We start from the raw sequence: 288358 nt of genomic DNA on the forward strand, positions 1-288358 counted from the left end.
TCATTCAAATATATCTAGTACAATATTTAGTGTCAGGCATCATGATAGGAGTTGGGTTTAGAGGGTTAAACAGGCCAGACCCTTGTTCTCATCTAGTCTAATGTGTAGTAAGAGTCTGGTAGATGAGCAGATATTATAATAAAAGAAAATTAAAATATAAAAAAAACACAATAAGTAAGGATAAATAAGTAGCAAAGGAAAAGCAAAGGAGTAAAAAAACATTTCTTGTTTTAGGTTGGTTAGACATCTTAGTCAATACTTACTGTGTTTTGTAGTGGCCAAGGGAATACTTCCCTTTCATTCTCCAAAGGTTTGTTGAAAATTAACTGACAAAGGACATATAAATAGGAAAAAGGCATAGGCATTTATTAATGTGGATGAGGGAGAACCACAAAGACTAACACAACCCTTCAATGGGATACAGAAGCTTATATATCATCTTGAGTTTACAGAAATAATAGGGGCTCAAAGCATGGTCCAAACCAAGTTACAGTCGGGAAATGAGGTGACATTGGCACAACAGGTTATGAGAGAGAGAGAAGAGGAGGTCTGACTCCAAATTCCCCCTTACCCCCACAAAACACACAGCTTTGCAGGGCTATTTCTGTTTGCAGCCATCTGCAACATATGTCAAAGACGGCCATCTCAAAATATGTCAAAGAAATACATTTGGGAGTAAAATATTTCGACTTCCTTCCATTTCTTTACATAGGTGCCTCTTTCTCTCATATTTATATATTATTTCTAGTTTTTTCCCTCGTTCCTATGTTTTCCTTCTTCTTTAACACCCTTACTACCATTCTATCCCCCTTTTTAATGTAAAAAATTCCTAACTGGTGTTAAACAAAGTTTATCTTAAAACTGCTTCCTTATATATTTTACGTTCAGCCTAAAGGATTCTCCATGCATAGTGACTGTAACCTAATTGGATGCGTAAACAGACTGTAACCTACTCTTATTCCAGTCATAGAGTTTCGGCCAATCACAGGTGGCCATCTATTCAAACCATGATCAAATACAAGAAATGCCAAGCGGTAACCAATGCAGATGTTTCTGTTCCTCATTTGATGTTCTGTATGTCACCTTCCTTTTCCTGTCCATAAAGAGTATCCCACCATGTGGCATCCTCAGAGTCACTCTGCACGTATTCTGGTTTGCAGGACTGCAGATTCGTGAATCATTCTTAATTAACTTCTGTTCACTTTGTCTAAAAGTTGTTTTGTTGTTGTTGCTGTTTTTAAACAGGTTTTTAAATGTTTTGTGTCTTTGGGCACCTCAGTTGTAAATACGTTGGAAATCCTTGGCCTATCATCCATTTCTAACGTTCTGAGAGTCTCAATTTATTTTTTTCTTATTTTAATTCTCTTTATTCTTTTCCTGTCTTTAATTCCTCTAGTTAAAATATTCTGTTAAATGTATTATCTCCTGAGCCCCTTGTGATTCAGTCTTTCTTAATAATGTGATTTTATTAGTTTCTTTCTTTCATGAGTGTAATTAGCTTAGTTTTTGAATTTCGGATTCAATCGTTTTCATGTTTCTAAATGTTTGTGTTGGAGAATATTTAATTTAGTTTGAAGTGTTGAGTTACTTTTTTATTCTACTGAGTCTGTTTTGCAGGGAGGTTTTTTGGAATTTGTAGGGGAACATTTTTATATTTTGATAACCATTTTCAGCTTTTTGTAGAGCTGCTTTGTATAGATGCAGATTTCTTTTCTTTATTAATTTTCTTGATGACAATGAGGGTTTTCATGGCTTCCAATAAATCCTATTACAAGAATATCCTTTTCTCCTAGGATGGTGACAAACAATTTCGATAATAACTGAATTTGTTTATTTTATTTTATTTTATTTTTGACAGTTAAAAATGGTGCTGATGTGCCTTACATTTGGGGTTTTACTGTTTTTCAGAATCCAGACATTTCCTCCTTTTGTCTTTCTTTTTCTTAATTTCACCTCCAGGAGTGTTTCCTTCTTTCTATTTACCTCTTTCTTCCCCAGAACTGACACTGTCTTGAGACTGAAACTTCTGATCTCAATGCTTTCAAGTACTTTCTGTGTAGCCAGTGGGAGACTCCTTTGTTTGTTTTTACTTTTCACCTTTCTTCCTACATCTGGTGTTGAACCTGCTTTTCAATGAAAAGTTTTTCAACTCTTTTTATGGTGATTTTATCTGTCATCTTCCTTCTCCAAGCCCTTCACTATCCTCTCTCATTTTCCACAATTCCTTTAGACTCCTGTTGATAAGGTTTGGCTCTGTGTCCCCACCCAAATCTCATCTTGTAGTTCCCATATTTCCCCTGTGCTGTGGGAGGAACCCGATGGGAGATAATTGAATCATGGGGGCAGTTTTCCTCATACTATTCTCATGGTAGTGAATCAGTCTCATGAGATCTGATGGTTTTATAAGGGGTTTCCACTTTTGCTTCTCTCTCATTCTCTCTGGCTGCTGCCATGTTAAGAAGTGGCTTTTGCCTTCCACAATAATTGTGAGGCTTTCCCAGCCACGTGGAACTGTAAGTCCATTAAACCTGTTTTTCTTCCCAGTCTTGGGAAGTGTGAAAATGAACTAATACAGTAAATTGGTACCAGTAGAGTGGGATGCTACTGAAAATATACCTGAAAATGTGGAAGCAACTTTGGAACTGAGTAATAGGCAGAGCTTTGAACAGTTTGGAGGGCTCAGAAGAAGACGGGAAAATGTAGGAAAGTTTGGAACTTCCTAGAGACTTGCTGAATGACTTTGCCCAAAATGGTGATGATGATATGGAGAATGAAATCCAGGCTGAGGTGGTCTCAGATGGAGATGAGGAACTTGCTGGGAACTGGAGCAAAGGTGACTCTTGTTATCTTTTAGCAAAGAGACTGGTGGCATTTTGCCCCTGCCCTAGAGATTTGTGGAACTTTGAACTTGAGAGAGATGATTTAGGGTATCTGGTGGAAGAAATTTCTAAGGAGCAAAGCATTCAAGAGGTGACTTGGGTGCTGTTAAAGGCATTCAATTTTATGATGGAAGCAGAGCATAAAAGTTCAGAAAACTTGCAGCCTGACAATGTGACAGAAAAGAAAATCCCATGTACCGAGGAGAAATTCTAGCTGGCTGCAGAAATTTGCATAAGTAAAGAGGAGCTGAATGTTAATCCCCAAGACAGTGGGGAAAATGTCTCTGGGGCACATCAGAGGTCTTCATGGCAGCTCCTCACATCACAGTCCTGGAGGCCTAGGAGGAAAAACTGGTTTTGTGAGTGCAGCCCAGGGTTCCTGTTCTATGTGAAGCCTAGGGACTTGGTGCCCTGCATCTTAGCTGCTCCAGCCTAGGTTAAAAGGGGCCAAAGTAGAGCTTGGACTGTGGCTTTAGAGGGTGGAAGCCCCAAGCCTTGGAAACTTCCATGTGGTGTTAAGCATGAAAGTACCCTGAATTCAAGAATTAGGATTGGGAACCTCTGCCTAGACTTCAGTGTATGGAAATGCCTGGATGATCAGGCAGAAGTTTGCTACAGAGGCAGGGCCCTCATGGAGAACCTCTGCTAAGGAAGTGGGGAAGGGAAATGTGGGGTCAAGCTCCCACACAGAATCCCTACTGGGGTACCACTTAGTGGAGCTGTGAGAAGAGGGCCACCATCCTCCAGACCCCAGAATGATGGATCCACTGACAGCTTCACTGTGCTCCAGGAAAAGCTGCAGACACTCAACACTAACCCACAGAAGCAGCAGGGAGGGAGGCTGTACCCTGCAAAGTCACAGATGCAGAGCTGCCCAAGACCATGGGAACCCACCTCTTGCATCAGCGTGACCTGGATAAGAGACATGGAGTCAAAGGAGATTATTCTGGAAATTTAAGATTTGACTGCCTTGCTCGATTTTGGACTTGCCTGGTCCTGTAGCCCCTTTGATTTGTCCAATTTCTCCCATTTGGAATGGCTGTATTTACCCACTGCCTGTACCTGCATGGCATCTAGGAAGTAACTAACTTGCTTTTTATTTTACATGCTCATAGGCAGAAGGAATTTGCCTTGTCTCAGATGAGACGTTGGACTATGGACTTTTGAATTAATGCTGAAATGAGTTAAGACTTTGGGGGGCTGTTGGGAAGGCATGATTGGTCTTCAAATATGAGGACATGAGATTTGGGATGGACCAGGGGCAGAATGATATGGTTTGGCTGTGTCTCCACCCAAATCTCATCTTGTAGCTCCCATACATCCCAAGTATTGTGGGAGGCACCTGGTGGGAGATAATTGAATAATGGGGGTAATTTTCCCCATATTGTTCTTGTGGTAGTGAATAAGTCTCATAAGGGGTTTCTGCTTTTGCTTCTCTCTCATTATCTCTTGCTACCACCATGTAAGAAGTGCCTTTTGCCTTGTGGCATGATTGTGAGGCCTCCTCAGCCACATGAAACTGTAAGTCCATTGAAACTATTTTTCTTCCTAGTCTTGGGTATGTCTTTATTAGCAGCGTAAAAATGGACTAATACGTCCCTCTAATCCTAAATACATGAGTTTGTGAGGGTGGCAATGAGGGTGAAAAACATCTGTTGGAATTTGCTTATTTTTTTTCTCTTCTTAGTGCAATTTTGAATTGTGTAGTAGTCTCTTTCCTAGTAGTGCTGAAACGGTAGTTTTTTATTATTTTAAGTTTTGTTGGGCTCATTTTTTGGCTTGTGTAAACTTTTGGAGGATGTGTAAAGTTTAGGGTGTTTAAGTTTAGGGTGACACTATTTTCATAAGGCAACTTGGAATATGTACAATTCAAGTTGTTTTACCCTATAATTAAATTTTAAAAATATATATCTTCCACTTGTTTAGTTTGCGTTAAAATTTGTATGTTACAACTTTTTCTCTACTGCTTCAATTATTATATATGGCATATAGTTATGACTTTACTTATGCCTGTCTTTTTTTGAACTTATTTATTTGCTATCTTTTATTAAAATAAAAATATATACTACAAAGTGCTCATATAAGTGTCCAGCACTCTGGATTTTCCCAAAATGAACACCCCACAGTACCAGAAAATGAAGACTATTACTACTACCCCAACAGCCCCTTTGTGCTCATTTCAAGTCTCAAACTCTTCCTAGAGAAAACTAGTCTCCTGACGTCTAATAGCTTGTATTACTTTTGCCTGTTTTTCTCTAATTTTATGCACTACTTTTTCTAGTTACCTCGTGTTACACTGTATTGCATTACATGCGGTTACATGTATTACATGCGGTTTGTCATCCTGTATAGTATTCTATACATTCTAATTCATTTTTCCATCCAACTCTTGATGAGCAATAACAGCTCATATTTACTTCATTATTGATGCCTAGACTTACTCCTTCCACTGCTTTTATATCTTCTATGTATTATTCTCCTTTGTCATATATTTATACAATATTTTTAATTGATTTGGTTTTCTTTGTTTATTTTTTCTTTGGTTTTTGAAAGTTACCCTTAACTCTTAAATGCACATCGTTCAAAACATATATTAGCATATTTGTCATAAATCAAACCAATAGAGAATTCCTATTTTTCCTTAGAACTGCCCCTACCATATTCTTCTCTGCCATAGTTTAATCATATCATTACTCATCAAGTTGCTGAGACTAAAATGACTTGAAAATCATATTCAATGTTTCTTTATATTCACCTGTCATATGCAAACCTGTATTTCTAGTACCTAAAATGGAGTTTGCCAAATATTAGCCACCTAATATACGTTTGCTGTGTAAATAAATATTTTTAACAAAATATTTAATTTTTTTTTGTTAGAATCTAGAAATAGGTAATACTATAAACACACAAACTAGGACACAGAAGGTATCGTTTGCTCTTCTCCCTCCATCGAACATCATCTGCTGATTTGGGAACACCTAAGATTTTAGATTCATGTAACTAAACTCGCTCCTTTTCCCTTTCTTTCCTCCTCCATCCCTCCATCTCTGCTTCTTTCCTTCTTCCTCCCTCCTTCCTTTTCTTCTTTTTTTTCCTTTCTTCCCTTTTTTCCTTTCCCTTCTTGCATTTTTTCCTTTCATTTTTTTCTTCATTCTTACAGGCGCATTTGTTCAATACTGTTTCTTACATTCTACAAATTTCTTTGCATTTTCTGTCTAGCATATACTCTCATCTTTCTGAGTATATTAATTCTATTTCAAGCTTTCCTTAACTTGACCTGATTAACTGCATTTCTTCAATATTATTTCTCCTGTTTTTTGTTTTGTCTTATTTTTAAGCTTAGGTCTGTTTCATAATATTGGTTTTCTGTAATTATTTGGAGATGATAATGCGTTTCTTTACAAGAAATTTCTGTTCAACTATTTGCTTGTGTCATTTCTATTTAGTGTGCCTGTCTCGAATGACTGAGCTTCTAGACCCTGAGTATCATTAGTTCATGTTCTGGATGGGAAAGGAGCAATATCAACATCACCCTCAGGCCACTGCCACATTTTACATCACACATATTGCTCTCTTTTTTTAATGCAATTTTTCAACCAATCACCTGAATGCTGGTTCCTACCTGCTTCTAGTGTCTATTCCTTTTATTTTTAGTCACAGTGAAATCATTCTAAATTGTGGGTGGTAATTCCTCTCCTGTAACCTTCTTCATCTGTTAATCTATCATGGAAGGTTTTCCCTACATTTTTCAAACCAGTGTCACTTTTTATTTGCAAAGTTTTAATGAATTTATTTTTTCTCCTTTTGTTTTCATTTTTCTTCTCTTACTCATTATTCATTTTTATTATATTGCCTATCATTCTAGTTATGTGGGAAATTAAGATAAATTAATTCATGTGCTTAGTTTACCAATCTTATCTAACCTTTTTTAACATCCTTTTTTTTTGTTGTTAAGAACAAAAACAAAAGCTTTTCTAGTGACTAAATTTCACATGCAAAAATCTTTGTTTGCAAAATAAATTACATTAAAAATTCTGTAACAAAATATTCCTAGGACCTTCATGGTTCATTCTCTAATAACTTGACATAATGGCTTGATGCCCCTTTGTACACAGAATTTTTCATACCTAAACAATTTATATTCCCTCCATTCATTTTTTAATATAGCATTCTACCTCTGGCAATTGTCAGTGTCACTCAAATCTTTCTTCCTTCTTTTCTTTAGTCTTATTTCTCTGCCTCTCATTATCCAGTTTAAAACAAAACAAAACAAAAAACCCACAGCTCCCATCCATTGATTTCCTGAACAATACTCACACAAGGCCATTTTGTGTAAAACATGATTACTGAAGATGCAAGGGTAATAGATAGAGGATATTACGCTATATTAAGCACAGCTAAAAGCCTAACATTAACTATTACAAATCTGTATTTACAAATTATTTATCTCTTTGCAAAAGCTTTGCTTACTTTCTGGCTACACCTGTATACCTTTCCCACTCCAAACCTCCACCCTCCCACTTTACCTGACAACCTACTGTTGAGGACCCTTTCTTAAACTAACTACTAACTTTTATCATTTAAAAAATTCCTACTACAAGTCATTTGTGGACATATGAAGTCAGCTTTTATTACTGAAGCTAATATTTGAAGTGAGTCATCATTTCTGGTCTTTCATGGTGCTGGCAAAACTACATTTTCCATCTTGTTCTTTAACATGTTTTAATTATAACAGGGTACCTAGTATAATATTACTTTTTAAAATGTAGTTTTCCCTTAGTTTCAGGCTCTGACCCTGCTTCTCTGGAGGAGTGCTGTTGACCTGATACAAGGCATAGAAGTCAGCTACCCTAATTGAGAAGGTAGTTGTGAATCAATACTTTTGGAATAAGAGAAAAATCAAAGGAAGAAACTGAGTCATCCTTCTAAAAGTAAACACCTAACCTTAAAGAGGGGAACAAAAACAAAGTCTGAAAAACTAGCAAGAGGTAGTCAGTCACAAAGGGGTAAAAATATTCCAGCAGAACTGAAGTCAATCTCCTTTGAAAAGTTTGAAAATGAAAGTTCAAAGATGCATAGAAGCTTGAGGCAAGTCTATTTTCAGAGGTTTCTAACTTTCATGCAAAAGTCAAAGGGAGGAAAAATTTTATCTACATGAATACATTTATGTATAGATGTCCATAAACAACTGTGTGTGAAGTATATTGATTCAAGAAGCCAGAAAGCGGTAAAAATAACAGAAACTCGAATTCTGCGTATTCCTCTATCCATTTCTGCTTAGAGATTCTCATCAGGTATCTGTGTATTAATAAACAATGCCCACAATTTCCATATTTCTCTAGAAATGGAAACTGATTACTAATGATATGGATACTTATATGATCTGATAATTTTTAAAAGAATATAAACATTAGTGTAGAACTGCGGTATTCAAAAAGTCAGAGAATATAGTTCACGCCTTTGGAGTGTAAATTCTTAGCTTGGGTCTCCCATTTAGACATGTATATGAATGCCAGAGAAATTATATATTATGTCAAAATGTAGAGAGGCAGGATAAAGCTAGAATATGAGTTCTTACTCCATTTACCCCAGGAAGGAAGTGAAAATATGGAATTAGATGACATCGCCTCCTCAAGAAACAATAAAAATGGCTTGTTTAAGGGAGGTGACATTTTTTGTGTATGCCCTTCTGATCCATGATCATTTTCTGAGGAATCAAAGGAGAACAGACTGATACCTAGTTATTTCTTCTAAAAGGAAAGTATCAGCAGCCTTCAAATACTTTTGAAGCACAGCTCTATGACAGAAATCTTGCCACTAAATCATATAAAATAATATCTAAACATGAATTACAGGAGGTGAGACATTTTCCCATGGTGTTACCATTTCAACATAAGATTCAGCACATCTCCCTGGAAAGATGAATTGGGGAAGGGCCTAGTATTATGTGTGGCTAGTAGCCTATGGAATACAGGGTTGAGGGGTAGGGAATCATTAGATTCTCCATTTCCCATACAATTGGTGAGCCAGTTTCCACCACTAGCCATTGGGAATTCTCGCTCATACACAGCATGGTGGTGAGTCTCTTTCTACTCGTCAGCTTGGTCCTTCAGATATAGCACTTTGTTGTTTTCACACTTGGATGTCTCTGTCCAGTCCTTCCTTTCATACACATATGGTCCCAATCAATCTTATGCCTCTTTTGTTGTTTTTGTTATTATTGTCATTTGGACATTAGTGGGGTATTGGGATTTTTATAAATCATTGGCTAAATTTCAATAGTTAAAATTTATTCAAATATGTATGTAAATACATCTTAATATCTTACTTTTACATGCTTTTCAAAGCATTTTCCAAATTTAGAAACATCCTTAAGAATATCTAGTAGTTTGAAGAAATATAAAATTGCTGAACATTAGCAATTCTTCAGTTTTACTTTTCTCCTCTAAGAGTAGTTGATTCCAGGTAGCCTGATTAAAAAAAAAAAAAAAAAAAAAAAAATCAGCTTCATCAATGCATGTGTGGTGCTTGTATAATTCCTGATTCAGCTTTATTCTCTTTGTTTTTAGAACAAATCACATCAAAGGAAATATCTGGCTCCAGTCAGGCACCATTTCAGTTATAAAAGACAAGGAATTAAGGTTTTACATGTCAGAATGAGCTCCTTGCCTTTTGGAATATTCTTTATGGCTCTCTCTTATAGCTGCAGCCATGCCACTTTTTTTCTTTTGTCTCCTGAACACTATTGCTCAGAATCCATTGCCTGTTGTGAGTCTTGCATGCATTTTGGGCCAATAAAGGTTGTGGGGAAGAGTTAACTTTTGTCTACTTTTACCGAAAATGGCATCGGGTTTCTCTTCTCCTTTACCTCTGGATCATTTACAGTCATCAAACTGGAAGTTAGATTGATATAACTACTTGTTAAAATGCCCCCTTTCTATAAGCCTGAAGTAAAAAGATCTTCACTCTGGGAATGGAGAGTTTCATTTATGCTACTTTATCATAAGGCTGTATTTGGTGCTTTTCCTGAATATTTATTACAGAGACGCATAATTTCTCTCTGTTTTGTATGTGCCCTAATGCCCATCCAGGATTCCTTCCAAGCAGGTAGTTAACCTTTTTAAAGATAGGAAACTTGGGACTTTAGAAACAAAGCACTCTACTTTCAACCAACCTCTGTAGGCAGAGGAATAGGGGGTTTCAACTGGGCTAAAATCTCCTATGATATTCATTCTTTATATATATAAAAAAAATTAATGGGTTGCCTACTCTGTGTCATGTTATATTTCAGGTGACAAAGATACAGCAGGAAATATTAAAGTAAAAATCAATATTAACAATTTCTGCCTTCAGGGATTTTACATGCTAGTGAGGAGACAGAGACAATAAACAAGATAAATACATAGTATGTTAATGATTATATATTACATATTATAATACATTTATATAAATATTTTATATTGTATTACATATCTATTATAATACAATTTTTAAGTATTAAGAAAGAAAATAAATTAGGGTAATGGGACAGATAGAGTTAGGGGAGAGTATTAAAGTTATAGAGAAAGGAGTTAAGAAAGGCCTTACAGAGAAGGAGATCTTTGAGTAAATACTTGGGAGAAGTGAGGAAAGGAACTATGTGGCTTTCTTCAAGTATTTCCTCAAAAGTCTCCTTTTGAAGCCTCCCAAATACTTTATCTATAACCATAATTTCAACAGACTCCCCCAGTTGTCTTTGTCTCTATGCCTTACTTCATTTTTTCCCTCAATATTTAAATGTTTTTATTTGAAGAGAAATCAGTTCAGAGATTCAAATATGGGAGTGGTTGGGCATGTTCAGCTAACAGTAAGGAGGCTGAGTGGCTGCAGCAAAACACTCAGGTGAAAGCTGTAGGAATAAAATAAAAGGAATAGGCTGGGCATGGTGGCTCACACCTGCAATCCCAGCACTTTGGGAAGCCGAAGCAGGTGGATGACTTGAGGTCAGGAGTTTGAGAGCAGCCTGGCCAACATGGTAAAACCTCATGTCTACTAAAAATACAAAAATTAGCTGGTCATTGTAGTGCATGCCTGTAATCCCAGCTATGTGGGAGACTGAGGCAGGACAATCTCTTGAGCCCGGGAGCTGGAGGTTGTATTGCTGAGATGGTACCACTGCACTTTAGCCTGGGCAACAAAGAGAGACTGTCTCTAAATAAATAAATAAATAATAAATAAATAAATCAGAGGAGTAGGGGATGGTATAATTGTGAAGACCTGGTGGGCCATTATGAGAACATTGGCTTTCACTCTGAGTCAGATGCAAAGCCATTGAAGGGTTTTTGAGAAGAGAGACATAGGGTACAATAATTCAGACAAGAGATGATGATGACAACACTACAGGGGTGACAACTGGTTGTAACCTGGAAATATTTGACAGCTAGAGCAGTAGGTTTTACTGATAAGATATGCAGTAAATAATGACTCCCAGGTATTAAGTCTCCAATAGATCTGAAATTGCAAAATCATCCCTTCCTGTATTCCATTACTCCTGAATTCAGAGTTCCTTTAAGGCCAAAATGGGAATATCTGCTATGACCTCTGCAACAGATTTCTCATAAATGTTTATGGTTTTCATCTAACTTTTTCAGCCTCTCAGCAAACTGTATATATTCAATTTGCTTTCTTCATGAAATTCCTTAAAAATGTCTGCTCCAGCCAGGTGCTTTGTTTAACACCTGTAATTCCAGTGCTTAGGGTGGCCAACCCAGGAGGATTGCTTGAGGCCAGGAATTCAAGACCAGCCTGGGCAATATAGTGAAACCCTATCTCTACAAAAAAAAAAAAAAAAAAAAAAATCAGCCAGGCATAGTGGCACATATCTGTAGTTTCAGCTACTCAGGAGGCTGAGGCAGGAGGATCACTTAAGCCCAGGAGTCTGAGGCTGCAGTGAACTTTGAACATACCATTGCACTCCAGCCTGGGCAACAGAGAGAGACCGTTTCTACAAAAAAAAAAAAAAGTCACTCCATTCATAATACTCTTTCCTGTTTTCGGTATAATTATTGCTATGGTTTTAACTATCTTTGCTACTTTAATATTCACGATGAAATTTAATTCTGGATGCAAGGGTATTGGGAGGTGTGGCCTTTGGGAAGTGATGGAGTCATGAGGGCTCTGCTCTCTTGAGTGGGATTAGGTGCCCTTATAAAAGGGCTTGGCCAGGCACAGTGGCTCATGCCTGCAATCCCAGTACTTTGGGAGGCCAAGGAAGAAGGATGTCTGGAAGCCAGGAGGTCAATATGAGCCTGGGCAACATAGTGAGACCCTGTCTCTAAAAAACATGAAAAAAAAAAATAGCTGGGCATGGTGGTGCATACCTGTAGTCTCAGCTCCTTGGGAGGCTGAGGCTGCCTTGATCCTCAAGGCAGGAGGATCACTTGAGTCCAGGAGTTCTAGGCTGCAGTAAGCTATGAACTCACCACTATATTCCAGCCTGAGTAACAGAGAGAGACTCTATCTATACAAACATTTAAAATAAAAGAAAAATAAATAAAAGGGCTTAATTGAGGCAGTTTGCCCCCTTTTTCCCCTTCCACTGTTCTGCCATGTGAGGACATAGCTTTGGTCCTCACTGAGGGATGCAATTCTCACCAGACAACTGGACCTGCAGGTACCTTGATCTTGGAGTTCTCAGCCCCCAGAACTGTGAGAAATAATTTCTGTTCTTGATACACTATCCAGTCTCAGATATTTTGTTTAAATATCACAAAATAAACTGAGACAGTTATGATTTCTTCTTCCTTTTTAAACTTAATTTTCTGTAATTTTAATAAGATTTAAAGGGAGATGGGAATAAATCAGGTACAATTTGACAAAGAATATGCATCCTTATGATTAGAAATGAGAGCTCTGGCACCAGATTTTCTGATTTTGAATGTAAATTCTTACCCACACTGCAGTTCAGTGACATTGTGGTCAGGTCAGTCTCCATGTGCCTCAGCTTCCTCATGTATTAAATGTGAATGCTATCTACCTTATATATGAATATTAAAAAATTAGTCCTGTAAAGCACTCAGAAAAGTTCCTGGGACTCAAAATCACTTAACAAGTGCCACACAATTCTTATTGTTATGTAAGTGTATCTCTTTGCTTCTGATTCTTTATAGTTTTGGTGGAAGTCTAAGAGTTCATTTGAAATACATGCAGCCATATATTCTGTGAAGCTGAACTTGAAAATATGTTTACTTTCCTCAAATAAATAAAATAAATTATTCAAAACCTAGACACAAACACCACACAAAAAAAATGAAAAATAGAACATTTCTATCTCTGAACAGCAAAAAACCTTGAAGATTAAGCTCTGACAACATTTCCGATATAATTAGAGTTCAGAAGAACACACCATATCTCTGTGCAGGTCTTCTTCATAAAGCAAAGTTTGACTAGAAAGTTATCATTTTAAAGCTTCACTTTTCCTCAGGTAATATCATTTAATAGCATTTTGCTTTCAGCTATCCAGTGAGGAAAGCATTGTTTATCTAGATGAAATATTCTTTATCCTCTTTGGTAGAGGAGTGTCCTTGGTGATAGGTGAAGACTTTTGGTTTCCCTAAGGAAGTATTAATATGCATGTATAAAATCAGGTAACTTCTTATTTATTGTGCATTTTCCACTTTTTGTTTTTCTGATCTGCATGTTGTTTTCATTTTGTGTTTTAATTATCTCTCTCTCTCTTCCTCACCTCCTCCATCTGTAAATATTAGGGGTTTTCTTGCTTTGTTTACATTTTTATGTATGTCAGGGTTTCTTGAGAGATGCACTATTGATATTTTGGGTCAGATAATTCTTGCTCGTGCTTGGTTGTGTGTTGTCTTGTGCATTTTACGGTGTGTGACATCATCCTTGGCCTCTACCCAGATTCCAGTATCACCCCTACCCTTCAAATTATCACAATCAAAAATGTCTCCAGACATCAACACATATTCCTCAGGGGACAAAATTATCCCCAGTTGAGAACCATTGATTCACATAATTTCTATTTATCTTCTTATATATTTTATGATTTATGTGACTTTTGTCTCACATCACATCATGATGGCTTTGTTTTTGTTTTCTTTTTTCTGAACTTTAGTTCTCAGTTCACACAAGGCTTTGTGGTATACTGGGAAGAACATGGCACTAGCCTTCAGAAGATCTAGATTTGGATTTCTGCACCTGACTCCAGAAATCCAATCTTAGACAATACACTCATTCAGTTGATTCCTGAGTTTCTTCAACCATAAAATGACTGAACTAGATGATGTTTAAGGCCTAAATAAAATTTAAAATGTTAAGATGACATTTAAATGGACACAACTATTTCTAAGAATTTAATATTGCAATATATATATATATTTATCTTCTCCCTTTAATTTCACTGCAGCTCTAGTTTTCTGCATTTCTTTTTATTCTATTTCAACAATTTTACTTGGGATTTTATTACATTTTTAAACTATAAACATGGCTTCAACTATTACTTTTTTGGTAAATCTCTCTATTGTCATCTAATTTTTGTAATTTGTTATCAAAATGCAAAGTTTTCCAAACAAATTTACAAACTAGAAAAGTGAATATCACTCAGAGAGTGTAAGTTATTTTCTGTAGGTTAGGAAGAAATTAGTTTATCAAATTGAAATAAATTTAAAAATACAAATATAGATTATTCTTTTGTTACAACACTTTGCCTGTTAAAAAAGACGAGAAAATAGTCACTGTTTTGAAAACTTTGTACACTTCAAAAAAAAAAGGAATTCTCAAAATCTCTGTTAGTTTTTAAATAGTTGAAAAACTGACAGCAAAATATTTAAAATTATCTTGAGAATTATTTGAAATATAATTGTATGTCAAATATGCTTAACATGAACCTCAGCCAACATACATATTTTGAACTAAATTATTAACTAACAATAGCAGTACATGTGTACAATTTATAAATAAAAGCATAATTATATTGGTAGATGGGGTGTTCCATTAATTTTTCTCTTTTGCTGATAAAGGTGCCTAATAAGCATTTTAAAGACCAATTAAGTATTTGTTACACAGATGGTGGTAAATATTAGCATAGAATAAAAGGCAATATTGAGCCATTGATTTTTTTTTTTTTTTTGGTGCAGGAACATGACATGCTTTATTTTTGTTGTTGTTTTCATTTTATTTTTTATTTTTACATTTTATTTTTTTTTTCTTTCCATAGGTTATTGGGGAACAGGTAGTGTTTTGTTACATGAATAAGTTCTTTAGTGGTGATCTATGAAATTTTTGTGCACCCATCCTCCAAGCAGTATACACTACACCCTATTTGTAGTCTTTTATCCCTCACACCCTTCCCACGCTTTCCCCGGACCCCTAAAGCCCATTGTGCCACTCTTATGCCTTTGCATCCTCATAGCTTAGCTCCCCTGTAAGAGTGAGAACATAAGATGTTTGGTTTTCCATTTCTGAGTTACTTGACTTAGAATTATATATATATATATATGGGGATTTTTGATCCCCCAATTTTGATAATTTGATAAATTTTGATTTAAATTACATTTTGATAATAAATTACATAGATGAGAATAGAGAGATTTACCAATATACCATATATATATATGTGTGTGTGTGTGTGTGTGTATAGAGAGAGAGAGGAATACTACACAACCATAAAAATGAATAAATTAATGGCATTCATAGCAACCTGGATGAAATTGGAATGAATCATTCAGATAGATAGATAGATAGATAGATAGATAGATAGATAGATAGATAGACTACAATTTCTTTATCCACTTGTTGAATGATGAGCATCATTTGGGTTGGTTCCACATTTTTGCAATTGTGAATTTTATTGCTATAAACACGCATGTGCAAGTATCTTTTTCATATAATGACTTATTTTCCTCTGGGTAGACACCCAGTAGTGGTATTGCTGGATCAAATGGCGTAATTCTACTTTTAATTCTTTAAGGAACCTCCACACTGTTTACCATAGTGGTTGTACTAGTTTACATTCCCACCAGCAGTGTAGAAGTGTTCCCTGTTCACTGCATCCACACCAACATCTATTTTTTAAAAATTTGTTGATTATGGCCATTTTTGTGGGAGTAAGCTGGTACCATATTGTGGTTTTGATTTTCTTTTCCCTGATTAGTGATGTTGACCATTTTTTAAATATGTTTGTTGGCCATTTGTATTTCTTCTTTTGAGAATTGTTTATTCAAGTCCTTAGCCCACCTTTTGATGGGCTAGAGGATTATTTTTTTCTTTCCTTTGTGTTAACTTTAGAGAACCTGACAACAAGGTGCCTTGGTGATGATCTCTTTACGATGAATCCGCAGGTGTTCTCTGAGCTTCTTATATTTGTATGTCTAGGTTCTAGCAAGGCCGGGGAAGTTTTCATTGATTATTCCCCCAAATATATTTCCCAAAGTTTTAGGTTTCTTTCCTTCCTCAGGAACGCCGATTATTCTTAGGTTTGGTCGTTAACATACTCCCAGACTTCTTGGAGGCTTTGTTCGTATTTTCTTATTCTTTTTTCTTTGTCTTTGTTGGATTGGGTTAGTTCAAGAACCTTGTCTTCAAGCTCCGACATTCTTTCTTCTGTTTGTTCGGTTTATTGCTGTGACTTTCCAGAGCATTTTGCATTTCTGTAAGTGTGTCCATTGTTTCCTGATGTTTTGTCTTTTATTTATTCTATTTCATTGAAGATTTTTCTTTTCACTTCTTGTATCTTTTTTTTTTTTTTTTTCCTTACAATGGGTATCACCTTTCTCTGGTCCTTCCCTGATTAGCTTAATAACTAACCTTCTGAATTCTTTTTCAAGTAAATCAGGGATTTCTTCTTGGTTTGAATTCACTGCTGGTGAGCTAGTGTGATTTTTTTTTTTGGGGGGGGGGGGCGTGTGTTAAAGAATCTTGTTTTTCCGTATTACCAGAGCTGGTTTTCTGGTTCCTTATCATTTGGGTAGGCTCTGCCAGAGGGAAGGTCTAGGGCTCAAGGCTGTTGTTGAGATTATTTTGTCCCACAGGGAGTTTCGTTAATGTGGTACCCTCCCCATTTTCCTAAGCATGTGGCCTCCTGAGAGCTGAGCTGTGGTGATTGTTATTTCTCTTCAGGATCTAGCCACCCAGCAAGTCTACCAGGCTCTAGGCCGGTACTGGGGGTTGTCTGCACAGAGTCCTGTGATGTGAACTGAGGGTCTCTCAGCCATGGATAACAGCGCAGTATTTGGGGAGTCTCCCAGGTCCTGCAGGAGGAATCTGCTTCCTTCAGAGGGTTTGTGGGTTCTCATGGATTTTCTACTGTATACCTGTAGTTGCTCTGGAGCAAAAGTTTACCATGCGAGCCTCCACACACTGCTCTGTCTGTCCGAGTGGGAGCTGCAATCGACATGCTTTAGAAAAAGAATTTGGCAGTTTTATTCAGAATGATTTGTTGGAGAAAAGACTGAGCAGTAAGAACAATGGTTGCATCTTTTTTTTTCTATTCGGTTTATCCTACCCAATACCTTTGTTTTGTCTTATAGTGTTTTCTATAATTGCCATGATTATATTCTACAAGTCCTTGAACTTTTCCTCTTTGTATTCTCTTCAAAACGGAAGATGTAAAGGCCAAATGATCACAATGATTTAGGTATTCTAAGGTAATCAACTTGATGTCATGATATCCCAGGACTCAGGCAATTTTTATTTCAAGCTTTTTTTTTCACATTGGACCTTTATTTCCTTATCTAAAACAATGAGCATAACAAAAATAATAATTGCCTAATCGTAGAGATGTTTTATTTATCCGGTGCTATCACACATGAAAAAAGGAGAATAATATTGATTAGAAATGGATATGGTTTAGCTATGCTCCCACACAAACTTCATCTTGAATTCCCACGTTGTGGGAGGGACCCCATGGGAGGCAATGGAATCATGGCGGCAAGTCTTTCTCGTGGTGGTCTCATGATAGTGAATAAGTCTCATGAGATCTGATGGTTTAAAAATGGGAGTCTCCCTGCACAAGCTCTCTTCTCTTGTCTGCCGCTATGTGAGACATGCCTTTCACTTTCCGCCGTGATTGTGAGGCCTTCCCAGCCACGTGAAACTGTAAATCTAGTAAATCTATTTTTTTTTTTTTTTTTGTAAATTGCCCAGTCTCAGGTATGTCTTTATCAGCAGCATGAAAATGGACTAATACAGAAACAATAGAGAGAATAAAAATGATCATTGCTTACCCATAGAAATTTCTTATTGATCAGTGCTATCATATATAAAGAAACTAGAATAGTTATCTATCAGAATGCATACTCACTTTACGCTATTTTCTTTTCTGAACATAGGCCTTCAGAAACCATTCATCTCTCAGTATTTGGGAGCTTACTATGTCTTTGAGAGGTTTTTGTATGTATGTAAACATCATTATAAAAGCAGAGTAAAATATAATTTATTTTCCAAAAAGCTTCCCTGTGTGGCAAGGAAGAATATCACACCTGATTTCAGTACCAGTCAAATACTGAAACTTTGATCAAAACTTCAGGGAAATATTCAAAATGGTAATGTGTTTTGAGGGAAATAGTAGGTATTCATGGGGAAAGCAGGATTAGACTACCTTTCAAATATCAAATTCCTTTAGGGCACGAAACGCCTGAAGAGTTTGTAATTGTGGCTCCAAACCTCAGGTTACAAAATCACTCAGTTACTAAGTCATACGAAATTTAAAAGAAAAAAAATCAACATATGGTCCATAAATAATAAAATCACTTTACAGTTTGGATAAGGAAATGTATAATTCTTTAAATAAGTTGCTACTTCATTTACATGAGTTTAAAATTAAGCAGAATCTCTTAAGTGAGACAATATATCTATAATAAAAAGGGATGATTTTATTTAGCAAGGTATTCTGCTCCCAGATTATCTCCCCATGAAAGCTATGTACAACAATTTTGTCTGTCCAATTTTGTCTTCTTTCAGGAGAGGAAGAAGGAGAAGGAAGATTATACTATTTTCATAATTTAGTTTCTTTGCTTTCTTACGTCAGCCAAAATCACTCTCTAGATACAGACTTGTATACATATCTCACTGTTGCTTTTCTTTTTCTTAAGTACCATTATTCTGTCCCCTTTGTCTCTGGTTTAGAGAGAAGCTAGGTAACTTCAGCCTGCAATGTGACATAAGGAGTTTGGGAGAGTGTCACATTTTGTTATTTGACAAAAGGTGTGCTAGAATTTCTCCACAAGTGGTTATCTTTTTGTTTGTTTCTGCTTCTCTTCTACCAATTTAACAATACTTGTTGATGATAAGAATCTCACCAAGTAAAGTTCAAATAGAAATCTCATAGTATAAAGAGATTTCAACACAGAAGTCAAAGAAAAAAAAAAGCCATTAATTTTCAAAATAGTAAATGAAAAATGCAGTAAGAAGTTTGTACACCTGTATATAAAGTGAAGAAGGCTGTTAAGCCACTATTTTTTCCCGAAATTACTACATTACAATATTTGTCTTGGAGGGTTGTTTTTTGACATTATTTTATAAAGTGAAATAAAGCAATGCAGGTTATATAAATAAGAAAATAAATTACTCTTATTATGAACGCTGAAGCCTTTTTGATTGAGGTAAAAACACCTGATCAGTTTTGTATTGCAATTTCAGTTGATAGGCTTTCAGAGACAACACTGAAATTATTTTCTTGAAATATAATTTAGAATTTGGTATAAAATAATTGGGCTATTCTAAATAGCATATTATGCTAACATGCTTGACTAGTTTTAAGTCTAATTTTGAAAAGAAATCAGATTCATATTATGAAAGGTAAAAAGGATAGAAGAAATGTTTAAATATTAGGTGTTTTTCAACTGTTTTCAGACAGTTTAGTTCTATTGCTCTATATTTTCCATAGTGATGCTATTCTGGAATAATTAAATTTGTTTTTCACAATAAAATATTTTAATCAACAGACTTAAATTTGAAAATAGAAACATATTTGATGTTTCTCAAATGTAGATTTCAAATATGTTTTAAATTCAATCTAATTATATTTGGTAACAGTTTAAAGATTGAGTACTATATTTATTAATATACTAACTTATTCACAAATATGTATTGAGCAACTAGTATCTGCCAAACATTGTTCTTGGCAGTGCTGCTATAGCAGTAAACAAACAGACATACCACACGTTGGTGTGGATTACAGGATAACAGACAAATAAGTACTTAAGTTGGGTTATGATAAGGTCAAGCAAGATAAATGGAGAGTAAAATGGGTGATAGAGAGTGATGGGGTGATGCTGTTTTCAACCAATCTAGATGATCAGATTAAACCAGATAACTATGTAATAAGATAATATGCGAAGAGAAACTTGATGCACATGAGTAGTGAGCCATATGGATATTGAGAGGACAGTGTTGTATGTCGGAAGGAAAAGCCAAGTATAAAGGCCCTGCATAATGTGTTGAAGAACACACAAGAGGCCAGTGTGTGTAGCACAATGAATGAGGAAAAATTTCATAGATGAGATAGAAAAGATGGCTGGGGGCCAGAGAAATGGGACTATGTAAGAGTTTTGTCTTTTGTTCTGAGAAACATGAGAATCCTTTGGAAGGTCTGGGTAGATCTGACTCCATAGTACAGCAATCACTCTAACTGCTGGCTAGAGAATACCTGCTAGCTGGAGCCTAGGAAGGATGAAGCTATTGAAGACCAGAATCGAAGCTATTGCAACAATCCAGCTGGAAAACAATGTTTGCATATTCTAGGATGAGAGTAGTCAAAGTGCAAAAAACGTGGCTGGAAATCTGACAGAACTTATCAGGGAAAGACTAGAGAATTTGCTGATAGATAGGAGGAAGTTCTGAGGGAAAACAAGGAATTTAACTACGACACTATAGTTTATGCTATGGGAAATAGGAACAACAAAATTTCCAGTCACTGAGTTTGGTAAGCTTGGAAGAGAAGCAGGAGAGGGTAAAGTGGGAATTGGTGGTTAAATTTTGGCTGTTTTAGGTTGGAGATGCAGACATACAAATGGAGAGATGAATACACATTTGAAAAACTCAAGGAAGCTACCTCCGGTTGATATTTATAGGCATGAATTTCAGTCTTTGAACCTCAAATCATCAGCAGAATATCCTACCTACTATGATGCTGCCTTTATTTAAAATTTTAATATTTCATTTGTCATTTTTCATTAATTTTGATTTTTAAAATAGTATCAAAGTAGTCTTCATCTTGTTCAATGAGTTTTTTGAAGCCCTTCTCCTTAAATTTTGTTCTTAAGGAGGAGTACCTAAACGCATCCCTTCTTATTTACTCTCCTTGTTACAGACTTCTACATACCCTAGAGTTATTCTCTCGCAGTCTTTGAAGAGTTTAGCACCTAATCTTCTTTCTACATTAATCCTGTCAGAATTCTTAGAGATTTCTTTATCCTCATGAATGATTTATTCAATATCCTGGCATTGCAATGCCTTGCATCAAGTATCTCAATGTTTCTTTACTCCAATGATCTTTTCCTCCCTCCTGCTTCAGCTGTGTTTCTATTATCATAATGTAGAATAATACATATGATATTTCCCTATTTTATACCATAGACTAGGTCATTTTTAATCACTATATTCTTTCTATAACTTTTAAGTCTTACTGTATACAATCTCCTATGTTTTTAAAGCATTCTCTCTATTATCGTAATGGCTATAATTTTTTGATTCAGTCAGGACTTAAAATGCATTTGTTCTATCATCTTTTCACCATTCCACATGGCTCTCATATACCTATTTCCTTCTCTATCCAGCACAAAGCTATCAAACTTGCTGCTACCTCTGCCCAAAGAGATCTTATGTCTTTTTCATTTTCTGAAGTCTTTTTTCTAAAATGAATCTTATTGTGTGTAAAGTATACAACATGATGCTATATGATATATATATAGATAGATATAGATATACATATACACATATAGTAAAATGGTTACTAAAGTGGAATAAATCAACATAGCCATTATTTCACATAGTTGAACATTTTTCACTCCTGCGGCAGGAGCAACTATAATCTACTCATTTAGCAAAAGTCCTAAATATAATACACTATTATTAATTACAGTCCTCAGATTGAACATTAGATCTTTCAGCTTGTTCATACTACATATTTGCTACTTTGTATACTTTCACCTACATTTTCCCATTTACTCTCCTTCACTTCAACCCTGATAATCACTATTTATTCTCTATGTCTATATATTTGAACATTTTTTTTCTAGATTTCCCATATAAATGAGATCTTTGCTGACATATCACCCTCTCCAAGAAACCTTCCCTTGCCATCTTCCTCATAGCATTTATAGCATTGCCTATATCACTCCCAACTTTAATTTTTCATAGCACTTATCTTCATCTGACATTCTATGTGTTTTAGGTGTTTATTAATCTACTCTCTCTCCTATATACACATAAATTCAAGAAGGACAGGACTCTGTTCATTTGTAGTGTCAGGGCTCAGAAAAGCAACACCCTGAAGTATGTACCTTGGCATCCTGAGTAGTTTGAACTGAAGGTCAGGGGACAAAACCTCAGAAACAAGGTTTCCCTGATCTTCTCTTGCCCTCCTCTCTCTCACCCTTCTTTATCTCCTGAAGCAAGTCATAGAAACTAGAACTCTTCTTCCCCAAAGCAAGTCATAAAATCTGGAAAGTTCACTCTCTCCCTTCTCCCTTGAAAACCCACATTCCGGACTGGTTCTGTGCCATGCCTGGAAAGGAGGAATGCTACACAGAGAGGCCAAAAAATGTCTGAACAGGCCTTTCTAGGTGTCCCACTTCAGTCTGTTATCATTAGATCATATCCTTTTTGTTCAGTCACATTTCTGCGTGACTATGTGTTCTTCATTGAGCCTAAGTATACAAATAAACAGTTTTCACTAGGTCTTTGAATCTTTGTTTTTTAAGATTCCCATGTCACGTAAAACTGTAATTGAATAAATTTGTTATGCTTTTCTCTTGTTTGGCTGTCTTTTGTTAGAGAAATGTTGGCTGTGACCCTTATGATGGTGAGAAAAGTTATGACATCATTCCATCCCTACAGTTTCTGGTGCCCAGCGTGGAGCAGCTGAACACTTGACTCACTCCAGAGCCTGCAGATGAGATCCTGGGACAACCGACAAAAAGCCACCAAAAGGTTAAGACATTTTTACAAAGGTCAGCTCTCCCAGATCCCTGCCTCTAATGTTCAGTTGAGAATCAAATGTAAACATTTCTCTTTATCCTTTGCCTTCCAAATTCAGGTCAGCAGAATAAAATTGTCTGTTTGGATTGTGAAAAAAAGAAAAGCCAAGAAATTTGTTATGTTTTTCTCTTGTTAATCTGTCTTTTTAAATAGGCGTGTCAGTTGTAACTCTTTTGATGGTGAAGAAAGGCAATATACCTTTATGCCCCTACAGTAGCAAAAGTCTGACACAGAATATGTGCTTAATAAACATTTGTTGGAAATAATGAATAAGCAAGTGGTTGGATTTGCTCCTCCAAGAAGGAGAAGAAAGGAGTAAAGAATATAGGAGAGGAAATTGGAGGAGAGGAGCAGGGTGTTAAGAAAGGAGAGGTACAGAGTCTAGGCAATGAATCTCTTCATTTGCTGTGGGTCATGTAGATATGGACCATCAAAGGAGATGAAGAAGAAATAGTTAATAGAGTAAGAGTAGAAGCAATTCTAGCAGAATCCTAAGAAGCAAAGGCAAAAGCATGTTTAAAAGAGGAAGACTGGGTCACATGCTGTTGATGCGTCCTCCTACATAATAAGCATGCAAAGGTTTGGAAGGGAAGAGGTATACAGAGTCATTATGGGTAAGTTTTTGAAGAGTCTTTCTGTGAAGAGGAACAGAGGAAATGAGTCAAAGCCAGAGGTGAATGAAAGGTTCAGGGAGGATTTTCAACTGTATTTAACTTTTACGGTAAACTTACACATTGCTTTCATTGCTTAAACATGTGACTAAAAATCTTAACACCTTGAAAACCTTTCTTAAAAACTCAAAATAATTTCCAATAAATTATCACTCTTATCCTCACAGCAGGGGAGCATGGAAAATTAACACTTTAAAAGGAGAACGTTATGATATAACCATTTTGACCCACTTGTCTAGCTTCTTATAATTTTTCAGTGATGATTTTGGAACTGAAACACTGTATAAATGAATTTTTCATTGCCTTACATAAAATACTCAGTTGATTCTTTTTATCCTATAAAATTAAGTTCAGATGTTTTAGTATGGTATACATAAAATTTTTTCAATATATGATCCCAAACCAAAGCTTTGATTCAGTTGCTAGATTCTCCCTTATATCTATATTAAGCTTTTAAAAAATTAAACACCTATATAAATGTCACATTTTCTACTGTCTTTGAATTCCCAGACATAGAATATTTGAGGACAACAAATAACTGCTTGGTATATTAACATATAAATTAAACTATGAATGAGTTTACTTATTGTTCTTCACCAGGTTCTTTGCCAGAATGGCTCTCACCGATTCTTTAGGACTTAAATTAAATATACTTTCTTTGTTAATTTCATACCTCAGAGCATTGCAGCAAAAGCTCTGTGTTACCACAAAATGTTTTACCTGCTAGAGTGACAGGAGGGCAAATTGAGAGGAAGCACTGCATGGGCTCAGTGGATATTTAAATTGTGTTTAAAAGTTTTAATGAATTCCCATGGTGGGCTTTGGAATCATTCAGACTTTGCAAATCCCAGCTCAGTTACTAAAAACAGTGATCTTGAGCTAATGTGAAATCTGCCCTCATCTGTAAAAAGGGCATTATGGTTCATGATTCATAATGGATTTTTCCAAGGACAAATGACATATGCTAAATCCATATACAGTACTATGAACACCGAAAGAGACATGATACATTCTGTTCATCTTTATATTTCAGTATCTACTGGAACACAGAACTCAGAATAAGTATTTTTGAAGACTTTTGTTGAATTACATTGGTGTTTGTAATTGCAGAATATACATGTATACAGTAACTCAGTCTCTTCAAGCACACTACAAAGAAGAAAAATTTGCAACAAAATATTATGGAAAACAGGTCAAATGCAAGGATAGCAAAATAATTGCAACTTGCTAGCTCTGATAGTAAGGGTACTCTGTGTTTCCATGTTAAGAAGTCACTGAGGCCATTTTGAACTTCTTTGTAGAATGCCATGTTAAGGAATTGGTATCTTCCAGAATAGTAGAGTAGGAGGTGGCAATGAATGCTACCTTTGCCTTTCAAGGATGCAACTTTCAATTGTTTTTTTTTTTTTTTTTTCTTTGAAGAGTAGTGGCTTAATGTCATCGAAAACCTACGCATGAAAAATCAGACCTTAAGCTTCCAAAATGTGTGAATACTATAGTAAAAAAGAGTAAGAATAAAACTGTAAAGACAATATGAATTTAAAAAGTATATTAAATACCACTGTGAGAGAGGCAGAGGAAGATGGCAAAATACAACGACTCACTGATCATCCACTCCCACAAAGTCACCAATTTAACAACTATCAACACACCATAAAAGTACCTTCATAAGAACCAAAAATCAGGTGCACACTCACAGCACCTGGTTTTAACTTAATATGGCTGAATAAGGCACTGAAGAGGTTAAAAAAAAAAACAGTCTTGAGTCACTGATGCCACTCCTCCCCTATCCCCTAGTAGAGGCAGCCCAGTACAGAGAGCACTTCCGGGCACTGGAGAGAGAGAGAGGTAGCAATTGTGAGGCGTTGAAATCAGTGTTGCCCCTGTTATTACAGAAGGCAAAACCAGACCAACCTGCTGATGCCTGCCCACAGAGGATGCATTTATTTATTATTTTTTAAAATTATTTTTTTTAATTTCCATCAGTTATTGGGAAACAGGTGGTGTTTGGTGTTTGGTTATATGAGTAAGTTCTTTAGTGGTGATTTGTGAATTTTTTGTGCACCCATCACTTGAGCAGTATACACTGCACCCAATTTGTACTATTTTATCCCTCACACTCTTCCCACCCTTTCCCCCTTGTCCTCAAAGTCCATTTTGTCATTCTTATACCTTTGCATCCTCATAGCTTAGCTCCCACTTATGAGTGAGAGCATACGATGTTTGGATTTCATTCCTGAGTTACTTCACTTAGAATTATAGTCTCCAATCTTATCCAGGTTGCTGCGAATGCCATTAATTCATTATTGTTTTATGGTTGAGTAGTATTCTATCATGTATATACCACAGTTTCTTTATCCACTCATTGATTGATGGGCATTTGTGTTGATTCCACATTTTTGCAACTGTGAATTGTGCTGCTGTAAACATGCTTGTGCAAGTATCTTTTTCTTAAAATGACTTCTTTTCCTCAGTAGTGGGATTGCCAGTAGTGGGATTGCCAGATCAAATGGGGTAGTTCTACTTTTAATTCTTTAAGGAATCTCCACATTTTTTTCCATAGTGGCTGTACTAGTTTACATTCCCACTAGCAGTGTAGAAGTGTTCTCTGTTCACCACATCCACACCAACATCTAAATTTTTTAAAATTTTTTGATTATGGCCATTTTTGCAGTAGTAAGGTGGTACCAAATTGTGGTTTTGATTTCCACCCTGATCATTAGTGATGTTGAGCATTTTTTTATATGTTTGTTGGCCATTTGTGTATCTCCTTTTGAGAATTGTCTATTCATGTCCTTAGCCCACTTTTTGATGAGATTTTTTTTTTCTTGCTACTTTGTTTATAGATTCTGGATATTAGTCCTTTGTCAGATGTATGGATTGTGAAGATTTCCTCCCACTTTGTGGGTTGTCTGTTTACTCTGCTGTCTGTTCCTATTGCCATGCAAAACCTCTTTAGTTTAATTAAGTCTCAACTATTTATCTTGTTTTTGTTGCATTTGCTTTTGGGTTCTTAGTCATGAAATCTTTGCCTAAGCCAATGTCTAGAAGGGTTTTTCCAATGTCATCTTCTAGAATTTGTATAGTTTCAGGTCTTAGATTTAAGTCCTTCATCCACCTTTAGGTGATTTTTTTAATAAGGTGAGAGATGAGGCAAAGTTTCATTCTCCTACATGTACCTTGCCAATTACCCCAGCGTCATTTGTTGAATAGGGATTGTTTACCTAGAAAATCCTAAAGACTCCTCTAGAAAGCTCCTAGAACTGAGAAAATAATTCAGCAAAGTTTCCAGATACAAAATTGACGTACACAAATCAGTAGCCCTTCGGTACGCCAACAGCAACCGAGCTGAGAATGTAGTAGAAGAAATAATAAAGATCAGAGCAAAAATAAATGAAATTGAAATTAAGAAAACAATAGAAAATATCAATGAAACCAAAAATTTGCTTTTTGAAAAGTTAAAATTAAGAAAGCTATAGACAGACTAACAAAAAAAGAGAGAGAGAATCCAAATAAATAAAATCAGAGATGAAAAAGGACACATAGCAACTGATACTGCAGAAATTCAAAGGATCATTAGTGACTACTGTGAGCAACTATATGCCAATAAATTGGAAAATCTAGAGCAAATGGACAAATTCTTAGATACATACAACTTACCGAGATTGAACCAGAAGAAATCCAAAACCTGAATAGAACAATAACAAAATTGAAGCCATAATAAAATGTCTCCCAGGAAAGAAAAGTCTGAAACCTGATGGTTTCACTATCATCCCAGTTAAAATGGCTTCTGTCCAAAAGACAGGCAATAACAAATGCTGGCAAGGATGTGGAGAAAAGGGAATTCTCATGTACTGTTGGTGGGAATGTAAGTTAGTGCAACCATTATAAAGGACAGTTTGGAGGTTCCTCAAAAAACCTAAAAATAGGCTATAATACGACCCAGCAATTCCACTGCCGGTTGTATATTCAAAAGACAGGAAATCTGTATTTTGAAGGGAATCTGCACTCCCATGTATGTTACAGCTCTGTTCACAATACCCAATATTTGGAAGCAACCTAAGTGTCCATCAACAGACGAATGGATAAAGGAAATGCGATACTTAAACACGATGGAGTACTATTCAGCCATAAATGAGATTCAGTCATTTGCCAAAACATGAATGGAACACAGGTCATTATATTAAGTGAAATCAGCCAGGCACAGAAAGACAAACATCATATGTTCTCACTTATTCCTGGGATCTATTCAAAAATCAAAACAATTGAACCCATGGAGATAGACAGCAGAAGTTGGGAAGGGTAGTGAGAGATGGGGGGCGGGGCAGCAGGGGGAAGAGTGGGGGATGGTTAATGGGAACAAAAATAATAGAGTGAATAGGATCTAATATTTGATAGCACAACAAGGTGACTATAGTCAATAATAATTTAATTGTGCATTGTAAAATAACTAAAAGTGTGTAATTGGATTGTTTGAAACACAAAGGATATATGCTTGAGGGGATGGATACCACATTTTTTGTAATGTGATTCTTACTGCATGCCTGTATCAAAATATCTCAAGTACCCCATAAATATATATACCTACTATGTACCCATAAAACATTAAAAATGAAAATATTATTAAAAATTAACTGTATTTAAAAAGACAAAGGAACAAGAAAAAGTTCTACTGTAAAAAAATGGAAAAAATTGCTTGTGACTCTTAGTATTTAATACCATGCAGTATGCAAAAGCAATATTTCACATTTAATTATTCTCAGGTCTGGAGAGATGTGAAATAATTTAGTCTAATTGCCATAAAAGGTAACTATTGCATTTGAGTAGTAAGACTGAAGATTCAGACAATAACACTAGCAATTTAACAAATCTCAAAGAAAACACATAGTCAATTCAACACCGCATCAGTCACAAAAGTCACAAGAGTTTTCCATGATGCTAGGGGGGTTATTTATTTTTTCAATCATTCAATATTTTTAATACAGCAAAAGATAACAATGTCTCCAATGGACAGCTCTTTATTATCAAGCATACATCCAGGTTAAATTCTCCTCCTAAACCCTTCTGGATAAAATAAAACAGTGAGAATATTAATACATAATAAATGACAATTTTTGAGGACAGATTTTCATATACTTGGGATGTTAATACTGGTATGTATTCATAAAATTTAAAAAATACATTCAACTCAATGCTCTGGTGCAGTGAGACAGATTCTACTTTCAGAGTGACACTATTTGCATAATGTCGAAATCCTATATCTGAAAAAATGAGAGGACTTAGTGAGTTAAACAAATTGATTTGTAAGATCCCTAATGGTTCTAATCTCTTTTTTTTGTTTTTTCTTGTCTCAGGGTCTGAAACAGCTCTGTTGCCTAGGTTGGAGTGCAGTGAGCATGGCTCACTTCAGCTTGAACCTCCAGAGTTCAAAAAGTTCTCCTCCCTCAGCCTCCTAATTAGCTGGGACCAGAGGCGTGCACCACCACACTCAGCCAGTTTTTAAATTTTGTTTTGTAGAGATAGGATCTTGCCATGTTGTCCAGGCTGGTCGTAAACTCCTGGGCTGAAGCAATCCTCCCCACTTGGCGTCCCAAATTTCTAGGATTACAAACATTAGCCACTGCACCCAGCTTCGAATGGTTCTAAAATTGTGTTATTTTAAGAAATTAGCTCCGTCCATTTGATATAACCCCTAAAAAGTATTCTATTGGAACTAAATAAGTGATGTACTTCTGAACATTAGTAAGTATGTATTTTCTGAATATCTTTCTTATTTATTTTTCTAAAATTTATCTAAACTTCAGTGAATAGTTCATTAATTCTGGACAGCAAAGTTGTTCAGAAACTTCCATCAAAATAAAAATGGAGACTTTCTTTTTTGATCTTATCTGAAAATAGTATCTCTCTACTTCTATAGGTTAGTCACCCCTATTGACACAGTAATTACCATCTTTGACTGCTGATTCAGAGACACAAGGAACCCAAAGTGGCCAGGTGGTAGTCTTAACTTCCAGTTCGGTGGGTTTATTGTTGTGTTTCCTGGTGGAAGCATCCTCCCTCTGGAACTAAAACCTCTAGGCCAGCAGACCAGAAAGTCACAGGAACAAGCAGTAAAAATTTGATAGTGGGTTGGTGAAGTAACCAACTAACTAGAGGTAATAAACAGTGAGTGGTCTTACTCCTATTTCCACCCTTCGATTTCTGGATTCGTGAATTCTGGCTATTATTGAAATAACACAATATATAGGACATCGACTCAGAGTATAGATTGCCTTCTGGAGAACCTTGGCTCGGTCCTGAAAGTGACTGCCAACTAGCTGGCACTGTAACCGAGTCTTCAAAAGGCTGTTCCACCATTCTATCACTGCTTTGGTTGTGAACTGAGATTTTTTTATTAGAAGCAATGTTTTGTGAAATACCGTAATAGTAGATAAGGCATTCTATAAGTTCATGAATGGTAGTTTTGACAGAAGCATTATGTGCAGAGAAGGCAAATCTGTATCTAGAGTAAATGTATGTTTCAGCAAGGACAAAACACTGCCCCTTCCATGATGGAGGCAGTCTAGTGTAGTCAACCTGCCACCCAATAGCTGGCTGATTATCCTGGGTAATGATGCCACATCAGAGGCTCAATGCTGGTTTCTGCTGTTGGCAAACTGGACACTGAGCAGTGGCCATAGCCAGATCAGCCTTTTTAAGTAGAAGTCCATGTTGCCGAGCCCATGTATAACTTCCATCGCTGCCAACATGTTCACTTCTGTTTATGAAACCATGAGGTGGTGACGGGGTGACTGGAGAAATAAATTGACCTGGTATCCACAGAATAGGTCATCCTATTCAATAATTATTAAAATCTTCCTCTCCTGAGGTTACCCTTTGGTGAGCCTTCATATAGAACAAATATCTGCATGCATTTTTGTCCATTCAGAGAGGTCTACCCACATCTCTCATTTTCAAATTTCTTTGGCACCATTTTTCCAATTATGTTTCTTCCAAGTTCCTGACCATCCAGCCAAATCATTAGGTACAGCCCATGAGTAGTATATTATTACATATCTAGCTATTTCTCTTTCCAAACAAATGGCATGACCAGGTGCAGTGCTCAAAGTTCTGCCCACTGTGAGGGTTTTCCTTTACTACTTCCCTTCAGGGATATCCAAGAGAGAGGCTGCAGAGCTGTAGCTGTCCAATTTGGCGCATTGCCTGCATATTGTGCTCAATCATCTATAACTAGACTTGAGTCTTCTCTTTGTCAAGTGATCATAGGGAATTTCCCATGAGGCTGCAGGTACAGACTGGGAGAGAGAGGGCAGTGTAGAAGGAGAGGAAACCATGAACATTTGGGCCACTTCTTGATGCAACTTTCTTGTGACTTCAGGATCTGCTGGGCCCAATCACATATATACCAGTTTCACTTGATAGAGTGCTGCTGTGCACAGCCATATTTATAAAGCGGTTTGTCAGGTAAACTCTGGTTCATGATGAGTAGCTCAGGTTATATTGTAACGTGGTGGCCCATAGGCAAGTGTTCAGTTTCTAACAGGGCCCAGTAGCAGTCCACAGCTGTTTCTCAAAAGGAAAGTAGTGATCTGTGAATAATGACAGGGCCTTGTTTCAAAATCCTGAAGGCTTGTGCTACAGTTCACCTATAGAAGCCTGCCAAAGTCTCTAAACACCATTCTTACCTGTCACTGACACTTTAAGCACCACTAGATCTACTGGATCATATGACCCAAATGGCAGAGCAAGTTGTAGAACAGGTTCAACTTATTTCAGAGCCTTTTATCTTCTGGGCCTATTTAAAACTAGCAGCTTTTTGGATCACTTGATAAATGAGCCAGAGTAACACACCCAACTGAGGAATATGTTGCCTCAAAAATATAAAGAGGCCCATGAGGCATTGTGTTTCCTTCTTGGTTGTAGGAAGGACCAAATTCAACAACTTATTCTGTACCTTAGAAGGATTATTTGTACATGACCCACTCCACTGTACTCCTGGAAATTTCACTAAGGTATAATGCTTCTGAATTTTTGTTGAATTTATTTTCCAGCCTCTAACATGATGGAAAACATCAATAAAGTCTACAGTAGTTGCTACTTCTAGCTCACTAGATTCAGTCAGCATAATGTCACCAAGGTAACAGACTAATATGATATCTTGTGAAAAGAAAAGGTTTCTGTGAACTAAATAAGCATTTTCTAAATCAATAGCTATATACTAGGTACCAGTGGATGCATTAATTTGCTTGAGCAATGAATTCATATCTAGTACAGCAGCAGCAGGAATTGGAGTCACCACCTGGTTAAGCTGACATAATCCACTGTCGTTCTCCAAGATCCATCTATCTTCTGCACAGGCCAAACAGGTTAGTTGAATGAGGATGTGGTGGGAGTCACCAACTCTGCATCTTTTAAGCCCTTCATCATGGCACTAATCATTACAATTCCTATTGGAATGTGGTATTGCTTTTTGTTAATGATGTTTGAAAATACTGTATAATCATTTAGCTCCTTGGTTCTTGAAAGTGGTTGATTAGGAATATCAAATGCAAATATTTTTATTATCTCTATAAACATTACACACCACAGACCATCAGTGGTCTTTACTACTGGAAATGGAATCATTAGCATCTTTAAATATAATTATATTGGAGAATCAATTCCAGAAACCCAAGAACCAATTCAGGAAACTCATTCTTAAAACTCTGCTCTCCTAGAAGCCCACTATCAATACTAAGTCTGTATTAGTAAAAATTCTCTAGAGAAACAAAACCAATCAGATACATAGACAAATACAAAGAAAGATATTTATTATGAGGATTTGGCTCATGTGATTAAGGAGGCTGCAAAATCTCACAATCTGCCATCTGCTATCTGGAAGCCCAAGGAAGCCAGGGATATAATTCTCATCCAAACCTGAAAGCCAGAGAACCACGGGAGCTAATTGTGAAAGTCCTGATCTATGCTTGAAGGTCTGAGAACCAGGAGTGTCAATGTCCAAGGGCCGATGAAGATGGATGTCCCAGCTCAAGCAGAGAGCAAACTCCCCCTTCTTTTGTCTGCTCATGTCCTCAACAGATAGGATAATGGCCACCTACATTAGTGAGTGTAATCTTCCTTACTCAATCTATTGATTTGCCCAGAATTCAGTTATATATGCACACAGAAGTAATGTTTTAACAGCTATTTGGGCATTCTCTAGCCCAATGAAGTTGCCCGATAATGTTTGGCATCATAGCTACCAAAAATGTACTTATGGAAAAAGATAAGGTCTTAGAAACTTTAGTTTAATTATAGAGAAATTGATTTAAATATTTTAGAAAAAATAAGATACCTAAATCTAGCATATGATTTGCCAAAAACATGTTTGACTAAAGAGTTTGATATCTGCAATGAGTCCAATCCAAAATGTTCATAGTTTATCTAACAAAATTATCTTCATCTAAATTAAATATGTAAAAGTAAAAATAATGTTCTTGATGAGTCCAAGAAATGACTTTAAAATGTATTTTTAATATTTTATTTAGTCATATTATATTATTTTTTATGATATATACCCATTAAATGACAACAGACATTTAAAATATTTCCTCTATGTCGACTTTGTAATAAAAGTACTAGTGAGTTCTTATACTAATCTTTTTAAATAGACTTTTCACCATAGTAGTCCATAAGAGAAAACATGTTTCTTCAAGTCAATCACAAATTTACCTGCAACCTACAGATAAAACTTTAAAACATTTTGTAATTTCAATAGTTTTATAATTTACACCTAAAATCTTCTCACTTGAAAAAAACAAATCTTTACTGGTTTTCAGGAGCATCTTCTCATATACTTTGTAATCAAATATGATAGTATGTGCAATAGTGTCATCAGAATTATAAGTTAATATTTATAGTATAACATTTTCATTGATTTCATTGATTCATTCACATATTTTCCAATTGTTCATATGACAAAGATCCTAAAAGCAATGGCAGCAGAAGCAAAAATGGACAAAAGGGACCTTATTAAACTAAAGAGCAAAAGAAACTATCAACAGAGTAAAAAGACAACTTACTGAATGGGAGAAAATGTTTTCAAACTATGCATCTGACAAATATTTAATATTCAGAATCTATAAGGAATGTAAACAAACTGATAAGCAAAATACAGACAACCCCATAAAAACATGGGCAAAGGACATGAACAGACACTTTCAAAAGAAGACATACACACAGCCAACAAACATATGAAAATATGCTCAACATCACTGATTATTAGAGAAATGCATATCAACACCATAATGAGATACTATCTCAAACTAGTCAGAGAGGCTATCATTAAAAAGCCAAAAAATAACAGATACTGGCAAAGTTACTGAGAAAAGGGGGTGGTTATACAATGCTGGTGGGAACATAAATTAGTTTGGCCATTGTGGAAAGCAATGTGACAATTTCTCAAGGAATTTAAAACAGAATTACCATTCAACCCAGCAATCCCATTATTGGGTATAAACCCAAAGGAATATAAATCATTTTACCATAAAGACACATGCACATGTATGTTCATCACAGCACTATTCACAATAGCAAAGACATAGAATCAACCTAAATGCTAATCAATGGTGGACTAGATAAAGAAAATGTAATACATATACAACATGGAATACTATGCAGTCATAAAAAAGATTGAGATCATGTCTTTTGCAGTAGTAATATGGTTGGAGCTAGAGACCATTATCCTAAGTGAATTAACACAGGAGCAGAAAACCATATATGTATGTTCTTACTCAAAAATGAAAGATAAATATTGAGTACAAATGGACAAAACGAAGACAGCAATAGACAATATGCCTCAGGGTATACTTGAGAGTGGAGGTTGGGAGGAGGATGCAGATCAAAAAACTACCTGTTGGGCACTATGCTTATTACCTGGGTGATGAAATAATCTGTACACTAAACCCCTGTGACATACAATTATCTGTATAACAAATATGCACATGTACCCCTAAATCTAAAATAAAAGTTAAAAAGAAAGAAAAGAAGTAGAATTCTCTCATACATATCCTAAATTTATGCTTAAGATGTTTGCAAATAATTTAATGTAATTTTATCTATTTTAATTTTTTTTTTTTTTTAAATTTATTTATTATTATTATACTTTAAGTTGTAGGGTACATGTGCATAACGTGCAGTTTTGTTACATATGTATACTTGTGCCATGTTGCTGTGCTGCACCCATCAACTCGTCATTTACATCAGGTATAACTCCCAATGCAATCCCTCCCCCCTCCCCCCTCCCCATGATAGGCCCCGGTGTGTGATGTTCCCCTTCCTATTTTAATTTTTAATGTTAGTGTTTTATATTTAAACATCTAGTCCACACATAAAATTGCATGCATGTATAATATTTTTAATAATGTAAATGCATAAGGTGTATAATTTATTTTAAGAAAGAAGTTGTATTATCATTATCATGTGTGCATCAGAGAATGGATTGAGAATAATGCCATTTTCTATATAGATGTTCAATACGTAAAATACAGAAAAAAATAAAAGTTTTAAAATATAATCAAAAAACAAATCTGTTCTCTACTTTCTGTAAGAATAGCAGTTTGTTAATATGTTCAGTTTCTTCTACAATTATTGGTCCTGTTTTCTATATTTTACACCAGATATTGAGTTACATATTTTTAAAGGAAATAATTCAATTTAATTAAGATTTCAAATTATGTTTCTGTAAATACATAGGATTTTCTAATTCATCTTCATATTTATTGTTTTATATACTTTATTTTATTCTTTGTACTGTTGTGTATATTAGTTTTGTACTGGTGTGCATGAAAATGCCACAAAATTAGCAGCATAAAACTACACCCATTTATTAACTTTTATTTATTAGAAGTCTAGTATAGCATAATTGATTCTCTGCTAAGATTATCACAAAGTTGATATTATGACATTAGTTGGGCTGAGGTCTTTGAAGACTAGGGGAAAATCCACTTTCAAGCTCATTTTGTTGATGGAAATATTTAGTTCCTAAATTCAGCTGCATGACTGAATTTCTTTTTTTCTATATGGCTGCTAGCCAGGAGCAACTCTCATGTCCTACAAGCTGCCTACCACCTTGTCACATAGCCTTCTCCATCTTCAAACCATTGAATCCTTCTCATGCTTTGAATCTCAGACTTCCTCTTCTGTGACCAATCAGCAGAAGCTGTTTTTAAAGGGCTCATGTGATTAGGTCAGATCCACCTGAATAAACTCCCTATGTCAAAGTCAACGGTGCCAAATGACATACACTAATTACAGAAATTAAATCTATCCTATACACTGTGCCCTGTCTTATGCAGGGCATGTACAACAGCGATGAGATTTCTTGGGAGCCATTTTAGAACTTTCTCTATCATAGTATCAAAATTGCTTCTCAGACACATTTTTATACGGTGCAGATAAATGGAGTCCCAATTCATTCATATAACTAATGTGAATACTTGAGATTTGTTCAATCATTAAGCCACACCTACTCCTACATCTGAGCAAATTTTTATAAGTAATTGAAATAAAAGCATTTCTCACCACATATATTTAAAGAGTAATCTTCACTTTTTATTCCCACTGACAGAAGGTTAGCTCAAGATTCTACCAGCTCTGAGCAGACTGCACTTGCCTCTCCCTGTTTATACCACCAGCTTCTTCGTATTTCAAACCTTTTTTCAGACTGCCATTGAGGCTAGTTTCTAATATCCAAATTGAATCATTTCATCTTCATTATTAAAAATATATTCTATTTCCCTTCTTTCCCTATAATAAATTTCAAACTCCTTGATTCATTGATATAAATGTGTAAAGGCAGCAGCCAGTGCAAAATGACTGTCTAGATTATAACAGGCGTTTGATACATATTTGTTTGCTGAGTTACTGAAAATGTTAATTTATGAAATTATCTCATTTTATTTCCTCAGCTGAAACTTCCCTTATTTTACCTCTGTCTATGTTAAAAAGACGTCTCACCTTTCACAGAATGCACAGCCTTTTAACACATTTTTTTAAGTCTTGAAACATACTCTTAGATATTCCTGTAAAGCCTTTTCTCACTTTCTCTGTCTCATTTCTTAAGATCCGTCCCAAATGTTGCCTCCAGTGTGGACTCTTTTATGCTACCCCCAAATATTTCAGAATTCTTCTGTTTCTCTCATGTTAATGACCTTATGAAGTTATAAATTGTATAATCATGTTAGAAAAGAAGTCCTGTAATGTGACAGTGTGCTTGGTACTTTATAAGGCTTTAATGCATTTTTGAAAAGATTCTGGGCTGAGGCCAGGCGCAGTGGTTCACGCCTGCAATCCAAGCACTTTGGGGGGCCCAGGCAGGCGGATTGCCTGAGGTCAGGAGTTGGAGACCAGCCTGGCTAACATGGTGAAACCTTGTCTCTACTAAAAACACAAAAATTATCTGGGCGTGGTGACGAGTGCCTGTAATCCCAGCTACTCTAGAGGCTGAGACAGGAGAATCCCTGGAACCCGGGAGGCGGAGCTTGCGGTGAGCCGAGATCACGCCACTAGACTCCAGCCTGGGCGACAGAGCAAGACTCCGTCTCAAAAACCAAAAAACAAACAAACAAACAAACAAACAAAAAACAAAAAAAAAAAGAAAGAAAAGATGGTGGACTGAAAATATTGCTTTTCCTGTAGCAAATTAAGAAAAATAACAGGTTACAAATACATTTAATCTTGACTCATAAATGAAGAGTTAAGTTTTGGGACTCACTGAATGCTGAAAAGGAGGTGATATCTACTTAAGGGAAGAAATTGCAGCCTAGGATATGCATGGAATAATACTACTGCAGACGGGTAAGATCAGCACTAAGAAAGATCCACGTCTCTATGCAGTGGAGACCAGAGTGGGAGAGGACTAGATAGAATAAGTGAATTCTGCAGCAGCTGATGTGTTATAACTTCACCCTGGGCCCCTAGTAGTAATAATGGAATCAACTTTCGAGCAAGAATTGGGAAGTTGAGATATACTAGCAACTGGTGACATCTGGGAAGATAAAGGGGCACAAATGTCAGAAAACAAGTTACCACTGAGACGCTATGTCAAACACCAACAAAGAGAATTCACTTCCTACGAGAGAGACAAATTTATCAATATGAACTATTATTCATAATCCTTGATTTTATGTGAATGAAATAATACTATGGAGTCTAACCATCTTTCAATTTTTTTCTTTCCATATCAAAAATACTAAAATTATAGAAAGTATTATTTTAAATGAACACAAAATGATAAACACAACGACTTATAAAAGACAAAAAAAGTTAGAGATATATTGATATATCAGACACATTCTAGTGGATTAAAAAGTGGCTTCTCAGAAGATCCATATTCTAATACCTGAGCCCTGTGGATGTTACTTTATGTGGTAAATAATGGTCTTCACAAATGTGATTAAGGATGTTGAGATGCGGAGATTATTTTGGACTCTAAATGCAATCTCACATGTCTTTATATAGAGGACATTAGGAGAGTTAACACACACAGAGGAGAAGGTGATATGAAGATGCAGTCCAGAAAGACTTGAATATGCTCTTCTTGGTAATTTGAGTGATGTGGCCAGAGTCAAGGAATGCTGGAACTGCCAGCATTTGGAAGAAGAAAGGTTGGATTCTCCCCTAGAGCCTCTGGAGAGAATGTGGCCCTGTTGGAATCTTGGTTTTGGCCCAGTAATACTGATTTTGGATGTCTGGCTTCTAGAATGGTGAATGAATACATTTCTATTGTTTAAGACATTGAATCTGTGATCATTCATTACAGCAGCCACAGGAAATCAATACACATGGAATGAAGAAAGCAACAGATAAATGAGGTAAACAAGGAGAAAAATCGTTTTATACATTTTGACATAGATATAAGAAATTGGTAGTGATTCTAGAGAAATTCTGGTTTTATAACAATCTCAGATTCTCACAGCCAAGACTTTCCAATTATTATTGTCTTACCATGTTTTCTGTTGCTTATAACGCAATACCTGAAACTGGGTAATTTATAAAGAAAACAAATTTATTTCCTACAGTTATAGAGGCTGAGAAGTCTAAAGCTGAGAGACTGCATCTGGTGAGGGTCTTCTTGCTAGTGGAGACCTTCTGCAAATTCTCAAGGCAGCATAGGGCATCACGTGATGAGGGGGCTAAAGCCACTAATGCTACTCACTCCCTCAATAACTCGTTAATAAATAAATCCATGAATGGATTAATCCAATTGTCCCAATCACCTCTTAACTGCCCTACCTCTCAATATTGCTACATTGAGGACTACATTTCAACATGAGTTTGGGAGGGGACAAATATTTAAACCATAGAAATAATTATTTTTGATTCAGTAAATTCTTAAGTAGTCAGAATAATTAATTCAGAGAGAGGAAGGAATGGACCGGCTAAAGTAGAGAGTTTTGAAGGGTAAAAACAGGTAATTTAAAATCACAATGGAAAACAAAACCATATGAAGTAAATTATGAAATTGCAATGTAAAATTGCTTCTAGTATTTAGGGACATACAAGCATTCTAATGGCATCATAGAAATATATTAGTAAAATCTTTTCATATTCAAGAAGTACTTGAAGAAATATGGCTAAAAGATTACAATCCCCACATAGTAGCTCAGGAACCCATTTAAAAACAAATAATGTGGCCGGGCGTGGTGGCTCACACCTGTAATCCCAGCACTTTGAGAAGCCAAGGCGGGCGGATCACGAGGTCAGGAGATCGAGATCCTCCTGGCTAACACGGTGAAACCCCGTCTCTACCAAAAATACAAAAAGAAATTAGCCCTCTTTGGTGGCGGGCGCCTGTAGTCCCAATTACTTGGGAGGCTGAGGCAGGAGACTGGCGTGAACGCGGGAGGCGGAGCTTGCAGTGAGCCGAGATCGCGCCACTGTACTCCAGTCTGGGCGACAGAGAGAGATTCCATCTCAAAAAACAAACAAACAAAAAACATAAAAAACGAATCTTGCAATTTGCCTGCTTAAAATCTTCAAACGGCACTTCACATAAACCAAACCTTCTTCCCATGACTGACACAGCTCTATATAGTCCAGATCTTTAATCTCATCTCCATTACTCACTTGTCCCCTTTGCGCCCAACTCTGTCAACTTCCACTTATTCTTGTGCACACTTAAGTCTTTTTCCTCCTAATGCCTTTGTATATCTTGTTCCCCGCCTGGCAAGCATTCCTCCAGATAAACTCCTAATGTTTACTCTAGCATTTGAGTTAGGGAAGTGAGGTGTTTCCTAATCATCCTATCAGGATCTCACATATATCCTCTTTTATTTTCTTCGTATCACCGTCTCAAATTATTTTATTTTTTATTTTTTAACTAATTCGTTTGTTTCAACAAAAACTTCAAGCAATAATTTAGGCTTATTCAAAACTCCATGACACTTAAAATTGTGCTTCACATGTGGCAGGCACTCAAATATTAATTGAATGAATAAATATCTCTAGAGATGATTGTAAACAATCCCCTTGGTCTTCTTGATCTTGCATTGGAGTCAGTCATTTTCTCTCAATACAAAACTCTGAACTTTTTCTTTAAATATACTATAAGATACTATCATTGTTGGTTTTCTGACACCAAAGTTCCGGGCAATCTAGATCAAATTACTGTCAGTTGAGGATTTAAAGGCATGCATTCTTAATATCAATTTATTCATATAAACTTCTCTTTACTGAGAGTGCATCCTGTGGCTCTGCAAAGCAAGTTATTTTAAAAATTAACTTCAAAATTGAAAGATTTGAGGGAAAAACTTTTGAACCTCGATTCTTAGATATTTGCTGCAAAGCTTAAGACTTTCATCTCCAAGTCCTTTCCTGCAGAATAAACTTTCTGTATTTAAATATCATCTTTCAACCTAGTAACATATTCATTTGTTTATTCAGAGGACCAACTATATGCTAAGCCCCATTCACAGATCTTTGGCTATAGACACAAATAAAACAAAAACCCTGCCCTTAGAGAGATTACATTCTAGTGAATGAAGACAACCAATCATCAAATAAACAAGTAAGTATGTATTACATAAAATGGATATGAGTGTAATAGAATAAAAAAAATCTAAGTGACAAACAATAAAATAAATTCAGGGGTCATGATAATGCTATTTAATATCAGGTGTTCAGAGAAATACTTCTCTTCATGGTGGGCAGACTCCTGGAGGAAGTAAGTATATAAATCATTCACATATGTGAAGAAATAACATTCTAGGTGGAGAGAACAGCCAGTGTAAAATCTCTGAGTGCAGCACCCAGGGTCTGGCATGTGCAAGAAGTAGCAAGAAGGTCAGTGTGAGTAGAGCAATGTAAGTGAAAAAGAGAGTGGTAGCAGATGAAATCAGAAAGGTAAAAAGTAGAACAGGCAGGCCATGAAGAGGTTCATAGCCTATTTTAAAGGCATAAGCTTTAAGTCTGAGTAAATAGCTAGCTCAGTCACACGGAGGATTTGAATAGAGGAGTAACATGATCTGACATATTTCAAATGAGTCATCCCTGGCTGTCATGTTGAGAATATAATTATTGTTTCAGTTCAGAAAAATTATAAAGATTAAAGATTTCCTAACTATTCAGCCAAAAACTAGTTTCTAATATATAGATAAATATTTGATTGACAAAAAGAATTGTCTGTTGATGAAAATTCTTACAATATGATACCTAATTTTCTCTTGATAAAAATATATACAATTTGGTACACAATTATTAAGCTGAAACACTTGAAGCGTCCAATATTCAACAATTTTTTATTTGCAGAAAGAAGCAATTTCATATGTTCCAATTAGTAGTTATTAAATTATCTAAAGGAAAGATAATTTTATGCATATAGATTTTGCTGATCTTAATAATTTTTTTTTTTCTCACAAATGCCCTGCCCTTTACATCTTTGCCTGCATGTCTCTGTTGATAGTTGACTCTGTTAACTTTTTTTCTCTATGGCTGGGCATAGTTGCTCACGCCTGTAATCCCAGCACTTTGGGAGGCCAAGGCGGGTGGATCACGAGGTCCAGAGTTCAAGACCAGCCTGGCCAAGATGATGAAACCCCGTCTCTACTAAAAATAAAAAAATTAGTTGGGTGTGGTGGTGGGCACCTGTAATCCCAACTACTCAGGAGAATTGCTTGAACCCAGGTGGCAGAGGTTGCAGTGAGCCAAGATCACGCCACTGCATTCCAGTCTGGGTGATAGCATGAGACTCCGTCTCAAAAAAAAAAAAAGAAATTATTTCTACTTTGCCTCCTCTTTGGATTTGTAACACTGAAGTTTCTAAATGTTGGTGAGAAATATAAGCATTTAAGTATAGAATGCAATTTATAATAGAGTTTAGAACTTCATACAAAAATAGTATTTTCCTCACCAATTAGAGGAAATGACCAAAACATCTATTTTTAGGGTCTGATTAGTTTGCCCTAACTTTTAGATTTCTGACCTCATTAACATATCCAAAATGCAATAAATGCACCTTTCTCTCATGTTAGTCAGAAATAAATGAATAATGTTTTAATTAAATTTTAATTATGGAATAAAAATTGCTGAAATAACTTACGGAATATTAAAATTGTGATCATGTAATTGAACCCTTTTGAAAGAAAATAGCATATGGGGAACTTTTTAATAAAAACTCAAAGTTGTATTTATATGTTTTTTTCTCTTTAAACAATTTTTATTTTACCAAGATTAAAATCTATTGTAGAATAAATTATGACCAACAGTGACACATTAGCACAAACTCAGTAGCATGAACAGAATCAGAGAACAGAGTTGCAGCCTAGCTTTGAGTTAATGAAAAAAAAAATTCTTCTAGAATTATATATTCTCTCAAGAGAGCTTGGTTAAAGTACAGTTCATGTTCTTAAATGATCAACCATATTTGAAATAATTTCTAAAGAAGAATTTTACTTTCATTGAGTTGAGTTTGCATAGCATGAAGCAAGATTGCTATACACAAAGGACAAAGGGATTCTGTGACATTAACCATGGGTTAGCAATATGTAATCTGAAATATAATATTCTCTGTCATACATGTCAACAAAATGACTATTAGTGGCCAAATGTCACAGGGATTTTTTTATTGCCTCTAATCTAAGCTTTATTTTGTTGTTGTTGTTGTTTAATAAAATTAATTAAGTTCCCTGACAAGTAGTTTCATGAGACATGCACACAAACTAATTAAGCTTGTTTTCTTAGGGATTTATGACTTATGGTTGATTGACTTTGTAACTGAATTACATACTAATCTTCTAGGGTTGTAACTCCTGACATTTTTGGCTTTACAATATTCCTTTTATCACATAATATCTTTAGGAATGTATTCACAGAAATTATTGTTACTGCTAAAGCACAGATTTTAAAATAGCCTTAGTGTTGCAACAGTGCTCAACATTATAACAGTAGAAATGCTTCCTGTGTGAGAGAAGTCCTGTTAGGGCAATACTACCATACATATGGGCCACAACCATCATTAGTCACCCAGAGCTATTTGAAGGCAGGTACTATGGCTACATACAATTAATAAATGCATTGCAGTACATGTGTATATTGCAATATAAAACTTTCTGGACCTGATATAATGGTATAAAAGTAGCTTGATAATCAAGAGAGGCAAGCTACCTAATGTTTCCAATTATTTAAAAGAAGGGCTGGTGTGATGGCTCACACCTGTAATCCCAGCACTTTGGGAGGCTGAGGCAGGAAGATTGCTTGAGGCTAGGAGTCCAAGACCAACTTGGGCAACATAGGAAGATCCCATCTCTAAAAATAATAATAATAATAATAATAATAATAATAATAATAATAAAATTAAAATTAGCTGGGCATGATGGTGCACGCCTACAGTCCCTCTATTTGGGAAGCTAAGGCAGGAGAATCGCTTGAGCCCAGGAGGTTGAGGCTACAGTGAGCTATGATCATGCCACTGCATGCTAGCCTGGGTGGGGCTCCAGAGGCTGAGGCAAGAAAATCGCTTGAACCCAGGAGGTGGAGGTTGCACTGAGCTGAGATCGTGCCGTTGCACTCCAGTCTGGGCAACAAGAGCAAGACTCTGTCTCAAAGAAAAAAAGAAAGAAAGAAAAGTTGTACACAATATCATCTTAAACTTCTACATGCAGAAGCTATAGAAAGCTATTATCCTATACCAACAATTTTGTAATAAAACTGCCATGATTTTAAAAGCATTTGATCAAGTTTTTCCTTTCTATTTACATTGTAAAAGTGAACCAAACTTCAGATCATCTGAAAGATTACATTTTAAATTACATTCTGCATACGATTTCCCTCCAGTAGTCTTCCGTTTATTAAAATCTAATTTTGTGCTCGCCTGTGGAATATCAACATTTTCTCATTTGGACCACCAATTATAAACTCCATAGAGATTAGACAGGTTATAGCTATGTAGTTCTCACAGGTATATTATTTACTTGGTTTAGTTCATTAATAAAGCTCTTCATTCAAAGCTAGCTCCATGTTTTCTGGACCTGCTCCTTATTTTTAGCACTACAGGGTCCTTATGCTCTTGTTTCCACGTTTTACCATCATTCCTATTCCCAGTTCTCATCTAAGATATTACCATCAGTTCATCCTCAGTGAAGAAAAAATAAGATCTGTTCCATCTAGCTCAACATATTAGGTCCAAGAAAAAGTTCTCTGCTCCCAGTTACAAAAACCCTGACCTGGTAATCAATCTTCTGTATTAAGCTTAAAGATCTATAGCTCAGTTTATGCTTTTTAGTCCTAGACTTTGTGGGACAAATTAAATATGTGTCTCTCCAATATTTTTAAGGTACTTTCAGCTAAGCAAGAGACAACTCTAAAAATAAATTGTAAAATAAAAATTTGATTTCACTTTTGTATATTGCAAGCTAAAATTTTGATACACATTTTTGTACCACTAATAAACAGAAAAGGAAAGCTAGGGAGGAAGGATCACTCTAGGCCAGGAGTTCAAGACCAGCCTGGGCTATATAGCAAGGCTCTGTCTTCAATTATTATTATTATTACATTTTCAATTCACTAAGTCCAGTGACTGCTACCTGTAGTCCTAGCTCCTTGGGGGGCTAAGACAGAAGGATTGCTTGAGTGCAGAATTTCAAGACTGCGGTGAGCTATTAATGTGCCACTGCATTCAGCCTGTGTGACAAAGCAAGATCCTGTCTCTAGAAACAAAAATAAAAGAAACAGAAAACAGGAGTATGTAAGCTTACTTCTAGTGAAGGGTTAAAAGATTAAATGCTCCTGCTGTTTCAGCTTCTAGATCAATAAAGAAGAAAGTGTTCAACAGGAAGCCTAGCTGAGCCACCACCACGTCGTGTAGTGTGGAGTAATACATGCAATGAGAGGTCACATGATCGTGCCCTCCCCCTGCTATACATACATGGCCAGTCAGAACTGCCAGCTGTGCCACTAACCATTTGCTTTCAATAAAAATTGTGGTAAGATATATATAACATAAACTTTACCATTTTAACTGTTTTCAAATTTGCCTCAATAGGCTTTTATTTCCATGATACAGGTTGTGGGGACTGACAGTTTTCGATTCATAAGAAGCATCTCTCTGAACTGAATTAAATCCCTGCTTCCCTTTCTATCTAATGCTAAGAAGCTGTATGCAGAATCACAAAGCAATGAATATTCACTGCACACTCACATAAGTCATAACACTAACCAACATAAAAATCTGCTAATGATTAGAGGAAGATACAAGCCAACAGTAGGCCTGTGTGCCTACAGATGCAGCATCAAAGCACTGGGCTCTCAAAAGGATCTAAGCCACCAGATCTAGCTTCAAAAAAGAATTATTCTTTCTGCCCTAAGACGTCTTTGGTTTCAGAGTAACAGAAGATCTAATGATGTGTGTAGTACGACTTAAAGAAAAGAAAATGCTCTGATTTGAGCTTCTTGGTGTCTATACTTCATTATTTACTCAGGTTGAAACATGACTAACTTTTGTTCTTCAACCAGCTGTATCTCATAAGGTCATAATTCCAGTTTTATTTATAATGAGTAACCTAATTATGCCAAATATATCCTGCTTAAAATATTGTTAGATTTCAAGTTCCCTGAGTATCTCTATGCTAAGAATTGACATTACAGTGTTTACAAGGAGGTCTAGTCAAAGTCAAGAGTACCTCTTACATCCCTGAGGAGTGGAGAGCAAGTTACAGAGCTGCTGCCAACACTTCCCTTCCCGTAGTATCACATGGAAGTCACATCTCCAATCTCTGGCATCAGAGTCTCTGCATTCAAATCAAGCTCTACCACTTATTTGCTGTGCAACTTTGGACAAGTTGCATAATTTCTGAAATCCTTAGTGTTTTATATGTGAAGGGAGTTTAATATTTAGTTTATAAAGTTATTCATTATTTAAATAAACCAATCTTGCAACACCAGTTATCCTCTAAATTTCACCAGGTACCTACACATACAGTAATCTTCTAGATGCAACAGTGTCTTAATCTGTTTTCTATTTCTATAGCAAAATAGCTGATACTGGGTAATTAATAAAGGGAATAGGTTTATTTAGCACACTATGCAGGAGACTTGCAGGTCCACAACTGGGTAGCCACAACTGGTTGGCTCCTGGTGGGGGCCTCATGCTGTACTGTAATACAGCTAAGAAGCAGAAGAAGAAGCAACTGAGTTCAAAGAGAGTAAACACCAGAGGCAGCCTCGCTTTATAATGAGCAATCTTCCAGTAACTAATCTGGTCCCGTGAGAGTGAGAATTCACTCCCAGGAGAAAGGCATTAACTTCTCCTAATGACCTTACCTAGAAAAGGCACCACCTCCCAACGTTGCCGTGTAGGTGATCACACCTCAACATGAGTTTGGGTGGGGACTGACCATATTTAAACCACAGGACTCTCCCTCTGGCTTCCCAAAACTAATTTCCTTCTCACAATAAGAAACACAATCATTCCATCCCTATAATCTCAAATGTCTTAACTCATTCTGGCATCAACTAAAAAAATCCAAAGTCCAGTTTTGAGCCTGTGAAATCAAAACAAGTTATTTATTTCCAAAGGGAGCCAGTCATAATCCCAAACAGTTCCACAATCATAATTCTAAATATTGAAATCTTAAAAGATGAAAATCCCTAAAATCTAACATCTTAAAATCAAAATCCTGAAGATCAAAATCCTGAAAATATGATTATGGAAAAAATAATTTTTAACATTATTGGAAAGATATTTATTTGCCTTTTAAAAAGAGAACTTATTTGAGAAATATAAAAACATGACAACAATTTATAGGCAACTTTATGCAATAAAACAGGCAATAACATCAAACATTTATGCAAGCATAAACACTCAGGTATACTAACAGTCACACGGGTATAACAGTTACAAGCAGATAACCTGTGTTCATAAAGAAATAGGTCAAAAAGCTAAATGTATAAATACATATTATGATGATTGGTAATTTTGTGCACTCAGTTTTATAACCACAGCATCTGAAATACTGTGACAAACAACATAAGTCTTTTAACAAGATCAATCAAAAGTTGGAATGGGTCACCACTGCATCACTACCACACTAGTTGCCCGAAGTACCAAGATCTTAAGAAATGTTATCTTTCACAAATGCAAATGTAGAAAAAGGACATCTCTTCTTTTATTGAAAGTGTTTAAGCATTTCTACATATATGCACAATGCTTACACACAAATTCAATTTGCAATAATGCACTTTCATGGAGTCACATTTGCAGAAAAATGCACAAAATTTGCATTAGAACTCCCTACAAGTCTTTACAGAATTATATCTCCAGTATTGAAAATAAAGCAAAGATGAAATACATAGCATAATTGTTTAAAAAAAAAAAAGAAAAAGAAAATGCTGAGAATTTAAAACTTAAAAAAAAAACCTAACATTAAAATGTGGTATATATATACCATGAAATACATTGCAGCCATTAAAAAGAATGAGATCCTGTCTATTGCAGGAACATGGATGGAGCTAAAAGCCATTATCCTTAGCAAACTAACGCAGGAACAGAAAACCAAACATTCCATGTTCTCACCTGTGAGTGAGAGCTAAGTTTTGAAAACATATGGACACAAAGAGGGGAACAATAGACACTGGGGCCTACCTGAGGGTGAATAGTGGGAGGAAGGGGAGGAGCAGAAAAACTACTTATACTAGGCTTAGTACCTGGGTAACAAAATTATCTGTACAGCAAACCCCCATGACACAAGTTTACCTATATAACAAACCTGCACGTGTACCCTTGAACCTAAAAGTTTTTTAAAAAGAAAAACTAAAAAAAGAAAAAAAATTGCCATATGAAAAAATGTGTTACAGTTATAGATTATGGGGGCTTCCATGGAGATAGTCCATAAAAGCTGGCCAACTTTCATGATCATTAACCATATTTTGAAGACTTGAATCAAAATAAATATATCTTTATTTTTTCTTTTAGGATATGGCCCTCCTTAGAGAATAGTTTCATATTCATTTTCTATGTGGTGCTGCTCTTTCTAAAACTCCTCTATGGGTCAATATACACTGACATGAAAAATCCCTATTAAATTTTCCAGTCTTCTGTGCCATGCTTCTGTGTCGTTTTCGGTACACTAAAATTCATTCCACATGCGCTCATATACAGATCACAAATTTGACAAAAACAATTCTGATAATGAAACAGCAACACCATTGCATGAGTGTCTTCTTGTCCTACCATGCATGTAATTATTTTGGAACCGGTCAGTAACTTCACTGGCTTCTTTAGGCAAATGTAGTTTTAATTCATTAAAAACTCTTGGAATGTCATCAGCTAGAAGGAATGCCAATGCAGTGAAATGATGCATTTAAAACAAAATTTTCATCATTGTTGTATTGCCTAGCCAATTTACACATCTGAATTTTCCACCAAATGCATTGGGCTTAATGGAAAAAACAAACTGTATTGATAATACCTTGAAATTCACTTTTAGAAGCCTTGATCTCAATTACCAATCTGTTATTATGCTTTGAGGAGGCAATTAAAATCCATTTTCTTTTGCATAAAGACAGTAACAAGAGAATAGTTCTGCCTAACATGATGCAACTATCCTGTGATTGTAATTTTAGAGATTTCATTTATTAGGAATTTTAGATTTTAGAGATTTTAGAATTTAGCCATTTTGATCTTCCGTGATTTCTACATTTGGAATTATGGTGTTCTGGATTGTGTCTTTGGGGATTGTGATCCAAATCCATTTTCAAGATACAATGCTGTGACAGGCATAGGGTTAACATTCCCTTTCCAAAAGAAAGAGACAGGCAAAAAGAAAAGAATAACCAGCCCAAAGCAGCTGCAAAACCTAACAGGACAGGCATTACATCTTAAGATTCTAGAAAAATATTTCACTGCATATGTTGCCTCCAGGATACATTGGGATAGGAGTTGGGACCCCGGTGCCTTGGGAAGTCCCACCCCCGTGGTATTGCTGAGCTTAGCTCACATGGCTGCTTTCAAAGGTTGAGGTTGCACACGAGAACTTGCAACTTTCCCAGGCAGGTATTGCATACTGTCAGTGTCTCTACAGGTATAGGGCTCACAGGAAAAAAGATCCATTAGGAATTCTAGTGGAGGCTATCTGTGGCAGTTCCACTCCTGTGGCAGGTTTCTGCCTGGGCTCCCAGGAAGTTTGATACATCCTTTGAAATCTAGGTGAAGGCCATCATGCCTCCACTGCTCTTGCATTCTTCATGCCTGCAGAATTAGCATCATATAGGCATAGATGTTACTAAGGCTTATTGCTTATACCCTCTGGAGAAGTGGCATGAGCTGCATCTGGGCCCATTCAAACTATGGCATGGTAGTGCCAAAGTTAACAACCATACCTTTTGTAGCACTGGGTTGAGCCCCAACTGGGCCATTTGGGCCACAGCTGGAGTTGCTGAGGAACATGCACTGAGATGCAGGAAGCAAAGTCCCAAGGTGGCTCTGGGCAGTGAGCCTGTGGAGGGCACCTTGGGCTTGTCACATGTGACTAGTCTGCCCTCCTAGGCTTCTGGGCCTGTGATAGAAGGGGCAGTTTTGGAGATCTCTGAAATGCATTAGGAGTTTTTCTCCCATTGTCCTGCTGATTAGCACCTGGCTACCTTCTGTTTATGCTCATATGTTTAGTAACTAGTTGCTTGGCCATACCCTCTGTTTGTTCTCAACACATTTTTCATTCTTTACATGGCCAGGCTGTGAATTTTCCAAAGTTTTATGCTCTGCTATCCTTTTAATTATAAATTCTGTCTTTAAATCATCTCTTTGCTCCCATAATTCACTGTAAGCAGCCAAAAATAACCACACATCATCCTGAGCAATTTCCTGCTTAGCTGTTTCTTCCACTAGAAATTCTAGTTTATCACCCTTAAATTCCACCTTTCATAAAGCCCCAGGGCATGAACACAACATGCCCATTTTTTTCTTGCTACTTTATAACATGGATGGCCATTATTTTAGTTTCTAATAGAGTATTCCTTATTTTCACCTAAGACCTCATCAGAATGATGTTTACTATCAGAATTTTTTATCAACATTCTGGTCACGACCACTTAAGTTACCTCTGAGAAGTTTCAGACTTTTCCTAGTTTTCTTGTCTTCTGACCCCTCACCAGAACCACTGTAAATGTTTCCTTCACTGCAATATAGGCTTTTTAACCTGGTCTTCCAGACTCTACCAGACACTACCCATTACCTAATTTCAAAGCTACTTCTACATTGATACAACACCAACTCCACCTCGATACCAATTTTCTGTCTTAGTGCATTTTCTGTTGCTATAGCAAAATATCCAATACTAGTAGTGTGAAAAGAAAACATGTTTACGTAGCTCACAATTCTGGAGGTTGGGAAGTCCAAGATCAGGTTGCCACAGATGGCTGGCTTGTGGTAAGGCCTCATACTGTGTTATAACGAGATGGAAAAGTGTAAAGGGAAATTGGTGTGTGCCAATAGAGAAAGTTTGAAAGGTAGCCTTGCTTTATAAAAGCCTGTTCTCCCAATAACTAATCCAATTCCCCAAGAGAGCTCACTTCTACTAGAAAGATATCAATCCCTCCTAACAACTTAATCACTTCTTAAAAGCACTGCCTCCCAACACTGTCACATTAAGGACCAAGCCTCAGCATGAGTTTTGGTAGAGGCAAACCATATTCAAACCATAGCAAACAGATTAGAATTTTCTTGCCTATATTATTGAATAAATGAGAGAATGAATGAAAGAATCAATATAGCTTAAGGACCATACTTCATTCCTTTTTCTGGGTTGCTCGGCAAGAATATCAATCTTGAAGTTGAAAATATACTTCATGTTCATACTACATAAATATATATCAAAAATTTACATGATGGTATATAATTTCCCAACTTAGTTTTTTAATCAGTTGTATTTTTGAAATTTATCTTTCTTGATACATTATTTATATGTATCATATATGTCAATATGTGTATAGATATGTATTTCATCAAATAAAGAAAATATATTTTGTGCATTCCATTGTGGATTAATATGACATTATATCTAAATCTTTCCATTATAAGGAATACTATTATGAACATTCTTATGTATCCTTGTGCACATGTGCAAATACTTCAAGGTGTATACCAAAAGAGTGGAATTATAGGCTACTAAGAGATATTTGTTCTCAGTTTTACTGTGTATTGCCAAAGAAGCTTAAATTGTTATAAAACTCACTTCCATAAGCAATGTGTATAAGTTGCCTCATATTGCCAAATAATTGTCACTGCTTAGTATCATAAGACTTTTTTTTTTAACAATCTGATAGGAGAAAAAAATTTTTTACTTTCTATTATTTTGCCTCTTCTTACTAGTAAAATCAAGTGCCTCTGTCATTCTTGCTGACCATCTTTTTCTACATATTATGAGTTCATATCATTTGCCAGACTTTTTATTGGATCTTATAATTATTCCTTATCAATATGTATGTGCATTACAAAATTCTGAATACCATCCTTTTTTATTATTATACATTCTCTAAATTTTTTTTAGAACTCTCTATTTTTAACTTTGTTTAATTTGCCTTTATTTTATAGACTTTTTAAATTCAGGGTAATGAAACTAATAAGCTGTAAATTATAATTTATGTTTTTGATGCCATCTTAGAGAAAATTGTCATTACTCTTAGGTCATAAAGATATGATTCTATAAAGCTACAGGTGTAATGGATTTTCACTACTATTTTAATTTTTAGCAATCTGAAAAGTATAAGTAATATTTTTGTTGCTTTAATTTGCATTTATCCAACTAATGCTTGAGTTGGTATCTATTTATAAAATTGTTGGCCTTTTGGATTTGCTACAAAATGTTAATTCATATTTGTTCCTTTACTATAGATTGTATTTTTTGTTAATTTTTAAGGGCACTTTGTACATTATATACATTAGCCTTTTGTCTATTAACCATATTGCTAATATTTTATCCGTAGTTTCATTTATTTTTAAGGACTTTGTGTATTGTGTCTTTTAGCAGGTCAAATGTTAAAATTTTAATGTGGTCAATATGTCTACTTTTCTTCTTATGCCATCTGAATTTCCAATCTTGGGCACAAAGGTTTCTACTACTCCTATATTTTATATATTATTACCTGTATTTCTTATTGTATTCAATTATTTTATATTTAATATTTAATTATTTGATCCATCTACATACTAACATTTTATGTGGTGAACGAGTCCACTTTTATTTTTTCCAGACAGAAGTCAGTTGTGTTAGCATAACTTATTAAGCAATTCATCTTTTTTTTACTGAGTTAAACTATTACCTTTGTCAAATATTTACTTTTACACTAAATCATAAGGACAAAGTGTTAACAGAACCCTTATGCTAAACCAGTGGTTCTCAAACAGGGGTAATTTACTCGACCTTCCTTCGCCTCCCCCATCAGGACATTTGAAAATATCTGTAGACAATTATGGCTGTCACAAACTAGGGGGTACTATTAGCATCCAGTGGATGGAGGCTATGGATTATGCTAAACATCCTACAATGCATAGGACATCCCCCAACTTCAAACAAAGAATTATGTAGCCTTATAGGTAAATAGTTCTAAGATTGAGAAACACCGTCCTAGACCCAGGGCTGTCTGAGTGTATCATACTGAGTTTTCTTTCTTGCAACATTTCTCTCTCACATGTGCCAAGTTAAGATAAATGATAAATATTCAGACTGTACCTGGTCATTATAATTGTTAATGGTGAAATACCTCATTAATAAGCTATAGCAGCAATTGGAGGGAATCAAGCTAGAAAATATTCCCAGAGAAGCTACGTGACAAGTATGAATAAGAGCTCAATCAGTAAACATAAAATTAGCTTCCCTGAATTGAAATGGTCCATGAAAGAAGCTTCAATTTCATTTCCTGCAATGAAGTGTACCCTTCTGAATGAAAGGATCTACAAGTTGAGCTTGACAATCTGTGATACCTCCTGCTACATCTGCTGATTCACTGAGATATCTATTGCCTGCTATATCCTAGATATGGCTAAGTAAATGGGGAACATAGTGTGCCTCTTCATTAATTCCAAATAAAAGAGCAATTAATTGAGTCTGCAGTCATGTCAAATGCATAATTACTTCTAATTCTGGATTGTCTTTTCTGTTTGACCCACTTTCAAACTGACCTATTTTCTTATTCTGACACTAAAAACCTATTAACCTCATTGCCTTGATTTTAGAATGTTCTGATTCTATCCTAAGAATCCTGCCCATTATTCTCATTTTCATTGTTTTTCTAGATATTTTCTTGAATTTAGTGTATTTCAATATGAATTTTATTCTACCTAATTGCAAAAGAAGAAAAACCAAAAAAAAAAAAAAAGAAAGTGCTAGAATTCTAGTTGGAATTTATATAATTTGGTGGGGGGCATGTTTGTTTTTTGGTTGCTGAATGACATTTTTGACATTCAATCTTCCCATCTAAGAATGGAATTTATTTCCATTTGTTCAGGTCTATCTATCTTCAATTAAGATTTTAGAGTATTTGTCATATAATTCTTAGGTCTTCCTTATTGCATTTATTCCAAAGTATTCTGAAGAATATTGAATGCTGTTCTAAAGTTAAAGTATCCAAGTGTTTACGCAGTTAAACCTAAATAATATGCATGCATGTGTGTGTGCGTGTGTGTGTGTGTATGTATATGTTTTAATGTACTACTGGGTTTAATTTGTTAATATTTTATTTAGAAATATTCATTTTTATTAGTGATTTTGACCCATGATGTTTCTTTCTCCTTCAATATTTGTCTTCTTAGTTTCTGCAAATTCTGTTGGAGAACTTATTAGTAATTTTATATCAAATAGTTGATGAAAAGATACTTTCAGCACTCTGTTGGCTAAACATCTGAATTTTCATGACACAGGAATATTAATACATGTATACTGAACATGTTTTCAGAACACTATATTGTTAAGATTATAGACTTATGGCTGTAAATAAGTCCTTCATCCTCATGTAAAGTTTCATTGGCCTGCATACTAAGTAAACCTGGCACCTTAGCCTCACTAGTATCATGTTGGAATTAATCGAACTATCCACTAATAAGCTCACCTCAATTACATGAATTACATCATCAGCAGAGACAAAGCAAGTTATCCCCCCAAAAAATTTGCAATGCTATGTAAGTAACTCCAAAAATGTTGAATTTTAATAAATTAGAGAATTGTAGTCTCCATTTCAGTTTACTCGGAATTATAATTTTGATTATCGCTTTCTTTAAGAGGTACATTTGTAAAACACTTATAGTTCTTTTTACGTAGAGTATAAATCATTATGCTCCTCTTTAAACCTTTTAATATCTTAAGCACCAAACACAGGAAGTAGATAAAACCAGAGTGAGCACAAGTGTAGCCAAGGTATTTTATATGCTAAAAAAAATTAGCCTGATATCTCCCCCACCTAAATTGTAGACTATAATATAAAAGTGCTGGACCAACTAAGAAAGCTAAATAGCATATCTTAAAACTATCATTTAATTATTAGTTTCACATAGCTCTATGTAGATAAGACTAAAGAGCCTTTTGATTAAAAATGTCACAATTACCCAGCAATTGAAATGAAGAATTAAAAAGAGACCTTAAAGCAACTGTGATTCATATGAACCTCTGATGTAAACTCTTCCAATTTCAGTGGGATTCTAAGCCCGAAAATCACCTAGGGAGCTGGTAAAAGATTCAGTCTTTGGTAGGTCCTAGACATTATACTTTAAAAGTCATCTTAAATAACTGCAATGTAGATGATAACAGAGCACATTTTGAAAAACACAACACATTAAATGGTACAGACACATTGGTTCACAATATTGATAGCCACACATTAATATAACCTCTTTGCTATAGAAATTACATTATGGTTTCCTAATATTTTCATCATGACATTCAAAGGATGTGGGAAAATCATAATGATGGACATGGTGGTTTCAGTAAACATTACGTTTATTTTCAATGTTTTCTGTATGAATTATACAGTGACTTCCTTTATTAAAAAATTGGCAGTATAACCATGATGTTCTCTTGAAACACTATACTTAATTAAGCATAATGTCTTAATCTTCAAATGCTTTGAACAAACGGAAGATAATGTTGTATATACAAAAAATGGTTAACTGTTTTAACTGTGTTTGTGTGCAGTTGTGTAGTAACTATCCTTGCTCTATTGAAAAGTCCTCAAATTACATCTATTGATACTGTTAAGCAGCATACTTGTATATGTGTGTTTACAATGTGTGGAGATAAAAACATGGGAATCCCCATCAGTCTAAGAAAGAGAGAATTATACTATACCACCCTGAAACTTTTTATCCTTTTTTGAAGACATGGGATCTATGCCAGCTAGGTAGGTAACTGTATATCTCAATGGGCACCATAGCCATGGAAGATAGGAAGCTATTTATTATTATATTTTGCATTGTCATTGCTTCATATCAGTCGCTCCACACAGAGGATGGATTGTTTGGAGGATTATACATTTTCTTGAGCAATCCTTGTTCAAAGATATTTTATAACAATGGTCTACCATTCATATAGGTTAATTATCTATAGAGTTAGAAATTATGTAGCACAAGAGAGGATCCTTTGTTCTTTGAGTGCTATGCTAGCTGACGGCTTGCTGGGCATAAGAAAAGAGAAGGCTTTCTTCAGCAATCTGCTCTCCAGTTTTAGATTTACTGCAAGACTCTGTCATCCACCAAAGAAAAAGGAAAGAGAAAAAAGTTTTCCAGACACCCCATCTGCTGGCCAGATAAAGATGAAAAAACAACGTTCCATTTAAAATCATGTGTGGCTGATGATCTATAAATCATCCTCATTTATGTTTCCATTAAAATATAAATAAAGACCCCAAAAGAAAAATGAAACATAACGAATATAAGACTGACAGACACCCAGACAATTGTCAGATCTAAGGGTAAGTTCCATTACTTCAACATCCTTGAAACTGAAATTACAATATTAGTTATGTCATATTTCTTGTCACATAAAAGAGAAATATGGAGCTCCTCATAGAGGTCTTTCTCTTTTTCAATATTTTTCCCCTGGCCAGAGTTCTAGGGTCTGTGCCAAAGAAAAAAATTGGGCAGTTGTCCTTCTGTTGCATGGATATTGCTTTTCAGATGTTCAAAATATGCAGCCCATTCAAGAGTACAGTTTATTCTATATTTTTTCTAATAGGACTTTGATTCCTGGAAAACAACATACTAGCAAGCAGATGGAACTGGTGAGAGCACGTTGCAACACTGATAGTGACAAGTAAATGCATTTATTTCAATAGGCCACTCCATTCCAACTCTGACCTACCCTTAGCCCCCAGCAAAAGATGTTCCAATAAAAACAGAGAGTATTAAAAAAAAAGAAAACAAACAAACAAAAAAAAAACGGAGAGAAGGAACATGAGGCCATGAGAAGCAAGTGACGTAATATCCCCCAAAGCAGAAAATATGAAGCAAATATTGTTAAAATCAATTAAACAATAATAAAAACACCAGTACATGAAAGTTGCACCATTGCAACAAAGTTAAAAGACCAACAGCAAACTTGGGATAAACATACACTATGCTAGTGACAGGAAAATGCTAGTGTCCTCATCACGTAGAGAATCATTACAATAGGACAAAAAAAGAAAAAGGATGAAATCTCCAGAAGCAACACAGAATCTGCATTTCAAGTTCAAAAATCTGAAATAAATGTGGCTAAAAGAACACAATAATGGCCGGGCGCGGTGGCTCACGCCTGTAATCCCAGCACTTTGGGAGGCCGAGACGGGTGGATCACGAGGTCAGGAGATCGAGACCATCCTGGCGAACACCGTGAAACCCCGTCTCTACTAAAAAATACAAAAAACTAGCCGGGCGAGGTGGCGGGCGCCTGTAGTCCCAGCTACTCGGGAGGCTGAGGCAGGAGAATGGCGTAAACCCGGGAGGCGGAGCTTGCAGTGAGCTGAGATCCGGCCACTGCACTCCAGCCCGGGCTACAGAGCGAGACTCCGCCTCAAAAAAAAAAAAAAAAAAAAAAAAAAAAAGAACACAATAATGCAATTTTATCAGTTTTAACAAATTAAATATCTTCAAGCAAAATAAGATAGATACCATAAACTAATAAATTAGTAAAAACAAGATAAGGGTATAAATTTATATAACCTACGTGGGTAACAATTTAGAAAAGAAGAATTCTATAAATATTCATAGTCATTGACTCAGTAATTCTACTTCTTCAAATCTATACCAGTAAATTAAACAAATTTATTTATTGAAACACATTAATATTTAAGGATAAGAGAGTCATTCAGTAGATTATAATTAATATTATAAATTAGGCTACAGCCATTTTTAAATAAAATAAAATGCATAGATTTTATAATACATACAGACATATATATCTCATATAATATATACTAATACAGTCATTAAGTAGGCAAAAAAAATATTGAGAAAAACAAAATGAGAACAAAATACACTATAATGCTAACAGTGGTCATCTCTGGATCTCCACAACCTACCACAGAGGTTCTAGCCTGTGGTTGTATGATAGAGACTATACATCTGCTTCCCAAGTAATTTTGATTCAGGCAGTGCACACTTTAGAGAACCCTGGCTGAAATAATAAAATCTGTATTTAAAAAAAAAAAAAAAAAAAAAAAAACTTGTGAAATAGACAATGCTCTTCATGACGTGGTCCTCGCCACTTGTAGTTTCATCTCATTCCCCTTGCCACATACTCTCAAGACATTGATAATGTCATTCCTTCAATCAATGTTTCCTTCAGTGTAGACAAAAGTGAATAAAACATCAGACTCTCTGGGCATGTGGCCTAAAACTGCACGTGTTTTTAATATGCCTAGTGGCTCTGATGCACCAAGATGGTCAAGGAGAAACCCAGCTTGACTAAATTTTAGATGGGTTTCTTCAAAGTAAGCCGCTGTCTGACCTCCCTTTTCTTAGAGCATTTACATCAGAAAGTTTGTCATTGTAAATACTTTTTCTGCCTATTTGAAATATAAGTAAACCTCCCAGCCACTGGCCAGTTTTACAACCCAGGAAATATCTTTCTCATAAACCCAGGAACCATCTTTTTCAAATGTAAATATAAAAGGAGATAGTGCCCCTATCTCTCAGTCTCTGTGGTGGGAGGATAGGAGCCCAACTTTGGATAAGGCATTTTATTCTAGATTGTAAAGCTATCTTCTGTGACGAGGGTAGAAGAAAGGTTAATTTTCCTTTGGGTAAGCCCAATAAGCAAGCACAGATGGCCTGAGCACAGAGAAAAATATCTGCAACCTCAGGAATAATTGCATGTGCTAGACACATCCCATTGATGAACCTGCCCATAACATCCTCCAGTACTTTCCACAAGTTTACTCCACTGCTTAAAAACTCTTCTGCCTTTTAGGATATGAACAGACACTTCTCAAAAGAGGACATTTGTGTGACCAACAAACATACGAAAAAAAACTCATCATCACTGGTCATTAAAGAAATGCAAATCAACATCACAATGAAATACCATCTCACGTCAGTTAGAATGGCAATCATTAAAAAGTCAGGAAACAACAGATGCTGGAGAGGATGTGGAGAAATAGGAATGCCTTTACATTGTTGGTGGGAGTGTAAATTAGTTCAACCATTGTGGAAGATAGTGTGGCGATTCTTCAAGGATCCAGAACCAGAAATACCATTTGACCCAGCAATCCCATTACTGGGTATACACCCAAAGGATTACAAATCATGCTATTATAAAGACACATGCACACATATGTTTATTGCAGCACTATTCACAATAGCAAAGACTTGGAACCAACCCAAATGTCCATCAGTGATAGACTGGATAAAGAAAATGTGGCACATATAAACCATGGAATACCATGCAGCCGTAAAAAGGGATGAGTTCATGTCCTTTGCAGGGACATGGATGAAGATGGAAACCATCATTCTCAGTAAACTAACATGAAAACAGAAAACCAAACAAAGCATGTTCTCACTCATAAGTGGGAGTTGAACAATGAGAACACATGGACACAGGGAGGGGAACATCACACACTGGGGCCTGTCGGGGGATAGGGGACTAGGGGAGGGATAGCATTCGGATAAATACCTAATGTAGATGATGGGTTAATGGGTGTAGCAAACCACCATGGCACGTATATACCTATGTAACAAACCTGCATGTTCTGCACATGCAGAACTTAAACAATAATATCCCAGAACTATCCCAGAACTTAAACAATAATAATAATAATGATAATGATGATAATAATAATAATAATAATAATAATAATAAAACCTCTGCCTTTTGTTTCAATGGAGTTAAGTTCACTTTTGCTCACCTATTAGCCTGAATGAAGTCTTCCTTGACGGGTTAATTTTGGCTGGTGCAATTTTTGCTTTGACAATGTGAACACTGGAAGCTTCCATGACTACCACACACTGTTCCCTCTGTCCAGGGTTGGGATGTGGGGAGTGGGGAATTCTTCTCCAGCCACACGGTTCAGTTTGACAACCTGGCTAGTACCTAAAGACTTAACTTAATTCTCAGTTCTGTAGAAAGTTTTCTCTAACCTTCCCTGCCTCTCTCCACCCTTCCCCCCTCAAATCTGTGCCAAATGATGGTGTCTTCAATTTATCGTATTCTAATATAAAGAGCATAGGTTTTGGAGTGCCAAATACACATATCCATCCACTGCACGTTGACTTTGTGAACTGAACAGAGCCTTGATTCTCTCAGGCTTCACATAGAAATGATAAGACCTTATTCTCAGAGGATAATTGCATTAAAATATATTTTTAAGTACCTAGAATGTGAACTCATGTTTTGTTTTATGTTGGGTTGATTGAATTTTTGTTTATCGAATGTGTGTGTGGTTTATGTGGAAGTGCTGCCTGTCCTGAAGAGTTTTCTCTCTTCTAAATACAGAATCCTCCATTTCCTTGGAGTTTGCTCCAGAATGTAAATCAACATCAAGAAATACCTGCTTTAAAATAAAAATTCAGCTGAACTAACAAGTGTGCTAAGTGACATAGGTGATATTTCTCTTGGAACAAGCTCTATACCAGCTTGTAGAGTAGTAACAATGGATGGGTGAATTTCAGCTGGTTCATGGACACTCTTTGAATAGCTCTGACCTTCCTGGTCCAGCCATTGGTGGGTGTATGACTCAAGTTGATCCAAAGTACTTCACAAATACTTCCATACAGTATTTCACAGACACTACCACATAATAATATGGAAGATGGTTTAGAGATGTCTCCTTTCTTCTTTTGAGATATCTCAAAGTAAAAATAATGAGTCTGAAGCTGCAAAGGGGATATTAAAGTGAAGACAAGTCTTTAACAATAATAAAACACCAGACACAATAGATTCTTTAAATAATGTAAAGAAAAATGTACCAAATAAAAAGATTTGATATTAATATTATTAAAATTCATATCAGATACTCTCATTTTCCACATCTTTCATATTAAATAATAGACAACCTAAATCATATTTTAGCAATAGATTTCTTCTTTAAAAAACACTCCTACGAGACAGCATTTAGAAATTGAATTAAAGAAATAAACACATAGAAGTGGAGTTACCCTGATTCACGTGACAGTGATGGTTCCCAAGCCTTAATTACTTTGTGCCCTTTCTGGTCACCCTCACTCACCCATACACTCCTACAATGGATGCCATCCTGGAATAATTTTAACATTACTGGACAGGCTAATTTAAAAGTCTGTTCAACCTCTAAAAATCTATAATTTGTTGCATTTACTCTTAAGGGCTGTTAACCTCACTAATTTGTCAGAAAACTCTCACAAAAGCAAATAACTACAGTAGACAAACAGATTTATTAGGGACATATTTTCCAAATTCATTTTTACTTTTATTTAATAATGAATAGGAAATATAATCTCTGGAAAATATGTGTGTTTCCAGAGGAATAAAATCTATATAAAAATATGGAATGAAATACATCCAGGTATAAGGATGGAATAAAAAACACATATCCTCAGATTCCACCTGCTTAGTACCAATGAAATGGCAATAAATTCATTCCATTCAATCCGGGCATGAAATTTAGCCTTAGTAGACTGCATTTAGTCAGTTCACTATTCTTCCTTTGCCCATTCCCCTCATAAAAACAGATTTCAATACTTCAAATGACTTTCAGACCACTAATCCTACTGCCAGCGGTTGCAATACAACTTGAGTTTTTTGCTATGAAAGGCACTATTGTCTGCGCAAATATTTATACTTTGGCACATCTTTTTAACAGGTGCTATCTAGAAAAAGAGGCTAAGTATCAAGAGGCATTACAGGTGCTAGAGAAAAGTTTCCTGAAATGAAACTAACTCATTTTATTGGGACAGACTTGCTTCATGGCACCTGTGACTTTTTAGGTATACTTTGGCCAATCCATACTGAAATCTTTAGTTGCTGTAGCAGTTGGTTTTGAGAGCTCCCAAATTTAGTTCCCATACAAATATGTAATTGCTTGAATGGAGAATAGAAGCTATCCCCAAGTTATTCATGTATAACAGCATTGGTTCTACCATTGCTAATTTGAAAACTACCTAAAAAAAATAAAAATTACATTAAAAATATGCAGGTTATTTGTCCCAAATATGATAGTTAAAAGAATTCATATCAGAGTTCTGGCAATAATAAATTGGGTTAATTAAATATTTTTGTGCAATGAGAACAAAATTGAAAGCCCCTAGAATGTGTTGGGGCAGAAAACTACAGCTTAGATGTATTTTACTGCCTCTTATGCAAATGTTCACTTTGTAGATATGTTTTGAGTTTTCATAGTTCTAGGTTGCTTTTCATTTAATAATTCATTCTAGTATGAGTTAAAGGAAGTCTCACAAAAGACACTGGTTTTTGTTAGAGGCCTGAGTTATTTCAAAATGGACTCTAAATGAAACCACTGTATTCATATATAAGGAGCAGTCACATTTGGCCATAGAAGGCTACGTTACATAGGAACAAAATATACATCTCAAACTAATATTTGTAACATATGTTTTCAGGCATAGTTGAATATATCTATAGAGATCTATATGTAGATCTCTCTATCATCTATGTATCTCTCTATCTATCTATCTATCTATCTATCTATCTATTTATCTATCTGGAGAGTCAAGTAGTTTTTTCTTAAAATTCATCAAGTTCTAATAAAGGTAAACATTTCATCAGGAAAAAAGCCACCAAATCATTCCCTTGCTTCAAAATTATCAATAAGTGTTTATTTCTTGTATTATAAAATCAAAGTGCTGCTAACACGACACAATTTTTTATGATCATTCTTTACCTATCTCTCATTCTCTTTTCTAACACTCCTTCCTTTTTATCTTATACACCAGTATTTCCTCCTTAATGAGTTTAATATTGCTTTCTATGCCTAAAACCTCCTAAATACCTGTCCTTCACCTTAATGATTCCAGCTCATTCTTTATATATCATCTGTATGTACTTTTTTTTTCAGGGAAGTCAACCTGAACGTACCTTCACCCCACTCTGTCCTCATCTCACTACAGCCTGTGTCTGTGCATTCTGCCCAACATCCCTATCCACTCTTGTGTTTCCCTTCCTGCTGTGTGTTGTTAAGTCCATCTCACTCACACACTCACACACACATCTCACTCACTCACTCCTCATGTGGTGACTGTAATGAATCCTTTACTCTTTGTTTTCTCATAAGAATCCCTGAGCTCCTCAGATACAGAACTGATGTCTTGTTCATCTTTGAATTCCTAGTACCTCTCTTTGTGACTGCATAAGGAGTAACTCATTAATTCTTGCTAAATAAATATATAAATAGACACTTACTCACTGCGCCTCCTCCATAGCAACGTTTTCTCTATAGGGAACAACACATCTTTCTGTTGTCCATGTTCTGCTAGATAAACTGATCTTGAAAAGGAAAAGTTTGGAAGCTTCTTCTGGTTCTATAAGGTTATCAGTGAATGCATGGATGGCTTCTACAGTTAGGTTTAAAAATAAATGAATTACTCTGCATAAAATACATTTGTTGTGCCTGTACCTATGCCTGTGTATAAAAGCGTCTCATAATTTCTGCGTTGGTTTAAACAAATGTTTAAATATAGAAATGTCTGCTTTTAATTGTATATTTCTGGCATTGCTGTGAAGTAGACCTTTTCATTAATCTGAAATCTTAGACTAAGACCATTACAAAATACAAATGTCTCCTGAAAGCTTTTGTTTTATGTTGCTTCTGGATACACAAGAAAAGAGGGCTGAGGTTCAAGTTACAGCAGAGAAAAGAGACAGGAACAGCCTCAGGTGATGAGACACAAGAGATTTTCAGCAGCATCAGAAACTTAGAAGCCAAACGTGCCATGAAATTATAAGCTCCTAGGAACTGACTCTAATCTGGGGAAGGTCACTGGATAGGGATGGGGTTTAGGATGCTGTAATTTGTTTGCATGTGTGTGTATGCCTGTACCAATGCAACAGAATAGTGACTTCAGCAGACTTCTAACATACATGTGACTTAACCTGATGCAACCATATTTGAACACTAAATTAGCATCAGGAACTATATATGGTTTAGCATATATTCTCAAAGATTTCAAAATATTAGTAGTATTAGTACCAAAATTTACATTACCATAACATAATAAATACCTTAAAAGTATGTTAATACTATAAAGAGTAAATTTCAGCTTTAAGAAACAATGGAAAGAAATATGGGAATAATAAATAATGATTTAATTTTATTTTTAAGAGAAAAAATTATTCTCCTACATAAAATTTAAGAGTAATAAAGAATATTAACTTGTAATTGTACTGTACCATTATTTTCACAATAATTTGTACCATCATATTGCTTTATTTCAATATAATTTCACAACCATTAACATACGTTAATGGAGTTTTAATATATGTTATACTATATTTATAGATAATTTAATATCAACAGCTATACCTTTTGGTGGAAGACTTTTTTTAAAACATATTTTACTTTATTAAGTTAAACTATGAAATAAACGTGATCTATTTTTTCATACCATTGTTTAACCGATTTGTGAACCTCTGTACAAAAAGAATGAATATTTTGCAATCAATTTGATAAAGGATTGAATCCAAAGGAAAGACAACCACAGTATTTTTCATATAGGAAAAGACTCAAAGTCCCTCTTCATATGAAATGATAGGACAGATCCCCATTGTAGTATGGACTATGTTGTACATTGCTTTTGTTGTAACTATATTTGTTTAGTGTATTTGATTTTACCAGGTCCTGATGTGTCAAGATAAATCTTGTTATATATAAAGGTGGTCTTGGGAGAATGTGTAAGTTCTAGGGTTTTTATGTCATTTAGTATCACTACTAAGCTTAAGAATTTTCATATTACATTTTATGGGACCTGAATTTCCCTCAAATATCTTGAATGCTCTCATTGTAATTAGATCACATTTTGCCAAGTAAATTGAGTCATTTACAACCACAAGCAAGTAAGAAAACTGAATATATATATACATTGAACTATATATAGTTACGTGTGTGTGTGTGTGTATATATATATATATATAGCTATTTAAGGCACAAAGTGTTCACCTCCAAATCATTTATGCACCAGTCTTTTTTGTAGTAGCCTATCCCATTTCTTTACTTTAATCAATGGCACTGCAGTGAAGTTAATAGTCTATTGACATCCTAATCACTGTGAGGTCATGCAGCTATTGTTAATATACAAATTATGTCATTAGCTTTAAAAATCTTTGTATCATTCTCAGAAAGAAAAATATTTCAATTTTTATCCAGAGAAAGGAGACTTACAAGAATATCTGTCCCTGACATAGTAAAAATTTCCAGTAAAATACACATATACTACACTATTGCAATTAAACATTCCATTAATAGGGAATTTAATTATTTTCCTTCCCAACCCTCTTATCTTCTGTTCCACTTGCTCAGACTATGTGACAAATTACCTTAAATCTAGTAACATAAAACAGGCTTCATAGACAGATTATCTGGGTTGACTGTACACTATCTGATTAATTTAGTCAAGATTCTTGCAGCCAAAGTGGGTAAAAAATGTTACCTAGCTGAAAATTACATTCACCTAACAGCGTGTGCTACTCCACCACTGTGGGCTGGATACTGTGCTAAGAGCTGCAGGAGTCTCTCGATAGGAATCGACATGGATGCTGGTTTGGGAGCTGTATGGTAATGGAGCGATGAGATGATCCACGGTGCTACCTATTACAAGAAGAATCTAGAGGTGGGCCGGGGAGAGCTACTGCAGTTAACTGAAGATAAGAGACAGCATAAACCTGGCAGGACTTGATAAGGAGAGCTTGAATAACCCTGATTTATTAAATGCTTCTCACATGGAAGGGTTTTAAAGTTTCAAAGACAAAAATCATTGCCAGTTTCTTCTTACAGTTACAAACATGTAGGTACTTGCCAGTTTTCCAGTACCATAACAGCAAATGTCTTCCTTTGCTATTATGTGCATATGCTAGTATTTTCATCATTTGTGTGTTTTTATCGTGTAATTTTCTTTAAAGTTTTACTTGCTAGAAATTTTATTTTTTAAATTACAGAGTTAAATGTTCAAAGATTTCTGGAAAATAATGGTTTTGTAAACCTTTGTGGATGTTTGGACGTTTTCATCATGTTGAAATGCTCTGGAATCCGAGGAAATATGCTAGGTTGTGCTGTCCCTGTTTTTGTTCTTTTTACCTCATTCTGGTAAGTAAACTGCTGTCATTTCTGCCAAACACCTGTAAGCAGTTCACCAAGCTGCATATTTTAATTCTAATATTTGTATAAAGGTAAAATCTTATAGCCAATGGAACTTTCTTTTCTTTCTAATCAAGTTAAGTCATAATATATTTTTATTGTAAAAATAGGTAAAACTGTGCATCACTAAGATTTTCTCTATTTGCATATAACCTGATAGAATTTTGAAACAGTAGCTCAGATAATTAAGTATAAGGAAATCTTGTCAAATGTAAAAGAAAGGTTTTGTAAATTGTTTTGTTTTAGGTTTCAACTGCAATTATACAAAATGAGTCTCTAGTTTGCATCTAATATAAATACAACGCCCTAGATTGTAATACTTTTCTTTAATTCAACTAAAACTTAATATCATGTTTTAGTCAGAAATTGTTTTGTTTTGTTTTGAAAAAAAAAACTTCTTAGTTGAGAAAACACTAGTAAAGGGGAGAATTATTCTACAGATTTAAGTATAGTACTAATGAGATAGGACTCTCATGGAAATGCAGGGGGTCAGGAGTCATAGATAACTGAGTTGGATGTAAATTTTAGTTTCAAGGTGTCTTAGTCAGCTTGGGGTTCCATAACAGAAATACCATAGACTGAGTGACTTAAACAAAATAAATTTATTTCTTATAGTTCTGGAGGTTGAGAAGTTCAAAATTAAGGTGCCACCTGATTTAGTTCCTAGTGAGGGCTGTATTTCTGGCAAAATAAAAATTACATTAAAAATATGCAGGTTATTTGTCCCAGATAAAATAGTTGCAATACAACTTGAATTTTTGGCTATGAAAGGCACTATTGTCTGCTCAAATATTTATACTTTGGCACATCTTTTTAACTATCTTCTCACTATGACCTTGCATGGTGGACAGAGAAAAGATTCCATCTTATCGTCTTATGAGAACATCAACAGCATCATAGGGATCCCACTCTCAAGACCTCATCTAAATCTAAGGACCCACCTTTATCTCCAAATACTCCCATATTTGGGTTTGGATTTCAACACTGGGGGGATACAAATATTCAGTCATCTGAATCAAATACAGTCATCTGATGCAAATATTCAGTCAGACATCTCTAGGTACAATAGGAACAGGAGTTTAGAATACTGATTACAGTACTTGGCCATTACCATGACTCAAGAACATTTCACATCTGTTTCCTTTTGCCTCAGTACCATATGCTTATTACAGATATTAATCAGTGACTTAGATTTCCTCTAGTTTTTCAGAAACTCTACTCAAAAATGTATCAGGTGATCCTCCGTTAATACTACTTACAGCAGATATTAAGCCAATTTTATTCTCTCATCACTACTGTACCTTGACTCTGAAAGTGTTTACATCTCTACTAGAAAAATATTATTCACGTCTTAGAAAAAAATTTATTCATATAGTTTGGATATTTGTCCCCACCAAAATCTCATCTTAAAATGTAATGCTCGGTGTTGGAGGTGAGGCCTAGTGGGAGGTGATTGAATCATGGGAGTGGATTTCTCATAAATGGCTTGGCACCATTCCCTTGGTCCTGTCCTCAAGACAGTGAGTGAGTTCTCACGGGAACTGGTCATTTAAAAGTGTATGGTGCCTCCACTCAGCCCCTCCTTCTGCTTTTGCCATGTGATGTGTGTGCTCCCTGAGGCTTCTCTGAGAAGATGCCAGTGACATGCTTTTGGTATAGCCTGCAGAACCATGAGCCAATTAAAGCTCTTTTCTTTATAAATTACCCAGTCTCAGGTATTTTTTTTATGGCAGTGCAAGAACAACCTAACACAAGTGTAAATGTGAAACTTAAAAATAACATACAGATGGCCACAGTTGAAGATGGAAATATGACATGGAAGAAAACATGTTCACCTCTAATTTCATGGATAAAGGTAAAATTGAAACTGTCTAATTTTATTATAAATCTATAACTCATGGACCTACATGCTAAAGGTCAAATGTTATACGTTAGAAAGTGCTTGAAAAAATATTTAATCAAAATAAAAAGTAGAAGAGAAGAGGTGGACTAAGACTTATTCAACAATAAGACGTTGAAATCCACACCCAAATAGAAGCCTCCAGCGATTGTCACCCCTATAAAAACACCAAAATGAACAACTATCCACACAGGAAACCAGCTTCATAAGAACCAAAAATCAGATGAGTGTTCACAGTACCTGATTTTAACATCATAACAAGAAAAGAGGCACTGAAGAGGATAGGAAAGACAATCTTGAATTGTTAACACCATCCCTCCCTTATCCTCCAGCAGCATCCATATTGTACAAGAGGGAATCATTGCACTTGTGGGAGGGAGAGCACAGTGATTGTAGGACTTTGCACTGAAACTCAGTGCTGCCTGCCACAGCAGAAAGCAACGCTTGGCAGAATTCAGCTGGCACCCATGAAGGGAGCATTTAGACTAGCTCTAGCCAGAGGGGAATCATCCATCCCAGCAGTCAGAACTTGAGTTCTGGCTAGCTCTACCACTGCAGGCTAAAGTGCCCTTGGGTTCTAAATACACTTGAATGGCCATCTAGGACATAAGGATTAAAAGTCCTGGGCATGTCTGGGTACTGTTCTGGGCTTAAAGCCAATGGACATGGAATGCATGTGACCTGGTGAGACACGAGGGAGTAATTGTGTCACCCCTCCCCCAACCCCAGGCAGTGCAGCTGCAAGCTCCAGGAGAGATTCCTTCCTTCTTCTTAAAGAGAGAAGAGGAGATAGTAATGAGGACTTTGTCTTTCAGCTTGGATACCAGTTTAGCCACAGTAGAATAAGGCACCAGGCAGAGAACAGAGGCCCTCATTCCACACCCTAGCTCCCAGACAACATTTCTAGACATAAAGTGGACCAGAAGGGAGCACACTGCCTTGAAGGGAAGGACTCAGCTATGGAAGGATCCATCACCAGGTGACTAAAGAGCCCTTGGTCTTTGAATAAACATCAGTGGTAGCCAGGTAGTACTCACTATGAGCCTGGAGTAATACTCAGGGCCATGCTGGCTTTAGGTATGACTCATTGAGTGCATTCTCAGCACTGAGAAAGAGATTCCTTATGCTTGAGGAAAGAAGAGGGAAAAGTGAAGAGGACTCTGTCTTTTAACTTAGGTACCAGTTCAGCTACAGTGGGGCAGAGTACCAAATGGGCTCCTGGGGGTCCCTGATTCTAGGCTTTGGATCCCAGATGGCATTTATATACCTACCCTGGGCCACAGTGGAGCCCACTGCCCAGAAGGGAGAGACCCAGGCCTCACACCACGTACCAAAAGCTGACTAAAGAGTCCTTGAGCATTGAGTGAACATCAGTGTTAGGGAGGCAGTACTTGCAGGGGGCCTGGGCAATGATGGTCATGGGGAGAAACTCCTTCTGCTGAGAAAAGAAGGAAGGGTAGAAAGGACTCTGCATTATAGTCTTGGTGCTGTTTAGCCAGAATAGAATCAAGTACCAAGTAGATTCCAAAGGTTCCTGCCTCCAAACTCTGGCTTCTGCACAGTATTTCTGGTCCCACCCTGGGATGAAGGGGCACTCACCACCCTAGAGGGAAGAACATAAGCCTGGTTGGGTTGAAGAGCTGCTGATTGAAGAGCCTTTGGTTCATAAGTCTACATAGGTGGTAGCCAGGCAGTGGTTGCCATGGACCAAGGGCAAGACCCAGTGTTATGCTGGCTTTAGGTCTAACCCAGCAAAGTCCCAGCAGTAGTGGCCACAGGGATAATTGTGTCATCCCACTGCTACTTCCACAGCTCCAAGTAGCTCAGCGTAGAGATAAAGACTCTGTCTGGAAGAAAGTAAGGCAAGAGAACAAGAGTCTCTGCCTGGTCATCCAGGGAATTATCCTGGATCTTATCTAAGACCACCGAAGTAGTACCTCTACAAGTCTGCAAAAGTCACAGTGTTACTGGATTTGGGGTGCCTCTTAATGAAGATATGGCTACAGTGACCAAAGACTTAGATTACATTACTCAGTTATCTTTAAATACTTGGGAAAGTTTTCTCTTCAAAAAGCCTTTCTATCCAAGAAGGATGGGTATAAACAAACCCAGACTTCAAAGACTACAACAAATACCTAACTCTTTAATGTCCATACATTGATGAACATCCACAAACATCAAGACCATTTAGGAAAATGTGACCTCACCAAACTAAATAAGGTACCACTAACTCATCCTGGACATATGTGATCTTTTAGACAGATAATTTAAAAAGCTGTTTTAAGGAAGCTAAAAAAATTCAAGATAACACAAAGAAGGAATTCAGAATTTTATCTGATGAATTTAAGATTAAAATTAAAATGATACTTAAAAATGAAGCAGAAATTCTAGAACTGAAAAATTCAACTGGCATACTTAAGAATGCAGTAGAGTCTCTGTAGCAGAACTGATCAAGCAGAAGAAAAATTAGTGAACTTAAGCTATTTGAAAATGCACAGTTGGGGGAGAAAAAGAATAAAAAAGGAAGAAGCATACCTACAAGATCTAGAAAATAGCCTCAAAAGGGTAAATCTAAGAGTTATTGGCCTTAAAGAGGAGGTAGAGAGAAATATCAGGATAGAAAGTGTATTCAAAGGAATAATCACAGAGAACATTCCAAATCTAGAGAAAAATATTAATATTCAAATAAAAGAAGGTTACAGAACACCTAAGGAAGATTAAACTCAAATAAGACGACCTCAAGACATTTAATAATCAAACTTCCAAAGGTCAAGGATAAGGAAAGGATCTTAAAAACATCAAGAGAGAAGAAACGAATAATATACAGAATAGCTCTAATATGTCTGGCAGCAGACTTCTCAGTAGAAACCTTATAAGACAGGACAGAGTGGTATGACATATTTAATATGCTGAAGGAAAAATATATTTATTCTAGAATAGTATATCCAGTGAAAATATACTTCAAAGAAGAAGGAGAAATAAAGACTTCCCCAGGCAAACGAAAGCTGAGGGATTTTGTCAACACCAGAATTGTCCTACAAGAAATGCTAAAGGGAGTTCTTCAGTCTGAAAGAAAAGGTCATTAACAAGCAATAAAAAATCATCTGAAGGTACAAAACTTACTGGTAATTGTAAGTACACAGAGAAATACGAATATTATAACACTGTAATTGTGGTATGTAAATTACTAATATCTTGAGTAGAAAGACAAAAATATGAACCTACAAAAATGTCAAAAACTATTCAAGACATGCATAGTATAATAATATATAAGTAGAAATAATAAAAAGTTAAAAAGCAGTGGGGAGGGGGATGAAGTTAAAGTGTAGAGTTTCTATTTTTTTGCTTGTTTGTTAATTTGTTTGTTCTTGCAATCAGTGTTAACTTATCAGTTGAAAACAATGGATTAAATGATGTTATTTGCAAGGCTCATGGTAAACTCAAGTAAAAAACCTACAACAGATACACAAAAAATAAAAAGAATAAATTAAAACATACGAGCAGAGAAAATTACCTTTACTAAATGGGAGACAGGAAAGAAGAAGGACAAAAAAAGCAAGCAAGGAAGGAAGGAAGGAAGGAAGAAAGGAAGGAAGAAGGGAAGAAGGGAAGAAAGGAAGAAAGGAAGAAAGGAAGGAACCACAAAACAACCAGAAAAACAGATAATGAAATGGTAGGAGTAAGTTCTTACTTATTAATAACATTGAATGCAACTGGACTAAATTCTCTAATCAAAAGACATGGAGTAGTTGAATGAGAAAAAGAAGACACAATGATTTCTTGCCTACAAGAAACATACTTCACCTATAAAGACACACACTGACGGAAAATAAGTTATGAAAAACAGTATATCATGAGAAAGAGTGGGAGTAGCTATACTTAGATAAAATAGATTCAAGACAACAACTATGAAAAGAGACAAAGAAAGTCATTATATAATGATAAAGGGGTCAATTCAGCAAGAGTATACAATAACTAAGTATATACAAACTCAACACATGAGCACCCAGATATATAAAGCAAATATTACTAGCTAAAGAGACAGATAGGCCTCAAAACCATAACAAATAGCTGGAGACTTCAACACTCCCCTTTCAGCATTGGACAGATCATTCAGACAGGAAATTAACAAAGAAACTTTGGACTTAATCAGCACTATAGGCCAAATGGATCTAACAAATATTTACAGAACATTTCATCCAATGGCTGTAGAATACATATTATTCTCCTGAGCACATGAATTATTCTCAAGGGTAGACCATATGTTAGTCAACAAAACAAGTCTTAAAACATTTAAACATATTTAATCATGCAAAGTGTCTTCTCTGGCCACATGCAATAAAACTAGAAATCAATAACAAGAGGAAATTTGGAAGCTGTACGAACATATGGAAATTAAACAATATGCTCCTGAATGACCAATGTGTCAATGGAGATTAAGAAGAAAGTTTAACAATTTCTTGAAACAAATGAAAAGGAAAACTAAACATACCAAAACCTATGGGATACAGCAAAAGCAGTACTAAGAAAATTGTATAGCAATAAATGCCTACATCGACAAGGAGAAAAATTTCAAATAAACAACCTAATGATGCATCTTAAAGAACTAGAAAAAAGCAAGAGCAAAGCAAACCCAAAATTGGAAGAATAAAACAAATAATAGAATCAAAGCATAAATAAATAAAATTTAAATTAAAAATACACATGATCGACAAAACTAAATTTGTGTTTTGAAAAGATAAACAAAATTGACAAACCTTCAGCTATACTAACAAAGGGAAAAAAAAGAAAACCCACATAAATATAATCAGAAATAAAAGAGGATACATTACAACTCATACCACAGAAATTCAAAGGATTAGTAGAGACTATTATGAGCAACTATATGCCGAAAAATTGGAAAACCTAGAAGAAATGGATACATTTCTAGACATATGCAACATACCAAGATCAAACTATGAAGAAATCCACACCTGAATAGATCAATAACAAATAATGAGACCACAGCTGTAATAAAAAGTCTCCCACCATTGAAAATCCTAGGACCCAATGGCTACACTGTTGAATTCTACCAAACATTTAAAGAAGGACTAATACCAATCCTACTCAAACTATTCCAAAAATAGAGGAGTAAGAAATACTTACAAACTCATTCTACAAGGCCAGCAGTACCCTGATACCAAAAGCAGACAAAGACATACCAAAAAAAGAAAACTACAGGCCAATATCTCCAATGAATATTGATGCAAAAATTCTCGATAAAATCCTAACAAACCCAGCTCAACAATATATTTAAAAAATCATGCATCATGATCATATAGTATTTATCCCAGAGATGTAAGGATAGTTAAATATGCACAAATCAATGTGATACATCATAACAACAGAATGAAAGATAAATGCTATATAATAATTCCAATTGATGTTGAAAAAGCATCTGATAAAATTCAATATCCCTTCATGACAAAAATGTTCAAAAAACTGAGTATAGAAGGAACTTACCTGAACATAATGAAAGCTATATATGACAAACACACAGCTGCTATGCTGAATGGGGAAAATCTGAAAGCCTTTCCTCTAAGATCTGAATAAAGTAAGGATGTCCACTTTCATCACTGTTATTCAACATAGTATTGGAAGTCCCAGCTAGAGCAATCATATAAGAGAAATAAGTAAAAGCATCCAAACTGGAAAGGAAGAATTCAAATTATCCTTGTTTGCAGATGATATAATCTTACATTTGGAAAAACATAAATACTTCACCAAAAAACTATTAGAACTAAAAAACAAATTCAGTAAAGTTTCAGGCTACAAAATCAACCCACAAAAATCACTAGCATTTCTATATGCCAACAGCAAACAATCTGAAAAAGAAATCAAGAATGTAGTCCCATTTATAATAACTATAAATAAATTTAAATACCTAGGAAATAACCAATGAAATGAAAGACCTCTATGATGAAAACTATAAAATATTTATGAAAGAAATTGAAGAAAGCATGCAAAAATGGAAAGATATTTCATGTTATTTCAGCGCTATTCACAATAGCCAAGATTTGGAAGCAACCTAAGTAGCCATCAACAGATGAATGGAGAAATAAAATGGGTACATAAACACAATGGAGTACTATTCAGCCGTAAAGAGAATGAGATCCTGTCATTGGCAACAACATGGATGGAAATGGAGGACATTATGTTAGGTGAAATATGCCAAGCACAGAAACACAAACTTTGCATATTCTTACTCATTTGTCCAGAGCTAAAAATTAAAACAACTGAATTCATGGAGATAGAGAGCAGATGATGGTTACCAGAGGCTGGAAAGGGTACTAAGTGGGGTACTGATGGGGTGGGGGTAAGGGAAAGGGGAATGGTTAATGTGTACAAAATATTGTTAGATAGAATGAATAAGATTTAGTATTTGATAGTACAACAGGGTCTGTACAGTCAACAATAACTTATTGTACATTTTTAAATAATTAAAAGTATATAATTGAAATGTTTGCAACACAAAGAAATGTTAAATACTTGAGGTGCTGGATATCCCATTTATTCAGATATGATCACACATTGTATGCCTGTATCAAAATATCTCATGTACTCCATAAATATATATACACCTACTATGTAATCATAAACATTTTTAAAAAGAGAACATTTTGAATATTGACCTGAAACTTCTTGCTCTTTATTCAAACAAATAAGTATTGGTCTTCAAAGAAGTCAACTCAGAAGTTCATTTTTCTTTCCCAATGATTCAACTTTTGCTCAAATAAATTTTGGGGAAAAAAATTAACTGACTTCTGAATTAGATCAGTTTTTACCACAAAATCCACCTGGTTTATTTATAGATTCATCTGGTTATTTACGATTCAGAGCTACTAGCTCTAAATTCCACAAACTCTTTTATGTTATCACAGAATTTGTATAACAAAGTAATAACTGAGGGGGAGTTCAGACTTACCTGGAAAATTGCTCATTTGCCTGTAAAAATTTAGATTTTAAAGCAATTATCAGTACATTTATGAGTAAAGTAGCCCCTTAATCCTGCAATGATGCTAACTACCCATAGGAAGGAAAAAAGTCCCTATAAAATGATTGAACCTGAACATTTGATTGAGCACTGTAACTGTTTTCAAATGTATATTATCACAAGTTTTAAATATACTTTTTGACCCTACTTAATTCAAGGTCCATTTCATCTTCCCTGAAGAGTATCACAAGATGTCTCCTCCTTTCTTCAAGCACCATAATGTCTTGTCTACTGGTTACAGGGTAATGCTTGGGAGAGTCCTCAGGTTACAGTCTCATACAAAAATGTAAAACCCTGAAATCTTGAGTTAAAGAAATAGGGTGTACAATACAGGAGCACCCAGATTCATAAAGCAAGTCCTTAGAAACTTACAAAGAGACTTAGACTCCCATACAATAATAATGGGAGACTTCAACACTCCACTGTCAACATTAGACAGATCAACGAGACAGAAAGTTAACAAGGATATCCAGGAATTGAACTCATCTCTGCAGCAAGCAGACCTAATAGACATCTATAGAACTCTCCACCCCAAATCAACAGAATATACATTCTTCTCAGCACCACATCGCACTTACTCCAAAATTGACCACGTAATTGGAAGTAAAGCACTCCTCAGCAAATGTACAAGAACAGAAATTATAACAAACTGTCTCTCAGACCACAGTGCAATCAAACTAGAACTCAGGACTAAGAAACTCAATCAAAACCGCTCAACTACATGGAAACTGAACAACCTGCTCCTGAATGACTACTGGGTACATAACGAAATGAAGGCAGAAATAAAGATGTTCTTTGAAACCAATGAGAACAAAGATACAACATACCAGAATCTCTGGGACACATTTAAAGCAGTGTGTAGAGGGAAATTTATACCACTAAATGCCCACAAGAGAAAGCAGAAAAGATCTAAAATTGACACTCTAACATCGCAATTAAAAGAACTAGAGAAACAAGAGCAAACACATTCGAAAGCTAGCAGAAGGCAAGAAATAACTAAGATCAGAGCAGAACTGAAGGAGATAGAAACACAAAAAACCCTCCAAAAAAATCAATGAATCCAGGAGTTGGTTTTTTGAAAAGATCAACAAAATTGACAGACCGCTAGCAAGACTAATAAAGAAGAAAAGAGGGAAGAATCAAATTGACGCAATAAAAAATGATAAAGGGGATATCACCACCGACCCCACAGAAATACAAACTACCATCAGAGAATACTATAAACACCTCTATGCAAATAAACTGGAAAATCTAGAAGAAATGGATAATTTCCTGGACACTTACACTCTTCCAAGACTAAACCAGGAAGAAGTTGAATCCTTGAATAGACCAATAGCAGGCTCTGAAATTGAGGCAATAATTAATAGCCTACCAACCAAAAAAAGTCCAGGACCAGATGGATTCACAGCTGAATTCTACCAGAGGTACAAGGAGGAGCTGGTACCATTCCTTCTGAAACTATTCCAATCAATAGAAAAAGAGGGAATCCTCCCTAACTCATTTTCTGAGGCCAACATCATCGTGATACCAAAGCCTGGCAGAGACACAACAAAAAAAGAGAATTTTAGACCAATATCCCTGATGAACATCGATGCAAAAATCCTCAATAAAATACTGGCAAACCGGATTCAGCAACGCATCAAAAAGCTTATCCACCATGATCAAGTGGGCTTCATCCCTGGGATGCAAGGCTGGTTCAACATTCGCAAATCAATAAACATAATCCAGCATATAAACAGAACCAAAGACAAGAACCACATGATTATCTCAATAGATGCAGAAAAGGCTTTTGACAAAATTCAACAGCCCTTCATGCTAAAAACGCTCAATAAATTCGGTATTGATGGAACGTACCTCAAAATAATAAGAGCTATTTATGACAAACCCACAGCCAATATCATACTGAATGGGCAAAAACTGGAAAAATTCCCTTTGAAAACTGGCACAAGACAGGGATGCCCTCTCTCACCACTCCTATTCAACATAGTGTTGGAAGTTCTGGTCAGGGCAATCAGGCAAGAGAAAGAAATCAAGGGTATTCAGTTAGTAAAAGAAGAAGTCAAATTGTCCTTCTTTGCAGATGATGTGATTGTATATTTAGAAAATCCCATTGTCTCAGCCCAAAATCTCCTTAAGCTGATAAGCAACTTCAGCAAAGTCTCAGGATACAAAATTAATGTGCAAAAATCACAAGCATTCGTATACACCAGTAACAGACGAACAGAGAGCCAAATCATGAATGCACTTCCATTCACAATTGCTTCAAAGAGAGTCAAATACCTAGGAATCCAACTTACAAGGGATGTAAAGGCCCTCTTCAAGGAAAACTACAAACCACTGCTCAGTGAAATAAAAGAGGACACAAACAAATTGAAGAACATACCATGCTCATGGATAGGAAGAATCAATATTGTGAAAATGGCCATACTGCCCAAGGTAATTTATAGATTCAATGCCATCCCCATCAAGCTACCAATGAGTTTCTTCACAGAATTGGAAAAAAACTGCTTTAAAGTTCATATGGAACCAAAAAAGAGCCCACATCTCCAAGACAATCCTAAGTCAAAAGAACAAAGCTGGAGGGATCACGCTACCTGACTTCAAACTATACTACAAGGCTACAGTAACCAAAACAGCATGGTACTGGTACCAAAACAGAGATATAGACCAATGGAACAGAACAGAGTCCTCAGAAATAATACCACACATCTACAGCCATCTGATCTTTGACAAACCTGAGAGAAACAAGAAATGGGGAAAGGATTCCCTATTGAATAAATGATGCTGGGAAAATTGGCTAGCCATAAGTAGAAAGCTGAAACTGGATCCTTTCCTTACTCCTTATACGAAAATTAATTCAAGATGGATTAGAGACTTAAATGTTAGACCTAATACCATAAAAATCCTAGAGGAAAACCTAGGTAGTACCATTCAGGACATAGGTATGGGCAAAGACTTCATGTCTAAAACACCAAAAGCAACGGCAGCAAAAGCCAAAATTGACAAATGGGATCTCATTAAACTAAAGAGCTTCTGCACAGCAAAAGAAACTACCATCAGAGTGAACAGGCAACCTACAGAATGGGAGAAAATTTTTGCAATCTACTCATCTGACAAAGGGCTAATATCCAGAACCTACAAAGAACTCAAACAAATTTACCAGAAAAAAACAAACAACCCCATCAAAAAGTGGGCAAAGGATATGAACAGACATTTCTCAAAAGAAGACATTCATACAGCCAACAGACACATGAAAAAATGCTCATCATCACTGGCCATCAGAGAAATGCAAATCAAAACCTCAATGAGATACCGTCTCACACCAGTTAGAATGGCGATCATTAAAATGTCAGGAAACAACAGGTGCTGGAGAGGATGTGGAGAAATAGGAACACTTTTACACTGTTGGTGGGACTGTAAACTAGTTCAACCATTATGGAAAACAGTATGGCGATTCCTCAAGGATCTAGAACTAGATGTACCATATGACCCAGCCATCCCATTACTGGGTATATACCCAAAGGATTATAAATCATGCTGCTATAAAGACACATGCACACGTATGTTTATTGCGGCACTATTCACAATAGCAAAGACTTGGAATCAACCCAAATGTCCATCAGTGACAGACTGGATTAAGAAAATGTGGCACATACACACCATGGAATACTATGCAGCCATCAAAAAGGATGAGTTTGTGTCCTTTGTAGGGACATGGATGCAGCTGGAAACCATCATTCTTAGCAAACTATCACAAGAACAGAAAACCAAACACCGCATGTTCTCACTCATAGGTGGGAACTGAACAATGAGATCACTTGGACTTGGGAAGGGGAACATCACACACTGGGGCCTATCATGGGGAGGGGGGAGGGGGAAGGGGGGAGGGATTGCATTGGGAGTTATACCTGATGTAAATGACGAGTTGATGGGTGCTGACGAGTTGATGGGTACAGCACAGCAACATGGCACAAGTATACATATGTAACAAACCTGCACGTTATGCACATGTACCCTAGAACTTAAAGTATAATAATAATAATAATAATAATAATAATAATAATAAAAAGAAATAGGGTGTAGTGATGGCTATTGAATACTTATATCTTTCCTGAAAAGCTACTTTTCATCATGATATAATGTTTTTGTTTTTCAATTCTTCATCTGTGGCCTTTATTCCCCCCATAAAACCTAAATTCTAATAGTCAAATTATCAACAGGTAATATATTCTAAAGTATATGTGAGATCCCACTGTCTACAGCATCTCAAGAGTCATTATCAATTCTCAATCATCAGCTTTATGTGCAGCAACCAAGCAAGCCCACAAATGTTGTCTTTTCCCTCTACCAGACGTTTTTTTAATCAGATTACAAATCAGGGTGAGTTTAGTCAAGGGACTCATTTTCCTCCGGCAGTGATTGCATTAGCTGTCACAACTGGAGTTTAAAGTCATGTACTTGGGGTCACATTTTCCTTGATCCAGTGCCGTTCGTGCCGTTGGCAGTATCAGCAACTGTGATTATTATAACTACCCCCAGGTGACAGACTTAGCATTTCATTTTGGGGGGGGAAGTAGTGAAAAGGGATGGGAAGTTTAGTATCTATATAATGTTTTATGATATTTCCAAGTACCATACAGCTAAAAGAACAAACAGCATCTAATCCTGCCTGCCCACAATGAGATCAGAGGGCACCATACATGGGTTAGCACTCAGAAAATACTACACTAACAGTTCCTTTTCTCCCAAAGTAATTTAAAGTCACATTTAAAAAAAAAATGCTACAGTTATATCAAATCTTTTTCCAACCTCCATCCTGCAGAATGTTATGTTCATGTCCTTTTTATGTTCCTTATTTCTTACTTCTTTTCAGATCAAAGAGAAATCAATGTTTAAAAACAGTATTTTCAAGGTTGGCAATTGTTTTGTAATCCAAAACAGGAAAAAAATCGTTTAAAAATCTGATACATCATCTCAGAAGAGAAATACTACTTGCACTGAAAACTTAGGCTAGTTGTTTGTTTTCTTAGTTATTGGAAAACCTGATGTAAGTTCACATGCATGCATTCTCCGAGATGCTGGCACTAAGAGCATAAACACATCAGTCACTACGTTTTGTGTGCTGAGTTTTATCAGTGCTCTCCTGGGGGACAAGGCTCAATTTTGAAGGCTGGCTTTACATTTTCCTATTATTTTATCTAGATCCTTCTCTCCCTTATACAAAATCTAACAGGGTCTTTTTCTAGATAGTATTTTTGAAAGAAGTTGACCTCTGAAAAGCTTTAAGCAATTAAAAGATCTTGTTAGATCTGTCAGGAAGAGGAGTTTTTGTGAAGCAGGTAAAGAAACAACACCTCTGCAGAGGTGTGCTGCCGTCCTTAAATCCTAAGCACACACTGAAACCTCTAGTTTATAATCCTAAACCAATGTAATGTGGAGGCTCTTGATCTGCAATGACAGAAATGATTTTAGAAAATGTTCACTTTCGGTTGTATGAAATCCATCTTCCTACTTCACAAGCATTTCTCATGCTATGCCCCTTTCCCATTTACTTGTGTGCGCACACGTTCACAATTCGGCCCTCTGCAAATAACCTGTTAAATGTCCCCAAGCTCTGTCTGCCACACTATAGATGGCTTAGTGAAAATAGTGCTTGACATCTGAGTCAGAGGTAAATTTAAGGGCAAGAGTCAAGGGCTAAAAGGGTTGAGCCCTGCTTTTATCTTTTGATACTTCTCCTTGGTTTGATGCTGAGTACCCTTGAGGTTAAAGGTAAGCTGGTCTGCAGCAGCCTTGCCACCACTATGCTAACACTTAGGGATGCAATAGAAACCCTGCAGAGGGGATTGTGGGGGATTCCTCCTGCCACTAAACTACGGAATCCAAGAGTCTACCACTTTTTCTCAAGGTCTTTTAATTTAGCAGTAGATTTGGCTCTATTCAGTCAGGGTTATAATTGCTATAAACACGCCAGTGGCTTTTTAGATCAAAGTTTTCTTCTTTTAATGACTTGTTTTACCTTGTGACTATAAGCAACGGTGATGTCTAGTATAGACTAAAGACTTAAAGTCTATTAGATAATTGTTGTTCCATCTCATAAACAGAAATAAATTGAAAATATTTGGAAGCTAAAATATTTTAAAGTGCTACATAAATGCTGGCTTGCTCTTTTCCTAAAACATGTGTGTATAACCAGTTTACATAATAACCTGAATCACTGGGGCAGAGAGTGAGAAGTCTATACAACAATTAAACCTGTAATGTTTCCCAGTCATAGCCTTCAACTATACTGTGCTAATGCCATTACTGAACTCAAAAACCTGTAATAAATTAAATGTCAATATTCTTACAGTGGACTTAAGTTGGGAATGGATATCCTATTTAATAAATGGTGCTGGGAAAACTGGCAATAGACTGTAGAAGAATGAAACTGGGCCCTTATCTCTCACTATTTACAAAAATCAACTCAAGACAGATCAAAGACTTAAATATAAGGCCTAAAAGCATACAAATTATAGAAAGCAATGTTAGAAAAAAACTCTTCCAGGTATTTGCCTAGGCAAAGAACTCATGACTAAGACCCCAAAAGCAAATGCAACAAAAACAAAAATAAATAAATGGGACCTAATTAAACTAAAAAGGTTGTGCCCAGTAAAAGAAATAATCTTCAGAGTAAACAGACAACCCACAGAATTGGAGAAAAATATTGGCAAACTATGCATCTGACAAAGGACTAGTATCCAGAATCAGTAAGAAACTCTAACGCCTCACCAAAAAGAAAACCCCAAATAATCCCATCAAAAAGTGGGCAAGGGACATGAACAGACATTTCTCAAAAGAAGATAAACAAATGGCCAACAAACACAGGAAAAAATGCTCAACATAACTAATCATCAAGGAAAGGAAAATTAAAACCCAATGAGATCAAAGCTTACTCCTGCAAGAATGGCTATAACTAAAGTCAAAAAATAATAGATTTTTATATATCCCATGGAATATTACCCAGCCCCTAAAAGAAAGGAAATCATGTCTTTTGCAGCAACTTGGATGGAACTGGAGGCCATTATTCTAAGTGAAGTCGCACAGAAGTGGAAAACCAAAAACCACACGTTCTCACTCATAAGTGGTAGCTAAGCTTTGAGTATGCAAAGGCATACATAACGATATAATGAACTTTAGAGAGTCAGTATGGGGAAGGTGGGAGGGGGGCCAAGGATACCAAAACTACACATTAGGTACAATGTACACGACTCGGGTGACAAGTGTACTAAAATCTCATAATTCATCACTATATAATTCATTCATGTAACCAAAACCACTTGTACCCCAAAAAGCTATTGAAATTAAAAAAAATTATTACAATGACCTAAATTGATTACATTATCATTACTACATTATCTCAATCCTCCCCTGGCTATTTCTTTGTTCTCAGCTCACACTACTGTCTCCCCAACCTGCTTGTTCTTGCTTAAAGATGACAGTCATGCTTCCTTCCCAGGCCTTTATATAGGCTGTTCCCTATTCCTGGAACATTTTTCCTAGGTTTCTTCAAGTCTTTATTTAATACTCATTGCTTAATTGAAGCCCACACTGATCACCTTGTTTTTTGTTTTTTGTTTTTTTCATTTTTTTTTGTTTGTTTGTTTTTAATTGAGACAGAGTTTCACTCTTGTTGCCCAGGCTGAAGTGCAATGGCATGATCTCGGCTCACTGCAACCTCCGTCTCCAAGGTTCAAGCAATTCTCCTGCCTCAGCCTCTCGATTAGCTGGGATTGTAGGCATCCACTACCATGCCCGGCTAATTTTGTATTTTTAGTAGAGACGGGGTTTCTCTACATTGGACACTGACCACTATTTTTAAGTATAAAAATGTCTCCCTCATCAAATGCCTGGTTTCCTTTACCTTGCACCTAGCACAATTTTTCTGAGGAGGTGATTATCACTTTCTACCTTCTAACAGAGAATACAACTTATTTATTTCTATATTTATTATTTATTACCTGTCTTTTCCACCACAGTGTGAGATCCATGTCTATAGGGACTTTTTTGTTGTTCTATAATCCTTCAAAAACACTCAGAACAATCTCATTGTATAAAGTGTGCCCAATACATTTTTGGAATAAATATATGAATAACTTCTCCTGTCCTTTAAGACAATATTTGGCAGACACCATAGTTTTCTAGTCACTTTTAGGTAAAACAAATAAGTCATTTAATACAATCTAAAATTTTAATCTTATGCTCTTCTTTATGTCTGACCTTTACTAGGCTTGAACCTGAGGGACTTTGAGTGAGGAATAGAAGTCTATTATTTCATTCCTCCAGTGATGGCTAATTTTATGTGTCAACTTGGCTAGGCCATAGTTACCAAGCAAACACTAATTTATGCATTACTGTGAAGGTATTGTTTAGATGTGATTAAAGTCTATAATCAGCTTACCTTAAGTAAGGAATATTTTCCTAGATAATCTAGAAGGGTCTGATTCAATCAGCTGAAAGGTCTTAAAAGAAAACTGTGGCATCTATTACGAAGAAGAAATCTGACTTGTGGGTTGCAGCTTCGTCTTGTAACTAAGAGTTCTAGTCTACCCTTTCCAATAAGGCAATTTCAGGATTGTCTAACTAGCTATAACAATCACGAGTCATTTTTTTTCCAATAAATCTCTTAACATATATGTCCTACCAGTTCTGTTTATCTGGTGCAAACTTGACCAGTAGACATTCTATATTCTATAGAGCTGAGCCCCTTAAATGTATTGCGGTAACTAGTGCAGTGACAGAGGAAAGGGAAAACATTTTTATTATTCTTTTTCTAATTTTAAACTTAGTTTTATTTTGCTCATACTTACTGGTTATTGGTATCTTTTGTGTAGCAGAATAGATAAATGCCGCATGGAGCACTCATGTGCTTTTAGATGTGCAGTCATATATCTCCCTTCTATGTATTTCCCATGCAGGAAGATGTGGTCTGAGTTGACAATTTTAGATCACTTTAACTATGCTCAATGTACATCTGCTCAGAGTTCCTCAATTATGGGTTTCCTCACCTGGAGGTCTTCCCTCTTGGGTCAGATCCTATAAAATGCTTTATGCCCATGTATTTTCATGCTAACCACCAACATGTTTATGCAACCTTGACTCATCACATGGTAGGAGGGCCAACTGCTCCAACCTTTACCTTTCCTTCACCATGCTGTCCTTCTGCTGTCCTCTTTGTCTATTCAAACATGTACATGGAAAGCCAAAAGTTACCACCAATATCCAACTTGAGAACATGTTAGTATTCTATATAACTCACAGCCTTTATTAATCTTCATGAGGAATTTTCTTGTCAACTTGCTGACATCATAGTGTGGAGACAGGGAATAGAAGCACACAGAAGGGAGAGAGAAACCACAGCAACTCCTCTCTAGACCAATGTGTTACACTGTATTAAACATATAGAACTCTGAATACATAGACTGGAGATGCAAAGTCATGGTAGTGAGAGACTATGAATATCAGGGTCACTTCCGCAGCCTCTTAGAAAATACTGAAGAGGCCGGGTGTGGTGGCTCATGCCTGTAATCTCAGCATTTTGGGAGGCTGAGGTAGATGGATCACAAGGTCAAGAGATCGAAACCATCCTGGCCAAAACGGTGAAACCCCTATCTCTACTAAAAATATAAAAAATGCTGGGTATAGTGGCATGCGCCTGTAGTCCCAGCTACTTGGGAGGCTGAGACAGGAGAATTGCTTGAACCCAGGAGGCGGAGGTTGCAGCGAGTGGAGGTTGCAGTTAGCAGAGGTAGCGCCACTGCACTCCAGCCTGGGTGACAGAGTGAGACTCTGTCTCAAAAAAAAAAAAGAAAAAAAAATCATGAAGAGATGACAGCTTTTGTGCATTGGGGTTCTCTTTAGGATTTAGGCTCTCTTATGCCATTTGTTTTCAGGTATGAGCCAAATTTCCAGGAAGCAGAAAGTATCTCATTGAAGCATTTTGTTATAAGATTCATCTATAATTTTCAAAAATATAAGTTCTGATACATGTTACTACATGGATGAATCCTGAAAACATTATGCTATGTGAAATAAGCCAAATGCAAAAGAACAAATACTGTATAACTCCATTTATATAAGGCACACAGAATAGTTAGATTCATAGGGACAGAAAGTAGAATGGTGGTTTCCAGGGGCTGGGGAGGTGGCATAGGGAATTATTGTTTAAAGGATACAGAATTTCCGTTGGGATGAGACTGTTCACTTCATTTCTAGGGATGGATATTGGTATAACAATTTAAGTGTACTAAGTGCAACTAAACTGTACACCCCAAAATGGCTAAAATAGTACATTTTATTTTATATATATCCATACCTCCACAAGGAGACAGAAAGAGAGAGAGAGAGACATTAAAAGGGCTTAACTCCTTTGAAGTTTAAAACCTTATTTGGTGCATTAGGAGCCATACTACAGCCTGAGCAAACTTCATAAAAATTGGCCTTTTTTGTGCATGTAACAAAAATAAATCATCTTATGTTGCATTAAGTGGGGATATTTGAAGTGTTAAGACATATGTGTTCCACATATAAATATATTGCATTTCTTGGGAAGAATAAGAAGGATAAGGAGGAAAATGAGAAGGGAAGAAAATTTACTGATTACAAACATAATTTGGAGATAATGTATTACTCTTCTGTGGCTGCTGTAATAAATTACCACAAACTGTGGCTTGAAACAACAGAAACTTATTCTTTCCTAGTCCTGGAGGCATAAGTCTGAAATCAAGGTGTTGGCTGGGCCACCTTTCTACAGAGGCTCTAGGGAACAGTCTCTTCCTTGCTTCTTCCATCTTCTGGTGACTTCCAGCAGTGCTTGGCTTGTGGCTGCATCAATCCAGTTGCTGCTTCTGTCTTCACATCTCCTTTTTCTCTGTGTGTGACTATCTCCCCTTTGTGTGTCTCGCTATAAGGAAACTTGTCTTGAAAATAAAACCTACCAGGATTATCTCCTCATCTCAGTTTCTTAATTTACGTCTACAAAGACCCCTTTTCCAAATAAGGTAACATTCACAGGTTTTGGGGATTAGAATGTGAACACATTTTTTTGGTGGGCCTCCACCATACAATGCACTACAGATGATTATGTATGAATCATAATATTTTTAAATTTCGTATACTTTATTTGTAATAATGTGGAAAAAATATAGTCACTGAAATTGCATTGAACTGGAATCTTTACTTCTTCCCATGGCCTTCTATAATTTCTCATCAATACAACAGAGAATGATTCCTTGAAAACATGAGTTAAATTCTATCACTTCTTTGCTCAAAACTCTTCAGGGATGCTCATATGGTCCTACCTCCAGCTTCACACAGGATCAAAAGCCATGTGTCTGGGTATACCTACTAGGCTCTACAAAATCTGCCATTTCCCAGCACTTGATCTTTTCTGACTTCATTTTACTATTCACTTGCTGTTGTCTGAGCTTGTCACACAAGCTCCCACCTTTGCATTCAGTGCTCCTTCTGCCTTAAATGCTTTTCCCTAAGATATCTGTAAGGCTTACAAATTCCCTTCCTAAGACTTTGCTCAAACATTACCTTCTCAGTGAGGCTTATGGCTGCCTGTTGTTCTTATTTACTTTATTTTTCTCCAAAATGTCCCTCATTTTTTGTATAGTATATAGTTTGCTTAATAATTTTCTTTATTATACATTTCATCCCACTAAATTGAAAAATTCATGAAGGCAGAGATTTTTTACGATTTCATTTACTACTGTCTCCCAGGAGACAAAACAATATCTGAGACTATCTCCCCTTTGTGTTTCACACTATAAGGAAACTTGTCTTGAATTTAAAACAATTTGTGTGCCTCCCTTTTGTGAGGTTCTCAATAATACATCCATATGCTGAAGAAACATATGTGGAAGAAAATAATATAAATAGACAAATGTTTTTATTCTTTTTATACTTTTAATTATGTGTGTTATAAGCCCAAGTTCTAGTTAACATGAAAGTATGATTAAGAGTATTCTATATGTGGCAATATAAGTTGATAAAATAAATATATAAGTTGATAAAATAAAGAAATATAGAAATATAAGTTGATAAAATAAAGCTTGCAATATTTGGAAGAAGAAGGGAATTGTATGGAGAAAATTCAGGTAGAAGGCATAAAGAGCGGAATTAAATTGTTGAAAATGATTTTGGTTTAATGTTTTGACATTAAGTTATAGAGATAACTCATTTTCTATCTAGGTTTTAGTTACTTTAATACCAAGTCAGAGTTGGCAGATGCACCAGATAATAATTATAACCAGTGCTTTCCATATCCTCCCCAGCAGTGTACTAGAGCATGTTGTTCAAATCACAGATGAGATTAAAAGGTCTTGTCTATGTGGAAATGGGCATTAGTCTATAGTTACTCCCTTTACTTGGGATTATGCTTAGATAATAGCACAAATATCTTTAGGATTAGACAATTCATATCACCAACATGCAAATAAATTAATAGGAACATCTATTTTTTTTGTGGCCAAATAGTAATGGCATAAAGAATTGGCTTTCTATGTACTTTGTGAGTTCCATATCAGTGTCATTTATCTTTAGTATCTGATTCAGTTAGGCAATAGCAATGCACAGTTGGGAAGGATGCCATATTATGCCTATCTTTGCAATTCAGCTAAAACTGTAATGAAGACTCTTTTTAAAAGCTCCCTTCTATGTGGTGATTTGTGTGTGTGTGTGATTTTCCATGTATATGTAAAGAGCTCTGATATCTGTACCCTATTGTTTCTTTGCGGCCCCTACAAGAGCTGACGTCTTGCAGGGTTTAGAGGTTAGCAGAGTGATGTGTGTTGGCTGTGTCCCCACCAAAATCTCACCTTGAATCGTAGCTCCCATAATTCCCACATGTCTGGGAGGGACCCAGTGGAAGGTAATTGAACCACAGGGGTGAGTTTTTGCCATGCTGTTCTTGTGATGTGAATAAGTCTCGCAAGATCTGATGGTTTTATGAAGGGCAGTTCCCCTGCATATGCCACTATGTAAAACATGACTTTGCTCTTCCTTCATCTTCCACCATGATTGTGAGGCCTCCCCAGCCATGTGGAACTGTGAGTCCATTAAACCTCTTTTTCTTTATAAACTACCCAGTCTCAGGGATTCCTTCATAGCAGTAAGAAAATGAACTATCACACAGGGGATGAAGGTGAAAGATTTGAGATCAGCCTAGACTTGAAATACTATTTTCTGTAAGAGGAAGAACAAAACCATCATAAAAACAAACATGCACTAAGCTCTGTCTTCAAGTACTGAAAATTGGTTCGAGATCAATGAAATAACTTTGGAATACTTCTGTTGGCTACAAAAAAAAAAAATGCTGAGAGAAGAGACACTTATTCAATCTTCCTCTGCTACATTTTCAAAAGAAAAACCAAGTCATTCCCCAAAGCAAAAAAAAAAAAAAAAAAAAAAAAAAAAAAAAACCAAACCATTCATTGAGTTTGTCCCCCAATTCTTCTATATTAAAATACAAATGAATTTAATTTCAAAATTAAATTACCAGTGCTCCATATGGATACTGTATTGTCTTAAAATCAAATCTTAATGTAGCAAGAGTGGAAACTATTATACCAGATGTTTCTTTATGTTAAGACAATACTAGCATAGCACTCTTGGGCCTTCTCCTTCATCCTTTTCTCCCCTCTCAAAATAGAACAATTTATCTGACCCATATGTTTAAGATTATGACCTGGAAAGGCATGGCTCAACCCTCCCTCTTCCTGTGTGCCCAATCAGTCCATAGAAAACACACTCTCTTTTGTTTATCTCTGCTGTAAGTTTTATATGGGGCAGAGATGAGACCATAGAAAAGTTTGCACTGTGTAAGTCTGAATATGTCTTTAATTTAGCATTAGACAGTTCTTTAATGCTACATGCCTATATTCCCTTATAGAAGCATCTTCAGTAATAAAATGAGACATTTTATCACCCCAACTGGGATTGACAGATACTTCACACAGGTGAGCTCCAACTGGCATCAGGTCAGTGCCCCTCTGGGACAAAGTTTCCAGAGAAAGGAGCAGGTAGCAATCTTTGCTGTTCTGGAGCCTCTACTGGTGATATCCAAGAAAATAGGGTCTGGAGTGGACCTCCAGAAAACTGCAGCAGACCTGCAGAAAAAGGCCCTAACTGTTAGAAGAAAAACTAACAAACAGAAAGCAACAACAACAAATCAACAAAAAAGACTCCCACACAAAAACCTTATCCAAACATCATCAGCCTCAAAGATCAAAGGTAGATAAATCCATGAAGACAAGGAAAAACCAGCACAAAATGCTGAAAATTCCAAAAGCCAGAATGCCTCTTCTCCTCCAAATAATCGCAACTCCTCTCCAGCAAGGCCACAAAACTGAACAGAGAAAGAGATTGACACATTGACAGAAGCTGGCTTCAGAAGGTGGGTAATAACAAACTCCACTGAGCTAAAGCAGCATGTTCCAACCAAACGCAAGGAAGCTAAGAACCTTGATAAAAGGTTGCAAGAAATGCTAACTAGAATAACCATTTTAGAGAGGAACATAAATGACCTAATGGAGCTGAAAAACACAGCATGAGAACTTTATGAAGCAAACACAACTATCAATAGCTGAATCAATCAAGTTGAAGAAAGAATATCAGAGATTGAAGATCACCTTGATGAAATAAGGTATGAAGACAAGATTAGAGAAAAAAGAATAAAAAGGAATAAACAAAACCTACAAGAAATATGGGACTATGTGAAAAGACCAAACCTACGATTGACTGGTGTACATGAAAGTTACAGGGAGAATGGAACCAAGTTGGAAAACACTCTTCAGGATATTATCCAGAAGAACTTCCCCAACCTAGCAAGAAAGGACAACATGCAAATTCAGGAAATTTCATGCAAATTCAGAAAATACAGAGAACATCACTAAGATACTCCTCAAGAAGATCAACCCAAAGACACATAATCATCAGATTCTCCAATGTTGAAATGAAGGAAAAAATGTTAAGGGCATCCAGAGAGAAAGGTCAGGTTACCTACAAAGGGAAGCCTATTAGACTAACAACAGATCTCTCTGCAGAAACAAGCCTGAGGAGAGTGGGGGCCAATATTCAACATTCTTAAAGAAAAGAATTTTCAACCCAGAATATCACATCTAGCCAAACTCAGTTTCACAAGTGAAGGAGAAATAAAATCTTTACAGACAAGCAAATGCTGAGGGATTTTGTCACCACCAGGCCTAGCTTACAGGAGCTTCTGAAGGCAGCACTAAATATTGAAAGGAAAAACCAGCACTAGCCACTGCAAAATGCAGCAAAATGTAAAGACTAATGACATTATGAAGAAATGGCATCAACTAATGTGCAAAATAACCAGCTAGCATCAGGATGACAAGATCAAATTCACACATAACAAGATTAACCTTAAATGTAAATGGACTAAATGCCACAATTAGAAGACACAGACTGGTAAATTGGATAAAGAGTCAAGATCCATTGGTGTGCTGTACTCAGGAGACCCATCTGACATGCAAAGACACACATAGGCTCAAAATAAAGAGATGGAGGAAGATTTACCAAGCAAACAGAAAGGAAAAAAAAAAAAAAAAAAAAAAAAGGAAGGGGCTGTAATCCTAGTCTCTGATAAAACAAACTTTAAATCAAGAAAGATAAAAAAAGACAAAGAAGGGCATTACATAATGGTAAAGGGATCAATGAAACAAGAAGAGCTAACTATCCTAAATATATATGCACCCATTATAGGAGCACCCAGATTCATAAAACAAGTTCTTAGAGACCTACAAAGAGACTTACACTCCCATACAATAATAGAGGAAGACTTTAACATCCCACTGACAATAACAGAGAGATCAACAAGATAGAAAATTAACAAGGATATTCAGGAATTGAACTCAGCACTGGATCAAGTGGACCTAATAGACATCTATAGAACTTTCCATCCCAAATCAATAGAGTATATATTCTTCTCAGTGTCACACAGCATTTATTCTAAAATTGATCACGTATTTGTACTCCTCAGCAAATGCAAAAGAATGGAAATCATAACAAACAGTCTCTCAGACCACAGTGCACTCAAATTAGAACTCAGGATTAAGAAACTAACTCAAACCTGCACAACTACATGGAAATGGAACAACCTGCTTCTGAATGATTCCTGGGTAAATAATGAAATTAAGGCAGAAATGAATTTCTTTGAAACCAATAAAAACAAAAATAAACGAATCTCTGGAACACAGCTAAAGCAGTGTTAAGAGGGACATTTATAGTGTTAAATGCCCATCAGAAAGATGGAAAGATCTGAAATCAACACCCTAACAACACAATTAAAAGAACTAGACAAGCAAGAGCAAACACATTCAAAAGCTAGCAGAATATGAGAAAAAACTAAGATCCGACCAGAACTGAAGGAGATAGAGACATGAAAAACCCTTCAAAAAATCAATAAATCCAGGCATTGGGTTTTGGAAAAAAATAACAAAATAGATAGACCACTGGCTAGACTAATAAAGAATAAAGGAGAGAAGAATCAAACAGACACAATAAAAAGTGATAAAGGGATATCACCCTGATCCCACAGAAATACAAACTACCAGCAGAGAATACTTTAAACACCTCTACGCCAATAAACTAGAAAATATAGAAGAAATGGATGAATTTCTGGACACATACACCCTCCCAAGACTAAACCAGGAAGAAGTCAAATCCTTAGTAGACCAATAACAAGTTCTGAAATTGAGGCAGTAACTAATAACCTACCAAACAAACAAACAAAAAAAGCCCAGGACCAGATGGATTCATAGCTGAATTCTACCAGTGGTACAAAGAGGAGCTGGTACCATTTCTTCTGAAAGTACTCCAAACAATAGAAAAAGAGGGACTCCTCCCTTACTCATTTTATGAGGACTGCATCATCCTGACACCAAAGCCTGGCAGAGACACAACAAAAAAAGGAAACTTCAGGCCAATAACCCTGATTAACATTGACGTGAAAATCCTCAATAAAATACTGGCAAACTGAATCCAGCAGCACACCAAACCCCTTATCCACCACAATCAAGTCAGCTTCATCCCTGGGATGCAAAGCTGGTTCAACATACACAAATCAATAAACATAATCCATCACATAAACAGAACCAAAGACAAAACCACATGATTATCTCAATAGATTCAGAAAACGCTTTTGATAAAATTCAACATCCCTTCACATTAAAAGCTGTAAATAAGCTAGGTATTGATGGAACATACCTCAAAATAATAAGAGCTATTTATGACAAACCCATAGCCAATATCATACTGAATGGGGAAAACTGGAAGCATTCCCTTTGGAAACCGGCACAAGACAAGGATGCACTCTCTCTCCACTCCTATTCAACATAGTATTGAAAGTTTTGGCCAGGGCAATCAGGCAAGAAAAAGTAATAAAGCGTATTCAAATAGGAAGAGAGGAAGTCAAATTTTCTGTTTGCAGATGACATAATGGTATATTTAGAAAAGCCCATTGTCTCAGCCGAAAATCTCCTTAAGCTGATAAGCAACTGCAGCAAAATCTCGAGATACAAAATCAATTCACAAGAATTGTAAGCATTCCTATACAGCAACAATAGATAAGCAGTGAGACAAATCATGAGAGAACTCCTATTCACAATTTCTACAAATAGAATAAAATACCTAGGAATACAACTTACAAAGGACATGAAGGACCTCTTCAAAGAGAAATACAAACTACTGCTCAAGGAAATAAGAGAGGACACAAACAAATGGAAAAACCTTCCATGTTCATGGATAGGAAGAATCAATATCATGAAAACGGCCATACTGCCCAAAGTAATTTATACGTTCAATGCTATTCCCATTAAGCTACCATTGACTTTCTTTGCAGAATTAGAAAAAACTACTTTACATTTCATATGGAACCAAAAAAGAGCCCATATAGCCACGACAATCCTAAGCAAAAAGAACAAAGCTGGAGGCATCATGCCACCTTACTTCAAACTAAACTACAAGGCTACAGTAACTAAAGCAGCATTGGACTGATACCAAAACAGATATATAGACCAATGGAATGGAACAGAGGCCTCAGAAATAACACCACTCATCTACAACCTGACAATCTTTGACAATCCTGTCAACTGGTTCTTTGACAATCCTGACAAAAACAAGCAATGGGGAAAGGATTCCAATTTTAATAAATGGTGCTGGGAAAACATATGTAGAAAACAGAAACTAGACCCCTTCCTTATACCTTATTCAAAAACTAACTCAAGATGGATTAAAGACTTAAATGTAAAATCTAAAGCCATAAAAACCCTAGAAGAAAATGCCATTAGAAGGCAATGGTCTGTTGGTATTTCAAAACCTAGAAGGCAATATCATTCAGGACATAGGCATGGGCAAAGAATTCATGACTAAAACACCAACGGCAATTGTAACAAAAGTAAAAATTGACAAATGGGATCCAATTAAACTAAAGAGCTTCTGCACAGAAAAAGAAACTATCATCAGAGTGAACAGGCAACCTATAGAATGAGAGAACATTTTTGCAATCTACCCATCGGACAAAGGTCTAATATCCAGAACCTACAAGGAACTCAAATTTATAAGAGAAAAACAAACAACCCCATCAAAAAGTGGGCAAAGGATATGAACAGATGCTTCTCAAAACAAGACATTTATGCAGCCAACAAACATGAGGAAAAAGCTCATCCTAATTCCTCATTACAGAAATGCAAATCAAAACCACGATGAGATACCATCTCATACCAGTTAGAATGCTGATTTTTAAAAAGTCAGCAAACAACAGATGCTGGTGAGGCTGTATAGAAATAGGGACGCTATTACACTGTTGGTGGAAGTGTAAATTAGTTCAACCATTGTGGAAGACAGTATGGCAATTCCTGAAAGATCTAGAGCCAGAAATACCATTTGAACCAGCAATTCCATTACTGGGTATATACCGAAAGGAATTTAAATCATTCTACTATAAAGACAAATACATTCGTATGTTTACTGCAGCACCATTCACAATAGCAAATACTTGGAACCAACCCAAATGCCCATCAATGATAGACTGGATAAAGAAAATATGGCACATATACACCATGGAATACTATGCATCCATAAAAAAGAATGAGTTCATGTCATTTGCAGGGACATGGATGAACCTGGAAACCATGATTCTCAGCAAACTAGCACAGGATCAGAAAACCAAACCACTGCATGGTCTCACTCAAAAGTGGGAGTTGAATAATGAGAACACATGGACACAGGGAGGGGAACGTCACACACCAGGGCCTGTCAGGGAGTGGGGGGCAAGGGGAGGGAGAGCATTAGGACAAATACCTAATGCATGTGGGGCTTAGAACCTAGATGATGGGTTGATAGATGCAGCAAGCAACCATGGCACGTGTATACCTATGTAACTAACCTGCATATTCTGCACATGTATCCCAGAACTTAAAGTAAAATAAAAAAGTTTAAAATGTAATAAATTATTTTTTAAAGATTCTTTAATATAAATTTTAATCAATAAAGTCTTGGTTACTGAGTTCATATTTAATAAGAATGAACAACTTCCACCAAAGCTGTTCAATTAGGTAGTGGTTGTTCTAAATCATTGGACAACCTCCTGACTTCCCAAGTCATCTGCCCAAAGGGCAACTGATTTTTGTCCCCTGTTGTAATCTTCTGAACTTAAAACTAAGCTTTCTGAGGTCAATCTTGTCAGTGATAGTGTTGTTTTATTAATATTAGCAAATAAGTTACAAACACATACTATTGTCTAAGTCTAATAAACAAAACGTCAATGGAATATCCTTAACTCTGAGGCAATTAGAAACAAAGACACCCCTCACCTTCCCCTCAAGAGAGGAAAATATTTATTGGATTTGCCTTAATTCTAGGAACATGAATGAATTCGCATGAGAGAATCCTATATTTGTAGGCATTATGCCATGATCTCTGAGATGAACAATTTTTATATTAAGACTATGAAAGTCAATACATGTCACAAAGTTTGGCACAAAGCAGATGCTGAACAATATTGAATAAATAAATGTCTGGATGGGTAGATGGCTAGATGAATGCCTGGTTGGTTGGCTGCTTGGCTGGATAGATACTGAAGAAATAAACCTTTTAAAACTCAGAATATTGAAACAAAATGGTAAATAATGATAGAGAAACACTGTATCTAATATTTCTCTGGACCAGTGGTCTAGAACCATTTATGACTATATATATTATTGATAAGTATTGGAGCATGCTCCCTAATCCATATTTACACACATATATATATATAATTCTTAGTGCAATACTCTTCTAATACATACAATTACACATTTTCATAAAGATCTTTTTAAAGTATGATATAAAATCTAAATAAGATAAGAGTTAATTACAACATTTAATTCCCACACTGCATGTGCCATGTTGCAGAATGGCTGGGGTATTTGCATTTCATATTGGAAGCCACAGATATAGACAATGAATTTGGAAGTTAGGCCCTTTGCCTACTCAAAATAAGATCTGGCAAAAATAGGATAAACACAGAAGAAACAACTGTTGTCCTAGGACATTAAACAGTTCACAGTAGGGTTCTAACTAATTAAGCAGGAATTCTTAACATTTCTGTGTATCATAAATACTTTTGGCAGTCTGTGAAAGAGCTTATGGACCTATATCTTCTCAGGATGATTTTTTACATATATTGAATTAAAAAATAAAATTATAAAAGTAATTATATTGAAATAGTTATAAAATATTAAAATTGCTATCTAGTAAAATAATATATGTACTTCTTGATTAATGCATTAAAAATTAATAGCTTGTGGTGGGTTGAATAACCACCATAATTTTAAAGTAGCAACATTGCAGGACTAACTGTGATAATTGTAATAAGATATGAAAACACCTGGTTGATACTGCTAATCCTACTGTAAGTTTTGTCAAAATTTATGACTGAAGAAAAGCTAAATTTTAATTAAAGTTTGGTGAAGATAAAGATTTATATTTTTCTATCCAGTTCAGAGATCCTCTAAATTCTGTTTTGGAGATATTCAGCACCCAGTTTGAAAACCTCTGAAGTAAAACAACGTAGTGAGGGGTCTATTGCTTTGAGAGAAAGAAGTTGCCTTAACTCAAACCTTAATCAGTGTATTTATTGTATAGTGTATATTGATAATATTTGGTATGTCTGTAACATCAAAAAATGTTATAGTTAAATATTTTAAGTACACTCAATTGCTAAAATAGCAAATGCAATTAAGAATATTAATAATTAATATGCATATGTTATTATCTTAATATTTCTTCTACATATGGCAAAAAACTAATTTTATGGTATAATTCTTATATTCATTACAAAATAAGAAAAACTCAACTGACTTGGCCATATTTCTAGGAAATTAGAAAGCAATTTTCTTTTTAAAAAGTTCAATTATTTTTTCTAATATCTTTCTTATTTGAATATAATTTCTCTCTACCCAATTTAGAGTTTATTACTATCATATTATCAATCAACTTATCCTTTGTTGCTTTTCTCCTCTAACAATCTAAAGAAGAGCAGAACTTGATCTCCAGGGATAAGCAAAGGGCCAGAGGATAAAGTTGGAAATGGTTGTGAAATATTTTCTCAAATATAATTATATTATTCATAACTTTGATAATTTCCTTATTAAAATTGAAAATTATTAAAATTATCTATAAGTCTCTTGGTATCAGAAAAAATAGCCAGGCACAGTGGCTCACAACTGTAAACCCAGCACTTTGGGAGGCTGAGGGGGGCAGATCACCAGGGATCAGGAGTTCAACACCAGCCTGGCCAACATGGTGAAATCCTGTCTCTACTAAAAATACAAAATTAGCCAGTCAGGGTGGCACTCACCTGTAATCCCAGCTACTTGGGAGGCCGAGGCAAGACAATCACTTGAACCCGGGAGGCAGAGGTTGCAGTGAGCCAAGATTGTGCCATTGCACTCCAGCCTGGGTGACAAGAGTGAGACTCTGTCAATAAAGGGAAGGGGAGGGGAGGGAAGAGGAGGGGAGGGGAAGGGAGGGGGAAAATAGTACTAATCTATTGACCTCAAACAAGTTACTTAGGCTTCCTGACATGCAGTTTTCTCCTTTGCACAATGGCAATATAAAAACAATTGTATTGTGAGGATGAGGACCAATATCATTAGTGAAAGCTTTCTAGATTGTAAACTACTTTACTACTCTTGTTCCTTTTTTCTTTTTTTGAGACAGTGTCTCACTCTGTTGCCCAGGTTGGAGTACAATGGCTGATTACAGCTCATTGCAGCTTCATCTTGCAGGCTCAAAGGATCCTTTGACTTCAGCCTCCCAAGTTGCTGGGACGACAATTGCACACCACCACACTTACTAATTTTTGTTTTTTTAAGTTTTTGTAGAAGTAGGGTGTCACTACGTTGTCCAGGCTGGTTTCAAACTCTTGGGCACAAGTAACCCTCCCATCTCACTCTCTAGAAGTGCTGAGATTATAGGTGTGAAACACATACCTGGCCTTGTTCTTGTTCTTTTTTGCCATTATGAGCTATTATAATTAATTTACTCATTCAATGAATTTGTGTTCAATGCTCTCTGTGTAACAAGCACTCTAGATTCTGAATGTATCTAGAGTGTATCTAGAATGTATCTAGAGAAGTTAACTTCAAGATTTCACTATGTTGAGATTTGGAAGAAAGATTTCACATTAACTAGATTAGAAGATTTTTAGGTGTATCCATATGGCATTCAGACAAATAACAGCATAGCATAGGAGAATGAATTAAAGTTTAAGTAAAACCTGCTAGATTTATATTCACAAAAATATTTTTCTTGGAATCTAAAAATTACTATTAATTTGGTATACACCAGAGGAAAATACAAACTATGACTTAAGCTCAGTTGAAACCAATTTATTTTTAGAACATTTCCTGTGAAACGGATACCTCCAAATGTTGCGTTCTTAGGCACCCTCAGATGAAACATAAAATACTAACAGCAAGAAAATAAAGTAATAACCAAAATATTATGAACTCAAAAACTTGGCCAGGCATGGTGGCTCATGCCTGTAATTCCATCACTTTGAGAGGCCAAGGTGGGTGGATCACAAGGTCAAAAGATAGAGACCATCCTGGCCAACATGGTGAAACCCTATCTACTAAATATACAAAAATTAGCCAGGCTTGGTGGCGCATGCCTGTAGTCCCAGCAACTCAGGAGACTGAGGCAGGAGAATAGTTTGAACCTGGGAGGTGGAGGTTACAGTGAGCCAAGATCGCACCACTGCATTCCAGTCTAGTGACAGAGCAAGATTCCATCTCAAAAAAAAAAAAAAAAAAAAAAAAACTCTTAAGCAAGGAATATGTGAAGATACAATATTAAAGAGAAGTCCAAATGCCTACACAATTTAGGAATGACAAAAAATAAACATAACTTGTGTTAAAGACTTTAAAAATCATATTGAATTATAAAAGGTAATGTTACAAATATTAATATTCCCAAGACCTAGATTAGCAATGATTATTATTTTGCTACATTTCTTACATATTTATGTTTAAGTTGGAACTCAAATATAATTCTGACATGCTACCTCCAACACTCCCGGCAAAGCCTCTTTTATTTTATTTCACGTTGTCACTTTGTAATTACCCGATGGAGTCTTCCCGCCTACTGCACAGATAAAACCAATTCACTGAGATTATGGCATTGCAGTAAAGAAAAAGTCAAATTAATGCTAAGCTAGACACATGGTTAGACAGAATTATTACTTAGTCTCCCAGAAGGCTTGGAGGTGAGAGTTTTGCAAGGTTAATTTGATGGACAGGGAATAGGGAAAGGGTACTGCTGATTGGTTGGAGATGCAATCATAGGTGGGTGAAAAATGGTCCTTTTGTGCTGAGTCCATGACCTCTGGCTTGGAGTGGGGCAGAGGATAGGTTGAGTCATTAGTCACAAGTCTGTGTGGAGTCAGGCATTTGTTAGAAGGCAAACCTATGAAAAGCATCTCAAAAGACCAATCCTAGGTTCTACAATAGTGGTGTTATCTATAGGAGCAATTGGGGAAGTCACAAGTCTTATGACCTCTGACCACATGACTCCTGAGTAATAAGGGAGTATAGAAACTACGTTTTAGCAGAATTCAGTTCTCTTCCATAATCTTAATCTTGTGGCCTTCCATTTGTCTTGCAAAGTGGTTTCAGCCCCTGAACAAGGAGGAGATAAGTTTTAGGAAGAAACTATTCTCATCTTTGCTTCAAAGTTGAACTGTACACTAAATTCTGCCCATGATTACCCTACACCCAGGAATGAGTAAAGACAGATAGCCTGTGAGGCTAGAAGCAAGGTGGAGTCAGCCATGCTAGATTCTCTCACTGTCATAATCTTCGCAAGGACAGTTTCAATTTCCTACCTCCATCCCCATCAACAAACTCCTACAGGCATTATTGTAATATATTCTTAATTTTATGTCAGAAACATATTTGATATGCATTTTGCTGTAAATATAATTTCTTACTTTTAATGCAAAAGTACATCATAAGAACTATCCTGTTTGCTGCTTAAAATCAAGATTATTATTTACTATTCTTACACTGTATTCAAACCTATGCATACCCCTCAACTACTTTATTTGTTGTATTAGTCAATGTCCTGGTCTGTTTAGATTACTACAACCAAATACCATAGACTGGGAGGTTTCATTTCTTTCTCACAATTCTGGAGGCTGGAAAGACCAAGATCAATATGGCAGCTGATTTAGTTCCAGGCAATGACTCTTCCTACCTTGCAGATGGCCTTCCTCTTGCTGTGTCCTTGCTTGGCTGAGAGAAAGATAAAAAAAATTCCATGTCTCTGCCTGTAAAAACACTAATCTCCTTACGAGGACCCCACCCCTTCATGACCTTCTCTAAACTTAATTACCTCCCTAAAACCCCACCTATGAATACCATCACATTAGGAGTTAGGGCTTTAAAAAAATGTATTTTGTGTGAACACCAGCATTCAGTCCATAACTGTCAGGTTGTTCTGCAATAATGGCATGGAATCAATAACACTGAATTCTCAATGTTTTACACATCTTTATTTATTGCCCATGGATATGCAACGCAATTGTGTCTCTGCTGAGCTCAGCTAAAGTAAGTGGTGCAGGGAAATAGACTCTGCCCCCAGGGAAACCACCTTGAGGTTGGGGAGAGAAGAAAGAATTGTGAACAGATAGTATTATCATGTCTTCTTTCACAGTTTCCTTTATTCCAGGGGTCTGAGGTGAGGACCAGTACTGGTCAGTGGCATGTTAAGAACCAGGCCACACAGCAGGAGGTGAGCAGTGGGTAAGCCAGCATTACCACCTGAGTTCTGCCTCCTGTCAGATCAACTGCGGCATTAGATTCTCACAGGAGTGGAAACCTTACGGTGAACTCTACATGCAAGGGATCTAGGTTGTGTGCCCTTTGGAAAATCTAACTAATGCCTGATGATCTGATGTGGAACAGTTTTATCCCAAAACCATCCCCCCACCACCCCATCCGTGGAAAAATTGTTTTCTACAAAACAGGTCCCTGGTGCCACAAAAAGGTTGGGAACTGCTGCTTTAGTTCTTTGTACATACCTTTAATAGCTGTTTTTGAGTCTTTGCAAATCCAACACCTGTGTACCCTTAACTCTCTTTTGCTTCATTTTATTCCTGTGTAAGGTTCTCACTTTCATGTTTCTTTGACTGTCTCATAAGTTTTTGTTGAAAATCGGACATTTTTGATAATGCACTGTAGCAACTCTGGCTACTGATCCATCTCCTCCTGGGCCATGTTGCTATTTTTATCTATTTGCTTGCTTATCTGTTTAGTAACTATCCTAACTTATTAACATTCCCTTGCACTGGGCAGCCTTTACTGTCACTCTTCAGAAAGTACAACATGTACACAGTTACCTTGAACCCCCAGCCCCGGGGACAACAGTGGTTTTCTTTGATTCTTTTTCCCTGAATTCCTTATTAAGCTTCTAGAAAGTCTGACTTTATTGAAATTGTATCTAGCTTTTAGCTGCCACTAATTGTTAACTCTTTGCTCTATTGTTTTCAACAATGCCCTGGTGTATAAATTGTTCTAGAGTCTTATCCAATTAAAGTCAGGCATCTTTAGAGCTTTCTCCAATTCCATAGGGCTCTTCATTGCTAGTTTTCCCCCTGGTTCTTCCTGTGAAATTTCTAATTTGTCTACCATTTTACTTGCTGCTATCATAAAACTAGTAGCCTCTTCTTAGTTGCTGTTTTTATAGTCAAATTAATATTAATTTACTATTTGCTCATTAATTTTCTTACCTGGTAGAATTCTGTAGAAGATAAGAGGTATTTGGGGTTAAAAGATTAACAAAAAATTTATGATAGAAACCCTCTGCCAAATTTTGGCTTTCTTTTCCCTCTCACCTCCTATGCCCTGTAAACTGAAAAAAAAATCCTGTATCATTTGAATTTAGCAACAGATCAACTTTGTTCATGCCATGGACTAATGACACTTCATAGGCATAGATTGTTAATATAATAAGTCATTTCCTTTAACCTCTAACCTCTGCTTTACAAATAAGACAGCAAGGCCAAGATTTTAAAAAATGAGTTAATGGCAAAGTGATATATTGAATGTAGATCTCCTAAATCTAGTCTCATTTGTAATTGGCTGGCCAGGATGCACAAGAAGAAATGACATTTTTCTATTTATGAAACTCATTAATGTTGACCACTGTTTAACATGTGTTTTAAACAATGGAACTAGCACAGGGACTATTTAATTGGTATTATCCTTTTTACTAGAAGAGAATTTATAAAGCTCTTTTATAGAACAGGAGCAAGCTCTGCATAAGAAACACTTTGACAAAGGAATAATATAATAATTCATATTCAAAATACTGAAATTCTGCATTCAAACAAACTTACCTTTAAGTTTGCAGTGTGTGTGTGTGTGTGTGTGTGTGTGTGTGTGTGTGTGTGTGTGTGTAGAGAGAGAGAGAGAGAGAGAGAGAGAGAGAGAGAGAGAGAAAGCCAGGAACTACCTTTTCTTCTCCCATAAGATATCTGCAGATAGATATAAGATATATTCTTTTTGTAGTGACATTCTTACACCTCAAAAAGTCTTGACAAAATTTTCCCAGATTTCAAGAAACTTCTTTCTATATAATTTGTAAACTTTTACATTTATAAAATGTGGCTGATTTCTACCTTTGTTTAAAACTCAGTAACAGAGATACCGTATTGTGATCAAAACATGTATAATCCATGCAGTAAGTATTCATTTCACTTATTCTAATACCAAGGAAGAATCTGCTATGGGTATGTAAAAAAAAAAAATACATTGAGTTCTTACTGTGTGAACTTGGACAAGCTATTTAACTTTTCTGGACCCAGATATTATCATACTTGTCTTGCAATGAGAAAACTAAAGGAAATAATTAAGTCTTCAAATGAAATAATGTAAATGAAGACATTCTGTAAATTTCAAGTAAAAATGCAAAATGTAGGCTTATTAGATGGTGACTATCAAGGACAATTGTATTTGTTGACCTCATCTAGTGCAATCAGTGCAGTCAGCATGAACTTACTTTACATTTGTTAGAGGGACCAAAATTTATGCAACCAAATAGAATAGTCACAGTTCTGTTTTTTTTTTTTTTTTTTTTTCTACTTCGTCTTTTTCCAATTTCTCATTGGCTAGCAGGGCATTTCAAGACAGAAGACAATGGAAAAAGAAACAATTATATCTGTCACAAAGAATCAATGCTACAGAAGCTGGGTTTAAAATAGGACCAAGAGGGTAACCCCTGATGCATCCTTTTCTAAGTTCCAGTAATAGACACATAAAAGGCAAAAACTTTGAAAATTCCCAATGCAGAAAAGTATGACTGACAGCCAATTTCCAGAACGTGGGAAGGATTTCTTCTAGCTAAAAGCATAAGAGAACTGGATTGAAAAGTAACGAATAACCTACTGGGCTAGGCAATACTTGCCTGATCCGGAAGTGGGTAAGGAGACATTAATTATCTTCTCACTTGTCTGTCACTATCATTAAAAACAAAACAAACTAAAGACCAAGTCTTGCAGAATTTGGGAAAACTATCACTTTTGGTTATGAGTGCTACCTTTAGAAATCCAAAAGACTGACCCTCAACTTCCCTTTTAACGCAACACTTTCTTTATCCAAAGGTACAGAGCTATTCTCAAAAGTTCCACAGAGCTGGAGCACATGTGACTAAAGGTAAACCATTTCCTTGTGGGAGACAAACTTTTACCAGTTCCCACAAAATCATCCGGGAAACCAGATTCTCCAGCAGAATTATCTGTGGGAACCCTGGAAATACAGATTCTCCATTTGCAGAGATTTTGAATTCAGTCTATTTGAAGAGGGGCCTGAGGACTTATATTTCATCATATGCTGCAAGTGATTAGAGTAACAGCACTGTGTGTGGAAGTCACTGATTTAAGGTTCAGGACAGATATATCCAGGATACTTTTCCTTCATTTCTCTGAACTATGAAATTATAGTATTGCTTTCTATATGGTTTCCATCTATCACGAATCACTTATTTCTTGATGATGAAAATTAAGTCCAATATAGCAATTCCCCTGGACACTTTGTCCGTTATTTCCCCAGTGAAATTTTTAGCAGGATAAATGGAAATTTTATCAAAACTGTGTTATGCAAGATGGAATTTCTCATATTTTTACATAGCTGAAAGTTCACTACCATACATTATTTAATATTTTAACCTTATGGTGTCTCTGTCTATAGTTACATTTACATCCTCTATTTAGTTTTAGTCCAAATTTCACCTTCAGATTTGTTATACTCTGTGGACATATATTGCCACCTCCCTTTAGTCACTAAAATATACTCAAAAATAAAATAGATCTTTTCATTGAATTTTCCATATAGGTGTCATGCTTCAGCAAATATCAGTGATACATATGAGATTCTCTTTACATGCAGTGATAAAATTTCCTATTGATTTTGTTTGTTATCATACTCTACCTCTGATTAGATCTATCTGTGGTTTCTCCAAGATACACTCTGATATGCTTGCTTGGAGAGAATTTCAAACATGTATATGCCTTTAAATAAGAACAGAAGTAAGTGAAATCTGGAATTTAATATGTATTTAATAAGAGAGAAAGTGTAACTATCATAAGCAAACCTATCATAGAGAGATTTTACTTTTTGGCTTTTATCAAGGAAATGATATTTGCTATAAAATCAAATTAACCTTATGATAGAACTGTACAAGCTGTTTAACTTTTCAGATTACATCAGAACCTTAATTCTATCATTGTAGACATGTGAAGAAATTGACATAATACCAACCAACTTATCAAGCATAATTTAATAAAAATAATTTTCACCAATATCAGGAAACTACTATCATGGTACCAGAAAGACCAAATAGATTGGCTGAATGTCATTCAGTAATATGCTGACTGTAATATGAGAGGACTTCAAAATCTAGACAGAACAGGTTTGCTAAGGTTTATGTTTAATATTTTATTAATTAAAAATATTATATCTTATGAAAATCAAGTACAATTTTTAACATATTGTAAGATATAACTTTATAGTAAAACAATCTCACATAAATGTATTTTTCTTTTTAAAATGTTTATCAATACATAATGATTGTACATATTTCTGGAGTACATATGGTATTTTGCCATATGCATACATTGTATAGTGATCAAATCAGGGTGATTGTGATATAAATCACTTTAAACATTTATCATTTTCTTGTATTGGGATCATTCCAAATCTTTCTTCTAGCTATTTTGAAATGTACAATAAATTATTCTTAACTATAGTCACCCTACTGTGCTATTAAACACTAGAACTTACTCCTTCTATGTAACTGTGTTTTTGTCAATTCAGGTAAAATATTTCAAAGAAATATTACTTGAGTTAAAATGATTTCTGGTTATAAACAGTTATGACTCTAAAGAAATATGATTGATGAATTTTAATAAATATACTAATACATGATCATTTATATGAGTGTTTTTCCTTTGGAAGTATTTCTTTAAGGAAGCCTACTTATTTATTCTTACAGAGATGTTATTACTCAAAATATTTAGGTAACTTCTTGAAAATTGCTCTCTGTGCCTATAGCACATGTATTTAAATATCAATAATGGTGAAAATATGTCTCTTGAGAGCCAATTTAATTTTTAAAGCATCTCAGAATTATCTGGAGGCAAGCATTAGGAATCGATTTGATGATCAAGCCAAATGTTGGCATGGGTCAGAGATAAATCTAAAGTAATGAAAACTAATTTAGTTGCACAGTTTATAACCTACTTTTATGGTAAGTCTCCTTTGCCCCCCAAAAAATTACAAAATAATTTTGGGAATGGGCAGCATTTTTAAAGTAAGTATATGGAACATAAAATACCTCATGAGATTTCTCAGAATGGTGAGTATAATCAATCTTATTACCAAAGAGGCAATTACATGACTTCTAACACGATGCCTGACACATAGCAGAAAAGAAAATGCTAGTGGAATAAGAAGCACAATCATTAATCAAATAATACTTATCACAGGAAAAAATAATTTAAACAAGCCACAGTGCTTTTTAAAGGCACTTTTAAAAAGTACAAAAATTCTTGACATACAAACAACTTTTTTATTGAGTTACCCAGAAGAAGGTATAAACCATAATATACATACTTCATTTATATGACCAATACATACAGTATTTTTTACCAATACACATTCATATTTTTACTTTTATTCATAATACTTAAATTTTACTAGTACATACATTTTCTACTTAAAATAGAATTTCAAATAAGAAAAATAGAAATAGTTTAGCAGTGTTTATGGGCTGTGTGAATACCTGCCCTTTAGTAGACATGCAACACTGGTTTTAACTTATTAGATTCTCTAGCTAAATAAAGAAACTTATTATTTAAAAGTTATTTAATCTCAGCTTTAATATTTAAATATTTTTAAAATGCTATGGCTCCTGCCCACTTGTGCAGTTTAGCCTGTCTCTTGCCATCCAGCCTAAGACATGGGCATTTTGAACTGCTTACCTTTCTCTGCCCTTTGAACATGAGTTTCCCTCCTGACAATTCCTACTCATCTTTCAAGTTCAACTTACTTCCTCTGTGAAATTATAACAAAATCACACAGACACTTTTAGTATCCTCTTCTCTAAAATTATATAACGTCACATTCATACCTGTATTATATTGATTGAATATTAATATTCATTATTGAATGTTATAATTGAATATATACTATATAGTCAATTAATATTATACTTGATATAGTATATATTAAATAATTGATGATATAATCTATATATTTAATCCACAGTGAAATCTTTCTAATATATACCTTGGGCCATAATTCAGCTTAATATTATTATAAACACAATTCTTAAAATCATTCTCAATTTGTAAAATAGTATACTGTCCAGTAACTGATTCTTAATGGAGAGTTTCATTATTCATTGTTTCATTTAAAAAAATTCACTGAATCCATAAATATGTACTCATTTAGGCTTTTTCTTTTTTAAAAATCTCTTATATCTCAAATGATTTACTTTCTTTGTCCATTGTATATGCTATCATACTCTACAATGAAACACACATAAGTAAAAAACATTAATCTGTAACTATGTTTAATTCCAGAGACTTTCCCCAAAGCAGTTTTGGTAGGGAGATAAAATTGATTTTCCAGACTTTTAGCTGCGTATAAATAATCATTTTTTTCATGTAATCCCCAGGTTAGTGTTTAATTTCTATATTTTCATTAAGAGTATAGGGCTGTCTTAGTTTATTAAAAAACTTAAAACCCTCTCTGCTTTGGTGGAACAGGTCTGTATTAGTTCATTCTTGGGCTGCTCATAAACACATACCCGAGACTGGGTAATTGATAAAGGAAAGAAGTTTAATTGACTCACAGTACAGCATGGCTGGGATGGCCTCAGGAAACTTACAATCAGGGCAGAAGGGGAAGCAAACATGTCCCTCTTTACATGGTGGCAGCAAGGAGAGGTGTCAAGCAAAAGGAGGAAAAGCCCCTTATAATGCCATCAGATCTGCTGAGAACTCACTCATTATCAGGATGCGAACAGCAGGAGGGTAATCATCCCCATGGTTCAATGACCTCTCACTGGGTCCCTCCCACAACACCTGACACGTGGGGATTATGAGAACTATAATTCAAGATGAGATTTAGGTGGGACACAGCCAAATCATATCAAGGACTTTTCGGTTTCTAGTTAGTTTTGCTTAAAAGAACTATTTGTCAATAATTTTCTATTGCTGACAGCAATGTTTACAAAATCATTCCTTTCAAACATGACCTTTTTTGGACCTACATTATTTACCAAATTTATTTATGTATTTATTTTACTTTATTTTATTCTTTTAAATAAACTACAAGTAAAAGAGAACAAAAGTTTTAAAGAGCTAAATATTAGTTTTCTTCCTATTACTATTTGGCATCAATCGTAATAGAAAAAGTGTATATGTTTTATTTTTAAAAAGCATATTAATTTTATCAAACAGCTACTTGAGGAAAATGATTCTTCATGTGAAAAAGTTATTTTAAGGAGAATCTTCTTTGAGTGCACAATGTAGTTTTTTTTCAGTCAATGTCATTTGGTTTCTATAAAAATACTTAGTTAACTGAATTACCCAGAAATGAATACTACCTTCTACTTTTCAATTGCTCAGTCTTCATGGATCAGAACTGAGTTATACCAGAAAAAGGAAAGCAAGAAAAGAAAAAAGGAAGAAGGGAAAAAGGAAAGAAAGAAAGAAACAGGGAAGGATAAAACAAAAGAAAGGGGTGCGGGGAAGGAGAGAGAGAAAATATTTGCAGTTAAAATAAGCTGGGAATTTGGCCTTCTGTACTACCAGGAAAAGAAATGATGATTTCAGTTGAAAATAAAGTGCTGTGGTTGATTACTGACCAGAAAAGCAGAAAGTCTATGACTGTTTAGTCATGTCAGCAAAATGTCATCTTTGACATGCAGAAGAGAAATTAGAGGAGAAAATAAAAGGTCATGCAACAATAGTAAAACAGAGAGGATAAAAAGAAAGTTCCAGAGTTGAGAGGAAATAGCAAACAACAAATAATTTATCAAATGAAAATAAAGAGAGCTACCAAGAATTGGTCAAGAATACAATTTTTCTGTATTATGACAATTTTAGTAACTCTTATCATTTTTTGGAACAGAACTGCTGCTACTCTGCCTGTGGTGGAGAACAGAAAAAGAAGACTAATCAAGGGAGTAGATTAATTCTAGCATTTTGTGAAGCCTTTCAGGTGGGTTTGGGGAGCAAAAATTATTGGATACATATTGTATGTTAGACATTGCATAAAATGCTTCTTATAATTAGCTCTTCAAAAATCCCCCCAGCCTCCGAATTACTGAAAAAAAGAGAAGAGGATAAAATTTAAATATAAATATTATACGTAAATATAAGCATTGTATGGGTATGTGTATGTGTGTATTTATACATGCAGAGGGGGAGAGAGAGAGTTGAAGTGTACAGACTCAGAAGTCAGACTGTTTGCGTTCATACATAGCTCCACTAATACCATGTTCCAAGGGAAGAATCATTAAAATAGCTTTCCAGAGTGCAAAATTACCAGCATTTTTTTCTTAAAAATGTACGTTAATTTGTATTTTTATTCCATAGTATATCTATGACTACTTTAAAATGAATATAATATTTAAATTTCCTCAACATTGAGTAAAAGCAATGATTAAAAAATGTAGACGCACTCCCTACATTCTCAAGTATAGGAAATCTGAGTTTTCCGTTACGGTAGAGTATACACGATCTCAATTTTTTTTTAAAGAAACTATAAATAGAAGTATAATCCCTTCTCTACAATACAGAGACTGTTCTTTTCCAATGCAAGGAATCTCTAACTTAGAAATACTCTTGTTCTTTATTACGTTCCAGTAAAACTGTAATCAATATCTTTGTATATATTTATCCACTTTTCTTTTGTAAATCCAAAGGAAAAATTTCTAAAAGTAGAGTTGATTATTAGATCAAAGGGTTAAATTCATACTTGAGGAGATTTGTTTACCTTCCAGAAAGTTTGTACTTCCCCAACAAGTGTGTAAAGATATCTTTCCTCACACTCTTTTCAGTAATGAGTTTTGTTAAAGGTTCTAATTTTTACCAGCATAAGTTAAAAATAATATTGGTTTGGTTTGGATTTTGACCACTTCATTGAAGTATGACTGATATACAAAAAACTAAATACATACATATACATATACATACATATATATATATATATAGAGAGAGAGAGAGAGATGAGTTTGGAATCTCACTTAATCCTTAATCTTGCTAGCAGTGCTTAAAGTTTCCCAATATTATCCCTGTTTTACAGACGAGAAAACTGGAATTAATAATGAAATTTGAAATTTTAATTGACTTCAAATTTGTAATTTTCACTATATCAGGCTCCCTTTTAAATAAGAAACTCTGTCTTCAGTGTATATTTTCATAGAAAGCAGTCAATGAAAATTAAGATGGTTATAAACACCAGTATGTTGAACATAAACTTTGGGACTAAAGGGAAAAAAAGGAGGAAACTAACACTTTAGTAATTGCTACATAAATTATAGAGCTTAATCCTTAAAGCTACCTAATCAATAGTATAATTCTTCATGTTTTATAAATAGCAATAGGTTCCCTTTTAAACACCAACTACATATATATATATATGTTTTAAGTCATTATATATTAAATAACTTAATCTTCAAAATGATTACTTTGAAACTGAAATAGCTTCCACAGTAAAAGATTTTCAAATTCCATCCTAAGAATATTTCTGATGTTATATCCATTTTCATTTTAGTAGATTTTATGCTAAATATGTAATGATTCATTTATATTTTGTTTTTGAAGATTAAATACAAAATAAATGTTTAAATATAAGCTTTGTGTGTGTATGTGTATGTATGTATTTATATATGCAGAGGGAGAGAGAGCGAGAGAGTTGAAGTGTACAGACTCAGAAGTCAGACTGTTTGTGTTCATACATAGCTCCACTAATACCGTGAAATTTTGGGCAAATTCACTTATTAATTCAGTCATTAATTTAACGCTTATTGACCATTGTTATATGTCAGGAACTGTTCTAGATGATCTCTGCCCTCATGAAGCTCACCTTACAGCTGATGGGAGGCCAACAATAAACACTAAACATAAATAAGTAAATTATGTAGCATAATAAATAATGTTAAATACAACAGAATGAAACAACAAAGTGGGTTAAGAGAGATGAGGAATGGGATATAGTAGAGAAGACAGATATATGTAGGCTAGTCAGGATAAACTTCATGGCAAGGGTGATTTGAGAAAATAATGAGGGAATGAGTGTTAACCAAGAGAGTAGTAGAGAAAGAATGCTTCAGGCTCAGGCACTAGAGGGCAAAAGGCCTAAAATGTGAGACTGTGCAGTGCTTGAGAAGTGGGAAGGAGTTATCTGGGCGGCCAGAGGAAAGTTAGCAGGGGGAAAATAACTGGAAATGATCAGGGTGGCAAGGATGGAGCTGGGGTAAATAGTAAGGGTAAAAACAGCAAGACCTGTTGGCAAGATAACTGCAGTATCCCTGAAGAAAAGTAACAGCAGTCCATACGGGGGCAGAAGCAGTGGAGGTGTTGAAAACTGGTCAGATTCTGGATTCATGAGCAACGTCTTCTTAATGTAAGTTACTCACTCCTGAAAGTTAGACTTTCTGCACAAAATATAATCTCATTATTTTAAATATTAAAACCATAATGTATTACCAAAACACAATAACTAAAACACAATAGAAAGCTGTGTGCAAGTAATAAATGATTATGTCAGGGTACAAAATGCTTTCTGACAGCCAAACAATTAATACAAATGTTGACAAGGGTTTGTTTTGTCAGTGATTTCACCTGTTAGCACCAGAAAAAAATCTGAAGGTACATTTTCTTTGTTGAGATTCTTTTAAATGCCTCCGCATGATTCTGACGTTTTATAAATTGTATGTGGAATGTATTCAAGATTTTCCCACACATTGTTTTGTTAATGTTAGTTAACAATGTTGTGTTAAAATATTTGTTAACATACATTGCTAAAGGGTTAAAAAATATTTTATTGAATTGAGTTTTGTGGATGTGGATGTGGATATAATTTTTCCTACGTAATATTCATGTGAAAAACATTGTTTTGAGAGACATGTACATTCCTCAAGGTTTGGCTTAAAGTCAAAAGGTGCTTTTTCTCCAGGAAAGTGTTAACCAAGGAGATGTTCTGCAGATTATACCTGTATTTTGAGAATCCTGCCAACAGGATTTCCTCATAAATCGGGGTTGGAATGTGAGAGAAATACAACAGTCAGGAATGACTCTAAGATATTTGGCTTAAGAAAACAGGACCAGTAGAATTGCCATCATATGAGATGGGGAAGTTTGTGGATGAAGCATATTTGACTGGGGGTGCACTTCAAGATTTCTATTTGGGATTCATTATGTCAGAAATACCTATTAATATCTAATAGAGATGCAAAGTACATGAATATTTTAGTATGGAATATAGAAAAAAATTTTGAGTTCGGGATATTAATTTGATACTCTGGTATATAGATAGCATTTAAAATGTTTGGTGATCAGAAAAGCAAGAATGAAATATAGAAAAGAAAAGAACTAAACCCTGAGCATACTAACATTCAACTTCCTGGACAAGAGAAGGAACCATCAAAGGAGGCTCTGGTAGGCAAAACAATGTCTCTGAGCCTTCGTCTATTTTCCGCTGCTATAGCAGAATATCACACTCCGGGTATCTGATAAAGAAAAGAAGTGTATTTCTTATAGTTCTAGGGGCTGGGAAGTCCAGTATCAAGGGGACACATCTGGTGAGGGTGAACTTGCTGCATCATAAGGTGGCATGACTTGAGGCATGATGAGACAGAAGGAGAATACAAGCCAAATGTCTCTTCCTCTTTTTATAAAGCCTCTAATCCCATCATGGGGGCCTCACCCTTATGACCTCATCTAACTCTAATTACCTTCCAAAGGCCCCATCTTCAAATACCATCAACATATGAATTTGAAGATTCAGTTTCCAACACATGAACTTTGGGGACACATTCAAACCATAGCACTCCTCCCAAATGTCTACATCCTAACCTCAAGAACCTGTGGCTGTGTCATGGCACAATATAAAGCAGAATTAATGTTACAGATGGATTCATGGTTGCCAACAACTGACTTTAAAATCAGGAGGCTATACTGGGGTTTTTAATAAAACAAACCAGAGTCTGTGGCTATTTAGGGGACCAAAAGCTGCAAGAAAGATGCTTAAAATGACACTTGTTAGTGATGAAGCAGGAGAGCTAATTTAATCTGAACGTGTAGGGAAAAACAACTTCCAGCAAAAGGAAACACTTTCCAGGAAGCAAGTTTATTTTGCCTTTCCCTATTCACTGTTTGTGTCTGAACATTCAGAGGAAGTTTGCGCTTCAAGTAGAAAGTAGGCCAAGGCAGCAACAGCTACTAGGTGTGGCCGTTTCCATGAATGCAGAAAAGAAAAGGCACTGGAGTCGGAGCTAATGAAAGAGGGTGAAGGTGGCTCCATGGAGGAAAAGGATGATGGCAATTGACACTGACATGAACCTGAAGGGGGATTTCTGGTCACCTTCCAAAGTTAAGCATAAAAAAAATGTTTTTTTCTAGAGTTGGTCCTTGAAAAGAGTTAACTTCCTCTCACTAATGACAGGCCCAGCATGGGTTGGGAGAATATTTTAATACTGCCTTGTAATCCTGGAAAAACTGTGACTGTTACAGTCTGAATATAGAAGCAAGTATATCCCAAAGATTCATACACCATATACAAGCAAAGGACAATGATAGTAGCTGATATGAAAAAGGTTTTACAGTCTGAGTTGTCTGAGAGTTCTCAGTTTCAATATTCAGTCTATATCCTTACTATTTTGTGTGTTGTTACTTTTTATAAATTTAACCCCCAAATACAACTTTTTATAAGAGTGCATGTATTAGTCCATTTTCACACTGCTGATAAAGACACACCCAAAGATGAGCAATTTACAAAAGAAAGAGGTTTAATTGGACTTGCAGTTCCACGTGGCTGGGAAAGCCTCACAATCATGGCAGAAGGCAAGGAGGAGCAAGTCACATCTTACATGCATGGTGGCAGGTAAAAAAAATGAGAGAGAGCTTGTGCAGGGAAACTTCTCTTTTTAAAACCATCAGATCTTGTGAGACTTATTCACTATTACAAAAACAGCACAAGAAAGATTTGCCCCCGTTATTCAATTACCTCCCATTAGGTCCCTCCCAAAACATGTGGGAATTCAAGATGAGATCTGGGTGGGGACACAGCCAAACCATATCAGTGCATATACCTCATTTCAAATAAAAAATGTTGAAAGCAGAAATATGCTGTCTGATATTGTGCCACAAAGTAATTAGACAGAAATATTACTGTAAAATAATATGGAGATGAATGTTAAATAATATCCATATTAAGGAGCTTTTATTAGGATTAGCAGTGATGCAGACAAAGCATGTAACAGTCATTTACATGTTTATAGCACTTAATGGATACAGTTTTAACATTATTAGATGGAAAGTGTCATTTCAAGTACAACAGAATTGATAATGGCCAAAGTTTGTCTTGTAAGTATAATAAAACCATAAAGTCCAATTTCCCACAAAAATAAACACAAACAACAAAAAAATTTCTTCCTTGGGAAATATCATATCTGGAAATAAATTGAACAAGAAATTCTATGCCAAAACATCAAAGCAGTACTTGTCCTTATGTTAGGTACCTCTAACCTTCTAGGCACATCTCTAATGGGTCTTCCACATAGCCTCATGCATTTATCGATGCCTTTTCCATTGAGATCCTACTTATAAAAACTGACATGATGCAAGTCTGTTTAGGCTCCATCAGAGTAAATCTAGTATTCACAGTACCAATACCCTTACTTGAGTTATAAATTTATCCTAATTTACCAAGTGCAAAACTATTGAAATATACATTCTCTGTCATGCGTGTAAATATTCTTCCAACATTTGTATAAAAGCATTTGACAGTTTAAAATTTTTATGTCCCTTTTTTATTTTAGACATCATATTCAGTGTCATGCAGTTCAGATGTAAATTGTGAATAAAGTGTTAAAATTCACTCTGTGCATTTACAAAGTCATATTGCCCCTTCCCCTCTTGTTTAGGCTATCATGTTTCCAATCACAGCAGTTACTGTGATTGCTCATGCAAAAGCCTGCACCTGTGACCACTTACAAAAATCATACATTGGTATGTACTAAGAATCAGAATATTCATGAGCTATGCATGATTTTTTTTCAAACTAATACAAAACTGAGAGGCTGTAGAAAAAGCCCACTATTTGCCTGTAATAGCCTGTCAAATAAACACACAATTTGGCCTTTCCTTATCTCCTACAGGTATCATTTTCAGGATGTGATGCTTTTGTCAAAGATAAGATAGCAAGTCTATATTCACACTGTCATCTCTCATCAGTATTCTGCAGGATTTTTTTGCCCCTAGAAGAATCACTGTCACTTTTCACATTTTAACACCCAGCCATTAACGTTTTCGTATATGCAATCACATCAGGAACTTCTTCATCTGCATGTGTCAAAAGGAAAATGTAAAAGATGTATATTTCATGACATAATAACATTCTACAAATTTCATAATGGAATTCTGCAACCTTTGGAGAAATTTTTCATCAGACTGACCCAATAGCTGGGTCTTTCCCGTATGTGAATGTGCTGCTTCATGGTTTATTTCCAGCTTAATTTTTTGTCAAATTATCTCTCTTTCTATCACATCTCTTTATCAGAAGATACCTTATAAGGTGCCTTTATTGCTTCACCTATGCATTTAGTTAAAACTTTAATTTTTAGGTTGAATATTAAGAGATAAAAGAGAATTCAAAATTATTCAAAGTATATCCTATTTAACCTAATATAAAATTTCAGTTTGAATAAACAAGTTATCTTTACATGAAGAACATGGCCTCAGAAAATCTGATCTGATCTGATCTAGATCTTATCAGACCTAGAATCTGATCATCAGGACTGCTATGGACTGTTGCATAGGGTGCATACTTAATAACCACTAAAGGACAAGATAAACCTGGCATGTAAACCAGATGCCTGGCCTCTAGAGCCAAGCATCACAGGATTTTTGTGAGTGTCGAAATTATGCACATCAAGTTCCCAACCCAAAGGTTGTCATATAAGAAATGTGTATTTTTATTGGTTTCCTATTATTGCTGAAAAAAAATACCATAAAATCAGTGTTTTGAGACTAGGTAAATTTATTCTTTTACAGTTCTAGAGGTTGGAAGTTCAAATCCATTTCACTGGATGAAGTCAAGGTGTCAGTGGGGTAGTTCCTTCTGTAAAGGAACTTGTCTTGTTTTCTTTGCCTTTTCTGGCCTTTAGAGCTACAGGCCTCACCGTCCGTTGGTTCATGGTGCCCTCCTCCACCTTCAAAGCTAGCAGCAAGCTTCTTCAAATCTCTCTCTGCCTCTATGATTACATCATTTTCTATCTCTCTGAGCTCCTGACTCCCTCTTATAAGATCCCTGTTGATCTCCTCAGACCCACCTAAATAATCCAGGATAATCTTCCCACTTCAAGATTCTTAATCACATCTGCAAAGTCCTTTTTGCCATATGAAGTAATATATTCACACATTACAGGGATTAGAACATGGACATCTTAGGGGGCCACTTTTAAGCCTATATCAGTGGTCAATAAATAACATTTATTATTTTCAGCAATAGTAAATAAATTGAATGGTTGGGTGGTGGTGGTAGTAGTAGGAGGGGGAGGAGGAGGAGACAAGTTATAGCTTAAAACCCTGTATAATATTTTTTAAAAAATGTTTCCTCTCTGTACAAATCTTTCAGATCAGCCTGCAATGGGAAACAGATTTCTCAGCCTCATTTCAATCCTTTGATTTTAGTATGTCTTAGACAGCTAGCATATTAATCCATCATGATTTAATAGAGAGATAATGTAAATAAGAGTGATAAATGCATCCTCTTTATATCACTGGAACTCAGTAAATCCTTGAAGTAATGATGCATGAAATGAGTGCATTTTTATGGGAAAGAGGAAGAAATGAAAATGGAAGGATACATATTATAATATGTTATCTTCAGAGATACGATACCTAAGAACAAGTAGGAAGAGGAGGAGAAAAAGGAAGGAGGGAAAAGAGGCTATTTGCTGGCTTACGATGTCTAGGCTCTCTTTTTAACACATTGATTCTGTTAAAAATCACAGCTTTATAAAGTAGGTACTATTATTCCAATTTTACAAGTAAAGGAACTGAAACAATGAGCATATTATTTTGGACCTGGTATATAGTCCAGGTGCCTAATGAGCAGTAAGCCCCAACAGAAACCTGTGGCTTGTCAAAGGGCAGCATTTTCTCTAAACTCTAAACTCCTACGGCACACAAAGGGGTGTTGTCACTGCCTGTGGGGAGTAGGAGAGAGAAGATGCAATCAGTTTTTCAGTATGGGGACCTCACTTACCTTTCTAAGTTTGATTTCACCAAGTTCCTTTTATCTGAGATGGGATGGGAGAGCAGAGAGGAAGGTACATAAAAACTGAAATACTCTAGTGAAAATTTGGGTATTTATTTGATTAAAATAACTTCTTTTTTTAGGTCTGAAAGTCAATAAATGTGCTTTATAGGAAATTTGTAAAATGTGGAAATGTACAAAATAAAAATAATAATAATCAGATGATACCTTCCCCTTTTTTAAATACAGAATTAAGATGCTTGATATCCTGATTATTTTCTGAAGATATAAGTTATCCTTGGTGAAATTTAAATAGAAGTGAGTCTGAAGGCAGGCATTCAGTAGTCTTTATAATGTGAAATTTGTGAAGATCACAGTACTCTGAGAATTTGATGAAAACTTGAAGAATGCACTCTAATGCAATATAATAATTTCAGGGGTTTTCATTAACAACCTTTTTCATATTCATCTGAGGCTAAAAAGCTTTACTCTAGACAATTAAAATCACCTCCACCAGACTCTGCAGTGGAAACCTGGAACACTGCCATCACTTGGCATTATTATTTTCACAACAGAACACCAAATGGTCTTATTTTAATAGAAAAAGACTTTCAATCTTCCCAATTATACTAGTTAGAAGAATATAGCTTTTTGTTAAATGCAGATCTTATATGCTTATCTCTATGAGAAACTTATGAAAATGAAGTAGAGTGCTAAGAAAGAAGTAACTGAATTTGAGGATTACATTTGATTAGTAGTTTGTTTAAAAAGTGGTGTTTTCTTATTTTAATGTATTCTCATTTATGGAAAATACGGAAAGTATAAAAAGTGCAAAGAATGAAAAATTAAACATACTCCAACAAATTAATAGTAAACTTTATTATAAATTATTTTGCCTTCTCTTATTTGTAAATAATTGAAATTATATTATACATAATTTTTATTACGTATTTTAAGTTAAATATATACCATCAGCATTTGTTTATGTCACTAAATATTCTCTGAAGTCATTTTTAATAATATTGTTTCATATAAAAGTACTATGATTTATTTAAACAATGTCAATTCAGTTGTACCCTATATTACACATATATGTACTGTGTTTCTTTTTATAGATAAAGATTCATGTAGGTCTCCAGGAATGGAATTACACTAACATTCTATTAGAGAATCCACCTATTGTGTCCTCTTATAAAATATGTTTAGTTTTTTTATTTTGTTTTTACCTGTGTGTCTAGATACTTTAAAAGTTAAAGTATCTTCCCTTGAACCAAGACACACAGTTCCCCTCCCCTGAATTATTTAGTAAAAACAAATTCTACTGGTCTTTCTAGGAATTTCAATTTTGTATATACTTATTGGCATAGTATTTTCCTTTCCACCTGCCTTTTCTTTCTTCCTCCTTTGACTCCTTCTTTCTTTGTTCCAACTAAATAAAAAGAGATAATACTTAATCATTCATGCCTTACCATTTGCAATTAATATATCAAGTTCTTTTCAACTCTGAATAAATAAATCAACTTCTTTTATTTTCATGACTGCTGATTGCTAAATGTATAAGCTACCATGATTTATAGAATTAATTACAATTTTAGGCCTTAAAGTTGTTTAAAATCTTGCATTGATACATAATTATAAATTAACATCTTTGCACATGTGTCTTTGTACAAATATATAAATGTATCTGCAGGTTAAATTACAATTGTTCTAGCAAAAGGCATGATTTTGGTTCATGTTATACAGTATGCCTCCAAAAAATGTGCATCAATTTATATTTCTACTAACAATACGTGAGAGTTAATACTTCTCCAGGTCAATACTAAATTAATTTGTTGAAATTGTCTTTGAAAAAGAACCTTGATTGGTCTTTTGTATTGCTATAAGTCACTCATTTTTTTTCTGATTTTCTTATTCATTTTATTTTCATATTTTTTATTGACTAGTTTATCTTTCCCTTAAGGATTTATCAGAGCTCAATGTATAACAAAAAAAATTTAAACTACAACAAAATATCCCTTTATAATGTGTGTCACAAAGTATTTTAAGCTTTACTTGTTTTGGTGTTTTTTATGTCAGTTTTTGTTTTTATTGTTGATGCTGTTCTTTTATTTAACTTTTATGTTATTAGTTTTATCATTATTCTTGTCTATGGCTTATATCTGTTGATTCTTTCTTGAAAATAAAGAGGTAAAGATTTATAATGAAGCACTGAACATATACTTCTGAGTTATGAAATAAAACAAAAGCCATCTCCTGGAACATTGCATAGCAGGAAAGTCAATGTATCATTTTGAAGGTAGGCACATGTTTAATAAAAATCTAACAGCAAAAACTACTTTTTTCTACCTCAGCTTCCTGACCGTAATGTCTCTGCGTGGTTCAATAGATTCTTGGACTAACTGGCATCAGCTCCTTCTCAAACTCCTAACTTAAGTTTCTTTATTTTTGAAGCCTGTGGATCTTCCTTTTGTGCTTCAAGTTTGGCTCTATTTTTAAGAGTTTTGTTGTAAGTTTCAGTGTTTCATCTATGACCATGTGTGATGGAGATATATGAGATAACAGAAACTTAGTTAACATATATATCAAAATATTCTGATTTTCAAAAATAGGCATATGAGAAGTAGAATAATTGGTTTGTTAATTTATAAAAACTCCAAGTATTTATATGTAAATTTCAAAGTTGAAAGCAAAGTATTTTTAGTTAGGATTTGGTAAAGACAATAAAACTATACGAAGAATAATTAAACGGACATAATGGAATTATAACTCCTTTAGTTAACTGTTACAATAGTTACAATATATGACTACATAAAAGCTCAATAAAGACAGTTATCTAGGATAAATGATATTCCAAGCTTATGCCTAGGCTACATGACTCAATTTACCCACGATGTGTTAGTATTTGAAGATGATCAATGAACTGAAAACTATAATGAAACTTAATGCTCCTCCCCTACCCCCAGATACACTTCTATCCTCAGCTGAAAAGAAACATTTGAAATCACCCCATAAATATGATTGTCCTGAGCTCACGGTTCATGGAAAACTCCCATTATAACTCTCATTGAAGAGTAAATCAAAATAAAAAAGAAAACATTTAAAAGAAAACACATAATAGACTACCAAAATTGGGGAATCAGTAATGCAACAATGGAACCACATACACCAGAAAAATATGACAAATATTATAAAAATAAATATGCTTAAAATGTCCAAAGTAATTTCAAAAATAAAACAAGAGGACAATATTTTTAAAGCAAACAAAGTTCTAAAATAACACAATAGTAAATCTTCAAATAAGAACTGAAGCCAATAAAACAGATACACAACGTGTCAGTAATACACTAAACTTAGACAATGAGATAAAGATACATGATTAATTAAAAGCTGAACAATCCTTTACCCTCCATCTTCCCCTCTCCAATTATTATTCTTATTATTTTTTAAGACAGGGTCTCTGTTACCCAGGCTGGAGTTCAGTGGTGTGACCATGGCTCACTGCAGCTTGTAACATCTGAGCCAAAGCCATCCCCCTGTGTCAGCCTGATGAACAGCTAGGACCACAGGTGCGTGCCACTATGCATTCCTAATTTTTTCGTTTTAATTTTTTTAGAGACACGATCTTGCTGTGTTGCCCAGGCTGGTCTCAAACACTCGGCCCCAAGCAAGCCTCCCACCTCAGCCTCCCAAAGTGCTTAAATTATAGGTGTGAGCCACCACACCCAGCCTCTTGCAATGATGTTTGAGCCTACATATGCAGTCACGATGTGGGGATTGCTGGTCAAGGGAGCTGCTACACCAGAAACATTTACTTTGTATTTTGCATGAGTGAAAAATGTCTTTTGTGTATGTAAGGAAACTAATATTTTACAAATAGCATCTGACATGAATTACCATTATTAGTGTATGAGAAATCATAATCAGATGATGAAGAACAGGACCAGACCACCAGTTGAATGAGAATGGGGCAGAGGAAAGAGTCAGAGGTGATTCTGGGTTTTCTGGTAATATGACTGTGAAGGATGTCCTAGCTACTGTGATACCCAGAAATCATTGCCTTTCACCAGGTTAGAGAATATAAGAAAATTAGATTTTAAGGTAGTGGTGCCAGACATGTTTATTTGTAAATATAATGTGATTATAGTTCTTACGGGAAAGCCAAGAGACAGTTAACAATACTGATCTGATGACAGGACAAAGCTATGCTTCAGGACTTTTAATCTGACAGCAGCACTATCTCAAAGATATCATTGACTAGAGATGGGCAACTAAATTGGAGGTGGAGGGCAATAAAACAGTTTAAGCAAGACATATGAAGGCATAAGTGTGTGGCACTTAAAGTGAAGAAAATATGACTGGGCATTTTAGAATGCAGACTTCTAGGCTTTTCAATTTATAGATTGTGAGTGGCAAGAAATTGAGAAAAAAATAAACTTTCATAGACTGTGGGGCTATAAGTCAAAGATAATATTGGGGCATTGAGCTTAAGTGACAAAGAAGCTGGTGCCACCATTCACAAAAAGGGAAATGAAGATACAGGAACAATTATTAGTAGACAGGTATGATGAAGTCATCAGCAAAAATTTGAGGTGGAGATGCCTATCAGTATGTGTGGAACAGGATTTCAAAACAAGGTCGATTTCACTATTAAGATATGTAAGTGTCCAAATAGATGCAGTAATTGTGCAATAGCAGAAGGTATTTAATGTGTCCAAAAGAGAGTATAGACAGAGTAAAGGATGTGGGACAGTAGAAAAAAGACCAGATTATGAGGAACATATCTGATAGAAAAGATAATAAACATGATATGACAGTCACTGTGAGAAAAATACAGTAACTAACATTGTGTGACAGTCACTTTTCTGAACACTAGGCATACATTAATTCATTTAATTCTCCACTCAAATATATGAGGTAGGTGTTATCATTAGCTTCATTGCACAGAATAAGACACAGAGAACTTTAAGCAACTTCCTTAGGGTAACACCACTAGTAAAACTTGATCCAGGATTTGAACTCAGGCTTTTTCAAGCCTTCTGATCTCTTCAAGAATCTGATCTCTTAAATCATTGAGCAATGGTTGCTCTTTTAAAGTAAGGGAAAGGAGAGGGAAATACAACGCCAAAGAAATTGCAGTGAGCCTTTCCAAAAGTAGTGGATTGCAAAATAATCTACAAGGCAGATAACTCAAGAGGCATGCAGAGTAAAACAACAACAACTATAATGTTGGAGAGTTATGAGAAAACTTTATTTCTTTGATCAAGGAAGATGCTAAAATGAAGAGGGGATGAAGAATGAACATTTTACGAGTAAGCATTCAAGAGGTAACGTCTTTTGCATGTAGAAACTCAAAACATTGGGGCAGTCACATAAAAACTGTCCCCTGGCAGAACCTCTGACCAACCTGTGCACTGGGAGGAGTGCGCACTGGGGTGGAACCTTGGGAAGTTTGTGCCATTTGCAGGGGGCAGGAGCCTGGCCCCTCTGGTTTTGGGTGATACCTGGGATTCAATCTGTGAGGCAAGAAGCCTACTAGCAGGACTCTCGCTCCACTGAGAATTTTTTCCTTTTCATCCAATAAACCCTGCCCTTCTCACCCTTCAAAGTGTCTTCGAACCTAATGTTTCATGGTTGTGTGACAAGGACCCCATTTTTAGCTGAACTAAGGAGAAAGTCCTACAACAATATTATGCACTGGAAAATGGCAGGAAACGATGGTGGCTTTTGTGGCAGAATAGCTCACAGAAGAAAATTTGGGGATCAATTAATATATGTGTTTAATAAATGAACAGATAAAACAATTTCTTAGGAATTTACTTAGCTCATTTGATTCTCACAACAAACTCATGAGATCAGGGCTATTATTAATTCTACTCTAAATGTGAGGGAAATGAACCTTAAGAGAAGTTACTAGTCATCAGTTTCTCAGCTACTAAGAGATGGAGCAGGGATTCAACACCAGCTACCAACTCCAATCTTGAGCTTTCCCTTACTAAAACCTTAGTTAGTATAATAAGCTGAAACCTGTATCAAATTATTAAGAAATAACCCAGTGTATTCATTAACAAATGTAGGAACTTGGCAATAGTCATGTCCAACCCCAAAGACTAATAATTTTTAAGTATGAATCCAGGGAAAAAACAAATGCTGGTTCTTGGACACTGAGTTTTTATAGAAGAAAAATACATTTAAATATTTTACAGTTTAATATGGTTGTTTTAAAAACATTTTATGTAAATAATGGATTCAGGAAGATACAATAACATTGGCTACAGTAGCTAAAACGTTTTACCAGGAACTTGACATCGCTGGATTTTGCTTAAGGACTTTTTTAATGGTCTTTCTTGACTACAGAACAATTTAATACATTATAAAATTCTGAAGCTGCTCGAAATCTTTACACTGTTTTATTCTTTTATTTATTCACTGACTTGAAGCTATTGTATTCTTTGGTTTAGATTTTTTAACATCTGCATAATATTTGGAGTCACATATATTTGTAAGCAAGACATGAATTGTTCTTAATATTCAGAAAAAATAACAATTTGTTAGGGTTTCTTTAATACCAGAATAAGAAGTTTAAATATAGGTTGCTGCTGTCACATCTTGATTTATTTCTCATTGGAAATTAAAACATACATAGTTCTATCTATCATTATAGCCTAAAGGCTTTTTTTGTAGGTTAGCTTATGTTGTAAACTTTACACTCTATTTGCATTCAATCTTCCTCATCAAAGGCTGTTTAAATATTCAGCAAAGCTTTAAGGCAATTTTCATTTGTATTAACTCTTTGGTTATTTATGCATCGAAATACAATGAAATTGATAAATTATAAATGAAACGATTGACTTCATTATGGGGGAAAAACTCCTCTATATTTAACAATATAACTCAAGATTTCAGTGGGATTTAAGAAGGTAAGTGTTTACTATATCAGCAGTTTGTATTTGGAGAGAATTTTTAGTTTTTATCAGCGAAAAATACAAACATTTATATACTCATTTTATTTATCCAGTTAGGCATTGATGATGGCAAGGTCCTCTGGCACAAAAAGACACGAGAAATGTTAAATACTGAAGTGATAGTGTGTATTTCTATTTTGTATTAATTTCAACTTAATTCATGACAATCCTTAGGCACATTCTCTCAGGTCGTTCTTACATGTTTTTTGTTTTTAATATGTGTCGTTTTTTATTTTGTTTATGGGAAATAAGAGCAATTCATTTCTATGTAGTTATTTTAACAAAAATAACCAGGAAGTTCTTCAGAACTGAACATCACCTTGTGGCCAGAACAACCTGAGATCTGGTTTGGGTTTTGTCACATGGTAGGCACAAGACTTCCCTGAGCATCAATTTCCTCATGCAGAAAATAAGGAAAGTGTCTGCATGGCTTACCGTCAAAAAACCATCCTATGAGGACCACAGTGAAAAGTATAAAGTGCCTAAAAATGGGACTTTCTTTGCATTTCTGTTGACCCTGAGTCCTCACTTCTTGGAGCATTTATTAAGTGAAAGTTTTCTCCAAATTTTTTAGTAGCTATCTTGTTCTGGTGCAGAATGATTCACGTGCATAAGAAACTAAGAGTTTTGCTAAGCCAAAATTGGAGGGGGGGTGAGGATAAGGACATTGACTATTATTTGATAAGTTTGTCCATAAGGACAATGAATGATAACATATATGAGAAAAACCATGTTCTCAGAATATATGGTGCTGTCACCTGAAAAAATACAAAAGTGCTACTTTCTTTTTAAAAGTACATGTCTAAGACAGCTCTTTCACAAAATAACAGAGATCAGTAATACAATTTACATTTTCACTTTTATTCTTCTTACATATCTCTAAAAGAATGAAAACTAATTTCAGTATTTTCAACAAGTGTGTTTATGTTCACACACACACATACAAATGTACTGAGCAACAGTCAATTAAAGAAGTCAAGTTCAAAGTTCCTAAGGTCAGAGCAGGGACAAGCCGCAGTGATAGGAGCAGAGGTGAGAGACTGGTCTCAAACATTCAGCCTTTCTCACAAAGGAACTAACACAAGCAAAAACTGCAGTGATTGAAGCAAATAGAGATCACAACTCAAATACTTGAAAAGAAGAATTTTTAGGCTTTTTATTTCACCATTGAGTTACATAAAACCCTTATCTTTTTTTTTTTTCTAATTTTTTTGGAGTTATTATTTGAATCTTTAAAAACAAGAAAGCAGACACTTCCTTCTTGCAGGTTAATTGGAGACTGCAAGACACACAGAAAGATGAGGCTAGAGTGAGATCAGTTTCAGAAATCCACAAACCATTACACCACGCCTTCCACTTTAAAGCCCTCCTAGGTACACATGGCTCATGAAGGAGCCTTAAACCCTCTCCTAGATCACTTCCGAAATATCCAACATTCAATTTCCAAACAGCATATCATATAACCTTTCTCTCTGCTCAGCTATTCATTCTTTGTTGTAGTGTTTACTACAGGATATCTACCTTTCTGCACACATATTCTTTTTCCAATTACAGTCAAGTTATAGCTATGATAACGAAAATCTTAAAAGCAGTGGAATAAAAAGAAACATTAACTTGCTAAAAGGAGTTTGAGGAAAAATAAATAATTGAGTTTTTATGACTGTAATTATAGAAAGGACAAAAAGAAGCAGTAAAATGCAAAATATTAGAAATGTGTTCAGTAAGACACAATTTTTATTGATATATGACTAAATATACTTGAAGGTGACATTATGCCAAATCGTTTAGCCAGTACATTGTGTGGGTCAATTCCAAAATTATAATGTAAATTATAAAACACAAATTATATTTTGCATAATTACAAAATGATATTTGAAAACATAATTTACAAACACCACCACACATTTTCACAAAGGAACCTCCCTTCCTCCATGCTATGATTTCATGCTGCAAAGCATTTCAAAACAGGTCCTGTTAAATAGCTGATCTTTCCCTTCAGCAAGGATTAGATGATCAGAAAGACCTTAATTATCTCATCCCCTGAATCTCTCCACCCTGCTTTTAGATATATTTCCCATTTCAACTCACATTGGGGAAGACATCACCTATAGAGAAGGATATGCAAACGTTTGGGTAGCTTGACAGCTTGTCAGAAATATAGCTTGCATTGCAAGACAGAATGAGAGCAACAAAGTTTGTCTGGCGTTCACCATCCCAGGAGCTAAAGGAAGATGTAACTTTTTCTATTGTGGTTGTTATTTCCCAGGAGACAGAAAGCCTCTTCTGACTCACTGCATCTAAAATGCTTCCCAGAGACCGTGCAACAGTGTATCATTACAAAATGAAAAATTGGTTTTTAAAGGAAATTTTTGATTGGTTCCAGTTTTGCTCTACTGAGTAAACTAGACCTCACCTTAGCTACAGGAACTTTCTTTGGTGCATCCTGCCTTTAACTGATAGAAATCCAGAGTCTGAGGTTTTGCAAATTGTTTTCTTATTCTTTCCCCACCCTTTCTCCACAGCCCTGATACCTTAAATACTTTTACTGCAAACATAATTAATCAATTGCGGTACAAAGAAAAAAGGATCATTTATAAGAAAATATTAAAACATTTTATTTGCTGGAAAACCATTGAAAAATGCCTTCTTATAGTAAAATCAGTCATTTATATAATGGTGATAAATTGGAAGGTGGAGAAAGACCATAACTTATTTACGTTTGAACTGATGAACTTGAAATTGAAATAAAACTCAGATTCTACAGAACACCACTATCTATACAAGTCATGCAAATTAGACCAACAGTGCACAGCAGGAAAGAAATTATGTTTGTCTAAGGACAAATATAGAATAAAAGTAAAAATTACTAATATAAATGGAAAATGAGCTTAATATTGTATCACGTTTTACTTACGCCTAGCACTAGCAGATGCACTATTACTAATACTTTGGTCACAATGTGAGGAGCTGATTAAAGCCTTGCCATTTATTCTTTCCAGAAGATTGATTTTAGTCTCTGACTTATCTGAATAGGACACTAACTTTCTAAGCAGAAAAACTGGATCACCGATTAATTGCTGTGAACGTTCCATGACAATAGAAATAATTGTATTTTTAAAATTTATTTTCTGCTCAACTGTTATCCTTTTTTCTCCAAAATGAAATGTATATCCAACTTTTTGGGAGAAGTGTTTTATGCCATACTACCCTGTGGTCTGTGGTGGTGGTGGTGTTTTCACACAATACTCTAAAATAGAAAACATGCCCTAATGTTTCTAATTCCTGTGAATATGAAATGACAATTCCAGGTCCAATCTGTGGATATAAAGGTTTTAAATGTGTATTGACAACTCTTCTGTTTCATTGAATATTTATTCTTGAAAATCTCTTTTAAGAGGAGATCCTAAACTGTACAGATGACCACCCACATGGTAGTCTCTGAACGTCTCCGAAAAGGACAAATGCATTTTACTAAATGAAAGTCAATTACCTCATCTGTAAAGGTGAAAAGGAGATAGTTAATATGAGAGTCTTACTGAATATGACTTAGTTAATAGTTGGGAAGCTCTCGAACATACATTAAAAAGAAGAAAAAGATTTCTTCAGAATATCTGTGGTGTTTTGCTAGTCACCTTAATTGATTTTTTCACTTCAAAAAGCAAATGTGCAAAGAAGACAAAAGCAAAGAGCTATGCCTCCGACATTATGCATCATTAGCTGAGCACTGCTCCATGTTAATGTGCCTATAATTGATTTTGCAGCACTAGAAAAGTACAAAGAGCAACGATTGTGGGTTTCAAGAAGCACTAACTTCTTGAAAAATAAATATACCCTATGAGCACGCTGGTTTAGAGAAAACATCCCCTTGGCACTTCATCTTCAGCTGTAAGTGCAAGTAAACCTCTAGTTGAAGTCAATGGGCTCTTTACTTCCCTGGTCATCAGCCCTAAATTCATAGTGACAAATTCAAAGCATACAGTATCCTTAAACACTTTGTAACCTTCGGAAAATTAAAGGGCAACATCTTAATTGACAACTTGATCTTTTTGCTCAGTGTTGGAGCTATTCTATATAAGCCCTGTCACTACATAATCTATATCTCACACATTCTTTCTCCTAGGTTTATATTAATTTATTTTCAATTACATGTCTTGTTATAATCTGTTTTACAGAAAAGAAAAACACTACCCACACAACACAAATAAAACAAAAATTCTTGCTTTTTGAAGTTTACCATGAAATACAAGCTATAAGAAATATTAGTATAATCACGGCATCTACCAGTTGAAGTTTTTATGACTGCTCCTCAAACAAATTTGTATTCAGATTACTAATTTATAAAAGTCCTGTTGTGTCCCAAATTGGTTTCTTCTGGTGGGTTCTTGGTCTTGCTGACTTCAAGAATGAAGACATGGACCCTTGGGGTGAGTGTTACAGTTCTTAAAGATGGTGTGTCCGGAGTTTGTTCCTTCAGATGTTCAGATGTGTCTGGAGTTTCTTCCTTCCAGTGGGTTGGTGGTCTAGCTTGATTTCAGGAGTGAAGCCGCAGACCTTTGTAGTGAGTGTTACAGCTCTTAAAGGTGGCACATCTGGAGTTGTTTGTTCTTCCTGGTGGGTTCCTGCTCTTGCTGACTTCAGAAGTGAAGTCGCAGACCTTTGCAGTGAGTATTACAGCTCATAAAGGTAGTGCAGACCCAAACAGTGAGCAGCAGCAAGACCTATTATGAAGAGGGAAAGAACACAGCTTCTACAGCAAGGAAGGAGACCCCAGCGGCTTACCACTGTTGGCTCAGGTGGCCCGGTTTATTCCCTTATTTGACCCCGCCCACATCCTGCTGATTGGTCCATTTCACAGAGTGCTGATTGGTCCATTTTACAGAGTGCTGATTGGTCCATTTTTACCGAGTGCTGATTGGTGCATTTATAATCCTTTAGCTAGACAGAAAAGTTCTCCAGATCCCCACCCCATTAGCTAGACTCAGAGCACTGATTGGTGCATTTTTACAGAGTGCTGATTGGTGTGTTTACAAACCTTTAGCTTGACACAGAGTACTGATTGGTGCATTTATGGTCCTTTAGCTAGACAGAAAATTTCTCCAAGTCCCAACCTGACCCTGAAGCCTAGCTTGCTTCACCTCTCACTGTTGTTTTTTCTTAGAGGATTGGCAATAGCATAAAATAGAGACCGCTGCTTTCAAAGGAAGTTCAGTATCAGTTTAAAATATAATTCAGCAACAGTGTTAGTATTCCAGATCTGTAGTGTAAAGGAGTGTGATTTTGTATTCCATTCCTGTATTTCTCACATGAATTTTTCCCAATCTTTCTTTTTGACAGACAAGTTGCTTTTATTTTCTGTGTTTGCCTAGTCAGACTAACATTTTTGTAAACTGATGATTTCAGCTCCTTTATTATTCCACATTGCACTGCTGCTGAATGCTGCACATTATGATTTTTTTCACTCCAGCTGTGTTGAACCACAAGTAGATATGAAGTAATTGACCTTGTTGTTCATTGGCTTGCATGATGCTTTACTGCCTACTGTTTTGTGCCACTCATTTCAATTCACACATCTTCTAAAGCCATGACCTTTGCAGTAGATATTACTCTGTAAGCTTGTTTTAGGAAAGCAAAACATTAAATACAATATGGTCAGTATTATGAAAATAGCAAAGAAAGCAGAGCTTTATTGTTTAAGAGTAAGGGAATGCAGACCCCCTGCTTTCTAAAAAGAACACAGAACAATAACTTTAGACAATTTGAAAAATATTGTTGCATATAATTTTTAATATTTTAAAAAATATTAACTTACCTGTGTGCTTATTGATTTGTTGTATACACAGTTAGTACTTTCTGTTCTGTTGACTATTTTATTGGATGGTCAGATGGCAGTGATAGGGTGGATTTCAAACGTTCAAAAAAAGACATATATGCAGCAAATACGCATATGAAAACGTGCTCAACATCACTGATCATTAGAGGAATGTGAATCAAAACCACAATGAGATACCATCCCACACCAGTCAGAATGGTTATGACTAAAAAGTCATAAAATAACAGGTGCTGACAAGACTGTGGAGAAAAGGGAATGCTTATACACTGCTAGTGGAAATGTATATTCGTTCAGCCACCATGGAAAGCACTTTGAAGATATCTCAAAGAATGTAACACAAAGCTACCATTCAACCCAGCAGTCACATTATTGGCTATATACCCAAAGGAATATAAATTGCTCTACCATAAAGACACATGCATGCGTATGTTTATCGCAGCACTATTCATAACAGCTAAGACGTGGAAACAACTTAAATGCCCATCAGTGGTAGACTGGATGAAGAAAAGGTTGTACATAGACACTGCAGAATACTACACAGCCATAAAAAGGAACAAGATCATGTTCTTTGCAGCAACATGGATGGAGCTGTTACCCATCATCCTAAGTGAACTTAATGCAGAAAAAGAAAACCAAATACCACATGTTCTTTCTTATAAGTGAGAGCCAAACATTGAGTACACAAGGACAAAAATAAGGGAATAATAGGCACCAAAGGAGGGAGGAGAGTGAGGATCAAAAAAACTGTCTATCCATTTTGTGATACTGTGCTTATTACTTAGGTGACAAAATAATATGCACACCAAACCCCTATGGCACACAGTTTATCTATAGAATGAACCTACACATGTACCTCTAAAACTAAAAGCTTTTATAAAAAATTAGAAGATTTATTAGTAAATGAAATCTACCCCTGAATTTCATTATAGACTACAATCTTGAAATTGGCTATTTTACATCAAACTGATACAGCCTCTACATGGCTATGAAAACTATCTGAAATTGTAGCAACTATAGGAGTAGTAAAGGGCTTATTCATGGATTTACACATTTTGATCAAATTCTAATGATACAGTTATTATTTGTAGGATGTCACTGAAAAAATTATAATCTATAAAATAGATATAAATTGCATTCACTATATTTTATACTTATTGACAAGCACCTTTTTAGTTGACGATGTCTTTTTAGGGCATAGTTTTGTATCTATTGCATTTAATGTGTATGTGGTAATGGTGGTTCATATAAAAGCTACTTCATACCGTACCAGCAAAAATTCAGTATCATGAACTATTATTAAAATACTTATTGTATCAGTCAACGTTCAGTCAGGAAAAGAGACAGTTAAAACTATTATGGGGAAAAGCTAAATTACAGCTGAGGTAGCTGAGTTCTGGGAGACAGGAGTTGGAGAAACAAAGGAAGTAGCTCACTTAAGAGACTGAGTACTAACTTGGTTGGGCACAGCAGAGTTTACAGGAAAATTCCTATAGCCATACTCTTCTGGCTACTGAAGTTGACCTACAAATGAAGATCTCATGGTCCCTGAAAGCTGTCATCTCTCTAGAAAACGTAGTATAGTGCTTGAGGCCACTGTTGCCTGCACTAGCATTAGAGAAGATGCTCTGGAAGCTGAAGACTGCCAGGCATCTGTAACTTTTTTTTTTTTTCTTTTTTTTTTTTTTTTTGGTTAAGCACAGCCTTCTGGGAGCAATGACTTCTGCTACACCTCCATCTTCCAATCTCATGCAAGTTCCTCTCTTGGCCAGCTCTAACCTGGAACCCCAAAGTAAAGGGAATTTTGGGAAAAATTTTCTCAGCCTTAGAAAAAGGTTGTAATGACAAGTTGACAAAACACAATCTTGCATAGTCCACCCTCTTGTTAACTTGATATTCATGTACACATCGTTTAACCATATTTGAGTCTAAGGGAACACAATGAAAAAGTTAGATTTCCACTAAAAGAGTGCAACTCTCACTCATAAAATCAAAAATCTTCTCTAAAGATACAAAATGTCAGTATTTCTTTTATCCATCTTTGAGTGTTGTTAGTTCTTTTCTAAGCAGAACCTGTACTTCTCAGAGAATTTTCTCCTTCTTTCCTTCTGATAGACAACTTGAGTGGTAGTTCTTCTCTAACTGGGCACATACTCCCCTTCAATATCCTACAACTTATATATTGAGATTTAGGGTTACTGTAATCAGTTCATATTTTATTAGATAAGATGATGGTACAAGAATAAATGAAATGCTTAAGGGCCTGTATTACTCCGTTTTCATGCTGCTAATAAGGACAAACCCGAGACTGGGTAATTTATACAGGAAAGAGGTTCCATATGGCTGGGAGGCCTCGCAATCATGGCAGAAGGCAGGAGGAACAAGTCATGTCTCACCCATGGATGGCAGCAGGCAAAGAGAGAGGCTGTGCAGGGATACTTCCCCTTATAAAACTATCAGATCTTGTGAGACTTACTCACTACCACAAGAATAGCACAGTAAAGACCTGCTCCCCTAATTCAATTACCTCCCACTGAGGCCCTCCTACAACACGTGGGAATTGTGGGAGCTACAATTCAAGATGAGATTTGGGTAGGGACACAGCCAAACCATATCATGGCTTCTATATATTTTCACAAGTTCAAGTCTGGGAACTCATTAAGAGGCCTCAACTCTAGTTTGTGTTAATTCAAGATAAAATTATTTTACAAAACATAGAATGCTTCTGCTTCTATAAATCAAATAAAATGCCATAGTAAACTACCCAACAATTTCAGTAGTGGAAGCACCATAAACAATTAGTCAAAACCAAAGACATTATCAAACTATTCTGATTAAATAGTTCAGTCATCATGCCTACCTTTTCAATGCAGGTTAACTGTTGTCAGTTGGTCCCTGCCACTCTGGGTTCCCATGATTCCGATTGAATCCATGGAGGACATTTTAGTGGCAGCTTCTCCCACTGTCACTGCTAACCTAATAGACAAGAGTCACCACAGAACTCTTCAAGGATGCCAGTGCTCCCCTCACCAATGCATTTGTCAAAGTCTCTGTACCCTCCCAGGGGCAGGGAAGGACACTGAAGAGCAGAGCAAGCCAAACAGCAATGACATGCTACCATCCAATCTCCCTAAACTTTAGTATGTCTTCCTCTACCTTACATCAAGGAAATTCTGACACTTCAACTTCATTGATCATAGTTCACCTTTGTGTCCAGATTCTAGTCAACCAATCCAGGAAACTGTTGGCGCCACTTCAGTTTCATCAAGTTAATTAATTGAATTAGAATTGCCAGTTAAGTATGCCCATATCAGCCCTCTCCAACATCACATCTTTTCACCCCTATCCAACCCCTCTGAGATGCATTCTCATACATATTCCTCCTCAACTGTAAGAGTCTTGCAATTATTTTGATGTGTAAGACACCTCCTACTAATGACACATTGAACGTAGCTTCTTGAAGCCTAGCAGAATTTGAGTTTGCCTATAGTTCTAGAAGCCACAGAGGTACTGTGAGTATGTCTTGAACAAGTACAGCATTCTTCTTCTGTATTGGTTTTCCAAGGCTGCTGTAAAAAAACTACCACAAATGCAGTGAGTTAAAACAACAAAAATGCATCTTCTCATGATTCTGGCGGCCAGAACTCTGAAGTCAGTTTCCCTTGTTAAAATTCAAATATCTTGCACCTTCTAGAGCCTCTAAGAGACTATCTGTCCCTTGCTATTTTCAGCTTCTGTTGACTGCTGAAATTCTTTGCTAGCTGCACTACTGCAATTTCTGCTTCTGTCTTCACATAAACTTCTCCTTTGTATGGTCTTTATTTCCACTGTATTTTCAATGGCAGCAGCTATATAGTCATCCAGAGTCTAGCCTTCTGCAGGCACTTGACTCTTGAGAATTAAAAGTCATTAATTCAGTAACTATTTTGACACTAAATGCCATGGACATTCAATGTCCCACCTAGCTCTGGCAAAGGGGGTTATTAATGTCTTTAAATCTAATCAGATCAGAGAACCATTCTAGGATTATAGCCTTAAGGTTCTGAGTCCTTACAACCAATACATACAATAGTTATCACTTAGGGCAACCAGAGCCCCTAAAAATATTGTGCAAATAAGTAGTTTGCTACAGGAATTATAACATGCACAAATATAGGAGGAACTAAGGAAGTTCCTGAATGTTGGAGGATCAGACAGAGTCATTAACCATGATACGTGAAGCAGGGGTCTTTCAGAGCAGGTCCAAGCTTGCAGGAAAGTCTCATGAACTATACAGTTATATCTGCATAGTAGCAAAAAGGATAATAGAGGGATAAGTAGTCATGCCGAAGTCCTTGGAAGTTGTTTTCTCTCTACAAAGTGCAATCAAGCCCTTGGTGATTAGCATAAGACCTCTATTTGTTTCCAGGGCCTTTCTGTGGGAAGAAAAACTAAAAGCTGAAGTCTGCTGACACCATATGAGACAACCATAACATTGTAAGACTAATGGCTTCTGATTTAATTTCACCTTTCAAATAGTGCACAAGTTGTTTTCTTGGCTAACTGTAACCTACATCACACAGGAAAGAGGATTCTGAGAAATATAATCCTAGACATAGGCAAAAGAGGTGATCTGTTCACAAAACAGATTTGAACACACTAATCATATTAATAAGTAGGGTTTAAATTGTGGGAAAAAACCTAACAACAAAACCTTTCACTTTGAAGGCAGGAATTGATAATAAATAGGCAATTAGGTAGTTGTTAATAAGATCAGTTCTGTTGCTTTCTATCCATTTACTTCAATACACAGTAGAATGTGTAGAAAACGCCGGGCGCGGTGGCTCACGCCTGTAATCCCAGCACTTTGGGAGGCCGAGACGGGCGGATCACGAGGTCAGGAGATCGAGACCATCCTGGCTAACACGGTGAAACCCCGTCTCTACTAAAAAATACAAAAAAACTAGCCGGGCGAGGTGGCGGGCGCCTATAGTCCCAGCTACTTGGGAGGCTGAGGCAGGAGAATGACGTGAACCCGGGAGGCGGAGCTTGCAGTGAGCTGAGATCCGGCCACCGCACTCCAGCCTGGGTGACAGAGCCAGACTCCGTCTCAAAAAAAAAAAAAAAAAAAAAAAGAATGTGTAGAAAACAAAATAATCATTCAACTCTCTTTCCAAATTTGAAGATAAAACTCACAAAGAGGTAGCAGAAGAACAATGGCTATAGCAAAATGAAATGAGAGTGGGATGATCTGAATGGAATTAAAACCTATTTTAACTGGAATTATCAGCCTCTTAAGTCTCATTCAACTTCCCATGACAATAATGTTTTCTGAGTTACCTCAGATATGAGATGCCCTGGTGGATATACATTGTATTTGGGTCATAACTATCTGTTCTTCTATCTTTTGAACTGAGCCACAGAATAGAAGTGTTAAAAATTCTCATTATTTTCTTAATTATTTTCTTAAGTTGTTTCACAGTGATTCCTCAAAGGTGTTAACTCTGAGCAAAAGATACGTCGATCCTCATCTTTCTCATGAAACCATGCAAAAAGGAGCAAAATACATCTACCTTATCCAGTTCTATTTGCAATTTCAACACTATTCCTAAATATTCAACTGTACCTACTCACAAGCTTGGGGAAAGAACTGTCTAGAAATTTACCTTGTAGTGGCCTCTTGTACTATTTTGCCTTCTAATTATTCTTGGCTCATGCCAGAACTTATCCTGTTAGCAAGGAGGAAGATGTAATGTGAATAGGTGAAAAATTTCAAATGGTAAGAACCGACTGTGTTGGGATAAAGTAGCACCAGAGATAGCACTAATTTAATGCTTCCCAGTCTAGTATTAGCTAAATATTATTATCTTGATGATTTAAATTTGGAAGTAAGAGGCAAGTCTCTTTCCTGGTCTTCACTTTCTAAAATCAAGATGAATATCAACACTGTTTGTGCAGAAGACACATTTCCAGTAGTTCTGTTTTCACCCTACCATCTTTCTTCTTTGATAGTGTGTGCCTTCACTCCTGCCCCATGATTTTCTCGTCCATAGAAGGAGCCTAGCAAATGAAAATCTCAGGGATTGGAAAATAGTCCAGAAGTCAATAGTTTTTGATGAAACTAATTTTTTCAATTTCTTAATGCTAAGAAACTTATTGTAGCTATACTGAATTTGTGATCTTAAACCCCTTCCATGATCCTGAAAATGTGCTGCTGTTAGCAGTCAAATCAAAGGATAGAAGGCAGAGTTTTATAAGCAACAAAAAATTTGAGATACTTTGAACATCAATCCTTTCTTCTTTCTCTCTTGTAGACCATGATGAAAGTGACATATTTGAAATCTTGAGGCATTAGTCCCTATGCCCTCTGTAATTTTTCTGTCTTTTTTTCACCACATGTGAGGCCTTGATCTCTGGCCATCTGCTTATTCTCATGCTGTGGTGCACACCTTTCATTTGTACTTGGGTCATCTTCTTTTCAGACATGCATCCTCTCCATCTTACCTCTGAACTAAAACAGTTTTTGAAAAGCCATGAATCTACCAGGAGCTACAGGAAGGAAAAGCGAATGGAAGTTCACTTAAAATAAACCATAGTATTTTTCAGATAAAATTTCACAGAAGCTGTTTTGACTTTTTATAAACTATCTTCTGGAATAGTATATATAAACTGTAAAGAGTTCTCTTTTCTCTTTCCTCATTTCTAAGTAGATGGCTGATACAGTCAAATGCAAATTGTTGCGATCAAGCAGAATATAGACAGGGATATACAGTAAATATCTAGGATAATGATGTTAATTAGCCTAAAATGATGGTTAATAGCAATGCAAATGTTTTAGAGTTTCTTTTAAAGCAGCTCTTTCATATATGACCTAAGTAGGGAAGTGCTTTTCCAATTTAGCAAATACAACAGGTGTATTTTATAATATTATTACCCTCATTCTAAAGGTTAGAAAATAGCCTGCTTATAGACCCCTACACATAGCAAGTAACATAACATTCTTACAACCAGTTTACCTCTCTATGGGAATTCAAGAATGCATGTTTAACTAAATTTAATTTAACAAATTTAATTTAAACTTAGGCATGTTTTCCAAACTATCAGTTTTTTTTCATAAAGAATGGAGATACATAGGCTCTCCATTGAGCAGTTGTACATTCATTGATTTATGCAAAAATATTGAGAAGCTAGTGCTAATCATTTGCTTTCTAGATAATGGGGATACAATGGTTACTAAGACAATAAACAAAGGAGAAAAGATGACAAATATTGTAAGTGAATAGGTGGACAAGATAATGCAGGAGAAGATGGTAGTTCCTTCACATGTGACTGATCAGTGAAGACTCTTAGAAGTATTTAAGCTAAGTCCTAAAGGATACGGAAAAGCCAGCTATATAAGAAGGGGAAAGTATTTTAGGTAGAAGACACTGTAAATAAGAAGGCAATGATGCAGACAAAAGCTTGGCATGGCTCTAGTGACGTTTCAGAAGACCAGGAGAGCTTTAGCACAGTGGGTAAGAGGTAGAGTAGCTCAGTGAATTGGAAAAGGTGGTTAGGGATCCTGCAAGCCTCTATGGGCCATGAAAGTGATTGTAATAACAATTTGAAAACGCAAATTGAAGATATGTAAGTTTGAATATGAATTAGAAGTGAGAAAGTGGCAGCAACATCTGTGTGTAGACAATTCTTTCAGAAATGTTTGCTATAAAAAGGCCCTAAAGGACAAAAAACTCAAGCAGATATGTGTTTATAATCAGGGTTCTGTTAAATTCTATAGTTGAACAACATAATATAAAATATATTCAGTGAATTTATAAAGAGAGGAATACCCCTAAAGAAAAGTAATTTTTATTTTCAAAATTTCAAGAATGTATATGGGATTCATGAAGATGAAAAAGAAATACTGTAATTTATTGCCTTGATATTAAAATAAAAATAAACAATAGAATAAATGTCTGCTACATATATTTTCTTAGACTTTCACATAAAATTAATTGCCCATGGAGATAAAGACTAAACAAGGAATAACTTTGGTCTTAGGTCTGACATAAAACCTGTGGTCTTGAGCAAGTTCCTGTGGGATTCAATTCTATAATCTTTACAATCAAAGAGTGGGAATAAGTGAAGCTAATTTATTTGTAGACCCTAAAATTGATTATTTTATCAGATCATCAATAGATATTTGTTTCCATCTGTTCCTATGATTGCAAGTAACACAGACCCATAAAATTAACTAAAGCTGTTTGTTTCCCCTGAAGACTTTTGGGCAAATGGAAAAATAGACTAGTGCTTAGATAGGACAGCTCAACATCATAAAAGTGCTAATTTTTTCTAAGACAATTTATAAACTTAAAAATCATGATACACATAGAAGCAAGTTGCGTTTCTTTTTGTTTCTTTATGTCTAGATTAATTTTAGAGTTCATATAAAAAATATGATTTCCATATTATCACTTTAATAGGAGTTGGAAGTAAATTGAATAAAATGTATGTGTTTATTCTGTGAAATTAAGCTAGATCCCTCCTTAAAAGACCAAACTCTTAAGAGAGGAATGTGTTTGAGTCAAGTCATTTCTCTGCAGCATGCTGTGGAACATACTTTATTAATTGATGCTTCTTATATAAGAGGACCACTACTGGCCAAATAATCTATGATCAAGAGAAAACATTCATGTAGGAAAAACATGGATACTCCTCCTTTGCAGTACCATGGAAGGGAGGGTGAAGGATGGAGCTGGCATTGTGGTGGCAATATAAGTATAAAATGGCCATGAAATGAACAGGAAGGCAAAATAACAGAAAAAAATAAACGGTAAGTGATCACTTACAACTTAAGGACTTTTCATCATTTTGTCAAGTATAGTTTTACTTCTTTTATTTCCCCCCAAAATGGCAGCCCAGTTTAACAGTAAGTTTGGTCTGAAGTTCCTGAAAATTTTTTTTCACTTAGATTGGCCTTTAGAACAATGTCTAAACTATCATACCTTCTTATCTTTAAGTGACATAGAGCTTCAATCACTTCATTCTCATTTTTGTGTTTTAACTTATGTCTGTGCATTTTAGCTCACGTCATGAGAATGCTCATAGTTTTGAAATTTGCTCCCCCCCCACCCTAAACTTTGCCATGCTCATTAATAATATTTAAAGATCCAAAGGGCTAATATCCAGAACCTACAAAGAACTCAAACAAATTTACAAGAAAAAAACAAACAACCCCATCAAAAAGTGGGCAAAGGATATGAACAGACATTTCTCAAAAGAAGACATTCATACAGCCAACAGACACATGAAAAAATGCTCATCATCACTGGCCATCAGAGAAATGCAAATCAAAACCACAATGAGATACCATCTCACACCAGTTAGAATGGCAATCATTAAAAAGTCAGGAAACAACAGGTGCTGGAGAGGATGTGGAGAAATAGGAACACTTTTACACTGTTGGTGGGATTGTAAAGTAGTTCAACCATTATGGAAAACAGTATGGCGATTCCTCATGGATCTAGAACTAGATGTACCATATGACCCAGCCATCCCATTACTGGGTATATACCCAAAGGATTATAAATTATGCTGCTATAAAGACACAGGCACACGTATGTTTATTGCAGCACTATTCACAATAGCAAAGACTTGGAATCAACCCAAATGTCCATCAGTGACAGATTGGATTAAGAAAATGTGGCACATATACACCATGGAATACTATGCAGCCATCAAAAAGGATGAGTTTGTGTCCTTTGTAGGGACATGGATGCAGCTGGAAACCATCATTCTTAGCAAACTATCACAAGAACAGAAAACCAAACACCGCATGTTCTCACTCATAGGTGGGAACTGAACAATGAGATCACTTGGACTCAGGAAGGGGAACATCACACACCGGGGCCTATCATGGGGAGGGGGGAGAGGGGAGGGATTGCATTGGGAGTTATACCTGATGTAAATGATGAGTTGATGGGTGCAGCACACCAACATGGCACAAGTATACATATGTAACAAACCTGCATGTTATGCACATGTACCCTACAACTTAAAGTATAATAATAATAAATAAATTTAAAAAATAATAATAATAATAATATTTAGAGATCCTTGGTTACATTTAGGAACCAAGGTCAAATCATTCTGTACTCTTATGTCACATTCAGCTAATGGCAAAAAGTATAGATGTTTCTGTTGAATACTTTTGCTTTCATTTCTTCTTCATTTCCCTAGTCATATCCTGTTCTAGTACGGACCCATACTCTTCGCTCAGATTAATGGTATGGGGAGGTGCTACTCAAACAAATATGACTACCTCCTGCATTATATTGTCATGTTCAGGAAAAATATTCTGAAAGCTTGCTCCCCTATACAAGTGTGCAGTGGCTTACTGGAGAAGATAGGCAATTCAGAGATTTCAAATTTAAAATTTCAAATTAAATTGCTACTCTTTTGTATCAAAGAAATAAAAATATAACAAAAGGCAATATCAAAGTAATTTAATTCAATATATTTCTCACTTAAATGATGAAGGGCTGCTCACAGAGTCAGTTTATTTAGCAAAAGTTCTTTTTTTAAGACACAGTACTTTCAATCAACAACTGCATGGCTGTTGCGTGAGTGCCATTACTTCTTAAAGGCATAGGTACACTCAATCAACAACTGCATGACTGTTTTTATTTCCCACAATAGACTGAAGGCAATAGAAGCATGTTCATAAACCAACACAACAGGGAGATTTGTTTCCAGGAAGTAAATAATTTAAAACAGATTTTATTAAAACGAGCAAGAAGATAGAATAGAATGCACAATCCACATGAATATTTTAGAATAAGACATACGATTATAAAGAAATTTCACATTTATGGTTACTCTCTTGGGGATTTACTCACAAATACCCAAGGATATTCATTTTCTCCTCTTTGTTCTTTCTTACTGGTTGGGGAAGTTTGTAAATATTGGTCTAACAAGAATATTTTCTTTAAAATTAAATATGAGGGAATTCAGATTCATGCAGACTGAAGTTCAACTTTTTTACGTTTTAATAGAATGCTCAGATAATTTAAGAACGTAGTAGCCCATAGAGGCAGAAGCATAATTTTTCACAGTCATGTTATTGGGTAGTTTTACCTGAAATTTTAGGAATACTTCCATAAACATTAATATTTGTGAAAAATCAAACCTGACATTGGAGAAGGAATTTCCAATTCATATTTAACCTTAGATCGATTGCATATCAATATTTTAAATTCTTAGGTAAAAATGAGAATATTTCAAGAAAGTTGATAGATATTATTTAAATTATATATATAAGAAAATAGCTGAAGCTTTAGAGTCAATTACAAGGTTTATACCCTCATATTGTACCAGTGTGAAACTGGACAAGTTATTTTTCTAACTTTCTAATTTTTCATGGGTAAAACATAGATACTAACACCTTTGTTAATAGTAGAAATACCTCTAAGTGGTCATCTATACTCTGTAGGTTACATGAGTAATGCAGAGATTGAGATCTTTTAAAAGGGCATGTAAGTAGTTTTTTGTTTTGTTTCATTTAGGTTTGGTTTTGCCTTCTTTCATCAGCTAAGAGGAAGATATGCAAAGTTCAATAGATCACTTAGCTTAAGTGCCTTTGCATGTTATCTGGTGATCCTTCCTTAGTGCTCTGTGAGGAAATGTCACATCTTTAACCTGAATTATAAGAAAAGCAAAAACAAACCAACACACAAAAAACATCTATGTATTCTTATTTTATTACCCTCTGATATGGCCTATACTCAGTTGATCTAATTTAGTATCTCCAGGTTTGGATTCTGTAAAATTTCTCTCTCCATCTAGAGTCTTGCCATCCTGCATTCTGTTATTTCATCACCGATCTGAGGTCCTACCTAGAATGATACCATTTTCTTAGGGACTGAAAAGGTCTGAGGAAGAAAGAACAAACGCCCGGATAGCAAAACGAATGCATGTTCAATGCTGGGCTTAACAGATAAGCTGTGGTTATGGTGTACATGCACTGTACATGCACACTATACTTAAGAGATAAACTGTGCTGAGTTGTAATATTCAGGGTTTGAAAGATAAGTTATGCAACAGTTTGAACTACAAGTAGGAAATCTGTGTATAGGCTAACAACTTTGCTTAAATGCATTACCAAAATAGGAACAACTGAAATGGACATTCAGTTTGTATTCTGGCCATTCAAGTGAAACAACCCTACTGTCATTTCATAGACTAAAGATATGGAACTATGTTGACATTGTAAAGGTTTTCTTAAGTTCAGAGGTACATGTGCAGGATGTACTGGTTACAGAGGTAAACGTGTGTCATGGGGGTTTGTCTCAGGATTATTTCATCACCCAGCTATTAAGCCTAGTACCCATTAGTTATTTTTCCTGATCCTCTCCCACCTCCCACCTTTTATCCTCCAATAGGCTCCAGTGTGTGTTGTTACCATCTATGTGTCCATATGTTCTCACCATTTAGCTCCCACTTATAAGTGAGAACATGCAGTATTTGGTTTTCTATTCTTGCATTAGTTTGCCAAAGATAATGGCCTTCAGCTTCATCCATGTCCCTGCAAAAGCCATGATCTCATTCTTTTTATGGCTGCATAAAATTCCATGGTGTATATGTACCACATTTTCTTTATCCAGTGTATCATTGATGGGCATTTAGGCTGATTCCATGTCTTTGCTATTGTGAATGGTGACGCAATGAACATTCATGTGCATGTGGTTTTATAATAGAATGATTTATATTCCTTTGGGTATATACACAGTAATGGGATTTCTGGGTTTAATGGTATTTCTGTCTTTAGGTCTCTGAGGAGTCTCCACACTACCTTCTACAATGGTTGAACTAATTTACACTCCCACCAATGGTGTATAAGTGTTTTACTTCCTCCACAACCTTGCCAGCATCTGTTATTTTTTTGACTTTTTAATAATAACCATTCTGACTGGTATGAGATGGTATCTCACTGTGGTTTTGATTTGCATTTGTCTAATGATCAGTGATGTTGAGCTTTTTTTTTCATATGATTATTGACCTCATGTATGTCTTCTTTTGAGAGGTGTCTGTTCATGTTCTTTGCCTGCTTTTTAATGGGTTCTTTTTTCTTGTAAATTTGTTTAAGTTTCTTATAGGTACTGGATATTAGACCTTTGTCAGATGCATAGTTTGCAAAATTGTTCTCCCATTCTGTAGGTTGCCTGTTTACTCTATTGGTAGTTTCTTTTGCTGTCCAGAAGCTCTTTAGCTTGAGTTTGTGTTTTCTTCTGTATATTTTTAATGCTACCTGGAGAGCTGGGTCATTTGTTGAAGGGATATTTGATACGTCACTGTCTAAAATACATATCCTATGATAGCACTTAACTGCTCGCAATCTTTCAGTCTCCACACAAACCCTTCACAACAAAGTCAAGCTTCATGGGAAGACCCATCATGACAACAAGGGCCCCTGCGAATATCTCTAGCCTTATTCCAACTATTTCTCTCACACATACATATACATGCACACACACCAAACTTACATGTATATATACTAGTCACATTCAATATGTACATAATCCTTGCAATAGTATAACTTTTTATACCTATACATTTCATACCTTCACATAGGCTCTTTTTTTTTTTTTTTTTTTTTTAATTTAAACTCAGCACAAATATTTTTCTTGCCTCTACAATCTGGGTGGAGTACATCTGCTCAGTGTTACAATACCAGCTTATTCATGTATATACCCATTGTGTCTAGGTCATTCTACTGTAATTGGAGGTATACATCTTGATGATAGGATCATGAATTATTAGTTTATGATGTTCGCTACATAGAATATAAAATACGTAAATATATAGGATAAATGAATGATTTAATTAATTTATTTCTTGACACTATATATAGCAATTGATATTTCTTTTCTGATTTATAGATACGTTTATTTTTGAAACATTTAGAAAATGCATTAAATACAAGCACAAGTTAAAATAATCTCATATCCTACTATTCAGGAAATAAATGTTAGCATTTTACTTTATTCCCTGAATTCATTCACATATCCACATGTTTATGATTTAAAATAAAAACAGAATATTCTAGAACTGCAATTTTGAATCATTTCTCTTTAAAATGAGGCAATAAGCATTTTAATAAATTGGCTAAATCCATTTAAATTCTAAGAAAGTAGTGGGTTATTTTTAAAGAAAAAGACCACTTTTTTTGTTTGGAAGAAATGTTAATGAACCCTTTAGTTATTCTAAGGAGAGACAAGAGTAGATTGGAGAGGCTAAGACAAATTGGAGTTAATTTGCCCAGTGAAACAATGTAAAAGAAACTCTCCTTTTCACATTATCATAAGATTGCTGATATTTAGTTGGACACATGGCTGCCTAGAATAAAAACATTTCTCAGTCTCTCGTGTAGTGTGACCGCACAGTAATACATAAGACAAAGCTTCCTAGAACTATCCATAAATGACAGCTGCTGCATGTTCCTAGTACTTTCTCTTCATTCATTCCTTCATTCTGCTGATGTGATGGTTGGAACTCTACTTATATATAAACAATTTTATAATGACCTAACCTGAACATGAATCTGATACACATATCTGATTGTTTTATAAGGGAGCATTTTTAGAAAAAGAACGTGTGCTTAATGTATTCAATACACATTGTCAAATTGCACTCTGAAATAGTAGTGGCAAAATATAGTCACATAATGGATGAATGTCTGGATTCCAATTATTCTGAATATCACTGAACACTCTTAACATTTGAATCTTTGCTGATTTTTCAACAAAAGCATTTCACCAACATTTTAATATGTATTTTGTATTACTAGTTAGGTTAAATTTTACTCAGGCTTATATTGGCCTTACATAAGTTTTTGCTCTTAGTGTTTTCTTTATATCAACTTTTCTGTTTTACTTCATCTTATTCTCCTAGTAATTGAAATAGTTGTGTATTTTAAATTTTAATTATCTCTGCCCTTAAAAGTGAAAATACTTTTATCCCAGTTTGAAATCCGTCTTTAATTCTCATTATGGTGTGTTTCAAGGTACTAAATTTTAAATTATTGATAAAAATATGCTTCTAGGTTATTATTAGTAAAGGGGAAAACATGGATAGTTTATTGTTTTATTTTTTTAAAACCCTTTATATCAGTATATGTTTACACATAGAGACAGAATAGAAAATAATGTCTAACTTAGACCTTAACTTTAAGTGGAATCTTCAAATCCACATTGAAAACAACTTACCTGCATCCACACAGCTTAACTGGGTCAAGAACTCAGCAGTTGTTATTAACAAGATCTTATCATCTTACCATTCAAAGAAATTCTAAGTCAGGAGGACAAGTTGTGGTAAACTTTATTATTTATTTCAGAAACTTTTCAAAAATTCATTTTTCTGAACAATATACTTCTCTACTATAACTCTCTCAAGAAAATAGAATCTCTTTATGGTAAATAGTCCTCTGCTGCAGGTATAAATCACTTAAGTGGACAAACCACTTGCTTATCAAAATAATTTACTCATCAAATGCTCACTTCATTGTGTCCATCAATCCTCAGTATCTCTATCATGGACTCCAGCCAATCCTAACCAAATCTATATCAATCAACTTAGGCCTAGTACCAGATCCCAAAACCCTATGATTATGTGGCTTTGACCTTTACACACTTCAGAAGCACTATCAAAAAGATATACTGAGGTGGCAAGGTAAAGTCTCCCTTACTGCCAGTAGGTGATAAGCTTGGCTTTCATTCAGTGACAGATTATTAGCAGGTTATTTGGTGATATTTTTGGAGAGTTGACAGTAGAGGATACAGACTCCCCACAAGGCTGAGTCTTATACTAGTTAGGGAAACAGAATCAACTCAGAAACAAAACGAATAAATATATCATTTCTCCCATTACATAGGAATAATGTATTCTATATTATATATAAATCTCTTTTTACATATTATTTATAAATCTACATATATTATATATGAACATATTATTTGTATTTATATATTTGTATTTATGAAGGAAGAGAGTGAGAAAGATTTATTAGAAGGAATTGGTTCATGCTATTATAAACGTTAAGAACTTCAGGCCCAGGAGAGTCAATGGTGTACTTCTGTCTGAGTCCAAAGGCCAGAAAAGATCAATGTTCAGCTCAAATCCAGGCAGAGAGACATAATTTTTTTGTTTTAATTTTACTTTAAGTTCTGGGATACGTGTGCTGAACGTGCAGGTTTGCTACATAGGTATACATGTGCCAGGGTGGTTTGCTGCACCTATCAACCCGTCATCTAGGTTTTAACTCCCGCAAGCATTAGGTATAATTTTTTTTTAAACTAGCCTTATTTTTTTCATTAAGGCCTTAAATGGATTAAATGAGGCACATCCACATGGGGGAGGGCAATCTGCTTTACTCAGTCCATAGATTCAAATATTAATTCTATCCAGAAACACCCTCACAGACATATCCAGAAATAATGGTTAACCAGATATACAAGTATCCAGTGGCTCAGTCAAGTTGATACATAAAATTAGCCATCCAAGTCTACCCTATGTCAACTCAGCACTCATACGTATTTCCTTAAGCCATACTCAATCTCTAAACAAAGACAATAATGTCATAATTCTGCCTAACATGATACAACTATTCTGTGTACAACCCAAATTCACAAACCCTTTCCCCAGATAGAGAGGCAAAGTAGTTATGTTTGCTCAACTCCTTAATATTCCGTATGAGGTGAAATAAATGAACCCTGACTGCAAAGTACTGTCCCTTCAGTGATATAACTGAGACTTCAAAAGGCAATTCCACCATCCTAGCAAATCGACTGCTTTAGAATAGTGGGAAATAAGATAAGACTAGTGAATTTTATGAACATGGGCCCATTTCCACATGATTTTTTCTTTGAAGTGAGTTTATTTTTGTTAAATCAGAACCAATACTGTGTGGAATATCATGAAGGTGAATACAGGATTCTGTAATTACATGGGTTGCAGTTTTGGCAGAAGCATGTGTCTGTTCCAGTAAGAACAAAATGCTGCTCTTTCCTGACTGGAAGCAGTCCAATGTGATCAACCTGTCATCAGGTAGCTGGCAGACCACCCTGGGAAATGGTGCCACATCAGGAACTCAGTGTTGATCTCTGCTTCTGACCAGCTATGGTAATAGCCATGTCAGCCTTGATGAGTGGAAGTCCATGTTGCTGAAACCATGCATAACTTGCATCACTCCCACCTTGGCCACTCTGTTCATGAGCCCACTGGGCAATGACGGGGGGTGGTATGGAAAAATAGGATGACTGATATCTACAGAATAGGTCATCCTATCCACCTGGATATTAAAATTCTCCTCTATTGATGTTAATTTCGTGAGCATTCACATAGGACACAAACATATTCATGTTCTTTTGCCTGTTGAGACATATCTATCCACATACCTCTTCCCAAAATTTTATTTCTACCAATTTTCCAATCATATTATTTCCAAGTTCCTGACCATCTAGCCAAACCATTGGCCACAGTCCATGAATTGTAATCCAATCGCATGTCTGGCTATTTCTCCTTCCAAGCAAAGTGGACAACCAGGTTCAGTGCTTGAAGCTCTGCCAACTGGGGGAATTTCTCTTCATCACTCTCCTTCATGGATATCCCACCAAGGGGCTATAGAGATGTAGCTGTCCAATTTGGGGTGGTGCCTGCATATCCTGCATAACTATCTGAAAACAAGGCCCAAGTCTTCTCTTTCTCTGTCAACTCATCATAGGAAATGCCTCATTTGGTCATGGATGTAGGCTGAGAGAAATAAGGCAGGGTAGCAGAAGCAGGAACCATAGGTATCTGGGCCACTTCTTCAGGTAACTTACTCGTACATTCAGGGTTGCTCTGGTCCTATCATGTCTACACCACTTCCATTTGATGACAGGGTGTTGCAATGCATGCTCAACTTTATGGCTTGATTGGTCAGATCATATCCGGTTCATGATGGGCAGCTCAGATTTCATGGTAACTTGGTGGTCAATGGTTAACCGCTTAGTCCCTCCTAAGACCCAGTAGTGAGCTAACAGGTGTTTCTTAAAAGGAGACTCATGTGGGTAGGATGGTAGGACCTTAATCTAAAAACCTGAGATCTTATGTTGTTATTCACCTATAAGGGCCTTTCAAAGGCTCCAATCAGTATTTCTGTCTACTACAAACGCTTCAAGTGTCATTGGATTGGCTGCATCAGATGGCCCAAACAGCAGAGCAGCTTGCACAGCAGTCTGGGCCTGTTGCAAAACTGTCCCTTGTTCTAAGCCCCACTAAAACCTAGCATATTTGGGGATCACTCATTAAATGGGCTGGAGTAATGCACCAAAATAAAGAATATCTTTCCTCTAAAGCCCAAAGAGGTCCCCTAGGCATTGGGCTTGTTTCTTGGTTGTAGGAGGGACCAGATATAACAACTTATCTTTTACCTTAGAAAGGATAGCTTGACATGCTCCCCACCACTGAACTCTTAGAAATTTTATTGTGGGTAGAAGGCTCTTGGAATTTTGCTAAATATATTTCTCACCTTCTGACAGGCAAATATCTTCTTAATAAGCCTAGGGTAGTTGCTAATTCTAGCTCACTAGGTCCAATCAGAATAATGGCATCAATATAATACATCAGTATGATAGCTTATGGAAGATCAAGGTGATCAAGGTCTCTGTAAACTAATTTATGACATAGGGCTGGAACAAACTGTTTGCTGGAAAGCAAACTCCTCTGGTGGTCTTTACTCACAAGCACCAAGAAACAAAGCACTTGCCAGGTTAATAACTGGATACCAAGTAAAAGGAGATATGTTAATGTGGTTAAGCAATGAAGTTACATCTGATAAAGCAGCTGCAATTGGAATTACCACCTTGTTAAACTTAAGATAATCCACTGTCATCCTCCCAGACCCTTTTGTCTCTTCTACACAGGTCAAATAGGTGAATTGAATGGGGTTGTGGTGGGAATCACCACCTCTGCATCTTTTAATTATAGTACTAATCTCTGTAATCCCTCCAGAAATGTGATATTGTTTTTGGTTTACTATTTTCTTATGTGGAGACAGCTCTAGCAGCTTCCACTTAGACTTTCATCCATATTAGTCCTTGATCCAAAGGTCAAGGAACCAATATTGGGATTTTACTAGATGCTGAGTATATCTATTTCAACTGTGCATCCAGAACCGTAGAAATAACTATAGGATGGGTTCAGGGTACCACTGGGCCCACTGTGAAAAGACAGATCTGAGCTAAAGCTCCATTGATCACTTACCTCTATAAGCCCCTATTCTGACTGGTAAACTATAGTAATGTGTTAGGTTCTCCCATAATTGGTGTGTATGTTCAGTAGTTCTCCAAAGGTCCAGTTATTTTTATTTCCTACATGCACAGTTGCCTTGGTGAAAGGCTATAGGTCCCTTTGGAGTAGTTTCAGAGAAAGATTAAGAATATAAACATTTACCCTTCCACAGTGTACTGAGCCCTTCCTTAAGGTGACACATCCTTTTCTTTTTAAGGACTTCTGATACTGTAAACTTGTTCAAATCTGGGAATTGATTGAAGGGTGATGAGTCTGTTTTCATGAATCAAGTTACACCTTTGTTCACCTGAGCTAGAGTTTTTTTGCTTATATAGATCAAGTAAGAAGGCTTTCAAGTAGTAGGCTTTCTATCTATTTTACTTCTAGGAACACCATGATCATCTAACCAACACCATAAATCTATGCAAGTCAGACTATTCTAATTGCTGCATTGACTCTGCTGGCCATCATGACAACCACCCCACCTTGCCTTTGGCAGTTGTCTGTTGCCACTTGGCTTCTGCAACAACATAATCCAATTATCCCCATTGAATTTAGGTTTTCCAATTCAGTGCCTGTAGCTCCACTGTAAAGTCCACCTATGGATAAAAATGATCATGGAGCTCTTCGAGGATGCCAGCCCTTCTCTCACATATTTATTCCTCATAAGAATGGTGAAAGGTATGTCTTCTGGACCTCCCACTGTAGGTAAAGTTAAACTACAAATTATCTCTAACCTTCCAATCTCCCTAAGCTTTTGAATCCATGAATATAAATAAAGGCAGGTCACGTATTTGTAATTCACTCACTTTGGGTTCATGTTTCAGCCAAAACCAAACAGTGAGAACCCTTCCAAACTCCCTGAAAAATTAGATGCAGAATCTACTCTTAGCCCGTAGTAGTAAATTCAGCCTGATCCAACATTATGATCCTTCTACCATTAGTCCATGTTTTACATATTCATCTCTATACATGTTCCCCCAATTTCTGTCTGTATAAATTGGAAAATTAAAATATCTCTTTTAGAGTACAGCACACCACATTATGGGTGCCACTTTGTACCTTACCTTCTGTGTCCTGCTTGGACTTGTGTGTAGTTATAGGTCTAGAAGCAAAAGGAGGTGTTGGAGGTAGACCCGGAGGAGAAAGTACATTGTCTTGCATGGCCATATCTTAAAAGAGACAATTACGCTTTCCTCAGGATGGAAGTGGAGAGGCAACTACCACTGGCGGTGGGGAGATCATGTCTACTGGAGATAGGGAGGCCTCTTCCACTGGCAAAGAAGACTCATCAGAATGTTTGGGCTCAGTGAACCCAGTTTCATCAAGGCCTCTCCACAAGCCCCATTTCAAATTATAGGATCCCATTCTCTTCCAAATAACACTCTCATTTAAAAAGTGGATGCCCCATGAAACTAAAAGTTCAATTTGCATTGTGATCAGCAGCAACAGGATAGGATTTGGGGTTTAATTTTCAGTAATCTCAGTTCTGGGGCTAGAAGAGATAGGGATATCCTTCAATGTACATATGGAAGCTTTCAGGGCAATTATGCAGCCCTTGAGCTGGGAAATCAAATCCCTAAGCTCATTCTTTTCTTTCACTACTTTGTCCAGTCATAATAGGAGCAAATATTCCACCTACTTATATTAGTTTTATTTAATTATATTTCCAAAAATATGTGAAAGTATTACATACACACTCATCTCCCTGCTTCTTGTAAGCAATTGATTAAGAGGTTTCCAATGGAGACATTTGACATATCTCTAATAAAAAGATATTGGAATATTTATGCTTTCTTTACAACTGGAAAGAGAGTCATTAGCATCTTTAAATCTAATCAGAGTAGAGAGTCAATTCCAGAAACCCAGAAACCCAAGAATCAATTCAGAAAACTGATTCCTAAGTTTTTGTCTGTTTAGAACCATTCTTGGTACCAAAATCTATATTACCATCAGGGTTGTCCCAAGAAATAGATCTGAAAGGATAAACAGACAGATATAAAGATGTATTATAAAGGATTTATTTAAGGAATTGTGTTGTAATATAGTCAGCCCTTTGTATATACAGGTTCCACATCCATGAGTTCAATTGCAGATAGAAAATATTTTAAAAACGATAAAAAAGAATACAAAGTACAGCATAACAACTATTTACATAGCATTTACCTTCTATTAGACATTTTAAGTAATCTAGAGATTTTTAAAAATATACAGGGGGATATGCATAGGTTATTTGCAAATACTAATCAATTTTGTATAAGAAACTTGAGCATCTATGGATTTTGGTATCCACAAGGTACCCTTGAACAAATCTCTCATGAATATGCAGGACTACTCTACATGTATATGCACATGTGCGCTCGCACACCCACACACACACACACACAGAGACACACACACACACACAGAGAGATTTATTGTAGGGGATTGGCTTATGCAATTACAGAGGCTTACAAGCCCAAACCCAGAATAGCCGAGTATATAATTCCAGTCTGTCCAATGGCAAAAGAACACCAATGTCCCAGTTTAAAGACAGGCAAAAACAAATAATTCTTTCTTACTCAGACTTTTATTATATCTAGGCCTTTATAGCATTGAATGTAGCCTACCCACATTGGGAAGAACAATCTACTCAGTCTACATATTCAAATGTTTCTCTCAGTCAGGTGTGGTGGCTCACACCTGTAATCCTAGCACTTTGGGAGGCTGAGGTGGGCAGATCATTTGAGGTGAGGAGTTCGAGACCAGCCTGGCCAACATGGTGAAACCCCCATCTCTACTAAAAATATAAAAATTAGCTGGGCTTGGTGACATGGGCTTGTAGCCCCAGCTACTCGGGAGGCTGGGGCAGGAGAATTGCTTTAGCCCTGGAGGTGAAGGTTGCAGTGAACTGAGATCACAGCACATCACTGCACTCCAGCCTAGGTGCAGAGCAAAACATGGCTCAAAAGAAAAAAAAAGTCTTTTTGATAAACACCCTAATAGACACACTCAGAAATAATATTTAACCAAATATATAGGCACTCTGTAGCTCAGTCATGTTGACACACAAAATTAACATCATAAGACTTTATGTATGGCTCTTCCCCATCTAATGCTCCCTCCCCATGCCTTACTTTAATATATATTTTGATGTCAAAAGAGGATATTTTCATTTCTAGTCATTAGAAAATTCATATATCCCTTAAAGATGGTGTCTCCTTTTTCTTTCACTTCTTCTTTCATCTCTTTTACATCTCTGACGCTAACAAAAACTTCAGTTATTTAGCTTGAGATCCATTCCTGGATGTGTGCGCTTTGGGTAGAATGGTGAAGGCATCATAAAGAGAGTGGAATTACACAAATTTAGAATTATCACAAAAATGAACTTTTAAAAACACTATACTTCCAGTTAGTTATTATGCTTCCTCTCTAATGGTTCACATTACCTAATTCCCCTTTTTAAATGCTGAGATAAATTTGAAGAGTCAGAAAGCTACGTCCCATCATTTGTAGTATTGTCCAAACTTCATAGATTCTGTGTCTCTGAGCCATTGGGTAGACAATGAGAGAGACCCAAAACACTTCTTTCCATTTCTGCAACCTAGAATTTTTCTTTCTGCCATTCCTTAAGTGCATGTCAATCACTAACTTTCTTTGCATTTCAGTATTTCAGCAAAGAATTTCATCTGTATTTTGGCAACAGGTAGATTGCCAACTTGATTTGTCAAAAGCATTTTATAAATTTTGAAATGCATGTTTCATGTGTTTATTTAGATCTTCCTAAAGAGCGTTTCAGTTTTATTGATGTGAAATTGTAATGTTTTGTGAGTTTCAAATATGTTCAATTAATTGACTACTGTCAGCACTTTCATCAATCCTTATTTTATCTTGTCTCAACATTCAGGTATGAAAGTAAAATTTTATGTTCTATAATTTTTAGATCATTTAAAAATTTATCAATCCAGAATTATACACATTTTTGGAATATATGTGATATTTTATATATGAATACAATGTGTAATGATCAAATATGGGTACTTGGGATGAGATATCCATCATTTCAAACATTTATCATTTCTTTGAGTTAGGAACACTCCACCTCATTCCTTTTAGCTGTTTTGAAATATACAATAAATTATTAACTATGTTGCCTTATTGTGATATTAAACACTAGATCTTACTTTTTCTTAGTGTATTTTTGAACCCATTAACAAACTGCTCTTTATCCCTCCTCCCCACTATCCTTCCTAGCCTGTTAGTCACCATTCTTTTCACTACCTTCATGAGGTCAATAATTTTAGCTTTCACATATGAGTGACAACATATGATATTGGTCTTTTTCTGCCTATTTTACTTTACATAACATCCTCAAGTTTCATTCATGTTGCTGCTGAGAGAATTTTAACAGCTGAGTAATATTCCATTGTGTATATATCCACATTCCCTTTATCCATTTACTGGCTGAAGGGCACTTAGAATGATTCCAAATCTTAGCTATTGTGAATAATGTAGATATCTTTTTGGTGCACTGACTTCCTTTGTTTTGGATATATACTTAGCAGTGGGATTGCTGGATCATATGGTAGTTCTATTTTAAGTTTTTTGAGGAACCTCAATAATGTTTTCCATGGTGAAAATATCACTCAGACTTCAGAGGAAAGACTTTCAATGTTTTCTGCATTCAGTATTATGGCTATGGGTTTGTCATATATGGCCTTTATTGTTTTGAGGATATGTTTCCTCTGTTCTCAGTTTGATGAGATCTTTTATCATGAAGGAATGTTAAAATTGTATCAAATGCTTTTACAGCATCTATGAAATGATCATATGGCTTTTGTTCCTGATTCTATTAATGGGATAGATCATGTCTTTTCTGTAGAAAAGGGAAGGATGCTCACTTTTACTTTTATTCAACATAGTACTACAAAGTCTTAGCAAGAGCAATTAGACAACAGAAAGAAATAAATGGCATACAAATTGGAATGGAAGATGTCAAATTGTTAACTGTTTGCAGAAAACATGATTATTGGGAGGCCAAGGGGGGCAGATTACTTGAGCTCAGGAGTTCAGGACCAGCCTGAGTAACATGACAAAATATTTCTACAAAAAAATGTAATGATGAATCAGTCATGGTGTATATGTCTGTAGTCTCAGCTACTCAGGGGGCTGAAGTGGGATGATGGCTTGTACCCCCATAAGGTAGACATTTCATTGAGCCAAGATCATGCCACTGCACTCCAGCCTGGTGACAGAGTGAGACCTTGTCTCAAAAAAAAAAAAAAAAAAAAAAAGTTATGCCTGAGTAAGAAAGTATCCTCTTATTCTTCCTTTTTCTTTTATAAATATAATGTATTGGATGTAATTATAAACCTCTGTCAACATTCAACTCAAAACAAAGTTATTGAAAACCTCCCATCTATAAGATGCCCTGCAAGAAACATGTTAGAACCGAAACAACTCAAGTCAAGGAGCTATGTTGTCATATATGAAAAAGAGCTGTTAGCTAAGAAAGCACTGGTAGCTAAAATGCTAAAATGCTGTAGGAGATGATCAAGTGTTCTGGAAATATCAGATTTTTGGTAAAAATTGAGAAATTGGATTTGGACCTCACTTTATAGCAGGGCTCCCCAATTCTGAGGCCATGGACCAGTACCTGTTCGTGACCTTTTAGGAACTGGGTGCACAGCAGGAGGTGAGCAGCACCTAGTGAGCATTAGCACCTGAGCTCCATCTTCTGTCAGATCAGCTGCAGCACTGGATTTCATAGGCGTGCAAACCCTATTGTGAACTACACATGCAAGGGATCTAGGTTGTGTGAATCTTACGAGAATCTAATGTTAGATAATCTGAGGTGGAACCGTTTCATCCATCTCCCTGAGCCCCCGGACCAAGTGTGTGAAAAACTTGTCTTCCATGAAACAGGTCCTTGGTGCCAAAAAGGTTGGAGACCGCTGATTTAGATACTGAAAACCTAGACCAGTGGAGTTGAAGGGTACAAATTAGTTGATGGGCTGTGGAAAGAGAACATTAAGATCCACAGTGCCTTTTGATAATTGACACAGATATTCTCATCTTTCAAAAACATTTGCTGGTTTTATCATTTCTGTTGTTCTTAACATGACATACATTTTGTAAACTGATGTGTGATGGTCAGATTACCTTTAAATGGCCCACCAAACTCCCAGGAATATTGCACAGGCAGAAGGAGAGGATAAAGGACATGTGGTTGAGCACAGCTGTAATGCAGAACATGAACAAAGCAATTATTGACAATAAATCAGAAAAATTATTAGGCTGTTTTATGGAGAATTTCACATGAATCTTAAGGGTTGTACCACATTAGATTATTGTTCACAAGATTATTGTTGGGATAATAATGCATTGCAATTGCCTTTATTACAAGATGATTTTGTTAAAAAGGTTGGAAAGGCCAGGCACAGTGGCTCAGGCCTGTAATCCTAGCACTTTGAGAGGCCGAGGAGGGTAGATCATGAGGCCAAGAGATTGAGACCATCCTGGCCAACATGGTGAAACCCAGTCTCTAAAAAAATACAAAAAAATTAGCCGGGCGTGCCTAAGGCAGGAGAATCACCTGACCCGGGAGGCGGACGTTGACCCCCGAGGCAGGGAGCCGAGATTGCACCACTGCACTCCAGCCTGGAGACAGAGACTCCAATTAAAAAAAAAGAAAAGAAAAAAAAAATGTCCAAGTTAATTTTTTTTGTTTTGAGACGGAGTCTCACTCCACTCTGCCGCCGAGACCGGAGTGCAGGGGCGCAATCTCGGCTTACTGCAACCTCCGCCTCCCAGGTTGAAGCAATTCTCCTGCCTCAGACTGCTGTGTAGCTGAGACTACAGGCATGCACCACCACGCCCTGCTAATTTTTGCATTTTTTTTTTTTTTTCCAGTAGAGACAGAGTTTCACCATATTGGCCAGGCTGATTTCAACCTCCTGACCTCGTGATCTGCCCGCCATGGCCTCCCAAAGTGCTGAGATTATAGGCTTGAGCCACAGCACCCAGTCCATATGCCCAACTTCTAAGGACCAACCTGGGATAAGTGAGATTCATTGGCAGAAAATTATTTTTTGTGTGTTTAATTGACAAATTATGATTGTATATATTTATGGGTATGTAATATTTGATATATGCATATACTATAGGACGATTAAATCAAGCTAATTAACATATCACCTCACATGCTTTTGTGTTACATTTAAAATCTGCTCTTAATGATTTTGAAATACACATGACATTGTTTTTAACTATAGTCACTATGCTGTGCAATGGCCCTCAAAGAGTTATTTCTTATAACAGAAATTTTATACCTTTTGATCAACATCTCCCCATCTGTCCCCCACCACCATCCACCCATCTCAGCTTCTGGTAACCACTATTCTACTATCTACTTCTATTAGTTTGACTTTTTTAGATTCCTCATGTAAGATTCTGCAGTATTTATTATTTAGTATAATGTCTTTTGGGCTCACCCATGTTGTCACAAATGAATTTCCTTTTTTAAGGCCAAATAGTATTCCATTGTGTATGTATACCATATTTTCTTCATCTAATCATCTGTTGGAGACTTTGATTTCCTATTGTAGCTATTGTGAACAGTGCTGCAGTGAACACAGGAGTACAGATATCTCTTTGACATAGTGATTTTAATTCCTTTGGATATATACTCAGATGTAAGATGCTGGAACACATGTTAAATTTTTATTTTTTGAGGAATCTCCATAATGTTTTTCATAATGGCTGTACTGATTTACATTCCCATCAACTGTATACAGAATTCCCTTTTCTCCACATCTCCACTAATTTGTTATCGTTCATCTTTTGGATGATAGCCATTCTAACAGGTATGAGGTGATATCTCATTGTGGTTTTAATTTGCATCTTCCTGAGGTTAAGCATTTTTTCATATACCTATTGGCTATTTGTGTTTGCTTCTGAGAAACCTCGGGTCTTTTACACATTTTTGAATATTTACCCATTATCAGGCATGTGATTTGTAGGTATTTCCTTCCATCAGTTACTGTTTTCTTTGCTGTGTAGAAAATTTTTAGTTTGATGCAATACTATCTATTTTCACTTTTTTTGTTTATGTTTTTCAGGTCATATCCCAAAAACTATTGCCCACACCAATATTGTGAAGTTTTTCTCCTATGTTTTCTTTTAGTAGTTTTATAGTTTCAGGTCTTACGAAGTCTTTATTTCTGGTTGATTTTTATAGATGGTGTGAGATAAGTGTTTAATTTTACTCTTCTATATGTGGATATCCCATTTTCCCAACCCCATTAGAGATGCTTTTCCCATTGTATGTTCTTAGTGCCTTTGTCAAAAATCAATTGATAGTAATGTGTAGGTTTATTTTGGGATCTATATCTTGTTCCATTTGTTTGTGTTTCTGTTTTTATGCAAATACCATGCTATTTTGATTACTATCACTTTGTAATATATGTTGAAATCAGGTAGTGTGAGTCTTAGAGCTTTGTTCTTTTTGCTCAAGACTGATTTGGCTTCTTTGTGGTCTTCTGTGATTCCACACAAAGTTTAGAATTGCTTTTTATATTTCTTAGAAAATTGTCATTTGAATTTTGATAGGGATTGTAGTAAACCTTTAGATAACTTTGAGTAGTATGGACATTTAACAATATTAATTCTTCCAATATATAAATGTGGGATATCTATTTGTGTCTTCAATGTCTTGCATCAGTATTTTATAATTTTTGGTATATAGATGTTTTACCTTCTTAAATTTATTTCTATGCATTTTATTCTTTCTTTCAAAAGATATTTTTGATATCACCCTTTAACAAAGAGGAATGCTTGCTTTAGCTGCTAACTAATTCAAGAACTTCTTTTCTCTAATTCTATTTAGAAAACTATTCTGATTAGTCTCTGGATAAAATTGCATGTTCTGATCAGGCATCTCAGTCATCTTTATAACAGCTGAATTTTAGTGTTATAGACAGTCAGCCATTGCTCACTCTGTATTTTGTTTTGTGTTAGCCAATTGTAGCTTTATTATCTGCAGAGGATAGAGCTATGTAAGCATGCTGTAGACATAACTTTGACTGGCAAGGAGAATAGGTAACAAGTGCTGCAAAGGCATTCCCTCTCTGAAACTTCTACAAAGGATTAGACCTTGGAAACAGAAACAGTTCCAAGAGATTGGGTCTGCCCTAGTGTTCTTGGTAGACAATGTGAAGAAATTGAAATTTTTAAATCAAGAGAATAATAAGATCTGAGCTGAACATTGCAGAAAGAAATTTGGCAATAGTGTCAAAGTTGTATTAGAAGGAAAATGTGAATTATTTAAATAGAACAAGTACAAAGCAGTAAAAACCAGCAGGAGGCATCAAAAAGGCAATGAAGAGATTTAAGAGACAGAGTTAGAATGCAGAAGACACTGTTACTATTTGGAAGGGAAGAAATGGTAAGGGAGTAAAAACTAAGTTTTCAAGTTACAGTAGCTGAGAAAATAGAGTTTTTAGACAGGCATTCAGGAGAAGAATGTAGTTTTTGCGGTGGAAGCAGTTAAAATTGCGTTTGTACTCAACAGGGAATATACACAAATATATCCAGAACAAAGAGAAATTAGATCTGACTTATGAAAGAGAGATGAGAATCGGATTCAGAGGTACAGATTTGGTTTACATGCACAAGATGAAAAATCCCCACTGCAAAAGTTACAGTGAATCTCTTATTAGGAAACATGTTTATATTTGGGAAAGAAATAGCAGGTGGTTATTGCAGATATCTAAAAAATGTTCACTTTCAAACAAATCTTTCCTACTTATTAAAACTATAAACATGATGCTTAATTTTTCAGGGTAATACTGGGATAAGAAACAAAGAAAAATATAAACGGGACTAATATGCAAGTTTTGGGACGTTCTTAGGTTACTTTTAGTTTAAAATAACTTAGAAAGAAAAGTAAAAATAAATTACACTCAGGTTTCACATATTGAGGCCCGTTATGCTTACTTATTTCAGCAAATCAATTTATAGCTTTGAGTTCAAGTCTGTTGAATCAAAGTAGGTACATTAACAATGAAAATATCTACAGATTTCCTTATATTTTAAGTCAAGCACACATGGAGAATTGCATAATATGTATTTTAGTATTCTGAGACAAAAGTTTGATGTTTATAGGCTTCAGGCAAATGCTCAACGTCTTCCCAAAGTATCAGGCACACAGTCAAGAAGGAAATTCACTCTCCATTGGAGGTTACTAAATCAACCCTTGTTACATGAAATTCCTCATCTATTTCCACTGCGTAGAAAATTGAAAGACTGATCTTAATGTGAAAGCTCAATAGAAAAACGACGTGTTATTTATGAAGCAGAAATTGTGGTAAATAGGGCAAATGAAAGAGTAGTTATCAATCATGACTTATTTATTTTAGCAATTTAGACTAACTTAAAATACAAAAATGTTGAATCAAAATAGAGATTATTTATACCAAAAGATATATCACTAAATTCTGGGAAGACATAAAAGAAGCTTGAGTTATTCTATAAATGTTTATTCAAACTTTATTTTAAAAACTTGTGGTACCATAGTCATATCACACACCAAATATCAACACACTATTCCTCATCGGTTTTGAATTTATACTTTGAAGGTAATTAAATTTAGAGAGAAATTTGGGACAAAATCTCTCCTGTTGTGTATTTAATTGAAGAATGTAAAGAAATTTCAAATTCAGCTTTAAAAATGTAATAACACAGTAGAGAATAGCAAGCTGAATACTGGATCCCCTACAAACAAGATGGCTAAATGTAAGTTGTTTAAGAATTTTAAGGGAATACAAAAGAATAAATATAAAGGGCAAATAAACAAAATAGAAAATAACAAATGATAAAGCTATAATAAAGTGGTAGCATGTCTTTAACTCCCACTTTAAAATATTTTCATATTCCTCAAAACTGACTTTTTATTCTAAGAGACTGACTTTATAAATATTATCTTATAAATTGTGCATATAGAATTTAAATATACGAATTCTGCATTTCATTTTAAACACATAAGCCTTTCCATCTATATGTATTTGATCAGGAGTATCCAATGACAGTATTTTATATATCTCTACTTCACATTATACCATAAACCACCAGTGCCCTTGTTACCACTGGAAAAAGAATCATTATTACCTTTAAACCTAACTAGATTAGAGAATCATTTCCAAAAACCCAGAATTCTGAAAACTTACCTTTAAGATCCTGTTCTTGTAGAGCTACTCTTAGAAACAAAATCTGTATCGGTCAGGATTCTATCAGAGAAATACTTATAATATATATTCACATATGGATATATACACACACACACACACACATAGACATATACAGAGAGAGAGAGATTTATTTCACAGCATTGGTTTATGCAATTGTGGGATCTGGCTTAGTAAGTCTGAAATCTATAGAACAGAATGGCATGCTAGAAAGTTCTCAGGCAGGTGTTAATATTCCATTCCACAGGAAATGTTTCTTCTTATTCAGGGACATTTCAATTTTATTCTTCAAACCTTTCAACTGATAATTTAAAGCACACCCAGATTACCAGTGATAATATCCTTTCCTTAAAGGTTAATTGATTATAAACGTTGACCATATCTACTAAACACATACAAAAAACACTTAAATGAATGTTTGGTTAAATAACTGAGGTGTATAGCCAAACGAAGGTGACACATAAAACAAACCATCACAGGCAGTGAAATGAACAAATTAATTAAGAACAAATGGGACAAATAGAGAAAAAATAAGATGGTAGACTGAAATCCAACCTAGTAAGAATTATATCCTATGGTTTTAACTTTTATGTTTCAGACTTTTGTCTAAACACAAATTAAAATATAAATATTGTCAGATTTGCTGTAAAATAAGACCAAACTATATGCTATCTATACTATGCAGCTATAAAAAAGGATGAGTTTGTGTCCTTTGTAGGGACATGGATGCAGCTGGAAACCATCATTCTTAGCAAACTATCGCAAGAACAGAAAACCAAACACCGCATGTTCTCACTCATAGGTGGGAACTGAACAATGAGATCACTTGGACTCGGGAAGGGGAACATCACACACCGGGGCCTATCATGGGGAGGGGGGAGACGGGAGGGATTGCATTGGGAGTTATACCTGATGTAAATGACGAGTTGATGGGTGCTGACGAGTTGATGGGTACAGCACACCAACATGGCACAAGTACACATATGTAACAAACCTGCATGTTATGCACATGTACCCTAGAACTTAAAGTATAATAATAATAATAAATAAATAAATAAAAAAGAAAACCAAAAAAAAAAAAAAAGAGACAGCTTTTTAAAAAAATTCTTTCACTGTTCACAGACAAGGCCTTACTCTGTTGCCCAGACTGGTGTGCAGTGGCACAATCATAGCTCAAGGCAGCCTCTTGGGCTCAAGTGATCCTTCTGCCTCAGTCTCCTAAGTAGCTAGAACTACAGGTGTCTACCACCATACCTGGCTAATTTTTTGAACTGTTTTTGTAGAGATGGAGTCTCGCTATGTTGCCAGACTGATATTGAACTCCTAGCCTCAAGTGATCCTCCTGTCTCAGCCTACCAAAGCATTGGGATAACAGGCTTTGGGATACAGGATTGCATACCTAGTCTATAAAAGACAGCTTTAAGGAAAAACCAGAAATAAGTTAGAAGTCAAAGAAAAGACACAGTTTATCATGCAAATTCAGATAACAAGAAAGTTAGAGAAATTATATTAATTTAAGATAAAATGGGCTTCAGGAGAAAGATTACCAAAGATAAAAAGGGGCATTTCATGATAAAAGTGTTAATTCGTCAAGAAAACATATCAATCCTATATATGTATGCAACTAATAATATAACTTAAAAATAAGAAGACTAGAACTAGAAAGAGAAAAATGGATAGCTGCACAATTACAATAATATTTCAAAACTGCTTTTGCAAAATTCATAAAACAGGCAGAGAAAAAGGATAAAAAACACTTAGTAACAAACTTGACCTGATTGATAATCACAGAACAATACACCAAAAACTACAAAATATGCATGATTTGCAGAAACAAAACAGTCTAACAAATTTACAAAAGTGGAACTGACACAAAAATATATTCTGAAACTATAATGTAATTAAATTAAAAGTTCATAACTGAGATATACTAAGAAAACCCCTAAAATTGTATGTTAAACAAGCATAGTTTAAAATTACACATGTATTAAAGAATTTACAAAGAATAATAAAAAATGCTTTAGTTGAATCAAAATGAAAATGCAAAATACACAATTTCTGGGATGTAGCAAAAGCAGTGTTAAAAAAAATGGATAGTTTTGTTAACCAGCTACCAAGAAAAGTTCAAATTCAATGGCCTGATCTTTCACTTTATAAAAGTAAAAAAAAAGAAGAACACAGCCAAAATGAATAGAAGAAATAAGATTAAAAAAACCCTCAAAATGAAAGAGTAAATCAACATTAGAAAAAAAACTCAACAAAGAAAAAAATTCTCTAGCTAGCTTAAGAGAAAACACAAATCAACAACATCTGAAATGAAAGCAGGAACACTTCATTCTATAAACCTTAAAAAATATAAAATAATATTTTGAACAACCTCATTTTAATAAATTAAACACATAAGATGAAATGTAAAAACACCTAAAAGACAAAAATGACTGAGACTATTACAAGAAAAAAAGGTAAAATTCTGAAAGTAATGCATTCGTTAAAGAAATTAAATTTGTAACTGAAAACTTCTCCACGAAAAAACTTCATTATTAGATGTTTTTACTGGTAAGAACTATTACACATTTAAGAAAAAAAAAATGTTACAACAGCAGCTATAGCAACTCTTCCAGAAAGTATAGCAAAATAATAATTTCCATTTAATTTTGTAAGGCCAGAAATACCCTGCTAACAAAACCAAAAGCATTATAAATATTAAAAAAAAAAAAGAAAGAAACAAAGAAACAAAATGCTATAGCCTCAAATCTTTTGTAAACAGTAACACAGAAAATATTTTTAAAATATTTGCAAATTGAATCCAGCAAATACAGAAAGGATAAAACACAGTGCTCAAGTGGGGTTTGAAGATTCAAGGTTGGTTTACCATGCAAAAAAAAAAAAAAATTTTTTTTTACAATCTTAACAGAAAAAAAAATAGAGGAACCATGTGATTAACTCAACAGATAATGAAATGGCAACACTCGTTGATAAAAATTTTCCAGCATACTAGGAATAGAAATTCTTCACCTACAAAAAGGCATCTACAGGTAACTTACAACTCACATTATACTTGACAGTGAGACACTTCATGCTTTTCTCAACAGGAGCAGAGTGAGTTTTCTAGTTTCTTGTTCTAGCACAAAAACACTCCTAGTTCTCTATCCAGGCAACACACATCCTTTATTTTTATAATATCCTAATTATAATGAAGGACATTTAATTATAATGGAGCATTTCCTTCATGTTAGCAGGTGATCAGAAATAACAGAAACAGAATACTAGACCTAGATTCAAGAAAATCAACTCTTTTATTTTGATGGTCATAGTTTTTTGTCCTTCATGTTCTAGATATTTTCAACAGAAATATACAGAGTTTGCTCCTGTCCTTGCTGAGATCCTAGGAGGATTCTGCAGAGCCTTTGCATGAACTACTTTGCCTCATTCAGAACACAAGGATTTTTACAGAGAAAACATTATTATTTTTTCCCTTATAGTACAAACCATGTCACATGAAAAGTTCTGCTTCCCAAAGGATTGTCTATTCAAAGGGGAATGCATTTCACTTGAGCAGGAGCACAGGAAAGGCCTCTCAGTAAATACTGCTTTGAAATTCTGCCCTTAGTAATCATATAATTTTGCTGCATTTTCCCATTTTAAAGCTAGCATTGTAACGTTTCTTAAAACTGATACTCTTTTGCCAGTGTCAAAATTACTTTGCAGAATCAAGTCATACAATACAGTGAAATTATATTTGGAAAATAGTTTTGCTGTATAACTAATTTACCTTCAATGTGACTGGTAGACACAGAGCATTTTCTGTTTTCCTAGTCAAGGGTAAGAAACAATTTTTAACATTAAGTGTGACAAGCATGTGAGAGGTTAGAAATGGCAGCAGTGGACTCTTTCCCCTCGCTGTCACTTACTGCACACTGAACTAATCTCAGCGTAAACAAAACACACATCAAAACAAAACACGCATCAAAACAAGGGACGCTGTACACAAAAATAAATGAGCTTTAAAGAGATACTTCGGTAAGAAAATGTGATTTCCATATGATTTCCAAGAGCCCAAAGTATTAATTAACATTGACATCTCAACTCAAGTAGAACTCAACTTAATTGACAACGTTCAAGCCCCATTAATGTAATAGTTGCAAAATGTCCATACGATTAATATAAAGAATGTAAAATGTATGCATTGCTAAGCTTTCTCTGATTTAGTTTATATGTCATTTGGTTTAAAAGGTTGTAACACTGGCTGGGCGCAGTGGCTCACGCCTGTAATTGCAGCACTTTGGGAAGCCTAGGCGGGCGGATCACGAGGTCAGGAGATCAAAACCATGCTCTACAAAATCCCGTCTCTACAAAAAATTAGCCAGGCGTGGTGGTGGGCGCCTGTAGTCCCAGCTACTCGGGAGGCTGAGGTAGGAGAATGGCGTGAACTTGGGAGGCAGAGCTTGCAGTGAGCCGAGATCACGCCACTGCACTCTAACCTGGGCGACAGAGCGAGACTCCGAGACTCTGCCTCAAAAGAAAAAAAAAAAAAAAAGGTTGTAACACTGACAGAAACCGACAGAAACAAAAATGTTATGAGAAAAGAGATGCTGTTGTTATGATTCACAGATTTCATTTTATATTTGGATTAGAAAAGTAAGTGACATTCTGTTGTCAGGTGGGGAATGGTGTTCTTCCACAAACAGGAAATATTGAAAAGGAATGGGAGGCAGGAGAGAATAAAACACCATGGGCATCAGTTCCACATGCTTCTGGCAGAAAAAATAAAACAGTTGTTGGGATATCTCATTTCTATCCTGTAACAAATTTTTCACAATCAAACACATATTGATATTCATTTGCCCTCTCTGCCAATGGCCAGGGACAGAAAAGCATTGCTCAATTAAACTCCCATTGACTTTTTATTATAAATCTAATAGATACCAGAGATTTCTACTTATCAGACAACTTAGTTTAAAAAATCGAGTAGAAATGAAAACTACAAATATTTGAGAGGTTCTAATTCATGCTTCTCATACTTCAGCATGCCTGGGAATCACCTTGAAGGCTTACTAAAACAAAGACTCCTAGGGACCAGGTCTAGATTGGGCCATGAGAATGTGCATTTCTGAAAAGCTCCCAGGTGATACTGATGCTGCCAGTTTGCAGATGAAGCTGAGTGACACTGCTCTTGTCCTCACCTGATAATATGTCTGTCTGGGCAGAATAAATGAACACCTATATTGAATTATATTACTATTAAAAAGCCAGATAGTCAGGTTCAGTCTCTAAATTTTTAGCAAAGTTGTCTTTTCTTATACAGCTATCAGAGGCAACTAGGAAAGCCGGAAACTATTTTTCAGGTTCACAACCCTAATCAAGGATCTCTGTCTTTATAAAGTACTTTAGATGGTAGAACAATGGGCTTCCTCAGAAAGATGACCTTTGCAAAATGTGAGAAAAACATCAAGTGTTACATAAAATGTTTGTCTCATCGTCACCAATAACCACAGCTGCATATCTATATCTAGATTTGTTAAATTTGCACCTTCTAACAAAACAGTCTACTGGTCCCGATTCCATTACCATGAGTGCAGAGGCAGAGAGGTGGAGTCAGGATTGTAATATAATCAAGACATCTCAAAATCGAAACCAAAGCTTTTTATAATAATTTTAAAGTGATTACTCTGAAATTTCTATATGAATCTTGACATTTATCCATTTATTCATCATAGCAATCTGAGTCTAGTCAGGAACTAGAAATCCACAGTAGGCTATACAAGGGAGGTTTAATATAAAATTTTATCTATAACAAAAGTGTAATTACAAGGAAACTCTATATGGTACCCTGGGGCTGAGGGAGAGTTCTCAAGGAAGGACAAATCAGACCTTTTGGAAGTATGGTTCAGCCACAAGATAGCAGAGAAGTTCACTCTTTTAACCAGGCCAGAGTTAGTCTGAAGTTACTGAGTGAGCAATAGCCTATTTCCAGGATTCAGAAAATCAGCAACTGATGACATTAGCAAGCAGTGGAACTTCTGGTATCAACAGGGACAGGTAGCCTTCAGAGAGTGCAGGTTACATGAGGACTTATAGGAGTAGCACCGAGGTACATCTCCCTCTGTGCAGCTGCCTAGCTGCGAGCAAGTTGCATGACACTTACATAGAGTGTGAGTGGCACTTGCTTGAACAGGAGACTGTCAGAGTGCACGCTGTGCAGAGGCTCTGACTTCTGTGTCCAGGGTGCTGTGGAATGGTTATCTCCAGACTAACATCACAAGGTACCATTTGAACCATATTCTGGGACTGGCTGGGACAGTGATTCATCTAATGTTCTAATATTCATACCTTCCCCTTCACGTACAACATCTGTTTGTAAAGGAACACCATTCCCCACCTGACAACAAAAATGCCACTTACCTTTCCTAATCCAAATATAAAGTGTAATGTGGGAATCATAAAAATGACATCTCCCTTCCTATAACATTTTAGCATCTGTCAATGTTATAACCTTTTAAACCTATAAACAAAATCAGGGAAAGTTTAGTGATGCATAAATTTCACATGCATATGTATATTAATATGCTGGGCACTTGGGACTATTACTTTGAGAAAGCTTGAGTGCTGTTATTCAACTTGATTGTTGCTTATTTCATTGATTTTTCTTTATCTTAATATAGTTATTTCTTTTATTTTTAATTGGTATTGTGTACGTCATTCCACTTTTTTGGATTAAATGTACTTTTTTTTTTTTTTTTTTTTTTTAGTTTAAGGTCTTAGAAACTTAGATCACTGATCTCAAACTTCTAGGTACTTAAAGCATAAATTTTCTTTGAAATATTGCTTTTACTGAAACTTACAAATTTTAGTAGGTTGTATTTTGATTTTCATACCATTTCAAATATATTCTAATTTCCTTGTTATTTTCTCTTTGATCTATGGGTTGTTTGAAAATATTATGCAAAGTTCTGAAATATTTGAGTTTTTCAGATATATTTTTAATTGATTTATAATTTAATAATTTTCTTTTCAGAGAACACTCTGAATAATTTCAATTCCTTTAAATTAATTGAGACTTTTACAGCCAAGCATATGGTCTCTCTTGGTAATGTTCCACATGCAATTGAAGCTAACATGCATTCTGTAATAACTGGGTGTACTGGTCTATAAATGTTAATTAGGTTAAATTCGTTGAAAATGTCCTTTAAGTATTCTATCTACTTCCTGGTTTTCTGTTTACTTGTTTTATTACTGATAGAAGAGTATTGAAATCACCAACTTTAATTGTGAATTTATCTATTTCTCCTTTCTGGTTTCTAAGTGTTTGCTTTAAGTATTTTACAGTTTTTATTTTTTTTTGTGAATACACATTTAGGCTATTATGTTCCTGATTAATTTGCTTTTTTATCACTGGGAAATGTCATCTTTATCTTTGGTAATATTCTTTGCACTAAAATTAATTTTGTCTCATATAAATACAAGCATTTAAGCTTTCTTATTAGAGTTTGTACATTATGTCCTTTTCCATCCCTTTAGTTTTCAATCATCTATCTTTATAATTAAAATATGTTTTCTGTAGAGAACATGTAGTCTGGCATTGCTTTGTTTTATTCATTTTGAGGATTACTACCTTATAATTGGTATATCTAATTCATGTACATTTAATGTAATTGTAGATATAGTTGAATATGTCTTTGTCATTGATTTTCTATTTTTCTCATAGAATATTTTTCTTTTATAATTTAAATTAATTGAATATTTGGAGTATTAAATAATATATTATCTTTGGCTTTATTTTCATTATTTAATTTTATAAGGTAATCCGTTGGGCAAATAGGCATCTAACTTATCACAGCCCCTGGATGCATCCATTTTGCAATGATTGTCGTAAATTTTACTTCTCTGTATGTTAGAAACCCCATTTTTCTTTGCATTCACCAACATGTTTACCATTTGCGTAGAACTTCTGTGTAGATCCATCTACTTTATCTTTACTCCTTTGTCATGGCCTGAATTATCTTTGAAATTTCCAGAGTTAATTAAAAGGCCTCTCTTCTGACTGGCTAGACCTGAGGGGCCCTCAGCCTTGTTCCAGCTCTGATAATTATTTAGTTTGTAGGATCCCTCATGGTGGTTCTTTCTCATTTCTGTTTCTTTGTATGGGTCTAAAATCTTATCCTCTCCATGTATAACTTAGTACTCAGTAAAAAACTCAAGGAGATCCCTATGCAGATTTCTTGAGTTATTTTTCTCCATAGTTTAAAACAAAAACTGAAGCTGAGCTCTACCTACCACTACCAAAAAAAAAAAAAAAAAAAAGCTAGACTATTTAAATTTAGTTCATCCATACTTAATTTGTATACTCTTTCTTCAGCATCTTTTCTATCGAATAAATCAGGGGTTTGAGTAAGGAGGCCATGGCAGTAAACCAGGTGACAGACAACAGTCTTGGGGTAGGTGATAGTGATGGAGACGAGGAGAAGTGGTTGAATTTGGACGATTATTTAAAGGTATTGCAAAATAGATTTGTTTACAGAGGAGAGATGAATTATTACAGATTAAAAAGAGTCAAGACAGACTCTAGGCTTTCTTGGCCTGATTAACTGGTAGACTCATGGTATCATCTATGAGGGAAAGCATTATTGGAGGAGTAGGTTTGAAAAGTGGAAGACATGAATATGATTTTGGAGGACATAAGTTTAATGAATCAATGAACAGTAGAAGCTGGAACTATAAGAAACACAGCAGGAACAACATCCAGGAATAGTAAGTGGCAAGAAGGTAGAGGGAATAAACTTAGACAGTCATTTAATAGGAAAGAAAAGAGAGAGTGTGGAGATACAGACACATTAAGTTGATAAATTTGATGCTGAAGTTTGTGTAAGTTTTGTTATGATCACTACTATTTTACTAATCTCAGGAAGGAGGAGGAAGTGATTTTAAAGTCGATTAGGGGTTTTCCAGGAATTCCAGGTGAAAGAAGATAATTCTGGCTAAAGACATGGCCTGCAAATGCCCTAAGCATGAAATATTATCACTTACTGGATTTACAAAGGCGTACTCTAACATAAAGACGTAATATCTTAGTTAGACATTCTTAAATTCTCTAAAGATCTAAATTGACTGTAAAGTAACTTTGAAATAATAATTTTTAAAGATTAAAATTAATATATCTTTTTAGCTATTCTTATGATAGGTAAGTTTTGTTTTTATAGAAAATGTAAATAATGCAATCTGAGCTTTCTTATAATTACTAATCAGAATACAGAGTCATCCGGTAGGTAAACACTTTGGGATTTCAGGAAATTAATAAATGTATAAAGTTTGGAAAACTTATAAAGGTGGAAAGCTCTTTTATCCCTTAATAGGTTGCTAGAGAACAAAACAGGAGTCTAAAAATTCTCCAAACACCTTCCTGTACAATTTCTGAAGGCGAATTCATGAACTAAGGAAAATGGGAGAAGAACACAGATGTTGCCCTGTCAGTAATGAAATTAAAACAGATGAAACAAAGACTGTCTCCTGACTCTTTTCTGTTAGAGTAAGAAGGTTAACATGAAGATCTAGGCCAAGATGAAAGATAATGAACAATCATAATTAGAAATGCATTTGATATATTTTCTTTACTTCGATTCTGTTTAAAAGGAATAAATAATGATTCATAATATATTCAGAGACTGAGTTTTTGCTGCTAGCTTATGATTCCATAAGGAATTAACTAATGATGGCAGCGTAACCTGCAGAGCTGCTGGTACCCTATTTGCTGGTTTCCTTGAGATTTTGCTTTTTTCTTCCTTATTTTTTAAATAAAATAAAAGTGTACACGCTCAAGGTTTTTTAATCACATACAACCTTCAGATTTTCATTTCAGCATTTCTATTTATGAAATTGTTTTATGTATGTGGTGAGTTACACAAAGACAAGTGAAATTAAACAGAGAGTATATTTTTTGTGAAAGCGTATGTTTGGGGACTGGTACGTCAACAAGTTCCGTGAAGTGAACAAAGCCTCCAGGATAACATGGAATGGGTATTTCCCACATTACAACCAACGGAGCAGGGAATGAAAGCAGTTTGCTCAGAAATCAGTTGTAAAGAATAATTATTTCACAAAGAGCTACTCTCCATGTCCCAGACATACTTAACAAAACTAAAGAGTAACTCACGCCTAACCTCAGTAATATGAAAATAATTATCTACATATACAAAAAGAATAAGATTAAACTTATCCAGATAACTCAAATTAATAGTACATGTTCAGAAACAGGTTGCTGTGGTCTGAATGTGTCCTGTCTGCCAACTCCAAATTCATAAGTTGAAATCTCATCACCAATGTGAAGGTACTAGGAGGTGAGGTCTTTTGTTATAGCACCACAAACTAAGACACAAATTTGTTTAGATAATCACTTAAATTCTTCACTTCTTTGACATGATTGAAACTGGATTCATAAGATTATATTGGAAAGCAGTGTGCAATAAATGATCAGGGAAATATGAGTAATAACCCAAATTCTTTACAAGGTTGCCCTGAAGACTCCCATAGCCATCCCCCGTACTCCTATCATCCAGTTTTCTAATATTGTAAGAAGTTCAGAAACAGACTTTTATTCCCAACTTCCAAAAGTTCTCTATGCCTTTCAAAAAGGATTTTTTAAAACAATAGTTATCCAATAGCCATTGTTGAAAAATCAGTCAATTTATAATAAACCTTGTCTACATTTATCAGATTTAATATTTTCCCAGTTACTAGAAAAAAATCACCTAACAATCACCACCTCTATGGCATTTGGTCCCAATATGTACCTCCAAATGAACTTGTTCCCAGAATTCCTTTAAGTCCTGCTATGACGAGTGATATCTATAATTAAATCTGTTATCTCATTCAAACAGTTATCAAAGTCTTTCTCTTAATTTGTATAATATAATTTGTATTTATATGTTATCTATGGTTCTATGCTCTTAAAATATTAACATATTGACAGATTATTTCAGGTAATAAAATCACAATTTCTTCTCAGAAGTGTAAGTGTTTCCCAGCAGAATCTGACTTCTCAATCATATTGGTATTTAGTAACTTAGAGCCTTTTTATTTAAAATTGACTTTTTATTTTCACTCTTTTCACGTTGCATTTCTATGTAATTCTAAATGTTTACAATGCAGGGCTGACTCTGGCCAGGATCCATGGTCTTGACTTTTCCTAAATCAAATATAAGTCTGTATCTATCAAAAGCTGGGAAAACCAAAGGGAAAAGAGGCAACAAAATGGTATCCTAAAGGGTGCAGTGAATTCTGTAAACCCATTTCTTAGAGTCAAAACCAAAACTCTGGCTTTTGGTTAATAATTATGTTGGAGGAGAAATTTCTAGAGCTTATGCAGTGAGATGATTAGGTTGAGAAGCTGAGGATATTGTAATGGCTATCCAAAATTTGTCTGTGATACAAACAAAACTAATTTTTCTCTCTCTGCACATCTTTCCATTTCTAGTAACCCTCACAATATGTACCGAGCCAGTCAAAATACATTCTCTTGTCCAATTAATTCTTAAAAAGAAAACTTATTTATTGGAAAAGTAGATGAGAAAATGTCTCTGCATCCCATGTAACTTTCCCTGCTTCCTCAGTAAAAAAAAATAAATAAATAACCGATTTCCTATTAATGACACTCCATAGGCTTATGGGTCCCACTGATGCAGATAATGAAAATAGCTAATACAAAAAAAAATCTTAAAATTAGCCTTGATGCCTGAACATCACTGAGTCCTCAAAATTATTTTCTGAAGAAGCCTCCTGAATTAGGAGAGATTAGGTTTGGTAGTGCTAAAAAAATTGTCCTGCTACTTTAGACTATTGCAAGAGGTGTCAAGATGATCACAATAGAGAAAACAAATAGAAAAGAGAGCTGGGGATTTATAACCAACAAGCAGAGAAAGAGAAATGCTGGTTTCCAAAAAATAAAACAGAAAACTTACATGAAGCCAAAAAGTCATATGATACCACTTTCACCACATTCTTTTTGTCAAATCAAGTAAAGTCCAGCCCAGACTCTATAACAGAGGACATAGATGCCTCTGCTTGATGGCAGGAATGCTGTGAATATACAGAAATGAAAGGAATTGTCAGCAGCCATCTTTGCAGACAACCCACCAAAGTTAATCTTCAGACCTTCATGTTCATTCAAAAAATTCTATATTTATTTCACTTTTGCCTAAAAGAAGATTTTGGGGAACTTTTCATCATCTCCTCTTACACATTTTTGACACAACCCAGAACCTCTTTATATACTTTATGTTTGATCAACACCGTATCATTGGGTTGTTTTTTGCCCCATCCCATATCGATTTACCCATCAAATATTTCAAAACATGTATGAACAACGATTAATATTTTAATATCAAATCCCTGTATAAGAATACTCATTAATGTAAGGTGCTAAGATAAAACATGACAGAATAAGTAGTGAGGTATATATAAAAGGAGAGAGCTTCTGAAAATTATTTGCATCCCATTATAGCAGTTTAGGATTATATTTTCCTTAGAGAAATATGGTAGAATACCAAATTATTCAACTTATAGGAATTTCAAACCCATATTTTAATAACTTACTGTAATAGAACATAATAAGTGCATTAAATTGTATTATTGAAACTAAAGAAAAAAATGTGATGTAACCTTAAGCTACCTTAGTCAAAGGGTCATGTCCATAGGCCAAGAGGAAAGATTTCCTCTGAATTTTGTTCTGTTCAGATCATATATATAATATTTTGCCAAGTCCTAGGATTATATTCAAAAAAGAACACTGATAATGACAAGATGGTCACTGAGTTAATCTTAAAAGAATGTGTTATGATTTTTGCATTTAAATTTATATTACAGAAGAATGAGAAATAAGGTAGCTACATTCTTACTTATAGGCTTATGTAAATAGTAATACTGTATGTCATTTCAGAAAGTTAGTGAAAATCACTGGTAGAAATTTCAAACCAGAATATTGTCTCTCAAATTAAGGAAGCTTTAGACCACCAGATCCACAAAACACCAGATCCACAAAACAGATTGGATTTCAGGCAATAATTTAATAGTCACAAAAGCTATTATTTCTAGTTTAAAAACTGGCATGGCATAGAAATATATACATGTGTGTGTGTGTATACATACACACACATATATGTATATATATGTATACACACACATATATGTGTGTATATATACACACACACACATAATACATATGTACATATTTATATGTATGAAACAGTGAATACCCACCTCAAAGGGCAAGTTGGGAAAAGAATTCCTCAATGAATGGTAGGAATGAATAAAAATAATAAGTAAATATAATGAAAGTAATCTCTAAATTATTTCCTAACTTTGTAATCCTATGATTCTCAAAAGAGACAGACTCTCCTTGTATCCCATCTAAAAATGTTAATCAGTGAAAGAAACAAAACAGTCATGTTGTAAAACCATCTAATATTCTGCTAGTCTGTGCCTTTGAGGAAATTATAGCATACCACCAGTAAAACAGCCATGAAAGGAATGTTGGAATAGTAATGACATTTTTTTCAGACTATCTATCATTTTAATTCTTCTCATGATTTTTTTTTCTTTAGATGTGTTTATAATAAGGTGTATGCCTTTTAAATTGTTTATTCCATTTTCATGCTTATTAAAGCTCACGTGCTACAGGCCAATGACCATATCTACTTACTTTTCTCTATATTAAGCTAGGTAAAAGACAAATAAATGTTAACTCAATATTATTTAAGATGATTTATCTCTGATGATTGAGTCTTTATATAATGTCATGCATTAAAGCTAATATCTCAAGCCTGGATAATCCAATATAAGAAGATACTTACTATCAATGTATAAACACATATACATTCTCTTACACACATTATATATATATATATACATATATATATGTAATTTCACAGAAGAAATGGATCCTATCTTTCTCCAATCTCTAACATTGAAGATATTAATTTAACAGCGAAAGTGAAATTATCCATACAATATCTCAGAATAAAAAGAGATCCATTAAAGCTCATGAAAGTTTTATTCTGAAATAATTTTTGGAACTATAGGAGTCTGGATTAAAATAAATAATCATTTGAGAAGTGCCAGCTTCACCTTTCACATGCACAGTTTTACTTTTGTCATGGTACATTGTACTTAGAGATAACTGATAAATTTTACTTTTATGGGTCAATATTAGAATTCTTGTCCATCATACATGTAGGCATACATAATGCTGTTCCTTGGATCCAGAAAATAATAATCATCAATATTTACTCTTATACCTACTATCTATATTTCAAACTGAAATTTCTTGGAGTTAATGTGGAGAAGTTTATCTTTTCTCCTATGTGAAAGAATAGCATTTGTAAATACACTTGACAGATCATTGGCAGTGCACCACCTATAAAATTCTTTATAGAAGTTATGTTTGCTTTACCCACCAATAATTTATTATTCTTGTCAATAAATTTCTATTAAAATATTTTCCTTGAAGTTGAAATTTTCAAAGCAGAATAAAGACAGTTTTATTGACCCATTCATTTATACTATTAAAACTGGCATCTTGACTGGCATGAATCAAACAATCATTTATTGAGCAGAAGCAGCATAAATAGGACATTGCATACTATATAGGAAACACTTTAAAAATAAATCAGTGAATTTAAACCTCATTTAAACTATAAATGTGAACACTCATCATCAAAAATCAGAAAAAGGGGTCATTAAGTAATTTTAGCATAAGGTTAAAAGCACAGCCTCTGAATATGAGATAAAATAGCTCTGCTTCTTGAAAATTATATAACCCTGGGAAAGTTCATTTCCTTGAGCCTTAGTTGCTTGAAATGTCAATATGAAAGCCAATACTACACTCTTAGGTCATTATGTTCATAAATTAGATAACATACATATGTTGCTAAACTTAAAACATGGCAAATGATAAGCTCTCAATACATGGCAACTATTAGTAGTAGTAGCAATTCAAAATTGCAGTATTCTCATAACAAGCAAGTAAAATTATCCAGCTAGTTATAAATATAAAATGAATTGAAATATTGCTAATTTAGGCTAGTTCTCTTGAGATAGTCCATTTTTGCCTGGGTTATCTAAACACAGCATCCATATCTCACTTTACAGTCACAGCTAATGACATAAACAAGCTGTTTCAAATACACTTACTCAGCTCTACCCTTGAATACACAGGACAGAGGTCAGTTACAAAGTCATGGTGAGAAACTACCCATGGATTTTAGCTGGATTATCATAATTTGCCTTCATCTTTACAAAAAAAAAAAAGTTAAGGAAGGATTTTTCTCTCTTTCCTTCCTACAGAGAAAATACTGTATCACCCTAAGGAGCCAAAAGAAAAAAAAATGTCCTTTTGTCTTTTCTTATTAACAACCTTAATTTCAGGGTGAAAGAAAGATTTGTTGGGCAAAAAAGACACTATAAGCAAAATGACTTTAGAAGATATTGAATAAAAAGCGTATTTCCACAAAATATTTAATGACATAATACATAAATCATCACACTAAAACCCAAATTGTAAATTGACTTAGGGGAAGTTACAAAGGTTAGAGCTTAGACAAGTAATAAATGAGGAGAGTATCCTCATTACCTGAAGGGGAGGTGTTGTATCAGAATGAAGGTTTTCTGCAGAACTGATTTATTAGTGCTTTCAAGCAAAAATGTAGTAAGAATCTTGTTCATAAAGTTCTCCAGCTGTTAATTCATGCTGTTCTATTTGCATGGATGCTGTGTGTGTATATTTGATTCCTGGCCACAGATTTTCCATTAAAAGTAACATGCAAACTTTTTCCTAAGTAGCAGAGAATCACAGTGATATGGTTTGGCTGTGTCCTCACCTAAATCTCATATTGAATTATAGTTTTCATAATCACCACATGTGGTGGAAGGTACCCAGTGGGAGGTAACTGAATCATGGGTGCAGTGTTCCCCCATGCTATTCTCATGATAGTAAGTTCTCACGAGATCTGATGGTTTTATAAGTGGTTTCCCGTTCCACTCAACTCTTATTGTTCTCCTTCCTGCCGCCATGTGAAGAAGTATGTGTTTGTTTCCCCTTCCACCATGACTATAAGTTTCCTGAGGCCTCCCCAGCCCTGCAGAAATGTCAGTCAATCAAACATCTTTCCCTTATAATTTACCCAGTCTCTGGCAGTTCTTTATAGCAGCATGAGAACGGACTAATAACATAGGAATTTTGCACATCGAAGTCTCCATTTTAACTATGTTCAAGAGGCTTATTCAATATCGATATTTCAAATTCTGTAAAGACTGTGGTGAGCAGCTGCATCTCACATAAAAATGAAAGAAGCCACCATCTCTTCTTGTCACCCAAGCTCAAAATGTTAAAATTATCTTTTATTCTTTTGCAAATCCAACCCCATTTAGCTATTTGTTCAGTCTTGTCAGTCTCACCTCCAATACATCTCTCATGTTGACCCTCTTTTTTCCAGGCTGTCTGAAGAAGAATGCAAATCACATGACCTTTTGCCTGTTACTGGCATGGTATCCTAAGCGGGTTTTCTAACATCCAGCTTCCCCTTTATCTAGCACATTCTTTTTACAAACAAAGTTTAGTCTGCCTAAAATACCTCACTGATCACACCACTTACCTGATCCAAAGTTTTTACAGGTTCCCTATGGGGGGAAAATAGCTTATTATAGATTCAACACACATCTGAAGCTCAGAGAAATTAGAAATCTATAAGCCTCACATTATTTAATCCATACAATAATTCTGTGTCAGAAAAATACAAATGTTAATATATGTATTATTACTTAAGGTTGTAAACTGGATGTATATGGAGGTGATAATTAACTTGCTATGATATCACTGAACTACAGCTAATTAGTTCACCCTCCATCAAAGGACTTTGGATATTCTTTTGAACACAGGTAAGGTAGAGTTGTGAAAAAATGTGTTTAAAGGTAAAATGAATTTATTTCAATAGATTAATATCAAATCAAAAAGCAGAACTTTGATTTGCCAACACAGCTCTTATGACACCTCTCAAATCTAAACCATTTCCTAAATGGTCTCCTCTCCTTCTTTTCAAACAGTATCATGATACCTTTGTACTTTCCTCTCCCAGATGTAAATTTTAAGGGAAACAGAATTTTAAACTAACCCTATATATAGAAGAGAAAGCAGGGAAGACCCATATATGTCAAGTTTGAGACTTTGGTTTCTGGTTTGACTTCTGGTTTTGCTTGCATATTTTTCTTCTGTCTTGCTTTTCAATAAAATTTCTACTGCTATTCAATTGGTTATTTAAAATGTTATTATGCAGAATTAGAAGAAAATAGGAGAATGAAGGGAATAAAAAAAAACAAGAGACTGCTTGTGTAGGCACATGCGTAGACTGCATGTGTAGGCTAATACTTAGGAAAGGAAATGACTCAAGAAATTTGGATAAACTAGAAATGTAACAAAAGTAGATGTGACGATCTACTTTAGTGGAATATATTGCCTGAGGCCTCCTTTGGACTGTTCTTCTGGAACTATCAACAAAGATGCCTTGTCTTCTTTCTGGAATTATACATTACAAAGCCAATGTAAGCTTGAGTTGCATGCAGCTATTTTCCCTGATGTCACAGACCTAGTCCTCTTATATTGGAGAAGATGAGACCATGCAGAGAAAATGAGGCCAGGGATGGAGGGAAAACCCCCAAAACATAAGTCTTTTCAGTCATCTATGTGGACCAGTTGATCCCATTGACTTTTCAGTGTAATGAACTAAAACTAGTTCAGTGTAATGAACTATTCTGTTACTTTTAAACTTAAGTTGTTTTAAATTATTTTTCTGGATCCTTTAGTTGAAATAATTCTAATTAACACTGAAATAAAAGGACACTTGGGTGTTTATTACAATGGGTGTTGTATGAATTGAGTAAATCAAAGAGAAATGAATTATTTTGAATATATTTTTCATTGCTGGATTATGTTCCATTAATAATGGCACTGCTGTGGGAGTAGACCTTGCAGATTAATGTTTTAGTAAAGTTAGAAATTATATGTAGTCTAATTATTAAAGTATAAAACTTTTATTTAGCAAGAGTTGGGGTTGATTTCCAGCTCTCATTTATTTGTCCCATGGTGTCATGAAACTCACTGAACTCTCTAAGGCACAGATCCCTAAAATATCAGATAAGTCCAGGATGATACACTAGACAATGGCCAATATTTTATTGAAAAAGATGCTCAAATTATTATTTTTTTTTGCCTATTTCAAAGTATTTTTTTCTAACAAAATGTTAATGAAATTTTGCCTTTTTAGTCCCTGAGGAGTTACTAATATGGAAACACTAACCATCTTTGAACTTTCTACCTCCTATTTTATTATCCCGAAGTTCCCCCTACTTCTGAAACTAAGAAAAGCAAGGTTGGTTCTTTTGTCCACAATGGCCTCTGAAAATGCAAAGTTTCCCCATGTCTGTAAGTATTTGCTTTTCTGAGATCTCTAGTTTGGTCGATACTTATAGCACTGACAATTCTCCATTCCTGGAAATTTTGACTTTACCATTTCTAGACCCATAACAAAAAATATTAATTGTTTAGTGTCTAAGAATCCTCATAGTTCTATAGTTCTTAGGCAGGGAAGTCTCATTTGAAAAGATGGGTAAGAAGTATAAATTCAAAGATCTTTCAACAAAGTAGTTCTCCACTCCTGTCACCCCTTTCTAAAGCCAAATATAACCTGTATAACAACTACAATAAATATACTTGCCTTTCCCTTGTCTTTCTAATAGTTCAAATCATGGTGACCATAATCTTGGCTGCCTTTGGTCTCACATGCTGCCACTCAAATTTGTTAGTCTCAGGTTTTTTTATTTGCTGTTCTCATGTACCTTTTTTGTGGTCTGATGATTATTAATCTCATCTATATGGCACAAAGAAAATTGAAAGAGAAGACTACAATCCAGTATTTTTAGTTCTCAACCAGATGCCTACCATTGCTACAAGTTGACGGAGACATGCAAAGGAGTTATTCCATGTAAGAACTCCAAATATCAGGGTAGTGTCCAAGTGAACCAGAATGAATCATAGAAAGCTCTGGTTGACATAGTGGCAGAAATTTTCTATTATCAGGAAATGCCATTCTTTCGTAGCTCCTGTGTGGAAGTTAAGGGTTTTTCATAAACTCCTCATTTAAAAACCCTGTCCTAGACCCTTAGCTGATCATGGACCTCTAGATGCCATACTTCAAATGGCAAAGAAAAAGAGAAGATGGGTCCCAAGACCTAGGACTAGCCAAGCTTAAGGGAGGCACAGCTAGGCATTTCCAGGTGAGGTTAACCATCCCAAGCAGAACCTGGGTAATTGTTTCCATAGCAATCACCTGCGAGAAGCAAGCGCAATCTGAAACCTGTGAATTCCGAAAACACTACATCTAAAGGTTCATGCTGCAAAGACTTCATGGCTACTATTCTCTTAAAATGAATCACTCTTTCATTTGATAAAAATTTATTAAAGGCAGAGTTACCATGCTAATAGGAGATAAAATAGTGAACAAAATAGACATGATGATATATGTCCTCACAGGGCATATATTTCAGGAAGGAGTTAGACAAGGAAACTAGAATTTACTTGCAGAAGAGTGAGTAGGGCTTTGACAAAGGTACGTACAATGTGGTACAAATTGAGGAGAGAAGGGGATCAAATAGTGGAAGCAACCAACCACGCCAAGGAGGTTTAAGAAAAGCATTCTGGAGGAAATGCCATCTAAGTTGAAATCTACAGAGTACATAAAAGTTAACACAGTTAACCTTGAAGGAAGAGTAAATTATGACATAGAACAGGGATAATATGATCAAAGATGCTCATATCCCTAAACATTCTACTTTTCACAAAATGGCCCTTTAGCCTTTCCCCACATTTTATAGTTTTGCTAATCTCTGAAACATTTATAATAAGAAACAGAATAGGGATTAACATTTTTGCCTGAAGTACAAAGAACTTTGGAGTTAAATTAGCTGATATAATTTTACAAGCCATATAATAGTTTTTTAGGCCAAAGACTAAACGCCACACACCAACATTTCAAGAAGAAATGAAGAAAAAATGTTTGTCAATAGGAAAATGGATTCATATGTGTTTGAACAGGACTGTTAATAAACTATACATATTCTCTCATGTGATAAGAGCTTGTGGCTCTACTATAAGTTAACTAGTTCAACCCAATGATTCAGAAAGTCTGGTAAATATTGGATAGTCAGGGATAGTGATGACCTTCATTTTTCTGACCTGATATGACCATAATGGGATTTCTAGTACAGTAAGCTCCTTGGCTTGTTTTCAGCATATAACCCACCCCCTGCCAAAAGACACGTGTGCACACGCACACAGATACACACACACACACACACACACACACACACTTCTCATAGTAAAAGAAATAACAAAAGACTTGTGTCATTGTAAGTTGAGAACAACAATTATGTTCAGCCCAATTTTTCACTCCTTAAGGAGAGTACATTCTAGTCTTCTTGGGACCATGTGCCAATTTGCCCCTATGAACCACGACTGAGGTGGCCTAGCTGTCTCCATGATGCAGCCCAGGAGATGGGAGAAGGAAATCAACAGAGGGATACAGAGAAGGGAACAGGTTTATGTGCTTTTCTTGGGAGCTCAAACAGGTTATGAACAACTGACCTAGAAACCACTGCAGATTTATTCTGTGGCAGTCTTGTAAACCTTACAAATGCTAGCAAAAGATGAGTTAGAGAAGGAAATTTGTGAATAGCTTAAATTTCAAAATTTTAAACAGAAAACCTTGGGAAAATTTCTGGAGCATCAGATGCTTTCTAAATTTAGAGCTTGTTTCTAGTCATCCTTAGCAGAATAAATTTCCATTCATTTTTACAATAAATACCTATTTTAATATTTATTATTTTCCCTTTTACATTTCTATCATCTGCCAGATATTGTCTTAGGTATTGGAGATAAAGCAATACACAGATAAAAATCATCATACATGTATGTGTAGGTATAGGTAAGTGTGTACACATAGTGTTAGTGATGAGTGCTAAAGAGACAAAAATAATACAGAGAAGGGGAACATAAAGTGCTGGAGGTGGGGTGTGTTACCAGGAATGTGGATCTATAGTTGTCTTCTTGGTGAAAAGAATTAAAGCAAGAGACACACAGCAATAAAGATATCAGTGTAAGACAGTATATTGAAAAAGCAAAAGTACACTCTTAAAGTCAAGTCAGAACAGGCCATTTGAAGATGAGGCGATAGTGACTGACACTGGGGAAATTCCCTTTATGGGAGTCTTACATGGTTATTCACAACGTAGGAGAAAGAGGTGTTACTAATAAGCACGTTCTGGGTGGTCCTCTGGATGCACATGTGCTATAGCTGTACATGGCAGTACATATATTGTATGTTCCATTCTTATCTTAAATCTCCACACAGGGGAGTGTTTTTTACTATTACCATGAGCAAAAGGTCACTCTTAGAACAAGCAAAAGTTCAGGTATTTCTTCATAGCAATGCAAGAACAGACTAACACAGAAAATTGGTATCAGAAGTGAAGTATGCTATAAAGATCATTGAAAATGTGAAAGCAGTTTTGGAACTGAGTAATGGCAGAGCCATTGCACTCCAGCCTGAGCAACAAGAGCAAAACTCCATCTCAAAAAAAGAAAAAAACAAAACAAAACAAAAAGCATGTGGTACCACCCCCATCTCTTCTTCCAACTTCAACCATGTAAGATATGCCTGCTTCCCCTTCACTTTCCATCATAATTGAAAGTTTCCCAAGGCCTCCCCAGAAGTCACTATGTTTCCTGAACAGCCTGCAGAACTGTGAGCCAATTAAACCTCTTTTCTTTATAAATTAAACAGTCTTGGGTATTTCTTTACAGCGATGCAAGAATGGACTAATACATTGCCTGACTTACCTATTTATTTGGCTCTGGGTAAAATTACTGAGTCATGTCTAGTTTCTACTTCAAACGAATAGGCACAAGGAGCATCTTCAATCTGGGAGAAGTAGGATGTAGGGGAGGCTTGTCTCACAAGAATGGAAGATAAATACAGGTCAAAAATTCACCAGTTTCTAATCTGGTCAAGTTCTATCCCTGTACATATAATTACTAACACATTTTTTCATTGGATATCTCTAAATTATGCTAAATGGCCCTTTTCTGTGTCCTAGCATTTTTTACACAAAATTCTAGAAAGTGCTCCTGTATATCCTATTTTCCACAGATATATGCCTCTGTTTATTTACTGCCAATGTATTTGTTTGCTAAGTAGAAAGAGTCATGATGATGGCTTCCAGCTTTGCTTTATGTACAGCTTCAATTATCAATTGCAGCTGGTGGAAAGCACCTCTTACACTCCCCCATCCATCTTTTCCAAGCAAAATTTGGTAGATTTTAGTTCTCTTACTATCAAATTTACTAAAATGATTATATCTTTTTTATGTCTGCCTTTGCATTCACAGCAATTTCTTACTCTCTTTTGTAAATTTGCCAAAATGTTAATTGCATTTGAAAGGGCAAACTAAAATGTGTAAAGGGGTATACCAAAAATAGACATTTGAGGAAAGAGAAAAGTAAAATGAAACAAAAAGAGGAACATGTAAGGCTCAATTTATTAAAAAAATTCCAATTATCATATTATAATATGGGCAAAAAACTGCAGTTGTCTGAAGAAGAATATTTAAAATTATACCACATTCTTAAAATTCTTAAAATTAACACTTTTAAAGTAGTTCTCTGCCTAGTTGGTTTGAATCCTGATAATTTAGTGTTAATACCAGAACAATTAACAAGATAAGTCACTCAGTTTTGGAAAGTCTGAAAAAAATTTCCCAAAAAAATTTTACTTAATTCCTAAATTCTTAAAATTTTATTATGTAAATCTTCCCTGGAATTTTGTTTTACATTTTATATCTTCTTCATAATAAATTTTATAATATTCAGTTTGATGTGTAAAGAAAATATTTATTGAGGAATAGATGTAAGTTCACGGAAAAAATGAATGTTAAAAAAACCATCAACAACCATCTTTCTCTTCTTAAAACAAAAAGGTTGAATCAGAGTAGATACAGGTCCTACATGATTCATAATAGAATAACTCACTTATAACAAAACATCTAATATAAAACAGCAGAAAATTTTAAAAATATCAAATCTTCACTCCAAGCTGAAAAGATATATTTGCCTAAGAGTAAGCATTCTTTAGAGTTGGTTTGAAAATTAACATCTGAATGAGAATGTAACTTGGCTACAAAGGCGCATTCCAACTTTTATATCATGTGAGCTAAGAAAATCTAATTATCGATAACCTTCCAAGAGCTCACAGTAAAAGCCAAGTAACATTTGTAGTTATTTTAAGTCAAGCTATACAAGTTATTATGATTTAAGCAAAATCTGATATCCTTAAAAATAATTCAATGATTCATCATTAGTCATTTCTCATTTTATATTTGAAGGGATGAGCCCTTAAGGATCTTCACATTTGTAATAATTTGAATTTTAAGTTATTGCTGTGATTGGAAGCTCTTAAACTAGTAAACAAATCTTTTAGGAACCCATTTTATCAATTAAGATTTTGTGTTTGAAAATGACGTAAGAATCAACCCAAAGTGGATGAACAGAAACAGTTCAGATAAAGCTTCATACAGTTTTATCTAAGACTCAAATTACGTGTGGTAGCTAGCTATGAAGATGGCCCCAAATACTTCTAGCCTCCTAGTGTTTATGCTCACCCATAATGAAACAGGGAATATTTGCATTATCAAAAGAATACTACAGAAATTCCCATGCGTAAGTTTCAAGGCAACTCATAAAAGACAGAATACCTCCCACTCTGGCCTGTGGATAACACTTTGAGAGAAGCCTGCCACCATATTGTGAGAGTACTAAAGCAGTCTTCTGGAGAGAACCATCTAGAGGAAAACTTACACCTCTTGACAATAGCCAGCTTCAACTTGCCATCTATGTGAATGATCCCGCCTGGAGGCTCAGTCGATCCTTGAATGGCTGCAACCCTAGCCAACTTATGACATGACTACAACAGGAATCTCATGAGGCCGATAGCCAAAACATCCCAACAAGCTGCTCATTAATTCTTATCCATAGAAACCGTGACGAATAATCAATTACATTGTCATTCAGTTTTCGGATAATATATTAGGTAACCATAGATAAATAGCAAACTCTGCTACCAAGTACAAGTCTTTGTACATTTCTTGATTCTGTGTATTCATGTTAGCCGAAATCTGGGGCCACAAAAAGTCTCAGTATATCTTCTAGCAACTTGAGAGTGGTGGGACATAAAATTAGAGAGGTTGTGAGGGGCCATAAAGAGCATTGTAAAGATGAGAGTGATGGAGATGGTGAGAAGTGGTCTGAGTCACACATTTACTACTTGTGATAACTTCAGCAAGTTACTAAACTCTCTATCAGTTTTCCTAAGTATGAACTTGAAACAGTAATACCTTCCTCACAGTGTATTATAGTAGCCGCCTCTTATCCGTGGGGGATAAGTTCCTAGATCTCCAGTGACTGCCTGAAACTTCAGATACTACTGAACACCCTTTACACCATGCTTTTTCCTTTTTAAAATCAAAAACGTTCACCTTCTCACTTAAAGGAAACACTTTATATCTACTCTTTGGCATATCTAAGCTGCCAGCTTCACTATTCTTGTGCTTTATGGCCATTAAGTTAAATAAGGGTTCCTTGAACACAAACTGTAATACTGCCCTGCCACAGTCAATATGGTAACTGAGATGGCTACCAAGGGACTCACAGGCAGGTAATGTAGACAACATGGATACATATCCTGGGATTTATATCCTGGGCGGGATGGAGTAGGACAGCACGAGATTTCATCATGCTACTCTCAGAACACCACACAATTTAAAACTTATAAATTATTTCCATAATTTTTCATTTAATATCTTTGGACTGTGGATGACCTCAGGTAGCTGAAACTGCAGAAAGTGAAACTGAAAATAAAGAGGGACTACTATATACAGTGTTATATGAAAGGAGAATAGAAAAACCTCTACTCCTATTCACACCTCAATCTCTAATACTCACAAGGTATGAGTGGAAAAGCACATTTGGAGGACAGGGAGAACAGAACTTTGGAACTGTAGATCACAGGATGAAGAGGACTGGATAAACATTGAGCTAATCTTGTTTGTATATGTGAATACTTTCATTAAAGTTAGAAAAATAATGGAGCATCGTGGATACATGAAAATGAGATATATCCATTTTATTGAACTTTTACATTGGAGTAACTATAACATAAATGAAAATTAGATTAACCTATAGAACCATAAAAACAAAACCATGTCAATACATTTTCATGACAGCTGCTATATCATTGGTGATTGAAGTTTCTAGTCTTTGCTAGTATAATTCACAACATTACAAAATGCAGAAGTCAGTGTTGGTCTAGAAAACCAAACAAAATTCCTGAAACAGAGGATCAGAGGTAAAGCCATGAGAATCTCTTGGTTTAAATAAGTATTGGTGTTTTAACAGGATAAAATCTGGGTCTTAAGTAGGTGCTAAAGGCCTCCAGCTTTAGGGAGAAGAGTGATTTTATAAATAAGATGGAGCTAGAGCCTGGCACTGAACTCTCAATGTTTTCCAATAAATTTATTTGCCAACAATTTTGGATTATGAAAAATTCAGGCAATTATGAAAGTTTAAAAAATAGGAGCAATACTTTTCAAAATATTCTTGATGAGAACTAATCCACTTATTACATCCTGATCCATTTGCTATGGTTTAACTGATTTGGTGTGTACTGAGAGAGGTTTGCAAGCCACTGTCGTCTGCCCTTCAGAAATTTGTAGCCCTCCCTACTTTTCCAAATATAAAAACCCAAATTTACCTAGAAATATACACCAAATAATGCAAAACATCATCCAAAATATTTACACAACAAAAACAAGGACAACACATGGAAAGATATGCAAAATCTCTTTTAAATAATTTTCAAAAGCTAGGTAAAAAGATAAAATGAAAATAATATCATCCTAAATTTACAGATGAAATTAGCATGGCTAAATGTGTACAGTTATTTGCTTTTATGCCATTACTGTTTAGTTTCATGTGTTGCTTTTTAATCTAATGTATGTATATCTGACCCATCTTCATCTTCTATAGAAAATGTAATAAAAGCACTGTGTTATATCTATACTGTAAGTTTGTTTAAAAGTGCATTTTCACAGTCAAAATAGTATAATGCCTGCAGACTTCTGAAATAAGAAATGATTGTCATGAAGAATCTAACATGTCGATTCAGTCACAAACAAACTGTCCAATACAGTGACCACTTGCTACTTGTGGTTCTCAAGCACTTGAAATGTGCTAGTCCAAACTAAGATGTGTTACAGTGAAAAAATGCACCCAAGATTTCAAAGACAGTATAAATTATAAGTCATATTTCTCAGTAATAATTTTATATTATATGCCTTGAAATATTTTGTACCTGGTATAAACTACAACATTAAAATAATTTTTGCTTGTTTTGTTTTATTCTTTTAATGTCACTATTAGAATATTTTAAATTAAGTATGTATCACTTTTGTTACTCTCATTATGCTTCCATCAGATAGCATCATCCTAGAGGTTTGTCCCAGCACTTTCACAAGCATGATAGATTTTCAGTAGTTTAAAAGTTCAAAAGACAAAAATACATTTTAATCTAACTACTAAGGAATTACTTTTTCTCTCTGGCTTTCTAAGCTGGGATTAACTTGAGGATGTAATAAAAGGAAATCTATTCAGATTTGTTCCTTTAATTTCTTCAGACTGTGACATTTGGCATCAAAAAGAGGGACAGCATCAATAGAAGTGGTCTAGCTAGCTAATTTACTCCTCCAGACAGGTTAGGGGTTGATCACCACCAGTTTATCTGTGGAAGACTCCTGTTTCTGAGCAGTAATATCCCTCCACTAGTGTGCATCCCACTTTTCCCTGCTTAATACATGGATGAAGGACATTCCCAACCCATACAAGTCTCTGAGTGCCTCTGAAACCCCTTCTTGTCTCCCATCAGCCATGTATGCTACAACCCATTTGGGCAGCACACTTCTACATGCCCAGCCCTCAATAAGTGTCAGAATTCTATTTGTTAACACTGAAGACTCTTCTGAACCCAAATGTCCTGGAGCTTGCCACCACTTTTGCACATTTCAGGCACACACATTCATCTCTCAGGAGTCAGGTACCCTGTAGAGCACCAAACTACCTTCAGCACCGAATTCTAAGCAGATGTCTATAATTGGTAATGTGTTTTCTAATTCCAGTGTCCTAGAATTTCAATTATATTTCTAATCTTCAATGTTTATCTCAAAAAAGCAAACTCCAGAAATGCATGTTTTCTGTTTTACATTTACTCACCTTTATGATAATTCATTTGCATAAATTTGAGATCCTTTTCTTTCCTTTTTTTTTTTTAAAGCATGCTTTGTGATCTAAATGTTGAGCATATGGCATGTAATTTCATAAAGGAAATTGCTTGGCTTTTCAAATTCTTATTTCAACATTTCCCTTGAGTTGTCATATCAGCAGTTCCTGACAGTAAAAGAAATATGTCACTGTGTTTTAACTAAGCAAAGGTGATGCTGCCACTCTTGGTTCATGAAACCTTAAAAAAGCAAGGCACAAAAATGTATAGAAAACACTGACTTTTTCAATGGTGAAGTGCTCTATCTCTTTCATGTTTGACTACAAAGTACTGTGGCATTTTATCAAAATATCTTATAAGACTAAACCAAGAAATATACTAATTTTTTTCCTTTATAAAAAAGGTATAAAAGGCAAACAAAATAAAAATGTTTCACAAGTTCAATTTGTCTAGCTCCTTTTAATAACGAAAAAGTCACTGATAGAAAAATGAGCAAGATTGCAACAAATAGCCTGTCAGTTAGCAATATATTGCATCAATGAAAAAATCCCAAACTGTATAAAAATCAAAAAGAACTTGGTGAAACCTGGTGGATTTACTTTAAGAACACCAGACAGCAACTGCGGATATTTAAGCTACTCGAAGAAATGTAAAGAGAAAGGGATTTGGGGCCAAAGAGATATTTTTTTTAAAATATCATATTTTATAAATAAATACAGACAAAATTTTTAAATGACATTTAATAGCATGAGAATATTTTAAGATGATAAAGAGGTAACTAATACAATTATTACAAAATACTGAGTAAATATATTTCGTATTATATTTTTAAAAGGGCTAAAAGGATAGATGACTAAAGCATTGGTTTCATGTGTTCTAAAACACTTTCAAATAAGCTTATATAAGGAAATAGTTACTAGCATAGTACTTAAAGCCAATAATTATAAAATCTATATTTGCTGCGCTCTTTAAACGCAATATCTGGGTTATTCCTCAGAAGCTAAAACATTGTTCCTGTTTTGTTTGGAAGGAACCCTACACAAAAAGGTTAAGTGACTCTGTCCAAATCCATCCAACTAATAAGTGACAGAACTCAGATTTAAACTTAAGAAGTAAAGCTCCATAGCTCAAATTCTTCAGCATCATGATGTACTGATGACTGTTCCATGCCTGGATAACTTTAACTTAAAAAAAAATGAAGTGTCAGGAAAATGACCTCCAGAGTAGGGATTTTAGAGAAAGCCTACTCTTTCTCTAAAACAGAAACTATCTGATGTAAACCAAACTTTCACATATTAGTACACTTGCCCATGGAATTTAATGATTTGGGCTAAAGGTGATTTTTTATTAGAAAAGTTTTGTTCAAAATTCAGTGGAGACTCTCTCATCCTTAAAAGATCTTAAACTCAATAAAGCACTAGCTGAAATATTCAGACATCTCTCCGAAGAGAAATTTTATTTCTTTAGCTTTTCTTAAAATGGAATTTTGTTGCATATAATTGGGCTAATATAATCATGTGTTTTAGTCCATTTTATTTGTTGATTAATGTGGTAGGCAGAATTCTAAAATGGCCTCTAAGATTTCCTGCCTTTCTAGTATTTGTGCCCTACATAATTACTGGAGCTGTGAATTTGATGGTTTTTACTCCTGTGATTAGGTTATGTGGATATGGCACAGACAATCTTGAGACAGGGAGATTATCCAGGTACGCCTAAACTAAATGTATGAACTCTTTAAAAATCCAACTTTTTTCCAGCTGGTTGCAGAAGAGAAAGTAAGAGAGTAAAAGACTTAAAAGGCTTAGTGAGGACTAGGATGCCAAGAGTGGGAGCCTAAGAGTCTGTTTTATCTTGGCAAAGGCTTCCCTCATTTCTGGGGTCCACTCCACTGACTCATTTCCTGGCCCCCTTGTTGTTTCACAAAGAGGTTTTGCTATGAGCCCAAAATGTGGTACCCATATTCTACAGAACCTAGCCACTCCCAGAAAAGAACAAAACTGTTCCTTGAGGGAGGTGAGTCCCAAACCACATACAGCTTGCACTCGTTCTGGGGATATCTGCCAGGTTCCAGGGTTAAGATATTCCCCAAATATTGAACCCATTGGAGGGCAATTTGAGCCTTATTTTTGAACACTTTGTATCCCCAGTTGGCCAGAAAATCCAAGGTCCTTATAGTATTTTGATCAGATATCTCCTGGGTTGGGCTACACACAAGAAGGTCATCTACATACTGGAGTATAATCTTGTTTTCTAATTGAAGATCCTTCAGATCCCTTTTTAAGGCCTGGGGAAAAAAAATATTGGGGCTGTCCTGAAATCTCTGAGGGAGCACTGTCCAGCTGTATTGTTCTTTTTCTTTCTCTACCACTAGAATATTCCCATTCAAATGCAAAAAGATATTGAGACTCTAGTGCCAGAGGAATACAGAAAAAGACATACTTTAAGGCTGAAAACCATTCTGTGTTCCCAGCACCTGAGTCAAAAGAATATGTGGGTCTGCCACCAATGGGTGGACAGAGATCACTGCTTTATTAATTATCCTGAGATCCTGTACCATACAGTATTCTCCTGAAGGTTTCAAAAATGGGCAGAACGGGGGTATTGCAGGGAGAATTGCAGGGTTTTAAAGTCCATGGGCAAGCAACTCCTTAACTATTTATGCTAGGCCTTTTCCTGCTTCCAGCTTAATTGGATATTGTTTTCAATTTGGAAAATGACTGGAGTCTTTGAGTTGTATTTTGACTGCCACTACTGTCCTAGGCCCTTCCAGACCTCCGAGTATACCATGCTAATGGGTTGACCTATTTGTTGACATGGCCTGGAACATTGTTTGCATCACTGACCATTAGCAATCTTGCCGGGTGGTGCTTAAATTTTAGCAGTGCCCCTATTTTAACCTTCCCAACAGAGAGATTGGTCAGCGTGGTACTATTAGAAACTCCTGTTGTAAAATTTGTTTTTCGAATTGGCAAGTTAAAGGTGTGGTGAAATGCCTGACTTTATTTTTCTCTTCCATTCCTAGAACAGTTGTGGTCCTAGTGGAGGATTTTCTTACATACGAAATAAGGAGAGAGTAACCTGCCCCTGTATCAAAAAGCAGCTGAATTTGTGTACCCATCACATCCAGTTTCCTGGGGCTCCTCAGTAGTAATGATGATGTTTCTAGACAGGGGTGATAAGGAAAGCTCTGGGCCCCTTCAGTCATCATCTACTTTCTCCTTTTGCACTACGAGAGTCTTGAGTGAGCCCCTCAGTGAGAGTGGGGGCAGTCAATTATTCAGTGCCCGCGGTCATGATTAATACCAGCAAAGGCTCTTGCAGGCAGCTTGGCAGGGGCTTAGTATGATCCTTTGCCTAATGTCTTTTTTTTTTTGTATGTAAAGCAAGAGCCTTTGCTGACATTTTTCTTATGGCCCTTTGGATGCTCTCTGGGCATTTCCAGTGATGGTTGCCATAATTTTGGCTTGCTGTTATTCTTTACTCTCTGTTCCCTTTTTCCCTGCTCCAGGTCACAATTGTTATATACCCTAAAGGTGGTATCAAGAGGCTGATTTGGGTTAGTTTGTGGTCCCATTTGCAATTTTTGGAGTTTGTGCCTGATGTCCAGGGAAGACTGGCTAATAAAATGCTGGGCCATTATTAACATCATGCCCTCAGGAGAGGAAGGGTCTAAATTTGCATATTTTCTGAAGGCCTCTTCTAACCTGCCATAAAACATAGCTGGATTTTCTTCCTTCCCTTGTGTGACTTCCCTGACCTTATCATAATTTACACCCTTGGTTATCCCCTTTTTCATACCTCCAAGGAGTGCCTCAAGAAATCTGTTTTCCTATTCATTTGAACAGGGGTATTATAATCCCAACTAGGATCAGTGGTAGGCACTGTGTCTGGGCCTGAGTGATTGCCCTGGGAATTTCGGGCAAACATATCATCTGTCTCATGGGGACTGGTCTCAAAAATCCTTTCCTTTTTCACAAGAGTAAAGCAGGTTGCTAAAGTGAATTGGACATCTCTTCATGATAAGTCAAAAGCCCAAGTTAAGGTTTGGAACCCATCTGCAAACCCGTCAGGGTCCTCAGAGCACCTTCTCAACTTTTCCTTACATTATTGGATATAAGTTATGGAAAATGGGACTTGTGCTCATACTGGCCCTTCTACTCCTGCTACTTCCCTGACATGTAATATAGTGCCAGAGAAGCTACTGAGCAGAGTGTTCCACTCCAGGTGCACTGGGGGCTTAATATAGTTCTTTTCTTTTCTGGCTGGCATTACATGTTTGCAGAATTTGGCAAGGGGTTATATGGGGGGCAGCTGTAGTTCGCCCTGAGAGACAAGTTGTCCTTATAAGAGGGGCGTCATCCACAATGTCTGGCTCAGTCTTTTTAAGGGCAAGTCTTAGAAGCTTTACAGACTGAAGGATTCTGAAAGGTGTTTCCCATAGTGATCTGGCCTAAGGAGGGCCCATTTGTTGCAGGCATCTCTGTCCTTAGGGTGTCAGTCAGCGTCCCCGACTGTGGGGTGGGCACCAGTGCTGTTTTGGATGTTCTCTCTCCATAGGCAATAGAATGGTCTACTATGAGCTTTGCAGATTAAAGGATTCTGAAAGGTGTTTCCCATAGTGGTCTGCCCTAAGGAGGGCCTATTTGTTGCAGGCATCCCTGCCCCTAGGGTGTCAGGCATACCTGTGGATGTTTTCCCATCATAGGCGATGGAATAGTCTATGATTCCCTTAGTCCCAGGATGCAATGCTCAGCTTTTTGCGTCCCGCCAAGTGAAATAAACTTCAGCCTGCAACACCCGTGAAACAGGCACTTTGCAATGTACCTTAAAACTATGCACAATAAAGTTCGGGATTTGTCCATACAATTAAAAATTCTGGGTTCTTATGCTAAAAGAATTCATACATAAAAGTGAAATCTCTTGCCCTACTCTGAGAAATGGAATATAAAGTAAAGTAATTCTGCATGACCACATCCCCACAAAGCAATAGAACAAACACAGAAATCAGAAAATGAAGGGTCTAACCTCCTCAAAAACATTTTGTCATGCACACAAAAACCTGTCATATGGATTTGCCTTGAACTCAGCAAGACCTAAATGTCCTATTCTATGACCTAGTTATCCTGTCATGGGAGACTTTAAGCAGCAGGTGCCCTCGTGGCTTTTAACTGCCTGACCCCTGCATGCAGATGAGGGCTTCGACAAAGAAAGAGAAGGAAAAATAAATCCCAAAGTTTGGGCTTACCTCTTGGCTGGCTCTCCAAAATGTTACCGGAGTTGTGCAGGTTCTTGGATGTTGAGCAAAGAATTGAACAAAATGCACAAACAAGGTAACAACAAAAATGAAGCAACGAAAAACAAAGTAACAGAAGAAAGGAGTAATGAAAGCACAGATGTATTGAAGAAAACGCACGAAACAAGAATGAGCTCAAGCAAGCGGCTCAAAAGCGTCTTCAATTAGGATTTTTATTGAGCTAAAGGAACCCAGCAATACACCCTCGGTGCCCTTTAGAGGTCTCCAATTGGCTACACCCCATGATGAACTAGCCTGTGGCCAATCAGAGGCTGCAATGGAGGCCCTGCCCAGCAGCCAATCAGAGGTGAAAGTGGCTTGTTCTCATGGGAGAGAGGATGTGTCCTATATGCTTCACCTGCTGCTCTCCTACCTATACGAACTGGCTTCACCTGCTGTTGTTTTGCTTATGCAAATTGTCTGCACCTTCTGAATCCCCATTACACTAATTTCCTATTCTCCTGCTACACTGCCCCCTCTTCAATATCCCAGGTCTGTTATTTCTTACTTTTAAAATTTATATAATATAAATTTTAGATATGTCTGTATATGTTTATGTATTTTATATATGTCAAAATTTTATTTAGACATATATAGACATAAACATAGATGTCTATATATAGACATCTATGTGTACATATGTATATATGTATATATGTATATATAGTCATCTATGTATATAAAGATCTGTATGTCTATATATGTCTAAATAAAATTTTGATGTCTATATATCAAAATATGTCTAAATAACATTTTGTTTACAATAAATTGTTCAGTCTTGATTTACTTTAAACTTTATAAAATGGGTATTACTGTGATTGAACTTTTTCGAGAATTCCTATTTTCACTGAAAACTGCATTGCTAAAATTCATTTATATATTTGACTTTTATGCTTTCAACTTGTATTTTAGACTCAGGGGATACCTGTGCAGGTTTGTTACATGGGTATACTGTGTGATGCTGAGGTTTGGGGTATGATTGATCTCATCAACCAGATAGTAAGCACAGTACCCAGTAGTTATTCAACACTTACCTCCCTCCACCACTTCTCTCTAGTAGTCTCCAGTGTCTATTGTTGCCATCTTTATGTCCATGAGTAACCAATGTTTAGCCCCCACTTATAAGTGAGAACATGCAGTATTTGGTTTCCTGTTCCAGTGTTAATTCACTTAGGATAATGGCCTCCAGCTGCATCCATGTTGATGCAAAGGACGTAAACTTATTTCTTTTTTACGGCTATGTAGTATTCCATGGTGTATACATATCACATTTTCTTTATCCAATCCACCATTGATAGGCACTTAGCTTGATTTCATGCATTTGCTACTGTGAACAATACTGTGATGAACATAATGGTACAAGTGTCTTTTTGGTAGAACAGTTTATATTGTTTTGGATATACGCCCAGTAACGGGACTGCTGCGTTAATTGGCAGATCTGTTTTAAGTTCTTTGAGAAATCTTCAAACTGCTTTCCACAGTGGCTGAACTAATTTACATTCCCACTAACATTGCACAAGTGTTTTATCTGTGGCCTCGCCAGCACTGTTATTGACTTTTTAACCACAGCCATTCTGACTGGTGTGAGATGGTATGTCATTATGGTTTTGATTTGCATTTCTCTGATGATTAGTGATGCTGAGTATTTTTTTTTTCATATGTTCTTTGGCCACTTGTATCTTCTTTTGAGAAATGTCTCTTCATATCCTTTGCCCAGTTATTAATGGGTTGTTTTTTGCTTATTAAATTGTTTGAGCTACTTATAGATTCTAGGTATTAGACTTTCATCATATACATAGTTTGTGAATATTATCTCCCATTCTGTACATTGTCTGTTTACTCTGTTGATAGTTTATTTTGCTAGGCAGAAGCTCTTTAGTTTAATTAAGTCCTACTTGTCAATTTTTTTGTTACAATTGTTTTAGAGGACTTACTCATGAATTCTTTCCCAACGCTGATGTCCAGAATCATGTTTCCTAGGTTTGCTTCTAGGATTTTTATAATTTTAGGTCTTACATTTAAGTTTTTAATCCATCTTGAGTTAATTTTTGTTTATGGTCAAAGATAGGGGTCCAGTTTTATCCTTATGCATATGGCTAGCCAGCTATCCCAACACCATTTATTGAATGGGGAGTCCTTTCCCCATTGCTTATTTTTGTCAGTTCTTTTAAAGACCAGATGGCTGTAAGTATGCAGCTTTATTTCTGTGTTCTCCATTCTGTTCCACTGGTCTATGTATCTGTTTGTACAAGTAGTATGCAGTTTTGGTTAATGTAGCCTTATAGTGTAGTTTGAAGTCAGGTATTGGGATGCTTCTGGCTTTGTTCTTTTTGCTTAGGATTGCTTTGCCTATTTGCACTTTTTTTTTGTTTCATATGAATTTCATTTTTTTCTAAGTTTCTGGATAAAATTCATTTTTACGAATTAAGTCATACTTTATCATTCCATTTCATAATCATATCAGAATGTATTTATTTTTATTGATCATTTATATTTGATTTTATTTCCTTTTCTTTCTTTTTCTTTTCTTCTATTTTAAAATGACATTGGTCTAGGCGCAGTGGCTCATGCCTATAATCCCAGCACTTTGGGAGACCGAGGTGGGTGGATCACCTGAGGTCAGTAGTTCGAGACCAGCCTGGCCAACATGGTGAAACCCCATCTCTACTAAAAATACAAAAATTACCCAAGAGTGGTGGCACACTTCTTTGTAATCCCAGCTACTCCAGAGGCTGAGGCAGGAAAATCGCTTGAACCGGGGAGGCGGAGGTAGCAGTGAGCCAAGGTCGCGCCACTGCACTCCAGTCTGGGCAACAGACAAGACTCTGTTTCAAAAAAAAAAAAAAAAAAAAAATGACATTGCATGGACATGCTTGTGCATATCTCCAAGTGCACATGTACAAAAGTTTGTCTTGGATATACCTAGGAAAGGAGTTGCTAAGTTGTAGTAAATATGAATGGTCAAGTATAAGACACTTCCAAACTGTTTTCAAAAATGGTTGTACAAATTTACTTTCCCATCAGCAACAGTAGAAAACTTCTCCATTTTCTCCACCATTTAGTATTGTTGGACCTGTTAATCTTTGCCAATAGAATGCCACCTCTTTTTCATCTGTTTTGTATTTACATGATTAATGAGGTTTTGATGGCTTTTGGCCAAATATGTTTTCTTTCCTTTGAAATACCTTTTCATGATTTTTCTCACTTTTCTCATGATTGCTGTTATTCTTCATTGATTTTAAAGTTCTAACAGTCCTCATAATAATCTAACATCAGCTAATGCTGCATATTCTCACACTTTCTTTTTGTTTTCTTTAAAGTATCTTTTTATGGCAAAAGTTCTTCATTGAAAATGTCAAAATGTCTATGTGACAGTGATTTCTCCATTTGCATCTTAGGAATTCTTTCTCACCAAGATCAGAGATATACTCATCTATGCCTTCTTTCAAAAGTTTTCTAGATTTTGCTTTGCCACTTTAAGGCTTGAATTCATGTTGAGAAACAGGTGACATAGGTGTCTGGGTTACCTGTTTATGCATTTTATTTGTGCCATCTGTCCCTGTTAATGCTTTATTCTGGATGTTCCACTTCCATCTAACAATGATTTCTCCTGGACCTGCCTGATCATATGATTTGGTGATATCTAATAGAATCCAGGTTAAAATCAGCAGTTCTGGTTTTGTGGTTACTTTGCGCACCTTGTTCAGACACTCCACCTCTGCCAGGGTCTGGTAACATACGAGGAGCTTATACTGCAGATAACCTAGGGGTCTCTTTGTGATTCTCCCTTGTTACATTCCACACGGGGTCTTTTCCTACCTCTATATCTCAAATGTCACGGGATTTTCTGTGTTATAAGGCCTGCTGCAGAGCACTTTCTGTTCTGGATTCCCCTCAGAACTGTAAAACTTTTGTACCACATAATATATGGGTTTGAGCATTATTTCCAGATGCGGAATATGTTGCCTGCAGAATCTGAAGAGGGCTACTGCTACTAGCCATTGTGTTTCATTTTCAGTGGTAGGTATAAAAGATAGGACTACACCACCATTCCCCAGACCACCAGGCATCCAAAAGTTTTACTGGCATAGCAGGCTCATTAAAGGGTTTACTTCCCACCATTTAGAGAACACTTTTCAAGGCCAGTGGCACACTAGCCACTAGCTCACGTGATCCAGTGAACATGATACTTGTGATGGATGTTAGTCAATCCAAGTCTTTCTGATTGTGCTGTGGCAGACAGCAAGTTAATTAATATTGTCCTGGGGCAATCATGTAAATTTATAAAATGGTTTATTTCAAGTGAATGCAAACTGTTTCTAATACTCCTTTAGCATAGCAATGGGTAGGTACACATTCACCAGATCAATGGCCACATACCATTAGCCTGACTTTGCATTAATCTATTCTAGTGAAGATACTATACCTGGCTCAGTAGCGGCCAATGGAGCTAGTAACTAACCAGTTTGGTTGTTGAAGGTAGACCATTACCTGGCTTTTTTAGGGGCCAGAATGGTGAAATAAGTACAAATGCTAATGGACCACCACCACTGGTCTCTTATGTCTTTAAAGCCCTCCTGACTATCTTTTGGACCTGGCTTCTTGAGGTTAAGTGCTGACCCTGATTTTGTGGTTTCAGTATTATTACAATGAGTATTGAGGGTGAGAGCAGTTTGTAATGGCACCTCCAATCACACCCCTAGTCTGCAGAGGAAAGCCACTATAGAACTCCATTGTAAAGCAGGCCCTTTCACCGGCATATCTCATTGCTTTGGTAATTATTCTATCTTACAAGCTCCCATATGGAATATAAACAACTGATAGGACTCTGGTCTTTCTTTCTTTCTTTCTTTCTTTCTTTCTTTCTTTCTTTCTTTCTTTCTTTCTTTCTTTCTTTCTTTCTTTCTTTCTTTCTTTCTTTCTTTCTTTCTTTCTTTCTTTCTTTCTTTCTTTCTTTCTTTCTTTCTTTCTTTCTTTCTTTCTTTCTTTCTTTCTTTCTTTCTTTCTTTCTTTCTTTCTTTCTTTCTTTCTTTCTTTCTTTCTTTCTTTCTTTTTTGACAAGGTTTCACTCCGTCACCCAGGCTGGAGTGCAATAAAACAATCACAGATCACTGCAACCTCGACCACCTGGCTTCAAGTCATCCTCCCACCTTAGCCTCCCAAGCAGCTGGAACTGCAGGTGCATAGCACCACGCCAGGCTACTTATTATTATTATTATTATTGTTTGTAGAGACAGGCTCTTGCTATGTCGCCCAGGCTTGTCTCAAATTCCTGGGCTTAAGTGATCCTCCCGCTTAGGACTCCATAAGTGTTGGGATTACAATTGTGAGCCACCATGCTCGGCAGGCCCAGGGTCTTAAAAAGTGTTTCAGTATAGCTTTCTCTCTACTATGAGCTTTATAATCTCTTCCACCATCTGCCACAGCTATACTGTCATTTATATTACACTTAATGAGGACTGTTGCTTTTACCATACTTCTAGGAGTCATCCAAATAATGTGTTTGCACCATCATCTTTAATAGAGTGTTAAATCCAGTGTATTCAGAGAGTGCTTTGAAATCAATATTTCCCTTATCCATCTTCATGTTACATCCTTTTCGATTCAGCACCCTCTTAGGATCCGGTCCCATAAACTCTCTACATTCTCTGGTGGAAGGGGTGAACAAGCTTCTTCGGGCCTCCATTATGAAGACACTAATCCCATTCATGAGACTGGAGCCCTCAATAGGTTTCAAAATATGAATTTTGGCATGACACAAACATTCAAACCATAACAACAAGCTTTCTCTAATGTCTAACAGCAATAAATCAAAGTAGTAAACATACACAGAATCTCATGAGATAAATTCATGTCCATAGACTAAAAAATGTTATTCTTTCACTGAATCTCTTTGTTTTGAATAGTACAGATCCATTTTTGGAAATGAAAAGGTCAAACTTTGCTGTACCAAGCAACCCTAATGACAGTTAATTAATTCTGCCTTCAAGATGCCACATGAATGAAGCTTTGCCCTGTGGCAAAAGGCAAAAGAATATGCTTAATGAGATAATATTGGCCAGTGGTCCTGGCCTAATAATTTTAGCAGCAGAGATAAAACAGAATATATATCCTATTTTCCATTATAAGATTTATTTACAACTGATTTTAATTTGTCTTCATACTTAGCATGAACATACGGAAACCAGCTCTTAAGTGCAGAAATCTCTGTACAGGAATTTGTTTCTTTGATGTGCATAGCACAACATCCTCCTCACTTTTTTTTTTTAATTCAATGGCCCTGCATTTTTCTACAATCAATTCATTTCGTTTTTTTTTTTTTTTATGTTCTCACCACTGACTTCCTGGGTAAATGGGCTAATGGCACCATGTTGTAGGACTAAGGAGGGGTTGATATTGAATATCCCATTTATTAAGACTTATTATTTAGAAAGAAATTTTAGTTAATAGACTCTCTAAATTGGCTTTATGGTGCATAATAAATTATTAAAGAGTTTTTATTGCTAAATATATTTTTCCAAGAGGTTTCTTTAGCAACTTAATTTACTAGACGTAATAAACATTTTCTGTGAAGAATCAGAGAGTAAGTATTTTAACCTTTGTGGGCCATATGGTCTGTGACACAACTATACAACCCTACCATTGTAGTGCAAAAGCAGTCATAGACAATACACAAATGAATCAGCATGGCAATGTTCCAATGAAACCTTACAAAGACAGATTCTGGGGCAAATTTGGCTCCTGGCTTGAATTTTGTCCAATCCCTGTTCCAGACAAAGGTTCTTAATTAGTTGCTTTATTTTGGCTCCGTTCTTCTACTCCAATACACTGTAAATTTGAAAGCAGGTGAGCGATATAGAAAAGAAATGAGGGACAGTATGTGTTTGTCTATCTCATGTGGCACAAGCACAGCTGTTCCCATCTTGAAACTGTTAGAGGTGCTATTAGTGGAGAAAACCATTAAAAACACAAAGCAAAACGTACGTACTAAGAGTCATTTAGCACAATGGCAGAATCTATGATTTCCTAGCTTCAGAAAGTGGCCATTATTAACTGGCAATTAGATCAACATCTAAAGAAACCTACTGAGGAAAACGTGTCCAGTTTGGCAAATGGATAAGGTTCGGATATCACAACAAGTCTCATGCTTATCCAGTAAGCACACTGAACCCAGCAGGGATCAGAAGACAGTGGAATTGGGCAAATTATCTTCACCTACTACTAGAAAAGCAATTCACATCATATGACTTACAACTGTGTCTCATTAACATTCTTTTGGAATTCAGTATGCATTGAATTTCATAGATTTGTCTAGAATTTGTCATAAGAATCCAGAGGTAAATAAGGCATATAATGTGGCCACTCAATAGTAAAAAACCTAATCCAGAGATAGAAAATATGCTTCATCTTGGGCTGGGTGTGGTGGCTCACACCTGTAATCCCACCACTTTGGGAGACCAAGGCCAGCAGATCACTTGAGTTCAGAAGTTCCAGACCAGTTTGGCCAACAAGGTGAAACCCCATCTCTACTAAAAATACAAAAAATTAGCCGGGCATGGTGGCGCATGCCTGTAATTCCAGCTACTCAGGAGGCTGAGGCACAAGAGTCACTTGAATCTGGGAGGCAGAGGTTACAGTGAGCCAAGATCATGCCATTGCACTCAAGCCTGGGCAACGGAGTGAGGTTCTGGAAAGAAAAGAAAAAAGGGAAGAGAAGGGAAGGGAAGGGAGGGGAGCGGAGGGGAGGGGAGGGGAAGGAGAGGAGGGGAGGGAAGGGAAGGGAGGGGAGTGGAGGGGAGGGAGGGGAGGGGAGGGGAGTGGAGGGGAGGGAGGGGAGGGAGGGGAGGGGAGGGGAGGGGAGGGGAGGGGAAGGGAGAGAAAGAGAAGGGAAGGGAAGGAAAGGAAAGGGAGAGAAGAGAGAAGAAAAGAGAGAAGAGAGAAGAAAAGAGAGAAGAAAAGAGAAGAAGAGAAAGGAAGGAAGGAAGGAAAGGAGGGAGGGAAGGAAGAAAGAAAGAAAGAGAAAGAAAAGAGAAATACACGTCATCTTAAATGCCACATGTAAATTGATCATTGTTACCTCTAAACTCCTTTAACAAACATTCTGAATTATTTTCAGGCTTGATGGGAAAATCTGTCACAATCGTCAAGTCATATCTGCCATGAATAGGTACCCAGATGCCCAACATAATTTTTGTCCTTGATCTAATTATTTGTACTTGAAGAATAATTCACTCCTTATTGCATTATTTCCTTTATTAACTCTATTCAATTGAGTGTGACACTAAAAATGTAGAGATGAGTAAGATAATTTTTTTTTACCAAGTCCAGTTAAAGGGTTAAACATGAAAAGAAATAGTAATGTACAACTTACAACTGTGTCAAAACCACATATATTTAAAATTGGTATGTGAGTATAGATGATTGCAGAATAATACAGTCTTTGGAAAGTCAGTGAAGACATAACAGAGTTATAAATATCAGTTTCCTCTATTTCCTCTGCATGCAAGTATTGTAAATAGCCCAGTCTGCCTTGCACTGTGTGACCATGAGACAGAGTTCTGGCCAATGGAACACAACTATAAGTGATTAACATGATTTTAAACACTGACCTGTTAAAAACCAACTACAAAATCCTATCCTCTAGGAGTCAGCAGACTTGCTATGTAAAGGCTAGATAGTAAATATTTTAGGCTTTGAGGGCCTTGTGATCTCACCCACAATTGCTCAACTCTCTCATTGTAGCACAGCACACAAGTAATCATAAACATTGTGTAAACAAATGGCATGGCAATGTTCCAATAAAACTTTATTAACAAAAACAGGCAGTAGGCTAGATTTGGCTTCAGCCTCTTATGTTTTTTTATTTTTCTAGCTGCAAAAGACAAAGTCAAGGGATTGAAGGTTGAATAAGTGGGAAAGAATTTTATGCCAGTGAAAACTAAGTTTTCATTGCATTTGGTTAAATAACGCAGTAGTTGGATTACTGGCTTATATGGTAAGTGTATAATTAATTTTTTATAAGAAATTATCAAACTGTTTTCCAAAGTGGCTGTATTAATTTGCATTCTCATCAGCAGTTGATCTGCATCCATGCAAGGAATTGGTATTTGTAAGTATACGCTAGAATGTGCCAGGGGGAAAAAAAAAACACAAAAAGATTCTTCAGTTTTTGATTTAAGCTTTTCTCAATAAAGCCATGAAACTAAACCTATATTACAAAAATGCTATTTGCATTAGATTGAAAAAATAACCATAATTCTTTATCTCTTCCTATATCCACTCTTCTTTGTATAACAACTTGGCCACTCTTTCTTCACCCCTTAAATCTTGTCTGACCTTATAACTCGTATTGATTAGCAAAATGTGGTAGAAGTAACAGTCTAACTTTGAACCTAGCCCTTGAAAGATTTTGCATATTTCCCATTTTGCTTTTGGATCTCTAATACTGTCCTGTGAATAAGCCTCAGAAGATACTGAAATGTAAATAGCAGAGTCAGGTCATCCTAGCTGAAGTCATTTTGGATGAACCAGCCTCCAGCCAATCTGGCAGCTGACCACAGATGCATGAATGAGCCAAGTCAAAAACGAAAGACCTACTTAGTTCAACCCAGACAACATTGCCAAACTGGAGAATCCCAATTAAATAAGTGGTTGCAGTTTTAAGCCACTAAGTTGTGAGGTGGCTTATTATGCAATAATGGCTAATTGATATGCTGTTTCATCTCTAATCTAATTTATATAACCCAAAAATAAAATATATGCTTCTATGATTAAATCAAATTAATGTTTTTTACTGGCTCTTATTTTCTGTAACCATTCAAATTTGCAACATAAAAGGGTTTGCTTTAAAAATAAAATGATACTTCATAAAAGCATGCAGATTGGTTTCTGTAAATAATTTATAGTTTTAGTATTGCCAGAACTAAAGCTATGTGGCTTCAGAAAAATCATTTAACTTTTGTTTGCCACAAAAATCTTCATTTGTAAAATGAGGATATTTGGATAAGCCACACTTGAGGGCCCCAAAATATGTGTCTGTGTGTGTGTGTCTGTGTGTATTATGCATATATGATGTATATAATATATCAATATTATACACACATACAGATTTATGTGCATGTATCATCTTATATATAGATATAGATACAGATATATAGATATATTTTAAAAGCCTTAAAAGAACAAACTGTAAGTGAAGCTGAGTCAAAAGTGGTGTTAGTGGTCCTGAGATACATAAAGTAAGTGGCTTATATTTCTGAACCAACTTAGTAAACCTTAAATATATATTAGTCTACGATTAGCAGTGAACAATTTTTGGAAAACAGTATAAATGTACAGCAAATGTTTGACAAAAATTATCTCTGTGAGTGATAATGAAAGCCAACTGGCCATTAAATGGCTAATACACAGTGAATGATGTAAGCAGAACTGTTGTATATAGTAGAGGGAAAGCAAGCCACAACTGTTGGTTAAATTAATTATCATAGAACTTTAGAGATAGCAGGAAATTTAAAAATCTCCAACTGCAACATTCAGAGTTTATTTATTCGAATCAATTCAACAAAAAATTAGTGAAAATCTCCACTCTGAAACATAGTATGCATATGTTATGGAAATCTATTGTAGAAAGATCAAATAACTTATATAAAGTCAACCAATTAATAGTTGAGAGTAGAAAATGAGTTTCCTCATTTCCATTTCACTGCTCTTTCTACTTCACCAGTTAACTACTCTAAATATTGACAAAATATATGACTATCTCTGACAGGCTCTAATTATTTATTAATTATACATTAAATAAAATAAAGCAAAAAGGAATTTTGGTATACTGTCAGAGAACCAGCTCTTTAATGTAATTTTATTTTGAAAAGATTTTTTAGAGGAAATGAGGTGAAGAACATTCTCTAATTTAACCAAAATACCAGTATAATCAAACTCCTATATCTTCTTTGGATTTCTGGGATCCTATCTATGTAGAATCTAAATTGTCCTGCCAATCACAGCTCAGAACTGGGTTATAAGCCGCTGAAATCAATTCATGCCTCACCCACTTTGCTTCCTGTCTTAGAAAGGATGCCTTAATCACTGTAATGGTAGGAAACGTTTTTCTGATACCTCTTTCTTTGTACTATGAAACTCTCAATCTTCCTGTGCCACAAATGTCACTTAGAATTACCTATTTTCTCTCAGTCGTAGTGGTCTCCTTTCTCCTCTTCTCCTTCTCAAGTTATCTATTCCATTTTGTTCAGCTTCTCCTTTAATCGGAGATTATATTCCTGTTTGGGAAAAGACTGTCAAATTGTCTTAATTTTGCAAAATGGTGATATAAAGATAGTTTTGCTTTTTAATGTTTCTATTTGTGGAAAAAGAACAAAAGTTCGTAAGGCTAATCGTACATGCCCTTAAATTATTTGTCTCACTGATTCAGGAAAGTCACAGCTCTAGGACTCAGACTGTAGGGCTTCAGATTGACAAAGGTTCCAGGTTGGTAAAGCAGATATATTTACCAATTGTCATAACCATTAGCATACTTTATCATTTGTTGATTTTAGTCCCACCAATTAGTTAAATAGCATATATAATACCAGAGGATGTCTGATTTAGTCAATTTAAATGAAGCCTAAATTAAAAAAAAAAACCTTAGTCAAATTACTTGTTGACACTATTGACTAATAATAATATTTCTAAAATATTTCTCAGTTTCTTAAAAGCTCTAATAAATGTTACCTCCTAGGTAAAGCCAGGCAGTATTTCTAATAGTATTTAACATATGAAGAAACTGGGATTAACAGGGTTTAAGTGATCCAATAAGAAAGGATATAATCATTGGAGGATACAATATGGATCTAATGATTTAATAAGGGCTAAAATCATTATCAAAATTGGAATATATGCATAAATATCTTAACTTTGATTCTAGTGTTGTTTCTACTGCTTCCGGTCACCTCATGTAAAGAGGTTCTCATGGCATATTTCACTGGCTCAAAATCATATTACATTAGGCAAGGAACACGTACAGACATGTATGATTATACAGTAAAACTAGATTGCCTGAATGTCAAAAAAAATAGGCATTTTATTACTTACAGTATACACATATTACTTAAAGTATCTATCTCTCTTTGTAAAAGATGATCAAACTCAGCTCAATGATTAAATGCATCTTAAATGCTAAGTTGCAGTGTATAGCAAGTTGAAAATCACTTTCCAATTTGTCTACCGCTCTAAATCTAGGGACCTTAGGGTAAATCGTGCTGTAATCCAGAACATTTTTTCAATTAGCTTCTTTTTCATGCTAGGAAAATATTCTTTGATATCAGAGCTGTATCTCTGCCAATTCTCTTTACCAATTACTACGCCCTTACCCTAAGAGGCCCCTTTGAGCTGTAAGCATTCTTGGGAGGAAGATACGCCCATGAGTTTTACATTCTGCATATTATTAAATTAGGTATCATGTTACTTTGCCTATAAAAGCACTCTTTCCAAAATAGTCAAGTCATTCTTTTTTATCTGAAATGGTACAAGAAATACATCATTTTTAGATTTAGCTTTAAAAGGATATAGCTTTTAAAGAGATGTGAACTTTTACAACTCAATATTTGAAGTCTCATTTTGCTTTACACCTTTACTGACATTTCTTGATTTCTTTAAATATTGTGATGAGATGTACTTAAAAACAAGGAAGCAATGCTTTTAGAGGAAAAACTATTCCACACACCATTGTATAGCTACATAGTTTTTATTCCTTACTCTAAAAAAATAAAACCTATCACACCAGAGGGATTGCAACAATAAGTCAATATTTCCTTAACATTTATGGAAGAAGTTACTTACAAAATGATACTGCATGGTGTGTCTGTGGGTGGTGTTTGAAGAGACATTATTGGGCACTGTTTTACGCTACTTGGAATATTTTCTTCCTCAATATGATTTCCACATATCTGGAAAGAAATCCACAATGTATAAGTCGATATCTTCCTAGTTTACCAAATGAGGGAGGAAAACTGAGACTTGAAACAACTCAAATGAAAATGCGTCTTTAAAGCTTGCTATATACTTATACTCATCCAATCATTATTTATTCATTTAACAAATATTTATTGGAAACCTATTATGTGTCAGGCAATAAGACAGGCTTCGAGGGTACATCGATGAAAAAAGAAAGTTTATTTTTTCAGAACTGACAAGTGTAACAGGAAATACAGACAAGTATGTTTACAGTTATAATGAGAAAGACATAACAAGAGTAGATTCAGAAAGCTGTATAACCAGATAAGGAGGGTATAGAAACCAGATTAAAGGAGTTAAAGAAGGCTATAAATAAGGAAAATGACTCAGGAGTGTGTAGGATTTAAGCATGCAGAGAGAAAGGGCCAACAATTGTAAGAATGTGGAGGTTGAAGTATTACAATGTTTAGAAAGTCATAGGTTTGGTAAAAAAGCACTGGAATGATCTTTGGGCACAGGTAGTTACCACATGGTTTTAACTAAAAAGGAGGAGTTTGAGAGTATTCTCAAGAGTAGCTAGTGACAGAAATTAGTACTAAGTGGAAGTGATAGAGAGAAGATAAGAGATCAAAGAGATTAACCTCATAAGGGAGGGAATAAAAGATAGAAGGAAACTGAGTTTAAAAAGTGGGACATTTTAACTTAACATTTTAAAATAAACTTTCAGAGTTACAGCAGAAGGAAATAACTTTTTTAAAAAATTTAAGACCATTTTAAAAGAAAAGTAATCAGAACTTTGAAAAGAGACATAGTGGGTTACCCTTTAAAAACCAAAGAAAATGGCTCATTTACAAAAAAATATTTCAGGAAACACAGTAAAATGCTAGAATACTTCTAGTTAGTATTTGTAATTGTTGTATCTAAAAATATAGAGAAGATTATCATCAAGGGGAAAGCAGTTGAAATCACAAAAAGATTGTTCAGAATTTAAAAACTTAATTGATAAATTATAAGCCACAATGAAAATAGCAGAGTAAATATTGTAAAAATCATACCAGTGAAGTCAAGAGAATAAAATCAAGAAGTACTCCTAGGCCGGGAGTCGAAGCTCATTCCTGTAATTCCAGCACTTGCAAGGCCTAGGCGGGAAGATTGTCTGAGCCCAGGAGTTTGAGACTAGCCTGGGAAACATAGAGAGGCCATATTTTTATACAAAACATTTTTAAATTAGCCAGGCATAGTGGTGCCACAGTTTTAGTCCCAGCTACTTGGAAGGCTGTGGTGACCCGTGATTGCACCACTGCATTCCAGCCTGGTTGACAGGGCAAGACACTGTCTAAAAAAGGAAAAAAAAAAAAAAAAAAAAAAAAAGTTCTCGTAGAATTCAGAGTGAATTAACTTAAAAAAAAAAAAAAAAAAACCCTTTCTTAAATCGAAGAACTTCATATTAAAGTTAAATGGGAGAAGATAGTTACAACGTGTAAAATCATTATACAGCATACGCCTTCTTCAAATGAACAAAAAGAGAACAAAAGGTATGAAGTGGCAATTTACAGATGGTTAACAAAAAGCTAACAAGTATATGTATAGATAATCAACTTTTGCACATAAATGCAAAATGAAACATAAATTATATTGTTCTTTACATTCATCAGAGGGGTGAATGTTTGAAAAGTAGATAATGTCAAGAGTTAGTAAGGATGCTTGGGGACTGGGAGCTTCATGAATTACTGATAGAATTGTCAACTAGTATGGCCATATTGACATGAATTTTGCCAAAAATTTAGTGACATATTAACCAACTATCCCATACAAACCCAGTGAATTTTGGCAATAATTTAGTGAAATATTAATCAAGTATCCCATATAAACCAGCTATCCCACTCCTATGTATACAGAGTAGGGCAATTCCTCCACTAGCCCATAGGAAACACATAGGAATATGTCTTAGTAAAGTATTTATAATAGTGGGTAATTTGTGTTTATCATTAGAGGAATATTTATATGATAGATGTACACCATGTATTATTATGTCCCAGATGAAATAAATTAATAATATAAACTTTAGAAATAGAAAAATCTTAAAAGCAGAGCATGTTAAGAGAAAAATTAAGACATAAAATCGTAGATATGACACAATACATTTATATAAACTAAAAACACATATGAACAAAAATAATAAATATTTTAAAAGGATATGTATAGACACATATCCAATAAAATAGATCAAATACTTTAGAGTGAATATCTGTATTAAAGAAGGGAAATAGCTTACTAAAAGAGAGTAATCTTGTATACATCTATAATGACAGTTTCCCCATAAAGAATATGTCTAACTCAGGTGTCCGTTAGTTCCAAAGGGAAAAGCATGAGAAAATAATAAGAGAAATTATAAAATAAATTATGAAAGATAAGAAACACCTATCCAGAGGAGACAATGAACATACTCATGCATGTTATACTTTGACTGTAAATCAAAAACCTGTATTTTTTCTTTATCTATATTACAGAACAAAATAGACAAAGTAAAAATAATTCTCGAAGGAAGAAAATGAAGCAAAATATTTTCTAAGCTGAAAAAAATCCAAAATCTGGCCATCAAAAGAGCTATATGAAAATACAGTGTATTAGATAGGATTGATTGAGTTATATTGCAAACAACCTCCATATTAAATATCTTAACCAAACTGAATCTTTTTTCTTGCTTGTAGAAAGTCTGCTAAGGGTCTAATAACATTTGAGGGCAGCTGTTCTCCACACAGTGGCTAAGTGTTTCAGGCTGTTTCTATATTGTGGCACTCAATTTCAACATGAACATCCACAATTTATGTGGTAGAGAAATAAAACTCAGAGAATCAAATACCAAGTCTAAAATGCACACATCCCTTCTGCTCTCAGCCCATTAATTAGAACTCATGACATGGTCAGTTATCAAGAATACTAAAAAATAAAAGGTTGCATATGCCCAGGAATAGAGAAGAAACAGATATATGAGGGAGCACAAGTAACACTTCTTCACACAGTATATAAATCTCTTAATTTAGGCAACTCAATAATTGTAAAAATTAGTGATAGATATTTATAGTGATTCATCCAAAATGCATTTTTCTTATGTGTAAGAAAGGAAATCCTTCAACTAGAGTTTTGAATGTTTTCAGTATACTCCAGGTGCATGCATTTATTAATGATGTAATTATTAATGAATTAATAAATTTCTTTGAGTTACCATTTAATTATCCTTAATATAATAGTTGATAATCATGATACCTGACTTCAAACTATACTACAAAGCTACAGTAACCAAAACAGCATGGTACTGGTACCAAAACAGAAATATAGACAAATGGAACAGAACAGAACCTTCAGAAATAATACCACACATCTACAAACATCTGATCTTTGACAAACGTAACAAAAATTAGAAACGGGGAAAGGATTCCCTATTTAATAAATGGTGCTGGGAGAACTGGCTAGCCATATGTAGAAAGCTGAAACTGGATCCCTTCCTTATACCTTACACAAAAATTAATTCAAGATGGATTAAAGACTTAAATGTCAGACCTAAAACTATAAAAACCCTAGAAGAAAGCCTAGGCAATACATTCAGGACATAGGTATGGGCAAGGACTTCATCTCTAAAACACCAAAAGCAATGGCAACAAAGCCAGAATAGACAACTGGGATCTAGTTAAAGAGCTACTGCACAGCAAGAGAAACTACCATCAGAGTGAACCCGCAATCTACAGCATGGAAGAAATTTTTTGCAATCTACCCGTCTGACAAAGGGCTAATATCCAGAATCTACAAATAACTTAAACAAATTTACAAGAAAAAATCAAAAAACCCCATCAAAAAGTGGGCGAAGGATATGAACAGACACTTCTCAAAAGAAGAAATTTATGCAGCCAAAAGACATGAAAAAGTGCTCATCATCACTGACCATCAGAGAAATGCAAATCAAAACCACAATGAGATACCCTCTCACACCAGTTAGAATGGCGATAATTAATAAGTCAGGAAACAACAGGTGCTGGAGAGGATGTGGAGAAATAGGAACACTTTTACACTGTTGGTGGGACTGTAAACTAGTTCAACCATTGTGGAAGACAGTGTGTTGATTCCTCAAGGATCTAGAACTAGAAATACCATTTGACCCAGCCATCCCATTACTGGGTATATACCCAAAGGATTATAAATCATGTTGCTATAAAGACACATGCACACGTATGATTATTCGGGAAGTATTCACAATAGCAAAGACTTGGAACCAACCCAAATGTCCATTAATGATAGACTGGATTAAGAAAATGTGGCACATATACGCCATGAAATACTATGCAATCATAAAAATGGATGAGTTCATGTCCTTTGTAGGGACATGGATGAAACTGGAAACCATCATTCTCAGTAAACTATTGCAAGGACAGAAAACCAGACCCTGCATGTTCTCACTCATAGGTGAGAACTGAACAAGGAGAACACTTGGACACAGGAAGGGGAACATGACACACTGGGGCCTGTCATGGGGTGGGGGGAGGGGGAGGGATAGCATTAGGAGATATACCTAATGTAAATGACGAGTTAATGGGTGCCGCACGCCAACATGGCACATATATGCATATATAACAAACATGCACGTTTTGTACATGTACCCTAGAGCTTAAAGTATAATAAAAAAAAGAAAAAAAAAGTTGATAATAAGTGTTCTGAGTGCTTACCCTTGTGTAAGTCATTCCTCTAAATGTTTTGCACGTATAGCTCATGTAATCTTCACAACCACCTGTGAGGTTAGAATAAGTATCCTCATTTTACAGTTGAGCATACTCGGATAGGTTAAATAATTTTTTTGAAGTCACAGAGGTACAATAATAGAGTAGCAGAAACTAGGCAGGTTGACAAAATCCCAGCATGAAGCTTTTGTCATTTTATGTCATTCCTATCTTCTCAATGTCACATGATTGTATTCGTCTGCTTTCATTCTGCTTATAATGACATACCTGAGACTGGGAAGAAAAAGGTTTAATTGGACTTACAGTTCCACATGGCTGACGAGGCTTTAGAATCATGGTGGGAGGCAAAAGGCACTTCTCACAGGGCAGCAGCAAGAGGAAATGAGAGGAAGAAAGAGGAAACCCCTGATAAACCCATCAGATCTCGTGAGACTTATTCACTGTCACGAGAATAGCACGAGAAAGACCAGCCCCCATGATTCAATTACCTCCCCCTAGGTCCCTCCCACAACACGTGGAAATTCTGGGGTATACAATTCAAGTTGAGATTTTAATGGGGACATAGCCAAACCATATCAGTGATCAACTGGAATAACAAATAAGATTATAAAAGTACTTTACAAATTACAATGCTCTGCACAAAAAATAGATGGTTCACAAAAATCTGCAGACATTTTTCTCACATTGTTTGGCTACCATAGCTTTGAGTCATCATATGTCATTCCTATCCACTCAATGTCAGATGATCAATTGGAATATCAAATAAAATTACAAAAGTACTTTGCAAGTTACAAAACTCTGCACAAAAAATAGATGGTTTACAAAAATCTGCAGATACTTTTCTTACATTCTTTGGCTGCCATAACTTTCAGACATAAAATACTGTTTAAAAAAAAAGTAAGGTTTGTTATTTGTTGCCACAACCTTCACATCTTAGGATTATTTCCATCATAGGTACAGATTACTCCTGCCATTATCTTTTTAAGAAATAGGGAATTATAAAAGTATACTAATTATTTGAGCTCCACTATAAACAATGTCATCCAGAAAAAGATAAACTTTTCCAAACATCACTTAATCTGTTCAAATGTGTATGGAAATACTTGTTTGATTAAAATCTACCATATGAAGCTTGCAAATTTATGCTGTGAAAATATGGACATTTTGCCCATAATTATGCTATTTTCATTGTGTCAAACAAGTAGATTTTTGTTTCATAATTTGATTTATTTATCCCAAATGATTGATTACATTAAATATTTTCACTTTCAAGCAAATGTTTTGTTTCGTCTTCTTAATATTTATTTCTATGTCAACCTAGTGAAAGCTACCTCCTTAAATGGGAAGATATCACTCGTAATTTGATAATTACAACTGGTTTTTATCTAACCTGTTAACTGAGAAGTTTTACTGGGCCACTGCTACTCACAGCCCTTATAGTCCAGAAGCAGGAGTTAACTCTAATCCTGTAAGTCTTCCTGATCTCTGAACTTTATCCACTCCTTACAATCTTTGTTTGAAAACCAAACAATTCATACCAGAACTCATATCTTTTGTAATATCTTGCTAACGGCAGCCAATATTAGCCAACAATGGCTCTCATATTCTGGTTCTTCACAAGAATTCTCCTCCATCTTTAGATTCACTGAGCACATGACTGCCTTCAAAGTTACCACAGGCAACAGCTGCCTTACAGCATCACAGAGCTTTTGTGCTCCTACTTTATTTTATTTCTTCTTCTTTGTTGATTCTCATTCAACTACTAAGCATAACCACACAATTTAGAATGTTATAGCAGACCCCCATTGTTAATTTTTTATTAGTTAGAATAATGTTAATAAACACATCTGAAATATCAGTGGCTTGATATAATGTAACTACAATTCTTGTGTGTGTAACAATCCAATTTGTAGGCATTCCAAATTAAAAGGAGGGACTTTTGATATGTACTCAGGATAATGGACAATGTCATATTTAATACATGAGCTAAGGTTACCCTGCACATTGACTTCTGGCCAAGAGAGGAAAAGAATGTTTGGAGAGGATAATCCTTCCTCTTAACTACCTTGGCCTAAAAGTAGCACACATCATTTTTCTTAGCTTTCCCCTGTAAAAACAAGACACAGGTACTGCCTAGATGCAAAGATTATTGAGAAATATAATCTCTGCATAGGTAGACAACACGAAGTAGTAACATTACATGACAGAAAGAGAACGAATATTGTCATTCGACAGCCAACCATTTCAGTCACACAAAAACCATCAGACATTTATTGCTCAAAGTTTATTAGCTCTTTTTTTACTGGTTATTGTTATGTTGCTTTCATTTAGTCTGGGAAACACCTATACTTGCATCCCTGTTTTCTAGGGTTGGCTTCCTCTAAGTCAATAATGATTTATTTATTTTTCATCACATTTGAAACATTTAGGAGCCTTAATGAATACTGATATCTGGATCTAATCATAATCTCTGGGTTAAAGGCTTAGGTACAGTACTTAGTAAAATCTTTCCTGGTGATTCTAATTGACTGCCAGAGTTGAGGACCTCTGCCTACCATGTGTGGGAAGTCAGAATTTTGTAGTTATATACCTCCTGAGTGGACTATAGTTAATGAACAGTTGCCTCCTGTTCCTTTGCAGGCTTATATTCACTTTGCTCCTAAGTTTCCTGAAACCCCTTTTGCTTCTCTGTTGGCACCAGCAAAAAAAAAGTGAATGTGGGGTCCACTAAAAAGAATTACAATTTGGTATTGGGTATGGGTGTGCAGGTGTAACGTGACATATCTTGGAGTTGGGTTGAAATCTTGCAAGTTGATTTCTAATATTTAAAGATTCTTTTGAAAAGATACAAATCAATGACAGAGAGATGAAAGCCAAAACTCTTTGTTACTTATGATCCAAAAGGGAGAAGGTTGACAGGCAAGAACAAACAGGAAGTTGCATCCAGAGACAGGGTGACAGCAAGCAGTAATTGCATGGCGGGTAGTTTATGTATGGTAGTTGGAATGGGGCAAGCTAGGTTTCTCAAGCTCCCTATTGGTTGGTGTATTAATCCATTCTTGTGCTGCTATAAAGAACTACCTGAGACTGAGTAATTTATAAAGGAAAGAAGTTTAATTGACTCACAGTTCCATAGGGTTGGGGAGGCCTCAGGAAACTTACAATCATGGCAAAAGGGGAAGCAAACGCATTTTTCTTCACAAGGCGGCAGGAAAGTGAAGTGCTGAGCAAAGGGGGAAAAGCCCCTTATGAAACCATCAGATCTCATGAAAACTCACTCACTATCATGAGAACAACAATGGAGTAACCACTCCCATGATTCAGTTACCTCCCACTGAGTCTCTCCCATGACATGTCATGTGGGGATTATGGGAACTACAATTCAAGAAAAGATTTGGGTGGAGACACAGTCAAACCATATCAACTGGCTAGTTTGAATAGTTTTGTGGACTTCCAGGATTAGGGGCTTGCTTTCATTAGTGATGGCCCCAGGAACAATTAAATCAGGTACTTATGGACCTAGAGTGTAAGAGTCTGATAAGAGAAGTGGTTGGGGTGTGAATTTCTTCAGTTGCTTAAGAAGTAGAACCTACCAACCTCTAGCCAGAACCTCAAAACTGGGTCAAGGTAGAGAGTATGAAATGATGGTTCAGTAAGGTATAGGTAAAGGTTAGTGGTACGTGGTTGCAGTCAAATAGTTGTGATGGTCATGGTAGGAAACTTGGGGTGAGACGTCATGGTGGAAGGCTAGTGGGGAAAAATAAGAGAACGTGCTGGAGAGTGAGAGATACTCTCCCAAGGGAATCAAGGAATGGGTCAATATGAAGCAGTTGCTTCCTGAGGAAAGCAATAATCTCTATTATTTTTTAGGATGGCACAGATAGTATTAATAGTGCCTTCTACAAGATTTTTTAGGTTTAGAAATGTAAGGGTGAACTTGTGGTGTGTTGCTTCCATAATTGAAGACATAATGGGAAGGTGGGTATAGAGGGTCACAGGCTCGGGGTCTGTGACAGCCTTTATTTGCAAAAAAGAACAGTATGTGGGCAGCAATTGCTGCTCTAATGGTGTATAGCACAGGACCAAGAAGAACAGTTTCTTGTATCAGAAGTCCATGGGCAATGTAAGGCCATCATAAGTCGTCCAGAGACTCTGGGAGATTGCTAAAGCTTCCAAATTGAAGGAGTTTCTGAGGACATTAACAGGAGTGCCTGCTGGTTTTAATCTGGACAGATTCTAGAATGTTTTCTTGAGCCTTAAATGGCTTTCCATTTAAGATGGACTCATTTGTTAGTAGTAACATCAGTGAGATTTAATAAAATTTGTAAATGAGGAATCTGTTGCCTCGAGAATCCAAAAAAGACTAAGATATTGGATTTGCATGTCCTTAATAAGCATGTCAAATGAATCTCTTCAGGGGAAGATTTCATCACTGTAACATCCTACCTATGCTTCTGGAAAAGATGATACATGTAAGGTCTTGTCTGTGAAGACTGTGTGTGATGAAAAGCTATTGAGACATCCCCTGGGTAGCCCTGAGAAAGCGTGCTATGTTCCTTCTAAGGTGAAAGCAAACTGCAGCTGAGACACTGGTGTGAAATAGTCACTGTATAAAACATATTATCCAAACCTATAATGACGAGAAATTTACCAGTTATTGATTGAAGTTAGCAATTTTATTGATATTGGTTATTGGGTATGAATGCCTTAATGGATAGATCCACAGCATTTAGGTTACAGTAATCACTGTGAGGTGCCATTCATTCTTTCCAGGTTTAAGAAGAGGCCTAATCGGACTGTCAAATAGAAAAGCAGTGGCAAACTCGTTCATTAATTAGGTCTTACATAGAAGAAGTTATCATCTTCAAAAGTCAAGCCTCAACTTATTTTGGGCCATATTAACTGTTTTAACGGGGGATCTGTGAGGTCCCATTTTGTCAAACCAGTTTGTTAGTGTCAAATATTTAATTTTAATTTACTACACACTGTGTCAGAGTGTCTATGCCTCCTATGGAATATTTTAGATCCAGGAGTACTATAGCTGTGGGAAATTTAGGCAAAGCTATATAGTTAAAATAAAGCATACCTATTTTCCTCTATTTTATATTTAGTTATTTTCCCATGATATTAGGGGATACCATGCTTACACTTAGTATGATCCCATATATAACTGTCATTTGATTCCTACTATTGATTAAATCCATGAAGCTTTGCCAATTGGTGCATTTTAGCAAATGTTCAAGTTAATCCAGAATTTATGCTGTAGAGGCACAAAAAACAAGCAGTAACCTTTGTGTTTGTTATTAATGTATAAATTATTTTAATATATTTTGGATTCCCAGTTGGGTCATATTATAGATCTTTGTTTCAATTTAACTGCATAATAATTAAAAACATATAATTAAATTTGTTTGTTATTATATAAATAGTTAAATATGTAATTAAAATGAAACAAAGGTCCATGACATATACTTGTATATGTGTATGTGCTTTTAATTCCCTCCCCCTCTATCCAAGATATGTTTTATTCTTTTTGTTTTATTATTATATTTTAAGTTCTAGGGTACATGTGCGCAGGTTTGTTACATATCTATACATATGCCATGTTGGTGTGCTGCACCCATTAACTTACCATTTACGTTAGGTATTTCTCTTAATGCTATCCCTCCTCCTTCCCCCATCCTAGGACAGGCCCCAGTGTGTGATGTTCCCCTTCCTGTGTCCAAGTTTTCTCATTGTTCAGTTCCCACCTATGAATGCTATGAGTGAGAACATGCGGTGTTTGGTTTTCTGTCCTTGTGATAGTTTGCTCAGAATGATGGTTTCCAGCTTCATCCATGTCCCTACAAAGGACATGAACTCATCCTTTTTTATGGCTGCATAGTATTTCATGGTGTATATGTGCCACATTTTCTTAATCCAGTCTATCATTGATGGACATTTGGGCTGGTTCCAGGTCTTTGCTATTGTGAATAGTGCCATAGTAAACACATGTGTGCAAGTGTCTTTATAGTAGCATGATTTATAATCCTTTGGGTATATACCCAGTAATGGGATGGCTGGGTCAAATGGTATTTCTAGTTCTAGATCCTTGAGGAATCAACACACTGTCTTCCACAATGGTTGAACTAGTTTACATACCCACAAGCAGTATAAAAGTGTTCCTATTGCTCCACATCCTCTCCAGCACCTGTTGTTTCCTGACTTATTAATTATCACCATTCTAACTGGTGTGAGACAATATTTCATTATGACTTTGATTTGAATTTCTCTGATGGCCAGTAATGTTGAGCACTTTTTCATGTGTTTGTTGGCTGCATTAATGTCTTCTTTTGAGAAGTGTCTGTTCATATCCTTCGCCCATTTTTTTATGGGGTTGTTTGATTTTTTCTTGTAAATTTGTTTAAGTTCTTTGTAGATTCTGGATATTAGCCCTTTGTCAGACGGGTAGATTGCAAAACTTTTCTCCCATTCTGTAGATTGCCTGTTTACTCTGATGGTAGTTTCTCTTGCTCTGTAGAAGCTCTTTAGTTTAATTAGATTCCATTTGTCTGTTTTGCTTCCAGCGTTTTTATAGTTTTAGGTCTAACATTTACATCTTTAATCCATCTTGAATTAATTTTGTATAAGGTGTAAGGAAGGGATGCAGTTTCAGCCTTCTACATATAGCCAGCCAGTTTTCCCAGCACCGTTTATTAAATAGGGAATCCTTTCCCCATTTCTGGTTTTTGTCAGTTGTGTCAAAGATCAAATGGTTGTAAAGGTGTGGTGTTATTTCTGAGGCTTCTGTTCTGTTCCATTGGTCTATATCTCTGTTTTGGTACCAGTACCATGCTGTTTTGGTTACTGTAGACTTGTAGTATAGTTTGAAGTCAGGTTATGTGATGCCTCCAGCTTTGTTCTTTTTGCTTAGGATTGTCTTGGCAATGGAGGCTCTTTTTTTGGTTCTGCATGAACTTTAAAGAAGTTTTTTCCAATTCTGTGAAGAAAGTCATTGGTAGCTTAATAGGAATGGCATTGAATCTATAAATTATCTTGGGCAGTATGGCCATTTTCAGAATATTGATTCTTCCTATCCATGAGCATGGAATGCTTCCATTTGTTTGTGTCCTCTTTTATTTTCTTCAGCAGTGGTTTGTAGTTCTCCTTGAAGACGTCCTTCACATCCCTTGTAAGTTGGATTCCTAGGTATTTTATTCTCTTTGAAGCAATTGTGAATGGGAGTTCACTCATGATTTGGCTCTCTGTTTGTCTATTATTGGTGTATAGGAATGCTTGTGATTTTTGCACATTGATTTTGTATCCTGAGACTTGCTGAAGTTGCTTATCAGCTTAAGGAGAGTTTGTGTTGAGATGATGGGGTTTTCTAAATATACAATCATGTCATCTATAAACAGGGATAATTTGACTTCCTCCTTTCCTAATCGAATACCCTTTATTTCTTTCTCCTGCCTGATTGTCCTGACAAGAACTTCCAACACTGTGTTGAATAGGAGGGTGAGGGAGGGCATCTTGTTCCAGTTTTCAAAGGGAGTGCTTCCAGTTTTTGTCCATTCAGTATGATATTGGCTGTGGGTTTTTCATAAATAGCTCTTATTATTTTGAGATACATCCCATCAATGCCTAGTTTATTGAGAGATTTTAGCATGAAAAGGCTGTTGAATTTTGTCGAAGGCCTGTTCTGCATCTATTGAGATAATCATGTGGTTTTTGTCTTTGGTGCTGTTTATGTGATTGCTTATGTTTATTGATTTGCGTATGTTGAACCAGCCTTGCATCCCAGGGATGAAGCCAACTTGATCGTGGTGGATAAGTTTTTTGATGTGCTGCTGGATTCGATTTGCCAATATTTTATTGAGGATTTTTGCATCGATGTTCATCAGGTATACTGGTCTAAAATTCTCTTTTTTTATTGTGTCTCTGCCAGGCTTTGGTATCAGGATGATGCTGGCCTCCTAAAATGAGTTAGGGAGGATTCTCTCTTTTTCTATTGATTGGAATAGTTTCAGATGGAATGGTACCAGCTCCTCCTTGCACCTCTGGCAGAATTCAGCTGTGAATCCGTGTGGTCCTGAACTTTTTTTAGTTGGTAGGCTATTAATTATTGCCTCAATTTCAGAGCCTGTTATTGGTCTATTCAGGGATTCAACTGCTTCCTAGTTTAGTCTTGGGAGAATGTAGTGTCCGGGAATTCATCCATTTCTTCTAGATTTTCTAGTTTATTTGCATAGAGTTGTTTATAGTATTCTCTGATGGTAGTTTGTATTTCTGTGGGATAGGTAGTGATATCCCCTTTATCATTTTTTCATTGCATCTATTTGATTCTTCTCTCTTTTCTTCTTTATTAGTCTTGCTAGTGGGCTATGTATTTTGTTGATCTTTTCAGAAAACCAGCCCCTAGATTCATTGATTTTTAGAAGGGTTTTTTGTGTTTCTATCTCCTTCAGTTCTGCTCTGATCTTGGTTATTTCTTGCCTTCTGCTAGCTTTTGAATGTGCTTGCTCTTGCTTCCCTAGTTCTTTTAATTGTGATGTTATGGTGTAAATTTTAGATCTTTCCTGCTGTCTCTTGTGGGCATTTAGTGCTATAAATTTTCCTCTACACACTGCTTATAATGTGTCCCAGAGATTCTGATATGTTGTGTCTTTGTTCTCATTGGTTTCAAAGAACATCTTTAATTCTGCCTTCATTTCATTATTTACCCAGTAGTCAGTCATTCAGGAGCAGGTTGTTCAGTTTCCATGTAGTTGTGTGATTTTGAGTGAGTTTCTTAATTCTGAGTTCTAATTTCATTGCACTGTGATGTGAGAGACAGTCTTTTGTGATTTCTGTTCTTTTGCATTTGCTGAGGAGTGCTTTACTTCCAACTACATGGTCAATTTTGGAATAAGTGTGATGTGGTGCTGAAAAGAATGTATATTCTGTTGATTTTGGGTGGAGAATTCTGTAGATGTCTGTTAGGTCTGCTTGGTGCAGAGCTGAGTTCAAGTCTTGGATATCCTTTTTAACCTTCTGTCTTGTTGATCTGTCTAATATTGACAGTGGAGTGTTAAATTATCCCATTATTGTTGTGTGGGAGTCTAAGTCTCTTTGTAGGCCTCTAAGGACTTGCTTTATGTATCCGGGTGTTCCTGTATTGGGTGCATGTATATTTAGGATAGTTAATTTTCTTGTTGAATTGATCCCTTTACCATAATGTAATGGCCTTTTTTGTCTCTTTTGATCATTGTTGGTTTAAAGTCTGTTTTATCAGAGACTAGGATTGCAACCCCTCCTTTTTATGTTTTCCATTTGCTTGGTAAATCAAAAATATTTTGCTTGGTAAATTTAAAAATATTTTATTGCTAAGAAATGCTAACAATCATCTGACTCTTCAGTGAGTCACAGTATTTTTGAAGGTTAAGAGTCTCACCTCAGTATTAATAGTTGCTAATTGATCAGGGCGGTTCTTGGTGAAGTCTGGGGGAGGGGGCATGGCAATTTCTTCAAATAAGACAGCAACGAAGTTTGCTGCATCGATTGACTCTTCCTTTCACAAAATATTTCTCTGTAGCACGTGATACTGTTTGATAGCATTTTACCCACACTACGAAGCTTTCAAACTTAGAGTTAATTCTCTCAAATCCTGCCCTCCTTTACTAAGTTTATGTAATAATATGTTAAATCCTTTGTTGTCATTTCAACAATGTTCATAGCATCTTCTCCAGGAGTAGATTCCATTTCAATAGATTCCATTTTCTTTCTTCATTCATAATAAGCTACTCCTCATCTGCTCAAAATTTGTCATGCACTTGCAATAATTTAGTCATATTTTCAAGCTCCACTTTTAATGTTAATTCTCTCGCTATTTCCTCCACATTTACACTTACTTTCTTCATGAAGTCCTGAACCCCTAAAAGTTATCCATGAATGTTGGAAGCAACTTTCAAGCTCCAGTTAATGTTAATATTTTGGCCCTTTCCCATGAATCACAAATGTTCTTAACGGCATATAGAATGGTGAATCCTTTCCAGAAGATTTTCAATTTACTTTGTCTAGATTTATCAGTGAAATTACTCTGTATAGCAGCTATAGACTTATACAATATATTTCTTAAATAATAAGACTTGAAAGTCAAAATTAATCCTTGATCCATGGACTGCAGAGTGGAGTTGCTTTTAGAAGACATGAAAACAACATTAATCTCCTTGTATATCTCATCAGAGCTCTTGAGTAACTAGGTACATTGTCAATACTGTACATTGAGCAGTAATATTCAGAAAGGAGTACTCTTTCCTGATCAGTAAGCCCTGACAGTGAGCTAAAATATTCAGTAAACCATGCTGTAAACAGTTGTGCTGTCATTCAGGCTTTGTTGTTCCATTTACAGAGAACAGGCAAAGTGGATTTAGCACAATTCTTAAGGGCCCTAGGAATTTCTAAATGGTAACTATAATGGAATTTCTAAATGGTGAATAACTATTGGCTTCAACTTAAAGTCTCCAGTCACATTAGCTCCTAACAAGGAAGTCATCCTGTCCTTTGAAGATTTGAAGTCAGGCAGTAAAATCTCCTCTTTAGCTATAATAATCCAAGATGACAATTTCTTCCAATATAAAACTTTTTTGTCTACAACGAAAATCTGTTTTTCAGTGTAGCCCCCTTCATCCATGATCTCAGCTAAACCTTCTGGATAACTTGTTGCAGCTTCTGCATCAGCACTTGTTGCTTCACCTTGCACTTTCATGTTACGGTGATGGCTGCTTTTCCTAAAGCTCATGAAGCAACATTTGCTAGCCTCAAACTTTTCTTTGGCAGCTTCCTCATCTCTCTCAGCCTTCAGAGAATTGAAGAGAGTTATAATCTTAGTCTAGCTGAGGATTTGGCTTGAATGAATCTTGTGGCTAGTTTGATCTTCTAAACAGACCACTATAACTTTCTCCATAACAGCAATAAGACTGTTTTGTTTTCTTATTATTTGTGTGCTCACGTAATCCATAACATAAACAGAACCAATGACAAAAATGACATGATTATCTCCACAGATGCAGAAAAGGCCTTCAGTAAAATTCAACACCCCTTCTGCTGGGGTCTGACCCTCAGACTCAAGCTGCACAATGGATGAGTAATGTACTCAGACACCGATATTCAGTGAAAGAGTGGGCCAGGAGGCCAGGCCACACACGGAAAGAGTTGTGGCAGTGGCGCGCCAACTAGCTGACCTTGCTGGCATTTATTTAGCACAGATTTAATGACAAAGGCCTTGAGTCAACACACCTGTGGGTAATTAATCTGGTTACCCTACCTGGAGAGAACAGTCTTAGGAATGATCAAAGGCCAATCTTAGGACCACATGAGTAAACAAGCTCTTTAGATAACCTCCCTTACATTCCTTTGTACCTACTCTAAGCTATTATTAACTCAAGGTAAGAGGAAACTAGGTTGCTTTCAGTCAAAACCCTATCCTAAGGTTTTTGCAAACCAAGACTTGAAAACTAAATAACAAATTTGTTGGCTAAAACATCCTTAATTCTCTTAAGTTTATCAAAAGTGTATTCAAATAGGAAGAAAGGAAGTCAAAGTGTCTGTTTACAGATGACATGATTGTATATTTAGAAAACCCCATCATCTCAGCCCAAAATCTCCTGAAGCTGATGAGCAATTTCAGCAAACTCACAGGATACAAAATCAATGTGCAAAAATCACAAGCGTTTCTATACAGCAATAATAGACAGAGTCAAATTATGAGTGAACTCTCATTCACAATTGCTATAAAGAGAATAATATACTGAGGAATACAACTTACAAGGGATGTGAAGGACTTCTTTAAGGACAACTAAAAACAACAGCTGAAGGAAATAAGAGAGGACACACGCAAATGGGAAAACATTCTATGCTCATGGATAAGAAAAATCAATATCATTCAAATGGCCATACTGCCCAAAGTAATTTATAGATTCAATGCTATTCCCATCAAGCTATCATTGACTTTCTTTGCAGAATTAGAAAAAAATACCTTAAATACATATGGAACCAAAAAAGAGCCTCCATAGCCACGATAATCCTAAGCAAAAAAAGCAAAGCTGGAAGAATCACGCTACTTGACTTAAAACTATACTACAAGGCTACAGTAACCAAAACAGCATGGTACTGGAACCAAAACAGAAATATAGACCAATGGAACAGAACAGAGGCCTCAGAAATGACACCACTATCTACAACCATCTGACCTTTGACAAACCTGACAAAAACAAACAATGCGGAAAGGATTCCCTATTTAATAAATGGTGTTGGGAAAACTGGCTAGTCATATGCAGAAAACTTAAAATGGACCCCTTCCTTATACCTTATACAAAAATTAACTCAAGATGGATTAAAGACTTAAACATAAGGCCTAAAACCATAAAAACCCTAGAAGAAAACCTAGGCAATACCACTCAGGACATAGACATGGGCAAAAACTTCATGACTAAAACACCAAAAGCAATGGCAACAAAAGCCAAAATTGACAAATGGGATTTAATTAAACTAAAGAGATTCTGCACAGCAAAATAAACTATCATCAGAGTGAAGAGGCAATCTACAGAATGGGAGAAAATTTTTGCAATCTATCCATGTGCCAAAGGCTAATATCCAGAATCTATAAGGAACTATAACAAATTTACAAGAAAAAACAAACAACCCCATCAAAAAGTGGGGGAAGGATATGATCAGACACTTCTCAAAAGAAGACATTTATGCACCCAACAACCATATTAGAAAACGGTCATAATCACTGGTCATTAGAGAAATGCAAATCAAAACCACAATGAGATACCATCTCACGCCAGTTAAAATGGCGATCAATAAAAAGTCAGGAAACAATAGATGCTGGAGAGGATGTGGAGAAATAAGAATGCTTTTACACTGTCGGTGGGAGTGTAAATTAGTTCAACCATTGTGGAAGACAGTGTGGTGATTCCTCAAGGATCTAGAACCACAAATACCATTTGACCCAGCAATCCCATTACTGGGTATACACCCAAAGGATTATAAATCATTTTACTATAGAGACACATGCACATGTATGTTTATTGCAGCACTATTTACAATAGCAAAGACTTGAAACCAACCCAAATGCCCATCAGTGATAGACTTGATAAAGAAAATGTGGCACATATACACCATGGAATACTATGTAGTCAAAAAAATGATGAGTTCAAGTCCTTTGCAGGGGACACGGATGAAGCTGGAAACCATCATTCTCAGCAAACTAACACAGAAAGAGAAAACCAAACAGTGCATGTTATCGCTCATAAGTGAGAGTTAAACAATGAGAACATATGGTCACAAGGTGGGGAACATCACACACCTGGGCCTGTTGGGAGGTCAGGGGCAAGGGGAGGAATAGCATTAGGAAAAATACCCAATGTAGATGACAGGATGATGGGTGCAGCAAACCACCATGGCACACATATACTTATGTAACAAATCCACACATTCTGCATATGTATCCCAGAACTTAAAGTATAACAATAATAATAATAAAAAGGTAGCACTTTTATTTCCTTTAACACATTTTTCTTTGCATTCACAATTTGCTAACTGATTCATTCAAGAAACGTAGCTTTCGCTAGTCTTTGCTTTCAACATGTCTTCTTCACTAAGTTTAATCATTTCTAGATTTTGGTTTAAAGTTAGAGACTTATAACTCTTCCTTTCACTTGCACAATTAAAGCCCATTGAGGGTTATTAATTAGCTTAATTTAGCATTATTTTGTTTTAGGAAATAGGGAGTCTCAAAGAGATGAAAGGGGATTGGGGAAAAGCCAATCCGTGGTGCAGTCAGAACACACTTATTTATTGATTAAGTTCACCATCTTATATGAGTATCTTATAAGTTCATGGTGCCCCAAAACAATTGCAATGATAACATCAAAGATCACCTATCCCACTTCACCATTACAAATATAATAATAATAAAAGAGCTTGGAATATGGAGAGAATTACCAAAATGTGACACAAAGACACAAAGTGAGCACATGCTACTGGAAGAGTAGCATCGACAGACTTGCTAGTTGTAGGGTTGCCACAGATCTTCAATTTGTAAAATCTACAATATCTGCGAAGTGAAATAAAGTGAGATTCAATAAAATCAGGTATGGTTGTATTTATTTCAGACAGAACATACTTAAGAACAGTAAAATTTATCACTGAGAAAGTGTCATTACATAATGATGAATGGTTCAATTATCCAAAAAGATATAACCATCTTTAACAGGTGTCTTTGCTTTCTTTGCACTGACATAATGAAATATCACAGACTGGGTAATTTATAATGAACAAAAATGTATTAACTTACAGATATGGAGGCTAGAAAGACCAATATCAAGGTGCTGGCATCTGGTAAGGGCCTTCTTGCTACAACATCACATGGTGGAAGGTAGCATGACAAAGAGAGGGCCAAATATGTTATTTTATTATGACATTTATCCCATGCTTGAGAGCAGAGTTCTCATAATCTAATCACTTCTTCACAAAATGACAATTGAATTTTAACACGATATTTGAAGGAGGCAAACATTCAAACCATACCATTATGTATGCACTTAAAAATGAGAGTGTCAAAATGCATGAGGCAAAAATCTGATAGAACACGGAAAACCAGACAAATCTACTATTATATTTGGAAACCTCAGCATGCCTCTTTCAGTAATTGATAAGTCAAGCAGGCAGAAAATCGATAAGGATATACTTGACCTAAACAAAATTATCTGTTAAATTGATGTACTGGCTTTTGTAGAATATTCCATGCAACTACAGCAAAGCAAACATTTCTCTCAACATTTCATGATACATTCACCAAGAAAGAGCACATTCTATGTCTTAAGAGACACCTAAATATTTTTTTCTAAATACAAATTATACAAAGTATGTTTTCAGACTCTACAATGGAATTAAACTAGAAATTAGTAACAGAAAGATTGCTGGCAGGAAAAATCCTAAAATACTTGATGATTAGATAGCACACTATAAAATAACACATGGAGCAAAAAAGTCAGAAGATAAATTTTTAAAATTTATAAAATAAATAGAAAATAAAATAAAATAAAATTTTCGAGATGCAGGAAAAGCAACTGTCAGACAGTTTATAACAGTAAATGCATATGTTATTAAGAAAGAAAAATCTAAAATCAATAATCTAAACTTCTAATTTGAAAACTATGTAAAGAAAATTTAAACTAAAGTAAGCATAAATAAAAAGAAATAATGAAATTTAAAGCAAATATCTATATTTAATACATAAAAATAATGGAGAAAATTAACAAAATCAAACATTAATTCTTTAAAATATTAATAGGGTTGATAATCCTGTAGTGAAAATAAAAAATTAAAATTGATAAAAATTACTAGTATCATAAATAAAAGAAAGGTCATCACCACTGATTCCATCCCATGGACATATAAAGGCTAATACTGAAATATTATAAATATCTCTAAGCGGGTAAATTTTACAGCTTAGATGGAATGAACTAAATTTTGAAAGACATGAGCTACCAAAATTTATCTGTATTAGTTCATTCTCACACTGCTATAAAGATACTACTGAAGAATGGGTAATTTATAAAGAAAAGATGTTTAACTGACTCACAGTTCCTCATGGCTAAGGAAGCCTCAGGAAATTTACATTGCTGGTGGAAAGGGAAGAGGAATATTTTATATGGCAGCAAGCAAGAGAGAGAAGTGTGAAGAGCAAAGGGGGAAGAGCCCCTTATAAAACCATCAGATCTCTTGAGAACTCCCTCACTATCATGAGAACAGCATTTGGGAAATCGTCGCCATGATTCAACCACCTCCCACCAGTTCTCTCCCTAGACACGTGGGGATTATGAGGATTACAATTCAAAATGAGATTTGGGTGGGGACACAGACACACCATATCGTTATCCAAGGAAAAATATAGAATCTGAATAAGCATACATTATTTAAAATAATTGAATCAATAATTAGTAATCCTTCAGATAAGAAAGCACCAAGCCCAGAAGCTTTTATTACTAAATTCTACCAAACATTGAAGGAAAAAGTAATTTCAGTTCTCTACAATCTCTTCATGAGAACTGAAGTAAACACTTTGTTTTTTGTTTTTTTTTTTTTTGAGACGGAGTCTCGCTCAGTTGCCCAGGCTGGAGTGCAGTGGCGCAATCTCGGCTCACTGCAAGCTCTGCCTCCCAGGTTCACGCCATTCTCCTGTCTCAGCCTCCCAAGTAGCTGGGACTGCAGGCGCCCGCCACCACGCCTAGCTAATTTTGTGCATTTTTAGTAGAGACGGGGTTTGACCGTGTTAGCCAGGATGGTCTCGATCTCCTGACCTCATAATCCACCCACCTTGGCCTCCCAAAGTGTTGGGATTACAGGTGTGAGCTACCGTGCCCGGCCTGAAGTAAACACTTAACTCATTCTATGAAGCCAACATTACCCTCATAAAAAAAATGAGATATAGGTATTTCAAGAAAGTAAAATTATTGACTAATATCTGTGATGAATATTGATGCAAAAATCTCATTAAAATATTAGCAACTCGAACACAAAAATATATAAAATTCAATAGTATCTAAAAGAATTATATACCATAACTTTATCCCAAGTATGCAAGACTGATTCAACATTAAGAAATTAATTAATGCAATTCATCATGCCAATAGAATTTTTTTAATCATATGATTCTATCAATTCATGTAGAAAAAAACACTTCAGAAAATCCAACATTCATCTTTTTTTTTTTTTAATAAAAGCTCTAAGTAAAACATAAATACAGGAGAACTTCCTCAACATAATAAAGAACATCTAAAAATAACCTACTGCTAACATCATACTTACTACTGAAAAAGTGGATGCAGACAAAACAAAGATGTCCTCTCTCAGCGCCCCTATTTAACACTGTACCAGAAAAACCTTATTTCACAGATTTGCATTAAGTCAACAAAATGTGTGTGTGTATGTGTGTGTGTGTGAGAGAGAGAGAGAGACACACACACACAGAGAGAGAGATTCAGAAGGAAAGCATAAAGCTGTCTTTGTTTGCAGACAAACATATGATTGTCTATATGAAATCTAAATAATCAATCACATACTTACTAAACTAATAAGTAATATAGCAAGGTTACAGGATACAATGTTAATATGCAAAAATTAATTTCTTTTCTATATAGCAACAATGAACAGCTGGAATTTAAAATTAAAAACACAATATAATTTACAACAGCACACAATTTAAATACATATGCATAAATCTAACAATATATGTACAAGATTTCTATGTGGTAAACAACAAAACTCTGATGAAAGAAATCAAAGAAGTTCCAAATAAAAGGATAGATAATCCACGTTCATGGATTATAAGACTCAATATTCTTAAGATATCAGTTCTTCCTATCTAAATTTATGGATTTAATGTAATTCAAATCAAAATAGCAGAAAACTATTTTGTGGATATCAAGAAAATGACTCTAGAGTTTACATGAAAATACAAAAGACTTGCAATAGCCAACACAACCCTGACGGAAAACAAAATTGGATGACTGATATTAACCAATTTTAAAACAATGTAAAACTAGAGTAATCAATAAAGACATCATGGTATTGATGAAGAAACAGACAAACACATCAATGAAACAGAATAAAAGGCATAGAAACAGACACACACAAATATATTCCAATTTGAACAAGAAGAAAATGTCATTCAGTGGAGAAAGGATAGTGTCTTAGTCTTTTTTGACTGCTATAGCAAAATACTATAAGTCAGGTATCTTAGAAACAACAGGAATCTATTTCCCACAATTTTAGATACTGAGAAACCCAAGATCAAGGCACTGGCAGATTCACTGTCTGGCGAGAGCTCTCATTTTTATTTATTTTTTATCTTTTTTTTCCATTGTAGATATTTATTCAAATTATAAATTAATCTGGAATTTTGTGAATTTGGTCTTAATTTTTGACATTTAGAAAATATTGCTATTAGTTGCATATAATTTAATTCCATTTATTCTGCTACTTTCATTATTATTAAAGTCTTTTTATAATTAACTTTTTTTTTATTATTATACTTTAAGTTTTAGGGTACATGTGCACAACGTGCAGGTTTGTTACATATGTATACTTGTGCCATGTTGGTGTGCTGCACCCATCAACTCGTCAGCACCCAACCACTCATCATTTACATCAGGTATAACATCCAATGCAATCCCTCCCCCCTCCCCCGTCCCCATGATAGGCCCCGGTGTGTGATGTTCCCCTACCTGAGTCCGAGTGATCTCATTGTTCAGTTCCCACCTGAGTGAGAACGTGCGGTGTTTGGTTTTCTGTTCTTGCGATAGTTTGCTGAGAATGATGGCTTCCAGCTGCATCCATGTCCCTACAAAGGACACAAACTCATCCTTTTTTATGGCTGCATAGTATTCCATGGTGTATATGTGCCACATTTTCTTAATCCACTCTGTCACTGATGGACATTTGGGTTGATTCCAAGTCTTTGCCGCAATGAACATACGTGTGCATGTGTCTTCATAGCAGCATGATTTATAATCCTTTGGGTATATACCCAGTAATGGGATGGCTGGGTCATGTGGTATTTCTAGTTCTAGATCCTTGAGGAATCGCCATACTGTTTTTCACAATGGTTGAACTAGTTTACAATCCCACCAACAGTGTAAAAGTGCTCCTATTTCTCATTGTGGTTTTGATTTGCATTTCTCTGATGGCTAGTGATGACAAGCATTTTTTCATGTGTCTGTTGGCTGTATGCATGTCTTCTTTTGAGAAATGTCTGTTCATATCCTTTGCCCACCTTTTGATGGGGTTGTTTGTTTTTTTCTTGTAAATTTGTTTGAGTTCTTTGTAGGTTCTGGATATTAGCCCTTTGTCAGATGAGTAAATTGAAAAAATTTTCTCCCATTCTGTTGGTTGCCTGTTCACTCTGATGGTGGTTTCTTTTGCTGTGCAGAAGCTCTTTAGTTTAATTAGATCCCATTTGTCAATTTTGGCTTTTGTTGCTGTTGCTTTTGGTGTTTTAGACGTGAAGTCTTTGGCCATACCTATGTCCTGAATAGTATTACCTAGGTTTTCTTCTAGGGTTTTTATGGTATTAGGTCTAACATTTAAGTCTCTAATCCATCTTGAATTAATTTTCCTATAAGGAGTAAGGAAAGGATCCAGTTTCAGCTTTCTACTTGTGGCTAGCCAATTTTCCCAGCACCATTTATTAAATAAGGAATCCTTTCCCCATTTCTTGTTTCTCTCAGGTTTGTCAAAGATCAGATGGCTGTAGATGTGTGGTATTGTTTCTGAGGACTCTGTTCTGTTCCATTGGTCTGTATCTCTGTTTTTGTACCAGTACCATGCTGTTTTGGTTACTGTAGCCTTGTAGTATAGTTTGAAGTCAGGTAGCGTGATCCCTCCAGCTTTGTTCTTTTGACTTAGGATTGTCTTGGCAATGCAGGGTCTTTTTTGGTTCCATATGAACTTTAAAGCAGTTTTTTCCAATTCTGTGAAGAAAGCCATTGGTAGCTTGATGGGAATGGCATTGAATCTATAAATAACCTTGGGCAGTATGGCCGTTTTCACGATATTGATTCTTCCTATCCATGAGCATGGTATGTTCTTCCATTTGTTTGTGTCCTCTTTTATTTCACTGAGCAGTGGTTTGTAGTTCTCCTTGAAGAGGTCCTTTACATCCCTTGTAAGTTGGATTCCTAGGTATTTTATTATCTTTGAAGCAATTATGAATGGAAGTTCATTCATGATTTGGCTCTGTGTTTGTCTGTTACTGGTGTATAAGAATGCTTGTGATTTTGAGCTCTCATTTTTATAGAGGGCACATTCTAGTTGTATCCTCACATAGTGAGAAGGGCACAGGAGTTTTTTAGGGCCTCTTTTAGTAAGGGCATTAATCTTATTTATGAAAGTTCCACCCTTATGACCTAATCACTTCTCAAAACCCCCCACTTCCTAATACCAACAACTTAAATGTTAGGATTTCAACACATGAGTTTTGAACACATAACTGATAATGGACTTGTGTCCATAATATACAAAAACTGTCCAAAAATCAACAATAAGAAAGCAAAGATACAATTAAAAATGAGCAACAACCTAAACAGACAACTCACCACATAAATATACAAATGGCATATAAACATTTGAATAGTATGTTCATCATCTTTTCTCATTAAGAAATTGAAAATAAAAACAACGAGATACCACTACACACCTACTAGAGTGGTGAAATGAACATTAGTACCAAATGTTAGAGAAGATGCAGAGCTACAGGAATGTGAATTCATTGCTGGTGGGAATGTAAAATGTTACAGCCACTTTGGAAGACAATCGCTAGTCTGAACACGTATCTTATAAAATTCAGATCCAGCAATTTTTCTACATATTTATCCCGTTGGTTTGAAAACGTGTGTTCACATCCCAATGTTTATAGAAATCTTATTAAAGATAAATCAAAACAGGAGGCAAACAAGATGTCCTTCAATAAGTGAATGAATAAACAAACTAGGGTACATTCATACGACGGAAATTATTCAGCAATGAAAGTAAATAAGCTGCGAAGTCTTTAAAAAAACTCAGGAAAATTAGATGCATTTTGTGGAGTAAAAGAAGTCAATAGAGAAAAATTACGTATTGTATGATTTCAATTGTATGAGATTCTAGACAAAGTAAAACTATGAGAGACAGAAAAATGACCAGTGCTTGCCAGAGACAAAGGGGAGGCAGGAGGAAGAAATAAGTGGAGCACAAATGATTTTTACAACAGAAAAATTATTCTCTATGATACAATGATGGTGGATATAAGACATTATTCATGTTTCAAAACCCATAGATCTTTATATAGCACAAAGAACTAATCTTACTGCATGCAAATTGAAAAAAAAATCAGAATTTGGGAGAATCTGAAGAAATGCAGAATGTAACAAGAGAATCTGACTGTACTACAAATGGATGGAACAACTTCAATGAGAAAGATGGGAGAGAAAGGTACTTATGTAAGCAACTGTGGAAATGATGAATTCAGTAAAACAAAAGACACAAGGATCTGTGCATCTGCAATTTGTTCTTGATAAAGTTGTTTTCCAAAGATATACAGGTTCACAAGTCTGATACTGCTATCCCTGTATACTAGAATAGAACAATGAAGTAAATGGACGGCAGATGGATGGAGTCAGGTTTTTCAATGTTGGAGTGGAAGTTTATAGATAAGCAAATTGAGGAAGTTATAATTATCCATGTAATAAAGGTTATAGTTAAGATAACTGTATGGATTCATGTCTAGCTTAATATAAATATAGATGGTTACATACAGAAATATGTATAAATATATGCATTGTATTAAGGTTCTCCAGAGAATCACAACCAATAAGATGTGTGCCTATGCGTGTATGTGTGTGCACAGATTTTATATATGTGAGTGTGTGTATATATATACATACATATATACACACACACACACACACACATATATATATATGGAGAGAGAGAGAGAGAGAAACGGAGACAGAGACAGAGGCAGAGAGAAAGAGTTATTACAGGAAACCGGCTCACGTAGTTACAGAACCTGAAAGTCCCAAGTTCTATAGTCAGCAAGCTGGAGATCCAGGATGGCTAATGTGTAGTTCAAGTATGAGTCTGAAGACCTGGGAAGCAGAAAAACAATCATACAAGGTCTAGTGCCAGTCCAAAGGCCAAAGAAACAGGAGAGCCAATGGTGGAAATTTTAGTCTGGGTCTGAGTCCAAATACAAAAGAAGACTCATGTGCCAGATCAAAAACAGTCAGGCAGAGAAAGCAAATTCTCATTTCTTCAGCCTTTTTGTTCCACACATAGAACAGCTGATTGAAGGAGAGCCACTCACAGTGGGGAAGGCAATATGTTTTTCTCAGCCTACTGTATCAAATGTTAATTTCTTTGAGAAGTACTCTCACAAGCACAGCCAAAATAATATTTAATCAAATATCCAGACATCTGATGATGGAGTGAAGTTGACACAAAAAATTAACCATCGCAAGTCCACTATTTGTCAACTTTGCATCGATATGAATTTCTTTAAGTTACACTTAATCACCAAATATAGACAAATATAGACAGGTCATAATTCCACCTAAACTTATACAAATATATCCCATACAAACAAAACCCACTAACCCCTTACCTGGAAGAGGAAAGGTCCTTGAGTGATGTTCACTCTTCTCCTTGATAACTTAAGCCCTATGATATAAAATTAACAATACTTAAATACTACAATATAAAGTTAATACATCTTATGTTACATGACAAGGGAACAAGAGAGAGACAAACAGAGATATTTGCTACATACACACCCAATATTAACAACAAGATAAAAAGTTATTGTTTCTGTAACTGGTTTATATATAGCCAGCTGGTCACTGGGACTTCACCATGAGGCTGTAGGTGAAGGTTGGGAGAAAAAGAACGCTGTGTAGGTGGAGTGTTCAACCATAGGTATTTGGGCCACTCTTTCATGCAACTTACTTGTGCCTTCAGGGCCTGCCCAGCTTCATCACATACTTACTTCTATTTGCTGCTGTTCATGTCCAACTTTACAGCTTGTTGGTCAGAATAATACCAAATTCATGACGAGCAGCTTTGGTCAGATGAGAACTTGATGGCCCATGGTTAAGTGTTCAGTTTCTACTAAGGCTTAGATCCTCAAAAAGAGAGCAGTTATCTGCAGAGAATGACAGGGTTTACACCCTAATTTTAAAGGCCTACACTGCAATTCACCATAGGGGCCTGCCAAAGACCCTAACAGCAAGCCTATTGGACACGAATTACCCTTACCTTAGAAGTGATATTTTGGCATGACCTACACCACAAGGACACTACAGAATTCACTGAGGTAGAAAACTTCTGAATTTATCATATTTATTTCCTACCCCTGACATGTAAATATCTTACCAGTAATCCTAGAGCAGTTATTACTTCTTGCTCACTAGGTGTAATCAGCAGAATATCATAAATGTAACAAACCAATGGGATAGCTTGTGGGAAAAAGGGGGTAATCAAGATCCCCATTACCTACATCACTCAAGCTGAGAACAATCAAGAATGCAATCCCATTTACAATAGCTACAGAAACTTAGGAATACCTCTAACCAAGAGGTGAAAGATCTCTACAAGAACTTCAAAACACTGCTGAAAGAAATAATAGATGACACCAACAAATGCAAAATCATTCCATTCTCATGGATTGAATAAGTCAATATTATAAAAATGGCTATACTGCTCAAAGTAATCTACACATTCAGTGCTATTTCTATCAAATTACCAACATCGTTCTTCACAGAATTAGAAAAACTAGTTTAAAATTCACATGGAACTGAAAAAGGGCCCAAATAGCCAAAGCAATCCTAAACAAAAAGAACAAAGTTGGAGGTATCACATTACCCAACTTCAAATCATACTACAAGCCTACAATAACCAAAACAGCATGATATTGGTACAAAAACAGACACATAGCTCAATGGAACAGAAGAGAGAACTCAGATATAAAACTGTGCATATACAACCAACAGATCTTTAACCAATTTGACAAAAATAAACAATTGGTGAAGGATAATCTATTCAATACATGATGTTGGAAAACTGGCTAACCATATGCAGTAGAATATAACTGGACTCCTACCTCTCACCATATATAACAATTAACTCAAGATAGATTAAAGACTTAACTGTAAGACCTGAAATCATGAAAATCCTAAAAGAAAAATCCAGGAAATACTTTTTCAGACATTGGTCTAGGCAAAGAATTTATGACTAAGTCTTCATAAACAAATGCAACAGCAACAAAATTGGCAATTAGAACCTAATTGATCTAAAGAGCTTATGCATAGCAAAAGAAATTATCAACAGAGTAAACAGACAAACTACAGAATGGAAGAAAATATTTGCAAACTATGCATCCAACAAAGGTCTAATATCCAGAGTCTATAAAGAACTTAAAATAAATCAACAAGCAAAAACTAATGTTAATATTACAAGCTTTAATATTTCACTTCTAAGAACACCATGTTCAATTAGCCAAGTTCATAGGTCAGCTTGAATCAAACTACTCTGATTGCCACTTTGACTCTGCTGTCTATTACAGAAACATATTGTCACTTGAACAAGTGTCATTTGATCCATTCCACCCTGGGGTCCATTTACTCCATTGCATTTAGGTTTCCTAATTCAGTGACCATAGCCCCACTCTAAGGTCTACCTATGGGGAAGAGTGATCAAGAGCTCTTCAAGGAGGTCAGGTCTCTTCTCACAGATTTATTTCTCACAGCAGTGGTGACAAGTATTCTTCTGGACCCATTCAGTTTGAGTAAGTTTTAACTACAAATTATATCTAACATTCCAATCTCCCTGAGACTTTGAATCCCTTTCTCTACTCTAAACCAAGTCAGATACTGCATTTCTAACTCACTCATTGTGGACCACCTTTTGGTCCATATTTCAACCAACCAGTCAACCAAACTAATTGTTAGAGTCATTTTTAATTAACAAGTTCCAACGTTAAATGCAAAATCTGTAATTAGTGAGCCCACATCAATAAATTCATTCTGATTTAACTTTATGTTCCCTCCCCCATTATCCCACATCTCTAGTATTCATCCCATCAGGGGTAGATGCTGTGGTCTGAATGCTTGTGCCCCCTCAATTTGCATGTAGAAACCCTAAGCCATGATGTGATACTCTTTGGAGATGGAGCTCTCATAAAACAATTAGGTTAGATTAGATCACAAAAGTGGGGTTCTCATGATTAGTGGTCCTATAAAAAGTTGGAGAGTGTTGTCTCTAAGTACACACAGTGAGTAATGACCATGTTAAGACACAGGGGGAAGGTAGCCATCTGCAAGATAAAAGGAGAGCCCCTCACCAGAATCCAAACATGCTTCTATCTCAGGCTTCTATCCTCCAAAATTGTGAGGAAATACATTTATCTTTTTAAGCCACCCAGTCTATGGTATTTCATTATATCAGCCCAAACTATGATATGCATACACAGAAGCTGTGATATATATACATTCTAGCTTCTGTATATGTATGTATCTTCTGTATATATCAGCTTGGGCTGATATATATGCACACATATATCACATATATATTTATATATTTGTATATATATTTATAAAATAAATAATATATATATATATATATATAAAATGTCAGATGAGCTCCCCTAAAAGAAATAGCTCCTCAGTCACAATGAGTACACACCTCAAACCTTGGTTCTGAGTGCAAATAAAATAACCAGTGATCTTTGGAGAAATGGATTATCCTAGGATGAGGGAAGAATAATACAAAATGAGTCTGGAGCAACTTGTAGTGCCAGAAAGTAAGAAAATGCTTAAAAAACAAACACATAAACAAAAGGGGATATTAAAAAAACAAACAAACAAATATGGTATCCTAAAAAGGGCATTTGGTAAAAACTAACAAAAGCTAAACAAACTATGGATCTTAGTTAATCAAAATGTATCAACATTGGTTTATTAATTGTAACAATGTATCATACTGGCATAAACGTTAACAATAGAAGAAGTTTGGTGGGGTATATGATGATTCTGTACTATATTCTCAATATTTCTGCAACTCTAAAACAGTTTTAAAACAGAAAATGTATTAAAAATGCATAGTCAGGCCAAGCACAGTGGTGCATACTTGAACTTCCATCACTTTGGGAAGCCGAGACAGGAGGATCACTTGAGGACAGGAGTTTGAGACCAACCTGAGAATACAGTGAGACCTCATTTTTTTTTAGAAAATTAATTATAAAAACAATTAGCCAGGTGCAGTGGCACACAACTATAGTCCCAGCTACTCAGGAGGCTGATGCAGGAGGATCAATTGAGCCCAAGAGCTCCAGGTTGTAGTGAGCTAATGATAATGCCACTGCACTCCAACCTGGGCAGCAGAGTGAGACCCTTTCTCTCTCCAGAAAAAAAAAAAAAAGGAAAAAAGCATATTCAATTAGGTGTTTTTATTTGCATGTGTGTGTATGTTTTTTTAAGTTCTCTTTTTAATATTCTATTTTCTTGAGATATACCCTATAACAACAGTTCTTAAAGTGTGGTCCTTGCTCCAGAGCATCCATATCAATGAACTTGGTAGAAGTGCAAATTCTTGGAGTCGGCCTTACAGATACTTAATGGCCAATTCTGATTTTGCAACAATCTGTGTTTTAACAGTCCTCTAGGTGATTCTAATACATGCTAAAATTTGAGAACCACTGCCCTATCATATTACATACATACCTTTAAAAATAAAAATAATCTTAAAAATAATGTAATTGCTTAGGGATTCAAATTTTTTAGAACTAAATACTCAAAATAAAACAAATATTTTGTTGATACTAATAATCACATTTTAATCATCTACAAAATTAATAAGCAATGATTTCATACTACAAAATATGCTAGGAGAGTTTTTTCACAATAAAATTGGAAGTTAAATGTTACGATTCATTTATACATCAGGACAAGTGAATCAGGAAAATTAAGTGACTCAGTCAAGGTCACAAGGCCTTGGTTAAGATCACAGATGTTTGATTTAAAAAGAGAGCAATAAAACTCTAAAATACGTGCTCTTTCCATTGTATCATTTGCTTCTCATTTAAAGTTTTTGAAAACTTTTTTAAAATGCTAAAGATAGTCAAAATTTGACTTGTTGAGAAAAGAGCACTAAATATGGAATCAGGAGACCACAGTTCAAATCTTGGCTCAAGATCTCTTTGCTCTGTTATTTCATCTTTAAAGTCACTGAGTCAATTTCCTCTTCTTTTAAATAAGGCTAATAATATCTGATTACTCATAGGTTTCTTATGAGTATTAAGTTAATGCACAGGGAATAGTTTAAACAGTAAATAGAACACAAATGGAGCTGTTATATTTCTGACTACTTTACCAGTCGTTATTACTACCAGGTTAACGGCCCTCTGTTTTCAGTTACGTATTAATTTCTTCACAAAAAGAAGGACTTCTGAAACTTAAATAAAGGATAAAATAGGGGAAAGAGAAACTCCTGTTAGATGCATTCCAGTGCTATTTATTTTTTGTCACACAGTGGGGCATTCTACTTAGATCTGTTGCCTGATGTTGCACAAATCCATGTGCATAATCAAAAGCTCACAAATGAGATACTAAACTGAACTACTTCTGTGAAATCTGGAGGGGAAAAAACACATATTGATCTATCACATAGATTTTAAATATTTCAAAGTCAACTTAGGTGTGGATTTAATACATTTGTTGTGGTATTAAAGGCAGGGTAATTGTTCATTATGTAGAAGCTGAGTAGGAACATAAGTAAATGGAATAATTACAAGCCAATCACCTTAATTAATACAAAACACAGAACACTCAATAATAAAGATTAGAATTGATCCTATACAAATGAATTTGGATGGCTTACACAAGATTCATAATCAAAAGTCAAGGAATAATCCAAGCTGGTATTTTGACTTCATGAATGTAAATTTAAGCATGTAAATCATACCATGGTTCTAATATATTTGATGTACTTGTTCAATCAAATGAGCTTTAGAGAGATTATCTTAGCTTTTGAAATCATTCACTTTTGAGCAAGGGAAGAAATAATTTTGTTTAACTTGTAACGTAACAAAGATAGGGTATAGTTTGCTTCAAAGATACACAGTCGGAACGTTCCAGAAATAATATATCATGGCCATTGCAAGACATATTTCACAAGTGTGGCAACCATAGTTCCATCATGCAAGCAGAACCACTCGGTGTGAGGTAGGATATATGATTTATTAAGGAGATTAGACCTTGTCCAATCATGGCTACAGCAGAACTCTGTGGAAGGTTATTTCCAGTCAGGAAGAGGCTCTAGAGGCACAATAGGGCGCAGAGCCAAGAGAAAGGAAGAAAAACTGATGTGAACCAAGGGCAAGCCAGAAAAATCCTGCAACCTCAAGAAAAAAAAAAGCAACCCACAAGGGCAAACAGAAATTACATTTGCCTTTCATGGTCTCCAATCTCATTAATGTGGGTTGTATGCAGGAACTGGTGCCTTCACCACAGAACTGCCCAGAAAAGGAAACTCTGGGAAACCTAGTTATAGATTAACTACTTGACAGTGTAAAATCACTTTAACAAGATTTTAATAACTCATTTCCAAATGTTCAATGGTCCAGGCTAACATAGGCCATGATGCTGTGCAACAGCTTCCACTCAGAATCAGATAATCCAGCATTGGTACTTCAGCGACAACATTCTCTAGCTGTGTGACTTATTTCAACAGGTTACTTAAACCTTTCAGAGCCTGTTTCTTCATCTGTTATCAAATTATAACATTATGCATTCAGTAATCTTGTTTTAAGCATTAAATGAAATTATATATATACATCTACACACACATACACACACACACACACGTGATGGTTAATATTGTCAACTTGATTGGATTGGAAGATGCAAAGTATTGTTTATGAGCGTATCTGGGTGTTGCCAGAATAGATTAACATCTGAGTCCCTGGACTGAGAGAGGAGGACCCACCCACAATGTGGGTTGGCACCATCCAATCTGCTGTCAGCACAGCTAGAAAAACTAGGTGAAAGAAGGTGAAAGAATCTGACTTCCTGAGTCTTCTGGCCTTCATCTTTCTCCTGTGCTGAATGCTTCCTGCCCTCGAACATCAGACTCCAAGTTCTTCAGCTCTGGGACTCTTGGACTTACACCAGTGTTTGCCAGGGGCTCTCAGGCCTTGGGCGGCTGACTGAAGTTTACACTGGTAGCTTCCCTACTTTTGAGGTTTGAGGACTCAGACTGAACCCACTACTGGCTCCCTTGCTCCTCAACTTGCAGATGGCCAATCATAGGACTTCACTTGTGATGCTGTGAGTCGATTCTCCTTAATAAACTCCCTTTTACATACACATATATCCTATTGGTTCTATCCCTCTAGAAAACCCTGACTACTACAACATATGTATCTCATCCAGTGCAATATGTTACTCATAGAAGGTGCTCAATAAATAGAGCTATTAATCAGATGGTTGATAACCAATCTGTGTCTTGAAACTTGAAACATGAAATTTATCTGGAACATCAGCCTCAACTTTAAGCTATGTATGGCTGGGCACTCACCCAAAGAGTTAATTGAGCTATAAAAACAAAGTTATTTGGGACTCATTCTATATAATCAATCGAAAATTGACCACTTGCCACCTTTCTATTAAAGAAAAAGCTATCACAGAAATAAACTGCTATTTATTTTATGGTTATACTCAAGGACGTAAAGAGACTACATGTGTCCATAGGAAAAACAAATGTTTATAAAATCAGCATTTTAATCTTATCTAAGAATTATAATCAAAGAAATTATTTATCATCTCCTGGGATGGCTGTTGGTGGATTAGTCATTAATTACCCCAAATTTCCTTCGTGTACACCATGCTGGGATAAAATACATGAGGATTTCTTTTTGTAAATGACTATTAACCTTTGTCTTCAGGGTATTCTCTTCCTAACTTTGGGTACAATAGTAAAAACATTAATGGAGCTTCATACTCTTGCCTTTTGCAGCTATTGTTTTAATATTTGACTTTCCCTCATGGACTTACCCTTGCTTTTTTACTTCAAAATTGATCCTATTGGCCGGGCGCGGTGGCTCAAGCCTGTAATCCCAGCACTTTGGGAGGCCGAGGCGGGCGGATCACAAGGTCAGGAGATCGAGACCACAGTGAAACCCTGTCTCTACTAAAAATACAAAAAATTAGCCGGGCGCGGTGGCGGGCGCCTGTAGTCCCAGCTACTCAGGAGGCTGAGGCAGGAGAATGGCGGGAACCCGGGAGGCGGAGCTTGCAGTGAGCCGAGATCGCGCCACTGCACTCCAGCCTGGGCAACAGCGTGAGACTCCGTCTCAAAAAAAAAAAAAAAAAAAAAAATTGATCCTATTCTCCACTATTACACATTTCAATCAGTATAGAGAGGAAGGTACAATAGATATATTTTTATCACTAGTAGTTAATTTCATTTAATCTTACAAGAGGATTGATATATCTATAGTAAGTCCTCAGTTAACTTTGTCAATTGGTTTTTGGAAACTGACTTTAAGGAAAACTACATGTAATAAAGCAATATGTTTTCTCATCAACATTATAATAGAAAATGACAATAAAGGAAAGGATGTTATTCAAAGAGCTGTACATTCTTTCTCTTAAAGTTGCAGTTTCCAAGAACCTATTACTTACCAAGGACTTACTGTATAAATAATCATCTTTTCCTAAATGGAAGCTCCAAGTTCGACAGCCTATCCTGAGTTTCATATTCATGAATTCCTGATTCATTATACTGTCTGTGATCAAAAAGCCTGCCGATAATCTGTAATTTGCATAAGCAATCCTACAAGCATGAAAGCCAAAGAAATAAAGAACAAAGTTATACAATCAGGAACTTGTACCAGAACTGGGAAGATTATAGAAGTGAGAGTGCTAGATCATTTATGCTTATCTTTCTTCACACAGTGTAGCATAGAACTTTGCATATTTTTCGCTTAATATGAACAATTTCATGATGATAACCTGGAGAGACAAACAAGAAAAAACATTACTTGCAAAAAAAGTCAGATCACATAAGTGGGAAGAGGCAGAGCTTTTCACAGATTCTAATACCTATGAGATGGGGAAGCCTACATATGGGTAAATGCAATATAATCTCAAGTTACTTTGAGCTAGAAAAGATATAGAATAGCCCAAAAATTATTCGCTGGTTGACTATCCATCTAGCTTTGTTAATAATATAATAGATTGACTTTGCTGATAGAAAAATCCCATGTCTTTGTAAATAGTTAGTTTCTTTGAATTTTTATGTCCTCTTTTAATTTGCCTCCTCAGAACCCTACTGCTGACATTATTGAAATCAATACACTAGTATTGTATAATATAATTTTAAAATGTTAAAATGCCGTGTAAAAAGCCTTTTTGAAGAGCAATGCTCTGATGTTAAATTGCCTTAATCCATATATTTAAACTACAATCAGCTTTTCCAATATGCATTCCATAAAATTGAAGCATAGTTATGGAGAGCTAGGGAATCAAGCAGCAAATCTTGTTGAGTAAAAGTTCACCCAAATACGAGAATATTATCTTTCTGCGTGTCATGTAGACTGATACAGGTGGAATACATATGATACCTGACCATTGGACAAGATTAGTTTTTTTAATTTTACAGTGACCTCCTGACCACCTTGGTGAAATCAGTTCAAACAGACTGTTGATCCATATTTCACTGTGAAAAATAATCTCTGATTTCTTACTTCAAAGGGTCTTGCAGGTACATTTTTCGGCTTATTCAAACATGACATTATTTTTGATTTATATGTTAACAAGGAAAAACTCAATTATAAATTATGGTTTATTCTATGTTTTTAAAAAGTCTGATTTCTGTTTAGAGATTGGTACATTTATATTGACGTAAAAAAACTGCAGTGGATTCCTGAGATATTCGAAAATACAGTTTATGAGAATGTTTAGTGGTTTAAGAAGATTTGTCCAATGAATTTTAATAAATGTTGAGTACTTCTAAATATGTTGCCATAATTTGTGATGTAGTCAATAACTTTTTATGTAGCAAAGTTTTAAAAGAGCAGGTACCAAAATTTATGCAGAGATACATAATCAATAAGCTTTTCAAGGTCCTACTACAGCCCAAGAAATGTAAAAGAGCTAAATTTTAATGTTGTTCCTAATTCTAAACTTGCAAGATTATATGAAAGACTTGTTCATGATTTGTAATTAGTAATTTATTGGAAAAGTATTCATGGAACACTTATGCAGTACTGGAAGCTGGGGCTATATACATGCAGGTTAAATAATATTTATGACCCTATGATAGGCCAAAAAAAAAAAAAATTCTCCCAAAGATTTTCATGTACTAATTCCTAGAATCTGTAACTATGTAATGTTACCTGACAAAGAACAATTAAGATAACTAATAGAATTAAAGTTGCTAATCCGTTTATCTTAAAGTAGGGAGATTGTGCTAGATTATGTAGGTGGGCCGGATGTAAAAACAAGAGTCTTAAATCTGGAAGCGGGAAGCAGAAAAATCAGTGTCAGGATAATGTGATGCAAGAAAGACTGATCAGTCATCACTGACTTTTAAGATGAAAGCAGTAATGAGCCAGAGTTTGGGCATACTAGAAGCTGGAAAAAGCAAGGAAGCGGGTTCTCCCCTAAAGCATCCAGAAAGGAACAGAGCCTCATCCATCAATACCTAGACTTTAGCCCAGCGAGATTCATTTGAAATTTCTGTTCCCCAGAACTATAAAAAAATAATTTTTTTGCTACTTTAAGCCACACAATTTGTAATAATATATTACAGCAGCAATTAAAAACGAATACTGACTCCGTGTCAGAAATATGCTATAATAAAGGTAATCAGAGTATCGATGGGACCACAAGCAGGATGCTTAATTTATCTGGTGTTGGTAGTTGGGGGAGGTCAAGAAAAAGTAAGGAATGACAGATATGGGAGCTGAGTTTTAATGAATGAGTGGAACACAAACATCGGAGAAAGTTATTCTAAGCAGAAAGACCAACAGGTGCAAAAGTTTACAGAGGCAAAAAACATGGATTTCTTGTATATGTGGCTCAAGCAGTTGGGGAAATAAGTAGAGACAAGAGCATGGTGGGTTCTGAATGTTATACTGAGGTAAGTGGATTTTATACTGCAGGCAGAGGGGAACCAGGATGGACAGAAGAGGAGTGCAGAAAATTGGTAAGAGATCTCATGAATAGCTGATTTTAATTTCAAAGCTCTAATTAAGTTTCCATACTTTTTCAGTAGTGTTCTGTTAAACCAGAAAAAAAAAAAAAGCCATAATTCTAACTTGTAGCATTTGTCATTGTTTATTATGTAAAAACTCCCACCCTGGCCAATTTCAATATCATAGCACTGAATGTACAACCTCAAAGATATGCACAAACAGCTTTCCTAGGCTAGTACGAGCCATCTTTAGCACGTCACTTTTATATTTTCCACAGTTAATAATAAATCCAGAAAGGAAAAAAATCAGACTTATCTTTTGACCGTTTGAATGGGATTAAGAGTGCTTCTTATAGGATTCCAGGGTTCAGGAAGCTGCCCTATCTCAGGGACTCCCATACTTTCATGTATTCAACAACATGGACTCATTATGAGGGAAAAGATAGAAGCTGAACCATGGGTCTTTGAATCAAAAGCCATTACATTGCCCTCTACAATGGGAGTCTACTTGCCTTCTCTGTAGTCTAAGCTCCCTGCTTTTACAGTTCTTCTTTTTCTACTTTTTCTACTTCTTTTTCTACAAAAGTTGTGCTTTTACTTCTTTGTATACTATATCTGCCCCCAGCATAAATATCTCAGTTAAATAATTTTAGCTGACTCCCTGCACTGATACTATCTTAGTTTTCAGAGGAAATATAATAGTGCCATTCCTCATAATTTATTTTCAGGCAATTATTCAATATTTTCCCACACAGTGGGGCTTCCAATGATTGAAGATTTTCCTGTGATACCCCTCTGAATCACAACCAACATACAGATAATTGTTTTCTAAAGAGAGATAATATTTAAAAGCTCATACAATCATAATCTTATAGCATATATAGCTTGGGTGCAATTTTCAGTTCAAAAATACTTTATGTTGTTTATCCCTAATTTATTTTAGAAAAAATAAATCCCTAATTTATTTTTAAAATAAAACAAGCAATAAAATGTTTCATGTTTATACAGATAGAAAGGCTTGGAATGAAGACATCAATAAGGAAATATCAAATTATTACTTCATTCGGTGAACATTCACTAAGCCTTTACTATATCCCAGGGAGTGCATAAATTTACTATTCATCAGGGATTGTATAAATGTTAGAATTTCAGAGATGAAACACACAATTCCCGTCCTCAAGGAATTAACAACCTAGAAAAGAAGAAATATTTTAAACACGTAATTGGCCAAGGTTTTCATTTCGACCCATAAATTGTTGAATTTATACTTTGCAGAAGAAATTAAAATTGTGGAAAGTCTAAACTTTTGAGTTAAATATAGGAAAATCAAAGTCTGTGACAAGTTTACACAGTGTTTTAAAATTCTATTGTGTTCTAATTTCTCCTTTTCTTCCATCTCCTTTGCAATGCTGGTAGTTGTATGGCGCTGACAGTGTATATTTTTGTGAATAATTGAATGTTTATGCAATGTCAACAAGATTTTTGTGAGCAGTGAGAAGTGCATCAGTGTTTCCTCCAAATAAGCCATCGGCCACTAAGGTGACAGCTAATTAGATGCATTTTAATTTCATTTTTAGTATTCCTAAGCATCACCAGCGAATTTTGCCATGTCACTTTAGGGTCTCTTTGAAAGGAACAAATAAATACATTCTGCTTCAGTCTTATAACTATTAATTAGCAGATGAGCTGTCTGTAATTCCCGCAAGATTTTTATACCACATTAACAAATTTCTAAGCACTTGCTTAGAAATAAGATACAATCTAACTGATATTTTCAAAGTGATTTTTTTAATTAAGAAAAATACACACACACAAAGAAACACACTGATTTTCATTCTGTTCGTTAAGAGCGTATTGAGAGAGGCTATTCCAGGGAGCTTGAGGAAATGAAGATAGTCTCTTTTGCTAGCTCTTCAGCAACATTTACTGGACACTGGCTGCATGTACTTTCTACATTGTGTTAATTGCAAGAGGAAGGAGCGCAAGAACATAGCACACAATTAATATTTGCTGAGTAAATCAGGAAACAAATGAAATTATAGTTCCTGTTCTTGAAGTTATTGTACCATAGGACATAGAGGACGTGCACAGTAATAGCAGTAATATGGCATTCGATAAAAATTGAGTTAATAAAAAGGATATAAAAAAGTAACGTGAGGCCAGGCACAGTGGATCACACCTGTAATCCCAGCATTTTAAAAAGCCAGGGCTGGAAGATCACTTGAGGTCAGGAGTTCAAGACTACCCTGGGCATCATAGTGAGACCCCATCTCTACAAAAATATATATAAATAAATAAATAATTAGCCATATGTGATGGCAAGTGCTTGCAATCCCAGCACTTTGGGAGGCAAAGACAAAAGTAAACTAAAATAATTATCTAGGCAGAGCAGCACAAATCTGTAGTTTCAGCTACTTGAAGCTGAGAAGGGAAGATCACTTGAACCGAAGAGCTTGAGGCTGCAGTGAGCTATGATCACACCACCACACCCAGCCTGGGTGACAGAGGAAGACACTGTCTCTAAGAAAAAATAAAAAGAAAAATAATAATATGGACCATTAAAAGAGTAACAACACATTTTCCGAGGACATAGAAGATTTCACAGAGGAATTAGCATTTCAGCACATTCTTAAATAGAACAAACTCATAGTAGATCCTCAAATTTGAAAATGAACTCAAACAGTAATGGAAAAATTTTCCTTAAATTCACTAGAGAACTAGAACTTTTAAAAATGTCTTGAAACTTCACTTGCCAGCTAAAATGCAAAACTCTATTTGATTGATGAGAACTAATAGTTTATCAATATGTTTAAGAGGGATTCTGACATTGAGGCATAAGTCTGTAACTAAGACTCAAAGCAAAGTCATCAGTCCAGAAAAAAAGATGGTTTAGAGCTTAAATTTCCAGGCATCACTAGCTGCAGTTCCAAAGGAATGGTATATTTTTATTGAATATTCAAATTATACTGACTCAGGCCCCACAATCTTGATTCCCAGAATTTTAGCTCCTTTACTACTACTACCTCTACCAGCAAATGTTTCACGTATTTAAATGCCCTCAAGATCTCTGCTATTTGGCCTGTCTCCTATAATATCACTTCTATAACATATCCCTGCTCTTGGGCATGAGCGTCCTATAGGGGTAACAGCAACTGCAACAAATTCAGACCATGTTAGCTTCTATCTTTCACTAACCCTTCCCTAGTTCTGCAACATAACCCCAGGAGCAATTTTTTCCAGAAGGACTGACATCAGAAATACGTCTTTAAGGGAAAAAGGATTGTCTCTGCAAGGGGATTGTCTTTCTTTCTAGTTCAAATAGGACAATTAAATAATGTGCTGCTTACTAGATCAATACCAAAGTATTTTTGTCAGTCTAAATCTAGGGAATCAGTAGTATAGTTTATACCAAGATGACAAAGTGCTAGCCAGTTCCTCTTAGTGTTTCTCTTTTTAATTACCTACTAAAGAGAAGAACAGGACTACACTTTCCTTAGTCTTTCTAGTTTCTCTTCCCAAACTACTTTGAGCAATATAGTAAGAATACACACAACTTATCTTCTTAAGAGCAAAAGGAATTAATAAAGTTATAGGACACTTTAAATCCACACTTTTAAAATAAATATACTGTTAAAAGAAACAATCTTTAAAGGTGAAACTACTAAAACTGTACTCAGCTAACGTCTCTATAAACACAGAGCAGTTTAACTTGTTGAACATCTCCATCTTCAAATATCTGTTTTGGTGAAGGATATTTACTTTTCCTTTACATGACTCAAAGGACCACATAAGTTGTAGGTTCTTTATGTATTTATTAATATTTTATTGCAGGGAGTATCATTTTGTTTCCCAAAACAAATAAATAGATCCCCTAAAGATAGATTCAAACCTCAACTTATTGAAATTGCCATTCATTTTTAAAAGATAGTTTTGCTCATGATTAAGACTCTGTTAAGCATAGTAGGATCCAGGCCAAGTTATAACACCCAACTGAATACTGAAAGCAGACATACAAAGTGTTTTCTAGAACAGAACCAGGCTTTCTATCCAAGCAAAAATGAGAAGCAGACAGTGGAAGTTCAAGAGCATCAACAGGAGAAGGTACAGAAATTTGAGAACATGAGTCCAATCACTTGGAGATTTGTTGTTTCAAGACAGCTCAGTCCCTGAAGAACTGGAAAACAGAAATGGAACTGGTTTGCCAGAGTACAAAGAAGGTTTTTAATCAGAACAAACTGACTCATGGAACAAGACCCTGGGTCACAGGCAACCAACCTGGCTATCATGGCCACATCATAACTAGACACAAATTTACTGTGACGTTATGTTCCCCAAAGTTTTGACTGGTTTCCCATCCAAACATGTCTACCCATGAGCAGAGGTTGTGCAAAGGGCAAGTATCCTGAAAGATTAAAAAAAAAAAAAACAAAAACAAAAAAAAACCCGATGTTTCTTCTAATGTTAATATTCTGATTAAAAATCAAAGACCTTTACCTATTTTCAAAGGTTTCAACAACGTATTCCAAGTACAAATGTTCTTATATATTAAATTTAATAAGTGTTATTAAAATGCATCTGCTATATCACATTCTTACATTACAACAGGTTCTTACTAGATTTAGAATTCTTGCTTAAGGTCATGACATTAGTTTCTAAACTTTCTTGCTCGAGGAATACTATAAATGCAATTTTCTTGGATAGATCAAGCTGCCTAACTTGGGCAGAATATTTCACTATAGCCCAGGGTGGAAATGTGAGTTCTTTCATAGCAGTAAACCTAATTATCTTTTATTTTTATTCTTCCTATCAAAAGGGCACATTCATACCTTTAAAAAGAGCTTATTAAAATAGACTTCTTGCATTTACATATTCCAGTAATACTATACATAATGTGAAAAAGCCAGCAGTGTTACTGTAGCTCCTGTTAAAATTATTAACTTCTTTCATAAGAAAAACTGTCAAAAATATTTCATTTAGGGTGAAAAGCTTCGACCTCCGTTGTCTCCCACTAGGCATCTTTATTTTATGGCAATGAATATTTGCACTCCCGCCAATCAACGAGTACTTACTGACCACCCTTAGGCCACATTCACCCATATAATGGGACAGCAAAGAAAGTAGGAATAAAGGAAATTTAAGACAATTTTCAAGCCTTATTAAATCAAGAGCTTCAGAATACTTTCCTAATCAATTAATGGATAGGTTTGATTATTTGAGTTTTTCTACTTCCAGAAGAGTCTAAAGATAGGGAACCTAATATGAAAAATGGCGTATGGGGTAGGGCAAAAATAAGATATTATCATCTGGGAAATTAGCTTGTTTTCGGTATTTAAAATAAGACAACATATATGTAGGGGAAAGAAAGTAATAACATTATTGACTTCCTGTTAAAACATAATAGCTCACATGATAAACAAAATCAGAGACAAATAAATGTTCTTACAGAAATAGCTCTCAGGAGTTGTCCATCACTGGACTGACTATCTAAATTTAACCAAGGAAATAATATGTCAATCAAAATAATAGAATTGTAAACATCTGGCCAGCACTGGAAGTACAAAAAAAACAAAAAACAAAAAACATGGAGTCATTGTAGAAACATGTTTTGCCCTGTTCAGCCACATCTAAAGAACATTAGACAGCAAACTTTGTTTAAGTACTTATGATCCCGTTAACCAGCTAATACTTCTGTGGACTGAGCTAAGCTCTGTGGAACTAGCTGAACTCCTTCCAACAACAAAATACATATTCTTCTCATGCGCACATGGAAGATTCACCAAGACAGACCATATTTTGGGACATAAAACATAGCTTAACAAATTTGAAAGTGTAGAAACCATACATTTTTTTCTTTAATTCTGTTTCTGATTCAACTAGCTAAACTGAGTTCTGTGGTTTGTAACTAGACTACTATGAGAAACTCTGCTTACTTACAACTTCTAACTAGTATTTGGCTTTATACATGGCCTCTGTTTAAACAGAAAATATGCTTGTCAATAAACATTGAAAGGTTCATGTAACAGTTATAAATTAACAGTATTTTCTATTAAGACAAAGGTCACCCTACAACAATTCCCCACAGCAGTGTGGCATACTTACAAAGGGGCCAGCTTGATTTAGCAAAACAAACATGAGTTTGTATCCAGATAGACTGGGTTTCAGCTTTGATTTGTCCTTTCTAGTTGTATTGCCTTAGGAAAGTTACAAAGACTCTCTAAATCTCTACTCACCTATAAATACAGTAACAAAATTCACTGCATCTGGAAGACATTATTACTTGTCTACACATCAGCCAGTTCCTCTTATTCTTGTTTAGCACAAGTCTAGTTTTATTCAGGTATCAGATAGCAAGGTCCCACACCAGGTGATATCTCTTGATTGTTGTTAATCTTATTCCCACTTCTGAGTTAGTAATGGGCTTATTGTTTGATATGTGATCCATTTAGTTCAAAAGAACTTCACAGAACAGATTCCAGAGATTTCTGGAAAAGATTTTGTTCGTTGAAAAAGAATGAGAGAGACAGCATGAGCAAGATCAAGAGTGAGAAGCTTTCTTTACTCTTGCCTTTGAGAACAGTTATGTGAGGATATGATTCTTTGAGTTCTAGCAACTACCTTGTCACCATGTAGAATGGAAAGACCAGCTGAATGACAGACCCACAGAGGTAGCATTATTCATTCACTAAACCATCTTCAGAACCACTTTCCTCCAGATCCTCCATTCCTTGGCAAAAATCAATCTTTATTGTTAAATCCAATTTCAGCTGAGTTCTTGCAGCTAACACCATTATTACTGAAACGTTGCTTTGTGGGTTATTTGTAAGGACTGAATAAGGGATTCTTTTTAAACAAATGACAGATAACTTATTCCCCTACTCTAACCCATCCCATTGCTTCCCATCTCACTCAGAGTGAAACCCAAATACCTTACAACATTCACGGTTTGTTCTCCACTCTCCAATCCCATCATTAAATCTGACCTAATCTCTGCTACTTTTCTCCTTGCTCTCTATGCTTCACTCCTTCTGGCTTCCTTGCTGTTCCTCTCACACCCCAGGAAAGCTTCTTCCTAGGGGTCTTTTCCTTAAGACTTTTCTCTGCATAGACTGATCTTCCTCCAGATCATACACTTGAGTATCTCCCATCCATTCCTCTAATCAGACCTCATATTCTCAATGGTACCTTCCTGACCACACTGTCAGTACACTTGACCCCCTTAGATAATTCTCCAGTTCTATTTTCCCCATAGGATATTTTGTCTTTTTCATAGTGGATAATTTATTTATTTATTGGGATTATTGCATACCATCTAAATATATGGAGAAGCCACATGAGGGCAGGATTTTTTTATCTCCCTTGTTTAGTGATGTATCTCAAGCCCCAAAACAGTGCATGACATATACTTAGTAGGTGCTTAACAAATATATGTTGAATTAATAATGAGTACATGAATATATTCAAATGCCTGGCACATCCTAGCTACCCAAGAAATCTTCCCATAATCACTATGCACGTCTTTCTTTGTCCTTGCCTACTTTGTGGTCCAGGCATGTGGTAAGATCCATCTGGCTGCTGTTCATGGTCCTGCTCTTTTAATTTATATTTTCTTCATTTTTTTTTTTGCTATACATAGTGACACATTTCCTATGGTTTCTTCTTCTGATTTTCTCATTGTGTACATATTATCTTTCTTATTCATTCAGCAAATATTTATTGTGTGCCTACTATGTGGCAGATATTGTACTAATTTTTAGACTTTCAAAGAACAGTAAAACAGAGTTTAAGCTTATAGCTATTCTATTCTGTTTTCTCTCACATGCCAATGTGTTTGAAAAAATGTATTTATGATTTTCTGTGACAAATTCGTGAAGGTTTTTATACAACATGCCCAGGTCCAGGGTGAAAGGTGTGTGATGGCTACTGGTCAAGAAAACAAGTAGAGTAAGCATGCTGAACAACAAACCACGGAAAGAAAGGTCAAGAGAACTGCAGCATGAATTACTGTACAAATAGAAGTTCAGTGCTCTGCTACTAGAAAGATAGGAGGACTGGGGTCTTTTAGAGCATAACAGAAGTTGTGCTAGGAGTGAAGGAGTGTACACACATTAAAAATGTGTAGAACACAACATGTTTTAGTCACAGATAAATATATTTTTAATAAATCTATTCTCCCAAAGAGTTGTAAAATATGTTATATATTATATATTCATAAAATTACTGAATTATCAAACACATTTAAAAACGATTCTTTAAAGAGTTATCCCATTATATTCTTTCCTTTGGCAAAGATATTTTCAGACAATTTTTTTAATGCAAAAATTTCCAATTCTCAATAGCTGTCATCATGCCAAGTGAAGAAGTTATTCATCCATGAAAGCTTTCTTTGTTAAAATACAGATCGCATTATTTATGCAATCCGAATGTTTAATGAATGCATACAAATTCAAATGTCAATGTAGATAAACTAAAATTACATTTCTATCAAGGAAGAAAGGCTTTTCAACAAAGAATAAGACTTTTGTTTTAAGGTGAAAAAGTTAACGGATGAGTTCTAAATTGTTTTCTAAGAAGTAAATGACAGAGAAATGTATGTAAAGGCTTCCTTAAAGGTTATCTTAAAAACAAATATGACAGTTCTGCACTTACATTTATACCTGCTTTCTTTTTTGTTTTGTTTTACTTTATTATTTTTTATTATACTTTAAGTTCTAGGGTACATGTGCACAACGTGCAGGTTTGTTACATACGTATACATGTGCCTTGTTGGTTTGCTGCACCCGTTAAGCAGCTATGCCAGGCACATCGCCTGTGGGTTAGCCCTGCTCTTCAAGGAGCAGTACCTCTGCTGCTGTACACTGCCTCTTCAGTAAAAGTTACTAACACCACCAAAAAAAAAAAGAAAAAAAAAAGAAAAGAAACTGTTTTCTTTTTACAGTTACATAACTCTCTCAGCCTACTTCCTGCCCGTAGGAAGTTGGTGGCTTGGAAGGTTTTTTCACTAAAAAAAAAAAAAAAAGAAAAAAATATGAAACTACATCTTTAAACAAAGAACAATGGTGTAGCTGTTTCATTTTATAGTTTCTAGAATGAATTAAAATAACGTATTTTCATCCTATATTATGAAGAAAAGTGGTAAAAGTCTTTCTCAAATTACTCTAAGGATAATGAATGTAATTTAAGAATTTTGTCGGTCACACAGCTGAGGGGCGGAGCAAGATGGCCGAATAGGAGCAGCTCCAGTCTCCAACTCCCAGCGCCAGCGACACAGAAGACCGGTGATTTCTGCATTTTCAACTGAGGTACTGGGTTCATCTCACTGGGGAGTGCCGGACGATCGGAGCTGGTCAGCTGCTGCAGCCCGACCAGCGAGAGCTGAAGCAGGGCGAGGCATTGCCTCACCTGGGAAGCGCAAGGGGGAAGGGAGTCCCTTTTCCTAGCCAGGGGAACTGAGACACACAACACCTGGAAAATCGGGTAACTCCCACCCCAATACTGCGCTTTAGGAAACAGGCACACCAGGAGATCATATCCCACACCTGGCCGGGAGGGTCCCACACCCACGGAGCCTCCCTCGTTGCTAGCGCAGCAGTCTGTGATCTACCGGCAAGGCAGCAGCGAGGCTGGGGGAGGGGCGCCCGCCATTGCTGAGGCTTAAGTAGGTAAACAAAGCTGCTGGGAAGCTCGAACTGGGTGGAGCTCACAGCAGCTCAAGGAAACCTGCCTGTCTCTGTAGACTCCACCTCTGGGGACAGGGCACAGTAAACTAAGACACACAGACACCTCTGCACAGACGCAAACGACTCTGTCTGACAGCTTTGAAGAGAGCAGTGGATCTCCCAACACGGAGGTTGAGATCTGAGAAGGGACAGACTCCCTGCTCAAGCGGGTCCCTGACCCCTGAGTAGCCTAACTGGGAGACATCCCCCACTAGGGGCAGTCTGACACCCCACACCTCACAGGGAGGAGTACACCCCTGAGAGGAAGCTTCCAAAGCAAGAATCAGACAGGTACACTCGCTGTTCAGAAATATTCTATCTTCTGCAGCCTCTGCTGCTGATACCCAGGCAAACAGGGTCTGGAGTGGACCTCAAGCAATCTCCAACAGACCTACAGCTGAGGGTCCTGACTGTTAGAAGGAAAACTATCAAACAGGAAGGACACCTACACCAAAACCCCATCAGTACATCACCATCATCAAAGACCAGAGGCAGATAAAACCACAAAGATGGGGAAAAAGCAGGGCAGAAAAGCTGGAAATTCAAAAAATAAGAGCGCATCTCCCCCGGCAAAGGAGCGCAGCTCATCGCCAGCAACGGATCAAAGCTGGACGGAGAATGACTTTGACGAGATGAGAGAAGAAGGCTTCAGTCCATCAAATTTCTCAGAGCTAAAGGAGGAGTTACGTACCCAGCGCAAAGAAACTAAAAATCTTGAAAAAAAAGTGGAAGAATTGATGGCTAGAGTAATTAATGCAGAGAAGGTCCTAAACGAAATGAAAGAGATGAAAACCATGACACGAGAAATACGTGACAAATGCACAAGCTTCAGTAACCGACTCGATCAACTGGAAGAAAGAGTATCAGCGATTGAGGATCAAATGAATGAAATGAAGCGAGAAGAGAAACCAAAAGAAAAAAGAAGAAAAAGAAACGAACAAAGCCTGCAAGAAGTATGGGATTATGTAAAAAGACCAAATCTACGTCTGATTGGGGTGCCTGAAAGTGAGGGGGAAAATGGAACCAAGTTGGAAAACACTCTTCAGGATATCATCCAGGAGAACTTCCCCAACCTAGTAGGGCAGGCCAACATTCAAATCCAGGAAATACAGAGAACGCCACAAAGATACTCCTCGAGAAGAGCAACTCCAAGACACATAATTGCCAGATTCACCAAAGTTGAAATGAAGGAAAAAATCTTAAGGGCAGCCAGAGAGAAAGGTCGGGTTACCCACAAAGGGAAGCCCATCAGACTAACAGCAGATCTCTCAGCAGAAACTCTACAAGCCAGAAGAGAGTGGGGGCCAATATTCAACATTCTTAAAGAAAAGAATTTTAAACCCAGAATTTCATATCCAGCCAAACTAAGTTTCATAAGTGAAGGAGAAATAAAATCCTTTACAGATAAGCAAATGCTTAGAGATTTTGTCACCACTAGGCCTGCCTTACAAGAGATCCTGAAGGAAGCACTAAACAAGGAAAGGAACAACCGGTACCAGCCATTGCAAAAACATGCCAAAATGTAAAGACCATTGAGGCTAGGAAGAAACTGCATCAACTAATGAGCAAAATAACCAGTTAATATCATAATGGCAGGATCAAGTTCACACATAACAATATTAACCTTAAATGTAAATGGACTAAATGCTCCAATTAAAAGACACAGACTGGCAAACTGGATAAAGAGTCAAGACCCATCAGTCTGCTGTATTCAGGAGACCCATCTCACACGCAGAGACATACATAGGCTCAAAATAAAGGGATGGAGGAAGATTTACCAAGCAAATGGAGAACAAAAAAAAGCAGGGGTTGCAATACTAGTCTCTGATAAAACAGACTTTAAACCATCAAAGATCAAAAGAGACAAAGAAGGCCATTACATAATGGTAAAGGGATCAATTCAACAGGAAGAGCTAACTATCCTAAATATATATGCACCCAATACAGGAGCACCCAGATTCATAAAGCAAGTCCTTAGAGACTTACAAAGAGACTTAGACTCCCATACAATAATAATGGGAGACTTCAACACTCCACTGTCAACATTAGACAGATCAACGAGACAGAAAGTTAACAAGGATATCCAGGAATTGAACTCATCTCTGCAGCAAGCAGACCTAATAGACATCTATAGAACTCTCCACCCCAAATCAACAGAATATACATTCTTCTCAGCACCACATCATACTTACTCCAAAATTGACCACGTAATTGGAAGTAAAGCACTCCTCAGCAAATGTACAAGAACAGAAATTATAACAAACTGTCTCTCAGACCACAGTGCAATCAAACTAGAACTCAGGACTAAGAAACTCAATCAAAACCGCTCAACTACATGGAAACTGAACAACCTGCTCCTGAATGACTACTGGGTACATAACGAAATGAAGGCAGAAATAAAGATGTTCTTTGAAACCAATGAGAACAAAGATACAACATACCAGAATCTCTGGGACACATTTAAAGCAGTGTGTAGAGGGAAATTTATAGCACTAAATGCCCACAAGAGAAAGCAGGAAAGATGTAAAATTGACACTCTAACATCACAATTAAAAGAACTAGAGAAGCAAGAGCAAACACATTCGAAAGCTAGCAGAAGGCAAGAAATAACTAAGATCAGAGCAGAACTGAAGGAGATAGAAACACAAAAAACCCTCCAAAAAATCAATGAATCCAGGAGTTGGTTTTTTGAAAAGATCAACAAAATTGACAGACCACTAGCCAGACTAATAAAGAAGAAAAGAGAGAAGAATCAAATCGACGCAATTAAAAATGATCAAGGGGATATCACCACCGACCCCACAGAAATACAAACTACCATCAGAGAATACTATAAACACCTCTACGCAAATAAACTGGAAAATCTAGAAGAAATGGATAATTTCCTGGACACTTACACTCTTCCAAGACTAAACCAGGAAGAAGTTGAATCCCTGAATAGACCAATAGCAGGCTCTGAAATTGAGGCAACAATTAATAGCCTACCAACCAAAAAAAGTCCAGGACCAGATGGATTCACAGCTGAATTCTACCAGAGGTACAAAGAGGAGTTGGTACCATTCCTTCTGAAACTATTCCAATCAATAGAAAAAGAGGGAATCCTCCCTAACTCATTTTATGAGGCCAACATCATCCTGATACCAAAGCCTGGCAGAGACACAACAAAAAAAGAGAATTTTAGACCAATATCCCTGATGAACATCGATGCAAAAATCCTCAATAAAATACTGGCAAACCGGATTCAGCAACACATCAAAAAGCTTATCCACCATGATCAAGTGGGCTTCATCCCTGGGATGCAAGGCTGGTTCAACATTTGCAAATCAATAAACATAATCCAGCATATAAACAGAACCAAAGACAAGAACCACATGATTATCTCAATTGATGCAGAAAAGGCTTTTGACCAAATTCAACAGCCCTTCATGCTAAAAACGCTCAATAAATTCAGTATTGATGGAACGTACCTCAAAATAATAAGAGCTATTTATGACAAACCCACAGCCAATATCATACTGAACGGGCAAAAACTGGAAAAATTCCCTTTGAAAACTGGCACAAGACAGGGATGCCCTCTCTCACCACTCCTATTCAACATAGTGTTGGAAGTTCTGGCTAGGGCAATCAGGCAAGAGAAAGAAATCAAGGGTATTCAGTTAGGAAAAGAAGAAGTCAAATTGTCCCTGTTTGCAGATGACATGATTGTATATTTAGAAAACCCCATTGTCTCAGCCCAAAATCTCCTTAAGCTGATAAGCAACTTCAGCAAAGTCTCAGGATACAAAATTAATGTGCAAAAATCACAAGCATTCTTATACACCAGTAACAGACAAACAGAGAGCCAAATCAGGAATGAACTTCCATTCACAATTGCTTCAAAGAGAATCAAATACCTAGGAATCCAACTTACAAGGGATGTAAAGGACCTCTTCAAGGAGAACTACAAACCACTGCTCAGTGAAATAAAAGAGGATACAAACAAATGGAAGAACATACCATGCTCATGGATAGGAAGAATCAATATTGTGAAAATGGCCATACTGCCCAAGGTAATTTATAGATTCAATGCCATCCCCATCAAGCTACCAATGAGTTTCTTCACAGAATTGGAAAAAACTGCTTTAAAGTTCATATGGAACCAAAAAAGAGCCTGCATCTCCAAGACAATCCTAAGCCAAAAGAACAAAGCTGGAGGCATCACGCTACCTGACTTCAAACTATACTACAAGGCTACAGTAACCAAAACAGCATGGTACTGGTACCAAAACAGAGATATAGACCAATGGAACAGAACAGAGTCCTCAGAAATAACACCACACATCTACAGCCATTTGATCTTTGACAAACCTGAGAGAAACAAGAAATGGGGAAAGGATTCCCTATTTAATAAATGGTGCTGGGAAAATTGGCTAGCCATAAGTAGAAAGCTGAAACTGGATCCTTTCCTTACTCCTTATACGAAAATTAATTCAAGATGGATTAGAGACTTAAATGTTAGACCTAATACCATAAAAATCCTAGAGGAAAACCTAGGTAGTACCATTCAGGACATAGGCATGGGCAAAGATTTCATGTCTAAAACACCAAAAGCAACAGCAGCAAAAGCCAAAATTGACAAATGGGATCTCATTAAACTAAAGAGCTTCTGCACAGCAAAAGACACTACCATCAGAGTGAACAGGCAACCTACAGAATGGGAGAAAATTTTTGCAATCTACTCATCTGACAAAGGGCTAATATCCAGAACCTACAAAGAACTCAAACAAATTTACAAGAAAAAAACAAACAACCCCATCAAAAAGTGGGCAAAGGACATGAACAGACATTTCTCAAAAGAAGACATTCATACAGCCAACAGACACATGAAAAAATGCTCATCATCACTGGCCATCAGAGAAATGCAAATCAAAACCACCATGAGATACCATCTCACACCAGTTAGAATGGCAATCATTAAAAAGTCAGGAAACAACAGGTGCTGGAGAGGATGTGGAGAAATAGGAACACTTTTACACTGTTGGTGGGATTGTAAACTAGTTCAACCATTATGGAAAACAGTATGGCGATTCCTCAAGGATCTAGAACTAGATGTACCATATGACCCAGCCATCCCATTACTGGGTATATACCCAAAGGATTACAAATTATGCTGCTATAAAGACACATGCACACGTATGTTTATTGCAGCACTATTCACAATAGCAAAGACTTGGAATCAACCCAAATGTCCATCAGTGACAGATTGGATTAAGAAAATGTGGCACATATACACCATGGAATACTATGCAGCCATCAAAAAGGATGAGTTTGAGTCCTTTGTAGGGACTTGGATGCAGCTGGAATCCATCATTCTTAGCAAACTATCACAAGAACAGAAAACCAAACACCGCATGTTCTCACTCATAGGTGGGAACTGAACAATGAGATCACTCGGACTCAGGAAGGGGAACATCACACACCGGGGCCTATCATGGGGAGGGGGGAGGGGGGAGGGATTGCATTGGGAGTTATACCTGATGTAAATGACGAGTTGATGGGTGCAGCACAGCAACATGGCACAAGTATACATATGTAACAAACCTGCACGTTATGCACATGTACCCTACAACTTAAAGTATAATAATAATAAATAAATTAAAAAAAAAGAAAAAAAAAAAAAACAAAGTCACACAGCTAACATATATATCAAAATCTGAAAAAAAAAAAAAAAAAGAATTTTGTCTATGCATCCAGACTAAAATGGCATAAACTAGAGACATAAATGCTTACCAATAAAAAAACTCTTGAGCAGAATTGCCATTCATAGAAGAATTTGACCATAACAAAAGATTCTGTGAAGCTATTTTTTCAACTATATATAAAACTTTTCTCACATAAAATCATACATCCAGATTATTTTTTATTTCAAGATATTTATTTCTTTACAGGTCAGATGATGGGCAATAGCAAACAGAAAATTATTTGATTCTCTCAATTCTTTCCTGTCATAGCAATGAAAGAAAGGACTTTTTGTAGAACGATTTTCAAAAGATTTCCCAGATAAAATAAAGTCACAAGGAAGGAGATTTAGATTCATTGCCTACATAGGTGCTTGCCAGCAAGGTTATTCTATTTGGGGACAAAGCAAATTTGTATAAACGATGTATATTATTGAGAACCTAACTGATAAAACAGTTTTCCCCCTCAGGCCTGTTCTACATGCTCCCCTTCCACAAAATTTTTTTTTTTTTTTTTTTTTTTTTTTTTTTTTTTTTTTTTTTTTTTGAGACGGAGTCTCGCTCTGTCGCCCAGGCTGGAGTGCAGTGGTGCGATCTCGGCTCACTGCAAGCTCCGCCTCCCAGGTTCACGCCATTCTCCTGCCTCAGCCTCCCGAGTAGCTGGGACTACAGGCGCCCACAACCGCGCCCGGCTAATTTTTTGTATTTTTAGTAGAGACGGGGTTTCACCGTGGTCTCGATCTCCTGACCTTGTGATCCGCCCGCCTCGGCCTCCCAAAGTGCTGGGATTACAGGCGTGAGCCACCGCGCCCGGCCACACAAAAATTTTTATGACTAAGATATTTTCTGTGAAATTGTCGACAAAGATTTTGGCAGTATTAAAACTGAGATTTTTTTTTTTTCCTTTGTGTAAGGGATAGATAGAGAAAAATTTGAGGGAGAAGGAGTCAGTGTCTTAGTTTGGGCTACTAGAACAGAGTATGATGGGCTGGAAGGGGTTATAAACAGCAGAAATTTATTTCTCATTGTTCTGGAGGATGGAAATTTGAGACTGTGGTGCCAGCATGATCAGATTCTGGTGAGGGCTGTCTTCTAGGTTGCAGGCTGCTGACATCTCTTTGTACCTTCACATGGTAGAAAGAGGGGAAAGAGAGCTCTCTAGGGTTCCTTTGACCGGGGTATGATCTCATTCACAATTGGCTCTACCCGAAGGCCATGTGACTCTACGTAAAGGCCCTAATACCATCATATCAGTGCTTAGGATTTAACCTGCTCAGTGATTTTAGGAAAATAATTAATCATCATTGAACAGATAATTCTCAACTGCTATAGGTCCTGGAGAAGCTGTTCAATTGTCCCCATGAGAAACTGCTCAAGTAGAAATCAATGTATACAATTTAGGACATTTGCACTTGTTAATTTCAATTTGAAGTCAGTATAATGATTCTTTCATGTGTCAGATATAATGACATAAATTAAAATGATATAAGAAATAAAATGTAATTATTTAACTCATGTAACTGAGAATGGTAAGGTCCGTTCTGGGTCTGGGGGTTTAAATTATGCTGTAAGGGGACTGGGCTCTTCTCTGTTCTATAAAGTTTCATTCAGAAAAAGTGGTCCAACATAACACAACAGAGAGATATGAACTTTTACCCAGGTCGAAGTCCTGACCCAGTTTACAAACCCAAGTCTCCTCAATGAGAAGTCAAGATTTCCTTGAGAAAAACTTTGCTCTAGTTTTTTCCAGAGAGACCTGCAGCCACTTACCAGAAAGGATTATACATTGGAGAAGAGAATATAGAACAAAACTGGATACTGGCCCAAAATTATTTAATCTCCAAGGATCAACATTTTACTTCAATCCATCAGACATTCTCTCTGTTAAATATAAAACAAGACCATACTTGTTGAAGAACAAAAAGTTTTGAGCTACCATCCAAGACTGAAGAGGTAAAGGTGTAGTGTCTCCTCGCACATCATGATACAATTCTCCTATTTCAACTGTGCAGAAGAGTGATGGGTCTTGAGTTATGACAGTGGCTTACTATAAGGATATAAATTCAAATTGACATTTATAGAAAACTGCATCCAACAACAGCAAAATACATTTTTCCTGTTTACATAGAACAATCACAAAGATAAAAGACGTCATGAGTCATGAAAAAATTGTATTAAATATGAAAGAATAAAAATGATGCATAGAGGTGTTTATAGTTTGTATTTCTGTGGGATCAGTGGTGATATCCCCTTTAATCCCCGTTATCATTTTTATTGTGTCTATTTGATTCTTCTCTCTTTTCTTCTTTATTAGTCTGGCTAGCGGTCTACCTATTTTGTTGATCTTTTCAAAAAACCATCTTCTGCATTCATTAATTTTTTTGAATGGCTTTTTTGTGTCTCTATCTCCTTCAGTTCTGCTCTGTTCTTAGTTATTTCTTGTCTTCTGCTGGCTTTTGAATTTGTTTGCTCTTGTTTATCTAGTTCTTTTGATTGTGATGTTATTGTGTCAATTTTAGATCTTTCCCACATTCTCCTGTGGGCATTTAGTGCTATAAATTTCCCTCTAAACACTGCTTTAGCAGTCTCCCAGAGATTCTGGTAGGTTGTGTTTTGTTCTGGTTGGTTTCAAAGAACTTATTTATTTCTACCTTAATTTCGTTATTAACTCAGCACTCATTCAGTAGCAGACTGTTCAGTTTCCATGTAGTTGTGCAGTTTTTAGTAAGTTTCTTAATCTTGAGTTGTAATTTGATTGCACTGTGGTCTGACAGATTGTTTGTTATGATTTTTCCATTCTTTTGCATTTGCTGAAGAGTGTTTTATTTCCAACTATGTGGTGAATTTTAGAATAAGTGAAATGTGGTGCTGAGAAGAATGTATATTCTGTTGATTTGGGGTGGGGAGTTCTGTTGGTGTCTATTAGGTTTGCTTGGTCCAGAGCTGAGTTCAAGTTCTGAGCATCTTTGTTAATTTTCTCTGTCGTTGATCTGTCTAATATTATGCTCATGGATAGGAAGAATCAATATCGTGAAAATGGCCATACTGTCCAAAGTAATTTATAGATTCAATGCTATTGCCATCAAGCTACCATTGACTTCCTTCAAATAATTAGTATAAAAACTACTTTAAATTTCATATGGAACCCCAAAAAAAGCCCATATAGCCAAGACTATCCTAAGCAAAAAGAACAAAGCTGGAGGCATCACCCTACCTGACGTCAAACTATTCTACAAGGCTACAGTAACCAAAACAGCATGCTACTGGTACCAAAACAGATATATAAACTAATGAAACAGAACAGAGGCCTCAGAAATAATGCCACAAATCTACAACCAACTGATCTTTGACAAACCTGACAAAAATAAGCAATAGATAGAGGATTCCTTATTTCATAAATGGTGTTGGGAAAACTGGCTAGCCATATGCGGAAAAGTGAAACTGGACCTCTTCCTTGCACCTTGTACAAAAATTAACTCAAGATGGATTAAAGACTTAAACATAAGACCTAAAACCATAAAAACCCTAGAAGAAAACCTAGGTAATACCACTCAAGACATAGACATGGGCAAAGACTTCATGACTAAAACACCAAAAGCAATTGCAACAAAAGCCAAAATTGACAAATGGGATCTAATTAAACTAAAGAGATTCTGCACAGCAAAAGAAACTATCATCAGAGTGAACGGGCAACCTATAGAATGAGGGAGAATTTTTACAATCTATCCATCTGAAAAAGGGCTAATATCCAGAATCTACAAGGAACTTCAAGAAATTTACAAGATAAAACAAGCAACCCCATCAAAAAGTGGGTGAAGGATATGAACAGACACTTCTCAAAAGAAGACATTTATGCAGTCACCAAACATATGGAAAAAAGCTCATCATCACTGGTTATTAGAGAAATGTACATCAAAGCCACAGTGAGATATGATCTCATGCCAGGTAGAATGGCGATCATTAAACAGTCAGGAAACAACAGATGCGGGAGAGGATGTGGAGAAATAGAAATGCTTTTACGCTGTTGATGGGAGTGTAAATTAGTTCAGCCATTGGGGAAGACAGTGTGGCAATTCCTCAAGGATCTAGAACCAGAAATACCATTTGAGCCAGCAACCCCTTTACTGGGTATATACCGAAAGGATTATAAATCATTCTACTATAAAGACACATGCACACATATGTTTACTGCAGCACTGTTCACAATAGCAAAGACTTGGAACCAACCCAAGTGCCCATTTATTTAGATCAAAAAAGATCCAAATATATAAATAGAGATATAGTCTGCATTCCTGGATTAGAAGAGTAAAAGTTATTAAGATTTAAATTCTTCCCAAAATAACGTATATATTTATTGCAATCTCAATCAAAATCCCAGCAAATTATTTTGTAGATAATCACAAACTGACTTCAAAATTTATATTGAAGACTAAAGACCTAGAATAGCCTCACACAATCCTGAAGAAGATTAACCAAGCTAGAAGACTTACACAATAGAATTTCAGCACTTACTATAAAACTACAGTAACCGGGATATTACTCTATATGCAGAATGGATACCTAGATCACTGCAACGAAATTTTAAAAACCAGAAATACACTCACACAAATATATCAACTCATCTATGAAAAAGGAGCAAAAGCAATTTAAAAGAGAAAAGATAATCTTTGCAAAAATGATGTTAGAGCTATTATGTACTATATGCAAAAAAAGAAACTAAACACAGACCTCCTAATTTACACAAATATTAGTTCAATATAAATCAAAGACCTAAATGCGAAATGTAAAGCTATAAAACTTCTAGGAAAAAATGTATGTGACCTTGGTTCAGTAATGGATGTTTAGATAAAACACCAACTCCAAGACATATGAAAGAAAAAAATTAATAAGTTGGATATCAACAAAAATGTTGTTGGAAATGTTGAAAATCAACAAAAATTATACATGAATGACAAATAAGAAATGAGAGAATTTGTAACAGCATTTGTAATATTAAAACTATAATGAGATACAACTGTACGCTTCTTAGAATGATTAACAAACAAACAAATTACAACCTGACAATTCTGTTGAGGATATGGAGCAACAGGATCTCTCTCATTCATTGCTGGTGGGAATACAAAATGATACAACTACTTTGAAAGATATCTTGTAGTCTTTTTCGAAACTATGATACTCTTATCATATCATCCAGTAATTGCAATTACACTCCTAGTCATTGACCTAACTAACTTGAAAACTTACGTCCATACAAAAACCTTCAGGTAAATGCTTATAATAGTTTCATTTATAATTTTCAGATGCCACAAGCAATGAAGTTGTCTTTCAACAGGTGAATGAAGTAACAAACCATGAAATACTAATCAGCAATTAAAAAATGAGTTATCAAGCTACTCAACAACTTCGATGCATCATAAATGTATATTGATAGGTTGAAGAAGCCCATCTAAAAAGGTTACATACTTTATGATTCTGACTAAATAATGTCCTGAAAAGACCAAAATGGTAGCAAAAGTACAAAGAACTGAGAGGTTTCCAAGAGTTTGTAGGGAAATAAAGCAGGTTGAAATAGTGAAGCATGATACTATAATTGTGGATATATAACATTATGTCTTTGTCAAACATATAGAACATATGAATTAAATAATCATTTAGGAGGTTGCAGGATACAAGAATGGAATTCAGAAAAGTGACAAAACAATCTAACCGAATTACATATGTATGAAACAACCTCAATAAAGGGAGTAGGGGAAAAAGATGTGGCAAAAGTGGAGTCTATAGGACTAAAGTTCAAAGAAACTATACATAGACACTACTATATTTGATAAAGTTATTTTCCATGAGGATGAAGTTAACAATTCTGATACTGCTATACATGTACACTGGATTTGAATAATTAAGCTTATGGATGGCAGATGGTGAGAGCTAGGTTCTCACTGTTGGACTGAGAGTTTACATATTAAGAAGGGGAAGAGGCTAGAATGATCTGCATGGCAATGGATTAATGTTAGAGACAGTATGAACTCATATGTAGTCTAGCATAGACACAAATGGTTGTATACAGAAATAATCACATATATATATGCATTGTGTATACACCTACATTTTTATGCTGTCAGCTGAAAAGCCTAGAAGCAACTACACACAATAGCAAGGAGCACATCTAGCACTTGGATCTTAGATTCCAATAGCATTCTTCAGTAATGCAGAGTCAGAGCTTTTTTGAGGAACCAGCTGAATCTAGGACTAGCATCAGAAAATATTCGAGTCAACTCTGAATCAACTTGTAGTGCCATGGAGTGATAAAAAAAAAATAAATAGAATGAAGAAAAACAGAAAAGAAAGAAAGGAAACAATGATGGGGATATGTCAAAGAGACATGGAGCCAACTTAAAGGGCTACCAATAGCCAAAGCCAGAACAATTTGAAAAAAACAAATTAATCAAAGGAGTATTGAACTACAACTACAACTCAAAATATACAATAATATGTATGAGCCTATACTAATATAGATAGTTGATTGAATCACTAAATAAGCGGATGAGAAAAAACAAATATCTCATAAAGAATCCAAAATAATTTAATGCAGTTATCCTGTAACTGCCCACTTCTTCATTGTGTGCTGAGTAACTCTTTGCCAAAGAGTATATAATATGGCAAGGAGAGAGTGGAGAGAGCAACCTTAGATGGAGAAACCGAATAAAAATGACCTCATTGCTACCCAAGGGTAGCATGGATAGCAGTAAGTCACATGGATATTATCTTCCTTGACTGTAATAAGATGATAATAGCACATTAGCTCTGTAGTTTTTCTCCCAAGATCACATAAACCCAGTATAATCAAGAGTAACACCAGGAAAAAAAAAATTGAAGGTCATTCTACAGAATGCCCAACCACTAGTCATCTGTCATAGTCATCTAAAGAAAAGAAAGTTTGAAAAACTGTAAACAGTCAAATGGCTAAGAAGGCGTGACAACTAGATATAATGTGGTATCTATTCAAGATAGACTACTAGAACTACAGATGGACATTAGGTAAAACGTAAAGAAATCTGAAAGTATGACCTTATAAAGTAATACTAACAAAACATATTAACATTGGTTTATTAATTAACACATGTATCATATAAATGTGACATGCTAGTAATAGCAAACATTGAATGTATAGAATAATGCAGCTCTATAATTTTTCAGGAAATATATTTTCTAAAAAATAAAGCTTACTAAGAAATAGAATTTTAAAAAACAAGCAGCAGTCTAAAATTCTTTTCCATTAGAAGCTGCATTTTAAACAATGTAAATGAAAATTGACAGCAGTTTTATAAATTTCTCATAGAAAAGGAAATTCTCACACTATGGTCCTATCAAAGGCTTCCAGGCAACAAAATAAACCTTAATGACATGACAAAAGTTCCTTTATTGAGGTGTTAGTATTATAGAAATAAACCACATTTGAGTCCTAACTTCTTAGCTTCTCTATATTAAACTTTCAGTATTCTTTCTGCTCTCATATTATTTATGATGAGACTCATTTTGTACTCTTTAAAAACATTACAGAACATCTTAATTTATGAGTTGTTACTAACTTTAGCCATTAGTCAGAAAAAGATTTGTCTTGGATTCTCTAGGAATGACTTGGTTTAGGTTTATTCACAATATATTTAAATGAGCAAAGATTGGGAAAATACTTCACATTATCAAATCCAAATATTCCAAACATACAGAGGAACATACAAAGAGAAGAAAGCTTAGGGAGGAGAAAGTTCAAGGAGCATCACGGTCTGATTGCACAGAGAAATGCGGCCAAATGTTATATTGGCTTCTCAAGTTCACTAAAATTTGCTGAAGAAATGGCAGCTAAAAAGGCAATATGAGGAGACCTGAAAAAAGTATCAATATTTTCTGGAGAAGCAAATGAGGATATATATTGCATATGCAGTGAGTACTTTATATCTAATTTTATGCATAAAATATTCTATGCTATATCCTAAGGACAAATATTTTGAGACTAACGTTAATTACATTCTACCAAACTAAAATCATTCATACCTGATCACTGATATTGAGTTAAACCGAATTAAAACAAATTAGCTAAGATAGAAGGTTTTTTATGTTAAAATGTTTGTTTAATTTAGGTTCAAAATATCTTTTGGCCTACAGAAAAGCCTCTTAGTCACTTTGAAATTAATGCCTAATCAATCAATTTCTCCCAGAATGTTTGCAAAAGGCCCATAAGTGATTTGATACACATTAAATCATTAGAATAAAACTCAAGGTTTTTTTTTTTTTCTTTTAGATAACTACTTGTTTTTATAATGGTTAAAAAAAATCCATAAAAGTTACATTAAGTCCAAGTAATCTTTATGAAGAGGAAAAAAAGGTTACTTCACCAATGTTACATAAAATTTCAGAGTTTCAAATGAAAGAAACCCAGAGACATATTTGACGAATCCTTTTGTTCAAATTCAGGCCTAATTATGTGTCTCATGAAGAAGACTTATCAGCAAGATGTTCAAAAGAAAGTATTGACTTGCTCACATAAAGCCTTAAATCTCCTACCAGGAAATCTGAAAAGACTAAATAAGGATTTTGTCTTTTGGTGAAATGAAGGAATAATAACCTTGGGAAACTGAATACTTTCATTATGGATTACTGAAAAGACTTCTAAGATCCTTGTTCATCTTCTTCAAATAAAGTACATCTACAACTACAAAACGTTATTTTATCTGAAGCCTATGAATAAAAATAATATTACCCAAATTATTTGAGATGTAATTTAGTATTTACTTTAAACAAAACTACACTTCGTCCCCATACACATTTTCTTAGCGTCAGTATGAGTTATTTCTAAAAGATTGCTTAGTGAGGAAAGCGGTTGAATTTGTCTTATTTCTTTCTTTCTCTCTCTTTACCATCCTTTCACTTGTCTTTTTAACCTCATGCTTATTAGAAACAGTGTTTATTCTTGATGATTTGGTCTGCTTGTAAACAAATTTTGTGGCAATTTATTTACATTTATTTGAGATAGAAATTTGTGTTGGGTTAAACTGCCAATTATAGGCCGAATAAAGCCACGGTGAATTTTTTGATAGCCAGTAGCCTAAACTCTTTCACAGTCTAAAATCCTCATTCTTAGCAATTTGTTAGTGGAACCAGCATGTGGAAAGCTGCCGTCAATATGGGAATATACAACTTCGCTCTCAGTTCTTCTATAATATAACTATTCATTGAGTGATTCCTTTGCAGTACTTTACTGTGAACACTAGTGGAGAAGTAAAGCATTCAGATTATGGGTCTCTATTTCAGAAATTTAGGCTTGCATATAACACCATAAGACATTCCAGGAACTGAAGAAATTAATGAGAAAACAAAAAAGGAAGGAGGCACAGGGTAAATAGAACAGCGAAATTCCAAGAAAACTCAGGGGCCACAGGCAACTTCAAAATTTTTAAAGTTCCAAAGTTAAATTGTTAGTTAGAGAAAGAAAACACGCAAGAAATAATTTTGGTATGGATGACCCAGTAAGGTAGAAATGTGGAGCAAAAAATAATGCCAAATAATGAAATTAAATAGATAAACTACATAAAATGTTTTTCTCTGTGTCCTGATTTGACACAGTAAGAAATAAAAGAATTTTCACTAAGCTTGTAGGGTTTATGGAATTTATGAAATTCACTTGTTGAGATCCCTAATTCCCCAAAGAATTAAACAATTGCCATTCAGGGAACCTGAGATATATTCAGACACCTGGTGTGACTACCAGTTGTGAAGGTCTCCTTGATGGTATACTAAGGTGCTATGGTGGAAGAATGAGTTGACATCACCAAAAAAGTCTATCTCAATGCGGAATTTATCAGCCTGTAAGTCATAAAAGAGATCACCATGCCAGAGCCACTTTAGAGAGTTTCTCTGGGTTAAGAGTAAGAGAGCCAAGATAAAACCTGTGAGTATGACTTTTTATTAGTTAAAAAGAGAACTGAAAATCTCTTTCGGTAATTGTTCCTTTTTTAAAATAATTATTTTTGTTTTGGAGGCAGGGTGCCAATCTGTTGCCCAGGCTGGAGTGCAGTGGTACCATCTCAGGTCACTGAGATCTCCGCCTCCTAGGCTCAAGTGATCCTCCTGCTTCAGTTTTCCAGGTAACTGGGACTACATGTGCGTGCCATCATTAATTTTTGCATTTTTTGTAGAGATAGGTTTTCACCATGTTGCCTGGGCTGGTCTTGAACCCCTAAGCTCAAGCAATCCACCCACCTCAACCTCTCAAAGTGCTGGGATTACAGGCGCGAGCCAATGTGGACAGCCAGGGATTTGTCACTATCCAAGTGTGCTGTCATTGGTTTATGCTCCAACCACAGACTCGGTTCTCAACACAGTCTGAAAATGGGTTTATATTTTGTTTTCTTGATGTTCTATATATACAGAAAATCAAAACAAAACAAAAAAACAAATTTAAAATGACAAGAGCAGAATTTTTAAAATACAGGCGTGAATTGTAATTTAGCTCCTTCTTTTATTGGGATAGTATGTGGAAGTGATTCCACAATTAATTTTTAACATAAGCAAAATAGAGTAGAGCTAATGGTAATAAAGGTACAAATTCTCCAATTTTAATCTAATTTAAAATTAACAGCAGCCCTAATGTTTGAGGTATCGTATTTTAACACTAAAGAGAGCAATTTTTATAGAACATAGACCTTCCCATCCCCATTCCCCTAAAAAATCCTTCTTAGCTCCCTGGAAATTGAGAGAATGTAGGTTTTTGCAACAATAAACTGTTCTTCCTCCACTGCATACTAATAAAGTAGTATGCAGTACTACTTTATTATTACTTTATTATTTATAATACTATTTATTAGTATTAATAATACTAATAAATTATTCTCCTCTCATCCTTTATGTTAGGACTTAGGAGTATTTCTCTTTCTTTGGTCAGAGACATTTGAGGTGAAAAAAAGACATATCATTAAAAAGTGTTTATTTTATTGTCAAAAGTGGTTTACATTAATGTTTTTGCTTTCTTCACTCGGCTACCAGCTCCAATCTGAACATTTTATTACCCCTCTCACAGCTACCTCTGACAGTTTTGCTAGGCTATGAACACTTTTCTTTACCTAAGGATTGCAGAACTGTAGTTGCTCAAAGATTCAGGAAGACATTTTTCAGTTGTTGTTGGTAATAGTTTCTTACTAACTTTTACCTTATGTTGATGTGATAAACTTTTAAGTATCATACTTTTTTTTCCCTTGCTTACTTAAATTACTTACTCTAACATTTTGGCCCAGGCAAGGGCTGTTCATTTTAAATGTATTACACATTGTTTATGACAGTTGTGAAAAAAAGCAGAAATTATATCTTATTTCTGTTTACTTTGAAACTTCAGGATTTGAGTATACATACTTTATGATTGTTTTTGCCAAGCATTATTCCAAACCTCAAATAGAATATAGTCAATATCTAGCCATTTTCCTACTTTGTCATGCCTCTTTCCTAGAAAAACTTTTTCTCAATTTTCCAAAATAAGTACACTACAAAAGCTTTGCAGAAATATCACCATTTAACATTGTCATAGCAAAATGCCTCTTTACTTTTCCATACCCTAATTTTATACAAGATATATCTGCCAAAGCAATCATTTTGATCACTTTTTATATTGACAAAAAATGTAGAGTTTTATTCCTCAAACTCGATACAATATTTTTAATTAAGAAGAGAAAAAGTCTGGAAGTACATTCCAAATGGAGTTATTAGAATGTCAAATCAGGTGAAGAGATTTTTAAAAAGTGCCAATAAAGGGATTATGCATCAAGTATGTCATGTAAAAACTACCTCTAATTCCAAATTCTATTAATTATTGGGTGATCAGGATGTCATGTTTTATGTTTTTATATTTGAATATGATGAAGTGTTATTATTTGTGGGCATTTCTGTATATTTAGTTGCATTTTAGAAAATTTATTGAGGTGTGAGTTTTCATGAAATGAGTTACATTTTTTCCTGCTTAAAATAATGAGAAATAGGCTTTTGGTTAGTGTTTCCATGCAGAATATCTGATTTTGGAGAAAAAATTTCTGGCACTCAGTGGAGATAATCATAATTCGCTGAAAACTATTTTAGGTCACAAGAGTATCAATGTCCTGGTGAAACTGCCATGGGAGACCATTACCTTTACTCTCTTCTATGACTACCAGTTCTAAGCTTGTAAATGATATTATTGCCATTGTTACTTAAACTTGAGGTCAAGCAAAGAAACTCCCTAATTTCTTCTAATCAGTATGTATAGTTATCATCTGCAGTTTCTGTCTGATTATTATTCATTCACTGCATTTCTAAAAGAATGTGACAATTCTCCTCAGAAAAACTATTCCCCATCACTCTCAGTCTGGGGTGCAGGGAAATGGACTGATATATCATCTCTGATTCCAATGATGGGCATATGATTTACAAGTTTTCAATCAAACTACTTCATGATCCCAATCACAGTGGTTGGCTTCCAGATGAGCATGTGACCCAGGCAAGATCAGTAAGAACTTTAATTAGCACTTTTGCATGAATCATTGGAAAAGAGCTGGTTGGTTTTTTGTTTTGATTGTTAAGGTAATAAGCTGTAAGTCCAATTGTTCGGAAAGCCATTTTGCCACCACATGAAAAAGCTTGCATGAAAACACAAAAAAAGGAGAGGAAGTGATGAAGAAGGACTGAGTCCTAATGACATTATCTGAGTCCACCTATCCATGCATTTCTAAAGCCCAGACATTCTTATAGATGTAAGTCCAATTTATTTTGTTGTTGTTGCTTCATATAGTTGCATAAGAATGTTGACTATTGCAGAATACCTTTTGGGTTAAACCAAAATGTATTTGCTTTCTTGTTCACTCACTGGATTATATAATAAAACATCATAATTAGGGCTGCCACTTTACGGATTAAATGAACAAACAAAAAAAGAGAAGAAAAAGTAAAACTATCAGTTGGCTTCCCTTGAGCTCCTATTGGTGATCCTAAGAAAAACAATGCTCCAAGGACATTTTCATAGTAATTAACAGTGCATACTGTGAAGCAAGACATTCTGAGATCAAATCCTACTCTACTATTTTTAGCTCTATAGCCTTAGGAAAGTTACTCTGTCCCTTATTTTTTTTTTCATTTATAAAATTTGGGCAATCTTTTGTAAGGTTGTTGTAAGAATTAAATGAGAGTATATGTAATGTATCTAACATAGTGCCGGATAGATGGCAAACACTCAATAGATGCCAATATCTGAGTATTATTTTTATTTAATTTTATATTATTATAAATTCAGTTACATATAATTATAATATAGTACAATTATAATGTATAGGGAGCCAAAGAATGCCCCCACCTAAATCTCTCATAATTGGAATATTCTTCCTTGCATATTTGTCCCCCATCAAAATCTTGTGTCCACTAGACCAGATAAACTTCTGAGAGGTCCATTTATATCAAGCTTTGACATTTATTGGATACCACTATGTTCAAATTTCTGCTTGCAAACTGGGAACATAGCAAGTAACAATTTAAATATGATTGCTTCTCTCATTGAATGCACATTCTAGAAATTGCACAAAAAAGTCAAACTAAAGTTCTTATTTATAATTTGAGAAGTGCTAAGCAGAAAACAACTCACAAGTAGGAGGTCGTATTTGAAGGTACTCTTGTCTGGAGGGTCAAAAGGGCTTTCTGTAAGAAGTGATTTTGAGTTGCAACTTTAAGACAACTAAAGAAAGGAACACATTAATATAAAAAAATGCTCAGGTAAATGATTAGATTTGAGAAGAATGGTGGCAAATTGGAAGAGTGAGACTATTTTATCGGAAGCGCAGACAACAAATGAAAGCACAGCAAAATAGGAGATTGGAAAATCAGAAGAAAGCAAAGTTTAGAGCATATAAGGAATTTGGTTCTGTTACTGTTTTAGTATTCTAAGAGAATTTGGAATTCACTGACAAGTCATTTTATGCATTAAAAATAATTGCTTTGGCAGACTGTACCTAAAGAGATAAAAGAAAGGAGAAAAATGAAAGTGGAAGAAAGAGATTCAAACCTATTTCCATAGTCTTTGTAAAATGTTGGGAGGTAAATAAATTTAAGACATATTTAGATTAGAGAGCAGGATGCCCAGTTTCCGAGCGGTAGAAACATTCATAGCTCCAGCTATGCAAGAGAGAATTACATATGAGTGATGTTGAGAAAAGAATAATTTTGTTCAGAAGTGTGTGCCACGCCACACTGTGGAACGGGAGGCAAGCACAAGACTGGGCCAAATCTCCATGGTCTGTTTGGGCAGAAGATAGGTCAAGCTGTTGAATTTTCTACACAGATGCCTATAAGAACAAAGGCATCACCTGGGGGGAGGATACCCTGATGGAGGATTTGAAGAATCCCAAGCAGTACATCCCTGAAGCAAAAATGACCTCTGCTGGCATTACGAAGACAGAGAGGACAGACTTGATAGCTTATCTCACAAAAGCTACTAATGAGTGATAATTGACCACTTAATAAAACAGAAATGTCTCATGATCATTTTTTATGTATATTTCAATTCAATTGATCTCATACACCAGAATTCAGATCATGAATGAATGAAAGAATATTTTCGTTGAAAGGTCCTGACTTAACTACGACTGACTTGTAAGTAAAATAATATGGTAGGTTTTTAAAATTTTGATAGGAATTCTACTTCAGAAAAGGCTACTACTGTTTTCCCCTCTCCAGATATAATTAGACTTGATTAGTAAGGTTCAACTGTTCGCAAAGATGGTGAATGCCATCCCAACACCTATTGGAAATTGGTTTTATATTTAGATTTATATAACTCCTTATATGAATATATTTAAATAAATGGGAAACACCTCTCAGAATGAAACAAGACTTACCTGTGTTATCATTTGTGTTCATTCGCTTGTTAAAGGCAAGGGCTGAAGATACGGTAACAATGTCTGCTTAATATTTTTTGTCCTAATTATGCCAGTCTAATTAGAATTCCCTGTATCAAAAAATGCTATCTGTCAATTATTGAGAGGCATTTTATTGTGACTTAATATAATACCAAATAAAGAATATTTAACACTTCTCACATTTTATCAATGATCTATAAGCTCAGATGCTTTTAAAAGTTAGTGGGACAAGAAATTGTAGCAAGTTATACTTTTGAAATCGTTGATATCTGAGACTAAGTCATAATTTAGAATTGTCTTTAAACAGCTATTCAAAAATATGTAAATCTGTAGTATTACTGTGTGCGTGTAGTTGGTAATGGTGCTTTTTCCACCTCATTAGAAGAATTAAAGTAGAGGAGATATACACACATTTTTAAAATATGTGTGATTACAAGACTTAAGGTAATTCAAAACAAAATCACAGACTTTTTTAAAAAAGACATATTTAGGAGGAAAAACAAAGAGAAGTAAATAGATTCATGATACATTTAAGAAGTAGAAGCTACCAGCCTTCATAATCACATTGAGGGAACTAGCAGAGAAGAAAAAAAATGAATGTTTCAAGTATGCTTACAGGTACCTATATTTTTACAACTAGGTGAATGGTGTTCCCATTCATGATGGAATAAGATAAGTGAGATAAGAACATTGAGATAAGAACACTGAGATAAGAACAGTTTATTAAAAGGAAGAAGTGTTTCCCTTTCAGGAAAGAAAGGTAGTAAAAAATAGCAGGAGAAGGCTCTTCCTCTGATGATCAGGAAAAAAAAAAATTACACACAAAAGTGTATTTTTCAAAACATCAGAGGAAAAATGGAAAATAAATTACCTAAATTTTTATTTAAAGAAGTGAGGAAATAATAACAAAATAAAGATAAGAAACAAGAAGAAAATAATTACCTAAGAGCATAAATCAATAAAATACAATGCAGATATACAATAGAAGAAATCAACAGTTTCAAAAATAAGTAATTTGAAGTTAATAAGAAAATGTATGAACCCAAGAAAAACTAAAGGAAAAAAATACAAATTGCCAATCTCAGGTATAAAAATGTAACATTATTACAAATCCTTAGAGATGAAAAAGATAAAATACTTAGAACAAATGTATAGCAATAAATTTGATACTTTTGATGAAATGGAAAAGGTCAAGGTATTATATCAGACACAAGAAAAATGCAAAGTATTATATCTGACACAAAAATAAATTAAATTCTAAATAATCCTAGGTCTGTGCAAATATTAACAGATAAATAGAAACTTTCCCAAAAATAAAAGTCTAGGACCACATTGTGAATTATTTGAAATCTTTTAGGAAGAAATAAAACTATTCTTACACAAACATTTTCAGAAAATACATTACAAATGGAATATTTTCCAATTAATTTTGTAGGATTAGCATAAGACTGATTCTAAATGGCTAGCATACTACAAGAAACAACATAGGCCAATATCCCTCAGGAACATAGATGTAAAAATGTTAAACATGATAGTTTTAAAAGAATCTGATTAAAAAATAGAATATGACTAAGTGGAGCTTATTTCATGAATATGAGGTTGGTTTTAATTATGAAAATGCATCATTGTATTATACTACATTAAGAGAATAAAAAAGATCAATAAGGCTATGTCATTGGTATCATCAGAAAAAGCCAACAAGAAATAAATTGAACTCCCTTATCTAATAAAGGGCACCACAGAAAACTACATCTAACATGACAGTCATTGATGAAATAACAAACATTACCCACTGGGAATTTGACTGTCATCTCATATTGGTAGCGTGGGAGCTGTGTGAATAAGTGAGAATGATTAGACAGAGTATAAACTGAGAAAGAAAGAGAGCCTAAGATGATTTTTGATGAATTTCAACACTAAGCTGTAGAAAGAAAAGAGACTGAAAATACCACCCAGAAACATAGAACAATATACATGAGACCATAATGTCATATATTCCAAGGAAAGAAAGTGTTTCAAGAAGGAGAGCAGGCCGGGCACAGTGGCTCAAGCCTGTAATCCCAGCACTTTGGGAGGCTGAGGCGGGTCCATCACCTGAGGTCAGGAGTTCAAGACGAGCCTGACCAACATGGTGAAACCCCGTCTCTACTAAAAATACACAAAGTTAGCCAGGCACGGTGGTGGGCACCTGTAATCCCAGCTACTTGGGAGGCTGAGGCAGAAGAGTCGCTTGAACCCAAGAGGTGGAGGTTGCGGTGAGCTGAGATCCTGCCATTGCACTCCAGCCTGGGTGACCAGAGCAAAATTCAAAATTCCATCAAAAAAAAAGAGAAAAGAAGAAGAAGAAGGCATGATCTTTATTCTTTTCTTCTCCCCTACTGCCAGAAACCAAGTTTAGGACTGCATAGGTCATCTCCTGCTGTGTAACAAACCAAAAAATCTCTTTATTATACAACAGTTAAGTATTTACTTTGACCATTGACCATTCACCAGTGAGTTAGTTGGGGTTCAGCTGATTTAGACTGGCTTTAGCTGGATAGCAGTAATTTGAATGTCCCATCTGGGTTGGCTTCATTGATCTTTCACTCTCTTTGAGAATGTTGTGTCTTGTTTTGTTTGTTTTCTCTCATGTAAATAGCAGAGATGCAAAAGGGCAAACAAATACGTGATTTACAAAAACAACTCACATGACCAGGCCCAAAGCCAAGAGGTGAGGTGCATTTTTACTGGAAAGTACTGCAAGGTCAACTATCAAAAAGCATATCTGGAGAGGGATGATAGTCATAGTTGTATAACAATGTGAATGTACTTAATGACACTGACCTGTACACCTAAAAATAGTCAAAATGTTAAATTTCATGATGTATATTTTTCTACATACCAAAAAACAAGTCAATATTGACAGTAAGTGGGAAATTTCATCCTTTGCAGCTATTTAAACTAAGGACAAACCCTTTTTTAGATGCCAGCATCAGTGTATGAGCAGGTACCTAGTTTCACAAAATGACTTTGCAGGGGTGGAGGAAAAGTACCTACACATAAAAGCAAGAAGCCAGTAAATTAGATCATGGAGAATCTTGAACCTGTGAAAGAAAATGAAATAAAATCTTACTAAATAGCAGTTGGGGAGATCATGAGAAGAAAGAAAAACCACAAAATGTTTCCACAGTCTTGAATAAACAACTGAAGTCAGTGTTCATCGTCTTTCAACATCTCTCAGTTGGGGGTACCCTCTTTAACTAACCAGTAAGAATGGTTTTGCAATTTAGGATTTTTGCCAAGCCCATGAACTGCCTCTGAAAATAGCTTTGTGGAAATCCCCTATGAAAAACATCTCCCACACTTGCCTAAGAGGTTGAGACTGGATCCAAATATCACTGCCTGGAGGACCCAGCTGGGAAACCAGAAAAGAATCATGCTAGCCTGGCACGGTGGCTCACGCCTGTAATCCCAGCACTTTGGGAGGCCAAGGCGGGCGGATCATGAGGTCAGGAGATCGAGACCATCCTGGCTAACACAGTGAAACCCTGTCTCTACTAAAAAAAAAAATACAACAACAACAAAAAAATTAGCCAGGCGTGGTGGCGGGCACCTGTAGTCCCAGCTACTGGGGAGGCTGAGGCAGGAGAATGGCGTGAACACGGGAGGCGAAGCTTGCAGTGAGCCAAGATCATGCCACTGCATTCAAGCCTGGGCAACAGAGCCTGTCTCAAGAAAAAAAAAAAAAAAAAAAAAAGAATCAGACTTTTTCTTCTCTGTCTCTCATCTGTCATGTCACCACAGTCCTCTCATGTCATCACTGTACATCTCTGTGTCATCTTGGCCACTTTAATGTCATCACAATGCCTCCAAGGTATCACAGCTCCTCTTTCAGCTTTTTGTAGCTGTAAGGATTACCTAAATAGGATTACTACATCTTTCTGGAACCCTCTGAGAATCCAATGAAAAGCTCTGGGCTTGCTCCCCGAGAAAAGCATACAGCATTTTGCAACAAGTTCTGTGTGACTGCACAAGTGAAAGTTAAAAGCAGACACATTAAGGTAGCTGAAATGGGGGACCTCTAGAAGGTTAAAGGGCCGAAGGAAGTTTGAGCACCAGCCTGTACCCCATCCACCCTTGCCCAAGCCAACCATGACTGCCCAAGCAGGCCTAATGGTGACTTCTGCAGGCCCTAGATATTTTCCCTTAGTGGGCTCCTTCCTCCGTATAAAAATTTTACTTTACAACTGCATTGGTGTAATGAGGAATGTACCAATGTTATCTGCTAAAACGTTTTTTCAACCTAAAATAAATAGCAAAGGGCATAGGTATTGGAGGGAGTGAGAAATTGTGCCAGTAACTAAATCTACCAAAAGTCCCCATTATCTGGGCTATTTTGTCAGTGTCATCTAATGTAAGACCACAAACAGAGCCTTTTAATTATACTGTGCTTATGTGAAAATCCCTAAATTGCCTCGAATAGTCACAAATACATTTTGAGGGATTTCTTATGCAGTAGTCACCATGCCTGGTGCCACACTGGGTTGCCACCATGGGCATAGTTGATAAAGTCAGCAATGGACACCCATCCTAAAGATAGTGTGAAGCGATCCAAGAGGCTTACGGTCTGTTTAACAGAAGCACTCTGTCTTGGATAATGACTGATGAATTCAACCACATTAATTGTCTTGTGAGAGTTTGAATTTGACATGGAAAGAGGGGCTGGGTCATACCCATGCAGATTATTAAAATTGTTATTAGGTCTTCAGACCTTCTCTCAAGACAAAACGTAACTACTGTTACAATCTTAACAGCAATGAATGACACTTTAGCTCTCCATGTGGGTTGGTTGTGCTGTTACTGACAATTTTTCCTGTGCTTAGGTACATGTCTTAACTAAACTCATACTTCTCCAATCTATCTTCTAATTTTCTGCTAGATTAGTTTTTCTTAAATTAAATGTTTTATCACCCACAGGACAAAATACACACTCTTTCTATTTTTTAAAGAAAAGATTATTGTGACCCTTAAAGAATTTCCTGAACAATATGCAGAATATAATGTGATGGTATTTATAAAACAGCTCTAGTTTATAAACTTGAAAATCAACATGCAATTCTATCAGGCTGAAGAATCTATTATAGATTTTAGCACAAAGTGGATTGTTTTATAATTTTCCCCATTAGGTAAGATCATGTACTCAAGTAATACATTATTCTAAAGGGTCATGCACTGGTTACATGTCAATTTGAGCTCACAATAAATTGATTTTTAATGTAAATAAACATTAGGAGTTTAAATTTAAAATGTATTGTAGAAGATAAATTTGTACAGAGCAGTCAAAAGTAGGATATGGTACTGACAGAAAAAAGAAACATAAATATTGTTCTTTGATTGTAAAGCCACCAGACCTGACCAAAACTTCATCCCTTTTTTAGTATACGTAAATAGCATTCCTTTTAGAAGTACCTGTGATTGACTAAACTGGCATGAAAACTATTATGTTACTGCATATACGTGTGTGTGTGTGTGTGTGTGTGTGTGTGTGTGTGTGTGCATGCGGAAACTTTAGTTAAACAAAGTATAGTGCTTGTGAGTTGACATTCTCTTAAAGTTTTGTAGGACTTTATGAATGATTCATGATTTTCTACTCACATATTTTTTATTATCAATATAACTTGATTATTTAATTATTATATTTTACCTATTACTTTGACAATAAAAATAAAATAGCCCCATTTACGGAAATGTCTTTTATGAAAATTTGAAATGGGTCATTGGATTCTTATTTACAGTGGTGTCATTTAAACTTATGTAGCATGTTTCAATCTTTTTAATTAAAAAGACAGCCCTATCTGCTATAAGACAAAACAAGACAGTAATCAGCTTTGTCTTTTTTCTATCTTTATGTGATGCTAAAGGTGATGTGTTACTGACTCAAGTATCCCTTATAGTATTTCCTAATTTTTCTTCTAAAAGTATTTCAACCTCCTTGGTTTAGTCCGAACTTCTTATCAAGGTTTTCTAAACTCTTCATAAGCAGGCAAAGGCCTTTCTTTCCAGGCACAACTATAAATCTTTTATTGCAACACATTTTCTGCCAGATGCAAAATACAAAAATTCGATGTTTCCACCTTTTTCCTTCTTTGTGAAAGTGCCTCTCTTCAGTTGTCAAAAATAATCTCTGAGTCTCATGTTTAATATTCAAATATCCCAATCTTTGGGGTGACTTCCCTGAATATTATCTAATATAATTGCTTGTTTAGAGTTCCCATGCTGAGAACCATTAACTATGGAGTCATCATGTTCAGTTCTGCAGTTTGTACACTGCACAAAAGTTCTGAGGGGCAAGAAAGATAACATAAAGCCAAATCTGTATTCCATTTGCCAAGCCTGTATCCTGGCATGGGCCTGTATCCTCCAGGGGAAAAAAGGGGGAGGATGAGGGCACTTTTTTATATTTCAAAATACCATCAGTTTTCTAAACCATTTAGTGATAGGACTATTTCTGTTTGGAGGAAGAGTTTGTTCTAATTTATGCACTCAGAGAGTAGTTCCTTCTAATTCACACTCAGTTCTTAGAATAGCTGCAACCCTCATTAATTATAGTATCTCATAGTTAGCTCTATATACAACATTTTTCTTGGGCAAATTGTGACATGAGGAAAAACTAGATACTTATTGAACTTTAAATAAATATTTACCCAGTAACTACCCTAGAATCTAGCACATAGAAGATTCTCAGTAAGTGGTAGGCATTCAATGCATCATTCTTCCAGAGGACAAAATTGGGGAGAAGCTTGTATCAAATTTGAGATCCAGAAATGAAACTCTATTATCAGCATTCCTAGAATATTTAGTTGGTTATGATTTAAAATTACTCATCATTATTTTCTTTTTTTAAAAAAAAATACTCATCATTATTTTCAAATTGATTATTATATCAATTCATATAAATGGCTAGGATGCCTTTGAATTCAGAAAATATCTACTCCAAAATAAAATTGATTTGTTTTAATTATGTCTACAGAATTCATGGGATAAAATTTCCTTATTAATTTCTTCACAGGGAGGACAAATGCTTCATTAATTTTAAACATATCAATCTAAGAATGCTATACACTTCAAATAGAATAATGACTGACATTATCAGAAACATAATACGCTGCATACCAAAATCAAATTGCCTGTTATTCACCCAGAGCAAATACACACCTTTATTTGTACTTTGTAAGCCTCAAGGGGAGAAATTCAATTGGATATTTAAACTAAAATGGAGACTGGGAGCTAGGCTAGGAGATATTATGTGGCAAGACTACCATTCTATTATTAACAATAATACCTTAATGTGTCCTAGTTATGTGTACTATATATGTAAGAATCTCTCTTGTAAAAATACTCTTTTATATTTGGAAATTGTTTAATACAGATGTGTCTTTATATCTAACTCCTAGTTTGAGTCAATATCAATGTAAAATGCAGCTCATACACCACAGATGGAATCTGCTTTATCTGAAAATGTATAACTATTTTCCCACTACTGGTTTCTATGACTTTGTCTGTGTTAATGGGGTTTTAACTGTGACTGCACTTACTTATTCATTTCAATACTGAAGCATCTTGAGCACCAAGGGAAATGTTAGGACATTAGCAAACAGAATCCATGGGGAATTTTATGTATAAGCAAATCCGCATTCAAATATTTTTAATACTGTTGGCTGCAGCTTTGTTTATTAGGGAGAAAGTAGAAGTAATTAATGATGCTGACATACATTTCACTTTGCCTACTTCTCCAAACAAAACTTATAAAAGTCACTATGTTTATTATACCTGGTTCAATCCAGGTATAAAATAAGTCTTTACTCCACAATTAGTGTAGATTTTTAGGTTTGAAGAAGGGAATGTCTTTTTTTTTTTTTTTTTTTTTTTTTTTTTTTTTTTTTGCTTAAGTCCATTTATTTACTAAGCAAAATTACTTGGAATCTATTATGACTGATACTGTGTTGTGTGCAATAGCACAAATATTAAGACACAATTTATGCCTCTTACAGGACACAAAGCTAAGTAAAAATCAGCTTTAGAGTCCCTATTCTAAAGAGTTTACAGTCCAGTAGGGAAGACAGGAATAAAAAAATAATTATCACAAATATTGTACGTGGAGCAATCGTAACATGCACAATATATTTCAGGACCTTGGAGAGCCTGGAAGCTTTAGGAAGGTCTTTCCAAGGAAAGTTGTGTTTGTGATGTCTCACTAACAGTTATACAAGTTAATGGGTGAGGAAGTAGCATGGAAGCCCATTTCATAGAATACTGCAATGAATTCTCATTGGGGCAAAATGAGGCTAGAGAGGACACAGAGCTCACATCAGGAAGGTCCTCATAATCCCACAAGGGATCAGGTATTCAGCAGGTGATTGGCATGATCAGTGTGTGAATGAATGGAGGGCAAACGTGAAGGGGCACAAGACCAAAAACAGAGAGACCAGTTGGAGGACTTGAGTAATTTGTTTAAGAGAGAGACAATGAGGGTCTGACCACGTTGGAGTGCTAAGGACAAAGAAGAGAACACATATATGCAGGTCAATCATCAGGACATTTTGGTTTATTGGAGTCAAAAAAAGGAGGTGAAAAGATGGGAAAAGGAATAGATAATGAGAAAAATCGAACAGAAACTCAGTTATAGAAATGTCAATAGCTGACTATTTTAAACAGTCTGGTCTGTGCCTTACTCCCTCTGGATGAATTATCCATTACCAACTGTGGACACTCGCTTTTGCCCTGTGACTTGTTTTAGCCAATGAAATGGGAATAGAAGTGAGATGGCCAGTTCTAAGAAGAAATTTTAAGAACAATTGCAAGGTTCTTCTGTCTATGTTCTATTTTACCTCAAACATAATAAGATCAACAATGTCTCAGATAGGGGCTATCCCTTTAGTCAATGTTTCAGATGAGGGCTCTGGATGAAGACAATGTATGGAGCACAGTCTTGCAGCAGAGCTGCTGCTGGCCTAAAATGCACATGTAGCATAAGAAAGAAACAACCATTTGTAGTCATAAGTCATTGCCATTTGTAGGATGTTTATTTCTGAGCATCATTTAGTCTCATTAATTCAACAGCTAGCCTATTATTAGTCTAAGAATAGGTAGCTGCCTAAATAACTTATTGAGGTATAAATGAGGTAAACCTGATGGGAGCTTCGAGTACATAAGTGGTGATATAAGGAGCCAAATTGTAAATTATCATGAGACGGGTACAAAGTATAGTAGCTAAAGTTTAACTCAAGTAACTGCAATAATAAATAAATAAATAAATAAACAAACATTTTGCCTTGAAGCCAAAGAGTAAGCTTAGGATCCAAAAAGAAAGGGTTTTATTTTCTGTGATAGCACTGGCCTTCAATGAGCAGCAGCAAAGTGGCTAAAGAACAGCAAACACCTTCAGTAGGTCTTCTGGGAAATGTTGAATTGTCTTAAAGAAGATTCTGCAACTTGGATACAAGCAGAACACAAAGCCCAGGTGGATACCCATTAATGGTGAAATTATGCTTAAGTAATTTCACTTCAAGAGACTGCACCTGCAATCCACTGAATATTTACATATATACATATATCCTAACATTCCCCAAAATACAACTAAAGATACTCTGGCATTTTTAAATTGCCTAATGGCATAAGCTACATTGCAGTAAATGAAATGGAAGGTGTCCATAGAGAATGAATAAATGTAAAAATCCTTGGCAATACACTTGACTCTTGAAAACCAAAGGTTTGAACTGTGTGGATCTATTTATATGTGGATTTTTTTCAACCAAACATGGATGGAAAATGCAATATTCATGGGATATGAAGCCAGCATATTTAGAAGCCTGACTTTTTCTATAGGTGGTTCCACAGGGCAGAATTCTGTGGGATTTTAGTATGTGGGGTGTTTGGTGATTAAGGGGTGGTCCTGGAATCAATCTGCCATTTGTACTCAGGGATTGTATCCTTTCAAGGAGAGTTTCCACTTCTTTCTGCTTCATACTTCTGTGTAGTAGCAATAAACATTTATCCAAGATAGAATGGAGACTTTTTTGATATTTGAAAATTAATAAAATATGTGTTACCCACACGTTTGCTTAGCAGGCTACCTGAAGGTGGTGCTTTAAAAAAAAGGAATAGGTTTGCAATGAACATATGCATGCATCTTTGTAATAGAAAGATTTATGTTCTTTTGGGTATATACCCAGTAATGGGATTGCTGTGTTGAATGGTATTTCTGTGTTAGGTCTTTGAGGAATCACCACACTGTCTTACACAATGGTTGAACTAATTTACACTTCCACCAACAATGTATAAGCGTTCCTTTTTCTCCACAGCCTCGCCAGCACCTGTTATTTTTTCTTTTTAAAAATAGCCATTCTGACTGGTGTGAGATGGTATCTCATTATGGTTTTTACTTGTATTTCTCTAATTATCAGTGGTGTTGAGCTGTTTTTCATATGATTGTTGGCTCCATGTATTTCCTCTTTTGCAAACTGTCTATTGCACCATTATACACAAAAGCAAAGACATGGAATCAACTTAAATACCCATCAATGATAGACTGGATAAAGAAAATGTGGTACATATACACCATGGAACACTATGCAGCTATAAAAAAATAAAATCATGTCCTTTGCAGGAAAATGGATGGAGCTGGAGGCCATTATCCTTAGCAAACTAAGGCAGGAACAACAACAACAAAAATACTGCATGCTCTCACTTACAAGTGAGAGCAAAATAGTGAGAACATATGGACACATAGAGGAGAACAACAGATACACCCTATTAGAGGGTGGAAGGTGGGAGGAGAGAGTGGATCAGGAAAAATAACTAATGGGTACTAGACTTAATACCTGGGTGGTGAAATAATCTATACAACAAACTCCCATGACAAGTTAATCTATGTAACAAACCTGCACATGCACCTTTGAACCTGAAATAAAAGTTTTTTTCTTAAAAAAAAAAAAAAGAACTGGACTGAAAATGAAGAAGATGTAGAAGTCAGAAGAAAACAAAAATTAAAAACTATCCAGTAAAGCAGTGAGGGAAAAGAATAGGAGCTATGTGACAGTACTATAGTGTTGGTTGTAGCAAAAGGGACTGAGAGCCTGGGAGGAAAGGGTTCTGGTTAGGATTTCTAACTTAGTAGAGAAATGTAAGAAAAATCACAGGATAGAATAAACACAAATAGGGTAAGGAAAAATAAAGGCAATTAAAATTAAGAAAAATACAAATGAGTTAAATTCATGATATATTATCTGGTTCTGCAAGCAAATAATATTTATATAGCAACAAAACATTAACATAGCTTACTTATTTTCTTTTTATAATTTTGAGAATTTAAAACATATACAGAAGCACAAATATAATAAGCACACATTACTGTACCCCAAATTTTGCCATATCTATCTCCAAGTGTTCTATTGTATGAAAAAATATAATTTTGTGGAAGAAATTGAAATACTCATTGATCGTTATATTGCCTTTCCTCATTTTCAGAAACTGCCACTACCACAAATCTATGTAACTTTTGAAAGTTTACAGTTTATATAAATATTTGTTTATAGACTTTTTAAATTGTTACATAAACATACTTGTTATCTACAAATGCAAGCTTTTCACCTTTAATGCTACGTGTGTGCCTGTGTATGCATTTGAGTGAAAAGTCTTCCCTTCTACAAGATAGCAGTCTGTGCAAATGCCACTCTTAACGAAATAGGGCTTATGGGGAAAACACAGCTGGGAGAAACAACTGAAAATCCATGCAACTTTGTAATCAGAGAACCAACAAAAGCAATAATAATTTTAATAAAAAATTAGCTCAATTAAAAGTATTCCCAGTTATTACTTTACTTTAAAATAAAAAGTAGCTTGATAAAAGAGGAGGCAAGAGAAGTTTGAGGCTGCTGATTTAGAGGGACAAGGGCAAAATGTAAAAAATGAACAAAGATTAGAAAGTACTGCACCATCAGCGTCTCAGACAGAACAGGTGGCCAAATCAGCCAAGAGAAGACCATGGAGAGGAAGAATATCAGAAAATGTACTACACTGTATTGGTTTCTATGTAGTTGGCTCTGGCTGTATTAGTAAACTTTGAATCAGCCACTGTCAAATGGTGGCACAAAATGTTAACATGTGGGGGGAAGCAGCACTAATGAATTGCTGCAACATATTGTTTTCTTAGTCACTAGTCATATATGTGCTAACTGGCATAACAAGAAACATCAACTGCAGCTGAACATACTACATACAGTATTATTATATCTGTATGTCATTTGCATAAAAACATCCCACTGCAAAATAACCACCACTCACTTCACTTACCTTTTTTGCTCAACAATATGTTCTTGAGATTTATTTACAGTCATAGATATATAGCTAATATATTCCTTTCAACTACTGAGTATTATCCATTCATCTAAATTGTTCTGACAGTCTCTATTTTAATACGTGAATTTAAGCTTCTGCATTTATAATTATAAATGTATTTCAAATTATTTATAATAATTTGGCCTTTATTACACTCTTTCTGATTTTTTTTTATTTTTCTGGATGTACCTGATTTTGTTCTAATGGTTTAGTAATATGTATGTAGCTTCTATTCTTTCATATTTGCTCCACTCTCTTCATGGTTTATCAATAATATCTAAAATTAATCATCTCATCCCCTACCAGCAAAAGACAAGGAATCTTAACATAATTGAACTTTTCCTTGATCTCCTCTACACATTCATTTCATTTTATTCTTATCTAGAATTTTATATTCTAATCTAAATTTGTTTATATTATTACTGCATTTACTCTCACAGTAAGTAAATAGTTAGGCTTGACATTTATTCTGCTATTTTATTTGCAGGCTGTTGTTTTATGCTTTTTATTGAAATCATGTACCTTTTTTTCAGGGATGGTCTAAGGAAGTAAACTCCTACAGCCTTTGTATATCATTATTTTATGGTCACTTATCAATGATGATTTAATTGGGAATATAATTCTAGGTTGAGAGTCATTTTCCTTCCGCTCTTTGTTTTCATGTATGTATTTCTGTGGATGAGAAGACTTCTGTCAACTTAATCTTCCTTCCTTTGTAAGTCATCTTCATATTTACTTATTTCTTTTAAGATTTTCTTATCATTGATGTTATGCAAATAATTTCTTTCACTGTGTGTAAATTTATTATTTATCCTATTCAGCTCTCAGTAAACATTTTCAGTCTAGAGTTAAATGTTTGTTTCTGGAAACAAAAAAATATTTCTTCAATTATTTATTTTCCCTCATCCTAAAAAGTACCTTTTGAAAAATGCCTAGTAAGCATATATTTGAGTTTACCAGTCTCTTTTCTGCTTCTTAACTTCTCTTCCATATGTTGCATTTCTTTGTACTGTTTCTGTGTGGTTTACTTTGCTATACATTTAAATATACCATTTCTCTTTAATTGACTGTAGTTTACCATTCTTCTCTTATATTGGTAACCCTCTTGTCCTGTAAGCAAAGAGTATATTTTTTACTTCCAAGACTTATTTAATTTCCTTCACCCATCTGCAGACCCTTGTTTCGTAACTTTCTGTTATGGTTGCAGGGACATTTTATCTCTTTAAGAACTATATACATATTAATTCTAATGTCTTTTAAATATAGTTTAACTGTGCAACCTTTAATTATCATGTTTAGTTTCTACGCAGACTTTTGCATTTGCATTATATATATATGTATGTGTGTGTATATGTGTGTATATATATGTGTGTATATATATGTGTGTGTGTATATATATATACATGTGTGTATATATATATATACACATACACACACACCTTTCATTTTGTCAGCAAGCTCATCATATTTGAGGCTGTATCATGAAAGTGTTTTTTTTCTGGTATGTAATTTCCATTTACCTGGGTCCATCTCTCCAGGTGAGACTGGTAGTCACACATTGGTTCGTAATCCTGTGCCAGCATTGGCCAAATTTTCAGCTCTGAATGGCTGCCTCTCTTTCTTCCTCAACTCTTGGGAGGTTATGAGAACCTCCAGCTCCATTTCTTTTTTGACCAAGCTTTGAGGTTTTATTCTCCTCATTCTTGAACTTAGTCTCTTCTTCCGATGGGCCATATGGTCACTTCTTATTTTAAACGGTATTTTTTTTCTCTTTTTCTGGCTTGTTGAGATGATTCTCTTGGTATTCTGCACACCTGTGCATTTTAACTGATATGTGCTTGTGTATGTATCTATGTATGAGTATAAATATCTTTTTATACATTCGCGAGAGAGAGGGGGGATTAAGTTTCTTTTCACTCTGATCAATCTTAAGAAAAAATTATAGTTAATTGATTTCTAACTTTTAATTTATAAACCCCAACTTCTGGCACTTTCTGCAAATCTCATTATTCTTTCTTTTGTTCACTCATTGTATAAAACTTAATACCATCTGATATGGTGCATATTAATTGCCATATATGTTGCTTAAGGTTGATCATTCCCAACTTAAAAAACAAAAGTCCTGAGGTTGACAACATTGTTTACTGATGTCTACCTACCTTGTAACAAAAAGTACTTAAACATAGTAGGTTCTCAAAAGCTATGCCAAATGAAGAAATATATAAATTAAATCACCATAAACAAATTGTGGTTATAAAGAATAATGTAAATGTCATCCACATTGGCATTATAAAAGTATAAATCCAGAAATTGGGAAGAAAGGAGAGTCAAACAATAAAAATATAGCAGATGCATTAGTATCCTCTTCATATAAATCTGGGATCAAAGCTGCTGGCTATAGTTAAAGAAAGGAGAAAGAAAAGCACAAGTATACTCCTTCATGTTGACAATTAATCGACAGAGGGAAAATTTTATATCATGATATAGTGGTGGCATTAGGAGGACAGAAGATATTTACCAAGTCAGCTAAGTTGTCTTCTATTATAATAAGAAGTTAATATATAAAAATCAAGAAAATATATTATTAATAGAAATGGAGACAGCCACCTGAAGAAACAGTTCAAAGAGACTATTGCTT

This window comes from Macaca mulatta, chromosome 11 (assembly GCF_049350105.2).
Source record: "Macaca mulatta isolate MMU2019108-1 chromosome 11, T2T-MMU8v2.0, whole genome shotgun sequence".
Lineage (NCBI taxonomy): Eukaryota > Metazoa > Chordata > Mammalia > Primates > Cercopithecidae > Macaca > Macaca mulatta.